We start from the raw sequence: 225,000 nt of genomic DNA, 5'->3' as shown, positions 1-225,000 counted from the left end.
CTCTTTATGTATTTTTCTGAGCATAGAACCATCGCAAAGGCCAGGAGAGTGAGGGATGGAAGTGCTTTCCATGTGAACATTTGAACAGAAAAGCCAGATGGGCAAACCGATGAGAGAAGAGGCTTTCTCTGCCAATTTGCAGCTTAAAAAGAGTCCAGCGCATCCCAGGAGGGAGAAGAGGTGGGCTTGGTCTATTTCCGAGGCAGAGATATCAAGAAACCAGCTTTTGAGATGGAACTGATCTGACTATGACTTATGGCCATTATAACCAACTTTTCTTCCATCCCGAGCCCCCCGTCCTTCCAGAAATCTTAATAGGCTTTTGAGAGGCACCATTTAAAGCTGGCTGCATAAAATGATCCCTTGATGAAAAGGGATTGAAACAAGGGTTAAAGTAGACATTGAGAGGTTATTGTAGAGGGCACACTGTTCATACAATCCCCCTTTAATATGTGTGGTGCGGCCCTGCGATAAGATGATTCATTAGATAAGGGCTCTCTTTGACAAGCTCCATCGTTCAACCCTCTGGGTACTGATAGAACAATTCTGCACCCACCAGGAAATAGAACAAGGTCAGCATTTTTTTCCTTGGGCCTCCTGTGCGGACATTTTAGCTACGAATGCATCTTTGTTTACTCCTCATGTATAATAAAAACAAAGTTGGAGGGAGCAGGATCCCCTTTGTCCCAGAATGCACTAAGTAAGCTTTCAGGTGAGCAAAAGTCTCCATCGAGAAATATTTTAGCAAAGAAGGGTTTCACCTTTTGGGCTTCATCATCTCAGCGTGAAGAGCAGAGGACACAAAGGTCTCACCAAGGATGTCTGTCTGCCCCTAAGTTTGGCCATCTCATCTCAGGGGAAATGTCTGAGAGCAGCTTGAACATAGGCTCTCAACGTCCACAGAAAACAGCGTGGAGATAATCAGGATGATAAACTCCAAGATTAGAAAGTCTCATTAGTGCATTTGTTTATCATGATTTGTGAGCTTTCTATTGCTGGGGAATGGACAGCAACGTTAACTTGGTGACAAATGGTCACTGGGCCCCATAGATGGGCTGGTATTGCTGATGATAAAAGAACTGCAGAAGCACTGAAGTGCCCTGAGAGAAACAGATGGGGCAGGGTCCACCGGCACATGGCTCGATTATCACTTGTTTTTTCTCATTTCTTAGATTATATATTTAATATGTACACGTTATATTTAATATATCCACCTATGTATGTATGTATGTATGTATTTATATGAAATCCCATTGATTAAAAAGTGTTTCTGGGGGAAAGTGAGGTGGAACACAGAGTGATGGACTTGCAGCCAGTCCCCCATATAAGCGCTGTGAGAACAGGGATGATCTTTCGCCTCTTTTTTTTTGTAATCCCAGCATTCAGGACAATGCTTGGCAAATACTAGGAGGTGACTAATAAATATTGATTAGGTGATGAAGCAGTGAGAGAATTGGGCTTAAATCTTACATCTGGTGCTTTTTCCTGTGTCATTTTGGACAACTCGCTTAGATCTCATTTTTTTTTTTAAATTAAAGCTTAATCTCAATTTCTTCATCTGTAAAATGAGGAGTTGGCCTGGGAGGCTTCAGAGATCCCTTCTAAATCTGTTCCCATGTCCCTTCAGTCTAGGACTCTTGCCTATAATTGGCTGGTTTTTGTGCTTTGAGTAATAGCCTAGCTAGCATCGGTCCCAGATGTGCCGTGGGTTTCCACATCCAGGAGTTCCCCAAACTGACCAAATCCCAGAGCCTTTGGGTGCTCGTGCATGTTTCTCTACTAAACTATTACTCCTGGGATCACGGCCTCTGGTGTCTTTTGGCAGTAGGTGGGTTGATTTTGTTCTGGACTAGTGATTTCAACACTTTCAACAGGCGGTTCTCCTGATGTGAGCTGCCTCCTGTAGAAGTGGAGCAACAGCTCCTCTGTAGTTTAGAGGCTTCCTTAAGGGTAGGGGGCGGCGGAAGTACCTGGTCCCAGGTCACACAGCCAACATGCACCAGAGGCAGGGCTTGGGTGAGGGTTTTCCTGACCCTAAAGGGACTCCTCTTTGCGTGGCCTCATATTGCATCTTTGAGGGATTTTGCAGATAGTAGAGGGGCCATCTTTGACTCCTGTGCTAGGGACCTGAGTTTCAAAAAAAAGCAATGCCTGCTCAAGGCCTCTCTCCTCCTCGAATGGCTACCAAACAGTGCTCATCAGTCTCCAAAATGTGCGGTCGCAAATCACGGTCATGCAAAACAGAAACCCAAAGCAAACATTTCCTTTCCCAGAGCCATCTGCCATGAGAAGTTCCTCCTCTCCCGACTCCCACTCACCTGTCCTTGGGCATTAGTAACTAGTTGGCCTGTGACCCCCTGAAGGCTGGAGAGTGCATTGCCAAAAGCCTGAGAGCTCGCTATGGAGCTCATGGTTGCTGCTGCTGCCGCAGCTGCTGCCGCTGCCTGACTTGCTAGTGGATTATTAACCAGCTGAAAAGAGAGAAAAGATCACAGTGAAAACCACTGAGGGTTACAGGAAGAGAAAACGGACACAACACTTACAGGACACAGCCCGCACGCTCACTCTGCCGTAGAAGGACCTGGCTGGCTTGGAAAGTATTGAAAATAAAACACCTGTCCGCAGGTTCCTCCTCTGGTGTAACTATGTGTGCACACCGGAACTTGGGCCCAGGGCGAGCATTTTAGAAGGCACAAAAATTTAATGTGTGCTGTTCTTCAGCAGAGCTGAAGAAGATTAGGAGAACATGAGATCATATGTTTAATGATGAGTAGGAAAAACAAGATCTGAGTTTGTGAGGGGACGGGGGCGGGAGACTGCCTCCCGCAGGTGCTCTCCTCTTCTACTCTAGGAAGAAAGCCCCAAGACTCAGCTTCTCTGGCACCTCCCGAGGGCTTCCACTGCCATTTCTCCTTTCCAGGGGAAAGGCTCTCTCCTGAATTCCCTTCGTGAGCACTAACAAAACCCAATGGTGAGTAATTATTCTGATGCTTTCTTCCCAGTCTGCACTCATGGCGTACCCATGAGTCTTATTGAAACTGGTGATTTGCGAAGGACATTGGCCTCCCAATCCCGTGAGGGGGACTATTTGCCTAGTGAGATCCCTTCCACCTCTGAACTTCTCTGCCTTCAGTCACTCAAGTAACTGATTCTCCTTCCTTAAATGTATTTATTTTAATTCTTTCCTGAATTATTTTCAAATCACGCATAACTCCATTAATTAATTTCCCTAGATCTACTGCAGCAGAAAATGTTGCCCGGGGCGTGAAGATCACTTGGGATAGCTCTGTGGTTGGGGGTCCTGGCTAAGGGACGAGACTGCACATCTGCAGAAGTTTTCTGCAAACATTACAGAATTTGGAGGAATACTTTAGGGATTCCATATGGGAGCCAGGTGGGGATGAGGAGAGGGCTTGGGCAAGAAGGGCTCTAGGAGACATTCCAAGATGGGAAAAAAATCCCACAACCAGCCAGGGGCCAAGCTCTCTCCAGGCTGAGGTTTGCTCCTAAAAGAAACTCTTGAAGTTGAGATTCCAGGAGTTCTCAGCTGGTTTTCAAACTGGGCACTTTAAGAATCACTTTAGTGAGAACCCCCCCCCCATTGTTCAATCAGTTAAACCAATTCTTAAAATCATTAAGAATTGCGTTGATGATCTGCACTTTGTTCACACAGCTAACGAAGTGATCTTCCTACAGCCTGGGTCTGACCATGTCTCTTCTTTACTCAGTAAATTTCCGTGGCTCCCCATTGCCTCCAGAACCACATTTAAAGTCCTTTGTTTGGATTTGAAGGATGCTAACAATCTACCTTTTTTCCACCTTTCCCTGACCTTCTCATCTTCTTGTATTCTACTCCCTTTCAGCCAGTCTCTGATGTAGCCCTCCTGGCTGTTTCCCATTACTTGACTATTTCATTTCCCACCTCCATGTCTTTGTAAGGTTGTTCCCCATACCTCTAAAGCTCCAATTTAAACTCTCTGACTTACTGTAAGGCTCAACTGAAGTAATACCCTGTCCACAAAGCCTTTCCTGCACCAGCCACATACTGGTGTTTCCCCTCGGAAAATATTTTTCATAGGTAGTGCAAGAAATCAGAGCCACCTTGGAAAAATAATATCTTCCAGACTCAGTTTCTCAGTCTGTAAAATGGCAATAGAAATAGTACCTACCTTTTAGAATGTTTTAAGAATCAAATGAGATAATATACATTGCTTCACAAGCCCCAAATCACTGTGTAAATGCCAGGTAAACTGACTACATACATCTTATATGTTCCGATTCATATATTTTGCCTGCTGCATTAAAATATAAACTCCACGAGAGCAGTGACTATTTTTGGCATATCCTCAGAGCTTACCATAGTGCCTGGCACACAGTAAGTGCTTAATGAATGTTTATTGATAGATTTGTAGGTTGTCACCATATCCCAATAGTTGGGTCTGGGTGGCCTTCCTGTCCAGGGACAGAAGCCTCTATTGCTTTTCTCTTCTGTTTTTGAAAAATGGAACTCAGCAGGGAATGGGAATCTCTATTAGGCCCCTGGGGCTTTTCCAGCCTCCTCTTGAGAAGAGAGATCTCATTCTCCATTGCATGACATAGCCCCAGGGGAAACGTTTGGGCACACAGGCTCAGAGGATGGGGATTATGCCTTGAGTATGTTTCAGTGTGGGGGGGCCATGGAGTGAGCTCTTGCCTTTGGGCTGCTGAGGTGAGAGAGACATTGGCAGCCCCCTTTCCTCTGAGCCAAGGGACCCACTAGAATCTGACTGCTGCTTTGCTGTCTTAGACTTTCCCTTCCCTCTCTTTGGAGTCCCAAGAGCCGGCAGAGGCAGCTCTGGTGAGACGCGTGTGTGGAGAGGGGAATGGGACAAGACAGAGGCAAGCGAAAGGAGGCGGTTGCAGCTGCCAAAATCTATTTTTCCATGGAGACCAATTCAATCCACTTTATTCTGCCAATTTTCCACGCCAAGAGTTTTCGGGCCTCCTGACCACGAGGCAGAAGTGTAGCTTGAACAAAAATCTGCATTTAGGTTAATGACTAGATATAAATTCAAGAAACATTTAAACTATTTTCACAGTCCTGGTTTTGATACATGAATTTCATTTGTATTTATTCTAGGGTGTTATTTTTTTTCCAGATAGTTTCTCTCAAGTACAACAATTGTTATGTATAATAATGTATTTTCCATCCCAGATTCCCACATTGCTGCCAATTCCTCTCTTTTAAAGGAATTCTGCTTAGAAAATAACTTGGAACAGAAAGCTTAAAAGCTCCTCTGAATTTGGCTTCTATTCCTTCAAGCTCTTCTTTTAAAAACCTGTCATTTTCCCTCTTTTCACAAAGACATTCTTTTCCCACACAAGAGAATGAGATACCCGTTCTTGAAAAGTTCCATCAAAACCCTAGGTCCATGAGCCCTGCCTTGTGGGATAGCTAGGCCTTATTGATGGGAGGCCTCCAGTCACTGAATTGATGAAAGAAACTGTTTGCATAAATTATAGAATTCAAGTCCATCTCTAAACACATTCTGCCCTTTTATTCCCCCAATACCAGATAAACAAACCACAAAATAAAAACAAATCTTCCCTGGAAGATCTGACTCTGGCCCTGAGTTGGCCCTGGGTCATTTTTGGCCACATTGATCCTGAATGTCCTCTGGGAATGGTTATGATGGAAACAGGGTGGAGGATAGGCAGACATCGGTTAGTCTGGCTAGAGGAAGTGGTCTTTTGGGTTCCCATTATCTTTAAAAGGCTAAGGGAGGAGTTGACTTCCCATATCCTTAGCATGGAATCCTCACCATCATCCATCAGATATGGATCTCTGTCAACCTTTCTATTCTACACTTTACCAACATCATGGAAACTAATGGTCCAGGAAGCCAAGATAAATTCCCAAAGTGCCTTTTGAATTCACAAAGATGAATTCGTGAGTTCACTTATAGCTTGATTGCTAAACATTTCATTTGATTTTTAAATTTGAGTTGAGGATTTCACCCTTGCAATAGTTAGGTCCACCCCAAATGCTAATGAAGGGAGATAACAAAGAACAAAGAAACAAAATTTCAGGGCAACAGAGGAAATTGAAAAGCTCAGACTCTCACTGGAAAGGAAAACAGAATGCTCTCATGTCTTCTTGGGATGGATGCAAACGTGGTGCATCTAATAACTCCGGGCAGGTAGGGGATCCTGCTTAGGCCTAGCTTTACCCTCAAAGGGACAACCTCTAAATGGTTACTAGAAGGTGATATTTTAGATCTCAAAGAAGAGATGCAGCTAAATCTGAAAAGCTAATTCTCATTCAAACCCCCAAAGCAAGGGGCCCGATGCTTTGGGCTGCTGCAATGACTTTGGGACAGCTCTCAGTGACTGCTCCAGTTTGGGATGACATCCATGATATCATTTTTCTCCCTCTTCTCTGTTCCTCTCTTACCCACAGAGAATCACGCTTTCTTTCCAATGTAATTCTCCTCTCATGGTCTGACTTTTCTCTTTAATAGAACAAATGCTTCTAGAAATGGCTCTCTTACGGCCCCACTGTCCCCATCAGCATAGAGCTGACTTTGGTGAAAGGGAGAAATGAATAGAACTCTTCTCTTTATTTGAGTGGGGACTCTGAGCAATGGGGATTTGGGCTCTTGGAGACAAGTTAATCTGCAAGGTGACAATTTGCGGTGTCCCTTGTGGATGCAGTTCCCCTCTCCTGTGACTGCCCCCGAGATTCTATCATAATCCATGGTAAGTAAGATGTGTGGCTGCTGTAACCCCCCCAGGTCATGTCACTTTGGATTGTGCCCAGTCGTGTCTACGAGCTGTCTGACTCTCAAGGCTCCGGCCTGATGGCTGAGTCTGTTCGGATTTGGACAGCTGAGATCCAAGGCATGACAAATGCAGGTAATGAGCACATTAACTTTCTAGGAGGGACCAGAGCTTCCGGATGTCCCTGCCAGGTTGATGCCTTCAGATATTTCAATATCGATGTACTCAGTGAGCTCAGAATGGCCCAATTAAGGTCCCCCTGCATGACATGGTGTTGATTTAAACAGGCCAACTTGGAAGAAACCATCCTTCTTTGTCTGCTCATTTCTAAAAGGTGAGCCTCTAGGATCTCCCCTCACTGCCACCTATCCCTACCCCATGCCATTTTTACAGTGGCAGACAGAGCTCAGGAGGCCCGGCTCCAATCCTGCAGTCATAGTGACCCTGGGCAAGTCACTGAATTGATGAGTCAGTTTCCTCTTCAGTAAAATGAATAAAATAAAAACCCCCACAATGCCACAATGTGATCCGGCTTTGCAATTCCAATGAGAGAATGTTTCTAAAGCACTTTGCAAACCCTAAAGCATTAATATTAATGTCAATCATTGTCACCATTTGATTTTATGCCTCGGATATCCCAAGCTCCTATTCTAAAACCTGTGGATAACACAGGCTGGAAACCAGTTCTTTCAATTCTGACCCATAAAAGTCATTTCTTCAAAGTGACTGAAGCAGTTTTATTAAAAAGCTGTCTGTGGGTGAGGTGACCAGAGAGGAGCTACATAGAGGACTATGAGTGGAAGGGGGCCTGGTCCCCACTGGGAGGAAATTTGCAGGATAGGAAAGGAGAGACCATGTATATGAAAAATAACATGACAATTCAATCCATCTAGGACTTTATTAACACTATCTCTGTGGGTCAAGTAGTGTGGTACAATGGGGCTGGGGAGTATGCTTTTGGGGTCAGGTCCTCCTGACTTCAAAGCCGATGCTCTATCCATTGCGCCACCTAGCTTCTCCTTTTCCAGAATATTAAAAAAAAGTTGTTTCTTAAGTTACTCTCCCCATTGTTAAAATGCATCATGGCATAATGGATAAAATACTGTACTTAGAATCCAGAAGATGTGAGTTCAAAACCTGCCTAAAACAGTTAGTAGGGGCAGAGCCAAGGAATAAAGGCAGGAACTTGCCCACCTCTCTCCCAAACTGCTCCAAATGCCTTTAAATAATGACTCTAAACAAATTTTAGAGCATCAAAACACCCCAAAAAATGGATTAGAACATTTTCCAGCCCAAAATAAATCAGAATGTCAGCAGATAGGGTCTGTGAAACTGAGGTGGGATTCTAGTGTGCAAGCCCAGCATAGGCTGTGCCAGGGAAACCCCAGCTGCAGCCCCAGTCCCAGATCTGGACCCAGCCAGATCTCTCAATCAGTGGCAGGGTAGAAGCCTTCTAGATCTCTCAGCCCAGAGACACCAAAGAGGACCTGGAAAGTCAGCAGAAAAGGTCTGTGGAATTAGAGTGGGAGCCTAGCACCTAATCCCAGTGCAGGGTGCACTTGCACAGCCCTGGACCCAGTCCGGTCCCAGCTCCAGCCTTGGCTGGACCTCAGTGTCAGTGAGGCAAGTCCTCTGAATCAGCAGTAATGCTAGAGGCTTCTGAACCTCTCAGCTTCAGAACAATAGGGAGGACTCCTAAAGTCAGTGGAGATGGTCTGTGGCAACAGGGGGGAAACCGATGGGCAGTCCCAGTCTCAATCCCAGGGCCAGGGCATCAGCAAAGCAGAACTCTTGCTTTAACTTACAGTTTACAGCTTCAGTGGGACAGGGACCTCCCTAATGGCTCCAGGGCACAAAAGAGTGTGTCAGATTCCTAGAAAGATTTTTGAAAACAGGTGTGCAAAACCCCTAAAGTGCACTCTCCACTCTGGAAACAGAGCCTTCCTTTAACAAAGAGTTAAAAGCTGAGTAATAGGCTAGGAAAATGAGCAGACAACAAAAAAAGTTTCTGACCATTGAAAGTGATTAAGATGTCAAGGAGGATCAAAACACACACTCAGAAGATAACAACAAAGTCTAAGTTCCTACATTCAGAGCCTTCAAGAAAGATAAGAATTGTGTTCAAGCCATGGAAGAGCTCAAAAGGACCTTTGAAAATCAAGTAAGAAAGAGGAAAAATTAGGGAAAGAATTGAAAGATGTGCAAAAGGAAATACAAAAAGCAAATGAAAAGAAGAATGCCTTAAAAAGCAAAGTTGGCCAATTGGGAAAGAAGATACAAAAGGTCACTAAGGAGAATTGAACAAATGGAAGTTAATGACTTTATGAAGAATCAAGATACAATATAATAAAACCAAAAAAAGACAAAAAAAATAGAAAAACGTGAAATATCTCATTAAAAAAACAAAAACAACTGACCTGGAAAATTGATCCAGGAGAGATAATTTTAAAATTATTGGTCTACCTGGAAGTCATGATTAAAAAAAAGAGCCTGGACATCATCTTTCAAGAAATTATCAAGGAAAAATGTTCTGATATTCTAGAACCAGAGGGTAAAATAGAAATGGAAAAAATCTGGAAAGTAATGCCATAAGAAACTTAATAAGGTTTAATCTGTTTACATCCTTATTTGGGAAGATACTACTTGTAATTCATTAGAACTTTCTCATTATTACGGCTATTAGAAGGAGTATACATAGAGAAGTATGAGTTGAATATAGAGGGATAGTATCTTTTTTTAAAAAGGATGAATTCAAGGGGTGAAAGAAGAATATTCTGGGAGAAAGGGAAAGGGAAAAGTGGAATGGTACAAATTATCTGCCATCAAAAAGAGGCAAGAAAAAGCTTTTACATGGAGGGAAAGAAGGGGAGGAGAGAATGAGTTAGTGAGTGAGTGAGTCTCTTATCAGAATTGACTCAAAGAAGAAATAACATACATACTCAATAGGAGGGGCAGAGTAAAAAGAGAGAATAAATGGGTGAAATATAATTATCTAGAGTAATTATAAATTATAAAAATTTTCAAAGTAAGCTTCTCTGATAAGACCTCATTTTTTAAACATAGAGGGAACTGAGTCAAATGTATAAAAATAAGAACCTTGCCCCAGTTGATAACTAATCAAAAGAAAAGAAAAGCTATAAATCCATGCGCATTCTTTGACCTAACAACACCACTACTTGGCATGAATACCAAAAGATATTTAAAAAAGGAAAATGTCCTATATGTACAAAAAATATTCATGACAAAAAAATTGGAAATTGGAGGGATGCCCATCAATTGGGGGATGGCTCAATAAAGTATTGTGCACTTTTAGGATGGAATATTTTTGTTCTTGGGAAATGATGAGCAGGATGCTCTCAGGAAGAAAAAAAACCCTGGAACTTCATGAACTCAAACAAAGTGAAATGTACTATTTACAAAGTAATAGCAGTATTCTAGGATGACCAACTATGAATGATTTTGCTATTCTCAGCAGTACAATGATTCATGACTATTCTGAAGTATTTGTAATAAAAAATCCTATCCATACCCACAGTAGGAACTGATTGTGTCTGAATATAGACTAAAGCCTTCTCTCTCTCTCTCTCTGTCTCTCTCTGTCTCTCTCTGTCTCTCTCTCTCTCTCTGTCTCTCTCTGTCTCTCTCTCTCTCTCTCTCTCTCTCTCTCTCTCTCTCTCTCTCTCTCTCTTTAAACTTAATTTTTCTTGAGGGTTTTTATTTTCATTAGGGTAGGAGACCTATGGGTTTTTCCACAACTTTTATAGAAATGTTTTGCATAACTTCACAAGTGGTTTCTTAATTGTTGGTGGGGATAAGGGAGGCAACTAGAACTCAAAAATTTTAGAAACAAATGCAAAAAAATTGTTTTGAATATAACTGGGAAAATTATTAAATAAATAAAACAAAAATATCCTGTTGAAAAAAGTTATTAGCTGTGTGACCCTGAGCAAAACATATGACATCCCTGAATCTCATTTTTACTATTTGTCCAATGGGAATAATAATGGCATCTATTTTATAGGATCACTATTAGGATTATAGGTTCATAGATTTTAATCAAGAAAGATTCCTAGAGTCATTAAGTTTGGGAGAGGAAATTCAGGCAGAGAAGTTATGTTACTTCTCCAAGGTACCATAGCTTATAAAAATATGTCAGGATTGGCACTTGTATCTTTCTGATTTGAAGTCCAGTTCCATCATGGTACTATGCCATGCTTTCTCAAACAAAATTTCATCCATATAAATTCTATGCAAATGCCAACTGCTAATTCTACTACCCATTTAAGTAGCCCAAACGCTTTCCTCTAAACTGTTTATAGCTTTTGGAAAAAAAGAACAGCCAAAAGTGATCTGTCTCTCTCTATCTCTCTGTTTCTGTCCCTTTCTCTTATCTCTATTTCTGTCTCTGTTTCTGTCTCTCTCTGAATCTCTTTCTTTCCTCTTGTTATACTTTTCATGTGGGCTCTCCTTCTAGCTTTAAGGGAAGAGTCAAGGAAACAATAGCTAAACTAAAAAACTCCCAATTGCATGAGCAGGGGAACTCTCCTCATTCAGTTGCCAAATGCACAATTTTAGTAGGTTTCAAGTAGCAGGAAATAAGGAAGAATTTGTGAAGACGTCGCTTTCTCCCAATTGTCTCTTTGTTCCCTATTGCTGGCAGTCAAGAACTTGCTCAAAGAGGAAAAATGACTGGCCCTCAAGGTGAGGTTCCAGAGGAGAGAAACCCAAGTGGGGAGATTTTTCCTCTTTTGTGTCTCTGTCCTCTTCACCACTGATCATTTTTATTATTGTTCACAACCATAAAAAGCCTCCTGTTGATGTCACTTGAGGTCTTATTTCTCTTAGCACATCAACATGTGGGAATTTTAGTCCAGGAAAATGACTGACAGTATTAGAAAGAAATTAGCTTTGGGACTGAGAATTTTTGCTGAATTATTGCCACATCTTTGCCTAAACCAAGAGAGGATTTTGAGACAATATGGAAGTAAGTCAGAAAACTTTTGGCTTCCCAGATTTCCTCCACAAAAAGGACAGAACATTGTCTCAGAGCAGCAGAAATAAACATGGGGTAAAGCAGTTGTCCTCCCAAGAAAATTTGAGAAGAAGCCAGGGAAGATCTGATCTCCAGGGGTGGCCTGAGTAAAGTGCAAACACCTCTAGGCAGAGTGCAGAATCATCAAAAGACAAGCCCTGGGAGCATCTGGGTTGAGAGGCAGCCTCAGACTCAGAAGCTTTCATCATGAAGATGGTTTTGGGGCCTGGGAGCTGAGTAGAAAAGATTGAAGGACCTTCCACTGTTAAGGGATGTCAAGCACAACTGTGCTGACCAGACATGTCTGGTCTGTGGCTACAGGGAGAAAGCGCTAGAACAGACTTGGTGAGTACAATTATGAAAGGCAAGGACCCTGATAGCTATGAGCACTCTCAAGAGAGCAGAATCCTTAGTTCCAGTTCTAGGGAAGACAGGACAGCAGTAGTTTGCATCCACTAGAAGGACTGTAGGGAGCAAGATCATTTGCAGGATTGTATGACTCAGGGCCCTAACCATGGCTTAGGACTGGAGAGGTGAGTTCAAGATTAGGACTTGAGACAGAATTCATAAAATAAAAGCAAGAAGACCCTGAAGTTTGGGGTATCATTCTCCATACCTCGGGACTAGAACATGATTACAGTAATAGCTGCTAAAAATCAAAATAAAACAACAACAAAAAGAAAGAAAATGAATAAACAAAAGAGACCGAACCCAATCATTGATAATTACTATAGGTTAGAGAAGATCTATGCCCATATTCAGATGAAGATAACGGAGTCTCCCCAAAAGCCATTCCTTTTTCAACAAGAAATATCAAATGATCCCAAGCACAAAAAAGAGTTCTTGGAAGAACTTAAAAAAGACTTTTAAAATCAAATAAGATAGATTGAAGAAAAATTCAAAAAAATAAAAATAATCCAAGAAAATCAAGAGAATTATGAAAAGAAAGTCAACCAGCTGGAAAAAGAGAATCACAAACTTAAGAAAATAATCCCTTGAAAACTTGAATTGAGTAAGGGGAAGATGTTCAAATACATCAACAAACTATAAAATAAAATCAAATGATTGAAAAAATAGAGGAGAAAGTGAAATGTTATTGGAAAAACAATTGATATGGAGAACAGGTTGAGGAGAAGTAAAATTAGAATAGTCAAACTATGATTATGATTAATTATGATTAAATTATGATTAAAAAAAGAATCTTGATACAATAATATAGGAAATCATCAAGGAAAATTGCCATGAAGTTCTAGAACATGAAGTCAAAATAGAAATAGAAAAAAAATCGCCATGTAAAAGAGATCCCAGCAGGAAAACTTATAAGAAGAGCACAGCCAAGTTTCAAAACTCTTAAATAAGGGAGAAAATATTGGGAGCAACAAGAAAAAAAAAACAATTTAAATATCATGAAGCTACAATAAAGATTGTGCAAGACCTAGAAGCTACTATATTGAAGGACCCTAGGACTTGGAATACTATACCACAGAGCAAAAGAGTTATGGTCAAGAGTAATTTGCTGAGCCAAGTTTAGCATAACTTTGAATAAAAAAAGGATATTTAATGAATCCAAAGGCTTTCCAGATTTTATGATAAAACCCTCACAACTTAATGAAAAATTCATCATATAACATTCAGGAGAATAGAAGGTAAACGTTAAAGGCAATTAAAAGGGACTCAATAAGGTCAAATTGTTTATTTTGTATATGTGAAAATCTTAGCAATAATATTATGAAAATCATCATTATTTGAGGAGTTTGAAAGAAAACCATGAGCTGAGCCGAGTAAGATGGTCTCTTTCTAAAAAAAATAAAAGCATGTGGGGAGAGATTAAAAAGGAGTAATTATATTATACAAATGAGGCACAAGAGAAAAAAATTAGGATAGAAGAAGCTAGTGAGGGGAGCATAGATAGTGATGAAACCTTACTCTTATCAAGAATTGATTAAAGAGGGAACAATATATGTATCTAGAAAGATATAAAAGTCTTCTCCTGAATTCAAGGCTGGTACTCTATCCACTGCACCACCTAGCTGCCCCTATAAAACTCTTCTCAATTCAAAAGAAATAGAAGGGTGAAGAAAGAGGATAAGGGAAGGACTTTTAGAAAAGATAGGTAAGTTAAGGAATAGCAGGGCAAGGTAGTGGGAAGAAGTAAAGCAGAAGAGTGAGGAGAGATAGGATAAATAGGGTTAAAAGGATACTGTGGAAAAATAGAAGGGAGGCAAACACAACAAGCAGTTGTAGCTTAAGATGTGAATATGAAATGGAAATGGATAGCTAACTAAAATTTTGCATTCACAAATCTGTCAGTTTTAGGAAACATAAACATGAGAGACACATACTAGTTAAAATAAAGTGCAGGAGTAAAATTAGTATGTAAAAAAGGCAAGGATAGTAATTTTGATCCCAAAGTCAAAATTAAAATAAATTTAATCAAAAGTGAAAAATAGAGAAATTACACTATCAGCATGTTATTCAATATTGTTTTAAACCATTTAAAATATCAAGATAGTATAAAATAACTAAGTCTACATCTGCCAAAATAGACACAGAAACTATATAATATAATTACAGAGATATGTTAATATAATTACAGATATATGTATACACATATACATATATAAATATATAATATTATAATAACATTTTACACAAATAAACTCAGCTAAATAATTGAAATAATTTTATAATTCAGGGGTAAAGCCAATATAATTTTTTAAATGACATTTTTACTTAAATAATTTATCTATTTGATGCCATTCTAGTTAAATTATTAAAAAAATTATTTTACCGAGTTAGAAAAAAATAACAAAGTTCATTTGAAATAATAAAAGGTCAGAAACTTCAAAGAAACCCGGGGTGGGGGAGAGATGTAAAGGAAGTAGATTCAGCAGTATCAGACCTTAAACTATATTATAAGGTGAGAGTACTGTTGAAGTGTAAAAAAGGACATATTTGATTCTTTTAAATTAACATTTTCTTGTATAAATAAAACCTATGAAGCCCAAAACAGAAGGAATACAGAAAACTTTCATATACAATCTCTCAGATGAGCTGTATTTAGACTGGGATGTTGCTGTGGTGTAGGTAATGATGAGTTGATTTAGAAAAACATGGAAAGACTTGGACTTATGAAGAAATAGGGTATCCTGCTTCAGAGAAACAGATGACAGGTAGAAATAAGCAGAGTACAGTCCTACATATATGTGTATATAGATAAGTTTATAGATATCTATGTATATGTATAAATATTCATGCATAATTGTAGCCTCCTTTAGGGTAGGTTAGGAAGGGGAAAAATAAAGTAAAAAGTGCACAACAAAGAACAAAAGAAAATCAACAAGGGAACAGAAAAAAAGCTAGACAATGACTAGTATATTATATAAGTTTTCTTGAAATGGGAATTTATTGTTTTATATTGAATTGTCTCTTATGATCTGCTGAATACATGGCTATTTTCCTTTCATTTTGTATTTGTTTAAACTAAAAAAAGCCCACTAACATATAAAAAATAAAAATAAAAAACCTGCAAAAATTCTCTCTCTGTGTCTCTCTCCCTGTCATATACACATACATGTTGTATCTTGAGATCCTAGTGCAGCAGCTACAGTCACAAGTCAGTAATTCTCTCTGCTTTTTCTTGGGGAATCTGATTGGAATTTCAGGAGAAAAAAAAAAGATGAGAGAGATGTGGACTTTGCTGAAAATGCCTCAGGTGTATGTTTCCCCACAGGGGTCATGCATCCTGGTGATGCTCTTGAGTCAGCGTGGATCTCACAATCCATTCTTCCTTGTCTTTCATCTCTTGTTTCACAGCACCTGAGAGATCATTGTTAGGAACTTGTGAGAGGCAGTGTGGTAGAATGCTGGATTAGAATTCAGGAAGACCAGTATTCACATCTTGCTTCTGACATATATTAATTCTTTGGTCACAGGTGAGATCAATTTTGTCAAATAAGCACTTATTAATCACTTGCTGTATGGAAAGTGCTATTTTAGGGATTAGGGATTCAAAAGCCTAAAACAAAATGGCCCCCTCCTTCAACAAACTTATACTGTGTTAGAGTTATACTGAGTATCTGTAAAAATGGAATGATAAAACCTACTATATCAACGTCAAAGGACTCTTATCTTTTATTTATTAGGAAATATGTGGATAGCACTTTGAAGACCTTAAAGTCAGAATGCCGAAATCCTATCTGATATCACTAAGCATTTACTTAATCCCTACTGTTTGAAAGGCATTTCTTTAAGGTTGTGGGTGGGAGAGAAGGCACTGACCTGTCATGATAGAGGGAGACTTCTCACCTGGGAGTTCCCAATATAAATGAAATCGCAAATCCAATCCCTATCCTTTTGTGCCAGCGACCAAGCTGGTTACTCTGGTTACAAAGGCAGCAAGGCCAAAAAAAAATAAGTGGGCATTCCACTGAAGTGGGTACAAGGTGGAAATTCCAGCTAGGATCTGATTATTTAATGTTTCCTTAATTGGACATGTTAAAGGAAGGTTCACTGTCCTAATGACTATCACTTCCCTTGATGCACTTAGGACCATATGGAAAGGAACAAAACCCTTAGATTCGGAGAAAACGATATTTTGAACAAAGCAACATTTTGATATTATGTGATTATGAGTTTAGTTTCAATGTCACATCAGAGTTTATTTGATTGAAACAGTATATTCTTACATCGATGCTTAGTGTCTCAGCCTTTCCATAGCAGTCTTCACACTAAAGGGCGGAGTGAGCCCAGATCTCGGGTCCTCAGGATAATAGTTCACGATCAATAAAGCATCATTCTCCTCATGAGCTATGTGGATTTTATAGAGTATGGATTTAGGGGCTGCTCTTTTTGCTACCGACTTTCTGTCCAGGCCCCTGGAATTGTCACATTATTTGTTTTTAAATGAGGGTGCTTAGGCAGTCATCTCTCAGAAGACACTGCTTGTTTCTGGATGTGGAGGAACACAGCAGAAAGCCTCAGGGGCAGGAGGGAAGTGGCCAGTTCATTTATCCCCATGATGCATTTAACCTTTTCCGTATGATTTAAAAATAAACACGGTGAGCATGCAGGTGAGCAAACAAAATAGCCATGAGTTCTTTGGGACTCTATTAAATCAAGTCATTTTTTGGCTTTCCCCTCCAGGCTTCTCCCTTCAAATGGCCTGGGAAACATCTGCAGTGTGAATCAGGCAGCAAGATTTGGGGAGGAAAGGTGACCCAAATCATCCCCACCAGGTGATGGCTGGATGCAGTGTTGGATTCAGGAAGCCTTGAATTGAAATTTCATCTCAGACACTTGCTAGATGTCTGAGCTACTTTATTTATCTCAACCTCATAATCCTCATCTACAAAATGGGAAGAATGATATACCTGCCTACTGGGTTATTGTGAGGATCAAACGGGATAACATATGGACGGCACTTTGCAAATTGCAAAGCATTTGACAAATACTGGCCATTATTATTGCTCTCATGGATTTTTTCAATCAATCAAGTAATCAGCAAACACTACTTAATTACTCACTATGGGCCGGCATTGTAATAAGCACTGGAGAGGATAATAATGGCCATCAATCAATCAATAGATACAATTGATCAATCACCAGGCATTTATTAAACTATGACTATATGCCCCTTAGCATCTCTGAGCTTGTTTCCTCATCTGTAGCATGAGGAGGTTGGACTTGACGGCTTTGGGGGTCTCCTCCAGCTCTCATTATATGATACCATGGGCATCTCATTTAACTATTTGGGATTTCAGTACTCTTATCTTTGAAGATGAGGAGATTACACTCAAAGGACTTTAAGGTAGAAGATCAGATCTAGAATCAGGAAGACTCCTCTTCCTGAATTCAAATCCAGCCTCAGACACTTACTAGCTGTGTGACCCTGGACAAGTCACTTCTGTTTGCCTCAGTTTCCCCTTCTATAAAGTGAATTGGATAAGGAAATAGAAAACTACTCCAGCATTTTTGCCAAGAAAACTCCAAATGAGGGCATGAAGAGTCATTCATGACTGAAAATAACTGAACAAGAACAATGGCACTAAATATAAAATACTATAAGTATATCCAAAAGAATATGAAATCTACACAAGATGATTAATTTGGAGGGATGGAGAGAAGACATTAGCAGATGGGAAGTCTGGAAAGACAACATGACAGAGCTCATGTTTGAGCTGAGCCTAGAAGAAAAGCATGTATTCTACAAAGCAAAGGTCCTTATGGTTATTCTCTGAGTAAGTAGCTATGGCATTCTGATTTTTTTTATTTCATTAATAAAGAGTTCTATCACTGAGAGTCAGGGTATACAATGGGCCTTCAAGAATTGAGGATGAGTATCACACAGAGGTCAGTGTGTCAGAGATGCCAGTGGACATGAGCTGGCTGAAACAAATTGCAAATAAGAAATTGGGAAAGACAGAAGTGTATTGATCTAGAGTTGGATAGAACCTTGGAGGCTGTGGCATTGACGCCATCATTTTACAGATGAGGAAACTGAGGGTAAGAGAAGTTAGAGCCTTGCTCAAGGTCACGGCTCGAATATATCTGAGGTGGGATTCAAGCCCAGGTTTTACTGAGCTGAAGTCCCAGTGCCCTGTCTGCTTTTCCATGTCTGGCATAAAGGATGCCATCATCGAAGACTTTCATGAAAAAAATGCAGATGGATTCACCAGAGGAAGAATATTGAATCTGATTTAATTGTCTCGTAGCCAGTTCTCTCGTGGTTCTATTTTCTGCTAGATTGTCCAACTCTAAAACTTGAAAAGACCTTTGAGATTGAAAAAAGTAGAGATAACAGAATTCTTGAATCTCAGTGTTAGAAGGAACCTCAACCTAATCCATAGAATGTAGATGTAGAATCTCCCCATAATCTATCAAATAAGTGGCCAACCAGTCTTAGCATAGCATCTAGCACATAGTAGGTCCTTAATAAGTGCTTATTACCTGATTGACTGAGATTCAAGACCATCTGTGGAAGGAAACCCATTGTCTGCAAAGATAGTTCATTCTATTCAGATGAGGAAATTGAGCCAAAGAAAAGTAATTTGTTCCAGGTCAACCGATCAACAGTGACAGAGTACAGAGGGAGGACTAGAACCAAGTGCTGTGAATCATCAATGAATGGTCCTTCCATTACCCGATGCCAGCAGGTGACAATTAGATCATGCTCTTCACTCGCCCTCAATGTGAGCAGTCCTCCACTGTGCCTGTGACTTATCCACATGCATCATTCACCAGTGATTTAGCACATCCATATCCATCCAGACTTTGGGAATCTTGTCTATGTCCTCTCAGAAAGTTATGGTGGGTGCCAAGGGATCCCAATGTGGTCAGGGCTTTCTTTGCCTTCTCTTTATAACATAAGGATACAAGGGGAGGATGATAACTTTGCAGGCTCCTTAGGCCAGAACCTGAGGCCTCATTGTTGGTATAATACTGAGATATTTGGGATAGATTTGCCAATCAGAAGGAAAAATAGTGCATTTGGGGGAGGAGTGTTTCAATCAAGCTTAGTGACAATGGTGAGAAGCATTGAAAGAGGAGAACAAATGTAACAGAACTCTGAAGACATTTAATGTAGGGACAAGAGGAATCTAAATGTCTATGTTGTAGCTATCACAGCGAATGGAACCAAAGTTGGGTAAGGATCACTGTATCTTAAGGCTCATAAGTGTCCTGCCTCTATCACGGATACACCGTGTTGGTAAAGGAGACGTGTCTATCATAGGACCTCTGAAATTCACCAAAGAAGGATGTAGAAATCTGCCACTGTATGATTTGGTGAGAAGGCTGTACCAAAAAATCCTTATGAAAACATCCCTGGGAGGAGCCCCTTAACCAAATCACCTGGAAAGAAATAAGCAGAACCATTGAGAATATGATGAATGCCCAATGATTGCAATGTTATAAATTAAAACAATACTAAAAGGCAAAATATTCTGGGTCAATCATTAGTCTGGGTCTCAGAGAATCTGATGAAATACACATCACAGCTATTATTAGAGTAATAGTGTACAATAGGAACAGAATATACGCTCTGATGTAGTTGTTCTGTGTAATCACTTTGTCACAAGGTTGGAAGGGGGCTAATATTTGAAACTGATTGTTACAAAATTCCAAAAAACCTAGATTACCCTAAATGAAGTTCTTTCTCTGCGAAGTTATTGCCCAAATAGTCATCTCTTATGCTGCAAGATAAAAGTAGCTTTATCTTAATCCAATATATCTCATTTGAAAGTTGTGAGGTCAGTGTTGTGGAAAAACACCAGGATCTAAAAGAGATTTGATCAAGTGTGAGTAGACAAGTATTGTATGACTATACTTTTAGGGGCAGCATGTATTTTTCTCTCTCGCACTCCATATGATAATTCAAAAAATCTATTTTAATGAATTTGTAAATATTTATAGTATGACTACCCTTACCCCCAAATCTTGGTGAACTTCAACTTTTTTTTTTTTTTTGAGGCTGGGGTTAAGTGACTTGCCCAGGGTCACACAGCTAGGAAGTGTTAAGTGTCTGAGACCACATTTGAACTCGGGTCCTCCTGAATTCAGGGCTGGTGCTCTATCCACTGCGCCCCCTAGCTGCCCCCTAACTTCAACTTTTTTCAAAAATATATGGCTTTCCTGGTTTGAGCACTTACATAGATTTCATCCTCTAAGACTGCCATTGCTAATATTCAGAATAATTCTCTCTTAAATTAGTCTCTGGATGATTGATATGCAGCCCATCAGTGGTCCTCTACTCAAAGCCTTTTCGGGCTTGGTAGGATTGACAAGAGTTTCTATTCTACGAGGATAGCCTTTGAAAACCCAGGGCTGGCTTTCCCGGTCTGATGAATTATCAGCATGGGACTTTAGCTCTTGGTCTTCCAAAATGACCTGTCTCAGATTGCCTCCTGTCAGGAAGGTTCTTCAGATGGTGGAGGAAATAGGAAGGCTGGATGTGCAATAAGAAGACACGTAGCAAGGGTTGTCACCAGGCCCACTGACTACCATTGGGTTAATGGTGTATTCTATGGTTAGAAACAGCACCTTCTATCATGTCATCCCAAGTCTTCTGTTCTTCAGAGTAAGCACCTTTAATTCTTCTATTTCAATTCAGGGAAGCTTTACTAAGATCCTGGTACACAAAGCACTGGCTAGCAGCCTCTAGGTGCTTACATCCTGTTAGAGGATGCAACTTATAAAATGATTAAGTAAATATAAAGAATCAAGTTGGGGAGAGAGCACAGAAAACCAAAGAGATGGTTTTCTATGGTTTGCCAAAGGAAGCTGCACCTGGACTGTGCCTAGGGGGAAGATAGGGAAGATAAAAGGCAAAGTTGAGGAGAGAAGGAGATCTAGGTATGAGCCCTGCTCGAATAAAGGCATGGACTCCAGAGATGGGATGCTGTAGAGTGTGGGAAGGCAAGTAATGGGAAATAAGTTGAGAAGGGTGGATGGGAGTCAAGTCTTTCACCATTCTGCTTGTCCTCTTCAGCATTCTCTCTACTTTATCCCTCTTATTCCTAAAATATGACATTCAGTACTGACCCGGATGTGGTCTGAGTAGGGTTGTGGACAGTAAGAATGACAGCTGCCTCACTACCTGGCACATGATCTCAGCCTTCAGAAAGTCCAAGGAGGTATTCACACTGTATCACACTGTTGACTCAGATTGAGCCTGTAGCTCAAAAGCTTGTACCCCCAGATCTTTTTCAGAGGAACTAGCATCTAGGCACTTTTCCTATGTTGTACTTTTGAAGCTTAACTTTTGGACTTTAGTGCAAATGTTAGAAGCAACACCATCTTATCATCCTCATCAAACTTTCTGAAATAAAAGTAAATGGAAAAAATGATTCCATCATGAAAAACAAACAACCCAAATTACCAGAGAAAATCTAAACTCTATAAAAGAGTCAGACTAAGTACATGATCGAGAAAACCCCAAACATGACTGGAATGCACAGAAGTAAATATAATCCTTCTCACTCACAAAATGTATTGCTTATAGGTTGCACTGAAAACATTAAGTAAACAGTTAGAGCGACTACCTGCTAGAGTCCTAAGCCAAGGAAATAGAAAAAGTTGTCATATAGATTGCTGGGAAAGTTCCCATTAATAAAACAGAACACAGGTTAAAAAACATAACGCTTAATCTCACCGGGAGCAAAGAGAATGACTGCATCTGAATTATCAGAGAGAAAGGAGCCCAGCACCAAGGACTCAATACAAACATGAGTAAATAACCCGTCAGCAAAGACAGAAGGGGCTGAAAGTAGGTTCTGCCTGTATTTATAATGATCGGAATGAATTTCACTCCGTACAGTTCATGTCTAGGCAGGAAGTTCAGAACAGTGAGGGTAGCAGCATGGGGGGCTTTGGCCCAAAGCTGTAATTAGCCACATTGGGACACTGCTGGATAGCAGAAGGAAAGATCACCAGCTGATAGCTTCTTATTTAAGTGAGCATTGGTGCTAAATCCATTAAGCTAAGTTTGGCTTTGTCTATGTTATTGGAGGATCCAAGTCTGAAAATTCTGGCCCCCAAACTCAAAGCTCCAGCCAGTGCCTCCCAGTTATATTTCTGCTGCGGCGATTGGGACTCTTATTTGCTCTCACTTGCTTATTGCCCCCATTCCTTTGGGGGCAATTAATTCCCTTCTCTTGGCTCTAGGTTTATTCCTCTTTTAAATGAAGGGAAAAAACTGGGTAATCTCTAAGCTCCCTTTGAGTGTTGGCGTTGTATAATTGAAAAATGGCTAAATATAATTGTAAGATAATGATAAAGCTTTGTCACCCTCTGATAAACCTCCTTAAATACAATTATTAGCAAGAATTTCTATAATCCTGCTTTATCTGATCTGATCTGTCTGGAAATCTTTAGGGATCAAGTCTTGTTAGAAGAGTCCCATGATTTAGATAGGAGCTACCTAAAATGGTGGCTCTTTTTATCCTATCATTGAAGGTAATAAATGGGGACAAAGGTAATCAAAACATTTAGCGATGAAAAGGATTTATGTCTAGAAAATTTCATTTACTTCTAAATGAGACAGGCTTGTGCCCATTAAGTACATGATTGTTTATGTGCTATGCCGGATCTTAGCAAAAGATCTGATTCTTTATATATGGAAGAGTTAACAAATTTTATGCTGAAGGGATATTCTGAAGCTCAAAATTTATGAGTAATGCTCTAAAAATCTTCTACTTGTACTATGCATATAAAATGTATCTGAGCAATCCCTATGCTATCTCTTTCTCTTAACAAAAGGCAAGGAAAAAACAGTTTGATCTGGTAAAGATCCTAAACTGGATATCAATAAGAGAAGGTTCTTCTGTGTCACACAGTGTTTCATGGAGCCAGATGACATCTATCAACTGTATGATTGTGGGAAAATTACATTCTGAGTCTTAGCTGATCCATGAATTGAAGATTAGGGCATTAGGAGCCAAGAGGCAGGATGATATGGGAGGTTAAAGAGCTGGGCTTGGAGTTTCAGAGGAGGCAGTTATCTGTGCCAATGGAGGGACTTTGAAAGCTCCCTACATTGATAATTGGTCCAAAATGGAGATATTAATTCTTGATGCCATTTCATTCCCCCTCCTCAAGCAGCTTAGATGCTAATCTTTTCTATTTCATTGGCTTAGGAGTCCAGCAGGAGAAAAGTACTTTATGAACATTCAAGTTCTTTAACAGTGTGAACTATGAGATGAATGGATTCATTCGGCAAGCATTTATAAAGTGTCTCCTGCATACGACATGCAATGTAGCTAGGGCTACATGTAATGTAGCCACGTAGCAAATATAGCTAGGGCTACAAAGATGAAATAAAACAGATCATGTCCTAAACCTAAAGGAGCTTTCAATGTTATTTGTAAGGATAACTTATTAAGTATTCATTCCCATTTATACCAGTACATAGGTTCAGTAACCAGAAAGGGAGTTATGGCAATTAACATTTAGCTCTCTTGAGCTCTCAGAGAGCTGGTTGTCTCTCTTCTCTAATATCTACTCATTTGTGAATTGCTCTAGAGTTTTTAAAATATGAATTAAATCATGGCTCAGCCTCCATATTACTAGGAAAAACTCCTCTCATCCTTAAATCGTCAACGATGGGCTTTATGGATTCACCTTAAACTCAAGAGCATGGCCTTTAAAACCATAATAAAAAAAACATAGAGTTTTTAACTCATTTCAAATCCTTCCAATGTGTCAGTGGCCAACCTGATGGGGCTTACTTGTTTCCTCTGAGATGACATGGGCTCCACAGCCTGGATTTGGCCCTTAGGACAAGTTGTTGCCACCTCTTCTCTTGGGCCTCAGAGTTTGGGGGGAGCACCCATTTAGTTTGCATCTTTAGTCTTTTCATTAGGTTATAATGGAAGTTCTTTTTGTCTGGGAATTGGACTGAAGGGAAGTTGAGACTCCTTACTACTCTCAGATCCTGTCATTTTGTGAGTAAAAACGATCTCAGAGGAAAAGAGAGTAAAGAGTCTCCACATTAATTCTCATATTAAGTATTTGGGAAAAGGAGAAACTAAATAAGGAAGTGCAGGAAGAATACCAGGAGAAGCTGGAATCTCTGAAACGGGTGGCTCAGAAAGAGAGAAAAAAGAGAAATAAGAGAGGGAAAAGAAAGGCAGAAGGAGAGAAGGAAGAGAAAGCCAAACAGTATGAAGTTCAGTCAATGGGATCAGGCCCCAGAGCTTCCCATTTCACATCCATCTACCCTGGCCGTCTTGCCATCTGTCTGCTCTTCCTAGCACATATCTTCCCCCTTCTCATCTCCCTCTCTTGCTTTAGGCATAGTAATCAAATCAATAGTACAATCGCTACCAGAAAGGGCATGTCAATCAGCTGCTCTTTAGATCTACTTACCACCCTTCTGACTCCCTAGACAAAGACTTTCTTCCTGGCCAGCCTTTCCTATACGTGTTATCTCCCTCTGTTAGGGACCTTTGAGGGCCAGGGATGCTTCACTTATTCATTCATTCATTGAAAAGTGCAAGGTCTATGCAGAAACCATTGCATTTGGTGTGGAGGAGCTTGTTGGTGACATAAGAGACACTTCAGGAGAATGGTAAAGAAAGGGAGGGAGAAATGATACTACAAGGGGTTGGTTACTCAAATTGTCTTTGATTTGAAATAAAATTTATTGAAACTGGACTCCCCCTCAAAAGATCCCAGGAAGAGGTCTCTAAGACAAGCAGACCTTAAGTTGTGTTCAGTGTTACTTTGAAATAATCAGTAAATGAGAATTATTTTGCATGTGCATATGTGTAATAATATTTTATTATACTATGGGATGGAAATGTTTATTTTATTCCACAAATTAAAAAAATATCATGAAGATACCCTTTCATTGTCATTATATCCATATCTATTTAGACATCTTTTTCTATCATCCCAAGATACTTTTCAGAAAAAGGAAAGATTTATCTTTGCAGAGCAAGAGGAACTGAACCAAAGAAAAAAGAATGAAAAAAAGGGGGAAGGAGAATCTCTGACATAATGTCCCAAGATCTAATGCAGGGCTATATATCAGTGGCAAAAGCCTAGCCCTGCCCTCCTGCCTCTTTATTGTCCTGTACTTGTCATTATTCAGCGTGGATTTGTTGAAGTTGGCCTGTTGGTGGTGAAGTGCTGAGCATGGCAAAAAGAAAAAACTGTCCATTAAGACTGGAGTTTTCTTCAGTGGAGATGGAAGTATATCAGACCATATTTTAAATCTTCTTTCAAAACCTTAGTTGTACTAGTTCATAGAATCAGGAAATATATTTTAATATATTTATAGCATTTCCCCCCTCCATCTCCCCACTTCCACACTTCTAGCAGAAGCATATATATTAAAGATAACAAGCAAATGCATTGGGAATCCTACAGAAGTGAACATATATGACTGCAGGAGTTGAGACCTGGATGGTAACATAAAGGCCATCTAATTTAGCCTCCCCAGGAGAAAAGGGAATTAAGTGCATTGTCAAAGATTACACAGGTGCAGGTGGTTTTTTTATTACCCTGATTTTGATAAGACAATGATCACAGGATTAAAAAACAATACCATCCTGAAAATATTACAGATGAACCCCATTTGCGTCTAGGTATCTGTTGTTTGTAACTTATTATTACAATATTTACTGAGCATCCACACTTTCCATTTGGGTTCTGTCCAAGGTCCTGTAAACCACTTTGCTGTGAACTACTGGCTCCTTGATTTGGAGATCACTGAGTTCAATATTCTCCCTTTACAGATAATGCTAAGGAAGATTTAATGACTTAATAAAGACTTAATGAGGAAGACTTCAGAGTTATATGGCTAGTAAGTGTCTGGAACAGAGTTTGAATCCAGGGGTTCCTGACTACAGGTTTGGTGCCTTATCCATTATACACATTGCCTCTCTAGCTTTCAATTAAATTCTACAATTAAAAACCTATCTCTTAAAAGGAACTATGATACATTTTACTCTGTCAGTGAGGTGACTGTGCTGAAGAAAATTGCATGAAAACCCCCACATATGGCATTATTCTTTTTGAAAAGAAATTCAGATCAAATACGAAGCAATTGTGTACCCTTTCTTTCCCTGTAAGCTTTCTCACTGCATGCATTTGTAATAGTAAACAAAAGAAGGAACTTTGCACTTTGGTTCTTCTGTCCCTATTATAGTCATCATCACTAAAAATACAACTACTCAGGATGGAGTTCTTTACAACCAACTTCTCCTCAAGAAGGGGGTCAATAATCTGTTTGCTGCATGAAACTTTATAAAATGCTCAATATAAAACAATAAAATTATGGGAAATAATCCCAGGAGATGCAGAGAAAATTGCATTCCATTTCAGAAATTCTTGAGGCAATCCTGTAATCTTCTGGACACATTTTTTAATGCAATTCTCTTGGAAGAACTTTGTAAACTAGTATTCAAACAGTAATAGTGCTGAACATTAGAAAATAGGTTATCTCAAAAAGAGATGGTTCCAAAGATAAAATGGGGCTCGTGAACTTACCACTGTTATTAATCATAGAGGCCAAATGGGCAAGAAAAGACTCTTCCTGGGAGAGAAAGACCTGGAAACTCAATTAAGTCTACAGGCAGGCTCTAGGAGCTTGTTGGTTGTGCCCTTTTCTTAGATGCCCTGCTCCCCCCATCAAACTTATCACATCATTACCAGACTTTGAACTCAAACTTTGATCCAATTGGTGGGGCAGTGGATAGAGCACCAGCCTTGAATGCAGGAGGACCCGAGTTCAAATCTGGTCTCAGACACTTAACACTTCCTGGCTGTGTGACCCTGGGCAAGTCACTTAACCCCAGCCTCAGGAAAATAAATAAAAAAAATAAAATAAATAAAATAAAATAAATAAATTCAAAAAGAAGCCATAGTTTAGTGTGAGAAGAGGCAACACAGTAGAGTGATGAAAATGGTGGTCTGAAGTACCCTCTGAAAGGATAACTGCAAGTCCCAAGACCTCAGTTTCTGCATCTATAAGGTGATATAAAGCCAAAAGGTATTCATAATTTTTTAAAAGGGAGGTGCTTTGAATCCAATCCTTTTGCCTCCTTTCCTCACTTATTTATTGGAGAGCTGGGGGAGGGGGGGAAGAGTACCAAATACTTTATTTATTTATTTATTTTTCAAATGCTTCATTTATTAAGGACAGAAACTAACTCCCTGACCCCCTCATACTCTTTCTTCCCCTTCCTCCTTCTATTAGGGGAGTGTTAAAAATGAGAGAAGGACTTTCATCTGGATACTGTACCCAATACAGAGAAACAGAGATATTAAGTAAAGGGGAGGAAAACTCAGAGAAAATGGTGGAAAGAATACCCACATTGGTTATTTGCTCAACCCTAAGGAACAGAATTTTGGGAAATATTCCAATAGTTGGCTATTTCAAAGTTCACCCAGTTGATTACTATAAGATCAGGGCTTTAGAGGTCTTCATGTCATGGCGGAGAGATTCTAGTTTACATGTGGGTTTGACTATATTTTTGGTCCCTGAGGTCCTTCCAACTATGAGATAAGACTGAAGTTTCTAGAAATAGAAGATTTAACATTTATACCATGTTTATGTTTACAAAGCACCTCCCTTTTAAAAATTATGGATACCTTTTGACTTTATGTCACCTTATAGATGCAGAAACTGAGATCTTGGGACTGCATTTCAGTCTGTACTTCAGACCACCATTTTCATCACTCTACTGTGTTGCCTCTTCTCACACTAAACTGTGGCTTCTTTTTGAATTTATTTATTTTATTCATTTATTCATTTATTTTTATTTATATATTTTTTAAAAATTTATATTTATTTATTTATTTATTTTTCTGAGGCTGGGGTTAAGTGACTTGCCCAGGGTCACACAGCTAGGAAGTATTAAGTGACTGAGACCAGATTTGAACTCTGGTCCTCCTGAATTCAAGGCTGGTGCTCTATCCACTGCCCCACCTAGCTGCCCCTAAACTGTGACTTCTTGTCAAGACATTTGTGAGTTGTCTAAGGAGCAGCTTGATTAAGGTGGATTCAGGAACTTTGTGGGAAAATGGCAAAAGAGCTTTTGGAGATTAACCAATTTCTTTAATTTCTGTGCAGCTCTAATTTTTTGCATTATGCACACATGGGCTACAGATACTTGTAACTACCTTAGAAAGTAGGAGAATCACAAAATATGTTGTAAAATGTTTTGTGTGTGTATTTTTAACTTAATAATATCTAGCAGAGTGATTTGTCACTGTTATCATAAAGAGAGAACAACCCAGCCAGATTATGAGAGCCAAACCCTGAAGCATTGGATCTGAACTGATTATAGGTATTCCTAGAGATGAAACATCTATTGTTTTATGTGTCACAACTAATAAAATGTTTCTTTCAATGCTTCTGGTCTAAATGAGAACCATTGGGGATACTCTGGGTTTATTCCACCTCTTTCTGACCTCTCACCAGACAGTACCATGCTTTATTGAACCAGCCTTGGGATGAAAGACTCTATTGTTTCCATGTTTTGCTGCTAGTTAAGATACATTTAAATAGTCTTATTATTTCATTTAAGGCTCACATCTTGTATTCAATTACAAAAGTTTTGGTGAAAGCAGATGGACTGTAATTCTCTCTTCCTATAAATACAAACTTTGTGCTCTAATTTGTCTGTGCATTTCAGAAGTAGTTTTTCTAAAACAATGGGAATAATCCAGGATTACTGGAATAATCCAAGATTGCTGCATTTCAGATGAAGCAAGAGGGACGATTGGGCTCAATTTTCCACCTGTCCAGCTATACTCTGTGTTCCATTTTGAAGAGGGTATTGATCCAAGAAAGTTCACAATCTCATACAAGCCTAGATACAGTGCTGGGAGGGGCCTTCAAAGTCATCTTGTTCATCTCATTTTATAGGGGAAGAATTGCATCAAGAGAAGTGATGGGATTTACCCAATGCCACATAGGTTAGCAATATTCAAACCCATGTTTACCTACTCCAGATCCTGTACTCTGCCTTATTTCTTTGACCAAAGGCAGACAGAGACCAAGCCCCTTGCTAATTCAGTTAAGAAGCTCTGGCCAGTCCTGAGCTAGAAAGGTACTGAGTGAGGTCTCGGTGACCACTCACCAAGGCTTATCCTAGTATGGTATAGAAAGGCCTATCCTCTAGATGTTGGCCATCGGGTGATAATTTTTGGATTATACCAATCCAAGAAGCCCAATGATGTTGTTTCGTATACAGTAGATTCTTAGCAAATGCTTTTGAAATAAATAAATGAATTATAAATAGGGGATATCCCCAAAGTCTTAGTACAGTTTTAAGCTATTAAAACTTTGAAACTGCACTAAGACTCTTGGGACACCTAAATATTGTTCTTACTCGCTAGCATTTCTCAGTTTGCCATTTTCTCAGAGTTTTTAAGGGTTTTTTTTTTAAAAAGAGAATCTTCCGTACTACTTGTCCCATCAGCACCTCTGCACTTTGAGAAAACATGAGCAAAAGGGCATAAAACTGTGGACTCTCCCTTGATGAGGTGGTGGAATAAATGGCATAAAAGGCATGAAAAGAATCTTCTCAGATATCTGAATGTGCCTTTTGTGACAGGATAGAAACTTCTTTGGAACGACTGTAGACAATAGGCCACACTCCAAATGAAGTCTCAGTGAATTCCCCCACGAGAGCAGACTTTGGACTGACCCTGTGAATTATTTGACACAGTGAGAGCCCAGAGAGATTCTTCTTCTAGGAATGCAAATAAGCTTCCTTCTCAGTAACTTCAAGCCTTAGAGTTGCCTAGAGAGAGATGTCCACCAGTAGGGCCCTGTCATTCCTGGGCCAGTGTGACAAAATAAATGAAAATACAATAGCACCTAAATAATCACAATATGTGGTTTTCTAAGTCAATATACAGCCACAGGGATGCTTAGGTCAGACCCTTGGTTCTACCTGAGTTTAATGCCGGCAGTTGCAATAACTTGTCTCAGGTCACTTGGCCAGAATATGTCAAAAGAAACAAAAGTCCAGTTCTTCCTGGCTCCTGGGCCAATACTCTCTCCACTAAGTGGGGCAACTTCTCTAATCCCAGTAGAATATCATAATAAGAATTGAAATTTCTAGAGGTTTTTAACAATTGCAAATATTTTTACATATCTCACCTTATTTGATTCTAACAACAACCCTGTGGAGGTTAAATGCCCAAAGTATCATTACCTCATTTTACTGATAAGGAAATGGAGCTTGAGAAAAGCTAAATGATTTGCTTAGTCCTATAACAACAGTCAAACGTGGAGAATGAATCCTAGTTCGGTGTGCTTCAAAGTGAGGGTGGGAGCATGCTAAGAAGTCCGTGGCCTGACCCCAAGGAGCATATGACTCGTGCCCCACATATTCCCAGAGTCATTTCTAAGACTTCCCATACAATCATAACTCCTGTTATCTCTGAGCCCTCATCCATCCCACCTTACCTGGATCCTTCCTCTGCTCCTCAATCCTTAAACTTTCCATTTTAGAGCCCTGTGTGAATCCCTCAGGGCAGTTCTCATGCAGAGGCCTTTGGGAAAACCCCAGCACCTCCTCTTGTTCCATAGCCAGGTCATGGATGCAGAAGAGCCCCTCGAAGAACACTCTCCGAGAGGTCAAAGCTCTACTCCCCATTTTCATTTGGAGTGAGTCCCACATATGGACTGAATGTGGTTTGCATTGTGGATCCCATCACGTTATCTTTTCCTCCAAATCCACCCATCTTTCAACTTCCTATAACCCAGACTCTTTACATCCTATCCTATTCATTTTTGTACTTTCCCTTAACCCGTATCCATCTAAACAACCAGTTTCCAAATCTTAGACAGCTTTGACCTTCACAGTTCTATTTGTCAGAGTGAATATGGTGCTCAGAGTCTAGAAGACTAGAGTTCAAATCTGAAGTCATTTAATATCTGTATTACTCTAGGCAAGTCACTAACAAAGAGGAGAGAAGTTATTTAAAATTTGGGAAATGGCTGGTTACATGGATGTGGTTGAAAGGAGGGAAAGGAGCTAAATTTGATATGATTTCAGAAGCCTGAATAACTGGAACGATGGTGGTATTCTCAATCATAATCAGGAAATTAAAAGAGAAGTGGGATTTGGGGTGGGATGGAATAAAGATGTATAATGATTATAATTTCATAACCCATCCATAACTGCTCAGCCTTTGTGACTTACTCTGAAATAGGCATTATTATTATTTCCATTTTACAACTGAGGAAACTGAGTCAAGTAGAGGTTAAGTGAACTTGAAAATCCTGATTCTGAATTCTACTGTATAAGCTATTGCTTAGTTCAGTGCCTGGCACATAGTAGGTGCTCAGTAAACTCTTCAATCCTGCACAAGTCACTTTCCCTATCAACTGTAAAGTGAGGTGTTGTTGAATTCAATGATCTCAAAAAATCTTTCTAGCTCTAAACTGATAATTTCCTAAATTCTAGACTTGAAACTGAAACCAACTTTTTTACTCCCTTCCCTATTCCTGAAAGGACAAATTCTCTTAAAGCTTCAAAGATATTTGCTTGCTTTTTCACAACTGCCTTATTTAGACCTCACCAAACCACCTGAATAGTCCTGAGGAACCTAAGGTTTTTTCTTATGTCTCATCAACTACCATAGACCCCCACTCCCATGTCCACTGTGCAAATGATCCTTCTATTTCTTGAGCCCCAGATGAGGTGGGAGTTCTCAGTTCATAATTATTTTTGAAGATGGGGTGAGGTCAGAGAAGGTACTATTGACATACAGACTCCAATGAGGATGGAGAAATGAAGACCCTGAATGGCCCATCTGAAAGGTCACTGACCCTGATCTAGGGTTTCTTCACTGATTCATTCCATCAGTGGCTCTGAATTTTTGATCAACCAGTAACTTCCCATGGGGAAGGATGAACTCAACCGTCACTCTTGGAACTTCACAGTGGATTTAGGGCATGGAATTCTACAAACCAGTCATATAATTCAATTAAAATATAATTATATAAATATATATATATATATGTATATATATATATATATATATAAAGTGTGTATATATATATAAAGTGTGTATATATATATGTATATATATATATATATATATATATATAGTATAATTCAAAAGAAGTTAAACTATTTAAAATATCTGAAAGGCCTTGATGGAGGTCCTTATCTTATACCTAACTTAGAAACTCTGAGATGGTCAGGGTCCCCTGTGTTCGCAGAATTCTGATCATTTAAAAATATTTCAATTGTAGATAAGCAAAGGTATTGAAATGGCATTTTGAAACTCTAGGAATCTATTCTAGAAACCTGGGGCTATTAAAATTGTATCTTTGGATATTTGAAGTATGAAAATATTAATGCCTTCCATGCACAATCTTAAAATTTGGGGCTCAAAGAGATCTTTAAGAGCTTTAAGCTCAAACATTTTATTTGAAAGATGAAGAAATTGACTCCCTGTGTGAACCCCACAGGGCAATTCTCACACAGAGTCTTTTGGGAAAATCCCAGCACCTCTTCTTACTCCATATCTGGGTTACACAATTATCTAGAGGCAGACTTGGTTCTAAACTCTCAATCTGGTGTTCTTTCTTCTTAAGAGTACATTATTTCATCTGAGGCATTTAGTATAGTGCTCAGTACATAGCAAATGCTAAATAAATGCTCGATGAATGGAATTAAATTAAATTTAACATCACTTCAATGGTGATATTAACTTCCTCAGAACTCTATGCAGAAATTTGAATCTAACTGGGCCCTAGAGGTGGCCAGTTTTGGGGTTTGGAGTTTTTCACCCACAGAAGTCAGAACAAAGGAGCAAGGGACATACAGCTGGTGACTGAAAGTCCCCAGATGGACTAGTACCCATCATGCCTCTGCATTTCCTCATCAAGAGGAAAATGTGAGAATGAACACAAACTTGACTGTTTGCTGGAAATCTATCACATGGACTTTTATTTTAAATGTCAGGCTCTTCTCCTCACTTAGGCTTACAGATTGATTATAGAGCATCCGTTATTTTCCTTTTCTGTTATCTAATTAAAGAATAACTTTCCCTGGAGAAGGAAAATGGAATAAATATGATCCTTTACAGGTACCTATCAAAACTCTGTAAAATTTGGAAAAATCTAGACAAAAGTAGTAGCCAGGAAATGAACCAAAACATTAGCCTCATTCTCAGGGTAAATGACCAGGAGGACAGGAAAAAAAATAATTCTTTTATTTTTTAAATGACCCTTTTATTTTAAATGTCTCTTCCAGGCTCTTCTCCTCATTTAGATTTACAGATTGATTATAGAGCATCAGTTATTTTCCCTGTCTGTTATCCAATTAAAGAATAACTTTCCCTGGAGAAGGAAAATGGAATAAATATGATCCTTTACAGGTACCCATCAAAACTCTGTAAAATTTGGAAAAATTTAGACAAAAGGGGTAGCCAGGAAATTAACCAAAAACATTAGCCTCATTCTCAGGGTAAATGACCAGGAAAAAATCTTTTATTTTTTAAATGACCCTTTTATATTAAATGTCTCTTTCAGGCTCTTCTCCTCATTTAAGTTTACTGACTGAATAGAGAGAATTAGTTATTTTCCCTTTCTGTTATCCAATTAAAGAATAACTTTCCCTGGAGAAGGAAAATAGAATAAATATAATCCTTTATAGGTACTCATAAGAACTCTGTAAAATTTGGAAAAATCTAGACAAAAGTAGTAGCCTGGAAGGCTTTAATATTCATAAAAGGAGCAGCATTTTGCCTCTCACAAAATACAAAATTACTTCCAGGTGAAGAAATAGTTCCGATATCTATGGCATGTGTGTACAAAGGAATTTCCCCTTTCCTTTTACTGGTGGGCAATCAGGGTCACTTGACTTTCCCAGGGCCACAAAGCTAATAAGGAAATAAACCAAAAACATTAACCTCCTTCTCAGGGTAAATGACCAGGAAGACAGGAAAAATAATTCTTTTATTTTTTTTTTTAATATTTTAAATTTCCCTTTTAGGCTCTTTTCCTCACTTAGGTATACAGGTTGAATATGATTAATTATTTTCCCTTTCTGTTATCTAATTAAAGAACAACTTTCCTTAGAGAAGGAAAATGGAATAAATATGATCCTTTACAGGTACCCATCAAAACACTGTAAAATTTGAAAAAATCTAGACAAAAGTATAGCCAGGAAATGAACCAAAATATTACCCTCCTTCTCAGGATAAATGACCAGGAGGACAGGAAGGAATATCTGAGAAGGAAGGGCCGTTGTTTGGGAAGATGGCAGTTCGGCATTGGGAGTCCTGGGCATGCTGGGAAAACGCGTGTCCGTCATATCCTCCAAGGGCACCAGAGAGGGGGCCAGGACATGCTTAGCCTCGTAATGCATTTTAAATTTCCCGACACCTTTGTTCATCACCTGGGTAAGGGCCGGAGAGTAAATGAAGATAGCCATTCCCCAGGAGAAGAAATATTTATTCATTTAATGGCTGAAACAAAATGCCATCTCTGTTGTGATAACCAAAGGTTTCGAGTGCATTACTGTCATTTCTCTACCCACTCGCGGGCTGACGGCTGGGTCAGATGGCGCAACAGTCCATGTAATCTCCTGAATGGAAAAAAATTAGGCCCCGAGTGCCAAATAGATGCCCACAATAGAATACCAGGTAAAACAAGCATATTCCTTCTCTCCCCACCCCCCTTTCCCCCCCTCCCCAAACGTTAGAGAAATTCCAGTCATTTCTCATTACTGTGAAGGTCAGCCTAGCTGGGGAAATTGTTTCTGCTTTACAATTCCCCAAACTGTAGAAAGCAGTTAGACTTCTGGACAAAAACTAATGTTGCATTCACAGGGAAAAGAGGCTGAGACGGCAGGGCCGTGGTAATAAGAGAATTTTTTACTCTCTCCACTTCCCTGTGAACCTAATCAAGTGTGACATGAGAAAATATACTGGGCTCACCCAGCCAGAATCTGACTGCCACCTGAAAATGTCCTCAATATTCCACTGTTTGGGACTTTACAATGATCCTTCCGACATCAATTTTGGGCATGTACATCAAAATGCCATTAGAAATGCTTCCAAATACCTCCCCGAGGCTGGCGGGGCTGCACTTAGGCTCCAATCGAAGGCCGGCCGGAAAGACTCCCTGGCGATTGACAAAAGGTTGCTTTCGATTACTCATTTGAAAGCATTTGGTTATGGCCAGATGTCTGGGGAGAAGCCGGGGGTCTCGGGATGGCTCTCTCCCGCAAGGATGCCTGAGTGCTATTAGGGGTGAGAGTTACCTCCACACGTTCAGAAGCTGCCTTTAACGTTTAATTAATATTTGTTGACTTATTGGGTTCTTGGCTTTTTTCCCCTCAGACCCAGCTAATAGGTTAGCACCTGCTCAGGAAGATTTTCCTTTGGTAAAGACGCATAAAGCAGTGTGGACCCATGCAGGGATGTGTGTGACGCATCTTGCTTGTTTTACTATAAACACAAAGAGTCACAGGTTGTGTACATACACACTCACACCTATAGAGGCTCATGTGTCACTTTTCACAAGGTTAAGATTGTTTTATAGATGGATAGATAGTCTATTATAGGTGTGTTTCTCTAGGAGACTGCCTAGAATACTCCTGTTCCTTATTACTCCTAGCTTTCTTCACAATTCAGCTCAATCCCCCATCCTAGCCCACCCCATGAAGCCTTTCTTGGTCTTCCAGCTGCTAGTGACCTGCCCCTTCCCTTCCCATTATCATGGAACGGTTCTGGACATATTTGGTATGCTGTATGATGCTGGGCAAATCACTTAACCTTTCAGCGCCCCAGGGAGCTCTCTGAGATTGTAAATTGCAGAATCTGCATTAGTCATTGGAGTGAGGAATTCCCTTCTCCAATTGAAGTCCGGGGTCTGGTCAAAACAAAACGAAACAAATAAATATATGTTTGTGTTGTATATGCTATATAGACAGATGCACAATATGGTATACACATGTAGATATTATACTTGTTATACATGCATTTATATAGTATGCATATACATAGTGTACAGTATATAGTATACATGTACATATATATGTATATTTATATATGTGTATATAAAATGTACATATATGTATTTATATATACATATATATGTACATGTATAGTCCCACGTATATGATCTCCCTGATCGAATGTATATTCAAGTATTTAATTTGTCTCTTTGTATTCCTAACACAAAACACAAAATTCCTAGCATACAGTAAGTGCTTAATAAATGTTTGTGAATTGGCTAATTGGTACCCATGTGCTAGAATCATAAATAAAGAGGAGCAGCTGGAAGGATTCTGGGAAGATGGTGGAGTAGATTGGTAAATTTAAATTTACCGGAATTACCCCACAACTAGAACAAATCTGGACCTCAGGGTGAACATAGACTGGTAAAAAATGAAAACTTGGGGCAGAACAGAAGTCCTCCCTGTACAAATCAACAAGCTATGAAGAAAGACCCGGGGCCAGCATTAACCCCTATGAAGTGCAAACATATCCAGGCTAGTTCCATAGAAATGCCAAGTGGGGACCCCTTGGGAAAGCTGGGTGTAGCAGGAGCCTCAGCAGGAACCACAGAAACTTTCACCTCCCAGATTGTTTGTGGGATGGGCCTGAGTCCAGGATGATTGAGGCAATCTTGGCTGACTGGAAACACCAAGCCCTGCTGTGTTGCAGAGATGTGGCCCTGGGTGGAAAGGAATCAACACACTGGGAATGTAGAGGCAGCAGGGCAGGAATGCTATTGACTTCAGGCTCTCACTGAGGGGGTGGTTCTTGGTCTGGGGTTCAGGTCAGAGGAGATAGATGAATAAAGCCAGAGGCACTATTTCCCCCCTTCCCATTAAAGGTGCTTACATTAATACCTCTTTTTTTTTTTTAAGGATTGACTAGAAAGAAAGAACCCACCATAGAAACAGAATATGGGAACAGGGAAGCCCGGGGTCCATCTTTAGTGGAGGACATTGGAATAAAAAATACTCCTACCCCAAAGAATAATGTGAAATGGCTCCCTGACTAGAGAGAATTTATAGAAGAACTCAAAAAAGAATTTAAAAATCAAATGAGAGACATTGAGGAAAAACTAAAACAAATAATTAAAAACCATTTAAGAAAAACAAGATTATGAAAAAAAGTTAACCAACTAGAAAAGGAGATATAGTCTCAAAGATTAAAATAATTCTTTGAAAATTAGAATTGGGCAAGGGAAAGCCAGTGAAACTATGAGAAATCAAGAAACAACAAAACATTATAAAGAATGAAAAAATAGAATAGAATGTGAAACATCTTATAAGAAAAACAACAGATCTTTAGAACAGATCAAGAAAGGGAAAATTTAAGAATTACTGGGCTGCCTGAAAGTTGCAACCAAAAAAGGCCCTTGATGGGGCAGCTAGATGGTGCAGTGGATAGTGCACCATCCCTGAAGTCAGGAGAACCTGAGTTTGAATTTGATCTTAACACTTAACACTTCCTAGCTGTGTGACCCTGGGCAAGTCACTTAACCCCAATTAACACACACACACACACACACACACACACACACACACACACACACAGAGAAGGCCGATGACACAATAATGTAAGAAATAATCAAAGAAATTGTCCCGGAGTAATAGAACATGAGTAGAAATAGAAAAAATCTGCCAATTATTACTTCAACAAGATCTTATATGGAAAACACATAGGAACATTATTGTTAAATTTCCAAACCCCCAGATCAAAGAGAAAAAATTTCAAGAAACAAAAAGCAATTAAAATATGCTGGAGCTACAATTAAAATTGTATAGGATTTATCAGCAGTCACAATAAAAGACTGCAGATCCTGGAATCATATCTACCGACAATCAAAAGAACTAAGCCTGCGGCCAAAAATACCATATCTAACAAAATTATGTATAATATTGAATGAGAAAAAATGGACATTCAATGAGCTTGCAGATTTTCAGGACTTTTTTTCAACCAAACCTTTACTTAATAGAAAATTTAACATATAAGAGCCAAGGAACTTTACATGGACAAATTGTTTATGTTTTTTTTTTTACATGGGAAATGTATAGCATATGTATAAGATTAATATCAACAAAAGGGCAGCTCAAAGGAAAGACTGGAGCAGAATTAAGGTAAAAATAGTAACTATGTCACAGAAAAAAAGTGCAGAGGAAGAATAGACACAGAAGCATTAGAAGAGGGAGGAGGGCTTGTAGTTCTGAAAACCTACTCACATTGGAATGGGTTAAATAGGCAATACTATATATATATACCATGAAAAGTATAGCACCCTCAAAATCTATAAAGAAATAAGGTGGGGGGAGAGATGGGTGAATAGGGAAGCAAAGAATGCAGGGAGAAGGCTCCATGGGTGGAAGGAGATTAAGTAATAGCAAGTTAGGAGCAGAATTAAAGCAAAGGATCAGCAGGGATAGGAAAGATATATGTCTGTGCATGTATATATATATGTATATATATACATATATATACATAAGCATTTATAAATATATATTTTCTTAACTATAGCTTGCTTGGGGATAGTGAGGGTAGGAAATGAAAGCAGGGGGGAAAAAGAATAAAATAAAAAAGATGTGCGGCAGAGAACAAAAGAAGAATGTACCAGGAAGTAAAGATGGACATTCATGAATATAATTTCTCCTACTAATATACACACTTTCTTGAACTGGTATATATACTTTGAATCCACCCTAACATTCTTCTGGGCACATGACAATGCTCTCTTTTATTTCATCTTATTTTGTATTCCTTTTCTGTTTTTCTTATTCTGTTTCTTTAAATCAAATAAATTTGAGAATCTTAAAAAAATAGAGGGGCAACTGGAGCTCTGTCCAAGGTGCTACCTGTTGAGGGTACTGAGAGTGACTTGAAATCCTTGAGCAGAGTGTAACACCCAATCAGCAGGAATGATGAGCTGAAATGGGAAATTCCTAGAGAGTTGGCTGGGGGAGTTCCTCCCAACCCCAGGCTATTTGGGTTCCCTTGCACCCCCTAAAGAGGCCACTGGCAGCAGTGTACACACTTTAGGCTGTTTACCCCAGGTTCTGCTTGTCCTACTTTTCAGAGGCACAATAATTCCTACTTATGGCTTTGCCATATTCCGACTCACACATCCTTGTAGAAATGGGAAGTTTGGGGACCAATGCTTGGCATCAATAATGAAATTCTTGATGACAATTTTATTATTGTTCAGTGACAAAAAGCTGTATGAATCGAACGTGACAGCCCACAGTGGCATTATCATCCCCTTTCTTTGCCCTAATATTTACAGGAAATATTACAAGTGTTTGACATATAAATCCAGCATTTGACTGACTTTAATAACCATGTGATCAATAAGGAGTGATATTTTTATAGCCTCGGGTCAATATTTAAAGGGTCACGGGTGGCAAATCTTTATCAAAGCAATAAGGCAAAATCTTTTTATTTGGGGAATCCATAATTACTCTCTCATGTTCTATTTGAAATGGGTAGATTTAAGAGGCAAGATCTATTCCAGCACTGGGCAATGGTCCAGTGGATTTGGGCACCTTCACAGGAGGGCAGAAATATAAACATATTTCTCCATTTCTTCTTTTCATAAATGCGAAGAAGAAATTCAGCACAGTGTGCATGTTAGACAGGCATTATGGGTGGAAAATTTCATCAATGCGAATCAGAGAGCTGAACTTTCATTTGCTAAGCACATCAATTCTTAACCTCCTAGAAAAATCATGACTTCTCCGTCCAACTCTCCTGGCTGGACTCAGGACATCTTCAGTGGCTGCTGCATTCAATTTCCTCCTTGACAGCAAGTACAAAAATTCCCCACTTCCTGCCCCCCCACTTCTTTGCACATTCAGGATCTGCCACCCAGGTCAAAATAAAGAACATTTCAAGTCTAGATTGCTGGTCAGCAATTAATTACAAGCTTATCATAGGATGCTGGGAATATGACTCTTGGTCAGGTTGCAGGGTAAGTTGGTCTGTCTGGGAGGGTGGAGGAGAAGGATAGATCATTTCTGGGGGGGGCATAAGGGACATGTAGCTATAACTTACAAATTTAGGCTGTGGCCTGGGGCTGTTGAGAAATTAAATAAGAGACTCATGATTCCAGGGCTAACATGTCACAGTATGACTATAGATGTAAATCATCTTGTCTAACTTCTCATTTTTTTTTAAACATGTAGGGAGTGAAGCTCAGAGATCATGTGACTTGCCCATGGTCATGCAAGTTGTGACAGAGGAGGTATTAAACCTAAATCTTTCTGCCTTCAAAGATGGACCCTCTGGCTACTGGTCATCCATGCTCATTGCCTCTTCTTTTGCACACGTCACATGTGAAATGACTGAGTTCAACCAACAATCAGTCTAGGTTAAATAGTAGCTACCGTGTTTCCCCGATAATAAGACACTGTCTTATTATTTTTTTGGGACTAAAAAACACCAGAGGGCTTATTTTCAGGGGAGGGCTTATTTTATCCTCCATCATGCCCCTTTTATCCTCCATCATGCCCATTTTAGCCTCCATCATGCCCCTTTTATCCTCCATCATGCCCATTTTAGCCTCCATCATGCCCCTTTTAGCCTCCATCATGCCCCCTGAGTGCTTATTTTATTCTCCATCGCTTACTGAACTTACCGAGTTTTTAGATGGTCCTGTCTCAGCTCTACTCCGCGGCGCTGCTCTCAGTAGCGCCAGCAAGCAAATCACCAGGGAAGAAGAGGATGACGCGCTCACTGCTGCAGCTCTGATTGGATGCAGCTCGGAGCGCGACGTGCGTTTCACCCGGGAGGGGAGGGCGGCGCTGCTTACTGAAGGTACCGCTACGCAGCATATAGCGCAGGGGATCACCATGATGACCGTTTTCATAGTAAGTTCGATAGGGCTTATTTTCGGGGGAGGGCTTATTTTAGCGGAATATTAAAGAGTATGTGGGTGTCTTATTTTCAGGATAGGTCTTATTATCGGGGAAACACGGTAATAAATTACATGTTATTGTGGAAGATGCCGGGTAACAAAGAGAAAGGAAATTGGGCCAATGGTTTCTATTTCCTAGGTCTAGATTATCTCTAGAATCAGCTTTGAGAGATTTTGACCTTTGCTCAGGGGGCCACAGAATCCTGGTCTGAATGGGAAATACCTCATCCCTTCTGCACTCTGGTGTGTGTGGCACCTATTCATCCCTTTTTTCTGCTCCATGGGACCGAGATCTGGAGAGCAGAGATCCCTCTCTTTGGAATTTTTGTAAACTCAAGTTACCCTGTGTGTGGGAGATAGGGAAGATAAAGGGGAGGTGGAAATGGCCCAGACATTGGTATCAATAAACCTCGTGCCCCCAAATACAGATGATCCCCAATGTGAATCAACCTATGATCTCTATAATCTGCAGTATTTTATCAAGAAACTGAGCTAGGGAGATATAGGGAGGAATTCTGGGTATATGGCTCTTCTACCAGCAATTGTATCTAACCTGTTTATACAATATATTAGTAGTCGCTGCTTATAATGATGACCCCTTGTGATCAAGAAAGGGCAAAGATGTATCCAACATAATATGGCTAAGAAGGAAAGTACATAGGTATTTGAGAACCCTTTCTATTTAACCCCACCCCAGCACTTAAAGGGTTAGCCTAAGTACTTGAAAAATGGCGGCTATTCCCACCATCCTCCATTCCCTGGGGTTCCACATAACTGAACTTGGGTTGGTTTTTACCAGGCTCTTTTTAACTGATTTTTTCCCACAGTAATATTCTTAGACCTTCCAACTATATTTATCTTCATTGATGGGGTGCTATGAGACAAATATATTTTGAGATTAAATTAAATGCACCAACATTCTCATGCCAGGGGAAAAAAAAAACTGGATGTCAAACTATGGTTACTTCTGTAGTTTGAAACCTTGGAATGACCTGAGAGTGTGAAACAATGGAAAGAGCTTTGAACTTGGAGAACGGAGGAAGCCATTCAGTCTCTCTGAATCTCAGTTTTTTTTCATATGGAGAATGGGAGATACCTATGCATATGATCCTACAGGATTCTCATAATAATCAAGCGAGATAATAGATACAAAATTCATTATAATAGATTAAAAAAGCACTTCTCTCTTTCTCTAATGTTATTGTATAGGGGCAGCCATTAGATCATAATTTTATTCATACAGGGGAAAGTCGCAGATGAAGAAATTCCCTATATAGGTATAGATTGGCATCGAGGGCATTGAGAAATGATGACTTGTCCATGGTCACACATCTGGATCAGGGACAGGACCTGAACTGATCTCCTCCTGGTTCCAAAGTTGTCTTTCTGTCAATTGTACCAAATAGTCCTCTTTTTTTTTCCCCCCTGAGGCTGGGGTTAAGTGACTTGCCCAGGGTCACACAGCCAGGAAGTGTTAAGTGTCTGAGACCAGATTTGAACTTGAGTCCTCCTGAATTCAGGGCTGGTGCTCTATCCACTGTGCCCCCTAGCTGCCCCCCAAATAGTCCTCAAACCTTTTAGTCTCAGGATCCTTTTATTATCTTTAAAATGATTGAGGACTCTCCCCAAGAGCTTTAGAATATGTGGGTTAGCTTTTGATATTTGCTGTTTTGGAAATCAAAATATCTTGATATTGTTATAAAGACAATTTAAGGGGTTGCAGGACTGCTCCCCCAGAGGAGGACTTTGAACCACACTTTGAAAACTGCCTCTTAAATTGGATTTAAATGTGTTATTTACGTAATATAGTCAAAATAATTAACTAAAGGATAAAACTTGCACCAGCGATTGAATGGCAAAACTTTACAAAGTTCTGGGAGAGATGGGTGATGAGATCTGGACCGGTTTTCCTGTAGCCACCCACTCTGGCTGTGAGTAGATTTCCTTCCCTAGAGCTCTGTAATAGGCCTGGAGACAAGAGCCGTGTAGCTGCGAGGCAGATTCCAGTGGGCCATGTCTCATTTCCCTCATCCCTCATGTCCCACAGGCAGGCCCATTTGCATATTTCTTTTTTACCCATTATTGATCACTTTAAATAGGAAATAAGAAAGCATTGCCTAAGTGCATGATGCTTGAAATTTGGTCATGAATGAAAACCCAAGGTCCATTTAGATAGGAAAGTGTTTTTCAAGCAATTCAAATCTCGATTATAATTTGGCACAAATTCACCGATAAAGCAGTTTTCTATACAGGATGGTGGGATGAAAGGGGGGGCGTTGGATTACCCTGGAACAGTTGGCTAGGGGGCAGCGATTCCTTCAAAGCTAGCCCCACTTATTTGCAAAGGAAGGCTAGGTGGCCCCTGGGACAATGGGCTGGTTCTGAGCTCACTCTTTTTCCCCCTGACTCTGCTCTATCACGTGCCCTGAGCTCATCTCTCAAAAATAACCCTCATGCCTTGATAACTCTTGAAGAAGCCAGAGCTAAAGCCCTCCAGGAAATCTATTCTTTAAGATTAGGGACTTAAAATTTCCCTACTTCTGACTTTCCAGATCATTCCTAAGTGGAGAAAATGCTGAGAAAAACATATCTTTTGTTGTTATTCCCAGGAAGTTACCCCAAAGAAAAAAAATCAACTTTAAAATGTTTTCCCCCCACCTTCTTCTGACAGTTGCTGACATGCTTGGTAATCTTCAGAAAATAAGTGCATGCTATGATTACATTAGAGGGGAAATGAATTAAATCAAGATGCTCAGTCTGACAAGTTGTCACTCCATGATCTGCTTCTGGAACCCCCAAGTGCCTTTAAACAGGGCTCCAGGCTCTCTGTTTTGGGGGTGGGGGAGATGTGGAACAACATAGATTAATAGTATCACCAAAAGAAATAGGAAACAACAAAGAGATTGATTTATGATTTCGAAAAAAAGCCAAAAGGAACTTTTTTTGGTTACCTTGGGCACAAGTTAGTTCCCTGTTGGGAATCAAACTCTAAAACAATGATAGGAGCCTAGATTCTAGCTGGAAAGGACTTCAGAAGTGATCTAAGCTAATGACCTCATTTTACAGAGGGGGAAACTGAGCCCCAGAAGAAGTACTCCCAGTAATGAAACTAATACATGGAAGCTCTTTTCATCTCACTGAATAATTGATTTTGAGAAAACTGCAAGGAGATGGATTTTTAAAAAAGAAAACAGTATTTAGGCAGAAAAGGCTCCAATTGATATAGGATTTAGAATTATGAGAGACCTTGCTTTACTAGAATGTGATATCCTTGAGGGCAGGGACTGTTTTTTTGGCTAGTGGCTAGCACAGAGTCTATCAACCAGCAGGTACATGAATGGACAAATGAATGAATCTGGCTTACTCCCTCCCTCATTTTATAGAAAAAAGGGAAGGAGTTTGTTCAAAGCCATCCAGGCAGAAAAGAACTGCCTGAACATCCAGACTTAGATCGTCTTGTCTGCCAAAGGAACAAGCTTTCCCTTATCATGTAGATGGCTATGTTGATAGGAAAATGGAAAATAATTGGATCACAAACCACATTTACAAACATTCTTAGGAACAAATTTATGATACTAGGAGAAATCTCATAAATAATCTCATCCAACTCCTTTATTTCACTGATCAGAGTGAGACCCAGCGAGGTGGTGACTTGGCAAGAGACAAGGAGAAGAATGAGGAGGATGTAGGAGTAAGATACAGAGACTAGATTGTTACCACTCCAAATTTAATGTTCTTCTCATTATAATTTGCTGTTTCACTATCAGGGGAAATAGAGGCAGAGATCCTGGCACTTCAGAGCTCTTCTTAAATAAGAATGCCCATACACAGAATGACAGTAAAGAGGAAGAAACAAAGAAGAGAGCTTCACAAGAGGGCTCTGTTAGGCTGAGTTCAGTTACTCCAACGCAGCTAGTCCTCCTTGTCCAGGGGAATTTCTGAGTTCAAACAGATCAAGAGAAAAAAGGAGTCTCATATCACTTTTCTGATGAGGTAAGAAAGCCCCAGGGGAAGGTAACCCACGCCTCCCCCAATTCCTATAGTTGGAAAACGATGTAATAATGAACAATACTGCCCATAATCTATAATAGCATAATAATGACTAATATAGATAACAATGGACAACACAGGTTTTTTTTTATCTATAACAACGTAACAATGAAGAATATAGTCCAACATAACAATGCAACAATGAGCAGTGCTGTTCATGTACATAAAACAATCACAAAATGAGGCAATATGTCACAGTGGAAAGGGTGATGGAACCCAAAGTCCTGAGTTTTACCTATGTAATCTTGGGCAAGTCATTTTTATTTTTATTTTCTGGATCTTGTTCTCCCTTTTTTTAAAATGAAGGAATCCCACTTGATGGAAAATTCTAAGAAATCCCACTTTCCATGTCTATATGATGACTTGTTTCTTGCAGTAATGAAAGTGGCGACTCAATGGTACTTTTCACTCATCCACTCTAATCCATCCAAATAGAATTGTGGGTACCTCTTAGTGCAAGGCAATGAAGACCACTAAAGGCAACATTTAGATAACTTTAACCTTGGAGATACTTGATGAGACCTATTTGATATGACTGAACTACACTGAGAACATAATTTCACCAGGGCTTCATGTCAGAGGCTCTTTACTGATTGATAATTCACATGTGGTTTAAGATAAACATTTCTAGACTGGACCTCTGATTTTCAAAGATATAGATAAAGACCTCCCCATGATGAAATTTCTGCCTTTCCTACAACTTATGGTCTAAGAGAGTTTCTAAAGCACTGAGAAATTGTCACTTGCCTCTAACCACATATCTCGTAGGAGACAGAGGCAGGCTAGGAACTTCCTGACTCTGAGGGCACTATATTATGCTCCTCGGTATACATATAGCCATATATGACAAGAATCCATCTATTCATTCATTCAACTAATATTATAATTGTGGTTGCTAAAGTATTATGGGCCTATAAATGTGAGCTTTTGGATTTTTCCTCTTCAAACTTTGAAGTATTTAATAAGTAGTGTTTAATGTGACTGCGTCCCAATTAAAAGATAGCTGCACCAGGAGCTCCATGCCCTCCAAGAGGCTCCTTTCCCTGCCTGATAATTCACATGCATTTTAACATTAAGTAGACAATATCTGAAAATGAAATTTTAAATAAGGATGTCACCCACCCCTTGAGAAGTGGTTGAATACTTCAGTGCAAATACATTTTGCATGTAAAATATAAAAGTCTCTGTGTTGCATTTGAAATCTGATAAATATTTATCATCAATGCTGTTTGCTTTTAATCTGTTCAAGAGATCATTCCTCCAGCTTTTTAGTAGTTAAACAAAAATGGCATTTACATTACAATATTGCTTGCCAACAATCTCATTTTCTGGTTTAGTCAGCAGCCCTTCATGCTTGATTAGTCTTTAATTATACAAATACCTACATTTTTTTTTAAAAAAAGTTTCCTCCTTTCCATACTTTGAGCATGTAATTATTTTCTCTTGCATGCAATAACCTTTAATTTTAGGATTAAGCAACTGATTCTCTTTAGTATGGATGGGCTTTTTCAAGTGTTAAAGTAAATTTGGTTATTGTATTATGAGGAGAAAAATTAACTTTTGGGAAGCCTTTCATTAGAACATCTGACAAGACTCTGATCAACAGCAGGCAGGGAGTTCACAACACCTGCTCATCAGCTTTGAGTCTCCATCTCTCCAACTTCCTCCTTAGGTTCAGAACCAGTTTTATTTCAGCAACAGATCTTGATGAGCCCATTTCCTATGTGGTTACATTAAAAAAAATCAGAGCCCAGGGGCAAACATCACATATTGTGCTTACAATAATTTCCTAAGACTAAATTTCTTAAGATCATAAAAAAGAGAAACAAGCATTTATTAAGCACCTACTTTGTGCCAGGCACTGTGCTAAGTGCTTTGCAATGATTATTTCATCCACTCCTCACAACAACCCTGGGAGAAAGGTACTATTATTATCCCCATTTTACAGATGAGGAAATTAAATTAGACAGAAATTAAGGAAGTTTGTATTCAAACTCAGGTTTTCTTGATTCCAGATTCAACACTCTATCCAGTTTGCCACCCAGCTATTTTATAAAATGCCTTTAATAGCGTTGAGCCCAAACATCTCACTTAAAAAATGAGGAAGCTAAGGTCCATGGTGGTTAAGGGAAAAACAACAACAACAACACAAAATAAGCTGAAAATTGATAAGCTGAAGATAAGTTATGGCAGATAACTAGGTAGGATGTCTTGTCAAATTTCATCTTATTTAATTTAGTTTGTTTTCACATAGTGTCTTTGAATAAAATCAAAATACCTCCAGTTATCCTCCATTCAAGGAATCTTTTCATACTCAGTTCTTGTCCATAAAGCCTAGATTGCCTTTTCTAAGGAAATATCAGGTAAAGACAATGAAGTGTTTGAAGTATGTTTATTTATTTATTTATTTAATTTATTAAATTGGGAAAGGTGAAAACTAAAATGGTCCATCTGTGGAACTGCCCATGAAAGTCTGAATGGGTTTCTTCAATTCAATTCAGTAAATGTCTCTTGGGGATCTACTAATAAGACATTGAGCTCATCTAGAGCATCTGTAGAGAGCACAAGAAACTGTTTGCCCAACTTTCAGTCTCTACTTAAAAGATGGAAATTCAAAGGTAACTATGACAGAGAGGCTGAAGAATACTGGCCTAGGGGACAGGATCTCGACAAGCTTTCAGAGCTAACCCTCAAGAAAGGTGGAATGGGGCAACTGGAGGTGATCAACAAGGAATCTAATTCCCTTATATATGTATATGACACTCAGGTATATTCAATATAAATATGCTTGACAAACACTGTCAAGTTGGTGCTAGCTGTAGTAGGATTTCTACTGTCCTTTTAGAGCTCAAGGATTTGTGATAAAATTATAAGTCTGATGGAGACATTTTGGAGGAGTTGCTAGGTCAGCTCTGCAGGCAGCTCATACAGATGAAGGATGGGATTTTCAAAGCTTATTTTGAAATACAATTTGCTTTCAAAAGGGCAAGTGACCATAGGATTTATGTAGAAGACACTATTTTTGAAGGCCGGTGTTAAAGACACTGCTGATGATCCATACTTCCCCAGGGAAGTGGAAAAGCAGAAACTTAGATGCAAGGAATTTTTTGACTTGGAAGAGGAGCTCCAGCACCCTTTGGAGAGTTAGCTGGTTGTTTGGAAAGGGTGCAGGACCTGGGGGCCGGAAGACGGGCTGTATTTGCCACTTACTAGCTGTATGACAGTGGAAAAATCAGTTAACCTGTCTGAGACTCAGTTTTCTCATCTATGAAGTAGGCATGATGATGATGATGCATGTGGACCATCTCCTTCCCACATTCTCATGAACCTCAAATGAGACAATGCGTGTTAAGTGCTGTTATGTAACTATACATTAATAGGTTTTTGTCAAATTCCATCAAGTCGAGGGCTCAGAACCTTTTTATATGAGTTGTAGACTCCTCTGGCAGCCACCTGGGCCAGGTACTCTGTGGTCCTTGACTCAGAATCATGCTTTTAAATGCAGAAACAAAATTCAGACTCCAGACCTGGTACTCTATCCACTGATTCACTTAGTTACTCTCCTTCTCTACCTAGAGAACAAAAAAAAAGCTTCAACATCCTTGAACCTGGGTGACATAATTAATGGCTAGAGCACTGGTCCTGCAGTCAGGAAGACTCCTGAATTTTGCCTCAGATCCACTGAAAAGCGTCTAATAACAGAAGCTATATTCTGGTAGTGTGAAGACCAAATGAGCTGGATGTATAAAATGATTTGCACACCTGAAAGTGATCTATAAAAATTAGCATGATGATGATGACAAGGATGATGGCATTGAAGGCCTTTCCCAATCTTCCTTTCACCTACTTATTTAGTCTGATTTCACCAGTACTCCCCTTCAGTTCCTCTGCATTTCAACAAGCTGGCCTTGGAGCCATTCCCCACACTCGATTCTCTATCTTTTACTGCTGGACCTTTCCCCAAGCCAATCCCTTTGACTGGAAGACACTTCTTTCTGCCCCTGTCCCCTCAGTTTACATGTCATTTCTCCACAAGGTCCTCTCCTTCTTTCCCCCCTCCCCACCCCCAATCTTTGGTACTCTCTTTCCCACCTCAGTTTCCTTCTACTGGACTTATTTGCACACATGTACCCACAGTAGAAAATAGGCTCAAGAAAAGGGACTATTTGGCTCTTGCCTTTGTATTACCAGTGTTGGGCACAGTGCCTGACACAGATGGTACACAAGGCAAGTTGAATTGAATTAATTGAATTGAATTAAATGTCCTGAAGTTATTGAAAAAGAAGGACATTTCCTAGAAACAGATCTGAAAATTGCCAAAAACAGTAAGAAAAATGTTAAACGCCTAAAAGTATAATAGAGGTGGCTGTGCACCTCTACTTCTCCATATGCATGTATATGTGTATGTTTGAACGGTAATCCTTATGTAAATTTATATTCACATGGGGGATGTGAATTTATGTTTATGCATATATGACCCTTTGTGACATAAGAATGGAAGTATTTCCCGTATCTGACTTCCTCTACCAATTTAGGTCAATGATTTATCAGCAACTGGATTTAGAGGGTTGTTTGGAGACATTGGGAGATTGTGTAATGTATATGTCAACAGAAGAACTTCAGCCCAGATCTTGATTCTTAGTCTTTCAGTTTTCTGGCTTCCCTGTAAGGCTTTTCCATACGATCACAGGGAATACTGTTTTATTATATATATATATATATATATATATATATATATATATATATATATATATATATATATATATATATATATATATATATATATATATATATATAATTTTTTTTTTCCGAGGCTGGGGTTAAGTGACTTGCCCAGGGTCACACAGCTAGGAAGTGTTAAGTGTCTGAGACCACATTTGAACTTGGGTCCTCTTGAATTCAGGGCTGGTGCTCTCTCCACTGAGCCACCTAGCCGCCCCCCCCAGGGAATGCTGTTGACATAAGAGCTTAAAGGGACCTTCCAGGCCACTGATGCTCATCTTCCTATTTTATAAATGAGGAAACTGACACTTCCCAGTTAAGTGACTTTCTCAGGGTCGCGGTGCTTGTGAGTGACTGAGACAGGATTGAAACTTAAGTTTTCCCGGCTGTCACTTCCTGACACTCTCTATATCACTCTAATAATTAGTGTGACATACTAATAATTATCATGTCACCTAGTTGCCCAGAAGAAGGGTGGTATAGTAGAGAGAGAGCCAATCTGGAGCCAGCTCATCCCACTTTGGAGCATCACTTATTGGGAGGAAGTTTTTCCTTATATAATATCCACTCTTTCTTAGGTTTCCCCTCTGGGATTAAATAAAACAAGTTTCTGAACACTAGCAAACAGACCTCCTAGCAATCTGTAGCCATTTTGAGCATGTCATAGGGTGGGGGCTGTTATGAAGAGGAGCTTAGAAGAGAAGTTGGGAGCTTCTTAGCTTAACTAATTCCAACTAGTTTCTGCATTACTTAAGGAAGAAAAAATGTGCTGTCAAAATATAAATACAGTCAATTTTAAAGATGTGCAATATTTTAAATTTGCTCCTTGAAACTTGTGGATCCTCTAAACTTAACAAAGCTCAATTGCCCTGTTTGGATTGTGGTAACATCATCTGCAATGCTTGATTGGCAAGGATACAACCTAGGCCAGAGTAAAGGATATCCACTACCTAAATCTAAATGTGCAGCTCCTACTAAGATTGATGGACTATGACTTTCCATGATGGATCTGTGCTTTTTAGTGTCCAGGTGATCTCTATCCTCTTAACTGGGACTTGTCTTCATATTAGCTGGCGAGAGGAGCATTGCTCTGAAACATACCCTGGGACCACAATATAACATTTCCACTCTTTCTGTTAATGTTTGCTTGCATTTTTGTTTTTTTTCCCTCAGGTTATTTTTACCTTCTTTCTAAATCTGATCTTTCTTGTGCAACAAGATAACTGTATAAATATGTATACGTATATTGTATTTAATATATACTTTAACATATTTAACATGTATGGGACTACCTGCCTTCTACGGGAAGGAGTGGGGGGAAGGAGGGGAAAAGTTGGAACAGAAGGTTTTCAAGGTAATTTGTAGAAAATTACCCATGTATATATTTTATATATAAAAAATAAAATGAAAAAAAGAAATATACCCTAGGGAGGTGGGGTAGCTAAGGGGATAAAGTCTGTGAGCTCTGGGTAGAGATAGAACACAGAATCAGGCCCAAGGCATTACAGGTGTCAGAAGATCCAATGAGGGGGGATTTTCTACATCATTGGAGCTGAAGTTAATATTTGGTTGGTTGAGAACAAGAATTCCACTCCCATGACTATCCTATTTCCCCTGATTATGCAGCCCCCTTTATAAGATCTCTTTCCAAAAGTAGGTTCTTTCCACTTTCTTCCTTTACAGTAAGAAGGTCTGATTTCAAGTTTCATCTTGATATTTCCAATCAATCCAACTCAACCTAATTTGGTCCAAACTAATTCAGTAATTCAGTACAATCCAAGCCAACCCAGCCCAGGCTACTGTAATTTAAGCCAGTTCAAATACAATACAATCCCCAACACACTAATTAAGCACCTATTACCTGTACAAGTCCTATTATGAGATCTTCAAATACAAAGATAAAACAAAAAAAGTTGTTCTTGCAGTCAAGATGCTTCTATTTTGCCTTTGGGGAAATGACTAGTAAAGAGACGAGAATATGTGTGCTAGATGATTTGAATTAGGAAACAGGGAGAATTATCAGGAAAGGAGGTGGCACTTGAACCAACTCAAATGAAGTTCTGAACTGTAAGAGGCAGACGTAAGGAAGGATAACATTCCAGGCAGTGACCAGGAAGTAGAAATCGAAGTACTCAGTTTGCCAGCTCAAGATATTGGGGACCTCAATTTCTGTCTTCTCTGCAATTCCAGTGGAATTGCTTTAAGGATAGTATCTTGTGGTTTTAGGAGAAATATGGTCATCATTTTGTTTTGTAATGCATATGCTGAGATAGGCGAGAATGGCCAAATCCATGTTTGTTTTTTTCAAGAATGACTAATAGGTGACATTTATATAATGCTTAAGGTGTCCAAAGTACTTTAGAGACTTTTATTTGCTGTTTACAAGACCTTTATGAGTTCAATGATAATTCATTTTACAGCTAAAGAAACTGAAGCTCAGAGAGAGAGACTTGCCTAGGGTTATAACTCTAGTAAGTTGAGGTAAGATTTGAACCCTTGACTTTCTGACTCCCAAGTAATTTAATTTAATAATCAGGCCCTGGTCTAAGCCCTGAGCATACCAAAAAAATGGAAATAATACTGTCCTGAACCTCAAGGGGGCTTTCATTTTTACTGGATGGAGGAAGGAGGCAACATATGCACTTATTAGCCAATTCAAACCACCTGTACTACAAATACAAGCTGATTTAGTGAGGGGAAACACTAGCAGCTGGGGAGATTGGGAAGTGATTCATGGAGGAGGCAGTGCTTCAGTGGAGCTTTGAGGGAAATTTGGGGTTCTAAGAGATGGATGTGAGAAAGGGACTAAGTCTTGCATTGGGCATGGACTGTACCAATGCCCAGAGCTGAAAGATGGAAGACTCTGCTTGAGGAACAGGTAAGAAAGCTGGACTCTAAGTGCATGAAAGAGCATAAAAGCCATGGAGACACAATGGAAAGAGCTTTAAATGTGGTGTTTCCCATTTGACTGTAGGCTCCCTGAGAGCAGAGGCTACCACTAGCACTATTGGTTGAAAACTAAGACCCTTCTATTTGATTCTAAGGATTATAAGGAGCCCATGGAGCATCATGGACACTGTGCATTAAAAGCATGGATCTCTAGCATCACTGATTAGCCACAATGCCTCTCAATTCTGTTTAATCAGATTCAAAATACATTTATGATGTGTTTTCCGTGTATGTATGAACACCCTGTGAGGCACAAGGAGTACAGAACCCAAAATGGAAACAGGCCCAGCCTTCAAGGAACTTGACCTTCCGGAATGCTCTTCTTGGGCTCCTGGGGGGACATCAGCCTCTCGGCTCTCATGGCAGTGTCCTCCCTCCTCTCTCATGACCCTTGAGCTCCCTTCCTCTGAGTCCCTCTTTTGTGGGGGGCACGTGGCAGGGGGATTTCTCTAAAACTCCTCTCCCCTCCATCCTCTGTTGCTTGGAACTAAGGGTCTCATCCTTTGACCTTTCAACTCCACTCAGCATGGCACAAATAGTTAGGTCAACCCCAGCCCCAAATAACAAGGGGAAGCAAAGAACCAACAAACAGGCCCCCAAACTGGCGGCGGCCTGGCCGGGCTTTGAAAGCTCTCCGTGGTCCATGTGACGACTTGGCTGAAGCAAAAGCAGAAAAAACCATTCTTTTCTTTTTCGGTGCCGTGTTTGTTTGCAGTTGCAGCAGCGGCAGCAGGGTCAACCTAAGCCAGGGAATGAATGGAATCAGCCAGTGATGGGCCGCCTGGAGCTGGCGGGGTCACGGATCAGCATCGAAGCCGCTCCTGCCCTGCCTGGGCCGATGTAACTCACTGGAGTGGCAAATTACATCAGACCTACAGCTGTAACCCGCCATTATGATTAATTTGATCCGTAATTTCTCCTGTTTTTCATTTTAATCGGTGTGACTAGTCTGCTGTGGCAGGCCCTTCCGATCTAATTAAGATAAATTTCTGAGGAAAAGACTTGGCAGAATTTCCGAGTCAAATCCCAGCGTCAAGTGCGAAGGCCCGCGGCACCAGTCAATCAATTCCAGGCAAGATGGGGGGGCTCCGGCTCAGGACCAAACCATTAGCACTTAGGCAAATTTCCTAATCGCCGGGGCTGCTTAGTCATTCTCTCAGAACAGCCTGGCACCCCCAGAGAAAGGAAGGAGGACAGAAAAGTGACACACAATGGCTTCTTGGGTTTTCCCACCATGCTCACACTTCACTGAATTTCCCTGGACCAGCAAAGAGACCCTACAAAGTGAACACTCTAGATAATCTCTGTTTGCAGCAGGTCTGAAAGGGCTTTAAACTAACACACACACACACACACACACACACACACACACACACACACACACACACACTATGGATCGCTTCATAAAATAACATAGAATAAATGATGACTATGTGCACAGCCTCATGCAAACTAATATATTTCAAGTAGCTCTTTGGCCTTGGTAAGCAGACGTGGACCTGGCCCTTTTCCTTTTCATCTTTCTTTTTAATAGACAACTCCCTGATATTCCACTGAGTACTGTCTGCCCCTATTATTCCAAGATGCTTAATTTTTTTTTTTTTTTGTAGATAACAAATTTTGCGTAGGCTGGATTTCACTTCCTCTGCATCTTCATCTCTTGGCGTCCTCTTCAAGACTCAGTTCAAATGCTACCTTCTGATCCTTTTCTGATTTCTGATCATCCTAAAATTAGTGCTTTCCCTGAAATGGCTGTATAGTAAATACTTCATCTTTACTATCCATACCTCCAGCCAACAATCCATAGATCCATCCATAGATCCATCCGTTCATCCATCCATGCATCCATCCACCCATCCACCCATCCATCCATTCATCTGTCCGTCCATCCGTCCGTACATCCATCTTTCTGTCTATCTGTCTGTCTGTCTATCTATCTGTCGATGTCTGTCTGTCTGTCTCTGTCTCTCTGTATCTATCTTATTTATCTACTTCTATGTGTCTCTGTATCTGTCTTATTTATCTAACTGTCTCCATGTATACACCTTTTCTATCTATCTATGTCTATGTGCCTATCTATGTATGTATGTATCTATCTGTCTGTATCTATCCATCTATCTCTATCCATCAATCTATCCATTTGTGATCTACCACTAATCTTTCTTCCCTTTCTGCCTGTGTCTGTCTGTCTCTCCACACAGGGTTTCCCCAACAAATTCAGAGCGGTCATAAGTTATTAAGCTTATATACACACATACATACATATGTGTGTGTTTATAGTTTACCAAAGTGCAAAAGACAGTTTTCATCCAATAGACTCCAAGTTCTCAGAGAGAAGGAGCGATTTTCCCTCTCCATCTTTGTCTTCCCAGTTCCCACTGGCACAGGGTTTGGCACACCGTAAGTCTGGTAACTGCTTGCTAAACTGAATGCTTTTTAATTTTCAGGATGCCTTTCAGTGAATCCTAGAAGTGATTTTCCCTTTCTGAGTCTTAATTTCCTTGTCCATAAAATGAATGAATTGCACTGGATGATCTTAGAGATCTCTCCCAGCTTTAAGACTAGGGACTGTCACCCTGTGAGTCACCGAGACCTGCTCTTCCTTTACCTAGTTGGCTGTTTACAAAAATCTCAGAAAAAGGGAAAAAAGCCTTGAAGAGACCAAAGCCACAGCCAGGTGGGGCAGGATAATTACAGGGGCTGCTCACAAAGAAAACTGATTCCCACTGGACTTCGCAGCTCCACATTCTAATAGGAATTTTCTGTTCCTGTCAAGAAACTTGAGGTTCAGGTAAAGCTCAAGAAATCTAAAGAACAGCTGGAAAATCATGACCTAGAATGGAAAAAAAATCCTTTGTCTTTCCTTCATTTTCTGTTAATCTGTTTCTATCTTGTCACTACTTGTATGTGAATCCCAATTGGGGAAGGGGGAGGAAACAGGAAGGAAATAGTCATTTATTGAGCACTTATGTACTAAGTGTTTTACAAACATCATCTTATTTGATCCTCATAGGATCATAGTTTTAGGAGGTGGTGCTATTATTAAGCCCATTTTACAGTTGAGTAAAACTGAAGCAGACAGAGGTGACATGATTTGACCAGAATCACAAAGCTGCTCTTTAAGGTCAGATTTGCTCAGTTCTCCTGACTCTACCAGAGCACTCTACTCTCTGAATTACCTGGCGATAAACCCCTTGAGTTCAGCAACATTGCAAGCCTAGGATTCACTCTGTCCTCACTTCCAGCTCTCAGAGCCTTTACTTTCCGACAAGGTTCACTTTAGCTTTTATTTCCCACAGGAAATCTCTGCTGATTTTCCCTCACCCTCCAGGGAATTAGCACTTTCTCTTTGTTTACATTAATTTGCTTTAACTTTTTTTGTTTATATAATACATCCCTTTAGGGAATACAAGTCTCTTGAAGGTAGGAATTTCCCAATTTTGACCCTGTATCTCTGGCCCAATGCCTTCCATCTGGTGGCAGATCTATCAAATGTTTATTGAATTGAAGTTAAAATTTTCTCTCTTCATCCTTAGAGTAAGGGGATTTCACAGTCCCTGAATAATGCAAGCTAAAGTTTGCCTGTGGCTAACAGGTAAATGGTGGACTTAAATAGCATTACCAATCAGGACTGACCTGACAAAAGTGTCCTAAAGAGGTGACCGGGTGGTACAATGGATGGGGATTTTGACTTGGAGTCAGGGAGGCCTAAGTCTGAATCTTACTTCAGACCCTGATCAGCTGTGAAGTTGATTCATCATCTCAGCCTCAGTTACCCCATTTGTAAAATTCCACAGGTACCGGTAAAGATCAAAGGACAAAACGTGTTTTGTAAACTTTAAAGCACTATATAAAATGTGAATTGCTTCTTAATAAGTCCAACTTTTCATAACCTGATTTGGGGTTCTCTTGGCAAAGACACTGGAACAGTTTGCCATTTCTTTCTCCAACTCATTTATAGATGAGGGAATTGAGGCCAACTAGGGTTAAGTGACTTTCCTAGAGTCACACAGCTAGTCAGTGGATTTGGATTCCGGAAGATGAGTCTTTTTAGCTTCTGGACCCAGTACTCTACCCACTGTACTATCAGCTGCTATATAAGTTATCAGAAAGATACATGGCTGGAAAAGAAGATGAGCCAGTTAAACAGTGAGAACAAAAAATAGGCAAAATAAAAGATGGATACTCCATTCAATGTCAAGAAATCTAATGGAAAGTCCTCAGCGCAGTGGATGGACTCCTTGTGAAGGATTTATGGGAGGCCTTAATTAATGGGAGGACAAGAGTCCACCAGGATGAAGAGATGGGCCACAACCTGCACAATTGAAGGAGTCTCCATCCTGCTCCTGATGAGACCTCAGATCTGCTGAAGTATTGGCAAATATCCTCAGCATCTAACACGGTGTAATGCATGTAGTAGGTGCTTAATCAATATTTGTCATTCTTATTTACAACTACTAAGGCTTGGGATCTGAAGTCAGTCATTCTTCTGCTTCATTCCAGGTTTCCTAATGAACTCACTGAGTTCTGTGAGAGCTTGAAAGCCCCAGACAGATGTAATTTATCAATGCCATCAGCATTAGACAATTATTTGTTCGCTTTCTGAAATAGGAGGTGGCCCATTTTCTGAAGGTTCCAAGACTAGGTAGAGTCCACCAGGGGTTACAGAGAACTCATTGCCCATGAGGCAGGCAGGCAGGCAGAACACTTGACTACCTGCCTCTGAATACAGGAACCAAGATAGGCAGAGGTGAGCCCAGTGGTTTGAGGACACCTGGGGCAGAGAATTTAAATGAGCCTGTCTCATTTTCCAGTGTCCCGACTGTCACCCTTGGCTCTGGGGCTTTCTCATATATTGAGGGAAAAGTACCAGAAAAAAATCTTGTATTTATGTTTTCATTGGGTAGTCCACTTCAAACAGCTTCGAGGTTTTGCTAAAATGAGAAAAAAATACACGACTTGACAGAAAAAAAATCACATAAACATGAAATTCAAGGAAATCTTAAAGGCTCTTTAGTCCAACCCAGTAAGGGCCTTTGGCAGGTATGTGGTACCGAGTTTGGAGTTAGATCTGAGTTCTAACTTAAATACATACAATGTGTGATCCTGCGTAAGTTATTCTACTCCTACCTGCCTCAGTTTCCTCATCAGTAAAATGGAAGCAATAATAGCACCTACCTTTCAGGACATTGCGAGAATGAAAGAAGGCAATGTTGGTAAAGCACTTGCCATCATGCCTGTTACCTATTTATTCCCTTCTTTCTATGAGAGTTGACTAATGGGCAACCAGGCCCTATTGGTTGATGCCATTGAAAGAGCCCTACCATCTCCTTTGAAAGTCCTGGTCCTTTGGGATGGCTCTTTTTTGTGATATTGAGTCTAAATCTGAATGGACAATTTCCAGTCACTGCTGCTTAGTTCTGTCTTGGGGGGCCAAGCAGACCAAGGCTAAAATCTCGAAGGAGATCCCTGAAGGCAGTTGACATGCCCAAGCCCCTGATGACTCTGCTTCAGGTTGCACCAGAGGTCCTCTCCCCAGCCTGGCTTCCCTCTTTACAACAGGCTTGTTTGTCCCTGCCTTCCCTAAAATGTAGCACCCACATCTGACCATAAAGTGACTGAAGGATGTTTTGAGGGAAAGAATATGATTTTCAGTTAGGGGATACTCATGAGTATGACTACATCCATGTGTGCCCTGGGATCAAGACTCCATTACATCTGTGGTCCCTTTCCAGCTTGAAATCTGTGACCCTGTATAGTGTGAGAGGAGCAGAGTGCTTAGCAGAATGCTTGGCACATAGTAGGAGCTTAAGCAATGTTTACTTGTTGATTACTTCCTTTTTGGGGGAATTCTACTTCTCTTCATGTACAAAGGACAGCACTGACTTCTTGTTTAGATTGCTTTTGATTTCTACTCTTTACTTTCAAATCTGTAGTCCTTTGAAATCTCTAAATCTTTTTTATCTGAACTATTGTTTAGTCATTCTGTACTTGTGAAAAATTGATGTTAGAATATATATGTATACATAATGTGCACAATATATATCTCACTTTGTAAACCTGGAAGTGCTCTCTAAATGTTGTCTGTTATTGGCCAATATTCACGGTCTGTAATCTGGGGCATGAGGAAGCCGAAGCAAAGCAGGCTCATCCCCTTGGGAAGAGCCAGCTTGTTGGAGAAGGCAGGACAATCCAGGGTGTGAACGATATATGGGGCTGGGCTTTTTGTGTGGGCCTGGGCAAAGTGCTTTGCTGTTTGCGCCTCATGTTGCTCATCAGTAAAATAAGTGTATTGAACTTAGTGAAAGGCTCTAAAACTGTGAGCCTATGAGAGTCTCAGTCCAGACAGGAAGCTCAACTTTCTATAAAATAAAATTCCGTTACCAATTTAGCCCCAGATGCTAAGAGGGTTTTGGATGGCCCTTTGGGGAATTCTTTGCTTTGGAATCCATTCTTTATGGAAGGATGCTCACTGGGGGCTTGTTTCTGAGATCAGGAGTTTGGAAAGTTTTCTTTTTTAATAAAAATTTGAACAAAATGCTTCTAACAACAGAAAAGAAGTGAGCTAAGCTTGCTGAGTATGGGAGAAAATTGGGAAGGATTGGTTCTGTCCATGGTCAAAAGATGCCCTTTTCATTTTCAACCGAGTAAAGAAGATAAAGGGTGCCTACTAGAGAAAGAATGAGCTACCTAGCAAGGGCTAGAGCAGCAGAATCCATCTTTTTCTAGACTGAATATCTCTGAGGCTATGGTATTCATCAAAAGATGGGGCCACTTGACCATAATCCATGGTCCCACCCAGTTCCAGGTTGAGAATTCAATGGTTTTATGACCTTGACCTCTGGGAGTGGGATCAAGTTGGCTTTAATCAAAGTGGTTAATTTCCAGGCTGTGACATAGGAAGCCAAGATGCCACCTTGCTTTGATTTGGAAATCTCTGCCAACTCTAGGAGTTAGGCAAGGCTCCCTCTCCAGCAGACCTCCCTTAGGGACCCCCAAAGGTCTCTTTTATATTCTCTCCTTTTTGAACCCTTAAACATGGCTTTGTTCTCGTTAAATGCAGTATTCAGAGCTTCACAATTGGAAGACCAAGTGTTTCAATGCTGAAAATAGCAGCAACTCTTTGGGAGGAGAAGGCTCCCTGCTGAGAAAAAGATTGGGATCCCTACCCGAACCGCTTTTGATGACAGAGAAGTACTTTCTGGTGTATAAAGCAGTTGGTTGGGGCAAAGCCATCACTGTCAAGGATACGGGTCAGAAGAGACAAGTCTGTTTCAAAAGATTGTAGTGATCAGAGCCCAGGCTGGCACCTCAGTCATGATTCTGGGGCTGGCTCTGAGCCATGGCCAGGTGGCTTACCAAGGCCCCCAGGATCCCCCTCTGCCCCTGGAATTTGGCCATCTCTGTGCAGGTTGAGCCCTGGCACTTGGTCATCACTGCACAGGCTGACCCCTGGCACTTGGTCATCACTGCATAGGCTGACCCCTGGCACTTGGTTATCACTGCACAGGCTGACCCCCTGAGAAGCCACCAGCAGATGGGCCAAAGGCCAGGAATTGCTCTAGAAGTTTGGATCAATCGTGTGTGGGCCAGGGCACCTTGCCCAGCTAGGAGAAGGCAAGAAGACAACTTGACATTCAAAGTTCACTCTGGCCCAGCAGCCTGGGCCTTGGAACACTCTTTTGCCTGCTTCCATTCATGCTTTCAGAGGCTCCATGATCTGGCTTATAAATTGAAAAGGTCAAATTGAGTTACTAAATGCTGGGGATACAGAGAAGGGAAAAAAAAAACATGTAACTCAGGGCCTGTTTCTCCACAAGAAATGGGAGGAAGGAAGGGACTGAGAGAAGCTCGTCTTTCAAACAGAACTCTGGGCTTTTGGGGACCTTGGTTTGGGACTTCGATGAAAGCTTTCCAGTTTTAAAGCCTATGATCTGATCTGATCAGGGCTCTCTCACCATGGAACTCAGAATAATTTCTCTTGGTTAAAATGCACACAAGCGAGCAAAAGAGAATCTCTGATAAAAATGTTCTGGTGGGGATAATGGGGGAGAGGGAGAGGAAGAGGGAAAGAGAAAGGGAAAGAGGAAGGGAGAGAGAGAGACAGAGACACACACACAGAGGCAGACAGAGACAGAGAGAGATAGAGATAGAGAGACAGAGACAGACAAGGGCTAGGGGAGAAACTCCTTTCTATTTCATCATCTTGCAGGTGAAGTATGCCTCTAAATGTCTTGTGATAAGAGTGCTAGGAAGAGAATAGACAACCTGGGGTTGGAGACTCATATTATTCTCCGAGAATGACCCTTTGGAAACCAAATGGCCACAGAAGGAGCACCCTTTTTGAGGCTGGTCCTAGTTCTAAGATTTCTTGGAGCCAGCTGAATTTATCATGGATTCTTCTTTCTTCCTCTCTTCCATCCTAGTCTTCTATGGTCCTGCTCTTTCCCTTTGGGGGGGGATGTCGCCTTTTCTTCCCATTTCCCCCTTTCAAATCTTATCCATTCTCTGGTTCTCTGGCTTGCTGAGGATGATGTTGATCAATGCTACTGCTGCTGCTATCGTTGCTGTTGCTTTATTTGAAGGACATTTATTGTGTCCTTCTTCTACCAAACTAGGGATAAAGCCCACCTGAGTCATCCCCATAGCTTCTTAACCCACCAGACTTTCCCCGTGTTCAGGTGAGTGAAGGGCAGACAGGAGCGGGCAGGTGTCCTCTGGGTATTTTCAGCAACACCCTTGGGAGGCTGAGCCCAAGCTGTAGCTCGTGCTGTGGCAGAGTTTTCATAAATCGTGCTTGCCATTCCCTGGAAGGCTGCACTGCCCAAATAATTGATGGTAATGCTGGGGGATGGTTGTTTGATACCGTCTTTTTAAAACTGCCCAATTATATCAGAAGTGTCATGTTTTGAAGAAAAAATGTTAGAGCTGGAAAGGGGAGAGGTTAGGCAGAAATAGTAATGATAACTTGTCCTTGTACAGAGCTGTAACTTGGTTTGGGTGATTGGAGCTTTGTCCCAGGGCACTGTGATTTAGAAGGTGCCAATGCTCCTTCAGGAGTGCCGAAATGACTTATTTTGTTATCTGCTTTGCAAGATTAATTAATCAAAACTGGAAGCTACTAGATATTTTGATTCAACTACATCCCAGGGAACTTCCTGCCCAGGATGCTATCCTTTCACACATATCTAACTTCCTGCCACCTAATCCAATCCACACCTGAACAATTATTCCCTCTATAACATACACAATGATGAATGTCCAGCCTCTGCTTACCAATGAGGGAGAAAGAGCCCACTGTATCCAGAGGTATCTGAATCTGAGAGAAAAAAATTCTGGGGAAGTTTTTTCTTTAAGTCAAACTTAAGGCTCCCCTTTGGGGACTTGTACCCACTTTGTGACTTTTACCAACAGCTTCTATGTCCTTCTGTCTCAGGGAATACCAACTAAGATTCAGAGATCTCTCTTTGCAAATGGAACCTGTCTACAGAACATGGAGTCATGGGATAATGCTGGCTTGGAGCTAGGAGAAAACTAGATGTGAACCTTCCTTCCGACATAACTCTCAGCCCCAAGCTCTTCATCTGGAAAACGAGGATGGTAATTCCTATGCTGCTTTCTTGGTAAGGTTTTTGGGAAGAAAATACCAAAGGTCTACAAATCATTGGAGAAAGGGGAGCTGGGATTTCATGTTGTTGCTCCAAGCCCATGAGAGGACAGAGAAGGGACATAACTGTCCCATCAGACTCTAGAATGACCTGCCTGAGAGGAATGACTGTCCAACTCTGATCCTTCCTGCATCCTTCCTGATCACAGGGTCCATACAGGGGGAACCACATATGGCACCAGAACTCCCTTGGGAGCGGATCTCCGTATATTGCCTTGTCCTGACTCAGACTTGGGGAAATTATAGTTTGGGATGTCAAATGAATTCAGACTGTCGCATCGCATCTGTCCTAATTATGGTCATTGGCTCCTTTTGTTCATTTCCATATTGATCCTTTTCTTCCTTTTCTTCCTTCTCTTCCTCTTCATCTCTCTGCTTCCCTCCCTTTCCCTCTCCTGCCCCCTTCTCTCTGTATCTCTCTGTCTCTTCTTCCCTCTTTCCCCCCACTCCTTCTCTCTTTCTGGAGATATCCTTGGCAATACCTAGAAATAACAAATCTAGAACATAATCCAAAGGGACTACCCTTGACATTCTCAATAAACTATCCTTTCTCTTCCTCCAGCCCTCCAATTACTTTTAGAGTTAAGGAATTCATGTTTTGTTTTTCTTGGATTGCAAGTGCTTGGATTATAGTATTAAAGGGTAAGTACTATTTAAATGAGTCTTAAAAAGAGATTTCCACAGAGCTCAGCCCATAGTAGGCACTTCATAAATGCCCGTCAAATTGAAACCGTGAATTGTCATCGTGACTCCCAAGTCAGGTTTGGAATCTCATCCCTGGTACAGAATGGAGGGAGGGAACCCATCTAACTGAGATTCAGTTCATCTTGTCCAGGATTACTTGAAGAGCAGTCATGATTGACAACTTAAAATATTTTTCAATCCTCTCAAATAATGGTTTTCTAAAATGCCAGTTGTTACACGAGAGGAAAAATCACTTTACTCTGGAGATGGAAGTCTTGTGTTTTGTCAATGGCCTAATGATTGCCAAAGAACCAGGTTCTCAAATTCCCCAATAGGTATCATAAAATTTTGGATTTCAGTGCCCAGGATGATACATAATAATGCTAAATCCCCCTTTAGTTTACAGACCACCACTCCCATAACCCTGGGGGGAGGGTCTTTAGTACAGCCTTAAGAGAGTTTTGCTTTTTGGTTGGAGCTGGTTAAGTTCAACAGGGTGGGGATTCTCTACCAACGAACATCAGCAACTCATCTTTAATTAACAATCATTTCTGGGGCCCAAAGCAGGGGAGCAACTTGCCCGTGGTGACGTTGTCAGAATGTCAGGGTCTGGACTTGGACCCCCAACTGTCTGATTAAAATATCCATGTGCTGTCATCTATAAAATGAGGCGGGGGCAATGACCGACCACTCCAGTATCATTGCCAAGGAAATCCCAAATGGGGTCACAAAGGGTAGATTATGCCTGAAATGATTCAAGAGCAATAAAATACCCCGCCATGTTGCTTCTCATTGCAAGAATTATCACGACCAATGAGGTTCTATGAGTGTAAATGATTTGCCCAGGATGCCTTGATGGGGAATGCCAAATTCAGATTTCTTGAGGTGAAATCTGTCCTTTTGTGTGTCCCTTTGGAGGCCTCTCGCGCCTGATCTTACCATCAGAATAACCAGCTCTCCACACTAGCAGGGAGCTGAGCTGCTTCACATCAGCCTATGTGGGCTGAACCTCTGTTGTAGGCAGTTGTACCAGTGGTTCTCAAAGTGTGGGCCACTGGGGAAGTTTTTTTCTTCTATGTGACTTATCTTTGGTCTTCTGTTATGGAGGGAGTTCATGGATTGTGGCTCTTTTACCTTCAATGGGATAAAACATTACACTGATTTCCTGCTGTCCAAGGTGATTGCCCAGTAGGAGCTGAATACAGATTAAATAGCCTTTGAGGCATGTCTCTAAGGGCTGGAAAAGAATACTCACAGGACAGTGGATCTGATGGATGGTCTGTGTGTGTCTGCCCTGGGAGAGGGAAAAGACTCCAGTCCCAGTTTTAGCCTAATTTTCTCAAACAATTGGTAATAAGATCTTTCCCCGTCTTGCATGTATGAAATTCTCTTCTGCGTGACTTCACCTTCAGAGGGTTTCAATGCCCCCATTTCTCCAAACAAGAACTTTCTGACCCTCAAAGGCTCCAGCAGATGCTCTGGCTCCTACGCTGCATATTAAAATGCTAAAAGCAAGGAAAGAGGAAGATTATCCTCTTTTCAAAGGGGCAAGATGGTACCTTGGCTGCCAGTGTTAAATGCAGCATTTGGGATTTTAAGCTTCTCTAATGGGGGGTTTGGGGCTTTCTGGCTGAGTGATGAGCCACGTGTAGTGAGGTCACCCAGCCCTTGTCTGTGTCCTCCTCCCCTGCCAAGGCAATCAATTACCTCAACCTTGAGGAGGACTCGGGGACTTTTTAGAGAGGTTGAGTTTCTCTAGCACCTGGATTAGTTCCTGGAATCCCAGAGCTGGGAAGAATTTCAAAAAGAATCTCATTGAATCCTTTCATTGAATAGATAAGTGAATTTATTTGACCACAGTCAGACAGTGAGTCATTGGAAAAGAAGGGAGGACCAGATTAGCCAATCAGAGTGAAAAGGGAGCTCAGAGGCCATTGATCACTTGGCACCTCAAAACTACTACCACTATATCTTCAACATAAAGAAGATCCAACTCACTTCCAGCTGATCAATGATGGACAGAAATAACTACACCCAGAGAAGGAACATTGGGAAGTGAATGTAAATTGTTAGCACTACTGTCTATCTAACCAGGTTACTTATACCTTCGGAATCCAATACTTAACGTGCAACAAGAAAATTGCATTTACACACATATATTGTAGCTAGGTTATACTGTAACACATGTAAAATGTATGGGATTGCCTGTCATCGGGGGGAGGGAGGGGAGGGAGGGGGGGATAATTTGGAAAAATGAATACAAGGGATAATATTATAAAAAAATTACTCATGCAATTTTAGAAAAAAAATTCTAAAAAAAAAAAAAAACTACTACCACTACTATACGGAAACACGATTTCAAGAAGGTTGGAGCAAAAAGAAAATTTTTTCCGGTAATATTTCACCTTGCCCTTCATGCATCCTTTATTCTGGGTGGATTTTGGCTAACTGGTTCCTGTATGTGACAATCTATCCCTGACTCAGTTTCTGTACAAGTAGTGCCCATGACTGGGATGTGCCCCTTCCTTGCTCAGCCTCTTGGAATCCATAGCTCAAGTCCCACTTCTCATTGGAGAACATTCCTAATTTTTACTAGTTGTTAATTTTCCTGATGTATTTTTCCATGTATTTTGTATTAATTGACCTCTATACATATGAAGTTCTCCAGTGGAAGACATGCTCCTTGAGGGAAGGCAGGTTTTATTTTTGTATTGCTATCACTTCATACAGGACCTTTCTCCTTTCTCCTTTCCTCTTCCGACTCTTCTCCTTTTTTTTCCACTCCTCTGCTCTCTTCTCCCTTCCTCTCCTTTTTTTCCTCTTCTCCTTTTCTTCTCTTCCCCTCCTACTCTTCTTCTTCTTCTTCCTCTTTCCTTTCTCACTCTCACTTTCGCTCTTACTCTTGTTCTCTTCCTCCCTCTCTCCTCTTTTTTTCCCTCTATCTCTGTCTACTCCTCTATCTCTGTCTTTCAATAAGAACAATAGTGAGAAATCAGATGAATTGGTCTCTGTAATGGGTACAACTTGAAATATCTGAGAAAACAAAGGTCCAAGCATATTGATTTATTAAGATGTTGCTTGTCTATTTCATAACAAATTGGGACCAGGTCTCCTCAGTTTGGCACTTGACCTGAATATGGGGGAAACATTTGAAGCCAGGATTTCCTGATTCGGAGGCTAATGCTCTATCTCTTAGGTCATGCTGCCTGTCCCATGTTTGTATATGGCAGGAGCTTAATATTTGTTGAGACATTTTAGGACCACTTTCTTTCTAATGAAGCCCAGTGTTTGAGGGAGACCTGACCGAGGTCTCACCTCCCATTTTAACTTGAGAGTTTTGAAGGAAGAACACTCATCTTTGGCCAGGGTCTTAACCATTTTTTGGTGTGTGTGTATCATGGACCTCTGTGGCAGTCTGGTGAAAGCCAAGGATCTCTGCTCAGAATCTTTTTGTTTTTTAATTCATAGTGAAGAATATACCAGATTTCACTTAGAGGTTAGTGTAAACACAGAATTTTTTCTCCATCCAAGTTTACCATCCCCTGAAATCTACCCATGTTGTAGACACCCCTACCCCAATATAAAATGCATCTCTTCATCTTCTAAAGATCAAAGGAACTGACTCAAACCATTCTTTTTGGATGGAGCCTTCTTGGATGATACTGTGTTCTTTCTGGCTCAATCCAAGAGCCCAGTTTGGCAAATGAATTGAGTCAAAGAGTTACATGAAAGTGAAGACGGACCTACCAAGAGCCCTGTGGGAAACTTGGGTCTTACCCCAAGCATCATAAAGTTTTGTTTGGCTGGAGAAGCCACCCCACCCAGGTAAGCAAGTCACTTTCATTTAATTTCCCTTCTGAAGACATGACAGCATCTGTAGGTTTCAAGAAATAATTGTTGTTATCCTTCAGAGTTTTTGAAACAAATGCAATCATCCTTCTGAATTACTGCCTTTCCCTGACAATCTTTCCAAGTTGCATTGTTCTAAACTAATATCTCTCAGACAGATTCTGAATAATGGAAGAGCAGAAAGCCCACATGAAAAATCCAGAATTCAGAAATGAAATCTGAGCTGTCAAATTTGAATTTAGTTGCTCTTTATTCCCTTAATAATCTTCAGACAAAAAACATTTCATTCTAGTTCATAAAGATCATTACCTTAGAGACTTCAATATCTTTGGATTTTGTTTCAAATAGTTTTTTTTAAAGAAAAAGTTACACCAGATCCTGTATCTCCCAACTTAAAAAGCCAGCAGCTGTTGTGTTATAGAAAATACAATTTACAACAAAGTGGTTGGTATTTCCACTGTGCTAGAGAGCATGTTTGCAGCAAATTAACTTAGACCTGAATTTCCTTTCATACATACTAAAAAGGGCTTATTTTTATTTCCCATGACCCCCTCTCATTTAACCTATGGTCACTTTTTACCAGTCATCCTTCCCTTATGGTGAACCAAGGGACTGGATGGTGCCACTTGTCCCACTAAACTCCCTCCCAAACCAAGAAGTGTTTCAAATACTCTTTTATAAACCATCCACAGGAGAAAATTCCCATCCTTAAACTCAATTTATTGAAAACATAAACTAAAATTCTAACCTGCCCAAATGTGGGAAAATTCCCATCCTTAAACTCAATTTATTGAAAACATAAACTAAAATTCTAACCAGCCCAAATGTGGGAAAATTCCCATCCTTAAAACTAAATTTATTGAAAACACAAACTAAAATTCTAACCAGCCCAAATGTGGGAAAATTCCCATCCTTAAAACTCAATTTATTGAAAACATAAACTAAAATTCTAACCAGCCCACATGTGGGAAAATTCCCATCCTTAAACTCAATTTATTGAAAACACAAACTAAAATTCTAACCAGCCCAAATGTGGGAAAATTCCCATCCTTAAACTAAATTTATTGAAAACATAAAGTAAAATTCTAACCAGCCCAAATGTGGGAAAATTCCCATCCTTAAACTCAATTTATTGAAAACACAAACTAAAATTCTAACCAGCCCAATTGTGGGAAAATTCCCATCCTTCAACTCAATTTATTGAAAACACAAACTAAAATTCTAACCAGCCCAAATGTGGGAAAATTCCCATCCTTCAACTAAATTTATTGAAAACACAAACTAAAATTCTAACCAGCCCAAATGTGGGAAAGTTCCCATCCTTAAACTAAATTTATTAAAAACATAAACTAAAATTCTAACCTGCCCAAATGTGGGAAAATTCCCATCCTTAAACTAAATTTATTAAAAACATAAACTAAAATTCTAACCTGCCCAAATGTGGGAAAATTCTCAACCTTAAACTAAATTTATTAAAAACATAAACTAAAATTCTAACCAGCCCAAATGTGGGAAAATTCCCATCCTTAAAACTAAATTTATTGAAAACACAAACTAAAATTCTAACCAGCCCAAATGTGGGAAAATTCCCATCCTTAAACTAAATTTATTAAAAACATAAACTAAAATTCTAACCTGCCCAAATGTGGGAAAATTCTCAACCTTAAACTAAATTTATTAAAAACATAAACTAAAATTCTAACCAGCCCAAATGTGGGAAAATTCCCATCCTTCAACTAAATTTATTGAAAACACAAACTAAAATTCTAACCAGCCCAAATGTGGGAAAATTCCCAGCCTTCAACTAAATTTATTGAAAACACAAACTAAAATTCTGTGGGAAAATTCTGTTTTTAAGGGATAGCAATTTGGCTAAGGGCTTCATTCATTGCAGACAAAAAGTGTATTCCTATAGGCTTTCTCTAGTACAGCCTTGGAAGTGAACATATTTTGGGGCAGTTTCGAGTACGAGCCATCTTAGGACATGTCAACACTTATTCAACCATTCTAGAAAAAGACTTGTCTACACTAGGCTTTTGCTGCTCAATAGAGATTTATAGGCTGCTGACAGTGCTTGGAAAAGGTTAATGTCCACCAGCACCTACGCTTTTACCTCCAAATGAAAGGAATATTGCACTCACATTCAATGGCAGAAGACAAAGACTTGTATCCTTAGGGGGAGAAGATTCTTTTCCACACTGGCAGGTGTATGGATTTCATTGTCACACAGAGGGAATGGGATCCTGGCATCTTGGAATATGGCTATGTCTAGCATCACCCATCTCATCTCATTCATGCTAGAATTAATCACCTAAAGGATAATTCAAACCACGGAGAGTGCTGTAATGACCTAGACTCACGCCGTGGATTTTAGCTGCCCTTTCAAGCAGATGAGATCCTTGGGCCAGCAGCCCTTGCAGTCCTTTACGTCTGCAGGTTATGTGGCCGTACGTCACCTGAGACAACATATAGAAAACTCTTTGTAAGCCTTAGTAACAATGCTAGTTATCATCAGCAGTGTCATCGCATGACTTTGAAGGTCAGAAAAAATTAATCAGGAGCATCCCTAGCTCTGACTCAGCAACACAGAAAAATCTGAGAAGTGATTTCAACAATCATGGAAATGTTCTAACTGCACTTGCCAAGTTGCCTTCCTTGTTCAAGACCAGTCTAGCTTTAACTCTAGGCTCTTTGGTCTACCATGAGCATATCACTCTACGAGAGTCTTCACCTCACCCCACCAAAGCACTCAAAATGGAGGGAGCTCTTTCATGCCCAGGGAGCCAATTACATCCAAGCACTGCCGTCACCATCAAGCACTGGCTAGAGACAGTGAACACGCCGACTCTTCCCATGGCATAAAGAGGGCAGTTAGGGACTGGATTAGCCATTCTGTTATAAATTATGGTATAGGGTTATAGCATCTGGTCCAGAAGGACCTCAGAGGCCCTCTAATCCCACCTCCCCCATTTATGGATGAGGAAATGGAGGTCTAGCAGAGCTAACTGACTTACCAAGTCTCACAGATAGAACTTAATTAGATTATAGATTTAGAGCCACAAGGAACTTGTCTCAAGTCACCCAGCTAGTGACAGAAGCAGCGTCTGAAAGCAGCTGAGTCTAGAACCAGCATTCTTTTCACCATTCTACATGAAAGACTGTGTCTGTGAGGGGACAGAACAGCGACTCAGCTGAGGGAGGGGAATGAATTAGACCGGTAGATATCTAGAGGAGGGGCAAATCTTAGGATCAGGAGATCATGGAGTTAGAAGGGGAAAAGACTATGCAGGCCATTTAATTTAAGCCTCTTCATTTTCTGGGTGAGGAAAGCAAGGCCTGGAGAGGGGAAAGGTTTTTCCAAGGTCGAACAAGTAGTAAGTGGAAGGGCTGAGAGCTGAGCTTGGGTCTGTGTGTTGTGTTGGTGATACAGCCATGATCAAGGAGCTGCTTATTTGTTTTATGAGAGAATGGCCTGAAATTCTAAGCTGCAGAGACTGGAAGCCTTCCTTTTAGCCTTGAGGACCTTGGGAAGTTAAGGCTTCCATAATGAACTTCCCCAATCCCAGGAAATAACTGCAGATTCATATATTAAATGGAATGAACTAAAGGACTGCTTTGAATTTCTCAAAAATGGTGCTCCTTTGAAGCCTCTCCATGGGCATTTCAGACCCGCCATGATTTGGCGACAGATAGCATCTGGGCTGGGGCCCGGGGACCCCTACTCCCACAAACCCTGCAAGGCTTGGAGGAGAGCAGCTGCCTGAGTGTACCAACTGCTTACACTAAGTCCTGCCTGTATTCATAATGCAGACTAATAACCACTGTGCCCTGTGGGCGGCCCACTGTAGCCTCTGTGGCCAACAGAGCCGGGCCAGTAATAATTTTAATTGGACACTCTCTTTGCTGCCTTTCAGAAAGTATCATAAAGTGGAATTATTGCGTTCTACAAGTGCACTTAGAGCGCGGGCTTCTCTCAGGAGGGAAGAGAGCCCATTTATCCTGGGTGGGGAGGGAAGGGGGAGGGAACTTCCATGTGGGTCCATTTGTTTTGCTTGCATGCCTCCCAGGAGCATGCTGCTTTCTTCCTCTTCCATATATCTAAGAGACCAGTTTGAATTAGACAAGCCAGAGCTGGAGGCGTGCCTAGGACCAGGAGAAATGATTTCTTTAAACCTCTTCAGAAAGAGATGCCCTCAGTTTGGGGCACAATGTCACTCTGTCCTGCCAAGAAGAGCTTTCTGCTCAAATCGGGGACAGAAAGGGTGAGCCTACCTGCAGTGGGTTCGATGGAGTTAGAGGTGATGGAAGGCCATGTCCTGGGGACTGATTGGGTTTCTGGGGAGAACTGGAGGCCTGCTGAGCTGGAGACTGGTTTGATGTTGGAGCCTGGGATTGGTTCTGCAGGGGTGGTTGAGATGGTGCTGGTGGCTGCGGGGGCTGTTGAGGCGGAGGTGGGGGTTGCTGGGGTGGAGGCGGCTGCGGCTGCAGCTGGGGCTGAGACTGGGGTGGCTGTTGAGCTGGTGGTGGATGCTGGTTGGTCTGCTGGGGCGGTGGTCCGGTCTGCTGGGGCGGTGGCGGGGGCTGCTGCTGTTGGAGTTGCTGGAGATGCTGAAGCTGTTGGAGTTGGGAATTCAGGGATGAGGTAGCTACAAGCAAAGAGAAAGAAGGAGGGTTAGCTTAAAGGAAGCGAGGAAAGCAACAAGCACTTATGAAGTACCTACTATGTACCAGTTACTGTGCTAAGGATTTTGCAAATATCTTATTTGATGCTTACAATCACCAGGTGAAGCAGGTGCTATTTTTCTTTCATTTCAAAACTGATGAAACTACGGCAGTTAGGAGTGTAGTGATTAGCCCAGGTTATTTTGCTAGTATGGTCTTCCTGTCTCTGGACTAGGGTCAAGGGCACCATGGTTGGGGAGAAGATGGCCTGCCACTCCCGAGAAAACCTGTTCTGAGTTCTCCCCCTTCTGTGAGCCTGGTGGAGTGCACTGAGCACTGCCAATGGAGTCAGATCCTGAGACTGACTAACTGAGGCATTGAGGCATAGGCTTTCACTGCTTTGGGTGTCATTTCCTTATCTGAGGGAGTTGGATTCTCAGAGAACTGAGGTCTCCTCTATCTCTAGATCCATGATCTTACTATAGGCTCAAATGGCATCTGGGATACTTCTTATCTGGGTGACCATGGGCATAACCTGCCTCAGTTTCCTCATCTATAAAATGGGGATAATAATGCCTTTAGGACCTACCTGACGGGGCAGTTGTGTACTTTGCAAACTTTCTGGGGAGATAGAAATGTTGCCAATTATTATTCCATGGGTAAAGCTGTGGAACTGAGTTTATTTTAATTTTGGATCTATTGAGATGTCCAAAGAACTTGGGATCATAGGTCTAGAGATTTATAGATATCTGGTTCAGAAGCCATCTAATCTGACCTTTTTCTTTCAGAGATAAGGAAACCAAGGCCCTGGGGAAGTTAAGTTAAATTGCTCAAGCTCACATAACTCGTAAGCATTAAAGGTAGGATTTGAAACCAGCTCCTCTGAATCCCAAACCAGTGCACCTTCTCCTAGATGACTGCCACTTTCTTCAATTATTTGCCAGGAAACAGAAAATCTTCTTCTGTCATTTTTAGAAAAGTACAAGTGGTATATGGGTAAAAATATTATTTAGATAAGAATCTAAGTTACAAGCTCCAGGGAGGGATTCTTCCTCTTTTGGCCTCCTCTTCTATCTGCAGAGTTATGTTACAGATGATACATCCCAGTTTTGCCCACCTTCCTACACGGGCAGTTAGCATTATTTTAACTTTGGAATGGAAAAGGCTGGAGGGCAGACAATTCCACTATGGTGGTCCAACAAATGTGATTCCACTGGCCATATGGGCTAATCTCATTTTCCTCACTCCAACCACAAAGGGGTGAGGACCAGACCAATCCAGCTCCCTTGGTGTGAGAGTAACTTGGGTTTCATAGCATCCTCAACCACTAAGGACCAGCAAGTAAGGCCACTTTTAATTCTAGCAACTTTCCTTTGTTCCCAATCTCCTACTTGTCCTGCACCTAGCTTGCATTGTCTTTATTTGTTTACATATTATCTCCTCCATTGACCATAAACTCCATAAAGGCAAGGGCTGGTTTTTGCTCTTTTTTGTATCTCCAGAGCTTAGTAAGATGCTTGGCACATAGTAGGTACTCAATAAATGATTGTCAATTGATTGAGTGTTTAAAGTGTGGAGATAGTGGGCACTGTGAAAACTTCCTAGAAATAAATCGTGACTCTTGTCATGTGGACATCCTGGAAAGAAGTTCTGTTTGTCCCATGTTGCTTATGGATCCATGACCAGTTAGCCTCAGAACTCATTGATACCTTTATTGGTATTTAACTCTCACTACCTCTCTCCATGTCAGCATGGTCTGTTAAGAATTTGTTATCCTTCATTCCAGCCACTTCTTCCCAAGAAGAGAGAGTGTCATGTTGGGGGTCATAAAGAATACAGCTACAAAATATACAGGCAAACATGCAAGAGACAGTGAAATGGCGAAAGAAAGGAAGGAGAAAATGACAAAAGAACCATCTTTTCACTCTATGCTGTTCTTCTACATACTCTTACCCCCTTCAAGGAACTAATTTGAAGTTTCTTGTAGTTTCTGGCTCATCACCCACTTTCTTTTTTTTTTTTATTTTTAAAGCTTTTTATTTTCAAAACTTATGCATGGATAATTTGGCAACATTGACCCCTGCATAGCCTTGTGTTTCAGATTTCCCCCTCCTTTCCTCCACCAAGCAATTCAATACATGTTAAACATGATAAAAATATGTTAAATCCAATATGTATAAACATATTTATACAATTCTCTTACTGCACAAGAAAAATCAGATAAAAAAGAAAGTAAATGAGTAAGAAAACAAAATGCAAGCAAACAACAACAAAAAGAGTGACAATGTTATGTTGTGATCTACATTCATTTTTCACAGCCCTCTCTGAGTGTAGATGGCTCTTTTCATTATAAGATCATTGAAACTGGCATCAATCATCTCATTATTGGAAAGAGCCACATCTATCAGATCATCATATAGTATTGTTATTGCCATGTACAATGATTTGGCTCTGCTCATTTCACTCAGCATCAGTTCATCTAAGTCTCTCCAGGCCTCTCTTAAATTATCCTCCTGACCATTTCTTATAGAACAATAATATTCTATAACATTCATATACCACAATTTATTCAGCCATTCCCCCCTGATGGGCATCCACTCAGTTTCCAGTTTCTTGCCACTACAACAAGGGCTGCCACAAACATTTTGCATTTGTGGGTCCCTTTCCCTCCTTTAAAATGCCTTTGGAAGACAAGCTCAATAGAAACACTGCTGGATCATAGGGAAAGTACAGTTTGTGGATATCGTTTCAAATTGCTCTCCAGAATGATTGGATTCATTCACAACTCTACGAACAATGTATCAGTGTCCCAGTTTTCCCACATCCCCTCCAACACTCATCATTGTCTTTTCCTGACATCTTAGCCAATCTGAGAGGTGTGCAGTGGTACCTCAGAGTTGTCTTAATTTGCATTTCTTTGATCAAAGTCATCACCCACTTTCAATCTTATCTACAGTAAAATACAGTGGGAGGCATGTTGGTGTAGAATCTAGGTTCAAATCCCAGCTCCATTATTTATTGCCAATGTGATTTCAAGAGCAGCCATGTTCCCTCTACAGGCTCCAGTTTCCTGGTCTACAAAATGAGAGAGTTGGGTGCTATTGGCTCTGAGGTTTCTGCCAGCTCGATATTCATGTTTCTGAATTCAATGGATCGGGTTTGGAAAAACTACAGATCAGAAGACTGACCATTCCTTGATTTGGAATCTGAAGGGATTTCAGAGGCTGTTTAGTCCTACCCCCTCGTTTTACAGATTTTACAAGCAGAGGCCTAGGAGAATTCAGCTGTGTTTGGACATGTTGGACTTAACCCCTTGAAATTCAGCTTCACCTTTTTGAGGGTCCTGTAAGTGACCAACAGGAGTGGAAAGCAGTAAAAAAAATTGGTTTGCAATTCTTGATTATTTTCTCCATTTACCTGGATCAAGTAGCTCAGGAGTCTCCAGAATTAACTTTATAAACATAGCTCCCAGCTCCCCCTTTTGCTCAGCTTTAAAGCACTGGTCCCAATCCTCCTGCAGCTCTGCTGAGCCCCGGGAGAAAGCTAGGCAAATAGGATGGCTTAGCCTGGTGATGGGAATTGACCGAAACTCAGCAGCCTGCTTTCTTTCACTTCTCTGGAAGGCACAAACATGTATTAGCAGCCTCAAGGGCATGGAAGGAATTGAAAGGATGAAATAATCTTTCAAGAGTTTCTTGTTCTATGAAAAGTACAGATGGGCAGGAGAGAGCTTTTCAGCACTTGGCAAATTCAATTTTCTCAGATGCCTCCTTGAAATGCCGCCTAATTTCCAATGGAAGGAAGGACGTGAAGTGGGTTGCCTGATGGAGGACACTCAAGATGAGAATGTGGAACCTCTTTCTCCAGAGGAATCTCAACCTAAGGGTCATTGTAAGAAGCATCTGGTAAAACAGAAAAACTCCAGGAGTGGGGACCTCCAGGAAGAAAACCGCTGTGGATTCTCCCTCTACTGTGGATAGGAAGAGCCAATTTGGTCACTCACAACGCCAGCTCTGCATAAAAAATATCAGTCACCTAGAGGGCCGCCTTCCTCTCTGGCAATGGGGCGTGATAGCCAGAGAGTGGGACTTGGGCACAGGAGGACTTGAATTTGAGAGATGGGTAGCTGCAGGGATTTTGTTTTAAGAATTAAAAAAAAAAATTTGGTAGCTGTGGGATCATGGGAAAATCCTAGGATCACAGATTTGGAGCTGGAAATGGTAGGAGAGGAGGGAGAAGCAGGAGAGTGATGTCCCAGAGCCCTAGTGAGAAGAGAGTAGGCTGAAAAGACTAGAGTTACAGGCTGGTTAGTTGTTATCCTTTCTCCAAGAGGACCAAAATGACATCACTATGTTAGTCGAGTTCCAGGGTATGTGATTGGGGCTGCTCAGACCAATATGAGCTCGGAAGGCTCTGCAGGTCGGGCACAAGAAGTTTCTAAGAATCTTTGGAGTGAATTCTCTAACTTGGCACACCTCACATTTCTTCTGGGCTAATTCAATTCTGCTTTGCTCACAGAGCACAGCCCATTTTCTGATGAGGAGACACCATGCTGGGCAGTCCTGGGCCCAGGACCCCCATGTCATACAACTTCCCTCTGTGCTCCCCACCAACTTCTCAGAGATACAGTTTCTTCATATGAAAAATGGTGCTGATAATACTAACATGCCCCTCCCCAATCTCTCAGAATTCTTGATTACCCATGGTCCCCTTTGGTCACAAGGTTAATGGTTAGTCCTTGGTCACAACTCAACTTAGAACCTTCTACTACACGATCCTTTACTTAGTTCCTGATCCCTAACACTGTACCAGGCAAACAGTAAGTACTTAATAAATGCTTAGTGATTGACAACAATCTCTACCCACTAGGTTGCTGGGAAGCTCAAGTGAGACAAGTGTTAAATAATCCTGAAGCTCTAGAGAAAAGTCAGCGTTGTTACCATCATCAATGTTCATCTCGACCATTATCTTGTATTGGGCAGAAAGAAAGGAAACTATTGAGTTTGTTTTTTAGAAATAAGCAAAAATGCTATATTTCTATAGCTCTTTAAGGTTTAGAAAGCATTATATATATCTATATCTATCTATCTATCTATCTATCTATCTATCTATCTATATCTATATCTATATATCTATATCTATATCTATCTATCTATCTATCTATCTATCTATCTATATCTATATCTATATCTATATCTATCTATCTATCTATCTATCTATATCTATATCTATATCTATATCTATCTATCTATCTATCTATCTATATCTATATCTATATATCTATATCTATATCTATATCTATCTATCTATCTATCTATCTATCTATCTATATCTATATCTATATCTATATCTATATCTATATATCTATATCTATATCTATCTATCTATCTATATCTATATCTATATCTATATCTATCTATCTATCTATCTATCTATCTATCTATCTATCTATATCTATATCTATATCTATATCTATATCTATATCTATATCTATCTATCTATCTATCTATCTATCTATCTATCTATCTATCTATCTATCTATATATGTATGTATCCCACTGAGGACTCACTACAATTCTATAAAGTTAAATGTCAAAAGTATTATGATCACCCCCATCTTACTGATGAAGAAATTAAAACTGAGGTTTAGAGATTTGACCATAGTAACACAACCAGTATATGCAAGAGGCAGAATTTGAATCCAGATCTCGCTCTATCTGTGCCAACATGCTTTCTCCAAGGAATAAAGATGGTTTAAATAAAAAGGGCTTCCCATTGTTGGATTTCAGATCATTTTTGTTAAGCTAAAATGCAACACAGACATGGAAAGTGAATGAAGTGATCACCAAGATGGGCAGTGACACGGACTTCATTTTCTAGCCAAACCAATTTCTTTCTCTGCCTTTCAGACTTGAGTCTTTGCATTGAAAGTTTGCATAATGTAATGCAGCTCTACCATCATGGCTTGCTTGTAACACTGGAGGTGCTTTTTAAAGGACATCAGATACCGGATCACACACGAAGACTTCCAAAATAGCTTGGAAAGATTTGCATTTTGCAAGGGCAGAATCATATTTAGACATGGAGGTGACAGTTCTAAGGAGAAAAGTGGGCTATCTTTATGAACGATACCATGTGTGTTGTCTACTGACTCAAGGGAACAAGTGGCAGTGAATTCTCAGTGTACCTGCACAGAAATTCTAAATATTCCTCCAGCCTCCTCTGGGGTCATGTTTAACATGATCCTTTTGGTATAAGACATTTCTCCGGGCACTGCATCACTGTATAGCCTGGGAAAAGGGAAGGGGCTAATAGATGCTAACAGTGACTCCAAATTGAGTTTTCAAGGTTTAAACAAATCTGTCCCACATCCCTGGGCTATATATGTGTGTATGTATATATATATATATATATATATATATATATATATATATATATATATATATATATATATATATATATATATATATATATATATATATATATATATATATATATATATATATATATATATATATATATATATAAAATGTGTGTGTGTGTGTGTGTTATGCAGACAGTATATATTTGCCTACTTACTCATACTCTTAAGTCTGTGTGTAAATGCAAACTATACACACAAATATAACATGCATATGCATATATCTGGATCCATGCAATACATATACTTATAGACATATTAAATGTAATATAGACTAGGGGATCAAACAGAAGCGTGACACACTTAATAATGCATTGCACACATAGTACACACAAACATATATGAAAATGTGCATATGTACAAACACATATGCATTTATATATGTAGAGACAGGCATGGGCTGGGGAGAGAAGCATTATGAAGTAGTAGACAGAGAACTAGCCTTGGAGATAGGAAGCTCTGGGTCAAATTCCCAGACTGCCTCTGTGACCATCAGTCTTCTAGGCAACTAACACTTCAAGTTGCCAAGAAAGTGCTAACCTGCATTCATAGCAGTCTCATCTGAGAGTTTACTTTGCTTGAGAAATCATATTTAGTCTCTATCTTTTTATCTCTTTAGTCTCTCTTTATTCTCTATCTTTCTGTTTCTTTATTTTATCATCTCTCTATCTTTTTATTCTATCTATCTATCATCTATCCATTTCTCTATCTCTATTCTGTGTCTGTCTATTCTATTAATCTCATTACCTATCATCTCTCTAATCATTTCTGAAATCTATCTCTCTATTCCATCTCTTTCTCTCTGTGTATCTCTCTCTTTCAGTGATTAGATTGCCGGTTCTGAAGTCAGGAGGACTTGAGTTCAAATTTGGCTTCAGTTTCCTTATCTGTAAAATGAGCTGGAGAAGGAAATAAGTCACCCCAATATCTTTGTCAAGAAAACTCCAAGTGATGTCATAGGGAGTCAGGCATGACTAAAATGGCTTAATATCACATATGAATACACATATGTACAATACATATCTATTACATGCATGTATAAATATTGACACCTTTGCCAATATTTATAGATAGCACTTATACCAATACTGGTTAGTTCTTGCTCTGCTCCTTAGAGTTTAGAGATTGAGAGATGAAGGGCCTTTTCCAGGGTTATATTTATCCAGATTGTGTCAGAACTTGAAAAACATGTCATCCTGCTTCTGAAGTTACCTCCAACATGTTGTGTTGTATGTCTCTTGGATAATGTATTCAATTATTTTAATGTATATTATCTATATAAAATGAATTTTTCTTATCAAGACCTTTTTCCTTCCAGTTCAAAATGCAAATTCAAATTCAGAAGAACTCTTCAGCCAAAAACTCCAAATCAATGTACTCATCAGGCAATCCATTTCCATCCTGAATCTGCCCTTATAGATAAGTATTTCATTTCATCCTTGCAAGGGCTATAAAACTGTGCATGCTCTTTGATCCAGTAGTGTCACTCTTGGGTCTGTATCTCAAAGAGATCATAAGAGGGGAAAGGACCCACATGTAAAAAAATGTTTGTGGCAGCTCTTTTTGTGGTGGTAAGGGACTGAAGATTGAATAGATGCTCATCAATTGGGGAATGGCTGAATAAGTTATTATATATGAATGTAATAGAATATTCAGAAAAGCTTGGAAAAATTTGAGCGAAGTGAGCAGAATCAGGAGAACATTGTACACAGTAATAACAAAATTGTGTGATGATCAGCTATGATAGGCTCAGTTCTTCTCAGTAATATATCGGCCCAAAACAATTCCAAAAGACTTGGGATCGAAAATGCATCTGTATCCAGAGATGAAGTATGAAGGCTGAATGTGGATCAAATCCTACTATTTTCACCTTTTTCTGTTTGCCTTTTCTTTCTCATGGCTTTCTCCCTTTGTTATGGTTTTTCTTTCATAACATGACTAATGTAGAAATACATTTAAAATGATTATATATGGATAATCTATATCAGATTGCTTGCTCTTGGGAAGGAGAAGGAAAGGGAAGGAAGAAGAAAACATTTTGGAACTCAGAAATCTTACAAAAAGAAATGTTGAAAACTATCTTTACATGTAATTGGAAAAATAAAATACTATTTAATGAAAAAAATTGCCTTTGCAACATCTCTTTCTCTCCTCTATGCCACCCCTACTCCATGCAGACCCTCTTTCCTCATTCCTGCAGTAATCCAGGATTACTGGATTCCTGCATTCCTGGATTACTGCAATAGCTGCTGGCTCTGTTGCCTTGTCTCTCTCCACTCCAGTTGATCCTCCATTCAGCCACCAAAGTGATTTTCTTAAAGCACAGATCCAATCATTTTACTCCCCATTCAACAAACTCTTGTGCCTCTTATAGCCTTTAGAAGCAAACAGGAAATGCTCTGGTTGGCCTTCAAAGATCTTTATAACCTACTCCCCTTTTACCTTGCCAGTCTTCTTACACCTTACTCTCTGATATGTGCTTTTCAATCCAATGACACTGAACAAGACCCTCCATCCCTTGGCTCTGGGCACTTCTCCTCCTCCACTTGGTCTACTGCTCTCCCTGGCTTATGCTAAATCTCAGTTAAAATCCTTTCTTCTGTGAGAAATCCTCCTTAACCCCTCTCAATTCCAGTGCTTTTCTCGTTGTTAGTTATTTCCTATTTATCTTCTATATAGCCTGCTTTGCTCTTTTGTTTGCATGGCATCTCCCCCATTAGATTGTAAACTCCTTGAGGGCAAAGCTGGCATTTTGCCTCTTTTTGCATCCTCAGCACTTAGTAAAGCACATGGCCCATAGTAGGTACTTAATAAATGTTTATTGATTTTGCACATTCTTCAAATCTGTGTCATTAATATTTCCACAGTTTACCCATCATTGTTGGGAAAGCTTAGGGACTACACTACTTGACAGATCCACCAAGGATCTAATTTATGCAAGATCTGTGCTGGCCATAGATGATACCATCTTTGTCGCTTCCAGGAAGAACTCAAAAGCCCCTCCCAAGCGACCCCAGCCAGAGAACGAGGTCACAATAGACATACTCTACAAAGTCTATCTAGGACATTGTCATCAAGACAAGACAGTATCATTAACATTATTGTTATTAATCCAATTTGCTTTTGCTTTACTAGATATATTTAGGAGGGGGCTTAAGATTCCAACTCTATGATCTCCTTATTCTCTAGTAACTTGAAAAACTGAGGTTTGGCATATACAGCTTTATTTATATATGAACATATATACACAAATACATACATATATGTGTATATATATGTATATATATATGTATATATATATATATATATATATATATATATATATATAAAATATGTGTGTGTGTGTTGTAGACATTTAAAAAATTTACCAATATTGTTCCATTGATCCTTTCTTCATTCATAGAGTTTAATACCAGGAATGATTTTTCATATTTTATAAAATGCTGAAAGGAAATCAAACCCAAACCACCTTGTTGCAGAGATGATAAAGGACTAAGGCAAGTTTAGCTTTGGAAGACATCATCCTGTTGAGCCTCCAGACAAAGGGCAGGGATTAGATTCCATAAAAGGAAAGGAGCTCTCCAAGGTCCTGGCAGTATCTGCTCAATCACCGTGTACCCTTTTAGATATGGGTAAGTGGAGAACATTTTAATTAAGTGTGGGTAGAGTGGAAGCTCCACAAGATATTTAGATATTTCTTTTCTTTTTCTAAGATTCTTCTTATCTCCACAAGATTTCACTTTTGTCTTTGTATCTCCAGTACCAAACATGGGACCTGGCCACAGAAGCTTAATAAAATTCATTGATTCATTTAGAAAAAAATCATTTTATTTCCTTTTTCCTTAGAGAAGACCTCAGGATTCACTGAAAAGGAGGTTTAGAAAAAGAGAAAGTGTTGGCTTTCGAGCCAGAGAATCTTGTTTCAAAATCTGAATGATTTGGACAAGACTCTATGTTTCTGGGTCTCTGCTGACTCATCTGTAAAGAGAGAGGATTAGACTAGTTGGCTTCTCTCTTGGCCTTCACACCTTGAAACTTATGTAAAAGGACAAGGTGTTACAAATCCACACTCTGCCCTTCCAAAGACATCTGTGAAATCACAGATATTTTAGACTCACAAAACAATGTAAGGCATTGTCCAGCCTTGCAGAGCACTGGCTTGAGTTCAATTAGAGGGATCTCTAAAAAATAAGCTCTAAAAATATCAAACCTGGCTCAAGTGTGGGGATATCAAACTAGGCTTAGTTAAGTTTCTTTGAGACTGCAGTGACATGGCTAGCTCTGATTTTCATGGTTGGTTTAATTCAACTCCTCTCCTAACAGTCTGTCTGGTTCAGTTTAATGAAAGTCAAGTGACAAAGTTCTGCATTCTGCTCTTCTTAGATCAGATGTAGGGTACTTATTGCTAGGATTTCTGGGATGAGATTCTCCTGAGAACTTGCCTATTCTTTCTGATTTATTTACTCCATGATGCTACCAGCTGCCCTTATCTATTGCAAATTTTCAAACCTGCTGAATGTTCAGCTTAATTTTTGTTCCCAAGTTTTATCCTGGAGTTGCCAAAAAGGCTTACAAGTCATAATCCTTCATGTTGGCATCCTAAAATGAGGAAAGAGCATATTTTGAAGCCATTTTACCAATGGAGAAGGTCAGATCCAGGGACTAGCAGAGGCTCACAGGACTCAGGGAATCATTCCATGCCCTTGATAGAAAAAACATCATATTCCCTACTCTCAAATCACCTTTATTTTGCCCTTATATTTTGAGATTGATTAATCCTGAATAAATTTCTCTAGTCTATACCCTTACAAGACTGGCTATCTCAAAGCAGATTCTCCAGTCACAGATGAAAATGATTTTAATAGCACGACAAAAATGTTAGTGATGAAAATGCGCCCACCCATGTTCCACAGTAAATGTTATGACTTTGCCCATAAATTCAGAATGGGATTCACTCTGCTGGTGCTCTCATTTTTTTCCTTCTTTCCAGTCTCTATGTACTCACAGACTCTTCCCAATAGCATAAGGAATTTATTGCATAGGAAACCTGGTCATTTTGTATTGGTAAATGCATGAATCTTTCTATTAATTTAATTAATTTTAAAGATTTTTACATAGAATAAAATAAAAAAGGAAGACAGCATGATGACACATTAAAGTAATAATTGGGTAAATAATAAAATTCTGGCTAGAGAAAATAGATGCTGTTAGGAAGGATTGTGGAAAGAACTCATAAGAAGCAAGAAACTCCAAGTGATGCTGGGTATTGGCACTAGAAGCACAGAACCCATACTATGTGCCATACATACATAGTATGTCAGAAATATTTGGGGGGATATTTAATACCAGCTGTTCTACTGAACTATCTTAGTAAATTTAAAAAAATTACTTATTGCTGGATGACTAAACTTATTCTCAATAGATAGTCTGGGGAACAGGAACACTGGGGCTTCAGATAATGACATTAAAGAATTACTGTTGGGGCAGCTAGGGGACGCAGTGGATAGAGCACTAGCCCTGAATTCAGGAGGACCCGAGTTCAAATCTGGTCTCAGACACTTAACACTTCCTAGCTGTGTGACCCTGGGCAAGTCCCTTAACCCCAGCCTGGGGGAGGAGGATTACTGTTTAGGGTCTGAGCTAATGGCAATAAAGAATTACCCTTGACTTTTAAGATAAATTTCTAGAATTCTGAGGGGGAGATTTGGCCATGTTTATGGATACCCAACCCCTCAGCGAGAATGGAAGTAGGATTTGATAGACAAGGATCCTCAGAGCTCACATGTACCACCCACTAATAAATTATCAGGATGAAAACATTCACTTAAGCTCTCAAATTTCTTGCAGATTAGATAGTCACTTAGCCATCTGAAATGCCTAGGATAGTTTGAAATCAAAGAACATTAAGAAATGGCACATTTAGGGAAAATTACTTATTTGAGGCAATCTTAATTTGCCAATTAATGGAAGACAAGATACTTGTCTGCCAACAGATGGTCAGTGCATAAATGCAAATTAAAATTCTTTTATAGCCATCAAATAAAAATTAAAATAGCAGCGACATCTTTCTCATTTAAAAAAAAATCCTTCCTTTTGAACTTACCATCTTAATTTTGCTTTTGTTGACCATGACAGATGCTTTTGGAGTATGTTTGTAGGGTTTCCATATGCATTTTTTCTGGGAGATAAATGACTAAGAGGGGGAAAGTTAGTTCAATAGTTGCTCATTTACCTGCCTACTGCCTGTGAATGACCATTAGCCTTTATTCTTGACAAATTTAGAAAAAACTAAAACATAATAAGGCACTCAACTATCACCACACAAGCTCTTAGGCTTGGTTAGGGTTTTCTTAAGTTTTTGTAAATGGAATGAAATTAATTTAACCCAATTTTCCCATCTAGACTGACTTTCTTTTTGTCTCTTTCTCTCTGTTATTCTCTCTGTCTCTGTCTCTCTCTCTCTCTCTTTTTTCAATCTCTCTCTCTCTCTCCTCCTCCTCCTCTTCCTCACCTCCCCCACTTTTTTGAGGGAGGAATGATCATGTAGTACTGAGATCTAAATGGTTTCCCAGAATTCTTCTTTATAAACCTTTGTAGAGGAGTTCACCATGGTGCTAAAGATCCTGGGTTGTCCCAGATGCCAGACAGTCTGGGTTTTAGCCTGAACCATTACCTTCCTGCTGCCTAAGTGCAGGCTGATGCCAGCCTTTTGTTAAATTATTACACAGCTCAGAAAGTACAATTCTCCCAACTCTTATCTCCTCCTCCACTTGTAGAACCCTTTTTGAAGTCTTCTGTGGTCTTGTGAAGTCAGGGTGAAGAAACACAAGGAGAGAATTAGCTTTTTATGTGCATAACACAAGATGATACACATATATGGGCATCTTATCTATAGAGAAAGACTTCAAAGGCAAAGTCTCATTCCTTGATGGTATCTTAAGACTAGAGGTTCCACAGGAAGGTAAAACCACTGAGATTTTCAGTAAATACTAGTCAGCTATGTGTTTTTCCCAACTTATTTAATGGCATAAAAGGTTTGGTTGTACAAAAAAAGGAGAACTAAAGAAAAGAGTGATTTGAGAACTAATTTTTTTTGCTGCAATTAAAAGATGAACCTTAAATGACTACAATGCCTTATTTTGACTTTGATATCTTTTGAGTTCTTAATCTCTATAAAATTTAAAATGACAAGTGTGAACAGCATTGACATAGATTGGGCCAGATTGGCTAAAATGACAGAAGGGGAAAGGGAAAAATGTTGGAGAGGATGTGGAAAAATTGAGACGTTAATTCATTGTTGATAGAATTATGAAATGGCCCACCCATTTTGGAGAGCAATCTGGAATTATTCCCAAAGAATTACCTATGCCCTTACCCATTCACCCAGGAATAACATTACTGGTCTAGGCCAAAAACTGGAAATTGGAGGAATCAGCTGGGCAATGGCTGAACAAGTTGTGGTGGATGATTGTGATGGACTGCAACTGTGCTATAAGAAAGGATGAACTTAGTGCTTTTAGAAAAACATGGAAAGATCTGGAGAAGATAATTAAGAATGAAATAAGAAGAACCAAGAGGATATTATATGCAGTAACAGCAATATTGTTTTTAGAATGACTTTGAATGAATAAGTTATTTTAACTATTGCAAATTCCTAAAATAACTATAAAGGACATATGAAAAAAGGCACTATCTGCATCCAGAGAAAGAACTGATAAATAGAAGTATGTATAGAATAATTTTACATATTTTACATTTTTTAAATTTGTCTAATGGTAGCTATATCTAGGACAGGGACAGGGAAGGGAGAAATAAAGAAATTTAATGATAATTTTATTATATATTTGAAAGGAATAGCAAGTAGATTTATAGTTTTATGTAGAGTCATTTTTTTACTGTACCATGTTATGGAACGGCTTGTTTTATTCTATATATTAAAACTAAATTTTAATAATGATTAAAAAAAGACTAGGCTACCCATCTCAGAAGTAGAACTTGAACAGGTCACTGATTAATTGATCTTCAAATGGCTTCTTCTTTAAAAGAGCCATCCATACATGGAGATCCCAAACTAACCAATGACGTCATGCTGGAATTCAGTCAACATCCAGTTCTTGGTTGGAGCTGTGCCGCTTTGGCCACTACTTTCTGTATGAGATCTTCTCCACAAGCCCCCATGTATTTATGCCTCTATGTATCTTTTAAGAACATCAATGTGGCAGTGCGGCATAATGGATAGAGCACTGCCATCACTGTTCAGCACATCTTTTCTTATACATGTTGGCTGTGTGACTGTAAGCCAGTCAACTAACCCTGCTAATTTCCCTTAATCTCTTAGCTGCCTCAGGTAGCTCTTTAAGATTATGAGTTTCAGAATAGGTATTGAGTTACATTAGGAGAGGGAGTTCTTCACTGAAAGTTTCCTAGGTTTTTTTTTTTTTTAATTTTCTGAGGCTGGGGTTAAGTGACTTGCCCAGGGTCACACAGCTAGGAAGTGTTAAGTGTCTGAGACCAGATTTGAACTCGGGTCCTCCTGAATTCAGGGCTGGTGCTCTATCCACTGCGCCACCTAGCTGCCCCAGTTTCTTAGGTCTAAGCCAAAAAAATTAGGAAGAGAAATATGTATATATATATATACAAATATAAATAAATATAAAAATATAGTATATAATCCATGTGTGTATGTATATTCATGCATGAATGTGTAGGGATGTAGAGGAAAGTAGATTGTTATATAAGGAGAGTAAGGGATGACCAATGGCAACTCATGGCCACCACAAGTATATTATAAGTGTCTAGAACTTTAGGGGAAGACAGCTCACATAATGGGCAGATCCCCAGTGGCAAGATTATGATCTAACCTGGATGAGGTTTCCAAGTCGGAATAGCTATAGAGGGGTTGCAATCTGCATTACTGAAGGTAGTAACCAGATCAATAAAATCAAAGTTCCATCACATATACATGTGGACACACACACACACACACACACACATGTTTTCCTGAATGTTTTTCTATACTTGAGATCCCAAATATAGATGAGTTTTCACTGAGTCCAATCAGGATAGGGACTGAATCTGTAATTCCATTGGTTCAGAGAACTTCCAGATAAGGAAACTTCTTCTGCCAATGGACCTTCTCTGAAGCATTGTATGTAGAGATGGCTTTCATTGTTTTGCTTGGAGATCTCCAGTGAAGGGAGCCCACTCTTGGCAGAGGCATCTCATTCCTCCTTGAGGCGGCTCTCATTTTTACAAAAGCCTGACTCCCACCTTAACTTGGCCTTTATGTAATTTATATCCATTTTTCCTAGTCCTGCCCTTTGGAGGCAAGCAGAAGTCCCCTCGTCCCCCATGCCATCCATGTGAGAGCTCTTCAGGTAACTGGAGAGAGATAGCATGTCTCCCTTTGCCTACTCTCTTTCCAATAGTTGTAGACACTTAGTAGCTTATTTTAACCACTATAGCCATCTTACCAAAGAAGTCCAGGAACATCTTTACCTTTGTTCTTTTTCTTCTGGAAACATGCTTGAAAACCATTTAAGTGCCAGTCCAGTGAATCTAAGATTTTTGCTCTATAATTTTAACTCAACTTCTCCCTTTCCCAATATGCCATAATCATTTACTCTTATTTCTAAGTACAATAGCAGAAAAAAAGAAAAAAAATATAATGGCTTTCAAGAGTAATTGAGAGGGTATTGGGAAGGTCCTAAAAATATCAGATTGGGAAATATGAACATTTTGATGACCAGCCATCTGAGCAGAGGCTGAATGCTATGGATGGAGTAGAATGGAACTAGGATTCCCTGGTTCAAATCTTGGTATAGAAGAAAAAGTGAGTCCAGAGGAAGAGTGAATCCCTGACTTTGAATCTCTGCTTTGTTATTTTCTGTCTGAAAATGTCAAACAAGTCATAGAAGTCCTCTCAAAAATTTACCTGCTTGGTTTAAGTATGGTGGTGCAATCAATGAGTCTTTCACAGCTAGATGGTGCCATAGCGGATGGAGTTCTGGGGCTCAACTCTGAAATCTTGCTGAGTTAAATCTTACTAGCTTTGTTACAAGGCATTTAACCCTGGTTCCCTCAGCTCCTCATCTGTAAAATAAAATCTCAAATAAAACCTATAGGGTCACAAAGAGTCAGAAATGAGTGAAAAATGACTAAACAAAAGCACTGAGTTTTATTCACCATCTGGGGACAGTTCTGAACATTTCTATTTTGTGATGAGAAACAAGTCGGGTCTTAGTGACTTCTTTTGGAGTGGTTTGACATTTCCTGCTGCAGTTCATTTTACAGATGAGAAAACTGAGGTGGAGAGGGAATAAGTTGCTTATCCAAAATCACAGTTGTAAGAGTTTGAGACCAGTTTTGAATTTAGTTTTATTATCCTTGAGTTTCAGTTTGCTCACTTGTGAAAATAAGTCAGTCAGTTGTCAATCAATGTGGCAGCCATTGGAAAGGTGAAGCTTGTCAAACTCTAGACTTTGATCTTTTGGAACAATGACTTCCTCTCTGATCCATCTACAATTCATTAGTAGATATGAATTAAATGAATCAAAACAAAGAAAAGTTATTACTGATTTAACAGCAACTAAAAAATCAGGCTCTAGTTCTGGAGGTCTGTGTTAAGTCCTGTATTATTTAATACAACCATTCCTTTATCTATGACTTGGATAAAGGTAAAGCTGGTGGCTTGACCAACGAATGCCAAGCTGGCAGAGCATCCGGAGAGACAAGGATAAGAGTCACGGCCTCCCCAGATCTGGACAGGCTAGAACACCGGGTCTGGTTTTTAGTACATAGGTCTAAACTTAATGAGACAAAATTCACTGAAAGAAATGTAATGTCTTCTGCTAGGGTTCAAGAAATTAACTTCTGAAACACTCGTTCAGGGAGATATGGCTAGGTCACCATTCATCTCTAATAGACCCGGGGCTTCTAATGCACCATAAGCACAGAATGTATCAATAATATGATATGATGAACTAAAGAGCTAATATTTATATACTATATGTGCATATAGTATAAATATATATATATATATATACTATAATGCACCATAAGCACAGAATGTATCAATAATATGATATGATGAACTAAAGAGGTAATATTTATATACTATATAATATGATTATATAATTATAATATATAATAATATATTTATATAATTAAATATACTATAATATATGACACTAGGTTAAGATAGGTATATTATCCAAGCATAGAGCTACATCAGCTCAACTGTCTTCTGCTCCAGTTAGAACATATCTTATATGTATGTTCGATTCTGGGAGTGATATTTTTTTAGTGAGGAAGTTAAGGGTTAAGTGACTTTCCCAGGGTCATACAGCTAGGAAGTATTAAGTGTCTGAGGCTGGATTTGAACTCAGGTCCTCCTGCACCATCTAGTTGTCCCCCCAAGGACACTGACAAGGGTAAAGAAAAGGCTAACCCAGATCGTGAAAGACATGGAGACCATGTTATGTGAAGGTCCCTTGAAGGAAACAGACATATTTAGTCAGAATAAGGGAAGATGGTGGAGGGATCTAGGATAGCATCTTCAAGAATTTGAAGGATCATTAGGAAGAGAGTATTACATGTGTTTTAGTTGACTCCAAAGAATAAAGAGCAATAGTAGCCATCCCAGAAAGGTAGACTTGGGTGAAATGGGGGAAAGACTTTCTAACAATGAGAGCTGGTCCAAATTGAAATGGGTCTTATCTTGGGCAGTAGCGGGTTACTCCTCAGCAGAGATCTTCAAGCAAAGGCTGGATGGCCATTTGTCAGCTATGTTAGAGGCAACCGGGGGGAGCAGTGAGGAAGTCTTGAGTCAGAAATACCAGAGTTCATATCCAGCCTCAGATACTTCTTAGTTGTGTGACCACAGGCAAATTACTTAAATCTCTCATGACTTCAGTGAGATATGCGTACTTGCCCACCTTAGCAAAACTAACTCAATGAGTTCTCCATCTAACTATATTTGGGCAATATATGTTCTTTGTCAACTCTGCTTTTCCCATGTAACTTATCGGGAAATGGAGAAGCTGGCATTTCAAGGCTAGCTGCAGTCAGCACAATATTGGCCTTACATAGGATCATTGATAGAACTCGTTTTCCTTTTGAAGCTTATTTAGAACTCTTCCCTGACATGGGGAACACTTGGAAACCTAGACCATTGGGAAAAATTCAGCTAATATTTCTTGGCTGCCATCTGGAAGTTAAGCTTTTTTTGCATATCTCTGAAAAATGACAAGATTACTAACATTACAAGAAAGGGTGAAATTGAGAATCATGGCAACCTGAACTTAGAAAGGAAAATGAGTTCATTCTCTGCCCAAATTTGAAATCATATTTACAGCTTGAAGCCTTCCAGTTTTTATTTTGAGACAAGTGGGGTTAAATGACTTGTCTAAGGTCATACAAGTATTAAGTGTTAAATGTCTGAGGTCGGATTTGAACTCTTGACTCCAGGGCCAATGCTCTATTCACTGCGCCATCTAGCTGCCACTTTGAAGCCTTCCAGTGACAAGGTACATGCTATTTCCTCCCTCAACTCTCACATAAACCATTCCTCTTTTGATCATCTGTAAGTATTAGGAAACTTTCTCTTAGGTCGAACCTAAATCTACCTCCCTATAATCTCCATCACCTGTTCCCACTTCTTTCTAGGATCAAGCGCAAACCTTTTTGGTATATGGAAGCTCTTCAGATTTTTGAAGGTGGATAATATATTGTCCCTAAGTCTTTTCTTTTGCAGGTTAAATATCTCCAGGTTTCCAAATGGAGTCCTTCCCCATGCTGTAGTTTAAGGTCTTCTCTATATTCTGGTCACTTCCCTACTACTTTGCTGGTATTCCTTCTAAAACTCAGAATCTTGAATTGAGCATAATAATGCACACATGGGGGAGACTATAGGAGGACTGTCACCTGTCATGTTCTGAAGGCTAAGTGATTTCCCCACCTTGGACACTCAAGTAATAAGCATCAGAAACTGGATTAGAACCCAAGTAGCCCAAATCAGGGGCTAGAGGACTCAATGAATAGAACAAAGGGCCTGGAGTCAGACTTTGGATAGTTACTAGCTGTGGGACTCTGGACAAGTTATTTAATGCTATTTGTCATAATCCATTGGAGAAGGAAATAGCAAACAATTCCAGTATATTTGCCAAGAAAATCTCATGAATTGTAAAGTTCATGGGGTCATGAAGAATTGGACGTGACTGAACAATAACAACCCAACATCATTCAGACAGGAATGACTGAAGTACGTCACATTCTACAATAAGGATATCAAATCCACCACGTTCATTTGGAGGGAGTTCAGCTCTGGTGCTCAGGTGAAGACTTGGTCTCTTCCTAAAAGCACAGAGATGGGATATACTGAATCCACACAATTCATTCATAAGGGCTCAGCCCCCATCCTAACAAAAAAGATCAAGTTAATTTCCTGCTGTTGCCTCTCTGAATGCCTGCAAGAATTTAACTATTTCCGAAACAGATATTGACATTTAAAAAAACCTTCTTTTTTGATTTTTTAGTTCAATTTCTGCAAGGTTAAGCTCACTATTTTTGAGTGGAAAGAGCACTGCTTCTGAAGTCAGAGGATCTGGGTTCAAATCCTTTCTCTGAGACCACTTATATGACTTGAGCATTTTATTTTCCTTAATGTCATAATTTGTTAAATGAAGAGGCTGGACTAGGTGGCCTCTGAGATCTTTTGAAACTCTAGATTTATGATACTAAAGTCACTTTCATTCTCCTAAAGAAGGGTAACTTGGGCTATTTGATTCTGCTATATTCCCCCACCCCCAACCAGCTCTAACATACATCTTGACTCCAATCAAGGTACAGACCTTGCATGTGGTCTCAGGACTTTTCTTTTAGTCTGTGCTTCTAGGAAGGGGAATTCATTGTGGTGAAAGTGCTTTTCCTAAAGAGTACAATGGACAATGTCATCCTCTGCTACTCAAGAGACTCCAGTGGCTCCCTAGTACCTCTCTGGACAAATATAAACTGCTTGATACAAAGTCTTTCATGACTTGGCTCTTCCTCCATTTCTAATGTTTTCCCATATTATTCCCCTCGGTCCATTTTACAATCCAGTCATGCTGGCTTCCTTATTTTTCTTTACACATGCTTTTTCATCTCCAATCTCTAGCTCCTGTGTCTAGAATGCTCTCCTCCTTACCTTTTAGAATCAGTCCTTGGCTTCCTTTAAGATGCAGCTCAAGTACCACAGTAGGAGACTTTTCCTTTCCCATTCCTTCTAAGGGTACCTTGCATTTACTTTGTATGCATCTTACATAAATCTCTATTGTGCATGTTGTCTGCCTCCACAGCGTGTGACTCCTGGAGGGCATGTACTGCTTCCCTTTGGTCCTTGTATCACTGGGGGTTGGCATAGTGCTAGTACATAGTAAACATTCAAGAAATGCTTGGTGATTGATTCACCAGCTTTGGAGGATAGACTTTTGTTTCCTCCCTCCTTTCCCTTTTTCCTTCCCTTCTCTCTCTCTCTGTCTCTTCTTTCACTAATGTCCAAATTCATTTGGCAGATATCAACTGGTAGATCTTAAACAAAAGATGAGGTGATTCTTATGGAAAAATCAAGGTGGCCAGCTTTTCTTATATCACTGGATGATTTGCTTCTTTTTGTGGCACTCAGTACCTCCCATCTCCTCCCTTTTCCTCTCCCTTCCTGCTTGCTATGTTAGATCTAAAATAATAGAATGAGGGGCAGCTAGGTGGTGCAGTGGATAGAGCACTAGCCCTGAATTCAGGAGGACCCGAGTTCAAATCTGGTCTCAGACACTTAACACTTCCTATCTGTGTGACCCTGGGCAAGTCACTTAACCCCAGCTCAAAAAAATAAATAAAATGACAGAATTTCGGAATTTCAAGGGACCTCCATGGAATTCTAGTCCAATTCATGCCATATCCCCATTCTATAGAATCTTTAATAAGTGATGGTCCAACCTCTGTTCTATACCCTCCAATGAGGGAGACTCTCTTCATCTTCCTAAACAGCTCATTCCCCACTTAGGCATTGTTAGAAAGGGGTTTCCTGACATGAAGATTAATCTGCCACTTGGATCTGTTAACATATTCAGGCAGCCCAGCCCACCTCAGTCCAGTCTAGTCCAGCCTAATCTAGACTGTAAAGATTGATTTTAAACCTTTATTGAGTTTGTAGTTTTTCTTCAGGGAAAATTTCTCTCATTGATAACACCATTTGATATGGAGCTGAGTGTACTTTCTACAACATGGCTTTGCTTTATGATTTATTAATTATCTTTTCCACAGAAACCAAGAGCATGCAGTAATTGGTGGGGGGCATTCTTGTACTTGAAAATTCATCAATGGCCCACTAGTGTTTTTTAATGTAACCCCACCTCTGTCACAGGAGAAATTCAAAGATGGGGATGGGGTACTCAAAGATGGGGATGGGGGCATTAGAACCTGTCCTTTGCCTAATAGTGCTTCTTCAATACCAATGGTACTCGCGTTTTCACCAATCATCCTCCCAAGGATATAGATAACATCCCCTTTGTGGATCAATATTAATCAATCAACAAATATCAATTAATTTTTATGCACTAGACACAGTCTTTTGGAATTTTCGTTGCTGGAAATTCATTCCCACTGTGACCAGAGAGGGAAAGCACAAGGGAAGCAGCTTGAGCAAAGTTGGAGTTGGAACACCCACTCTGCTGGATAAGGCTTCCTTCCTTTTGAAAGTCAGTTCTAAAATAAAACTTCCATCAGGCCCGCAACATGTTCTCACTCTTGGACTTGATGTCAGGAGAAGTGTGCTCTAAAACGAGCTCTTTATCCAACTAGCCCCAAAGACTTAAATAAGTACCGTAACCTCTGGGTCTTAGTATCTCCATCTGTTAAATGCAGACAACCATCCCTGCCCTACCTACCCTCAGAGATATTATGTGGATAAAATAAGTGCTTTGATTTGAAAAAATGCTAGAGCTGTGCCAGGTCCTTTAAAATGGACCCTCAGGGAGTGGGGATCCCCTTTAGTCTCGCTAAAGGTGACTCCAGCCTTTAGGACAAGGTTTTGGCCCCATATTTGGGTTTTTCACAGTTTTGAGCAGGGGATCTTGTCCCAGTTTCCTGCTCCACAGCAGCCAACTTCCTCTCCACAAAGAGGAGTTTAAGCCCCCCAGCTCAGAGAGCTCACTAACGAACCTCACCAAACCAGGAGCACTTAATTACCTCACCTAAGACAGCTTTGAAAGTGGCGGTGAGAGGCCGATGCAACGGCCAGACAACAAAAGCCAACGAAGAAAGGAAAACACATTCAAGGGGAATAACGATGGGCCCCAAGTGGGCTTATTATATGAATAGGCTGCAGGTAACTATAATCTTTGGCCGGGGCTCTTCATAAATTCTGTCATCTCGTTAGGATTGTCAGGACCACTGACCTCACTTCCTCCATTAACAAGGCTGCCCCCATTTTACTCGGAGACATAAAAAGAAAAGAGAAAGAGAAGCACAACTCAGACTAAAAGTATCAGTTTCTTGTCATCCCTTATTTATAATTTTGGAAGGAGTCAAATTAATGGTAGCAGATGGAAGGAAAGCCAACCAGGGAGATCAGAGAGCTACCTGGTCACTTCAGAATACCCGGATGATGTGACATCAACAAGCGTAACAGACATTTATAACCCATATTACATTTATTATTTCATTTGAACCTCAAAACAACCCTTGGAAATGGGGACTCCTGGAACCTCCCCCCCCCAAGTCATCAGTGAGAAAACCAAATGAGATGAAATGACCTGCTTACTGTCACACATCTAAGAGTAGCAGCACTTGGAAGCCAGCTGTCCCCAACCCCCTCCCTGTCCTTGACTCCATAGACAGAAGAGTTTAGGAGTGTGCATTTGATGTAATAGAACTGTGTCCCCTGATCTTTGTGGAGGGTGGCCCCCTGGCCTGGGCAAATCCCTAAAAGTGATCCCTACCCTCCTACCAGGTTCCCATGGGAATCTTCCCCCTTCAATTAATCTGGGAAACAATCGGCACCCTTTATTGATTGGAAAAGTAGCCCCTAATCGCTCCCTAGCTCCAAACCAGAGAAAATTCTGTACTCAAACTTTTGCTAATTCCTATCAGGAAATGGCCCACTGAGTGGTTTTTTTCAGTGAAAATAAACCCATTTTTTTGCCAAAAAACCCTCACTTGGAGATCAGAACTGTGAATGCTTTTGCCAAAAACTTGCAATGTTGCCCCAGGGGAATCCATTGCTGTTAGGGTATCCCGTGCCCCTCATTTCTCACCCCTGAACACATTGAGACAACCAGGCTCCATCCTCACCAACGGAGGAAGTAGTGGCAGGTTGGCGGGACCTGCTAGACCCTGGCTCTGGTTATTGCGCTTTGCTGAGCCATTCGTCCTTTCCTTCCTACAAAAGTTGCTGCTGCTGACCACGAGTTGTGTTTGGAAAGGGGTTTCCGAGACGTAAGATTCTCTTCAACAGCGACTCTAGCCACGGTGCCCAAAAGAGAGTCTATGACCGAGCGTCTGTTGGGTTCAAGTGGGATGTTGTTCGGTTCGTGTCCGACTGTTGGGGAGCCCATTTGGGGCCCATTGGCGGGTCGGCCCTTTCTTTCTCCAGATCATTCAGAGCTGAGGAACGGAGCAAATGGCTTAGGTGACGCAAAGGCCCACAGCTAGGAAGGCTCTGAGGCCCATTTGAACTCCGAAAGCTGATCATTACCAGTAAGTAGTTTAAGGCCTACTGTGTACCAAGAGTTGGGGACTCGAACGAAACAAAGTGTGATTGTCCCCGTACTCGAGCGCCTTCATTCATTCTACTGGGGAAAGGGCTGTGGGTGCAGGACTCGTCCGAGGGAAACCGAACAAAGTAATTCTCAGTGTGAAGAAGGAGGGGGCGAGGGAAGCTGGGGCCCCAGGAATGACCGGGCCAGAGCAAGGCCCGGAAGGCCGAGGCGGAGAATAACACTCAAAGGCAGCGGCTGGAGGCGGCGCGCTCCCCTCCTGCTCGGGAGGAAAGGCCTGAGCTTCGGCCAGGGCCTCCGGAGCGGCCATGGGAAAGGAGCTGGGCTCCATAAGGCGCGCGAAGCTCCCCGCGGGGAGTCTGGGGACAGGTAAGCGCCCAGAAAGCCGCGCTGACGGCCAGCGGAGCCTGTTTTACGTCTCAGGGCAAAAACTGCGGGGGGTGGGGGTGGGGGGGAAGAGGAGGGGGAGGTGCGGGGGGGGGGGAGCTGATCTGCGATTCGGGCCGCGTCCGCCCTCGCCCCCCGGCTCCGCTCTCTGCCCGGCCGGGGTGAGGCACGCCGCTCCCACAACACACCGGGGGCGGCCCCACAGAACGCCACTGCTTAGTATTGCCACGGACACCTTTAAGAGATGATGAAAGCGGCTCCGTGGCCTCGCCCCGCTGCTCTTTTACCAAACCCCGCAATAGCGGCCAGCCGGCCCGGGGGTGGGGGGAGTGGGGGGCGGGACGGCTAATGAAGTTCCAGCCATTCTGCGAACGCTTTGGGGGAGGCTCGGGCTGGGGGGGGGCGCTGGGAGAGCGCCTTCGGAATGAGATCCAGTGGCTTTCCTGGACTCCCCGTGGAGGGATCGCTGAAAGGAAGGGTGCGGGGAGCAGCAGAGATCGCCACTTCATTTTTTGTTTTTTTGATCAGCCACATTAAAAATCCTTGATAGTTCTGAAACACGTGCATAAACCTCGCTCTCCATCCCTGTGTTTCTGTCTCTCCCTCCTTTTTTCCTCTTTCTGTTTCTTTTTCTTTTCTTTCTCTTTCCTCCTTTTCCTCTCTCTGTCCCTCCCTCCTTTTCTTTTCTTTTCTTTCCTCCTTTTCCTCTCTCTGTGTCTCTCTCCCTCTCTCTCTGTCTCTCTCTGTCTCTTTCTCTCTCTCTGTCTCTCCCTCCTTTTCTTGTCTTTCTCTCTTTTTCTTCTCTTTCTCATTCCTCCTTTTCCTCTCTGTCTCTGTCTCTCTGTCTGTCTCCCTCCTTTTCTTTTCTTTCTCTCTTTTTCTTCTCTTTCTCTTTCCTCCTTTTCCTCTCTCTGTCTCTATGTCTCTGTCTCTGTCTCTCTCTGTCTCTGTCGCTCTCCCTCTCTCTCCCTCCCTCCCCCCTCTCTCTGTCTCTCTCTGTCTCTCTCTCTCTCTCTCTCTCTCTCTCTCTCTCTCTCTCTCTCTCTCTCTCTTTCTCTCTCTTTCTCTCTCTCTCTCTCTCTCTCTCTCACACACACATACACACACACACACACACACACACACACATTTTTCCCCCCAGCAAGCATCCCACATTTCCCCCACACCAGTACATCCAACATAAACATTTATCTTCCCAGACCCTGCATTCAGCAGGGAAAGAAGGTAAAGGGAATAGTAAGACTCCAGAGTCAAATGTGAGTGGCAGAGCTATAATTCTTTATGAAGTAGCAGGTAAGATTGATTGTCAAAGGTCAAAAGGCTAGGTCAAACTCTGCTCATTCATCAGCTGAATGTCATTTTTGTTTTCCCTGTCACCAGATAGCTTTTAAAAAAATGGCAACTCCTCCCTCATTATCTGGGACTTGGCTCCATTCCTGCCATCCAGTATTAATGAAATCGTGCTTCAAGCCCGGCCTTCATCTTCTGAGACTCTTCTTCATGTCCTGCTTTCCTTTCTTAAGCACTACAGAGCAAAGCTGGTTTCAAAGGGCATCTCTTCACATAGCCTCACCGGGAAATTGCCACTGGAGTGAGGATGATTTGAAAACAGACGCACGGCATAAACGTTTGAATGAGCAAAAATGTAATTAACTCATAGCAAGTCCAAAGCTCTGTGCCAAGGTAATTGAATCACAGCAATGACCCCGTGGCTCATAAAGGGAAAGGAGGACGAGATGGGAGATTTAGCCGCCATCTGAAATTAGGCAACATAAATAAAAGAACAAATATGTTTTTCTCCCCTTCTAATTACAAGCTGGACAGCAACAATATAATGTCAAGTCTAGAATAATCCATTGATTGGATGTGAGTCTGACATGTTGTCTACAGCAGGTCAGATGTAGGTTAAAGCGATCCAATGATTTCAGCTCAAAGAGTAGCAAAAAACCATTCAATTAGCTCAAGTTTAATTATCTGAAAGTGGAAGGGAATGATGAATATTTATTTGGGAATGACTAGGTACATTTAAAAGTGTGGAGCTGCCAAATGTAATTGTAACATGTGAAAAGGAGTAATTGCTTAAAGTATATAGCTATGTCCACTCCGAGGTAGGACCCGGGAGAATGGGCTGGAGAGCCAGTTACTTGTTTTGCATTGTTAAAGAGGGAATCTGGATTCAAATCCAGCTCTGTCACTTCTGCCTTTGACAGGTCACTTCATCTCTCTTCGGGTCACTTTTCTCCTCTGTCAGAAAGGGGGGAGATAGACTTTGAGGTCCTTTCCAGATCTAGCTCTATGGGCCTTTGAAGAGTTGAGAAGATCTCAGAGACTTTATGCTCCAGCCCACACTTCATTAAGAACCTCTGGATGAAATAAATAAAAAGCAAGCAAACAAAAAAAGGTGGCTATTCAATTCAAAGATACCCCCCCCAAAAGAGAGGTAACTTACTAGTTACATGACCTTGGGCAAGTCACTTCACCTCATTTGCCTCAGTTTCCTTACCTGTAAAATGAGCTGGAGAAGGAAATGGACAAGTACTCTAATGGGGTCACCATTGAAAATAATTGAACAACCACAAGGAGAAGGAACCCATCACCTTCTGAGGCAGCTCATTCTGTTTTGGGAATTTTTCTTTATATTGGGTAAAACTCAGCTCCACTTAGCACGTCTAGTTCTTTCTTCTGGGGCCAAACAGAATAAATTATATTCTTCTTCCGTAGGACAATCCTTCAAAAATTGAAGATCATTATCATGTCTGCCCTTAAATCTTCTCTTCTTAGGCTAAATGTGTCCATTTCCAACAGTCCTATGACTGATTCTCTAGTCTTCTCACTAGTCTGTGTGGCTTCTCCTGGATATCTTTCATTTGTTTGTTTATCTTTCAAAAAAAAGTGGCCAGAGCTGGCCATGTACTCCAGTGTGACCTGACTAGGACAGACTATATAAGTAGAGGCCAGCCAATTTTCTGACCTTCTCTCCCTTTTAAGGCTACAATTTTAAGGAAGCATGAGAGACAGTGTGGTATAGTAGACAATCAACTTTTGCATCAAGGAGATCTTAGTGAAAGTCTTGTCTCTGATGCCCCTCAGCTATATGACTGAACAAATTCAGTTGATAAATTATAGATGAGTTGTCAGTCTGGACCAGAGAAGAGAGCCTCCACATTGGGAGAGTTCTACACATTAAATGGTCACAGCTTACTAAAAGTGTGAGTGTGTTCTACAGCTACCTTCTTTCTGCTGATTAGCTACTTCATGGTGCTGTTGTGTCTGTAGTTAGGAGTTCAATTCCCACATGAGTCAATTAGTTTGGCTCTATTTCATGATCCTGGACTTGGACCCTATAAGGCAAGCCTTCCATCTTAAAAAGTTGAGGCATTTATCTCAAAAAGTATGGCTCAAGAGGGTGTGGATAGATTATTATAAATCCATCACCAGTACAGTAATAACCACTCAAAGGACACACCTTACTGAAAGTGGGTCAATCATACATGGCATGAAGACCGTAACCTCTTCCCTAAAGGAAAAAAAAATCAAAGATTTCCACATGAAGAAATGTCTCTTTGTCTAAAATGGATAAATGAGGAACATTGACTATAACATATTTTGATTCTGTATCACAATAACTCGATTTCCTTAAAAAGCCACTTTGCAAAACCATCCATCAGCTTCACCAGGTTCGGTTGAACTGCTCTGGGATCAAGAGAAACAAGTGACATCACTATCGACCTCCAAATTCTAGGAGACAAGTTTTGATTCAACTCAGAAATTCAATCCTTTTCCAGATGTAAAGTGCTAGGGAGAGGACTAGGCGGAGCAGGTAGAAGAACAACAAAAGGCAGATTTGATTTCAAAATCAGGAAGCCAATTTCAAGGATTTTTTTTTTTTTTTTTTTTGCTGAGGCAATTAGGGTTAAGTGACTTGCCCAGAGTCACACAGGCAGGAAGTATTAAGTGTCTGAGGTCAAACATGAACTCAGGTCCTCCTGACTCCAGGGCTGGTGCTGTATCCACTATAGCAGCTAGTTGCCCCTTCAGGGATTGTTTGAAAGAGGAGGCTGGTGTTAGGCACATAGTAGGTCCTTAATAAAAGTTTATTCACTTGGTTTGATCATGAAATCTTAACTGAGTGTCTGGTCAAGGTCGTTGTTAACTCTATAGCTCTTACTAATACAGTTCATGGCAATGCTAGCCCATTCAGGAAGGGTAAGTGGACTGGGACAGATTAGAACTAAACTGTGAGAGGCCATGTTAGAAAGGCAAAGTCCAAAGAACTCAATACAAGTTTAAATGAGCAAAAGATAACTTTTCTCTCTCTTTAGAAGGAGAAAATGGAATGGGAATGGGTGGGACAGGGGTCCTTTTTTTTTAATAAAGATTTTTTATTTTTAAAACACATGCATAGATAATTTTCAACATTCACCCTTGTCAAACCTTGCGTTCCAAACTTATTTCTTTTTCCCTTCCCTCCCATTCCATCTCCTAGATGGCAAATAATCCAATATATATTAAATATGTGCAATTCTTTTATACATATTTCCACAATTATCATGTTGCACAAGAAGAATCAGATCAAAAAGGAAAAAAAAATAGAAAGAAAATAAAGTGAATGACAACAGCAGCAAAAAAAAAAAAAAAAAAAGAAAAGAAATATGCTCTTATCCACACTCAGTTCCCACAGTTCTCTCTCTGGGTGCAGATGGCTCTCATCATCACAAGATTATTGGAACTGGTTTGTATCGTCTCAGTGTTGAGAAGAGCCACGTCTACCAGGATTGATCATCATATATTTTTGTTGTTGTCGTGTACCATGTTCTCTTGATTTTACTCACTTCACTCAGCATCAGTTCATGTCAGTCTCTCCAGGCCTCTCTGAAATCATCTTGCTGATAGTTTCTTATAGAAAAATAATATTCCATGACATTCATATGCCGTAACTTATCCAGCCATTCTCCAATGGATGGGCATCCACTTAGTTTCCAGTTTCTTGCTATTACAAAAAGGGTTGCTATAAACATTTTTGCACATGTGGGTCCCTTTCCCTCCTTTAAGATCTCTTTGGGTAACAGATTCAGTAGAGAATCTACTGGATCAAAGAGTGTGCACAATTTGATAGCCCTTTAGTATAGTTCCATATTGTTCTGCAAAATGGTTGGATCAGTTCACAACTCCACCAGCATTGTATTAGTGGGACACAGATTCTTGAGGGGGACTTAAGAGAGGAAGAAATGGAAAAAAGGTTTGACACCAGATTAGCCAATACACTCCTTCACACTTTTTATATTCAAGTCAAACTGACTATTTTCTGGACACAAAATTTTATCCATTCCTGGAAAAACCTACTGCCTTAATTCTACCTCCTAGATTCTCTCCCTTTTTCCAAAGCCCAACTTAGGTGTGATCTCCCAAAGGAAACTCCTGATCTTACTGGCTATTGGTGCTCTCCTCCAACCCTCAAATGTGTATTTATTTTATGTGAATGTATGTATATACACATACATATATATATATACATACATATTCAATACATATAATTTTTTGTATTCTATAAGCACATGCAAATTAAAGCTTTAAATTGCATTGAGACTTTTGTGCTGCCTATATACATATCTTATATATACATGCATATGTATACCAACACATATAAATAGACACACATATATATTATATATACATACACACATATACATGTAATGAATATGTAAATAATATATATCCATATATATTTGTAGCCATACATACATGTCGTAGAGAGAAACAGTCTGACAGTGAATAGAGAACTGATGTGGGAGTCAGGAGGATCTGGGATTTAAGTCCTGTCTCGGACACATAGACTATGGAACTCTGGGCAAGTGACAAGCTCTCGGTGTCCTTAAGAACCTCCCTAAATGCTGCAGGATAGGTGCAAGAAGAAATTTTCCTTGTAGAAGTTCCCTACAATAACTTCTTTCACACATCTCCCAAATATTCACGTATTGTTATCTGCCTGTGTACAAAAAATACATATGTGTGTATACAGTATATAGTACTTGTATGTATATGCATATCATACAATACACATACATGTGTGCATATATATACACACATATGTATGTATATACACATATAGGTATAGACATATATATACACATATACCTATATATGTATATATGTGTGTGTATACACACGTAGATACTCAGAAGACATATACAATGCTTTTTTATGTTCATATTGTTTCTTCTCCAAAAATGTCAGTTCCTTGAGGGCAAGAACTATTTCCTGTTTGTCTCAGTGCTCTTCACCCCTAGCTTAGCTCCAGACATAAAAGAGGCACTTTGTAAATATTTGTTGATTTGGATTGAATATATACATTGAAATCAATTTCAATATGAATGGTTATATCTGAAGCAAGTGGAGGTGTTTGTATTGATGTCCAATGTGGTCTCTAATGTTTAATGTAATAAAAAGGAAAAGAAAGTGAATGATCCTAAATCTACTTTTTTAATCGACAGATTAATTATTTCCTTCATATGGGGGGCACCCATGAAAGTCTTAACTCTCCTCTTATATATCTATATACAGCTATAAAAGTAGCTAATAATTTTATATAGCACTTACTCAATTCCACATACTACTCTTTACAATTATTATGTCATTTGATCTTGACAAGAGCTCTATGAGTTAGGTGCAATCAGTACCCCCATTTTACAGATGAGGTAACTGAGGCAGAGATTAAATAACTTGCCTAAGATCACACCACTAGGAAGTATCTGAGGCTGTATTTGAACACAGTTCTTTCTAATTCCTAATCTACTGTTCTATTCAGTGTACCACCTAGCTACCTCTATAGCAATGAGTCACTGTCTGCTAAAGAAAAGTACTAAGACTACAATTGCTGTTATTATTGGTAGACGATGGTATACCGCTTAACAGTTTGCAAAGGGCTTTATCTCTATTAATTCATTTGATCCTAATGACAATCCCTCAAAATTACCAAAAATGGGTCAGATATAAATATGCAGAAAAAGTTAATTATTCATGTGTGTGTTCTCTCAGAATCTGCTATGGGCAGCAAGATCATCCATGAGTTTGAGCAAAGAAAAAAGTCAATACTAAATTGGAAGGATAAAGACAAGAAGACAATGAGTAGAATTATAATGGCTCTTACACAACCCATCAAAGCACGATGTTGACTCTGAAAAATAGGAAATGGATAAAACTAAAAATATTGGTCCTGACTATCACCAAGTGCTACGGAAGTTTTTAAGTATAAAGAGATCTACATAAAAAAGAAGGCAAAAGTCTAGAAAACACTTGAGTTTCTTAAGGAGTAGAGAGCCATCGCAGTAAGAAGGAAAGGAGAAAAAAAAGTCAGGAAGACAAGTAATACTAAACCAAATACAGTCACAATATATATTGTATTGTGGGTGAAACAGTCTTGAAAGCACACACACACACACACACACACACACACACACACACACACACACACAGATTTTCAAGGGATTTCAGAGAATTGAAAACAAGAAAAGAATAGAAAAATAATGGATGATAATTTCATCCTAAAATACTGACCCGGAAAGCATTATTAAGTACTAATCCATAGGTCATTTTCTCATGCTTATAATATATTTATGAGAATTGCCTACACAAGTATTGATAGTTGATATTCTTGATAAAATATGAGAAGAGAAATGGAGAGGTTTATATGTATATAATTTCCCTGAAATAGGCCATATCATCACAGTTATACAGGCGATTGAAATACACGGAGAATATAAAATCCCTCAATCTTTATTTTTTGTCAACTAAAATACAAAGCATTTGATTGAGGAGCTGAGGTAGCCCTGTTTGACAGAATGCTATATTTGGAATCAAGAAGGCTTGAATTTAAATCTTACTTGTTGTATCATCTTGTACAAATCACTTCTCTGCTCTGTGCCTCAGTTTCTTCCTCTGCAAAATGAATATATTACTAACACCTTCAGGGTTGTGAGGCTGAAACAAAATAATGCACATCTTAAAGTGATATGTACATATTATTATCATCGTTGCTGATGAGTCAGTCAAAACACAGCCTTTGAAGCCTCTCTTCCAACAAATTATGACTTCTCCATGAGAGCGAAGGACATACAAGATTTTTTAAAGAATGAAAGCGTAATCTTAATGCTCCCAATTGCTTGATTGCAGATTAGTTGAATAACCACCTACCACATTCTGCCATGTTTTCCTAGGCTGGCTAGAAGCAAAAATGTGCAATGGCCATTTGTCTTCATTTCTATGATTTGACCATGGCTTCTTATGAGGCAGCTGGCAAGATAATCATTTAGGTGAAAACTGCTACTTTCCTCCTGTGTATTTCACATGCATTCAAGAAAAACTACAATAACAAAAATGGTGGTATTTACATTATTGCCTCATGGTCTGGACCCTAGTCTTATGGGTATGATTAACGGAGAGAGGAGAGGAAAATTTTTCATTCAATTATACTTTTTAAATGATTCAAAAAAACCTTTACTGAAAAAAATGAACACAAATGTTAAAGATCACTTGTGTGTGTGTGTGTGTGTGTGTGTGTGTGTGTGTGTGTGTGTGTGTGTGTGTTTTAACAGTATATAAGGATAGGCTGTCTATATTTTTTTCTGTATGTTGTTCTGCCAACTAGATTGTGAGCTCTCTGGGAGCAGAGGCTATCTTTTGCCTTTCTTTGTGCTCTCAGGGCTGAGTTTAGTATAATGCCCAACACATAGTAGGTACTTAACAAATGTTTATTGACTAACTGGATAATTGAAGAAGAAGCACAATTTAGAGTAAGGTTTAAAATAATAAGCAAACCTAAAAGCAATTAGATAACTTTCTCTTATTTACTGTTCTTAAGACCAACTTAATCTAATCCTAGCTCCTTCCCTACCTTCCCCATCCTCTACACAAAGTAAGATGGACTCATCTTTTTCTTTGAAAAGTTGAAGACCCAGAGGTCCAAAAGGAATTTAGTTATTTTTAGGGCAAGAGATAGCCCTGCTCCTAGAGGAAGCTGGGATGATAATGGATGATGATGAGAAGGATGAGCACTTCCTCTCTTATTTTGTCTCTATTTTCTCTTCCAAGGAGAATGGCCATTGGAATGTGAAAGATTGAATAAAAATAATTAGCAAAGAATAGAGATCCAAGACAAGATGGTAAGTAACTAGCTGCCTTTAATAAAATCAAGTCACCAGGCTTGGATGATCTGTGTCATTGAGTACTGAAAAAAATTGGTAAAGGTCATTGTTGAGCCACTGTCAGTTATCTTTGGAAAAACTGTAAAGAAAATAGAAAGTGACGCAGGACTGGAGAAAGAAATTACTCTTCAAGTTTTCAAAAAAGGGAAGAGTTTGAAAGCTAGAGGGTAGTTAGTTTGGTCCATAGTCCTGGCAATATTTTCAAGAATAACCTTCAGAGGATGAGTGGGCAATTAGAAGGAGAAGCAATGATTTTAAAGAGCCAGCCTGGATGCTTCATGCCAGACTTATTTTATTAACCTCACTACTTGTTTTTGGATGGAGAAGTAAAAGATCTATTGAGCAGGTAGATCAGGAGAATGCAGAAGAGAGGATTTATCTATATCTTAACAAATCATATGACCAAGTCTCTCATACTATCCTAGCTGTGGGCCAGATAATCATACAGTGAGGCAGAATTCAAATGACCAGACCCAAAGCATAATCACTAATGTATCATCAACAACCTGGAAGGATAATTCCAATATGCATCCCAAGTGTTTGCGTTTGGCCCTGGGCTGTTCACTTTTCTCAGTAAGATGGAGGAATCCACAGAAGGCATCCTTGTCAAATTTAAAGACACAAAACTGAAAAAAAAATCAACAACTTGCATAACAGTTAGAATCACAGATTTATAGATTCAGAGGATCCTTAGAAAGCATTGATTGCCACACTCTTATCTTGCTTGTGAGAAAACTGAGTGACTTTCCAGGGGCCACACATCTAGTGAGGGTCTGAAGCAGGGTTCAAATTCAGGTCTTCCTGATTCTAAGTTCAGTAATCTATCCATTGTACTGTACTACCTTCTAGAAGAAAGCAGAGTTTGACCAGATATGGGCAACTGTGAGAAGGCTTCTCTACTTTAAAGATAAATATTCCTGGTTTATTCAATTTTTCCTCATGTGACATAGTTTCTAGACTTCTCACTTTCTGTTGGACTCCCCGGGCATGCCACGCAGAATTAAATACAAATCTGCAGATTTGGTCTAATAAGTACAGAATCCACTGAGCCTATTCCTCATTTACTTTTGATCTTATATTTTTCTGTTTATAGTTTCAAAATCACAAAGTCATGAAATTGCAAACTGTCATTATCCGTAGTAAGGTGATTGAAATTTGTTGGGAAGCCATGTTGCATGATTAATTTATATTAAGCTTGTGGTCCATTGAAAACTTGAGGTCTTTTACAGACATCTTGTTCTTAAGCATTGTCTCCTCTGGATTGTATAAAAGGGGGTTGTAGTGTGTGTGTGTGTGTGTGTGTGTGTGTGTGTGTGTATGTGTACGAGATGAATTCCTTTGGAAGGCTGGTAAATTATATGGATTCTTTTTAGAATAACATTTTTAAAGTTCATATATATTTTTACACACACATATAAAAATACATACATATATATGTGTAATACACACATACATATATATGTATTTACAAAGGAACTTTTCATGGACTTCTGCTTGGTAGTATTTTTATATAACTCATTTTTGACAAAAAATAACAAACATACTTTTAGGGATAAAACTGGGGAGCACAGATGCTGAAGACATCAGGTTCAGAAGACCAAACCAGTTTTCATTTTTTCAGTCACCTTTAGTTTCAAGCTTTGGCTCCCATAAAACCCTCACAAAAAAGCCCTGCTATTCCCTGTCAGTGAGTCACTCAGACAGATACACGGATAAAACTCATTTCTCAGAATGAAGGGATCCATTCCTGTCTTCCTGAGAGCAGTGAAGGAATTTGATTCATTGAACATCAAACAGACTAATTCCATGTGCCATGTCAGCATGCAAAGGATTGTTGGAAGACTAGCATGCATAAAAAGCAATATGTAGTTCTCAAAGGGAGGCACCACATTTCTGCCCAGGTAGCTGTCTTACTGTTGTAAGGAGAGAAGATCAAATGAAATGTTTATTGCTGCAACCTGCTGTCAGTAAATTTATGAACAGTATATAATTCTATTTCTTCCAGAGAGACGGCCGGTTGGTCATTTGTGCATGAATGTAGTCATAAAAACCTGTTAGCAGAAATTTCTTCAAAGCACATTCATTGGAGAAGAGTTTGTAAGTAGTGTGACACTTCAGAGGCTTGGCAGCTTTTCTTTGGTAAAAAACCACAAACATATAGAAAAAAAGAATGAAAAGGGCCTAGTTTGTGGAGCAGAATGGCCTAAGGTTTATTTTTTCTTATACTCTTGCTCCCTCTTCCAGAAAATTTGGGTCATGTGAATGCCTATAAATACATGAAAAAGCATACAGGAAATATCTGGTATACATTAATAGAATCTATCAGAACTCCAAAAGGATGTACTGAGAATTTACCAGCACAAAATGGATATCACGTACATGAGACATTGGATATAATCACAGAGGGGAGGCACTGAGATTAAGAAGGACTGGGAAAGGCTCAGGAAAGCCTTGAAGGATTAGTTCTCAAATTATCTGAAAAAGGAGACGATATACAAAAACTCATGGTTTGAGTAATGACAAAAATGTTTCTATCTTGGTTGTAGATGTTTGCATTGAATCTCCTTATAATGTCCAGGCTAGCTCCCTGGAGGGCCTCAGGATCAGTTAGAGTCAGGATAAATCAAAGTCCTTGGTCTTTAGGGGGAGAAGTGAAGGAGGCAGGCAAGCTGCTGTGAGGCTTGCCAAAGATGTATCCTGGATTATGGAGTCCAGCCTCTCCAGCCTCTCTCCTCCTCCTCCTGCAGCCAAGTGGGACTGACTTCTCTCCCTTAGCCCTCCAATTCTTTTCTACGATTACCTCACTATTACCTATTCAGCAGGCGCCAATCATGAGGAGAGCCATCACATTACCATATCATCTAAGTATATGCTTATAGAGCCATTAGTTCAGAGTTTCAGCCCTCTACATCTCCCCTTTTAAATTGTGAGCTCCTTGAGGACAGGGACTTTTTTAAGCTTCCTTTGAATCTCCAGGACTTAGCCAATAGGAAACATTTGTTGTAAATCCTTATTGATTCACTTTTAAAATTGTATCACCCACGGCAGAATTGTTCTGTGTGGGCTCGCTCTTGTCCAGCCATATTTCCCAAAGTCTTTTTCCCAGTGTCTTTTTATTTCCTCTGGGACAGCATCAGATTCAGAGATATTTGTTTCTAAAGATGTTAAGTTCCATTGTCATCAATTGGTACAATGCAAAGAGACCTGGCTTGCTTAGGGGAGTGAGTCTAGGCTCAAACATTTCTGCTGCTATTTCCTGGGTAGCATTAGAAAATATACTCGACCTCCCTGGGCTTCAGTTTCCATCCACTAAATCAAGAGATTAGACGTGATGGCTCTTGAGGGTTTTTTCCAGCTTTAAATCTATGATTATATGAAGAGATTGGGGAGAAATGCGGGCAAATCTGCTCCTTTTTTCTATAAATTTTGTGTCCTTTCAGTTTTATTGATAAGTGCTTTAGGGATTATCTGGGTACAGCTGAGTCTCACCCAGCTTTCTACAGACTCATTTGCTCCTCTACTCATTTTTGCTATCTTGTAGGGCAATACTGCCTATAATCTTCCTCTGTAAATTTGTATCGTAATATTTATTGGAAAATAAAAAATGTAACTTGGAATGGACCTGAGACAAAAAGCAGGCCAAATAATAAGTCACTAAATACAAATTAAAAAACTCAGTAACAACTAAGAAAATGTTTTCTGGTATAGGAAAGAAAGTATTTATTTAGGGGTTATTATAAGCTAAGTGCTTTCTCTCAATAACCCTGTGAGGTAGCTGTGATTATGATTCCCATTTTATGTTTGAGGAAACTGAGGCAAATAGAGTTTAGTGAATTGCCAAGGATCGCTTACACAGCTAGTAAATCTCTGGGTCTTCCTGATTCCTTCCCAGAGCTCTCTCCACTAGTTGCCTCTATAGGACCAACAGTGGCATAAAAACTGAGTGCCTGCTTGGCATTGTAATATCCCCATTTTGCATTTGGTGACTTTAAGTGCCTATTGTTGACTATCCAATAATCCATACAGAGATATAACTTCCCACTGCAACCACAGATTTTTCCAACTTAACTAATCCTACTTAAGTTTACCTGCACAAAAGAGCTTAGCCATATCTAGAGTAAGCCACATGCAACATATTCATTGATCATTTTTCCAAAACAAAATTTTGAGACAATGATAGTAGGATAAAGGGAAGAAAAATGTAGAGAAATGGAGTCTTAATGAGCATCCATGGATTTTAATGCCCCTAGGTGGGAAGAACAGATAAATTACAAAGAAAAGGGAAATAGACTTTGTAGAAGAAACCAAATTTGTTGAGAAAGTTATTTTTCCTTTAGAGGTCATCATTTATACAAATTAGGTGGCATAGTGGTAAAATGCTGGGCCCAGAATCAGGAAGACTTGAATTTAAATCTATCCTCAGGTACTAGCTGGATGACTTTGAGAAAGGCACTGTAGTTAACCTCTATTTTTTTTAAATTTTCTTAATTGTAGAATGAAAATTATAATAACACTTGCCTCACAGGGTTGTTGAGAGGATCAAATGAGGTAATATGTATAAAGTACTTAGCCTAGTGCCTGCCATGTAGTAAGTACTTACTAACTCCTTATTCTTTTCTCTCCTTTCCATTCCCTAATTTACTTGACCATTACCATCAACAGCTGGTTCTCTGATCATTTTAACAACTTTTCCAATTGTTGAACTTTCTCTAAGGTTTATCATTCGGCTATGTTAACAGAATCCTTGCTACCTGTATCAAACATAAAAACTTTCTCTAATTTCTTCACTGGCTATTTTTTAATTTGTTTTATATCATCAGAAATTTTGAAAAGTCAGTTATGCTGTTACCATCCAAATCTACTATGGCATTAATCATATCCTGTAATTCAGCATCTGAGGGTTTTATCCAAGTGACTTCATTATAATCCCCAATTGTTTGTTGTGATGCTACCACCTCCATCCTTATCAAATAGTGAATAGGCTCCTCTTAACTTTCAATCTGTTCTTTTTTCTGATAAGCCATGCTGTAAGTGCTACTTGGGCCCAAGTTTTGATCAGAAACTCTCTACGTTCAAAGGCTGAGCTTAGACTCCTTTTGAAAATTTTGCAAATGAGTTTTTATTATAAATCAACACTGACACCGACTCCTTACCTCTTTACTTGGTGAGGAGGATAACAATTTTCTAGCTGAAATGGTTCATGATCTCTTTAGCATCTTCATTATGGAATACTTCAAATAAGTTAAACTATATTAGTTGATAACTAAATTATTATCCTTTCTTTTATCCATTTCTTATTTTTTTATACTCAGAAGAAACTCATTTGAATAATTCAGGTTGGAACTTGAAATAGTGAATCTTCTAATCTTTTTCCTTCCTTCTATTTTGGTATTGCTTTTCATCTTTGTATAGTTTATGGTCTTCAAACAGAGAGATGATTCTGAATTGACTTCTAAAGTAGCAATCACTAATTTGATATCAGTTAAGATAGAGCTAATTTAATTTTTGTGTGTGATGTTATTCAGCACCCCTTCTGACTCTTCCAGAAAAACATATTTGCGAGATGAAAGAGTGAGTCTTTTGAATATTACAATTTACATCTTTACCTATGAAATTTCATTTTGTTAGATAAAGCCCATCTTTCTATCCTGTCAAGATATTTCTGTTCACTGTCATTGTTATTTACAATATTTGCTATCTCTTCTAGTTTTTTTTAATCTGAAAATTTGATAAGCATATTTTTTGTTTTGTTTTGCTGAGCGAACACAGAACTTAAATGGTTTTAAGACAATGTAACCAAGAGGGAATATTCAAACAGCTGATTACTTTGTGATTTCACTGTAACCTCATAGCTTAAATACTGATAAAGAATACTAAATGAAGACATTGGTTCTCTGGCATTAATTTTTAACCCACCCAATAGGCATATCCTCCTGAAATTCCATCATCTATAGGCACATTAATCAATTAATAACTCAGTCAATCATCAAGCATTTATTTAGCTTCCACTTTATAGCAGGAACTGTGCTAGCTAATGAGAATCCAAATACAAAAGTGAGCTAACCACATAAGGAACATATTTTCTAATAGGACTATAGACCATATAAATGCTGGGAATCCTTATTTCAACCTTCATTCTTATGTCTGAATCTTAGGTGATAGAGCAAGGGTATATCTCCCCCACAGGATTTGGGGATATCCATTAGGAGTTAAGAGTGATTCTCTAATGCCGTTGGCATGAATCCCACTGGCATTCTTCTTTTTTATATTTTAATAGTTTTTATTTACCAGATATATTCATCGGTAATTTTACAACATTGACAATTGCCAAACCTTTTGTTCTAATTTTTCCCCTCCTTCCCCCCCGCCATGGCAGGTTGACTAATACATGTTAAATAAATTAAATACAATGTATACATGTACAAACAGTTGTTTTGCTGTAGGAAAAGAATTGGACTTTGAAAGCCTGCGAAGGAAATCCAAAATGGCATTCTTCTTCTTAAGATTATCAGTTAAGAATCATTTTAGTCAAGCAGTTTTTGTCAATTAGTTTTTGAGAAAGTGATTTTTACTTCTATGGAACAGTTGATGAAAAAACAATAACAACAACATCACACATACTCCTTCCAGATTCTGGAGAAAATAACCTTAGGCTTAGAAAACACAAATGGCAAATGCATGACTCAATGGCTCAATGCTAGATATCATTTTCTCAATTTTTGGAGGTATTATGAGATGTTGTCCCAGACTTGGGGGATTGATATCCATTCGTTGTTAATTCCTGATATAGATACTACCATCAACTGATCTGGTGATATGACTAAGACCCTGATGGAAGATGGGAAGTCCAATATCCTCTGGACATTTCAGAACTGTCACTCCACCATCCTGCGCTGACCAAAGTGAACTCTGCTGGATCCAGGTAAATCTTCCTCAAGTGTATGACTGGAAGCCATACTTGATTCAACATTTTTAATAACTCCAGTTGTTTTAGCTTGTTAATTTTTAGAGGACCCCTGGGTAATGGCCAAATATCTTCAGCCTATTCAAATGTGATTCTTGTGCAAAGTCGTTAGAAGATTTTTCACATTTAATTTAAATTTAAAGTCTATGATTAATTGGTCATCTTATCACTTTAAGTGATATGAGGGAGGTTGATTTACTCAATATTGGAGGCTACAGCATAGTCATGGTTGGAAGGATTTATATTAAATAAATAAATATGCAATAATTTGGACAGTAACAATTGGTGAAATAAGTAAAGGTCCCTTGAAACAAGTAATAAGCTGCCTTGAAAGGAGATAGGGCTTCAAAGAAGTGAGGAAGAAAAGCATTCTAGGCAAAAAAAAAAAAAAAAAAAACAAAAAAACAAACAAACAAAAAAAAACACCAAAAAAACCCAACCCTGCCTGGGCCCACATGGAACGATATAGACTCTTAGTGATGGAAACAATTTCAGCAATCATCTAGTTCAATCCTTCTCTGAATCATGCATCTTATCTAAAAATCTCCAACAATTGATCACTCACTTCTGCTTGAAGACTTCTAAGAAAGAATAAATAAGTCAGCTGCTCAAAAGCTGTACATTGTATTTAATACATCCTGAGAAGATGTTTTTCCTTATGTGGAACTCAAATTCGTCTCTCTGTAACTTTTCCTCATTGCTGCTAAATGTTTCCTCTGGTTCAACAAAGCAGAGTGAGTCAAATTCCTTTTCTATAGGATGACACCTCAAGGAGTTAAAACCATTCTTAAAGATCACATGTCTTATTCCCTAGAGCAGACAATTGCACTTCCTTCAACTGGTCTTTTTATGACAGTAATTCAAGGCCCTTTGCCATCCTGCTCCTCCAGAAGAAAACTCTAAGACTCCAAGTGGGTCTGGAAATTCCCTGAATTTTAAAAGCAAACTCTTAAGTATTCACACCCCACTTCAATCACTGGTAAATCTTCTTTCTGTTTCTGTCTCTGTCTCTCAAAAATATTTATAGCCTCATTTAGAATATGCTTTTACCCTAAGAATGAAAAAAAATTGCTAAAGGAAGACAGAAATGAGGAGCTATAGAGCGTGATTAACTTTGCTGCTGATTGATGGGTAATGCTGGGTTAGTTACTTTGCTTCAGCAAATGTGGGTAAGAATATCAAATATTAATGAAGGTCACTGAGGGCAGACCTAGAGGATTACTAATTCCTCTCCTCATGTCAGGAGGACAATGTCAGGGGGCACAGGTATGGGGGAAGGGAAGTCCGGGAGCCAATAACAATTTCTTAAGATCGTCCTTTTTCCTGGACATCGACCTTTTAGAAAAATGTCATCCCTCCTGGATTGAAAAACAATGCACATCAAATTGGGTTAATGGTCCACTATATATATTGAACATTCAATCGATTTTCTAGATACATCATTGGAAGGTTTAAGTATAAAACACTTTTGATCAAAAATTGGCTTATAAAGATATAGTGCTGGGCTCCATACGGTATTCCTTTCCATACCTTCTAAAAGGAAGTATTTCAAAATAGGCCTAATTGGTTATTTGAGTGCTGCATGTAATTGGGTCAAATTGATGACTGGCTCAAAATCAGATATTGTATGGAAAGCACTTAGCAAACCTTATGGTACTATATAAATGCTTAGCTGTTCTTAACATGTCTCTTCGGTGACATTTGGAGTCCCTTTGGAGACAGTTATGTACACCTAAATTCCCTCAACAACAACAAAACAATACCAGACTTATCTTGCAGTGTGGGGCCTTCCCGAGTGCTTTCTAAGTCACCAATCTATCAAAAGCAACAGCATGGTACAGTGGAAACCAAGCACTGGCCTTTGAGGCAAGAAGATGTGGGTTGCAATTCTAATAAAATCTCTTAACCTCTCTGGGGCTCAATTTCTTCTGTAAAATTATGGTGTTGGATGGGTTAGCCTCCAAGATCCTTTCAGTCCTAAATCTATGGGGGGGAAAATGGCAGAGTGAGTGGAGAGTTAGGCTTGGAGATGGAAAGAGCAAATTTCAAATGCCATTGCTGACCCTTAGCAGTTAGGTGACTACAGGGAAGCCACTTCACCTCTTGGGGTCTCAGTTTCTTTATCTGTAAGCAGGAATAACACTGCTTATCTCACTTAATAGTGCTTATCTCACAGAATTGCTGTAAGGCTTAGGCAAGCTAACAGAGATAAGGTGAGGTGCTTTGTAAGTTACCATCCCTATTTAAAATTCACCTTTTTTTCAGATGAATCTGCCACCAAAAAGCTTTCAAAATTTTTCCCCCAAGAAGCACTTGCTCTTGGGGAAAAGGCTACTTATGCATCCTCCTTGGATCCCTTGAAAGGAAGGTGGGAAGAGGAAAGGAAGGGAGGACAGGAGGGAGTGAGGAGAGATAAAAGAAAGCTAAGAAGGGAAGGGAAGGAGGAAGAGAAGGAGAAAGGAAGAAAGGGGAGAGAAAGAGGGAAGGAAAAATGAAGGAAGGAGAAAAGGAAGGAAGGAATATCAGCATTTTGCTTAAACATAAACCATATGACCTGCTATATCTATTCCTGTAACAAACTGGGTTTGCTAAAAAACATTTGCTTTTCATAGGATTTGGGTTAAAAAATAACCTAAACATACAACCAAAAGCAGAAATAGAATGAATGGCTGACCTGCTCCCTGCTTTTTTTGTTTTCCCTTCACAACATCTCAGTAAATGATCACTTTGATTAGAAAGAAGGCTTGCCACCAAGAATTTAGGCCTTTTTCAGACTGAGTTTTGTGACTGAATAGGAGGCCCTCCACCTATGAGAGGAAGGGGGTTTGGGGGAGACTTGGGTGCTCCCTGGAGCACTCACAGCATCCATTGTTGTCGCTGGACTCTGGGACATTCCATTATTCCTTATAATGGGGAATGGTCCATGGCAAGAAGGACTTTCCATTTTGCTGAGCAACCACAAAACTGTGTCTTGTTTGTTTTTTCTTTTGAAATCACAGTGAATCGCCACCGGGAAATTCTCTTCTTGTTGATGTGTTCTCAGGTTGCCTTCCTCAGCTGGTTTCAACAGAGACTTGGAAGTTCTTGACAGGGAGAAGCTCCTCCATATTCTTTCTCATGGCTCCAGGTCAAACTCTCTTTTCTCTATAATAATAACTTCATTTTTATAGCACTTTGAGGTTTACAGGATACTTTTCTCACTGCACCAGCTGAATCAGCAGAGACACTTTGGTGCGACGGGCTTTTGAGTAGGTCAGTCTTAAAGATAATGTCAAAATGAGCTCATGACCACCCTTGTATGAACATAACAATCTGATGAGTGAAAAAAATACAGTACCATTTTATCTGGTCTCCTTTCCATTGCCTTGGATGGGTTTTACAGTTATCCAAAAAGAGTAGCCAACCCAAGCCTTTTAATCATGTGGGTCTGTCATGTTTTACCAAATATTATAATGCATAAAACTAGTTTCTCACTGCCTTCTAGACTGAGATAGAGAAAGGTACTATTGCATAATGCTACCAAGGGTTAGGATACCTTTAATTGAATCTCAGGGCTAGAAAGGATTTCACAGATATCTAATTTAATTGAAAACTGACAGAGAAAATCCTCTCCACCATAAACTCCTCGACACGTGGCAATTCAGCTTCCATTCAGTTCAGTGATGTCAAGAATTTGTTACCTCTTGAGGCATCCTCATTTTTAGAATATTTAGAATAATTTTTAAGAATATTTTTAGAATATTCTAAATATTCAAAACTGAATCTGCTCTTTCCAAAGTCACTAATAATTGTGTAACTGTCCAGCTAATAGTCATTTCTCCATTCTCATCTTTCTTAATTTATCTTCAGTTTTTGATACTATTGACTAGCTTTTCCTATTGGAGAGTCTCTCCTTTCTGTGTCTTAAGGTACTGGGTAACTTGCTTCTCCATGTACTTGTCTGAAGGCTCCTTTGTTGGATCTTCAGCCATATCAAAGCCACTAACTGAGTGTCCACCAAGATTCTGTCCTTAGCGCTCCCCTTTTTTTCTCTACAGCCTCTCAGTTATATCATTAATTCCCATGGGATCAAAATCATCTCCATTCAGATGATTTTCAAACCAATACATCTAGCTCAAGTCTTTTTCTCAAACTATAAACACTAACTTGCTTATTATATATCTAAGACTTGGCAGCTCTAAAACAGGACTAGTTATCTTTTTCTCCAAATCCAGAGCTCTTGCGAGCTTTCCTGTGACTTCTGAGGGCCTTACCATGGTCTTCCAGTCCCCCAGAATCATCACATCTATGACATCCTGACTTTCCAGACTCCCTCCCAACACACAACCATTTAACAAATTGACAAGATTCTTCTACCTTCAAGACTCCTCTTCTGGGACCTCCATTTTGGTACTCACAAAATCAGTACTCTGATGAAAACTCTCATTATTCCTCACCTGAACTATTGCAATAATCTTCTTAGTGGTCTTTCTGTCTTATTTCTTCCCATCCTTCTCTCAGTGACCCAAGTGATTTTCCTAGTAGCATAGGACATGTTCATGTCACATCACACTTTCCTCAATAAGCTCTAGAAGTTCTCTTTTTCCTCTAGGATGAGGTAAAAGTTCTCTCCTAATTGAAGGCTCTTCAAAGTTTGACCCCTTCTTGCCTTTTTGCTTCTTACTTTTTGTTCACCTCCATGATTGCTTTGGTCTGGCCTTTTGGCTCTCTTGCTTTTCCTTGTACAAATTTCATCTTTATACCTTTGCATTGGCCCTTCTCTCTCTTTGGCTCTTTCTCCCTACTTCCCTTTGTATCTTTGCAACTTTTCTTTCCTTCTGCTCCAATGTCCCTTTTTGCAGGAGATCTTTCTTCACCCTTCCAGGCCCTGGAGCTTTCCTTTTTAAGGCTACCTTCCATCTTCACCTCTCTAGCACTTAGCACAGCACCTGGCCCAGACAAAATCAAAGTTTGAAGATGGATTGAAAACTTTTTTCTTAATTCAAGGTTAAATAGGTTTCCATTTAACTTCCATTCATTATTTGTACTTTTACCCTCAATAAAATAAGAAAGATAGAAATTAACTCTGGATCATTAATTCATAAAGAAAGAAAAATAAATGAAATTTCCCTTCTACCTGACTTCTCTTAGTGCATAAAATAGCTTAAGGAAATGGTGCCCAGAAATGAAGTTTTAACTCTAGAACCTTATGTCTTCCTTTCTACTGTTTCCTTCTCTGTTGCTTTCAAACATGTCCAAGTATTTTCCCCATCCTTCACATCGTTAATTCTTTCACTAGATCCAATCATCCCTGCCAATTATTATCCAATATCTCCCTTCCATATCTCAGCCAAATACCCTGGAAATAATAATTATAGTCACTTCCCCTCCTCTCAACCACTCCCTATTCTCTGGAAACTGGCTTCTGACCTTATCACTCAACTGAAGCTGCTCTCTCCATAGGCTCTTTTAATTGTCACATCAGATTATCTTTTCACACTCGTCGTTCCTTTGTACCTATATTGCTGGCTGCTATCTCCTCTTCAATATTGTCACTTTTCTGGTTTCTGTGACATCATTCTACCCTGATTTTACTAAATATCTGAACACTCCTTAATCTCTGCGACTGATTGTCATCTATGTCATGACCCTTAATAGTCTGTGTTACTCAAGCTTTGCCCTAGATCTTATCCTTACTTTTTCTACTCTCTCTTTATGACTTAGCTGCTCATATGGCTTACTGATTAACTGAAGTGGAAATTTTTTTCATCCTTTGCATTTGTATCCCTAGGACCTATTAACATCCCTAACACATAGTAGCTACTTAAATATAATTTTTGATCAACTGAAATTAGAAATTAGTCTTTCTTTATCTCCTAATGCTCTTTACCCCACTATAGTTGAAAATTTTCCATTCTTTCTCCTAATTATTGCTGCCCTTTGGTGCTATTTCTTCACTTGTCTAATAAAGCTGTTTACTACTGCCCTTCCCCCCCAAAATCAGGTGGGATTTAGGATATATTTAGCTAATTCATGCCAGTGAACATGGCATTGATGTATAAGCCATGGCACTTCTGGTTCTGGATTTATAAAGACAATGTCCAATATTAAGGTGAAGGATGGCTACAAAAACTGTTCTCTCTTTGGCCTTTGCCCTCATCCAAACATCTCTCTGAATGATATTAGAATATATCTCATTTCCATATATATGGATAAAAGACTCCTTAGATTCTATAGAAATACTCAAGATTCTAACACATATTGGGTAGGGACAGCTTTATTCTATCCCCTGCCCCATTCCCCACCCTATGCAATCACAGGTCCAGCCCCATCCCATCCTCAGAGTATCCTCCTTTATCCATGGAGTTGGCCCTTGAAGGGTTAAGCAGCCTTGGGCCAACTGTGAAAGGAGAGTTTTTTCTTGAAGTTCCTTGGAGACAATTGTAATTAATTTGATCTTCTCCAGTCATTAACTCAGATTCATTGTGAGCTCTCTGAGTGTGGCTGCTCAAAGAATTCACTAGAGATCCGTTTCGGACCTTCATTTACTTAAGCAATACTGTTGGATTCTCAATTTCTTAAAACTGGTGATAATTGACATCTGTTGAGAGAAGCTTCCTTTAATGGAGTCCCAGTGCAGGCAACGCTCAGGCGGTGAGATGCGACCTTGCTATTTATGGAAAGCCTGACTCAGGGATCATCTTAGTGAGTGTGTGTAAGGCACCTGGAAGAGTTCTAGGAACATCCCTTATTCCTTCCTACTCCCCAAGCAGAGATCTGGCTTCAAAAAGCTTCTGTTCTAATGGGGATGGGGTATGGATTGTTCACGCGTGATATACGGTAAAGAGTGATGAGAGAGGGAAATGCAAGATCCAAACAAAATTTAGAGGAAAATTTGAGGAGGGAAAAAGGTTTTTAGTTGAGGAAATAAACAATGTGAGAACTGGAAGGAACCTTGGCAGCCAACCATACACAAGTAGTCTCAACTACAGAAGAAACTTATATGTGGGGGGTCCAGATTGGCTTCAGTGATGGGGAGCTGATCATGTTCTGAAGCAGCCCATTCCACTTTTGTATATTTCTAATGGAGTCAGAAAAAGTGGAATATGACTGAACAACAACAAATCTCCGACTTATTTTACAAAAGAGGAAACTGAGGTAAACAGGGTAAAGTGACTACTCAGAGTCACATAAATAGTAAGTATTTGAGATCCAATTTAAGCTCAGGAAGAGGAGTCTTCCTGAATTTTGGTTTAGCACCTTATTTATTATATCATCTAGGTTTGCCCCCCCACTTCTAGCCCCCCTTTTTGTGTCTTCATATTGCTGAAGCTAGGAAAGGATCTTGCACATAGTAGTGACCTAATGTGTATTTGTTCAACTGAATTGAGTCCTATCTATAAAAGTAATGAAGCATTGATATTTAACTTTTCCTTCCTCACTACCCTTTCACCCCTCTAAGATCCACAAACTCTTTAAGAAAGGAGTTTTGTCTGTTCCCTTTGATGTTTTGATATGTTTGCTTATCAGGGTGCTGTTCCCAGATTGGGAACTCTCCAGATCCTTGTAGAAATAATGAATGTAATTAACATAATTAATAATAATATATATAATATTATAATATAAATAATAATAATAATAAGTAATGAACAGTGGCTCTGCCAGTCTGGATACCATGAAAGAGAAGTTGTGGGTTGTTTTTTAAATGGACAATGAATGCTTAGATGTCCCGAGTAATTAAATGTTACACAACAGGCTTTCAAACAAATACATTGGGATTTCTAGGTTAGAAAATTTATTTTCAGAATCTCAAAGTGGAAAAGGACTTAGAAATCACCCAAGCCACAGTGGAAGAGAATGCTGCACTTAAGGTCAAGTAGACTTGAATTAAATCTTAAACCACACACTCAGTAGCTGCACAATCTTAGCCAAGTCCCTCAACCTTGACTCCATTTGCTCATCCTTAAAATGGGGATAATGATTGTATCTCCCTCACAAAGTAGGTTTGGGGATGAAACCAGATAATATCTATAAAGTGCTTTGCAAACCTTAACATCTTTTTTTTTTTTTTTTTTTTTTTTGAGGCTGGGGTTAAGTGACTTGCCCAGGGTCACACAGCTAGGAAGTGTTAAGTGTCTGAGATCAGATTTGAACTCTGGTCCTCCTGAATTCAAGGCTGGTGCTCTATCCACTGCACCACCTAACTGCCCCCAAACCTTAACATCTTAAGTAGCTAGCTTGTGAGCTTTGTTTCCTATAAGGAACTCTTTTGTCAGCCTATGGAAACTAAGAATCATGTTTTTATATGAATAAAATAAAAAATATGGTGTCACAAGGGACAGACAGGTGGTGGAAGCAGGAAGACTCATCTTCTCGAGTTCAAATCCAACCTCAGACACTTATTAGTTGTCTGACCCTGGGCAAACCTCAATTTCCTCATCTATAAAATGAGCTGGAGGAGATGGAGGACCACTCCCATAACTTTGCTGAGAAAACTCCAAATGGGGTCATGATTGAATCAATTCACAAAGGAAATAAATTATTGAAATGCATTTCTCAAAGTATAAAATAAAATAAAAACAATCAAGTTCATGATGCTCAGGCTAAAAGCTCCTTCCTAAGATCTGTTCTGCACCTTATCCTGTTATCTTAGGAGTCGACTCTACCTACAAGCAGAGTCTTGTCTGCTCCTCTTCTCTGCACTGAAACAGACCCCAGAAGGACACTTGTTGGACTGAGTTGAGAGATCCAGGGTGAATGAGTTACAGCAACGGACGCTCGGAATGTGTGTAAATGAATCTTTTTCTGAGAATGTTTCTTTTAGTCCAAGAATAACTCCATGTTCTGCCTCCAGATGTGGCTACTGGGTTTTCTCAGCAAATTTTGCTCTGTTGTTTGGACTTTAAGTGACCCTCATCCTTCCTCATACTTGATCCTCTGAAACCCACCAGAGATCCAGGGCTCTGCATAAATATGGCTCTGGTTTATAGGGACATTGTGCACTTTCCAAACAAGATATAGCAAATTGGCTCAATCTTCTTTAATGCGATCCTGTACAAGACGCGTTGAATGCAGGACCTCAGGAAACCAATAGAAAACTTGACTGTTTTCAACCAAATAAAAGTGAGGTGGAAATGCAGGTCAGTGATTTTCTGGGCAATCGAGTTCTTGTCAGAAGAGAAGTGAAAGGCAGCTGAGCGCCATTCACGGCAAATGCACTGGGTAATTTTGTTAAGTATATGTTATTCCTCTCAGTGCATTTTAGCTTTAAAAATGCTTTATGATTCTTGAATGTTGGGAAAAGTCTACAACTACAATCTAAATAAGATGCATACTGTTAGGTTGGAAAGTGGAGAAGCTTATGTTTTTAGAGGAGAAGTACAGATTTATTGATTGATTTTTGGCTGATTGCTTATGTAAAGGTTTTCTAACAGAGCAGGATGGTCTATATAGTAGGAGGAGAAGCCGGATGGTCCATGTAGTGTCTAATTGGAAGAAAGGGAGCCCAGGTGCAAATCCCACATCTACCTTATACCACCTACAAAGCCTGGAATAGAGCCCTTCACCTCTCTGGGCTTCAGTTTCTTGATCAATAAAATGAGGGGATTTGACGAAATGGTGTCTTAAGTTTCCTTTTAATTTGAAATTTTTAGGACTTGATTAATGTGCCTTTGTCATTTCTGAAAATATTTAGAAGCCGACTGTTAAAATTTAAAATATTATTCAGTGTGGGAGCTTCCTTGACTTATACAGTTCATGACAAAGATATAATTTATCATTTTGGAGAGTTTCCAGAGGCTCAGGGTTTAAGGGTCTTGACTATAGCATTTGTCACTGGCAGTATTTGAACCATTGTTTTCTGGAATCCAGCAGCTCCTTATTGCAATGTCTCCCTCTGTGGTCTCCCTCAATCTGGTATTTGAGGTTCTCTAGTTAAGATGGTTCAGCACATGGACTGAGAGACTGGAGGGATAGCTAGATTCACATGGGTTCACAGAGCCCATTCATCTTCCTGAATTCAAATCTGGTCTCAGACACACAGTATATATGTGACCCTGGGCAAGTCATTGTTTGCCTCAGTTTCCTCATCTGTAAAATGTGCTGGAGAAGGAAATGGCAAAACATTGCAGTGTCTCTGCCAAGAAAATCCCAAATGGGGTCACAAAGAGACATGACAAACTGACTGAACAAATGATCTGGCTTCTATTGTCACATTATTTCCCTTCACAGTTTTTGTTCTAGTCTAATTGGCTTTCTAGTTACAAGACATCCCATTTCCTTCTTCTGTTTTTGTAGAGACTGTCTTTCAAGTCTAGAATGTACTCCTTCCTGCTTTACTTTGCTTCCTATGGTCCCTAGGTTCCTTCCAAGCACTGCTTGACTCCATCTCCTAACAAAGAGCTTTTTTGGAATCCTCTTGTCATTGAGGCATTTCCTTTTGGAAATTATTTTGTGTTAATTTTTGCATGCTTTGAATTTCTCATTCAAATACATATTTTTGCTTCACAAATCAAGCAGAAACTTCTTGAGGGCAAAGACTGTTCCCTTTTGGTTTTATGATTTCTAAACTGAACTCAGTGCTTCAAATATTGAAAAGTTGAATTTAAGAGTTGTATGTACTGATAGTTGTCTATTGGGATAGATGAGATAATGCATTGTTTGCTCTATGCTAGGAACTGTGCTAAGTGAGGGGAATACAAACACATGCAAAATAAATACAGTCCCTGCTCTCAAGGAGGTGACATTTTAAAAGGAGAAGACAACATATTAAAAGGTGCTGAGAGATAGAAGATGTAGGGAAAATTTCTGGTGAATGAGAGCTGAGCCAGGTTAGCAATGAAAATAGTTGGGGTGGCTACTCCCTCAAATGGAGATTCCTAAGAGGAATGTATCTACTGGAGGAAGAGGCAGCAGGTAGAGGTGTTGCCAGTGTGAGGAGGTCACTGGGAAAACCCAGGGAATCATGGTCTGAGCTGGGTTAGGAATTATCTTCTCTTCTCTAATAGAATGGAAGCTCCATGATAGCAGGAACTCTTTTCCATATTGGTCATTCTTTCTCTAGCACTTAATAAGTAAGTACCTTGAACATAGTAAGTACCAACCTCATCATGGTGGACTGAGTTGTGGAGTCTAGTTTTTTTCTTAAGATGTCCAATGAGAAAAAAATCAATTCTCGTCCAACACAGCTTATTCCAATTTGTGATAGTGCTTATTTGTTTTCCTTTATGTGAAGTCTAAACTTGTTTCTGTAATTTCCTTTAGAGGTTTTTAATCATTTTAATTTATTTAATTTTATTCATTATTTATTTATAATTATAAATTATTATATTATAATTCTATAATATGCTATATAATATATAAGTAATTATAATTGTAAATAATTAAAATTATTTATTTGATCATATAATAATTTCTGAGCATCATGGACACCTTTGTCAGGCTGAAGAAATCTATGGATTCCTTTTTTTAGAATGATATTTTAAGGTGCATAAAAGAAAACAGGAAATATTACAAAGGAAACTAATTATGGCGATATATAGATATATATTTTTTCTCATCAAAGTTTCTAGACACTCTGAAAATCTCTTCCCAGACCCCTTGGGAATCAGCAGACTCAAGGTTAAGATCTCCTTCTTCAGATCATTTGCTATAACTTTTTCAAGATGGGCTATTCAGCCCATGCTCTCTGTCCTTACTCTGTTATGACCACTCTCTCCTCAATCTTGCCTACTACTTGAAATTCAGATTTATAGGATCCACCTTAAAGGACCTGTCTGCTGCCAGAATAAGTTACCCAGGGCTAGTTTTTGGTCAGTTTAGGGTAAGTTCTGTCCTCAGTTGATCACTTGAATAAGGTCTGACCAATTTCCAAACTGGTGGTCAATATAAAGTACTTCTTTAAAGATATTTGGGATTTGGAAGAAATGGAGAATTAGATAAAAAAAACCCTCTTATTTTTTAATTTTTAAGCTTACAAAGGGCATCACTCAAATCTGGAACAGACCTGTTAGCAGCTGATGAAATTCATAAACTGGACTATTCATAATGAAGACCTCTGTCTTTATCAATCCCCAGTCTTTTCAATATCCCTGTTTAATGCATCTCCAAGGTAATCATCACCTTTTGATAAAGTGATTATCAGGTAATGTTATCAAATCATTTTAATGATTAAACAAGGTACATGAGCCCTGAGGCACTGGAACAATGTCTGTGAAGCATGAGTTTGTCTTTCAAGTGTCAAGAAAAGGTAAGAATTAGAATCAATCAAAGCAGAAGAGTGATTTTGGCTGGGAGGCGTGCGCCATGTTTCTATATGTCTAAAGGGAAAAAAAATCTCTTAATTAGCTCAAATGCTTCTCAGAGTCTTTCTTTTTCATCTGTTCTTTTGTTTGCTTTAGGATGAGCTAAGAAGTGAGCAGGTTATGGCTGTCATGATGGCTTTCTACACGCCTGGGCTATTTCTCCACATTTCACATTTTCCATTCTTCATCCACAGTGGAAATCTACAAATCAGCCAGAAAACAATTTGTGGCTATTTGTGAGTTTTACATCCAAGATGTCAAAAAAGCTGTTAAACATAATTGGAGCCCAGACCTACATGTAATCCCATGGTTAAGGCCGAAGAATTAGCAATCAACTACAGTGTTACTGAACCACGACACACGGGAAGGCAGATTGCCCTGTGGTAAGAAGAAGCTCCCCTACCAGCTGAAATGGCCAGAAAATAGATGGGTTGCTCAGTTTATTACATATGATGTATAAATAGAAGGCAAAGGAGTTCTTATTATGTGAAACTTTACTGATACATAACCACCAACTAAGACAGATCACTGGAACCGATGGAAAGCACAAATATAAGGCTATTATCGACATTTGGGATTCTTTGGCTAAATTCCAGGACTCCAGAACAAAGGCTCCTATTTAGCGGATGGAACCCCATTACCCACCTCACAAAGATCTAAGACAGGCCCCCTCCACCACTAAATCTTATCAGATAAAGTGGATTGCCAGAATCTCTACCTAATTTTATCTTGTACCGTTTGCTTGAAAAGAAAATACTTTAATAAGAACAAAGTCATGGCATTTCAGAGCTGGAGGAGACTGTAGAGATTAAGCAGTCCAACCTCTTAATTTTATAGATAAGGGAAGTATGATCTGAAAAGACACTGTGTTCAATCTAGATTCACCCAGTTAGTGGTTGGGTGAGCTAGGGAGAAAATCCAATCCTTTGGTTCTAAGCCCAAAACTCTTTGTAGATTACAGGATTGTTTTTCTTTTAGAACTGGAAGGGATCTTAGAATCCATTAAGATCAACCCTTTTATTTACGAGACAAGGAAACTAATGTCCAGAGAAAATAAGGAACTTTTTTTGGGTCACCTAGCTAATAAGTGTCTTAGGTGAAATTCCATCCCGGGTTTTCCTTGAATTCAAGTCCAGAGTTTTTATACCACTCCATGAAGTTTCCCAATCATTTAACCCTTGTTCATGCATTCATTTGGATCTATCATGGCTTGAAAGCATCATATCTCTTTTTAAACAGTGTCTATTGAATATCTACTACATGCAAAACACTGTGCTAGGCTCTGGGAATATAATATTATACTGACTCTCTTTTTGAACAGATGGACAATTGGCTCATGCCATTTCATTCCAGTCTTGCCAGGTGGCTACCTGTGACACTATGGCAGGGGTTCTCAAACTACGGCCCTCTGAGGACGTTTATGCGGCCCCCTGGGTTATGGCAAATGGGCTGAGGGGTGGAGACAGAGTGTGAGTTTTTGTTTTTACTATAGTCTGGTCCTCCCACAGTCTGAGGGACAGTGAACTGGCCCCCTATTTCAAAAGTTTGAGGACCATTGCACTATGGGATATAATGTGAAAGTCAGATGGGCTGTTTATTGTCCATCATCTTTTCTATAGGAACCAAGCAGTTTTTAAAGTAAACTTGCTCTGGTCACCATACCTGAGAATTCTTGATTTCTAGATCGATGTCCAGCCTATTATGCCAAGTGTCAGTAAATAACATGGCTTTTTATGGATGCCAAAAGGAAGATGTTGAAAGACACACCTGGAGCTACAATTAGGGCCATGATCCCCCAGTCAAAAAGAATCAGCTGAGGAGAATTAATAGAGCTTAAAAGGCTTATGAAATCAAGAGGGGAATGCCTCCAACTTTTTCAGATTTTAGGGAAAGATTTTTGCCACATAGGGGGATAATGGTGTTTTGTGATCTTTGTTGGGATGCTAATGAAGGATATTTTATCCCTGATCACCCTCTTTCTTTATGTTATCCTCGATTCCTCCCCTAATTAGCCCTTATCAGAAGCTTGTGTGTCTCCATTTGGGTCATGACATTATGTACTAGAAAAAGAGCCCCACATCCTGTAATTGTAGAACAGGAGATGAAGGACGAGTGGGTGGGGGGAGACCCTTGCCTGTAGCTACCTTTATCAATAGGTAAAGAGCTTCAGGTCTAGTTTATGGAATAAGACCAGGTTACTAAGACTCTTGCCTGAAGAAGCTCTGAAGACTTCCTCTATCTCTACAACCAAAGGAAAATGTACAGGTAAGATGCCAGTGCCCAGTTCCCTGGGATGAAAACAAGGCCAGTGTGATAAAAGCTGAGCACATTGGTGGGCTGTTTATTTAGCTGCAAAATTACTGATTTCCATATTCTTAGTTATTGATACTTTTATTTGTTTTCATTTTGTTGCTTTTAGATAAGAGCTGGAAATATAAATAAGGTGGTTCAATTAAAAAGATGTCTATGTACTATATATCTTCTCTCTCTCTTTGGATATATATATATATATATATATATATATATATATATATATATATATATATATATACATATATATATGTATATGTAATTTCCAAGCATATATGTTTATGAATATATGCAATTTTATGAGAAATTTTTCTTTTGAGAGAAAATGCTCGCAGGTAGGGATTGTTTTATGAATTTCATTTAGTGAAATTCATTAGTGCTTAGCCAAGTCCCTGGCATGCAGTAGGTACTTAATAAGTGCTTATTTGCTTGCTTGCTTGACTAGGCTCCTGGAGACTCAGAATTATCCTGATTTTATCTTTCTATTTCTTATGTGCCCCAATGCAGAATAATCATTTAAAATATTCTTGTTGATAAATCGATTCACAAAGGTTAAGTCAGCAGACCATAGACTCTGGCAAGCTCTATCTTCAGGGATGAGACCAACAGCAGTCTGAATCAAGTTTCCAAGAAACTGTCTAGCCATGTGCAGAGGCTGGCCATTTGTTGATGGATATTTTGGTCATGAAAAGTCATGGAATAAAACAAAATACAATTTACAATAGTGTACAATCCTGTTTGTCTCCTTTCTGCTTCTACAATGAGTAAGTGAGAAACTACTAAGCTTCCTCTGGTTTTCAAATCTATTTACAAATGTTAATTTTCTCCTCAGCTGACTCTTATCTGATTGGAGAATCATGGCCCTAATTGTAAATCTAGGTGTGTGTCTCTCAACATGGCGCATCTTCCTCTTGCAATTAATTGGGAATTAGTCTTGTGGGATAGGAAGGTATGGGATGGGTTGCATCTTTTATCATTTCATTATGCATAATTATACATTTGTTATTATGTTGTTAATTTAGAAAGATTATCCCCACATCAATCAGAAACAACTAAGTATAAATAGCAATTTAAAATGCTAGGAAATTTTATTTTACTTCTCAAATATTATATTTTAAATTTCACTTCTGTGTTTAGCTTGAAGTCAACATTTTAAAGGCTCTATCTTGAGTTTTCTTTTTTTAAACCTTCTTAAACTTGCTTTTTCTTCCCAGGGAATCTCTTTTGGGGGAGATTATTATCCAACTCTGTGCCCTTCACATAACCAGGAATACTTGTAGGCATTCCATGGGGATGACAATGGCTTTTAGAATACTGAAAGTATGCTAATTATGGCCACAATGATTGGTTATCAATAGAGGGATGTGTGTGACTTTTAGAAGTACAGTAGAAAAGAAAGCAAATGGTAGTAGTAGTGTTTAAACCCTCCCATCTGTCTTTTTAGCTCATATGCTTTCTTTTATTTATTTTTTAAATCGTACTTTTCCCAATTATATGTAAAGACCTTAAAAAAACCCTGAATTTCAAATTTCCTCTTTTCTTCCCTAAAAGATAAAAATTTAAAGTAGGTTATATATAATATTTCCATATTAGTCATATTGTGAAAGGAAAAAAAAACAGACTAAAAGGACACACACACACACACACACACACACACACACACACACACACACACACACCCCAGTATGCTTTGATCTGCATCCAGAATCCATCAGTTTTTTTTCCTCTGGATATGGATTGCATTTTCCCATCATAAGTTTTTTGGAATTGTCTTGGATCATTTTCTTGTTGATCATTAGGCAACCTTGATGTTACTGTGTACAGTGTTTTCCGGTTCTGTAAGGGCCCTTTAAATGGGCGGACACAGTACATTGGGAGATTGAGGCCAGAAGTAATTTCTGTGGATATCAGGACTGCCCTTAGGTGGGATCTTAGCCACGATGAGATAGCTTCGTAATGGGTGACTCTCTCGCTGATTGGCTGTGTGTGTGACCTCACAGGTCCTTTATAAGCCCACTGCAGGCAGCAGTCACTCTCTTTAACCTGGCACTTTTCACCCTGGCTCCCTAGCCTGGGTGGCCAAGCCAAGATGGATAGCCAAAAGAGGTAAGGGTTTTGGTAGTGAACACGTGGGACTTCTGACCAGGTGTTCACTCAGGAACCAACAAGTCAGGGCATCAAGTCAGGGCATTATGTGAGTAGGTATAATAAAGGCTTTTTAATATTACTCGTGGCTGTTCTTGAGTGCGCTACCGGTTATTAAGCTATAGATTCAAGAAATCATGGCCAGAGACCTTTGAAGGTCTCAGAGGAGGCGAGCTGGGTAGAGTTCACACTGCAAAGGACAGTGGTCAAAGGTACTCTGGTGGGTCTAGGACAGACTAGTAATTGTAACTGCCAGGGAGAGCACGTTACATGGTTCTGCTCACTTCATCTTTGCATTAGTTTATGTATAATTTTCCAGGTTTTTCTGTAATCCTCCTTGTCATTTCTTAAAACACAGTAGTACTCCATTACGTTCATATAGCACAACTTGTTTAGCCATTTCACAATTGATAGGGCTCTCTCTAATTTCCAATTCTTTGTTACCCCAAGAGGAACCACTATAAATATTTTTTTTTTATAATTTCTTTGGGGAATTGCCCTTTGTATCCAATTCCCTTTTGTACCTCAAGTTGATTCCACCATCCCTGGAAATTACATGTGATAACTGGTAATCTCTTGAGAACCACAGCCAGGCTTTGGTTATATTTAACCAAAGTAACATAGAATCTCCTTCAGGTGTTCTTGTTAGATACATACATTGTTTCTCCAGAGACAAGAAGAGAGATCTATTAGATATTTAAAGTATTTTTGCATGCCAGTTATTAAATCAGTTATATTCCACTCTTTCTGACCCCATTAGAGAATGGGCTGCTTCAGGATATGATCAGCTCCCCATCAGTAAAGGTCTTCAAGCCAATCTTGACCCCCCACACATAAGTTTCTTCTGTAGTTGAGACTACTTGATGTATGGTTGGCTGCCAAGGTTCCTTCCAGTTCTCACATTGTGTATTTCCTCAACTAAAAACCTTTCTCCCTTCTCAAAATTTCTTCTAATGTTTTGTTTGGATCTTTCATTTCCCTCTCTCATTACTCTTTACCCTATGTCACACGTGAACCTGCCATACCACATCCCCATTAGAACAGAAGCTCTTTGAACTCAGGAGGGTACTTTGGCCAGAATGTCAAGTGTGTAAAGGATGAACTAGGCAGAAGTGCTTAGAAGAGGCTCTGTCTTTTCCTATTCACCCCATAGTTTCCCCCCGTCACCCAGTTTAGTCTTCAGGGACAGAAAATGGGTGATTGAAAGATTCAGAAGTAAAATAATGCTTGTGAGAAATGATTAGAATGATTTCCATGAAGGTTGCCATAAGCATTTTAAGTCTGGCTTTTTAAAGCCATTTTTAATGGCATTTTAAACATGACTTAAGCAAAATCAAAACCTAACCAAGCCTGCCTGTACATTTCCCTTTGCAATTCTATGCCTTGTTTTGGTCTTCATGGCTCCTGTCTGGCCCACCACTACAGGCTCACATAGCTTTGCTCTTCACTCCTATTCCCCTTCCTTCTGGACCTCTCGGGTCAGATTGGAGCCCTGTTTCAAACCACAATTTTGAGTGATGGGGATACAGCAGACAAATGGCCCTTAACCTTTCTAATCTTGAATTGTATTAGCTCAAGAAACCAGAAAGATCTATGGCAAAGGGGAATAGATAGTTATGATTCTTGCTCCTTCTCTAGGATGCATCAGAAACCCAGGATAGGATTAATACCTGGAAAGGGGGGTAGAGGACAGCTCCAGGGTCCAAACTTCTCATTTTACTAATGAAAAGACTAGAAGCCAGAGGGACGAGTGGATTTGCTGATTGATTCATTCCAGAAAGAATTCTTAGTCTCTTATCATCTTATCATATATTATGATGTGAATCCACAGATGTACTGGGTATGGTCTGTGCCCAGTAGCAGCTCACCCTGCCTCCAGCAGGGGAGTACCATCTAACTCCAGGGCAAGATGGTAAGTGCTGCTGGGCAGTGAAGGAAGGGATTGGGAGAAGAGGAGAAGGAGCAAAGGCAGGAAGAGCAATCAATCCGATTAGCTCTCTGCAGCAGCACCCGGGGTCAGCTGGGAATTCACAGGAACATCACTGGAAGGACAGTAATCAACCTAGTCCTTTTAACCACTCAAGTCAATTAATCCTGCTCACTTTTCATCTCCTCCACATACAGAGCTTCCTGAGAGGGGAAAAGGGGGGCTCTCACAGGCAAGAGTTGGGGGAAAGGTTCCTTAAAGGAGACAGGACATTTTCTTATTAATCGGCAAAAGAATTCTGCCTTGTTCATTATAGATTTCATTTTCTCTTTAAGTTACTGATTGTTCCACTGCCATTGAGGTGAGCCTTTTCTTGTTAGTGGCACTTGTAGAAGTGCCACTTCTTGGGGTAACTAGATGGTGTAGTGGATAGAGTACTGGTTCTGAAGTCAGATGGAGTTGAGTTCAAATCCAGCCTTAATACTTATTAGCCAAATGACTCTGAGAAAGTCATTTAACCTCAATTGTCTTGCCCCCCCAAAAAAAAATAAAGAAAGGAAAAAAAAAGAAATGCAACTCCTCAGAAATTCACTGTCATTGGTGGTCCTGGGCCATCCTTGTTGGAACCAAGTCTATGGCCTCTTTCAGTGTGCTGTACTTGGCTAGGTCTGGCCCACTCCAATGAAAGGGTACACTTTTCATGTGTATACCCTGGTGCTCCCAAGTAGCTTTTATCTCTTTAGACAGAAGCATCAGACAAGGTTTAGCCTGTCATAAATTTGCCCTGGCTTCCTTATTATTATTTTTTCCTGAAGCTGGGGTTAAGTGACTTGCTCAGGGTCACACAGCTAGGAAGTGTTAAGTGTCTGAGATCACATTTGAACTCAGGTCCTCCTGAATTCAGGGCTGGTGCTCTATCCACTGTGCCACCTAGCTGCCCCTGGCTTCCTTATTAATAAGGCAGTTTTATTTATTTGATATTAGAAAAATTTTTTTCATTTTCATTTCAAGATTTTTTCATGTTTTCTTTAATGTTTTATTTTTCTAAATTTATGCAGAGTTTTCAACATTCATTCCTGCAAAACCTTGTGTTACCAATTTTTCTACCTCTCTCCCTCTCTCTTCCCTCCCCTAGACAGCAAGTGATTCTGATATAAGTTAAACATGTGCAATTTTTCTAAAGACATTTCCATATTTATCATACTGCACAAGAAAAAATCAGATCAAAAGGGGACAAAACACAAGAAAAGAAAAGAAACCAAGCAAACAAACAAAAACAACCAAAAGGTGAAGATATTATGCTTTAATCTACATTCAGTCCCCATACTTCTTTCTCTAGATGCAGATGGTTCTCTCCATCACAAATCTATTGGAATTGGCTCAAATCACCTCATTGTTAAAGAGCCAAATCCATCACCATTGATCATCACATAATCTTGTTGTTGCCGTGTACAATGATCTCCTGGTTCTGTTCACTTTATTTAGCTGCAGTTCATGTCAATTTCTCCAGGCTTTTCAGAAATCATCCTGCTGGTCATTTCTTAAAGAACAATAATATTCCATCACATTCATATGCCATCACTTCTTCAGCCATTCCCCAACTGATAGGCAGCCATTTAAAGAAATCCAAGTTTTGGAACCTGCCCTGGATACTTCCTAGTTGTGGTTATCCTTCTCCCTCTCTGGAGCTGACTTTCCTCTTCTGTAAATTGCTAAAGTAGTTGGAGTAACCGATTTTTGTGTATTGATATAGTAATGCATTGATTCATTTTGTTTTTTTTTTAATTAGACAGAAGGAGTACATAAAAAATTATTTTCAGAAGTGCAGATGGCCTGCCCTTATTCCCATTCTTTCCTACTTTTAGATTCTCTTTTAGATTTAGATTAGATACTCTCCCAGTTGTCATCCATCATGGGGACAATTCACATAGCTGTTAATTCTCCAGATTTCCCAGCATTGCCTGAAAGAGGGTGGGCACAGGTATGTTGATTCAGGATCAATACATGCTCTTTGTTGCTTCCATTTTTTTTACACACAGCCATCACAACCTTTACATGTCCAATCTGCATTCATCATATCTACCCCAGAGCTTCCCTTCTTCCTATCCCTCTTTCTGAGGCTTTCACCTTCAAACCACTTAAAATCATTGATTCTTTCTTCTTTCCTTCATTTTCTGCATCTAAGCAATCACCAAGTCCTGTTAAACTGATCTCCATAATTTCTCTCAAGTTCTTCACCTGCCTTCTCTTTCCATGGTCCCTAGCCTCATTAAAACTATTATAATCTTTTAATTAGATCATTTAAGTGGGAATCCATGTTTCTGGTTTCTCTTTGCCAAACCTAACTGCCCATAAAAACATCTAGAGCAGGGGTTCTCAAACTGCGGCCCACGGGCCAGATGCAGCCGCTGAGGATGTTTATGTGGCCCGCCGGGTTATGACAAATGGGCTGAGGGGCGGAGACGGAGTGTGACCTTCTGTTTTTACTCTAGTCCGGCCCTCCCACAGTCTGAGGGACAGGGAACTGGCCCCCTATTTAAAAAGTTTGAGGACCACTTCTCTAGAGCATCCCCTAAAGCAAAGGTTATATTCTTTAGCAAAAATCTTCAATGATCTGCTGAACCAAGTCCAAGTTTCTTTCCCTGGGATCAAAGGCTCTCACCATCTGTCTCCAAGCTGCCTTCTCAGTCTAATCTCATACAACTGGCCACTCAGTCAAACCAAGTTCTTTGCTGTTCTCTCATGTCTTCCTGTCTTCTCAAGTCTTAATACAAGCTGTGTGGTAGCCAAGCATGGCCTGATTCCCCCTCCCCATCTAGGCCTAGGGCAGGGGCCATTTCTTCTAGAAAGTCTCTCCTGGTCTGACTGACCTGCTGGAAGATCTCACTCCTTTTAGCTCCAACAGGATTCTGGTGGGATCTCTACTAATCACTTAGTAAAATAATAATGGTGATGAAAATGTCATTTCCAGGGCACTTGAAGGTTCACAAAGCCCTGGTACCATCCTATTTGGGCCTCTAACCAGTCCCTCAAGGCAGGTACTGTGGCTATTATTACACTGATTTTCTATTTTAAAAAGCTGAAGATAAGGGAAGCTTTCTTATGATCACAATAAATAAATCGCCAATGGAGGCGGTGGCGAGGAGGAAACTGGACTTGGCTCTCTCTTGACCTCTGGGTTCTCACCGTGCTACCAGGCTATGGCCAGGTTTTAATGTGCGACCCTTATCCCTCTATTAGTCTGTAACCTCATTGAAGTCAGGAGCCATGGTAGCTTCATTATTCATTTTTTCCTGTGTTCACTACTTTGGAGATGACCCACCTTCTGGGTTGTGTACCTGGCACGAGTAACTTTCAAGTCTTATCAATATTCACACCTGGGAGTTTACCTGAGAACAAATGATATTACTTGAGGGGTCCTGGAAGGCATCTCTAGGAATGATGAAGAACAATGAGAACCTTAGGAGAAAGGGTATTTAGAAAGGAAAGGAAGCTATAAAGGAGATTAGGAAAGGGGTGGAAATGGCAACCTTTAGGACATGTTCAGATTTCCCTTTCCTTGTGGATCATATGGAGCTTTTTCTACTCTTGTCTCCAATCTGATTGGGTTTGGAAGTTTGGGATCCTTCTTCCAGACCTGAATGACTAGTAGTTGGTGCTGTGTGGTTATGAATAAAGCTTCCCCTTGTGTGCAGAGCCAAAGATGTCAATGGTATACTGCCTTTGAATATTGTGATCAATCTGTCCCTCCCTTGGCCCTTTTACAGTTTTCCTTCCTGTCGGCAAGTGGGGCAAAAATAATTGTCATCTGCTGGGTGGGAAGAGGCAGTAATTATCTCTTCCTATCTCCAACTCCTATGTCCCTGAACATATGGAGCCTGTTTCCTTTGTGTTCATTCTTTTTGGATCTTAGGTAAATGAATAAATGGAGATTGAGTTAATCAAGTTATGATTTTATGAGCTGTGAAAGGTCAGAAGAGCGACCATATTTGTCCTGGCATCTAGAGGCAGTGACAGATTCTAGAACTGGTGACCATGGCCAATGAGGAGGAAGTAGTTGGAGACCGATCTGGAAAGTCAGTCACTGGGTATGATGACAGTCCCAGGGATCTGGGAGGGACAAGCACTAGCTATGGAGTCTAGAAAGACATGCATTCTCAGGATCTAGCAGAGGGCATCACTTACAAGGTACCTCACAAAGATGGCGTTGGGGAGAAAAGGAATCCCAGAGCCAGGAGTCTTGAGGTGTCCCTTAGTTCCAGGTGTTCTCCAATATATGCCTCAAGACCACCAGGCTTACAATTTAAGCCCACTCTTCTTGGGGAATTTGTATGTGCAGACAGAAAGAGGATGGCTAGCCAACTAACTAAGCCAGGAACTGTGCTAAGCACTGAGAATATAAATACAGGCAAAAAGAAAGAGGTCCCCTACCCAGAAAAGGGAAAGATGATTGTAAAAGGGAAAGGAAAAACATGGAGTAGAAGAGAAAGGATCCAGATGGGCAAAAGGTATAAAAGTCCTGAATTAAGAGCAGAAGCATGTTAGAAGTGAGAGCAGCTGCCTGAACACAGGAACTCACTCATGAGCAGTGGGCCACCCTGGCATCTCTATCTTGAGAAAGCAGCTGGGGTAGAGATGGGAAAGTCTAGAGAGTCTCAAATAGAAGTTCCATTCTAGACATTTTCTACCTTCTACCCTTTATCCAGTTTCTCCATAAGTATCCTTTTCTCAAAACCAGTAGAATTCTGCTGGCAGGCTGATATTGAAGAGGTCCACCAGATGGTCCATTGGGGTTGCCCCTAGAACTCTGAGGGGAGAAGTAGTCCATCCATCACTGATGACTCAACTAGCCAATCTGAGTGTGAATTGGGAGACTGAGCCCAAAGGGGATGCTAAATGGGAAGTGGATCACTGGGAAGAAGGAGTTGGAGAATGATGCTTTTTTTTTTTTTTTTTTTTTTTTTTTTTTTTTTTTTTTGGATACAGTGCTTCTAATGAAGGTCAATAAACTGGATTTCCCTGGAGACTTAACTTCTCTTTAGGGGAGACTTTAAAGAGGAAGTAAGTGCAGGGGATGAGAAGCGAGAAAAGTGCCCATCCAGACAATGCAAATAAATACATTAATCCTGACAATGCAAAATATAGCAAGGGTGATACAGGAAGAAAAAAAGCAAAAAGAGGTCCAGTAGTTCATATTCGGTGCTAAAGGACCAGGGTAATACTGTTTATACCCTCAGATGTCTAGGTACAAATGCAAAGCATAATTAATAAGTAGTGATGTTAATGTTGCAGATGTTAATGCAAGTAGATGAATTTGACCTCATCAAGGCCATCGAGATTTGAGGTGGAATACATGTGGCAGTGGATGGAAATGCCTTATATAAAAAGGATAGATAAAAGGGGCTACAGTGACATAGCAACTGAGCATCATTTTTTGAGGGTAGCTACAAACCAGGGTAGAGAAGCTCCATAGAAATGATATGGGCAAAGACCAATGCATGGATGAAACAGAATTAAGACTGGTGGGACAAGAGACTGCTGGGTCAGAAGGAAGAAACATATGATGAATTAGGTAAACAGATCATAAACTTGGCAGCAAGCCAATAAATAATACTAATAACAACTAACATTCATATGATACTTTAAGATTGGCAAAATACATGATCACTTTGCAATAACCAGGAGAAGTAAGTGTTATTATTCCAATTTTAGAGAAAATGAAACTGAGGAAAAAGAGGATGTGCTCAAGATCCCATAGTTAATAAGGGACTAAGGCAGGGATTTGAGGTCATGGCTTCCAGATTCTGAGTGCAGAGCTCTAGTCATTGCACTCATGAGAGGTTTGTAACTTCCAGAACTCATTTTGCGTAACAGCCAAACAACTTGCATTTTTGGTTTTCAAAAATGGAGGAAATAATGAAGGGAGGAATATGCAATATGGGCCCATTTTGCACATATTGTTACTTTTTTAATGAGACAATCCTTTATTGTTTCTTGATTTCATTTAAGTAACAAATTCTATTTAAATAATTGTTATGGCCAAAATAAATTTTTATTATAGATATCAAAGACTTTTCATGCCTATGTATATTTTCTTTCTTTTTTTGTGCTTTGCATGGCATTTTATTTTTTTTTTTATTATAGCTTTTTATTCACAAAACATGTATATGAGTAATTTTTCAACATTGACCCAAGGGCAAAACTTTCTGTTCTAATTTTTCCCCTCCTTTCCTCCTCCCTAGATGGCAGACAGTCCCATACATATTCAATATGTTAAAGTCATATTAAGTTTTAAAAAATTTCTTTGGTGGATAGGTCTAGGAGTGAGGCTGGGCCGAAGCGTGTATACAGTTTAATGAATGTGGGGACACAGTCCCTGATTCTTCCCCAGACAGCTCAATTTTATTGCATTAGTGTACATGTTTTCCTATAGCCTTTCCAATATGTATCATTTTAGTTTTCTTTTGTAAACTTTGTTAATCTGACGGCCATGAGGTTGATCTGCAGTTGCTTTAATTTGCATTTCTCCCATTCTTTGTGATTTGGAGTGTGCTTTCATGGTTTATCATGGATTATCATGATTTTTGATAGTTTGGGTTACTATTGTGCTATAACACAAAGTTGTTGTTACAACTTTGTAACAACAAAAGCTGTTGTTACTGTTACAAACAACAACAAACAAAAGGTGAAAGAGATGGTTACAGAGAAACTGGGGAGATCTGGATAAGATGATACAGTGTAAAGTTAGCCAAACAGGATGATAACATGTCACCAATGAAAAGAACAACATTGTAATTTTGAAAGACTTAAGAACTCTGATCAACATGATAACCAATGAGGGGGCTAATGATTCCATATGTTACCTATTTCCTGACAGAGAAGTGATGGAGTTAGAGTACAGAATAAGGCAAGTGGTTTTTCCACATGGCCAATACAGAATTTGTTTTAGGTATGGATATTTATTTCAAAAATTTTGTCTTTTCATTAATTGTGTGTGTGTGTGTGTGTGTGTGTGTGTGTGTGTGCGCGCGCGCGCGCGTAATGGAAAAGAGAGCAAATAGATTTTTATTAATTAAAAAATTAAATTAAATTAAAAATATGCCAGGAAATAGGAACAAGGGATCAAGTCATTTTTTTAATTCAAGAGAGAGAAGAGAACAAATGAGAATAGTTTGCCTTGGATTTAAGAAGAGAGGATTTTTAAAGAATCCAGGGAAAGAATGACTGGACTGTATTTCCAAACTCTCCAGAGTCCTTGACTTTTTTTTTTTTTTTTTTTTTTTCAGGAAAAAAGCTGAGGATAAGAAATAGTTTCTTACTTCAACATACTTCTATCATAGAATCCTTGATGATTTCTGAAATTTCTCATGCTCTTTCTTTCCCCAATTATCTTTATATTAATTTTTGTTTATTCTCTCTTTTTATGGCCACATATGCCATTGTTGTTACCCCATTAGAATATAAATTCCTTAAGAGTAGGGGTTGCTTCCTTTTTGTATTTGCATCCTTAGAATGGAGTATAGTGTCTAGCACATAGTAGGTGCTTAATAAATAACTATTGCTTTTTTAATTGATTGCCACAAACACAGCTGATGTCAATGTGGAGAAAAGGAAGAGCCATCAAAACATCCAGAAAAGGTTAAAGCTGGAAAGGATTTCAGAGGCAAACACAACCCCCACATTTTGCTGAAGAAGAAACTGAGAATAGAAACATTAAGTGTCTGGGTCATGATCATAAAACAATTTGGAAGAAAGTTGGAACTTGGGTCTGAAGCCAATGCTCTCTTTGCCAATTGAGAGGCTCATGTAGTTGCCCAAGAAATTCAAAATTCAATTTTTATATAATAAAAGGGGTGTCCCTCTTGTGGAATAACAGATCTGGGAGCATGAACTTGTACCCAAAGGATCCTTAGAGAGTATTTCATATAGCATTGTTGGTTTACTAATGATGGGCTGGGAGGGCAGAGAGGCTACGTGATTTGTTCAAAATCATATGCATAAGCGGCAGAGTTGATATTTAAATCCAGATCCTTTGACCTCAGATCCAGGTCTTTCCCTGCAGCACACTCTCCCAAAGCTTAGAATGAATAGGAGAAGAAATAATAATAATACAAGTAGACGATGTGTCCCTTTAATTATGTTGGACAGACAGGAGGCACTGCAGTGGAGAGAGTGCCAGGCCCAGAGTAAGGTAGATTCATCTTCCCCACATCAAATCTGGTTCCAGATACTGCCTAGCCGTGTGACCCTGGGTATGTCCCTTAATCCTGTTTGCCTTAGTTTCCTCATCTGTAAAATGAGCTAGAGAAGGAACTGACAGACCACTCTAGTATCTTGGCCAAGAAAACCTCAAATGGAACTGAATAACTGTTGGGGGCAAGGGGAAAGCAAATGAAGGGATGGAACCATTGCTTGGGATGATAGGCTATTATAAAGGATATCAGAGCGAAAGCAGACCTAGTTAACCCTTCTTTGGATTCTCTTTTTCAGAAATGTGATTTTTCAATTGAGAAGAATAGAACCAAAAAGAATTAAGAGGGATCTGGAACTCAAGATAGGAGAAAAATAAGAGAGTGACTAACTCTCACTCTCTACAAGTTCATGCCTGCTGGCCCAGATAAAGTGGCTCTCAGGGGAATTAAAGAGTGGGTGGATGTGACCATTGAGTAATTGAGGGAAATGACAGAGAAATAGATTTAGATTTGATATCAGGAAAACCTTCCCTACAATGGGAACTGTTCCAAAGTAGAATGAACTGCCCTGAAGGATAAGGATCCCTTTCTCCCTCCCACCAGTCCTGTAGGGTAACAAGGGAAGGACTAGATGACTACTTGTTCAGAATATTGTAGATCATATTTCTGTTCACACAGGCATTGTACTACATGGACCTCTGAGGTCCCTTATAGCTTTGAAATTTTACAATTCCCTGCTGACTTCAGACATTACTGTGGTCCACTCAAGGAGCTAAAATAACATCTTTGGTTGGAGGCAGGACCTTCTTCTGTTCTGATAAGAGAAAAAAAGGGAACACAGAGAGCACACCAAAGCAATGCCTTTGATATCTGTTCACAGATGCACAGACTCAGAGTTGGAAGGTACAGCTTCTGGTCTGCACCTGGAAAGCCCTCCGATGACAGAGACCTCACCCCCTTTGAGGCAGCCCATTTTACTTGGGATTGGCTCTCACTGTTACCAAGTACTTCCTGATATCTACCTAAATCTGTTTCTTTATGACTTCCTCTCATTTAATCTAGGTCTTCCCTTCCCGGTGATGTAGAATGAGCCTAATGCCTTTATGGAGTAAGTGTTTTCTCCAAGGAGAGAACAATGAGGTCTGGCTGGAGATCACAGTCACCTTCCTGGAGGAGGCAGTATTTGGTGCTCATCCTTGAAGGACAGACAGGATTTTAGGAAGTTGAGATGGGGGAAGGAATTCTTGGAATAGAGTAGGATGAGCAAAGATATTTTATATATATCTCACAGTTGGTTTCATTCTTCTGCTTTAATTTTAATTTAATTAAAAAAAATTAATTTAATTTAATCACTTATAGAAAAGTGACCATTTGATAGCATGAACCGAAGATCAAGATTTGGGTTCCATTTTTATCTCTGGAACAGAGCAGGATGAGCAAAGATATAGAATATTTCTCACAGTTGGTTTCATTCTTCTGTTTTAATTTTAATTTAATTTAATCACTTATAGAAAAGTGACCATTTGATAGCATGAACTGAGGAATCAAGATCTGGGTTCCATTTTTATCTCTGGAATAGAGCAGGATGAGCAAAGATATAGAATATATCTCATTGTTTGTTTCACTCTTCTGTTTTAATTTTTGTTGCCTTTATAGAATACTCATGTTTTGATAGAATGAATTGAGGAATCAAGATCTGGGCTCCATATTTATCTCTGACTTAGCTATGTGATCTTGAGCAAGTCACTTTCCAAGGCCATCCCTTTTTCTCTTTTCCTCGGCAACTCTTTCAGAAAAGGGTTTTTAATCTATTAAACTTATAGTTCCTTTTGGCAGCCTGAGGAAGCCTATGAATCCTTTTTCAGAATATTTGTAAATTCACAAAACAAAATATATATAACAAAAGAAACTAATTATCAAAACATTAAAAGCTACAGGTTCACAAATCTCTTGAAATTTATCCACAGCCCCCTGCTTCATGAACACTTCCTCAAAGGATCCTTCCTCAAAGAAAAGAATCCTCAGAGAAGTTGCTGGTCTTCATATATGGGAGAAATTGCTATACCTCAAGTTCCACATGCTAAAGGGCAGTCCAGATTCCAAAAACAACAACAACAACAACAACAACAACAAACTAAGGATCATCTATTTCAACCAATCCATCCATCAACAAATATTTATTTTACAACTCCTGGATACCAACAAGTCCTCCTGCTAATCTACCCCAGCCCTCTTTAGGAGGCGGAAGAGTGCAGTGGGGAAAAAAAGGATATTCATTTGGTACTCATAGGAACTGGATTCAAATCTTAGCTTATCACTCACTAACTGAGATGAGTAAATTAATCTCTGTGGGCTCCAGTTCTAGCATCTATAAATTGAAAGGCAAAAAGAGGAAGGGCTTGTTGGACTAGATGGTCCAAAAAGTCTTTAGACCCTAGACAATTTCATCCTTTTATTTCCAGGTGAATGCAATTGTGAAGATCCCTATGCTGCTTCTGGCCATTTCTGTATATTCTCAACATAGTTTCTTTTCTTTTTTTTTTCCCCTGAAGCTGGGGTTAAGTGACTTGCTCAGGGTCACACAGCTAGGAAGTGTTAAGTGTCTGAGAGCAGATTTGAACTCAGGTCCTCCTGAATTCAGGGCTGGTGCTCTATCCCACTGCGCCACCTAGCTGCCCCCTCAATATATTTTCAAAATTCCCAGAACCTTGGTGAGAAAAAAAGCAATATCTAGTTATCTGATGCTCAGGCTTTCACAAATCAAAGCAAACATGAAGAAACAAAGATTCTGGTTAAAGATTTCCTCATCCCTGCTCTTTGTGAGTAATCTCATCTGGGGTCGCCATTTTGGGTTTACCCATGGGAGTTCTTTATGGCTGGAAGATCCAGTCAGGTCCAAATCAATCCCCAAGCATCTACATTCCTGAATAGTCCCTCAACCCACAAATTATTAAGTACTTAGGACGTTCCAGATATTGTGCTAAGTGACGGGAATACAAAGTCTGAAGGGCACCAAACAATCCTCCTCATGAACTTATACTCTACTGGAGCTCAGAATTATAAGAGCTGGGTAGTATTTTTATAGTGCTTTGAAACTGCAGAGGACTATATCCGTCATCTCCTTTGCTCTCCACAATCATCCTGCAAGGTAATTTATTAATATTATTATCTTCATTTTACAGACAAGGGAACTGAGGCTGAGAGAGGTTTAATCATTTTGCCGGGATCTAATCATTGCTTTTATCCAACATTCAATCCCTTTAGCACTTAACTCCCTTACAAATACAATTCTGTCTATCAGCTAGCAGTTATTAAATACCTACTGTGTGCCGGGCGCTACACTAGACACTGGAAATACAACAACAAACAAGAAGCTTCCATTCTAAAAGAAGAGCCCCAGGGGCTAAGACAGTGTCAGAGCTGATCATTACGTCTTTGTGCGTGTTGCAAGGGGAGTGCTCTGTGAATATGGAGGAAAGTGTCCAAAAATTGTTTTAAGCTATTCTTAGAACTGGCACCAGACCGGTGGCCTCCAGGGCTGTGGGAGAGAAGGCCAGGTGAAATTCTGAGGGGGCCACACATCCTCCAGATACCCAAGGGATGATCTGTGGCAGACAAGGACTCTGAGCGTCCTTGCCCATTAGAAGCTTTTATCCTCCTGTTGAAACTTGGGCAGAGGGAGAGAGGTGACAAGGACGGCAAACACTAGGAAAGTGATGGAGATGGCCATCATACCTCAGACAGGCCATTGAATGGACAGGAACAATTTTCAGACACTCTCAACTCAGAGAGGGATTAATAATAAGAGACTCTGAAATAAACCACTGCCAATCCCTTTACCAGCCCCTTAGGTCTTCCAGTCTCCCTACAACTACATTTCCCTCCTACGGGCAGAGCAATATATCACAGGGGCATTGAGGCTAAAAAAAAAAAAAAAAAAAAAAAAAAAAAAAGGAAGAAAGAAAAGAAACCTCATCACAACACTCCCCAACCCTCTTAGTCTATTAAAACAGATTATTTTTTATGGTTCACTCTCTGTTAAATCCCAACTCATTTTATAGACTCTGGTCTGTTTGGGTACAATCTAGCTGGGTCTGAGATTCATGATTGCTTCGGCTCCATGCGAGAGAGGCGGCCGGCAAGTGTATCCTGGGCTCAGCTGAGGGTCCATTTGTTTTACTTTCCTATTTATTTATTTATTTCACCTTAAATGCCTTGTACATCTTTGCCCTTTTCCAACTGGAATTTTCCTCTGATTTAATGGGGAGAAACCGTAAGCAAGGTATATAGCCGAAGCAAGAGAAAGCTCTCCTTGAAATGAAGGGATGGTTTTTCCTCCCTTTTCCATAAAGGACAAATATAGTAGCCCTTCCTCTCTTCACTCCTTGCCCTTCGGAATAAGCTCTCCCCAGGCTTCGGTTCTTAAGGATCAGTTTGCTTATTGTCCCCAGCCCGAGCTCATCTTGGAGGACGTCATTTACTGTAATAGCTTTGGTTTTAAGTAGAAATATCTCCACTGATGCCACCAGCCGGAAATAAAAATAGTAATTTTCCAACGTCTCCCATCAGACAATGAGCGGCGGACCCGGAGCTGGCCGATAAACAGGCCAGCATCCCTGGATGAGGGGGGCCAAAACGCATGAAATGAGCAAGAGGACAATGGACGGATACATTTCTCCTTCCTACCCAGCAGGGGATTTCACAGAAAGACCAGAACTATTTCCCTTTAAAAATATATCAAGAGCTCTCTTACACCAGCCATAAGTTAATTCTGTTCATGGGCGTGAAGCTTAAACACTTAACTGGATATTGGGGGGGGGATGGCTTCTCTTTTCCTTCAGCATGAAGGGCTCGTAAGTGATTGTCACCCCAAGCACCGACACCCAAGGGACAGAGAATAAGCCTCTTCTTTGCCCCCCAATTGTGATTAAAGCGACACTGGCAACTGAGGTTCTCTTAAATGACTGCAACTGAGGATCAGGAATTATGTCATAAAGATAACTTTCCCTCCAGATCAATTCACTCAAATCATTAATTAAGCGAGCAGAAGTGGGTACTGTGTTCCAGGAACTGGGCATATAAGGGAAAAATGAATGTAATCCTGTCCTCAAGGAGCTCACATCCAAATGGAGGAGATGATATGTAAATAAACGAATATACAGGAGAGAAGAATGATAATCTTAGAGGAGAGAGTTAAAGGGAGGTAGCTTGGAGGTGAGTCTTCCCAGGAGCCAGGTATGTGTCAAGAGGAGGAGGTGAGAGGGGAAAGTGGGCAGCAAATTGGAACTGAATTACATCTGGGCACTGGAGCTAACCTAATCCTCCCCTACTTCCACCACACAACCCAGGATCGTAGATTGGGAGCTTGGACACCTCTTAATCTACCATCTTACCAACTCAGAGAGGTAAAGTGACTCGCCCACCATCACACAGTCAATTGATGATCCAGGAAGCTCTGACAGCATCCCAAGGGCTCTGCCAAGTGCCAGGGATACAAAGACAAATCCTTAGGGACTGTGGCTGGCCTTTGACTTCTGGTCCTCTCACCTAAGTCCAAGCTCTTTGGTTGGGTCCGAGTAACTGGGTAAGTCTTGGGGTATTTATTTTGGATATTCTCTTGAACATGTTGTGCTCATATTGATCTGTACACTTGGTGGGGCCCCTGGAAGAAGGCAAACTCCCTGAGGGCAGAGGCTATTTCATTGTGTTTATACCTCCAGTGTCTAGGACCTGTAGGGTGCACAGTAGATGCAGTTGCTTTAAACCTTATTGTTGATTGGTGCATCTTGTTCTCCTGACATAATCCCACAGTGGTCCACCTGTATTTTGAACAGCCCATTTTCAAATTGCAATAAGCTGATGAGTGGAAGGGAAAGATAGCAGCAAGCTAACAATGAAGGAGAATGCCATTAGGGGCAGTAGGCCAGGCTGAATGGGAGGCGGCTATTAAGGAGCCTCTTTGCTTCTGCCTGTCTATCAAGGGGCCCCATCTTGAGATAAGGCTTTTCCAGCATGATCCAAGATGTTATCAAATGCTGTTGTACAAGATTCAGTCTCAAGGGCGGCCTTAAAAGAAATGGCATCAAGTACAAAGCAAAACATCAGTGAGCGGCAGAGAGAGCGAGTGGGAGAGCTGAGGGGAGGAGGAGGAACAGAGTGCAGAGGATAAGAGCAATGTGGGGAGACATTCGTGTTCAGGTGGGGGGGCTCCTCGGTGCATGTAGATAAGTGTATTCTGGAGTGTGTGTGTGTGTGTGTGTGTGTATGTGTGTGTGTGTGTGTGTGTGCGCTTACTGTAACAGGGAAGTTTGCAAGAGAGAAAGCTACAGACACACAGAGATACATATATGCTTATGTATATAGAGAGACAGATACATAGAAAAATATATGTATACATGTATATGTGTGCATATGCATGTATGTATGCATGTTTACATGTATATATATGTAGAGACAGTCAGAGACAGACAGAAACAGATGTGTGAATATTTATGTAGATTATATATATTTTTGTAGAGAGAGACAGAAACAGAGACAAAGACAGAGTCAGAGAGACAAACACAGAGAGACAGAGAGATGGAGACAAGCAAGTAGAGAAATGCAGACAGATGTGTGGATATTTGTGAATATGTGCACATATATGAAGAGAGAAGGAGAGAGAAACAGAAACAGAATCAGAGAGACAGTCAGAGATACAGAGACAGAAACAAGTAGAGAGACAGAAAGAGATGTGTGAATATGTAGGTTATATACATTTTTGTAGAGAGAGACAGAAACAGAGAGACAAAGACAGAAAGACAGAATCAGAGAGAAAGAATTGGAGAGACAGAGAGATGGAGACAAACAAGTAGAGAAACACAGACAGATGTGTGGATATTTGTGAATATGTGCACATATATGAAGAGAGAAGAAGAGAGAAACAGAAACAGAGTCAGAGAGACAGTCAGAGAGACAGAGACAGAAACAAGTAGAGAGACAGAAAGAGATGTGTGAATATGTAGGTTATATACATTTTTGTAGAGAGAGACAAACAGAGAGACAAAGACAGAAAGACAGAATCAGAGAGAAAGAATTGGAGAGACAGAGAGATGGAGACAAGCAAGTAGAGAAACGCAGACAGATGTGTGGATATTTGTGAATATGTGCACATATATGAAGAGAGAAGAAGAGAGAAACAGAAACAGAGTCAGAGAGGCAGAGTCAGAGATACAGAGACAGAAACAAGTAGAGAGACAGCCACAGTGAGACAGAGAGATAGAGACAAGCAAGTAGAGAAACATAGACAGATGTGTAGATATTTGTGTATATGTGCATACATTTTTGTAAAGCAAGACAGAGAGAGAGAGAGACAGAAACACAATGAGACAGAGCCAGAAACAAGAAGAGAGACACAGAAACAAACAGAGGTGTGGATGTTTGTCTACATGTGTGTGTGTGTATATATATATATGGAGAGAGTGAGAGAGAGAGAGACAGAGAGAAAAACAAGTAGAGAGACAGAAACAGATAGCTATGTGGATGTTTGTCTACATGTGCATATATATATATATATATATATATATATATATATATATATATATATATATATATATATATATATATATATATATATATATATATATATATATATATACACACATATATTTATTTATTTATAGAGAGAGACAGAGACAAAGAGATAGTCAGAGAGACAGAACCAGAGAGACAGAGAGAGACAGAGAAACAAGTAGAGAGACAGAACCAGACAGATGTGTGGATATTTATGTATAAATATATCCACACAGAGACAAAGAGAGACAGAGGCAGAGACACACATAGAAAGACACCCAGACACAGAGACAGACAGGTGTGTGTGTGTGTGTGTGTGTGTGTGTGTGTGTGTGTGTGTGTGTTGTGTAGTTGTTGTCTGTGTGTATGCACACATACCGAGAGACAGAGGCAGCGAGCTACACGGAGAGGGACACACACACACACACACACACACACGCACACGCACACGCACACACACACAAGAGAACCGAACGGCAGCTGCCAAGATGGAAATGCTATTTGTTTTTTCCGCTCGCCCCCGCCGAGCCGCCCCCTCCCCGGCTCGGCTTTTGTCCTTCAAAGGCGGGCGAGCCGGCCCGTTTTCCTGCCTGCAGCTTGACCACGCATTGTTATTATACAGTCTTCACGTTCCCATCATGTGTCATCTGACCAAAGGAGAGCCTACAAAGCGAAAGGCTCATGCAAAATTTATGCTTATAGGGGCCGGTTCGGGCAGAGGCGGAATCAATAGGGTGGGCGCGCTGGCCACGAGCGGCGGCGAGGGCTGAGTGACACTAACAACGGCCCGCGCGCGGGGCCGGGCCCGGCGGCCGGGGGCCCGCTCGGCACTCGGCTCACCTTCTATTAGCCTTTCCTGGGGATTATTTTTTGATAACAATTATGATTGCGGGGTTTAAGGCAATTACACGATTACAAAGAAAAAGCAGCTTTTTATGCCCCGTAAAGCTGTCATATATTTCACACCGCAACTGCTTTCCAATTATTTTGCTACAATGCACTTTGGAAGCAAAATGTCCCAACTGATATATATTAGTCCTTTATGTTTTATAAATAAAAATCTAAGCCGCGCTGTAATCCTTCAAAGGGTGCTTCTCCACTTCCCCCCGGACGAGACTGTGAGGAGAGCAGAAAGGAAAAAAAAAAAAGAAAAAAAAAGGCAATGAGGGGGGCGGGGGTGGGGGTGGGGGGAGGGGGCTGGGAGTTACCGATTTGAGTGTACGGGAGAGAGGCGGTGAGGGAAGCGGAGACAGATCTAGTCAGAGATAAGAGAGAGAGACTCAGAGACAGGCACACAAAGGCAAATAGAGACGAGTGGGGAGACTGAGAGAAAGAAAGCGAGGGACAGAGACCGAGCCGGGGAGAGACGAGTGCCGAGACAGACCAGAGACCGAGTGATGGGCGCGAAGCCGTCAGAGACCGAGACAAAGACGGAGCCAGAGGCAGGGATGCGGAGCTCCACGGGCCAGGGAAGGACCCGGATAACCGGCGGCCCTCATTTCAGATGCTAATGGGGTTTGTTAAGTGGAGCTTTATGGACACTCACCAATAAGAATTTAATGATGAAGGAAACAATCCTTGAAATTAATTGAGTCTGAATGGGGGTCACGGGCCTGTTGTGACAGCACATTAAATAGGCTGGGATAATGGGGCAGGGATCAGCGGCAGTCTTCAAAGCCCAGGAAGCGCTGGGTGCCGGTGGCCAAATGGTGGGGGGAGGGGGCTGGGGGGGCACTTGAGGGAAACTCCACAGTGAAGAGTACTCCAGGAGAGGACTGGAAGTAAAGCTGATTTCATGAAAATTGAGGTGCTGAACTGCGACTCAGGGGCATGGCATGCTGGGGAGAGAAGGAGGAGAAAAGGAGGAGAGAGAATGAGAGAGAATATGACAGATACAGAGAAAGAGAGACAGAGACCGAGAAAAAGAGATAGACACCGAGACAGACAGAATGAGACACGGATAGAAGACATCTAAATAGATAGACAAATGGAAAGAGGTAGTGAAACAGAACAAGAGGTAGATGGATGATAACTAGATAGAGACACAGAGATCAAGCAATAGAGAGACAGCAAGAGAGCCTGAGACAAAGAAGAGACAAGAAAGAGACAGGGAGGCCGAGAGAAAAACAGAGAAGCCGAGAAGCAGAGGGCTAGGTCTGGTTACCACGATCTTAGATATTCTCAGCAGGACACACAACTTCCTCTGTCCTGTGTGCAGCTGGGACACATTATGGGAAGGGAGGCAGGTTGGGCTGAGCTACCATAGTGATGTAAGTGGATGACTTAAATGAATATGGAAAGATCAAATGATAAAAATATCTGATTCCACATGAAAAGAATTAGAAAAGAATACCCAAGTCTTTGGCCCAAGTTTCCAACAGAATTAATGGCACTTTAGAAGCCATGCTTTAAAAAATGGATGTAAAAATGTCCTGAGGCTTCGGTGATGTGTGGTCTTGGTTTTATTGGTTTTATCCGAAAGGGAAGGGGAGTGTAAGGGACCATCTACAATGGAAAGCGAAATGGCTCTCTTCATAGACTTGGGCTCAGACTGCCATATGACCAGGTTTGCTCCTTCGGATCCACGAGGCAGGGCCCAGTGAAAGGATGGCTTTCCCAGTTCTGTAAATGAGGTCTTGACATGGCCTTGTGATTTCACTGATATAGAAAGCTTCCATTGAAGAAATCCCCTAGGTAGCCAGGTGGCCCAATGAATCAATAGCAAATGGGACTGAGAGTTGGGAAAATAAATTTGAATCTGGTCTCAGATATTTCGTTGTATAATTCTGGGCAAGTCACTCTGCCTCACTTTCAACAGTAAAATTGGGATAATAATTGCACCTACTTCACTTGGTACCTACTCATCAAATGCCATATTTGCCAAGTGTTTAGTACACTGTTCAGCACAGAGTAGGCATTTAATGAATACTTATTCCTTCCTTCTTTGTTTTTAACATAGATTAGCAATTCTGTAATTTATAGTAGGAGAAAATTGCCAGCGGGCAGTGAAAAGGGAAGACATTTGCCTAGTTTTACACAGGTGCTATGATAAGATTCGAACTCATGTCTTTCTGACTACGATGCTCTGCCTCACTGTGGATATAAAAAGGAAACGTGTTAGGTTCTTACTAAGTGCTAATGAGATAATGAGATATAGGTTTTTACTAAGTGCTAAATTGGTACTTGACAATTCTCTAATTCCAGCCTTTCCTGGGGAAGAGCTTGCATGCTTAGGAGGAGCAAGCTCATTGGTTGAAGTAATTCTTCCCAGAAGCCCTTGCATTATCCCATGCCCATTCTCTTCATTATTTCATTAGCATTTAGTAAGAACCTAACAGAAATGTTTGTTCTTCATTTTTCATAGGGCTTTTCTCTATAGCTGGTAAAGTGCTTTGAATGCTGCCATGTCTCAGGTGAACCAGTGAAAGGCTTTTGCTCACACCTGGGTGAGACAGGTTGGGGAAGCTAAAGTGTCTTGGAGGATTGTTAAAGATTCAGAAAAACTTCCCTAGAAGCGTTGTGCTTCATCTGCAAGTCCCCTTCTCACTTCTTTATCAAAAGTATGATGGGCTCAGAAATAGAAGAGATTTCAAGCTAGATGGGATTTATGTGGCCAACACCAGTAGCCATGATGTGCCTGTACTGCCATTTGAGTCATAATCCAGGACTTTGGGTCAGTTTCCAGGCTTAGACCAAGGAATAAGAAATGAGTTATAGAAAGAGAAAAGAGCTTAAAGTGGGACTTGGCAAAACTTCCTATATTGAGCTGACATTTGTGGGATAGAGATGGAAGTGACTTCTCTGAAAGAAGGTGAGGAGGGTTTATATTTCCAAACTCTGGAATGGTACAGTGGCCAGGGATAGGATATCATAAGAGAGAGAACAGATAAGTTAATTTGACTGAGCAGAAAATAGATGAAGGTAAATAATATAAAAATAAGCTAGAAGTCATATTGTAAAGAAGAGTGTTCAATGCTGCCTAAAGATTGTTCATTTTATCCTAGAGAGAACAGGGAGTTCTTGACGTTTCTTGAGCAGAAGAGTGACTTGGTCAGATTTGCATTTTAGAAATCCATTTGGCAACTCTGTGAGATGTATTGGACAAAAGAAAGCCTAAAACAATGAGACCATTTGGAAAACTATTGCAATGTTAAGTCAAGAGGTGATAACTCTTGAAACAGAGTAGAGCCTGTGTATGTAGAGAAGATGAATTAGATTGAGACATGTTGTGAAGCTGGATTGATAAGACTTGGACATGACTACATATGGAGATAAGAAGGAATAAAGAGTCAGGGATTATTCTAGCTACCCCAATCCCTACTTTAACAAGTTTCTCTTTCATCACATACTTGACAAGTGGTTAGCTACCTTTTGCCTGAATGTCCCCATTGAGGACTCCCAGGGTAACTGTTTCCACCTTGAAATTTGCTTCTTTACAACTGCCTGTTTCATTCTCTGGTGCCAAAATAAACCAAGACTATTTCCTCTTGCTACTCAAAGACTAAAAGACCAGTTAAAGGATCCTTTTAGGGGTATCTAGGTGGTGAAGTAAATAAGAGTGCATGGTCTGTAGTCAGGAATTTCATCTTCCTGAAGTCAAATCCAGCCTCACACACTTACTAACTATGTAACTTGAGGAAATCACTTAATCCTGTTTGCCTCAGTTCCCTTATTTGTAAAATGAGCCCTAGAAGGAAATGACAAACCACTCTGTGAAGAAAATCCCAAATGTAGTCATGAAGAGTTGGAAATGACATAATAAACACAAAAGGAACTCTCTGCTTTGATTTTTCTTGAATAAAATACCTCACTTTCCCTAGCCACCACTCCACTACATATATTATTTTCTTCTGATATAATATGGGCTTCTTGAGGCCAAGGACTTTTTTGCTTTTTGTATTTGTATTCTTGACCCATAGCATGGTGCTTGATATATAGTAAACACTTAAATGCTCTATTCCTTCTTCCCTCTCTCTCTCCTCCTTCACTTCCTCCTTCCTTCCTTCCTTTTTTCCTTTCCTTCCTTCCCTCTCTTTTTCCCTTCCTTCCTTCCATTCCTTCCTTCCTTTATTCTTTCCTCCCTCCCCCTTTTCCCTCTCCCTCCCTCCCCCCTTTCCTTCTCCCTCCCTCCCCCTTTCCTTCTCCTTCCCTCCCCCTTTCCCTCTCCCTCCCTCCCCCTTTCCCTTCCTTCCTTCCTTCCTTCCTTGCTTCCTTCCTTCCTTCCTTCCTTGCTTCCTTCCTTCCTTCCTTCCTTCCTTCCTTCCTTCCTTCCTTCCCTGCTGTACTATAATATGGAGGTTCTTGCAGAGGCTTAGACACTCGGTGTCTATTTTCTGAACATCAGCCTATATGAATTCAACAAGACTCTTTTTTAGCTCTTTACATGGCTACTGCCTAACACAGAGACTTGATGCTTAATAAAGGCATATCATATTGAATTGCATTGGACAGAATTCTGATATCAGGCAACAGTTTCCTACAATCATTTAGGAAGAATTCCAAGAGTGAAGAATTGATCATCCATAAACTTGGAAGGCAAGAATGGTTCTTCAAAATGGCAGACACTTCTACTTTAAAGCTGCCCACATTTGATGACTTTACATTCTCTCTAGTAAATACATGTATAAATAACAATTCAGAGTCTCCAGACCATGTCATCTAATGTACACATGAACAACAAATCCCCACAATGTCAGCCCAGTCTGGAAGATTTCCACTGAAAGGAGCCCACTACTTTCATTGCTTACATATCACTTTGGTACATGCTAACAAACCATCAGGAGATATTTTTTCCTATTTTAGAACTAAATCTGCCTCTTTATTACTGACTCACTCCTCCACCATCCCCTCATTATTCTTAATTCTATTCCCCAGATCCAAGAAATTCAATTCTACCAGGGTTTATTGTTTCCTGACAGAGTAATGCGTAACCAATGCTTGTTGACCAAATGTTGACTGATTAACTGAGTACTTATTATTTGCAAGTCACTCCTCTTCTAATTTCTGTGGATACAATAATGAAAGTAAAATTCATCTCTTCTGACAGTTCTTTGGACCAACTTAAATACTTCTTCCATGTCACAGCCCTCCAAATACTTGACAGTCACTTGACATTCTCTCTGAGACTTCTCTGCCTAAGGTTACACATCCACGTGCCCTTCAACATCATTTCCTTTGGACTGAGCGCCAAGCCCCTCATCATCTTAGTTACCAGAATAATAAAGAAAGGAGCCAAACCTAGTTTTATAAAGGCTTCATCTCAGAACCATCATTTTAGGGCTAAGACTTTAGAGCCAAACCAGGCTCTGATGAAAATCAGAATGGACTTAAATTTAACTGTCAGTTTCAAATAATGGCAAGAAATTTAGCAGTCTGTTTCCCTAATTTTGAAATTTGTTCCTATGATCTATGGGGCCAAAGTAGAAGAATGCCTCAGCTAATGTCAAATCACTTAATTCTGATCCTATGAAATTCATGAGTCATACCCCACACTGGCTTTGAGGAACAGTGCCTCCGCTTTGATAGGATTGAGACTTCCCTGGTTACCATTTTTAAAGATTATTATGAGGGCTGGAAGCTCCTAAGATTCACTTCAGTTCAATTCAACGAAAATGTATGAAGTATTTTGTAATCAATACAGGCAGATACCTCAGTGGATAGAGCTGATAGAGTCAGGAAGACCTGAGTGTAAATTTGGATTCACACACTTATTAATAATCAGAATTTAAGCCCTGTTTGCCTTAAATCACTGAAGAAGAAAATGGCAAACCAGTCTAATATTAAAACCCTGTGGACCATACTGTCCCTACTGTCATGAAAAATTGTTCACAACCGAACAACAGTAACAGCATAACAGGTATTGAGTGTACAAAGTCATACCCCACTCTGCACCTCAATCTACCAATTCATTTCAAAGAAAGATTATCTTCTTTAGGAAAACAAAACTCAAAAAAGATCTAAATTAAATTCTTGGTAATTTTAGAGTTGGGGAGACAGCACTAACAATCGGATGAATCAGGGTGGACTTGTTGCAGAAGGCAACTCTCTTCATACAAAGCAGTTTAAGAAGCTAAAAAGACAGACACGGTGACTGTTGCCATCTCTTATTGGCAGTTATACAAATAAAGCAGTTTTGCTCTGGGGTCCTCTGCTGGCCATAAAGGGGCAGCCATACTGGGTGGCCAGTGGTGTGACAAGAATATAAATGCTTGGATTCTTTTGCTGTGATTTCAAATGGTGGCCATTCAGCACACAGGAACTTTTAATTGCAAAGTTTTGTCCACATTAAAATTAGATGGTTTATATACACATGTATCTGTATATATACACATAATAAACCAACCAATATATTGTATAATAGAATATGTACATATTAATATACATAGAAGCTATATATGTAAAGATATTACATAAATATAGATATATACAAATATATACATATCTATATAGATATATCGATACAGATATACATATAGTTATATAGATGTATAGACATTTATATGTATTTATATGTATGTGTATATATGCATATATGTGTATATGAGTATGTGTAAATACATGTGTGTATTTATTGGTGATGAATAATTTCTGTTGTGTCCAACTCTCCATGACCCCAATGCAGGGTTTTTTGGGCCATTTTCTTCTCCAGATCATTTTATAGATGAGGAAACTGAGGCAAGTAAAGTGAAGTGAATTGCCCAGGGTTACACAACTAAGGAGTGTTTGAGGCTGAATTTGCACTGAAGTCTTCCTGACTCCATGCCTGATGATCTATCCAGTCTCTATCTGTGCCATCTAGTTGCCCTGTGTGTGTCTGTGTATGTGTATATATATATATATATATATATATATATATATATATATATAAATTTGTAAGTATGTATATAAATATATATGTATACTCATATGGTTCACATATATGCATATATATATATATACATATTTGTTGTATGCATATATATATTTCATTATTTTCTTAGCCCATGGGGGAACGATGATTTTAGTTTTCCAAAGTTTGGCTTTCCAAACTTCCAAAGTTGGGACCAAAATCTTGATCATCTAAAGTCTGTTTTTCTAGTGGTTGGAATTATCTAGACTGTTTTTCCTTTATTTTCTCATATCCTGCTCTGACTTTTGAGTATTTCCTCACTGCAAAAACTTCAGCTGTTGAGTAAGGGAAACCGAACTGTCTCATGCTGGTAATTAATAGATGAGAAGGAGGTCAAACTCAACATCTCTGAATATGTCTTGAAAAAGATTCTTTTGATTACAAATGAAGCCTTTTCTTTCAAAGTGCTCCTTACAAATGAGACTGGGGACAAGCATTGTTTCTTTTCACAGAGGACCTCAAATACCTGTAGCTTTAATCTGAGTTGACACAGCTTGTAGAGATATCACAAGTATTTATTTTCTTAAAAAAAAGCAAACCAACGCCCAAGTAGAATCGGTGGTCATCAAAAATCTTCTCTTGCCTTTTCAGAGAGTGTCTCTTGCCCCTTCAAAGACACAACAATTTTCTGATCTCAATGGAACTAATATTCATTCAGGAATGTTATACAATCAACGATAAATCAAGAGAAATACTTGAGAAACCCACATTTGTGAAGTTTTCTTGGAATCCAACTTTTAATTACAGAACTTTGTCCTTATTAAAATTAACTGATTTATATACACGCATTTGTATATATGCACATAATAAGCCAACCAATATATTGTATAATAGAATGTATACATATTAATATATGTATTATGAATTTTTCTTGGATTGGATTCCCTTGTCATTTTTTTTTTCCCATCCTTCCATAGTCCAAAATGATGTCTATAACTCCTATAATGTTCTCTTAGTTAAGCACATTTCTTTGCAAATAGTAGGCACTTAATAAATGCTAGTTAATTGATTAATAAATCAATCAACCCAATCAATATTTATTAAGTACCTACTAGTTCTTAGGTGCTGTATAAAGTTCTGAGGATATAAAGGAGAGTGACAGAAAGACAGAGACAGAGAGAGAGAGAGAGAGAGAGAGAGAGAGACAGACAGACAGACAGACAGACACACACACACACACACACAGAGAGAGAGAAAGAGAAAGAATGAGAATATGAGAATCCCTTCTTCCAAGGAACTTACATAGAGGAGAGAGACACAGTATACATGCATACAAAGAGATTATATAAAACAAACACAATGGAGGAAAGAAAGGTCTTATCAGGTATCAGCAGGGAGGGAGATCAGCAAAGTTCTTAAGTGTGTCAAAGGGTCAAAGTGAAATTTGAACTGAGATTTATAGAAAGCTAGGATTCTAAAGGACAGAAAGGAGAAAGGAAGACATGTCAGATATAAATGGGCTCAACACACCTCTGGAAATGTTCCCATATCTTGGCCATAAATTGACCAAAGTATTTATAAAGAATATAATACACACAAGCCTACTAGTGGAGTGGATTTTAATGACTCAATCACCACTTGAAATAACTGCTTCAAACCAATCACCAAACCCAAGATATATACTTATTTCAACCAATTTTTCATAGGCTCATGGTATCAGTCAATAAAACTTTCTGAGAAAGATGGAGAATAGACCAAATCCTTAAAAGAACTGGGGACCCTACTAGCCATGTTTACAAGATCTTTGGGATTCAGGGACTCAGTAGATTCACCTTAAAAAGTTGATCAATCTTTAGAGTGGAGAAAACTATTCTGTTCTTTAGTCTCATCACAGAATTTGCTAGTTGCCAACAATGATGACAAGTTCAAGAGCTAATGATTCAGAACTTGCCCAAAGTCATTCAGATAAGAAAAGCAGAGAAATTTGAACCTAGGTCTTCTATCTGCAAATCAGTTGTTTTTTTCCTTTATGTCATGTTTTCCTACAATGTAAAATCTTAGAAGACTTTCAGGGCACTAAGGGATTAAACAATTTGCCCAAGGTTATAACACTAGCATCTATCAGAGGCAAGATTTGAACACAAGTCTTCATGATTTCATTTAGACCTCTGCCATGCTACCTTTCGACTGCCTCTATACCTATATTTGAAGGCAATATCCTTCTACAAATAGCCCATGTGATAGTTTCTTTACAGAAGCAGGTAGCAGGATCCATATTCTTTATAGGGCCTTTAAAATAAAAGAGGAAAAAAGCCCATTGGTATAATTGTTCACTGTGTTTCATGAATCCCAATTCTTGGAGAAGGACTCTAAACAGCCTAAACACTACTTAATGCAAATCAAATCAAATGGAAAAATTTCTATTCAAAATTTTCAGTGCCCCACAGTGACAGGATGTAGATTCTTTTATGTGAGACATAAAACACAGCTGGTGGTGAAATATTGTAATGACTGGCCAGGGAAGAGCAGAAATCAATAGATGAAAAGTTACTGATACTAGGGAATCTTGACCTATTGAAACTCACAAGGAAAACAAGTCTGAGGGAAAATCCTTCTCGAAGCAAAACCATAAGACTTTGTTTCTCCTGATCTTTATTTTTTTCAGGTTGACATTTCTTCTCCAACCTAATTCAAACTTTGAAAAATGTTGGTTCTGACTTACAGCGACTCTCACTTTAAGTTCCCATGAGGAAAAGGGTCCAGTAGGTACTGGTCCTAGAGGACCCTGGAAACCCAGCTAGGATTCTCCCTGCTCTGATTTATTTCACAGTGTAATTCCATTATTGCAAATAGACAGCCTTTTTATATCTTTCAATTCTCTTAGATTCCAAATCACAAAAGGCAGATATTTTCTATTAGTGTTTGATAGCAGGTGGTTACGAGGACTATATTAAAAAAAATAAAGGACACTTACAGGTTCAGGATAAACCATGATTAATTTTTATTAAGATGATGCATTTCTATATTAGAAACTGACAATTTATTTGGAGATTTTTTTTTCCAAGAGTTTAGTCGTTTCCCTCTGTGCAGAATGCAGAATTGTATATGAGATATTTGAGTGTCTAAAACGATGTATGATAAATGAAGTGGCATGCTACTTATACGCTTATCATGTTCTCTGACTAGCAACAGGTTCAGCAAAGGGCACAGCCAGTAAATGAAATTTTCCACCAGGACAATATATCATCACGAGAAATGTATGCGCTGGAAACTTACAAGCTTGCTCAAGATGCGGACAAGGTGTGAAATGGTAAAAAATGAAAAGCAGAAACATCATACAGTAAATTTCAAATTCAGCCGCATTTCCATATTGGCTGAGGCTAGTGCTTTAACCATTTAAAGTCTTGGAGTTTGGAGATGATGGCAACGTATGAAGCAGTTTGAATATAGAGCCGGGCTTCTTTCATGGATGAGTTGATAAAAATCTCTTTCCTTTATTACAAAAGCTGGCAATAAAGGGAATGAGAAATTAATGGTATCTATTATTGAGGGAATGAATTTAAAAGGTATTTTGGAGTTAGGGAGGTTATGATAGTCTCCTTGTATTTTTCCCTGCTCTCACCACATCTGGGGGATTGAGCTCAGTGTAGGTCACTGCAGTTCAGGATGAATCTATGTGTTGTATTTAGCTAAAAGCTTCACCAGAGACATTTATGGCCATGAGTATGAAGCAGCAAGAAGGTAAGGTACCTGGAATTTTAATTATGGAAAAATAAAGTTCAAGAGGTTTCTTCCCCTTCCTTCCTCCTCCAGCAGAATGTAGATGCCAAAACACTAATTCATAATTTTTGCATTACAAAGAAAGTCTTGACACTAGAATTTCATAGGATCAGGAAATTGACAAGGTGAAACTGGACCAAAAGTGGGTAATTAGCACGTTGTGAGGACAGGGAACCAATTGATTTTGGAAACTGGTGACATTTGGCCAAGAGAAGAAAAAACTGAAGGTTGAGAAGACATAAGAGCTGTCTTGTAGTATTTGAAGGGATGTTACATGGAAGAGAGATTCTATTTGACCTGTTTGGCCCTTTGAAAGGAGAACTACTAATGGGAAGAAATTACAAGAGAGACCAGCTTTAGCTTGATGTGGAAAAAAAGAACTGTCTCAAGGTGGAATAAGTGACTTTAGGAGGTGGTAGATTTCCTCTAACTGAAGATCTTCAAGCAAAAGTTAGATGACCATTTGCCAGCAGTGTAAGAGGGAATTCTTTGTTGGGGCTAGACAGATTTTGAGCTCCCTTCTAAATTTGATAATCCATGATTTATAACCATGGGTGGTTACACTGGGTCACCTGAAATTCATGGACTGATTTTCTGGGGTTGATATTTGTACAGATTCCAAGATTCCTTTCTAGCAGAAATAATATAGACATGCAATTCTTGGAATTATGCCTCAAAATTCCAAGAATTCCTACTTTTACCTTTACAGGTATCACAGAAGCACCAAACCAGAACTGGAAGGGACCTTGTAGTCATCTAGTTGAATGGATACTGAGTAATAATCCCATGATCTCAGTGTAGTCTAGAAATGTTCAGGTAGTCTTTGCTTGAAGATCTTTAATAAGCAGGACTTGCCATTTCCTAGACCACTTTGAGATCTTTCTTGTTAGAAAATTTTAGAGGCATTAAGCATATATTTGCCACCCCCCTCTTTTTTGGTGGACATTTTCTATCCATTGGTCTTACTTTTGTGATCCAAAGTCAAGCAAAATACATACTTTGTCTTGTCTATTTTGCAGTCCTTCAAATATACCTCTAATCTCCAGTTGAAGACTTATTTTCTTTAGATTAAATTCAATTTATTTATTATTTTATTTAGATTTATTATTATTGTTACTTATTTATCATTTATTATTTAGATTAAATAAATTAGATTAAATATTGTTAGATGCTTCAACTAATTTTTAAAGAAATAAACTTGACCCTTTTCACCACCTTGGCTACCCATAACAAGATTTTCTCTAGCTTATCCATATTGTTCCCAAAATATAGCACCAAGATACTACAGATGTGGTCTGACCATGGCAAAGAACATTAGGCATATCATGTCTTTATTCTTAGAAGCTCTGCCTCTCTTAAACAGCCAAATATTGCATTATCTTTCATGGATATCTCTTGGATATGAGTGCTGATTCATAATGACCTTAGAATCCATTAAAACTCTGGGCCATTTTAAAAATGATTTGCCAAAGGCATATATGGGGGAGGAGAGGCAGCATGGTGAGGTGGAGAGAAATCTGGTCTCAGAGTAAAAAAAAAAAAGTATATTTAAAACCTTGAATCCTTACTGACACTGGGACCAGGAGCATGTGTCTCTACTTGTCTAAGTTTTAATTTCTCATCTGTAAAGTGAGGAAGTTGGACTGGATGGCTTCTATGGCCATTTCCATACTTAACTTTATAATCTTAGAATTTTGTATTTGCAAAATTGAGGTTTTGGAGCCCAAGTGAGATAATTTACATTTATCCCTATTCAAATATATTCTTTCTGTAACTTAGTTATCTGCTTATAAGTTGTTGTAGGCAAAAACATTCATTGAATTTCAGGCAACTGAGTTAAACTAATCCCCAGACAACAGATGCACAACTTATCACCTCATCTATGCTCAAAATCTTCCTGGAATGAGAAAACTTACCAAAATATGTGATCCATCAGTATACTCTACAAGAATCCATTATGCTTCCGTGACACAAAGAGATATCACAAAAAAGACTTAGCACAGAGAGGAATAGAAATGTTCCTTAAAGAATTCCCCCTTGTTAGTTTGCTCTAAAAAGACAGTGTAATTGACAGTTCCCAAGGGTGAATTAGCTGTAATACTGTGTCGATAAGTGTAAATTGTTATAAGTGCCATCGACAGCACTACTGTAGGTCTAGGAAGCAATAAAAGACACAATAAGGGACAAAAGAGAAAGGAATCATTTGGGAAAATGGAGATCTAAATTAAACTTTCTATGTCATTGAGAGACAATGGGTTAAAAAGCTAAAGACTGTGGGAGAAATCTAAATGGCCTGGAGGAAAAATGGAGGTGACCATTTGCCACATTCAACTGTGGTGGATTGTGGTTGATACTGTTTACCTCTGGTGCTGCCTTGTTGTCAATCCTTTTAAAAAGGGGGAAATCTGGGTAGGCAGCAAAGAGAGAGGAGTCATTAAGATGAAGGGACATCAGTAGGAAGGTCTAAATTCCAGAAAGGAAAGGATTAGGTGAAATTCAACAATAAAAGTTAAGAAGAATGAAAATATCTACTAGGCAGCAGTTGAAAAATACTCCATCTGGCTGGTGTGATAGAAGTTACAACATGGTAGAACACATTGAGGCATAAGAAATAATTGGGACTAGGATATTTTTCTCTTGACTTTAAGTTAAGGATTCCTTTCATATGAATGAATATGGGTCTATTGCCTGAAAGAACATGTAATTTCCCATCAGCCACTTGGTCTATCTGCCTTCTCTTTCTTCTCTCTTCCTAAGTTGAAGTTTTCTAAACATCCCCTAATTTTGAAGTTGTAGCTTGAACTGATTTCATGTCTAATAAAGGTGCTAAATTAAAGCCTTTCTTAAAGTTTATGCAATTAGCAACTCCATATTTTAATTTATTCTTTTCCCTTGATATAGGCAATGAGGTGCCCCACTGGATAGAACATTGGACCTGGTCAGGGAAAACTGAGTTCAAATCTAGCCTCAAACACTTATTATGTGATCTTAGGCATGTTACTGAACTGCTTAATTCTGTTTTCTCAACTGTAAAATGGGGATTATAATAACACCTACTTCCCATGGTTGCTATGAGAATCAAAAGAGAAAATGTTTGTAAAGCATTTAGCACAAACTGGAACTACTATATAAATGCTAATGTCATCATCATCATCATCATCATCATCAATCATCACCATCATCATCATCACCATCCCTACCACCACTACCATTACCACCATCATCTGATTAACTACACCACACATAAGCATCATTTATTTTTTTTCTCGTGCTATGGCTGCACATATAGGTGCAACTTTCTTGTAAAATGGCTGTATTCCAAAGAAAAGAAGGAATGGACTTGTGAGTGCCTAAGAGAAGGCTGGCCTAACAGGTAAAAGAGGGAAGAATAGCAAGAGTATTTTCATCAAGTTCTACTGCTAAACAATATATCGGCAATTAGCCATCATTTAGCATTGTAGTGGGAAGCAATGATTAAGTGAGGGAGGAGATTTAACAAATCTGTGCAAATGAGAATCTTTCAAGTCCTTTAGCCCTAGACTAAAGGTAACTGAAATGTATATAATTTACAATGAAATTAAAATGTTCTAAGAAAATATTCTGAGATCTGATTTTTTTCTATGCTCAAAATGTAAACATTCAGTAATTTAGCCTTTTGAATGCAAGAATTTGTCTTTAAATGGGAAATGTGCATTTCATCTTATGGAGAAAACACAGTGTTCTTGGCGAACTCTCCACAGGATTGAACTCTTTTTAGGTTTTTTTTTTAACTAAAGATGTAGCCTCCATGAAATTTATTTGAAAGCATGAAAGACTGGAGACCCACATATGCATTGGCAGAAGAATATTAAAGATTCACTGTTGACCATTACCATATTACCATCCCTACCACCACAACCATCACCACCATCATCTGACTGACTATGTCATGATAGTGAATGCAGCCTCTCAGAGGACATATCCCCGAGCCCTTCTTTCCAAGACCAGGAGTCTGAAGAAGAGAGGTCATTAAGGAAAATGAAACCAGTTGGTTGCGGGAATTAAAGTTATGGTCACATAATAACTTAAGCACACACACCTAACTTCATGCTCAGTTATGGAAGAGAAAATCATCAAGGTCACGTAACAAGTCAGTGACAAACGGAGTGATACTCAAATTTTTAATTCATCGGGGATTTGGAGTCAGAAGACCTGGTTTAAATCATTCGCCTCCTTATTATTTGTGCTATTTTGAGTAAGTTAATTTCCTTTCTCTAGGTCTCAGTTTTCTCATCTGTAAAAGGAGGGGGTTGAACTTGGTGATTCCCAAGATTTCTTCTTCTTACTGAAAAGCAGTTGTCAAGAGAAAGCACTAGGTAGGGCTGCAGCCCTGATCTGGCTGCCAGATGCAGGTTCTCATTAGCTGTGGGACCTGGGCAATTTCCAACCTCTCTGGGAATCCATTTCCCCACCTGTAAAAGGAGGGGGAGGGGCAGCTAGATTAAATGACCCGGATGATCCCTTTGAACACTGACATTCTATGATTCTAGGGAGCATATAAAAGAAATAATGGAAGAAAATGTTCTTGGAGGATGCATTTCTAAGGGAGTCATGAACTATGCTATCGACAGTATTGACACATTAATTAAGGAGGTGGTTAGTGTTAATGTTAGAAAAGATGGCAGGTTTTCAATTTAGGCTGACACTTTGAAAGACCGAAGGTTGATCAGGAGTACAGAGCAAAGCCACAGCATCTCTGAGAGGCCATCTGCTATCTTTAACAAGATTTAATTCAAGCACCTGGGAAACTATCCTCCACAGAGCCGGGTTTTTTAACCTTTTTGTTGTCATGGATACCTTTGGCAATCTGATGACCCTCCGGACCTCGTCTTAGAATAATGTTTGTAAATTCATAAAATAAAATATGTAAGATTACAAAGAAAGCAATTAAATATCATGATGTTGACATGACATAGATGTATATATTTCACTATATTTCAATATAACTATGTCTTTTGACCCCCCCAACACTTATGTGGATATATATGCATATACAACACACACACACACACACACACACACACACACACACACACAATACAAATTCACAGACCCCCGACTGAGTCCTTATCCCAGAATATCATGGATGCCTTAGAACCAACCACTTTTCTGATTGAGTTCTAAACCTGAGAGTCCAAAGAGGTAATTCCACTATGAAGAAAAGATGCCTTGTAGTCTTAACATAATCTGTCCTTTCCAAAGGTACAGATCATGTGGTAACCACTAAATTTAACGACCTTTTCTTCATTTCTTAATCTCTTTCTAAGAGTTGACACAGTTTATGACTCCATTTCCTTTCTGTATACTTTTCCCCTCAATTTCTGTGAAACTTTTTCTTAGTCCTCCTCTAACTTTTTGAGGTATTCCTTCGAATTCATCTTCACTAAATTACTATCTCTATCCTGTCCATTACATGTAGGTATTACCCATTTGTCTTCTTGTCTCTTCTCTTTCTTCACTTTTTCTATTTTGAAAATCTCAACAATCCCTACAGATTCAGTGATCCTCTCTCTATATATGACTGTCTCATCTACATATCAAGTTCTGATCTCTCCCTCTGACTCTAGTCCCACATTATTAGATTCCTACTAGATGTCTCCCCCTGGATGTGAGATCAGCATCTCAGGCTCACTATGTACCATGAAACTCATTCTCTCTTCTACTAACCCACCTCCTTTACATATCTCCATTGTTGCTGGCAGTAGAACCAAACTAGTTCCCCAGACACACAAACTAGTACCCTGGAATACAATCTCAGAATAATCCCTGACTCTTTATTCCTTCTTATCTCCATATGTAGTCATGTCCAAGTCTTATCAATCCAGCTTCACAACACGTCTCAATCTAATTCATCTTCTCTACATACACAGGCTCTACTCTGTTTCAAGACTTTATTACCTCTAGACTTAACATTGCAATAGTTTTCCAAATGGTCTCATTGTTTTAGGCTTTCTTTTGTCCAATATATTTCACAGAGTTGCCAAATGGATTTCTAAAATGCAAATCTGACCAAGTCACTCTTCTGCTCAAGAACGTCAAGAACTCCCTGTTCTCTCTAGGATAAAATGAACAATCTTTCAGGCAGCATTGAACACTCTTCTTTACAATATGACTTCTAGCTTATTTTTGTATTATTTACCTTCATCTACTTTCTGCTCAGTCAAATTAACTTATCTGTTCTCTTTCTTATGATATTCTATCCCTGGCCACTGTACCATTCCAGAGTTTGGAAATATAAACCCTCCTCACCTTCTTTCAGAAAATTCCTAGTTTCTTTCAAAACACAGTTTAGATGCTAAAATACTTCTAAGGATCCTGTGATTCCTTCTAATTACAAATCTGTGATTCTATGAGCTGTGAATATGTATCTCCAAGACAGAACACAAACTCCTTGCCTTTGGATTCCCAATACCTGGGTCCTTAATAAATGTTTATTGAATTATATTACATTGAATTGGAATGTCAATGGACCATTAGATTCAGCATCAGAAAGAACTGGGTTTGAATACCTCTGCAAACAGTCATATACTGTGTGACCCTGGGCAAATCATTTAATTTATCCGAGCTTAAATCATCTCATCTGTAAGAAGGGGATAATAATCATACCTATTTCTCAGTATTATTATGAGAACCAAATGCGATAATGCATTTAAAATGTTTTGCAAACTTTAAAGTGCTCCGTAATTCAGTTATTATGAATATATTGGGAAAATAGAAAGGATAATGGGATTTTAAGGAGTCATTATGAATTTGTTCTTAATTATATAATGCATGTCTGAACTGAACACTGGAGAAAACGCACCGAGGAAAGCTTAGGGGATATCGCTGGGTAAAAAAGGGCTTGGATATTTTGAATACCTTACTCCTTTTCTGAAATGCTGAAGCTGAATATCTTCCAATATTGAGGATTTAGGAGTAAGCAAGCCTAAAGGAGTCACCAGGAAGAAATTGAGTAACCCTATTTGATGCTCTGTTGTCTCAGAAAATGTTTATAGCCAACAGGTCATCTAGCAAGTGTCTGCAGACAAGTGTCATGGAGCCATTAGGAAGTAAGAGGATGGTTTCAGAAACAATGAAAATATTACATGCACAGTCAAGGAATTTGACTGATGTCCTTGAGGGAGCACAAAACTCCATTTCATGGGCAAATCAAGAGCTTAACGCCAAGGAAATTGATGTTATGCTGGAAGGTTCCCTCTAGCAGGTGCAAGACCCAAGGAGAGGAAGGTCTCCATCCGAGCACATCCCTTTTTTCACCGGGGGCAGTCACTTGACAACACTGCCAAAGCTTGGCTTTAATTACAAGGAAATTGGTGACATCATTGGCAGCCAGAGGCCATATGAGAATTGTTAGTAATTTAAGATGTATAAGTGGAAGCAGATCGGTGTAAGGAAGAGAGAACTGTATTGGAATGGAGGGGGCGATCTGGGTTTGAATCTTGTTTCAGCAACATATTATCTGTGCAACACTGAGCAATCAATCAATCAATCAATCCCTCATAGGGCACTTAAGTAGCTGCTCTGTGCCAAATACTGGGCTAAATGCTGGGGATTCCTGCCCTTTAGGAATTGATATTCCCCCATGAAGAATTTCACTGGACTTCACTCTCCTGCTACTGCATGTCTCTGAGTCTTTCAAGATGGGAGAGAAACAGAAATGATAATGTTGGAAGTGCCTTCCAGCTCTATATTGCTGAGCCTCTGACCTCTCCAGGCTCCATTTTCCTTATTTGTAAAATGAAGGGGAATGGATGAAATGATTTTGAAGGTTCTCTAGAGCTCTGACGCTCAGTTATCCAATGCATTTATTATTTCCACTTCTTGGGGGGAAGGAATTGATTTACAAAGTAGAAGGGCAGAAACTGTGTTACTTAGGAGTGAGACCATGTAACTCTAAGCAGATAGAAGTGTAGAATTCACAGCATTAGACCTGGTTTATCCCCTGCAGCTGGGTAGGCTTGGGTTGGAGGTCTCAGCTGAATTTCTTCAGACCTTATTATTTTACATACAAGTCTTTTAATTTTCATAGAAAGTCCCACTCTTCACAATAATATTCTATCTCAAGTCCAAGAAAAGCAAAAGGCTAAAAAAATCCAATGGTTTAGGTTTTATTTCTTAAGTTTTAATTAGGAGGGATTCAGATGTAAATGGAGATGATGGTTTTCATCTTTCTTTAGACCTCTACTTCTTTTTTCTTTTTTTTTAAGAGCCAGAATTAAGATCACAAAAGAGTTAAAGTTGTCTCTGGCCAGCCAGTGTCCCTTTCTCTAATGGAATAAAATTCCCATCTTGAAAAGATATCAAAGGATCATTTTGGGAAAGGAAAACAATGCTACCTTAAATTGAAATTTGATTGAGGGGAGGGGAGTAACTCCAGGTAAGAAACTATGAAAATATCCTGAAATAATTATGAAAGCTCTCCCCCCCCTCCACAAACTGGCAGGGACAAGGACACACTCTTAGCTTTGGAGGTAAAGTCCACCTATTTGCTTGAAATTTCATATTCTTTTGCAAAATTCGTTCAATGACTCATTCATTCATTTTCCTAAGATTTAGAACTGAAATAGGTCTTAGAGGAATCTGGTCCAATGGTCTCAATTTATATTTATTCCCTATTTAGGAAAATAGAGTATATTTCATTTATTCAAGCAAAAAATCACTGTATGTTTACTATATGCAGTGCATTATTTCTACTTTTAAGGAGCTTGTGTCTAACAGGGTTCAAAAGATACAAACTTATCAAACGTTACAACTTGTTAGTGTGTGAGGAGCACAAGGAGCACAACTGTGGCAATGACACATTTACACAATCCTTTAATGACTTTCAAATTGCTTTCCTTAGAAAAACCTTAAAAAGCAGGAGGAAAAATATTATATCTTAAGCAATCTTTTTATTATTAATTATAGCCTAAAAATAGGGCAGTTGGGTGCACAGTGGATAGAGTGCCAAGCTTGGAGTCAGGAACACTCATCTTTATGAGTTCAAATCCAGTCTCAGACACTTATTAGTGTGACCCTGGGCAAGTCACTTAACCCTGCTTGCCTCAATTGTTCATAAAATGAGTTTGAGAAGGAAATGGAAAACAACTCTAGTATCTTTGCCAAGAAAACCCCAATAATGTCTTGTAGAGCAGACTGACTGAAATCGCAGAACAATGAAGAATCTCAGCCTTATATAAAGGCCCCTGGGGCCAGTGAATTTAACCCGTGCTAGACCAAAAACATCCCCAACTGTATTCCTGGTCTTCCAGCCCTTTCTGAGATCAGTCATCCTATATTTAAATAGCTTTCATTCTTAGGCCAGAAGGTTCATCATCTTCCTTTTCACAATGTCCTCCCATTGGTCTCAGTGGTACCCTTTATGACCAAGCAGAGTGATTGGAATACTAACACTTCCCCACCTCTTGGACTCATAACTCTACTTTCTCTAAGTGATGATTCAGTGCTTTTCTTTTATAGACTAACCAATCCTCCTTTTTCAACCCGTTCTTATCTGACACAGTCCCTTCATCTTCCAGTCCTACTTTCTCAAGTTGTGCTCCAACCTGTCAGTATTTTTGCAAAGACATGGCACTAACATTAAATATCCTGATCCAGATGTGGGCTGAGCAGGGCACAGAGCGGCAGGATTATTCCCTTCTCTCTAAACACCATGACTCTCTTCATTCAGGCTATCATGCAGGAGCCCCTTCTATGAGATACACTAGTTTCTACCATTGGAGCAGATTTCATTCAGGCTATCATGCAGGAGCCCCTTCTATGAGGTAGACTAGTTTCTATCATTGGAGCAGATTCTGTGGCTCCAGAATGCTGGGAGCAAAATGGAGCTGGGTGAAGAAATCTTCTATACTCCCATATCAGTATTGCTATAGCTATCCAGAATTTCCAAAGTCCCTTTAACAGGGTAATCATAAACCTTGAATTTATGATACCCCTGGATGTCTCATTTATCTCAAGGAGATACTGGAACACTCTTCCCCCTGCCACCCAATTCAGTTTTAAAATACACTTCGGTAAAAAAAAAAATATACATGCTATATATCACTCTTCCTGTCCCAAAGAATTGGAAACAAAGTCTTTGCTGATTGATTGGAGAATGGCTAAACAGGATATGGTACATGAATGCAATATAATATTATTTCATTGTAAAAAGGAATACATATTAAGAATTCACGAGAAGCACAGAGAAGGAATTAAAGGAGTAGATGCAAAATGAAGTGAGCAGAAACCAATAAATCAATGAATCACTCTCAAACCATTATAAAAACAGAAAGAACAACAAACCTAAATCCTATGAAGTTATAATCTAGCAATTAATCTATAATAAATATTTACTAAGTAGATGCTCTATGTCGCACTCTGCGGTATGCTGGGTATAGGGAAGACAATATTAATAAAAGTTATTTCGACCAGGTTTTGTCCTGGAAAAGTTTGAGAAAACACTCTTGCCACTTATTCTCTACTGGTAGGGACCTTGGGGAAGGTGTTTGGATGTTACTTTTATTAGACACATCCTATCTGTTGGCTGCTTTGTTTTTATTATTGTTTTTTTTTTTTTTTTTGCTTTTGTATTCTTTGTTACAAGGGGTAGATCAGTGGGTGAGGAAGGATATTTTCAAATAAAGGTGAAAAGAAAATATATCAATAAAATTAGGCTTTAAATTTAAAAAAAAGAATTGTCATAGACAAGAAGGGCAATGTGGTACAGTGGCCTGAGATTGGCTCGGAGATGGAAGGCCAGGGCCCAACTCCCGCCTCTCCACATACGGTGGCTCTGGGTAGCTCTCTTCAGCTCTCACCACCCCAGGCAGCTCTCTAAGATTGCAAGTTAATGAGAAGATATCTAGAATTCCTTTGCCATTGGTGCAAATGATGAATTATCCTCGAGTGGTCCAATATATACAAACTTGCACTATTTGAAGTATAATTATGTAAAATATGGCAATTGGTTCCAACTCAATGGAAATATGCAGTGAAAATTCAAATAATTTGAATAATCATCCATATTTCAGGAGATTCACCATTCACTAATCAACAACTTGTCCTCTAATGGTGACCTAGCTGTTTTAGTTTGGGGGAGCTCTTGACAGCAAAGAAAATACATCTAGCTCTTTATGTTGCAAAAAAACTTTTGTAGGGGAGAGTGGGGTTAAGGGAAGTATTCTAAAGGATCGGAATCATAATTAGAATTATTTTCTTTAAAAAAATCTTAGTATCATATTCTAATGTTCTCATGATTGAAAAGATTTAAGGTTACATTAATGCTTCCATGGATCTGTGAGCTCATGAGTGGGGTGGGACTTTTTTCAGTGATGCAAAAGCACTGTTATTAGTCTTATTATCACTCAAGCACACCTGGATAGTCCTGATTGAGCTGTAGATTTTTGTCTCTAGAAGAAAAGTCCCGAGGAGAGGGACTACAGATGCCTGACTAATGGCACGAGCTTGCTTGGGGCAGATGGCTTTTCCAAGCACAAGGAAGGGTTGTATAGCCCATCAAGAGAGAGACTCACCTTTCCCAACTGCACATAAATTTTCCATGTGCTCCATTCATCGTATGCAGATAATATATGCACTGCTGAAGCCTAGACACTGACAAGCAGCCAGTAGCTCTTTGAAATTATGCTTTAGAGATGGAAAGGATGCAGGTGCCAGGGGCTGAAGACAGAGTCAGGATTAGCAGACTCAACCAAATAGAGACAACCCACGGGCTGTCTTTGTGCCACGGTTTGGAGGCAGAAGAAGGGACATTAAACCCAAGCTTTGTCTTTACTTCCTTTCCAAGGATGGGCATTATGGGCTCTCGGGTCCTCAGTTTTCTTCTACTGATAACTGCCATGGTCTTTTCCAGGATTAAAACTTATGATCTCACTTTCTTTTTTCTATCATCTACTCTGATCAACTTGTAGAAACTTGAAATTGCCAAGGAAGACTTCGTTCCTTGACTTAAAACTTTAGAATGCAAAATGCAAATAGAATTGAAAGAAGCAATTTTAAAAGTTGAAATAAGCAATTTTTAAAAGTTGCCTTAGTCATTTGCAATTTAAATACTTTGAATAAATCAATCTTTCTTTCTTTCTTTCTTTCTTTCTTTCTTTCTTTCTTTCTTTCTTTCTTTTTCTTTCTCTTTCTTTCTTTCTTTCTTTCTTTCTTTCTTTCTTTCTTTCTTTCTTTCTTTCTTTCTTTCTTTCTTTCTTTCTTTCTTTCTTTCTTTCTTTCTTTCTTTCTTTCTTTCTTTCTTTCTTTCTTTCTTTCTCTCTCTCTTTCTTTCTCTTTCTTTGTTCTTTTTCTTTCCTTCTTCTTTCTTCTCCTTTCCTTCTATTTCTCTCTCCTTCCTTCTCCTTCCTTCCTTTTCTCTCTCTTTTCTTTCCTTCTCTTTCTTTCTTTCTTTCTTTCTCTCTTTCTTTCTTTCTCTCTCTCTCTTTCTTTCCTTCTCTCTCTCTCTCTTTCTTTCTTTCTTTCTCTCTTTCTTTCTTTCTTTTTTCTTTCTTTCCTTTCTCTCTTTCTTCCTTCCTTCCTTCCTTCCTTCCTTCCTTCCTTCCTTCCTTCCTTCCTTCCTTCCTTCCTTCCTTCCTTCCTTCCTTCCTTCCTTCCTTCCTTCCTTCCCTCTTTCCTTCTATCTTCTCTCTCTCTCCCTTCCTTCCTCTTGTTTCTTCCTTTCCTTTCTTTCTTTGTTCTTTCTTCTTCCTTCTCTTTCTTTCTTCTCCTCTTCCTTCTTCTTCTCTTCCTTCCTTCTCTCCTTCCTTCCTTTCTCTTCTCTTTTTCTTTCCTTCTCTCTTTTCTCTCTTCCTTCCTTCCTTCCTTCCTTTCTTTCTTTCTTTCTTTCTTTCTTTCTTTCTTTCTTTCTTTCTTTCTTTCTTTCTTTCTTTCTTTCTTTCTTTCTTTCTTTCTTTCTTTCTTTCTTTCTTTCTTTCTTTCTTTCTTTCTTTCTTTCTTTCTTTCTTTCTTTCTCTCTCTTTCTTTCTTTCTTTCTTCCTTCCTTCCTTCCTTCCTTCCTTCCTTCCTTCCTTCCTTCCTTCCTTCCTTCCTTCCTTCCTTCCTTCCTTCCTTCCTTCCTTCCTTCCTTTCTTTCTTTCTTTCTTTCTTTCTTTCTTTCTTTCTTTCTTTCTTTCTTTCTTTCTTTCTTTCTTTCTTTCTTTCTTTCTTTCTTTCTTTCTCTCTTCCTTTCTTTCTCTTTCTTTGTTCTTTCTTTCCTTCTCTTTCTTTCTTTCTCCCTTTCTCCCTTCTATTTCTCTTCTCCTTCCTTCTCTCTCTCCTTCCTTCCTTTTCTTTTCTCTCTCTTTCTTTCCTTCTCTCTTTCTTTCTTTCTCTTTCTCTTTCTTTCTTTCTCTTCCTCTCTCTCTTTCTTTCCTTCTTTCTTTCTTTCTCTCTCTCTTTCTTTCTTTCTCTCTCTTTCTTTCTTTCTTTTTTCTTTCTTTCCTTCTCTCTCTCTTTCTTCCTTCCTTCCTTCCTTCCTTCCTTCCTTCCTTCCTTCCTTCCTTCCTTCCTTCCTTCCTTCCTTCCTTCCTTCCTTCCTTCCTTCCTTCCTTCCTTCCTTCCTTCCTTCCTTCCTTCCTTCCTTCCTTCCTTCCTTCCTTCCTTCCTTCCCTTTTTCCTTCTATCTTTCTCTCCCTTCCTTCCTTTATTTCTCTCTTCCTTTCTTTCTTTTTTGTTCTTTCTTTCCTTCTCTTTCTTTTCTTCTCTTCTCTTCCTTCCTTCTCCTTCCTTCCTTTCTCTCTCTTTCTTTTTCTTTCCTTCTCTCTTTTTCTTCCTTCCTTCCTTCCTTTCTTTCTTTCTTCCTTCCTTCCTTCCTTCCTTCCTTCCTTCCTTCCTTCCTTCCTTCCTTCCTTCCTTCCTTCCTTCCTTCCTTCCTTCCTTCCTTCCTTCCTTTCTTTCTTTCTTTCTTTCTTTCTTTCTTTCTTTCTTTCTTTCTTTCTTTCTCTTTCTTTCTTTCTTTCTTTCTTTCTTTCTTTCTTTCTTTCTTTCTTTCTTTCTTTCTTTCTTTCTTTCTCTCTCTCTCTCTTTCTTTCTTTCTTTGTTCTTTTTCTTCTTCCTTCTTTCTCTCCCTTTCCTTCTATTTCTCTTTCCTTCCTTCTCTCCTTCCTTCCTTTCTCTCTCTTTCTTTCCTTCTCTCTTTCTTTCTTTCTTTCTTTCTTTCTCTCTCTCTTCCTCTCTCTCTTTCTTTCCTTCTCTCTCTTTCTTTCTCTTTCTCTCTCTCTCTTTCTTTCTTTCTCTCTCTTTCTCTCTCTTTCTTTCTTTCTTTTTTCTTTCTTTCCTTCTCTCTCTCTTTCTTCCTTCCTTCCTTCCTTCCTTCCTTCCTTCCTTCCTTCCTTCCTTCCTCTTCCTTCTTCCTTCCTTCCCCTTTTCCTTCTATCTTTCTCTCTCTCTCTCTCTCCTCTCCTTCCTTTATTTCTCTCTTCCTTTCTTTCTTTTTTTGTTCTTTTTCTTTCCTTCTCTTTCTTTTCTTCTCCTTTCCTTCTCTTTCTCTTCCTTCCTTCTCTCTCTCTCTTCCTTCCTTTCTCTCTTTCTTTTTCTTTCTTCTCTTTTTCTTTTCTTCTTTCTTCCTTCCTTCCTTCCTTTCTTTTCTTTCTTTCTCCTTCCTTCCTTCCTTCCTTCCTTCCTTCCTTCCTTCCTTCCTTCCTTTCTTTCTTTCTTTCTTTTCTTTCTTTCTTTCTTTCTTTTCTTTCTTTCTTTCTTTCTTTCTTTCTTTCTTTCTTTCTTTCTTTCTTTCTTTCTTTCTTTCTTTCTTCCTTTCTTCCTTTCTTCCTTTCTTCCTTTCTCCTTTCTTCCTTTCTTCCTTTCTTCCTTCCTTCCTTCTTCCTTCTTCCTTCCTTCCTTCCTTCCTTCCTTCCTTCCTTCCTTCTTCCTTCCTTCCTTCCTTCCTTCCTTCTTCCTTCCTTCCTTCCTTTCTTTCTTCCCAGTTCTTCCTCAATTCATCTTCAAGGTATCCTCACTTTGTTCAAAGCATGGCTCAGGTGTTCCCTTAGGCTAGAGGCCCTTCCCAATCTTCCTAGTTTTTGGTATCTTAAAGGACAACTATGTGGCAACATGGTACTCCAAGCCTGGTTTCAGGAAAACTCATCTTCATGAGTTCAAATCCAGCTGCAAAAACTTGCTGTGTGACCTTAGACAAGTCACTTGACCTTGTTTGCCTCAGCTAGAGGCAATAAATAAATAAAATAAAATGGTAAAATAAGCTAGAGAAGGAACTGATCACCCCAGTGTCTTTTGCCAAGAAAACCCCAAATAGGGAAGTTGTAAGAAGCAGAGCAAGATGTGAAGCAAGGTTCTCTATAGAAATCCAGTCCACTTTCCATTGGGCAAGGTAAAAGGGGTTGGACCTAATGATTTCTAAGTTCTGTTCTTAAATCTAGGATCCTATGTCATCCCACTCTGGACCTCAGTTTCCTCACCTGTAAAATGAGAACCTGGAACTCAATGACTTGTAAGAGCCCTTAAACTCTATTGTAATCCTTGAGTGGAGAAGAATGGGAAGTTAGGGAAACTAGAAATTCTGAACTTAAACTTCCCCCCCCCTTTTGCCAAGGCCGGAGCCTCCTTTTCTAGATGAGCTGCAGTAGCCAAGAGGAGAGATTCCATTTTCATAGGGTCTAAAGGAAATATAATCAGGCATACCCTTTCCCCCACCAACTCCTCCTGAGATCTCTCTTTATTCACTGTGTCAGGAATAAAAGCCCCTTTCCAACGAGTGCCATCAATCTGAAGATACCCATGTTTAAGACTGTCTTGACTAAGCACAAACTTGGCGCTGAAAGGAAACACTCCATTGTCTTGCTTCAAATCCTGCTCTTCACTTTGTGGTCTGTGGGGACGTTATCTAATCATCCAGTGATGTACTTGCGGTCAGTAAGAGATGGGGGCCGGGAGGGCTTTGGGAGCTGGAGCCTCTCCCAGGGGTCCTTTTACCCTGCTGACACTTTCTGCAAATCTGCCAAAAACACACTCCCAGACCAGTGATCATTAACTCCTGCATGGGCCAGGAGCAAGGGTCCCAGGTTTGCAGCAATTAATTAGGGTAATTATTCCCAGGGCTGCAATCACAAACCAAAGGATCCATTTAGCATCTCCTCTCCAGCCTCGTGGTCCTGGGAATGCTGACAGACCTCTAAGATCCATCTGCTGCCATCTCCCAATTACATTTACCATAGGCTAATGTTTCAGATGAATGGGATGGGAAGCCGATACGTGCTATTGACCTCTGGAGCAATCTGTGATTCCCCAGGCCATTGCTGCTGTCACCAGCCACCCAGCTGTTCTGTTTGAGTCCTACCTGCCCTTTGTGGGACCCATCCATGGTCTCCCCCAAAATCCCTACAGACTTGAGGCAGTTATAACAGAGATGAGTGGCCAGACATTTGTTTATTGCTGTATCAGGCCCTTCTTTGATATAGAAAAGATAAATGGATTATAGATATCAATGGCTGCTTTTTAGAGTTATCTGACTCATTGTGATCCCAATTGGGGTTTTCTTGACAAAGAGGCTGGAGTGGTTTAGCGTGTTTTTCTCTAGTTCATTTTACAGATGAAGAAACTGAGGCACAGGGTAAGTGACTTGCCCAAGGTCACACAATTAGGACGCATTTGGGACTAGAGGATTTGAACTCAGGTTTTCCTGACACCAGGCCTGGTGCTCTATCCATGTAGCTGCCAATTAAAGTTATACGGATTCCAAAAGATGGGGCCGAGGAGGGAGACTATATTAGACATAATCACATGGGGATCAACTGAAGGAATCAAGGCTATTTAGCATGGAGAAGAAAACAAGCAGGAGACTTAAAAAATCCTCTTCAAGTATTTGAATAGCTGACATGTGGAAAGATGGGTTGGATTTTATTCGGCCCGAGAAAGTGTATCTAGGAGCACTTGATGGAAAGTTCCTTAAGATCACGCAAAAGCCGGGAGTGGGGAACTCAAAAGCATCTCTCTCCATGACTCACAAGAATAGCTTCATTAGAACTTCCCCTTAAAGAGTAAAACCTTTTCCTAGCAGGAAAAACAACTTTCTCATCTTTCCATATTTACGTCAACTTAAAACAGAAATCATTTAATAGAAACAATAAAGCTTTTAGGAATAGGTTCTCACTTAATTCTGTTAAGTATTTTGATACTATTGAATTCAGATGTGATTTATCTATTTATAAAGAATTTCTCATCTTAATTTCCAACATTTCCCATTGCTCTGTGAGGATATTTAGTGGTTATTTGCTTTAAAAAGAGCCTGTAGGATTGCCATGGCCAGAAATACTAATTCTAGTGGAAGACATTAGACAGTGGAATATCTTGGTACAGCTGGCATTAGGGCTACAGGATGAATATTCATTTCATAGACCAGCAGTTACCATACCAATGCAATGCCAATTTTTGTTTGGCCTGTGATCTCCTCATTGGTGGGAACTACTAATGAGAAAACTCCATTTCCAATGCAGATCCACAACTCTTCTGTAATTTCTAGTGTGAGAGAGCTGCCTGAGGCATTAAAAGGTTAATTGCCTCAGGCCACATCCCCCAGATGTGTCCCTTAATGATAATATCAAGGCCCTTCTGTATAGAGCATCAAAAATTACAAAATGTTTTCCTTTGTGAACAAGACTCCCTTTTGGACTCCTGCTCATGCACACCTGACAGTTTGCTTCAAGAGCTCAGAATCAATGCCCTGTTGCTGCAGCTCTCTTAGATGGGAAGTTATTTGAGTTGGGGCCTCCTCTTTTTTGGGCAGTATACTCACTACAATCCACCTTATGTTATTTTGTTGAAACTTTGTCACTATGTAAATTATTAGCACTACTGTCTATCTACCCAGGTTACTTATACCTTCGGAAGCTAATAATTAATGTGCAACAAGAATGGTATTTACACACATATATTGTATCTAGGTTATATTGTAACACATGTAAAATGTATGGGATTACCTGTCATCGGGGGGAGGGAGTAGAGGGAGGGAGGGGATAATTTGGAAAAATGAATAAAAAAAATAAAAATTAAAAAAAAAGAGAAACTTTGTCACTGAAAGGGATTTGGGTAATATAAGGACAATAGAGATGGCAGAGATGGCAGTTTTTTAGTTGTGCCCAGGTAAAGAAACTGTTATCTATACCTATTAGTACATTGCCTGTAACTTGAAGTCTTAGAGAGTTGCCCAGAGTACAGAGAAATCGAATGATTTGATGAGGGATTGGCTTATTTTTAATTTTTTTATTAGCTTATTTTCCTTCCCAATAGAATGTAATAATAATAATAATAATATTTTCATCATTATATACATCTTTAATATGTTTAAAGCACTTTATAAATGATGTGTCATTTGAGACTCATAATAATTCCATGTGGCAGGAGATATTATTATGATACTCACATAATGTGATCCTGGAAAAATCACCTAATTTCTCTGTTTTTTCACTAAAGGTGAGAAACTAAGGTGCTTAACAGATGCTACAAACTCCTTGGAAGTAGGGGCTGGTTTTTTTCTTGGTGTCCCCAGCACTTATCACGTAATGGGCATTGAATAAAATTCTCATCACATTGAATGGAAAAAATGAATAAGATAGAAAGAAAGGGAATTTTGATGCTTTGGGCCAAATACTGTCAGTTCTGCTTCCATATAGCATCAAGGCATTTAAATTCGATCACATTTTAATACCAGTTTCAGAAACCATAGATGCAAGGAGCCAGAAATATTGGTTATGAAACATGAAGGAATCATGAGGACTGGAGGAGAAGAAAGTGAATTTCCATTGCCACCTTGCCTCCCATTCTTGCTCTTGCACAAGTGGGAGAGTACAGAAGAAAAGGGGTGGGATTAGCATCTTATTATTTGGGTTGAGATTTTCAGAGGAGGAGGACCTATCTAATTTGTAATTGAACAAGAATCCTCTCTGTCACACACCTGGAGAATTAGCCAGTTGGTCAATGGACATTTATTGAGTGCTTACTATGTGCCTGTACTGTGCAAAGAATGGGTGGTCCTTCAGCATCCGCTTGACCTATACTGAGGGCAAACCTCCTACGTCTGGAGGCATCCCGTTCTGTTTTGGGGACAGTCATGCATCTCATTAGTACCAACTTGTTTGCTTTTTTCTTTAACTTCAAGCCTAGGTCGGGTCGGCTTTGAGGAATCTTCCATCTAGTGCTTCTAGTTGGACACTCTGGGGCCATCGTCTACATGTCAACCGTTCAAGGATTTGAGGGATTTCCTTTGTCTTCTGAGTCTTCTCTTCTCCATATTAAACATTCCTAGTTCCTTCAATCGATCCCCATGCAAAGCTTCTCTGCTCCTCAGTTCATTCTGCAAGAATCTGGTGATAGGTACAATGAGGGTTGTCCCAGCTTATGTTCACATTCAGGAGATGGGGCTTAAGGGAAAAATAAAGCAACTTAAAGACTATGGGGCAGCATGGTGTAGGGTTTGGATCTGGAGTCTCTTAGATGGCCATAAGTTTATAGGTTTAGAATTGAAAGAAATCATTAAATCCATTCCCCTAATTAAAGAAATTAGGCAATTTTTTCCCAGGATCCCATAGCTTGTGTCTGAGGTAGGATTTGAACTTGCAGATTCCTGCATCTAAGTGGCTCCATAGTGCACAGAGAGCTAGACCTGGACCAGTTAGGGAGACTCATCTTCATGAGTTACAATCCAGCCTCAGATACTTGATAGCTCTGTGACTTCGGACAAGTCACTTTACCCCATTTGCCTCAGATTCCTCATCTGTAAGGAAATGGCAAACCTCTATGGTTTCTTTGATGAGAAAACCCCAAATGGGGTCACAGAGTTGGATGCGACTGAGCCACAAAATTCCTGATTTCAAACTGCAGCTTTGCTACCTGTGTTCTTAAACTCTGAAATCCTCCTCGTCTGTAAAATAAGGCATGGGACTGGTTGTCCTTAAAAAGGTCCCTTCCATCCCTTAATCTCTGTGGAGTCTACAATTCTAGGCTCCCGAGGCTTCCTTTGCGGCACCGCACGTCTGCATTAGCTTGGACAAAAGCCGCTGTCTCAAGTAAGGCCCTTTCCACACTAGGGTCCATTTTGAAGGTGCTTTCTTGGGTGCCTGCCTACACAATGCGGAGGTAAGTGAGAGCCGTGGCAGAGGCTTTTCAATGTGCTGTGAGATACTCTTTGGGAGCATTTGATGTTCTTCTCTAATGGCCTCCAGTAAAAGGCTGAATAGCTCCAACTACAGTCGCTGAAAAAAGAGCAATGAGTCATATTATGTGAAAATGGAGACGAGGATGTGCCCGCCCCGCGCACTGAGTACAATCCTATATTGTAGGCAATCTGTGATAACACCCTTTTCATTTCAGCTCAGTCCCATAAAATTACCCCTAACATTACAGCTCATGCAGAACACAGATAAATGTAAAAATGTCACAGAATTCTTCCAGATGGGACTTTTAGTTCCACTAGATCACCATCTACTTTTTTACTTGTCTAATATTTCATTACAACCTTCCATAAGTTAATTTTCTTTCCACTGACCATGTAAATCACAAATCAATTTTCATTTAAAATGCCTGAGTACAGATTGCTCCTGAAAGCCCAAGGCATATGCTTCAGTGAGCCCCTCCACTGCTCTTAATGTACATTAAAAAAATGTTGGGGTTGTGCTAGTGGCTGCTTTTTTTCCCCCTCAAAATCTTTTTAAAGGAATTAATTTTACATTAAAATCGGCCATGGGGGCTGGGCTGCTGCCCTGTCTTCCCCTGAAAATGCAGATGTCGTCTTGAGGCGGGAAATCGTGTGGCCAGACATTGCTCTGTTGGAAGCAAACTTCTTCAGAAACCAAAGAAACCAGCAAGGTGGATGTGACTGCTGAACGCGGGCTCGTTACTATAAAGGTAAGTGGTGGACAGCTCCATGGGGATCGTCTTGATGCCATGAGATGAGGAGGAGGGTTCCTGCGAGGAGGAAGAGCTTATGGGAAGAAGTGGATGAGTTGCATGGGATGAGCAGACAGGGACAGGTTCAGATCTATGTGGATGAAGGACTACCCGCATCAAGGAGACTTTATATACAAATCTCACCTAAACTAGTTTAAAAGTCACTAGAGGGGCAGCTAGGTGGTGCAGTGGGTAGATCACCAGCCCTGAAATCAGGAGGACCTGAGTTCAAAACTGATCTCAGACACTCAACACTTCCTAGCTGTGTGACCCTGGGCAAGTCACTTAACTCCAATTGCCTCAGCCAAAAAACAAACAAACAAACAAACAAATAAATAAATGATTAAATAAATGAACAAACAAACAAACAAACAAATAAATAAATAAATAAAGGCACTAGAAAACATTTGGGTTATTATAAAGAGTGGAAATCTAGTCTCTAAATACCATTTGGAAGCAAACTTTAGAATCTTCAGTTCAGATCTCCCCAGGGATCCCATCCTTCTGTGAATTGGATTCCATTCATTTGAGAAGCTCGCTGTGGAGGGTCTCATTATAAGCTGTCTTTTTATTCTTTGCATTTGTATTATTAGCCCCAGCACAATAAGTAGTACACAACAGGTGCTTAATAAATGCCTGCTTACTTGGCTGAATATTTGGAGTTTATGAGACTTGGGTTTACTCAGAAAATTAATTTATTAATCAACAATAGTTATTTATTATAATTATAATAGTTATAATGGTTATTTATTAAGCACTCATCATATGTGAGGCACTGTTCTTAGGTAGGATGCAAAGGCGATAAATGAGTGCCTTACAGTTTATTGGCACAGTCAATGGGTCTATTTAGAAGTATATATAGATTGAATGTAGGGAAAACAAATACAAATAAATGCAAAGTAGGCAAAATAATGGGTAGCTAGGTGGTGCCATAGTGCACAGAGTACGTTGCCTAGTCAGGAAGACTCATCTTCCTGAGTTCAAAGCTGGTCTCAGGTACTTACTAGCTGTGTGACCCTGGGCAAGTCACTTAATCCTGCTTGCCTCAGTTTCCTCATCTGTAAAACTGGAGAAGGAAGTTGGAGAAGGCAAATTCCAGTTTCTTTGCCAAAAATACCCCAAATGGGGTTAAGTAGAAGAAATCTTAGTTATCATAAAGTCATAAAATTCTAGAGCTAAAAGAAATCCCAGAGGCCATTATCTTAACAAATTGAAAACTGAAGAGGAACCTTTTTCAAACATTTCTTTCAAATGGTCATCCAATCTGTATTTGGAGACTTCTGGTGATGGGGAACTCACTACCATTTGAGACAACCTATTCCAGTCTTAAGTGCTGCGATTGTTAGTAAGTTATATTGTTCTGTTTTATGTTGAGCCCAAATTCTCTTTTGCAACTTGCAGTCACTATTTGGAACTCTGCTTTTAAGGGACAAACAAGCAAATCTAATTCACAGGGCAATGGTACAGTGAATACAGTGTACAAGGAGTCAAGACTTGTATTCCAATCCAGCCTTAAAAACTTACTAGCTGCGTGATCCTGGGCAAGTCACTTAATTTTAGTCAGCTTTGATCTCCTCATCTGTAAAATAGAGTTACTAAAATTACACCTACTTTAAAGGGTAGGTGTGAGGATGAAATGAGAGCACATGTAAAGTGCTTTGAAATGTGTAATGCTGAGGAAGCTGGGTGATACAGTGGATAGAGCACCAGCCCTGGAATCAGGAGGACCTGAGTTCAAATCCCGCCTCAGACACTTGACTCATACTAGCTGTGTGACCCTGGGCAAGTCACTTAACCCTGATTGCCTCACACAAAGAAGAAATAGTGCTGTATAGAGGCTAGCTATTGTAAAATGGGCCCATTCCACATGGGAAGATGCTTATAGAACCCCTTCCCCCAAGTCTCCTCTTCTCCATCTCAAGCATCTCCACAGCCTGAATTTCATCTGAGGTGGTACGGTGCCCCATCTCCTCTCATCTGGGCTGCCTTCATAGGGACCCATTCTCAGTCATTCATGTCTTTCCTCAAATGTGTTGCCCAGGACTAGCCCCAACAGAGCTGAGGAGTGGGCCGACCCCAGGAGACAGTGATGTCGTGAAAACCTGGAGAGAAGAGAACCTCAGAGGAGAGTGATCAGCAGCATCAGAGGCTGCAGAGAATTTCAGAAGAGCCCACAGGAGAAGAGGCCGTTGGGATGGGCTCTTAAGGGATCATTAGGATATCTGGAGAGAACAGCTTTGGCTGAGTGACGAATCTGGACGGATATGACTGGCCAGAATCCACGGAATGGGTCTGGATTTGGGTTCAGTTGGAGAGGATATTCCAGGGGCTCTTTCTAGACCCATATCTGCTGATTCCCAAAATCTCATCTGTGATTATTCCCATTGAACGCCTTTGCCATCCAGTCTAGCTTCTGGGCACTACCATTACTCCTTTCAAGTCCTCTGCCTCTCAGCCCAACTGGCCAGCTTGCTGTTTGACAGCAAGGGGGTAGGTGCAATGGTTAGAGTGCAGGCTTAGAGTCAGAAAGATGGATTCAAATTGGATTTCAGACATCTACTTGCTGCGTGATCTTAGGCAAGTCACTTAACCTCTGCCTCATTTTACTCAATGGCAAAATAAGGATATTAATAGTCCCCAACCTTAAAAGAGGATCAAATGAGGTATTTAAAAATGCTTAGCACAGTGCCTGGCACATAGTAGATGCTCCATAAATACTTATTCCTTTGTCTTCGCTTTCCCTTCCTATGCCATTTCTTTCATGTAGCATCTCCCTATTTGGAATGCTTATTCTCTATCTCTTAGCATCCCAAGTTTACTTCAAGAATTTGCTTAAGTACCTCCTTGAACATGATCCATGCTGGTCACTCCCCTAGCTGCTCTGCTCCCCTTCCTGTTGAATTCATTTTCTTTTATTTTGTACATATTGATATTTATTTATCAGTGAATATATTATTCTATTCCCCCCCAAAAAATTATTATAAGCTCCTTGAGAGTAAGATCTGTTTCATTTTTGTTGTCTTTGTTTTCTTGGAGTCTTTATGGTACCTTGTCACTAGTATGTGCTTGAATGAATGGATTTTGAATGAATGGCAGAGCAGAACAGAACAGAATAGAATAAAATAAATAGAAGACCATTCATTTCACCATCGGCAGTTTCATGAGCTATTGCTCACATGACAACCCTATATGGGGAGTTGGGTAAAGTGTTCTCTCTCTCTCTCTCTCTCTCTCTCTCTCTCTCTCTCTCTCTCTCTCTGTCTCTCTGTCTCTCTGTCTCTCTCTCTCTCTGTCTCTCTGTCTCTCTGTCTCTCTCTGTATCTTTCTCTCTCTCCCTCTCTCTCTCTCGTTCTCTGTCTGTCTGTCTGTCTCTCTCTCTCTCTCTCCCCTTCTCTCTCTCCTTCTCTCTCTCTTTCTCCTCTCTCTTCTCTCTCCTTGCTCTTTCTCCCTTCTCACTCCTTCTTTCTCTCTCTCCTTTTCTCTCTCTCTCTCTTTCTTATCTCTCTTCATTCTCTCTCATCTCTTCTTCTCTCTCTTTCTCCTTCTCTCTCTCCTATCTCTCTCTTTCTCCTTCTCTCTCTTCTCTCTCCTTGCTCTTTCTCCCTTCTCACTCCTTCTTTCTCTCTCTCTTTTTTCCCTCTCTCCTTTTCTCTCTCTCTCCTTTTCTCTCTCTTTCTCCTTTTCTCTCTCTCTCTTTCTTATCTCTCTTCATTCTCTCTCATCTATTCTTCTCTCTCTTTTTCCTTCTCTCTCTCTCCTCTCTCTCTTTCTCCTTCTCTCTCTCCTATCTCTCTCTTTCTCCTTCTCTCTTTTCTCTCTCCTTCTTGCTCTTTCTCCCTTCTCACTCCTTCTTTCTCTCTCTCTTTTTTTCCCTCTCTCTCCTTTTCTCTCTCTCTCTCTCCTTTTCTCTCTCTCTCTCACTCTCTCCTTTTCTCTCTCTCTCTCTCTCATATCTACCCATCTGGCTACATATGTATATATCTGCCTATCTATGTATCTATCTATCTTTCTCTATATACATAATAAATATTTATATAAATACACATATAAATGTGTATTCATGTGTGTGTATATATGTGTAAATATTATATATATATGCATACACACACACATATATATATACAGTATGTATGTGTGTGTTTGTATATATTATTTCCAGATTTATTTCCAGAAAAACCCACCCACATTTGCTTTGGAAGCAATCACTTGCCCTTTAAACTCAAGATAAAATATTCCTGAAGAAGCAAGATGGGAAGGGGAGTAGGATACACATTTCTTTTTTAAAAGAAGGGAAAAGGGAAAGATTAAAATAATTTAGCTTTTGATGCCATGACAGTCTGTCCCAGATCCCCTTGCTAGTTTCCATCACCGGAGCATTTGATGCACTTCCAATTCTCTCTTCTCCATAAAAGCCACCCTCATTGTGGTGACGTTGGGTCCCTTTCATGATTGTATAATAAACTGGAAGTGAGTAACGATGCCCTATAAAAGGAAATAAAATTCCATTTGGTGTTGCTGCTGCTGCTATTGGGGCTGCCTTTTCTGACTGTGGCTCCGATAATATTTCATCTGTGCTGACACCTTTCATTCTCAATTATTTTGCTGCTGTCAAAACAAATCAATCAAATTAGAAGTCTGTGTCTTCCCTTGTAAAGGACCGCATTCGCTTTGAAATATAGGGATAGGTACGTTTTATCTTGATTATTTATTTAATGGCACTTTCTCCCTTGGGAATTATCTCCCCAATATAGCCCGACTCAAATGATCTTCTGGCAACTGTTGAATATACATGTGTGTGTGTGTGTGTGTGTGTGTGTGTGTGTATATACACATATTTAAATTACATATTTAAATAGTAATAGCTTACAATGGAACCAAATGCCTTAGAATGTGTGGTAATGGATCCCCACATTTTTGCTAATCCTTCTCCTGCAGCGAATGAATGGCAGACAAATGACACAGACATTGGGGGTGTTACTGCACTTTTGGGTATAAGCCTGGGGCCTTGGGTCACACCAGATAAATGTAATTTAGGAAAATATTACTCTCAGGCAACACCCTGACTTTCTAACTAAAAGGATAAAGCAAGGTGGAACCAAAAGGATTGAGCAAATCAATTTTCTTTGCTGCGAGCTGATTGTACCTAATTCAGCAGTTGGGGAAAAATGGAAAAATTAAGTTACTTTATTTAAGAAATACCTTTCTCTCCCCCGTCTGTATAACCAAAGCGACTCATTTTCTTGTTTAAGGAAGGTCCTGGGTTCGGCTCCGTCCCCCTTGCAGTGGCTCAGCCTCTTGCTGGGATCACTGCTACTTACATGTCTCCATGGAGACAGAAGAGGCAATTGGGCATGGCAGAAACAGCATTGGATTTGGTATTAGGAACCTTAGATCCTATTGCCACTCTGACAACCCCTGGCTGTGTGACTGTAGGTGGCAAGTCACCCTCTCTGAGCTTATTTCCTTATCCATAAATGTGAATTAGAGCATGGTAGAATGGGAAATGAACTGGCTTTGGAGCCAGAGGACCTGGGTTCAAATTCAATTTTTAACACTCCTCATATGGCATTAGGCAAGTTACTTGGCTCTAGCTCAGGTTTCTCATCTACCAAATGAAGGAATTGGACTTGATTGCTTCAGGGGTCCCTTTTGGCTCTAGGCTTGTTGATCCCATAATCCTCTCTGGGCTGTGATAAGGTAAGCACTGGATAAACCTGAAGCTATATCAATATGCATGGGGACCAGATGGGGGATTTCTCTGGTGCTGAGGAATTTCTATGATAAGATTCCCTCCACCAGCACAAGCCGGTAACTTCTCTGCCACTTAGAGAGTTCATTAGATTGCTGAAAGATTAAATGATTTTTCCCGAATCTCCCAATTAGTGGGAGTCGGGAGGTGAGATTGAAAGTGAGTCTTGCTCCTTTGGAGGCGATCTCTTTAGCTGCCATGCCAGGATGTCTCTCCATCAATGGGAGCTACAATTCAGGGAGAGGGAGGGGGAATCTGAAAAATGAAGTTTGAGACCTTGAGTCAACAACTCATTAGGAAAAAAATGCCCGTTGAAATTCATTTAGCTGGTTTTTAGGAATAGACCAGTCACTAGTACTTTCAATGTTCGAGATCTTGAAATCGACTTCTCTAATATGAAAATTTGTTGTTTCTCACAAAATGGCAAGTTCAGTGCCAGAAAGACCTGGGTTCAAAGTCCCACTCTGAAAAATACTGGCAGTATGAGCCCTTAATTTCTCAATGCCCTGGGCCGCTCGGGCCATCATTTGGGGAAAGTTGGTAATTTATATTGATTGGAAGAATTTTCTTTATAGGGAAATGAAATTTATACAGAAATGAAATAATCAGTTTAGTCCAAGAAAGAACCTCCAAACAAAGAAATGATAGAGAGACAACAGGTTTACTTTTGACCTCTCCCTGTCTGGACTTAGATGGGTCATATCTAACTCAGGATGCCAAGAAAACATGACTCCCATGCTGCCAAATGAAGTCTGGGTGAAAGAACAGAAGGAACAGCATGGTCAACCAAGATGAAGGGCACAGACACACACTGAGGCACTATGGAAATGTCAGCTAATATTTTTGATGTTATTATTTTAATAAAATGGCCAGCCTCACTGGAAGGATTCCTACAGGTTTACTTTGAAGTTATCTCTTTTTATTCCCCCTCCCCAAACTTCAAAATCAGCTGATAACTAACCCCAAACCTTCCCCATCGCTGATATGGCCAGCATTCAAAGACTCCCAAGTTTCCATCCCATATTTTACTGAATGGTCTATGATAGCTGATGGAGAATAACGCAGTGCTTGGATCTTTGGGGACTTCCTCTTAGAGCCTCTCTATTCTTTCCTGTCTTTCATAATTCTTGTCCAGATCCTCCTTGAATTCCCATCGGGACTCCACCAAACTGGAGGCCTCCACAGAGATTTCAATGTAGTGTGCAGGCTGTTCACTTAGCCCTTATTCTTCCCTCCTGATAAGCCCATCAATGGGAAAGACACTGGTTCTGCAGCCAAATAATCACAGATCTACAGATGAAAGGGATCTCAGAGGTCATTTAATCTGATCCTCCCTCATTCCATCCCACTTCCCTACTCATTCCCCATCAATAAAATGAGAGAGGGGAGCTAGGTGGTTCCCAAGTCCCTGCCAGATGAACATGTAAGATCCCTAGTCTGGCTTAATGACTACACTCGACACCTTTTGTCCTTCTTGCAGCCTACTGCCCACCTCTCCATTGTCTTCTGGGTGAGACTTTTGATTCTTCAGAGCCATGACTTTGAGTGCCATGACTTGCAGCCTTAGACCAGCTCTGGTGGTACTTGTATGGAAGATTCGTAGACAATTTTGTTGTGTCTAACATTTTAGTTGTGTCCAACTTTTTGTGACCCCATTTGGGTCACAAAAATACTAAAGTGGCTTGTCTTTTCCTTCTCCAGCTAGTTGGCAGCTATGCGGTACATTGAATGTATCACCTGTCTGGACTCACAAAGACCTGAGTGGATAGAAGGACCTGAGTTCAGATCTGGCCTCAGACACTTGACACTTTCTAGCTGTGTGACCCTGGGCAAGTCACTTAATCCCAATTGTCTCAGCAAAAAAAAATAAATAAAAATCCAAAAATCTGAATTCAAATGTAGCTTCACCTATTTACTAGCTGGGTGACTCTGAGCAAGACACAAAATGTTATTTGTTTCAGTTTCCTCATCCGTAAAATGAGCTGGAGAAGGAAATGGTAAAACACTCCAGTATCTTTGCCAAGAAAACCCCAAGTGGGGTCCCACAGAATGGATTGAACAACAGCAAATCTCTAGCTCATTTTACAGATGAGGAAACTGAGGGAAACATATTTGCCCTGGGTCACACAACGAGATCTGAACTCAGAAAGATTAATCTTCCTGACTCTATCCATTATACCACCTCGTAACATTAATAGACAATAATGACCATAAGATTAGGCAGGGAGAGAGGATGGATAGCCTTCATTTAAATGGGCAAAACCTTTCAGTTACTTATGCCCATATTATACAGATGGAAATACTAACATTGAATAAAGGGACATTAATTTTACTTCCGTTTGCCAAGATGCACATAGAATATCCAGCAAGAGACACTGAACTGCCTAAAGACAGAATGCAGCCCTGTTTTTAGAAAAGCCTCTCCTTGGCATGGGATGACCAGATCACCTGTTAAACATTAACCAGCTGCTGTAGACATCTTGCCTCCTTCCCCGCCTCAGAGCCCCTCGATGCCATCTATGGCTATCCTGTACCAAAGGGGACTGCTCATGTCTGTTTTAGAAGATCAGGAGGGTCAGACCTGGTGAATACCTGGATGGGAGAGCACCTGATATAAACCTTGGTTAATTTGTTGAGAGAGTGGCTTGTGGTGCATGGACTATTAGACTTGAAGCTACTTATTGACTCTGTGACTCTAAGCAAGTCATTCACTGCATTAGGGTTCGGTGTGTTATTTTATTTGTTTGTTTGTTTGTTTGTTTGTTGAATTAGGAGGTTAGAATAAAAAACTCTGAGCTCCCTTTCAGTTGTGAACCTAGCTTCTATGTTAAAGCTTTCTATAGGACATAGCTCTCAAAACAAGAGCACTCATTCTCTAACAGAGGGCTTCTGGGAAGGTAGAGGGGAAAGAACAAGGAGCAATGGCAGCATGGCTGCTGAACTGAGCACGGGCAGTTCTGGAATGGAGCGAATCTCATCAGTTAAGCAAGGGATGGCCAAATGGCCTCTTCTCCCAGTCGAACATGTATCTGACACTGGCCATGGTCATGTCCAGCAAGATCCTTTCTGATTTCAGGACAAATCTTCTTCCCATGGTGGGGACTCTACAGATGTCTTCAAAAGCCCCGATGGATTTCTAGGCTGATGCTACTTTCAGAGGGGACATTTATGTACTGACTGGAGACCATTGTCTTGAAGTGATGCTTTATCCCAGTGGTCCTCAAACTTTTTAAACAGCAGCCCAGTTCACTGCCCCTCAGACTGTGGGAGGGCCGGACTATAGTAAAAACAAAAGCTCACACTCTGTCTCCGTCCCTCAGCCCATTTGCCATCACCTGGCGGGCCCATAAACGTCCTCAGCACCGCATCTGGCCCGCAGGACGTAGTTTGAGAACCCCTGCTTTATCCCACTGAGGAGATCTCTAAAATGCAGGGGGGAGTGCTGATGGTGGTGGCTGATAATGGTCAGGCTCCTCTTTCAAGTGCTTCCAGTTTTATGTATTTGCTTATTTATCTATTTTAAAATTTAGTTTATTTTCAATTCATGGAGTAAAACAAGTATTTCTATGGCACAATATAATAAAAAAGATTGACTGCATATTAAACTGGTTTTAGTTGATGACTGCAGTACCTCTGCAAGGTACACTTCAAGAATAAAGTGCTGAGATGTGTGCTTGCTCATTGGGTATTTTAATCAAGGCAAACACATATCTTGGATCCATTAAGGTTTGAAAAATAACTAAAATATGACCCATTTAAAATGTTATTAAGTTTTTAAAAAACCAATGAATGGAGCATCATGGTCCTTCTGGGCAAATGAGGTTCTTCAGGAAAATGGCTTGAATGTTAATGGAAACCTTGGATGTTCCTAACATTCACCTTCACTATCCTCACATTGATGTCAGTTTGTGTGATGTTAATGCTTCCTCCCCAAACTCTTCCCCTAGCCCTTCCATGAACAATGACAGGAGCAGGGTGAGCTGTCTGCTTCCAGGGCCCCGTCGAGCTGGGCCATATTAGTACCACTGCCATATGTGGGCATGAGTAGCCTTGGAAGATCCCCAGTCACATCTTGGATAAAAGTCAGGCCCTGTCCCTTCCACATTACCTTTACTAAGAATAAAGCCCAAAGCTTTGTAAACACCCCCCTCTTCCCCATATTTTCTTCTCTGATCAATAAAACACGGCCAAGCAGATTTAAAGGCAATTTCATTTAAAATAAACATTGCTTCTAGGCAGAGTATGTGTAGCTGTGTGGTCAAATGTTTTTAATTTGAGAGTTAAGGCAGTAATGGCCTAGAGCGACTTTATAAATAAATACAAGACTAGTCCTGGATGGAAAGCCAACGTGGACCTTTTGTGGGGGAACTGTCACTGACTCCACCAGCTCGTCCAGCCTCATCTCCTTCCACCCCCTGTCGTTCACTTCGGCCAAACTGGATTGGACATGCCCTGTTCTTCTTCTCTCTTGATCACTTCTTAGTTTTCTTTTGTGTAAACTGTCCCCATGTCTGAGAAAACCTTCAACCTCTCTCGGCCTTTGTTTATTCATTTATAAGATCACCCAAGATGGAAGCTGTCCTGTGACTGGCTTCTGAGCCTGCTCTTCTCCTGTCCCCATCCACTCTCAGCCCATCTTCTCCTCCACTTCTGTCATTGCTCTGGTATCAGTCAGTTCTCATTCCCGTACAGACAATGTGTCCCCCCATCCTGGCCCATCCCAGCCCCTCACCGCCACCTGTGGGGCCAGGAACAATAGTAAGGACAACTGACTCCTCTCTCTTTAGGCATCTGTGTGGACAGTGGATAGAGTGCGCAAGGCAGAAAGAACTGAGTTCAAACCCAACCTTAGAAAATTTCTAGGTAAGTGAGTAAGTCACTTGACCTTTGTCTCCTCATCAGTGAAATGGGGCTAATAATACCAACTAGACTGGTTTATTGTAGGATAAAATGAGATAATATAAGCAAAATGCTTTGTAAACTTAAAAATTACATATATATGTATGTGTGTATACAATGCACATACACACACACACACATATCTATATATGTATGTATGTGTATCAGCTAAATTCACATCAAGAAAACCTGAAACATTTTAGTACAATGAGGTAGAGATAAAATTTATGTATTTATTTATTTATTGGCTATATATAATGCAGCAAATATGCTGTATAATAGAATATGCTATTTGTATATAGAAATATAAATATATGTATATATATTTATAAATATGTATAAACTCTTATGATTATCTCCTCTGATCCCCCTAACAACCCTGGGAACCCGGTAATGAGCACAGGTATTCTTTCCTGGCTGGGGCAACACTCCTCAGGAAGTTGGATCTCTGAGGGAAGCACAAATGGACGCAGTAATGGGAAGGGAATGAAGGGACTTAGGCTTCCACTTGGCACGGCTTGTAAGAACACTGGGTCATCTCCTTTGGCTTTGTGATTTCCCTACTATTCCACAGAGGTCCCGGACCTCCTGGGTCCCAGCAGTAGTGCTTTCTGTCTACAACATCATCCCAGAATCCCAGAACCTCAACCAATCAGAACATGTCCTCAGTTTCCTACAAGGTGAGATGTAGTAGTGGGCAAACTGGAGAGCTGCAAGCTAGAGGGCGCGGGTTTGGATGAGATGTAGGACCATCATCCCTGGACTTCCCTTCCATCTTTTTGTTGGCGAAGGGAGGGCTTAAGGCACAACATGTTGCAGATACAGTCGGATGAGGTTATTGAGTCAGTTGGTTTTCATTAACTCTTAGTCTCTGTCACAAGGAAGGCTCGTTGTCCAAGCGTGTGAAGGGAGGCTAACCGGAAGTGACCATGAGGTGAGAACAAAAGGCGTCAACGAGGAATTTAACAAACATATAAACTGATCTATAAATTTCACATCCGTTTCTCTGTACTAGTCTGTTGCAGGTTTTCTTGATGTGCATTTTGCTGTCTCATATATTAATTCTGCATCACCTATGCTAACCACACTCTTTATGGCCCCTTTATTGAAATCACTGAGAGCAGAGCTGACCAGAATAGGGCCAAGAACAGAAGAACAGTCCCCTAATGACCTTCCTGAAGACTGACAAAAATCCATTACGTGCTTGCTTGGGATCTAGTTATTGGACCTCATTTTGGTATTATCTTGAGCTTATTCTTGCCTCCAAAATAAGAAAAAAACAAACCCAACCAAACTGTTCTTATCTTTTCAGCATTTATTGGAAGTCTCATTTCATACAGAGATCCAATAAGCCTGATAATATTCCTGTACAACCTGGCTAGTCTTCTACACTGAATAGCATGTTGTTATAAATAGGGCCCTGGACATAGAGTCAGATAAACAAAGGTTTCAATCCTGCCTTAGTAACTTCCTATCTTTGTGGTTTGGGATTTCTGCCTTGCTTTTCCCATCTGCAAAATGGACATCATCATCATTCTCATACCTATTTCACAAAGTTCTTATGATAATCAGCTGAGATAATCTACGTAAGGCACCAGGGCAGCTGAATGATACAGTGGATAGAGCTCTGGGTCTGGAGTCAGGAAAACCTGAGTTCAAATCTGGCCTCAGATACTCCCTAGCTGTATGACCTTGTTTGCCTTAGTTTCCTCATCTGCAAGATGAGCCAGAGAGGTAAATGACAAGCCACTCCAGTATCTTTGTCAAGAAAACTCCAGATGGCATCACACACAGCAACAATTGAAGTTTTGCAGCGGGCAAACCAAATAAATAAAGATCATGATCATTATCATTGTTGCTAATTGGCACAGATGAATGGAAGGAGAAAGAATCATAGACCAATGGTTTCTGTTTAATCACCTCACCCTCTTTGGTTATTGCCCCTCTGTTTTCTCCTCCTCAGAGTCAGCTGTAATTTCAGCACCAGGATTCTCAATCCTTGAGAGTCTCCCATCCCTCTTGAGTTGATTTCCCATTTTGAGAATCCAGTTGTTCTTTTGAAGGCTGAAATATGTTCTTCTATAGGCCGGAGTCCAGCTCAAATGATGTCTGTTCTTCCCTGACTTCTCCACCGCTTCCTCCCAAGGGTCCTATCACCTCTGCATCACTTGCCACTTTCCCCTTTTTGTCCACAATCCGTTCAGAATTCCCACATCACCTCCTTGCTTTTCTGAAAGGTGACATCATCAGCGAGGCAAGAGCAGAGTAGCGAGGGAATAGGTAAGGGTGAGCCGGCTGGGCTCAGCCTTGATGCTTTGTTTGGCTTTGGACCTAATGGCTTTTCTCTGTTCAGATTAAGCAGGATCTCTCTAATGCCTTTGTGGGCCATTAATTTAAAGATTATGCATGACTAAACTTAATGGTTCATACTTTAAAATAAAATCTCTTCTTAAGCTTTTTTTTTTAATTCTCTCTTGATGCTGCCCCCTGGTAGAAACGAGCCTTCGCCTTAACCTGCAGCCCCCTGACTGTTCCCTCCTGGCTTCAGTGGGGAACAAGTGCTGTTGGACTCTCTGGGTCTCTAGCTTCAGTCGTATTTTTGGTAATCCTGCCCACTGAAGTTAATAAGTAAAGACTTGTCGCTTGATTTCCTGAACTTGATAAACTAAGTGTCCCTAACTGGGCTTGGGAGGTAAGAGCCCCCGTATGCTCTGCCCAGGTCAGACCACACCTGCGCTACTCGGTTTATTACGGGGCCTCAGATATCAGAGAGGACAGTGACAAGCTAGAAAAGAGCCAGAGAAACAATTGTGATGACGAAGGGCCTCGAGCCCGTGCCACATGGGAAGTGGTTAAAGAAACAAGGTGTTTATCCGGGAGAAAAGAAGTTTCGGGCCATAAGGTAGCTCTCTTCCAGCATCTGAAAGACTATTCCTTGGGACAGAGATTCAATTTGGACCTGAAGGACTGAACCAGGAGCAATGGGTGGAAGTATCAGAGAAGCCAATTTAGACTTGAAGTCAGGAAAAACAAAAATAAATCTTCCCACCAATTAGAGCTGCCCCCAAGTGGAAAGGGTCAGCTCTGGAAGGATTCGGGCATTCCCGCACTTTTTAAAGCAGATGTGAAATGACCATTCATCAAGCAGGTTGGAAGGGGGCTGATTTCAGGGTATAACTCAGACTAGTGACTTTCGACTCCCAAGGGCTGCCATTCTAGGGTACTCTGACTCAAAAGATGGTCCAGCTTAACTCCTTCACTTCACAGATGAGGAAGTGAGGGAAACAGAAAGATGAAGTGACTTGTGTGATTATATGGGTCCCTGTCACTGTCAACAGAATCCAGGAAGCCCCTGGAAAGAAACAAATCTTCTAAGTGAAATGCCATTCTGATTATTACTGACACTGGAACTCATTAAAATACAGAGGGGATGCACGACTTTCCTGTAAGCTCTGAAAGCCATTTCATGATCCTTAAAGCAGAATGGAAATGAATGGGCTCTGGATCACTTTAGGTAAAAGGGAAGAATATCTGAAGCCTAGAATCCGGAGTATACATTATTAAGAGACTTAGGTGAGCATCTCTTTTTTTCTGTACCTGATTTGTGGCTTTTGATCTGGGTGAGCAGGGAGGTTGGTGGGGCTGGGAAAGAGACTAGGAGGGCAGGAGAATACACAGAGACAAGTTGGCAGGAAGAGCCTGCTTTCTTTATGTATTCAGTCTATTAAGATTCTTTTCAGGGCTCAGCTACTACCAAAAAAAAATCCTCTTAACAGGGAAAGCTTTCTAGAAGGAAAGAAAAAATAATAGACACATATCCAGGACCAAAACAATCAGAATGCACTGTATGAATGGTTTGGAAACTAGTCCTTTTTCAGTCCCAGGGGTTTGTTTAAACTTTAAAACCCACATCAGTATATTAACTAAGAAAATCTCTTCGATATAGGACCTTGGAGGGGAGGATTTAGGAGCATAGACAAGCTTCCAGATCATTGTCAGAAATCTCTCAGTTGCATATGGCCACCGGGGCTACAGCCACACACTGGGAAGTTGGGGGAGAGAGGGAGGTACATGATTGCTCTGGAAATGTTTGAGAGGGAGTTACAATGGAAAGATGATTGTCTCTGGAATCAGAGAACCTGTGTTCAAATCCCAGATTTGAATTTCTATAAAAACTTGGACAAGTCACAACTTCCCTGGGCTTATATTTTAATATCTACATAATTAGATAGATGATATCCTTGATAGATGAAATCCTATCATTCTATCACTGAATTCATTATTTTTTTTTTTTTTTTCCTGAGGCTGGGGTTAAGTGACTTGCCCAGGGTCACACAGCCAGGAAGTGTTAAGTGTCTGAGACCAGATTTGAACTCTGGTCCTCTTGAATTCAGGGCTGATGCTCTATCCACTGCGCCCCCTAGCTGCCCCAATTTCTTTTTTTTTTTTTAATTCATTAATTTCAATAAGCATTTATAAGCACCTATTATGTACTAGGCCCTGGGGATGAACAAGAGGCTTATATTCTACCAGGTGAAAACAACATAGGATGAGATAGCGAAATACAAAACATAAATAATTGGGAGGGGGAATAAGCAAAACCTTTCTTTAGGAGGTGACATTTGAGCTGATCCTTAAAGAGAGAAAGGAATCAAATGAATTCTTCTTTGTATCTCTGGAGGGAGAATGAGGGTTTTAGAACTGGCTAAGGTCTAAGGTTGTTAGTCCATGGCTCTTTTTGTCATTTATTAGAGGGTAGTTCAGTCTTTTATAGCAGACATTCATCAGAAATTCATCATAAAAGTTCAAACAACAACTAGATATGACAAAGAGAACAAGAAATTCTGGAGGTAAATGAAATCAGTTTCCCAGCATTGATAAGATAAATAAAGGAAATGGAGAAATGATAAATTCATCAGGTCCAAATAGCAGGGACCGAGAAATAGCAAAATTCTATCCTGGTAGATCGCTCTCTCCTTAAGCAGATCAGTGAGTCAGTCAACACTCCAATTTCTCAAGATTGTATTTGATTTATAAGTGCCCTCCTTTCATTTGCAATCAGATGGCTACAGGTACTGGCTTGCCCTCACACCTTTGGTCCTTCTTCTATTCCTAAAGTCCCCTCACTCATGTCGTTCCTGTCTCCCATCACCCTTCAGTCCTTCCTTCTATTCCAGAAAGTATATTTCCTTTCCATTTCAGCCATCAAGGGGATTATGGAGATGAATAAGAATCGCATCACCATCATTATCGCTAGTTTTTCAACAGCACTAAAATTTGCAAAGCACTTCGTTTATATTATCTCTTTTGATCTTCCCACTAATCCTGAGAGGTCATTGCTATTATTAATTTCCATTTTATGGATGAACAAATCAAGGTTTATAGAGTTAAGTGACTTGCCCAGGATCACACAGTTAGCAAGCAGCAGTTCTCTAATGGCCATAAGACTCATAATTTAACCAAGACTTAGAAACTAGAAATGTTGTCTCTTACCAACTAGCTGGAGTAGAGAGCTGACAGATGTTTTTGTTTGCATCCTCAGGTTTGAACGCTACCTACATTGCCATAAAACTCAAACTAGAAACGTTACCTCTCACCAACTAGCTGGAGTAGAGAGAGCTGACAGATGTTTTTTGTTTGCGTCCTCAGGTTTGAACATTACCTACATTGCCATAAAACTCAAACTAGAAACATTACCTCTCACCAACTAGCTGGAGTAGAGAGCTGACAGATGGTTTTTGTTTGCGTCCTCAGGTTTGAACATTACCTACATTGCCATAAAACTCAAACTAGAAACGTTACCTCTCACCAACTAGCTGGAGTAGAGAGCTGACAGATGTTTTTGTTTGTGTCCTCAGGTTTGAACGCTACCTACATTGCCATAAAACTCAAACTAGAAACATTACCTCTCACCAACTAGCTGGAGTAGAGAGCTGACAGATGTTTTTTGTTTGAGTCCTCAGGTTTGAACGCTACCTACATTGCCATAACTCAAACTAGAAACGTTACCTCTCACCAACTAGCTGGAGTAGAGAGCTGACAGAATTTTTTGTTCAAATCCTCAGGTTTGAACACTGGCTCTCCTCTTTATTAGTTCTAGGATCTTCTGTCAGCCTTGTTTTCCTCATTTACAACATGGGGATAGCCATATTTGCAGCTCTTATATTCCAGGGTCATTGAGAAGGAAGTTCTTTCTATAAAGCTCTATCCAAAGGCAAGTGTTACTTTTCATTCTCCTACACCAGCTTGCTTCTTATCTCCACTGGAAACTTCATTTGAACAGGTCACTCCTCTGGGGATGTCCAAATGACCAAAGTGATATTAATGTGTCAAGGCAACAAGAGCCCACGCCGTTGCCAGAACTAGAGTGAGCTCGTTTCCCAGCTCTGCCCGCCGTGGAGGACTGAGCAAGGCAGAATGAATTCATGACCTCGGAGTTGTGGGAGCTTATGTTTATTTATAATTCTCAAGATCCCCATAAGCACAACTGCTCCAAATGGAAAGATGCATTTTTATAATGTCCCTTTCTTCATTAAGATTTCATCACCCACCTATGTTAAAAAGCCTCTCCCTTCAGTTGTCAGAGCAGGCCTTTACCTTGGACAGCTCCTGCATTCTTTTTTTCCTAATCTCCAACTGGCTGCTTTCCACGCACACCACATTTGTGCATTACTGAGTTCTGCGCATCCATGATTTATGAATGCGAGTTTCTGGACACAATTGAATGGTAAGAGAAAGACATTGTTGGAAACATTAACAGGAAAACCATTTAAAATCCAGGCAAGGTCAGGTAAGAAGCCCCACCAACAGGTGTGTGGACGGAGCACTGAGTGGATGCAAAATTTGCTTGATGTGGTAAGTGGTTCTCCTTTGGTCTGTCTGTGGAAGCCAGGGCTTTAAATAATCGGATAGGTCACAAGGTGAATTGGAATTTAACTCGAATCATGAGACATTTATTAAGTGCTTCCTAGAAGCAGAGCACTGCATTAGGAAACATACAAATTTAGATAAAATATAGCCTTAGCTCTCACAGAGCTTGCTGTCTAATAGGCAAATATGATAGAGTCCCCTGATCGATGCGATAAGCTTTCCAGGGGGGTGAGTCTTTGTGTGAAACTTCTGATACATAAGAGAGGGGAATCGGGGGATTCTCAAGCAAACCGGTGACTTTGCCGAGCTGTTAGCCTTTGATTACATCTCACTTTAAAGGGTGTGGGTACGTCCCTTGGCTCCTCTGGAAGACAGGTACCAAGGGATTCTCTCAAAAGGAGTCAGGGAAGAGCCGGATATTCATTTAGAACTCATATTTTCCTTCCAAATAGACTCTGAGAATAGCAGCAGGTATGTGTGAAGCAGGAAGGGGCAATTGCCCATGTGACTCCTACCGCCATCTATAGGATCCATTAAGGGACCAAAGGCACAAGGCAGAGGAACAAAATAATTTTGGACTCTATTCTTTGCTATTGAGTTATTTAGACAAGGCAGGAAGAATGGAAGAAAAATTGCTTGTTTAGAAGCTCTACAATGTGTTTCCCTTCCAAGAGGAGTTCCAGACATCAAAAAGGCTTCTGTGGAGAATAACAGGGGATCCATAGACTGGTGTCTATCTAGAAGTTGGAATAAATTCCCTTCTAGGACATTCAAACCGCAAGGTTGGAGTTGTATAGAGAAAGTTGGACCCAAAAGAAAGTGAAGGAAATTGTATTGATTATTCACAATATGAATCTCTTATTGTATGTGCTTTTTAAAAATTTGTTTGTGGGCTTTCCCATTTTCTATATGGTGAGATAAAGGCTGAAATATATCTATCTCACATGCATGTTATCTTGCTGCTATGGAAATTGGAAATTTGCTTATCAGCTTCTATAGAAACCTAGACAGAGCAATACACACATTGAAGTAACCTTTGCAGGGCAGGGTGACAAAATGATCCAGAGAGAATCCCGATTGGATCTCATCCTTTAAAGTGTAAAGCCAGGTCCTAACCACGAATGATACAGATGATCTTAGGGGATCTCAAAACTGTGATTTCATCAGTGTATCTGTTTATCCTGGTGAAGAGATGGCTTCCACCCACAGAGACTGACAGCTGCGCTTCAGTCATAGAGACATAGAGATTGGAGAGGTGAGAACAAAGCACTTTCCTCCTTGGCAAAGTCATTATTAACCAGGGAATCGGGAGAGAGTAGCCTGGGAGTGGGGCAGAAGGTCAGTGGGCAAGATAGTCCAGACAGAAGGGAAAACTTGAGCAAAGGCACAGCCATGGAAAAGCAACGGGAAGTTAAGGGACATAAACGATAGTCCACTTCGGTTAGCGCACATTGCGTCCACTAAAAACATTTAGGAGGATTAGATTGGACATTAACTTATACCATAGTCCTTCAACAAACCCAGACAACAAACAACCACAATAACAATAGCAACAGCGACAAAAGGAACGGTTCAGAAGGTTAAGAGCGTGGCTCTTGATGGCTTTGTGCCACAGACTCAACTGGCCTAAATCACTGTATTCTCTGAGCCCAAGACCTTCTTCACAACCCGACGCGTACGACTTCTCCCAGAGACAAACAGAACAAAGGGATATAATAACACGTATATGTGGAGAAAGTCACCCAGGAATACTCCACTTGACTCCACTACGCCATTGTGAAAGGGTTTTCCTACATTCTCTCTTCTTTGTGGACTACAAGCAGCAGCAGCACAGTATGTGTCAGAGAGTGTGCCTCTAACTGTCTTTCTTTACTACTTGAAAGCAACCTCAGAGTAGTAAAGAGGCTTGGGCCATTCTCAGGGAGGCTGCCTGTAGCTCTTCCTTGCTGTCCCTACAGTTCAGCTGCTCTGACATCCTGTGATGACAACTGTACAAAACTCCTTCCCTTCTTTCTCTAGTTCCACTGAAATTCTTATTCCTCTTGTTTCCCTGATTTTCCTCCTCTCCTCTCCTCTTTCCCTTCCTTCTTTCTTTTTTTCCCCTCCTCTCTTTTCCCTCCTCTCTCTCCTCTTTCTCTTTCTCTCATTTCTTTCCTTCCCTCCTTCTCCCTTCCTCTTTTATCTCTCTGTCTACTTCTCTTTGTCACTGAGAGACAAATCAGGTGACTTGGTCTCTGTGATGGAAATAATATGAAATGTTGCCAGAAAACAAAGGTTCCAGCATATCGAGGTGGTAAGTGTTGTATACCAACTGCATAACAGATGGGGACTAGGTCTCCTCAGTTTGACCTTGGACCCTGAACATAGAGGTAGACAGATTTTTTTATGCATTAAAAGAAAAATAAGATATAAACCAGAATACAATTAGGCAATCTGATTTCTAATTGGAGGAAAGATGAGGGACTTTCCAAGTTGGGATAGGGGAGAGTGAACAAATCTTATTCCCTGAAATCAGAAAAAGAGACTTCCCACTCCCCATCCCGACTGTATTCAATCAAAGGAACAAAGAAACAGTAACTGATTGACCGGGCCAGTGTGGGGATAAGATATACATAGGTTGTTTGAAATGTAGAGTTGTGAGGAAATTGTCTTTGCATCTGACTGGGTTTCTGAAGAACAGAAGCTAGGACATTTGTTCATTGTAGCTAAGCGGCAGACAGAGGTGGTCCAGCTTCTTCGTCACCCAGAGCTAAGTTTAAAAAATTCAGTTTTTGTCTCACAAGATAGAAAGGGAACTGATCTAGATCCAGAGCTGAGTCATAAGATGGAGCCAGTGGGGTTCCCTCAGTTCCCACAATTTCCCTGACTCTTTGTCGAAAGGAGAACCGTGTTGTTTCGTGATGATGAGCAGGGCATCTAGGCACATTGACAACATAAATTCTGTTTTCTAAGTGAGGTTATTTCATTTCTAAGGTGGCTTCCTTGAGTAGGGTAAAGAAATAAGAAAGACCCATGTTCTCGACACAGCAGAAGATCAAGCTCCCGTTCCTTTGATTAAAAGAATAGATATAACAACCTAGTGACACTTGGCTGAACAGCTCCAAGACTTTTCGCTCCCAACTTCCAAGTGCTCTCCTCCTCTTCCCAGCAAAGTAAAGCACCATGAGGATGAGGACCTGGACCCTCCAATAAGGGTCCTACTTTCCTACACACACTCTTAGGAGTAAGGGAAGTGGACGCACTCTTAGGGACAGCTGCCAGTGGACGTCTCTGACAGCCCTATAGCTAAGAAATGCCATCACCTAGATTGTGGTGCTCAAAGCGAGGGCCAGAGTCACCGCATGGGATGGGAGCTTGTTCTCGCTGGAGGAGCTAGAGAACTGAGACCCTGAGAGGAGCTTGACCCATGGGCCCCATGACCCTGGGGAGCAGCTCCCTCCCATCCTCCATGCGGGACTTCCTCCTTTGATCCTTTTTCTTCTTCTTTTTTTTTTTTATCCTTCTTCTTAACTAAGAACTAAGCGCTATCCTTGCTAGGCTGCTGAAGAACCACGTCTCTGGGGTTCCTTCTAAATGTGGGGCCTACAGGAAAATCCTGGCCCCCACCTCAGTTGGGACTCATCCCTCAGAGCCCATGGATACTTAGTCATGAGCAGCCAAGAGGAAAGCGCATATCACGAGGCTTGGACAAGACCCGGTGACCCTCTAGAGATAAGGAGCTCCCTCTGCCCTGTGGCAAATTCCGTGTTTGCCATCACACATGTGGGCTCCTTCTGCCCAGTGGGGCACTGGCCCCAGAGCCTCGAGATGGCTCTAGACAATGGATATCCCACTCACAGGAGAACACATAGCAAAGGGGGAAGTTTACCTTGGAGATTTTGCAACGGCAAAGTCATGATGCCTCCCGCGGCCGCCGCTGCCACCAGCCCTTGGATGTTGGTGAGGTTGGCGGTGGGCAGGGTGAGAACCAGGCCTTGTTGGCCCCCCAGCTGTCCTGCCATGTTGAAAGGAATGAGGATCGGCTGGTTGAGGGCTGGCGTGCCTCCCGGCATCACCCCAGCCACAGCGGAGGCCAGCTGCTGCGCTGTCAGGAGCGGCTGCAATGAGACAAACACAAATGACCGCTTTACCATCCCGGAGGGTCCAAAGCAGCCCCAGTACAGACACAGCGGAGCTCGGCCAGCTGGGCCTCCACCCGTTCCTAACAAAACACACCCCAGCAGCCTCCTCCCTTGCTCAAGAATCTTCAGATGCTCCCTCTTTTCTCTAGCATGAAATATCAACCAAATTCCTCAGATCGGCCTTTGTGATTTTTCCAATCTGACCTTGGCAGGGTTTTTTTGGTGTTTCTACCTCTCAGACGTGCTTTGTTGCAGCCAACTCCCTCAATTTGACATTTTATCTCCAGCCTCGAAGTCATTGCCACAAAGTGTTCTCCCTGTGATGTCGTCCCTTCCCGCTTTAGACCCCTAGAATCTCTGGTTTGTGGTTGCCAGTTCTTTCTCTTTCTGTCTCTGTCTCTCTCTCTGTCTTTGTCTCTGTCTGTCTGTCTGACTATCTATGTGTCTGTCTCTGTCTCTCTTTCAGTCTCTGTTTTTCTCTGTCTCTCTCTTTCTCTGGTCTCTATATTTGTCTGTCTCTCAGTTTCTCTCAGTCTTTCTCTGTATCTGTCTTTCTCTATCTCTCTCTTCATCTCTCCCTCTGTCTCTCTGTCTTTCTGTCTCTTTCTCTGTGTGTCTCTCTCTGACTTTCTCTGTTTCACTGTCATAAAATGACTTCCCTTTGTCCATCTATATTCTCCTTCCTCTGAACGAGCTTTCCTGGCGCTGACTCTGTGTGTGCACTCCCAGAACCCAGCCGCAGATCAGACTTGCTTCTTGGGATGACCTGGTATAGAGCAGGTTCTTCCATGCAGTACAAGCTCTGAGTAAGAGATAACAGGGGCAGGCTGGCAGAAAGTGTTTGTGAGATATGTGCACGTGTGTGTGTGTGTGTGTGTGTGTGTTTGTGTATGAGTGTAAGTGTGTGTGGAGTGTGTGTGCACATGTGTGTGTGTGTGTTTTTTGGTGTGTGTGTGTGTGTGTGTGTGTGTGTGTGTGTGTGTGTGTGTATGTGTGATTTTTCTTCCCTGTAAAAGCTCATTAGGCTCCAGATGTTCTTCTGAGGTCTTCAAACCTTTCTAGGTGAGACCCCGCAAATTTCTGAAGCTGTCTCCTTCTGTAGAGGCTGTGTTGCAAACCCGATCAAAAGCCCCCCTCAAAGTCAGGATGCCCTGGTTCAAATCTGGTCTCTGACGATGGCTCTGCAGCTCTGGGCGAGTCCCCTTACCACTCTGGGCCTCGGGCAGCTTCCTAGAGTTTATATGCTCAATTACTGGCAGATTGTGATTAACATCAGTAAAGGGAATCCCCACACTGGGAGCTCTGCCACGTTGTTGTGATACATTCACAGCTCCTTTGTGATTCCATGTCCTTCTCAAGAGGCTTTTTTATTTTTAGTAGATATTTTCAAACACTTATGATGGTATTATATAGAGAATGGCAGGATGGTATAATGGTTAGAAACCTAGCTTTAGTTGCAGGAAGACCTGGTTTATGTGCTTCCTGGAACATATCCTGGTTGTGGGAATCTAGGCTGCCCCCTTCGACCACAAGTGGCAGAGAAGGTACTAATTTGTGCTGGTAAAGGGAGTTTCCTCCTCTGGGAGTTCTTTAGACCAATTTAGATTGGTCTAGATCCCTAGACTAGATCTGTAAAAGCACGAATCTAGGCCCAATGCCTATCCTTGCATGAAGAGGAGCTGGTCTAGGCTGATCCTGTGAGCCGATCCAGACCCAGGCAAAATCACAGGCCAATGGCTCAGTGTAAGGAGAACTTTTTAGCAGCTACAGGTGAATGACTTTTTGTGAGGGAGTGAGTTCCCTGTCACTGCAAGGTTGGCCACATCTTCACAATGTGGTAAGCATTGCTTGCAAGGGAAGCTAAGGTTTTTTCTGAGGCCCTTTCTGGCTTGGGTTTGCTGAGATTCTGGGATATATTTATGATCTCAGCTTTATCTTTAGCTTTCTTGGGAGCAGGTAGGAAAGGTATTATCACCTAGATGTTACAGATGGAGGAACTGAGGCAAAGAAAGGTTCAATAGCCAACCCAAGATCACACGGAAACTGTGAGATCCTTGAGAACAGGAACCCTTCCTTTCTTCCTACCTTCCTTCCTTCCTTCCTTCCTTCCTTCCTTCCTTCCTTCCTTCCTTCCTTCCTTCCTTCCTTTTTTCCTTCCTTCCTTCCTTCTTTCTTTCCTTTTTTCCTTCCTTCCTTCCTTCCTTCCTTCCTTCCTTCCTTCAATATCCCTCCCCGACCTGACAAGGGTGTTGTGAGGCTCAAACGATGTAACGTTTGTAGAGAACTTTCCAACCTTAAAGTGCTGTATAATTCGAGCTATTATTATACTGCCTCCCTACATATTTGACTGACATGACTGACACCTTCTCTCCCTCCAGTAAAGAACTAAATGTAATTTAATGTAATACAAAGGCAGAATGCAAACATGGAGCTTAAAATCACTTTCCTGAAGTTGTAAATGAAAACAAAGAGAAAGGAGGCTGGGGAGAGGGGTCAGGTAGAGAGTAACGTAAGGAAACGACAGGCCAGGAAGCTTAACTTGATTCCTGGGCCAATTCTAATTGTCGCTGTTTATCCTTTTCTTGAGGAGGACCAGTGACATCAGCAGGGTGATGTCTTGACTTGCAAGTGAATTGGATTTAAGGGAGGCAGGGCTGTTCCAAGTCATTAGTCTCACCCTCAGTGGCAAGATATAGCTCAGGATGACTGGACACGGCCTCAGGTGCAGTGGGAGATCTTAGCTTTTTGCCAAGTCTCAGGTCTTAATTTGTCCGAGGCAACACCCATTCATTGATTTAAGGCTAAGTAAGAAATGAGGCAAAAGATGGCTTAGTTTGGCTGCTCAGAAAATTCTAAAATGCATTATCAGAAGATTGGTTAGTGAACATGCAGAAAGGGAAATAGCGATCACAAGACTCCATTGTGAATCCAGCTCCCCACTTCCTGACAGAGACACAATCTAGGAAGTAGATCAAGACATATGTTTTAGCACATGGCCAATGGGGACATTTATTTTGCATGAGCACATGTGTTTGTTACAAGGTTTTTCCCCCTTTTTTTTATCAACATGGGTGATGAGAAAGGGTGATAATAAATGCTTGTTAATTGAAGAAAAAGAAAGAACAAATCCTGTTAGATTAACCTCATGTAGTTATTGTTCAGTTGCTTTTCAGTCATGCTCAACTTTTTGTGACCACCTTTGTTGTGTTTTTTTTTGTTGTTTTTTTTTTTTGTTTTGTTTTTTGTTTTTCAAAGATATCAGAATGATTTGCCATTTCCTTCTTCAGCTCATTTTACAGATGAGGAAACTGAGGCAAACAGGGAGAACTGAAACCCAGAGTCACACTGCTACTAAGTAAATGTCTTGGGCCAAATTTCAACTCAAGAAAATGGGTCTTTCTAATTCCAGGCTGGGCACTCCACTATGCCACCTACTTGCAGAAAATTAATAATAATAGCTGGTATTTATATAGTACTTTATGATTTGCCCATATCTCAGTCAATCCTTCCAAGAACCCTGCAAGATCAGTGCTTTTATTGCCCTGTGTTTTGCTGTGGCCGTCCAGTTGGTTCAATCGTGTCTGACTCTTCATGATCCCATTTGGGCTTTTCTTGACAATGATACTGGAGTGGTTTGCCATGTAGTTAGTTCATTTTACAGATGAGGAAACTGAGGCAAACTATCCCTTAGCTAGTAAGTGTTTGAGGCTGGACCATCAGAGATGCAGTGCTACAAACATGGCCCAATTCTGTGCCGAATCACACGGCAAAGTTAGGGCTGGGGACAATGACAAGCATGCTGAATTGGGTATCCCAGGACCTAGGCTACAATCTGATTTTGCTTCTTACTACCTATGTGATCTCAGGCAACACCTTTTATCTTGGTGATGGGGTCTTGGCTTCCTTACTTGTCAATTTATTGATCAAGATGGTCTCTAAAATTTGGTCTCCCTTCATTCTACGATCCAGAGGTTACATTGTGCTTGTGGAAATGAAAGGGAGGTCTTCCCTAACCTTTAAAATGGGCAGGCTTTAATGATTCCAGGAAGCCAAGAGCCATGTCATAGAAGGAGAGCCTACAAATAAGGTTTTGTAATGATGGGGACCACCCAGTCCAGGTCAATCCCATCATAAAGCTGAAGATTTTTCCAGCCTTGAATTGATGATCTCTTAGTATATGCCAGATGATTAATTTCTGGGAAAAATAAAGCTAGTAAAAGGGAGACTCGGGGGCAGCGAGGTGGTGCAGTGGATAGAGCATCAGCCTTGAATTCAGGAGGACCAGAGTTCAAATCTGGTCTCAGACACTTACATTTCCTAGCTGTGTGACCCTGGGCAAGTCACTTAACCCCAGCCTCCAAAAAAAAAAGGGGGAGACTCAATGGCACTGCTACAAACAGGATAGGAGCATCTTTCCCCCCTTTCCCTTTCAGAAACCCCAATCTGAATGACTAGGAAGAAGAGTCTAGCTTTTTATAATTGTATTATTCCCACCGGATGGCAAATAAGACAAAACAAACAAACAAAAAAAGAAAGTCAAACAAAACCCCCATAACCCTCCCCCTAAATATTGTGCTTTAAAAAATCATGACTACATTTCTTTATTAATGCAGGAGCTGCATATGATGTACAGTATTGTCAAACCCAATAAGCTGCACTTGCATTAAAATTGCATTAACTTTTTCTATTAAATCATGTCATATTTCAAAAATGGCCATGGGAACATTGAAACAACTTAATTGTATTCACACCCAGGCCATTAAAGTTCTACTCTCTGGAAAGCTGTAAAGGAGCTGAGAAGCCCACTTGTGGGGGGCCCCTGGAAAACAAATACAGCTAGCCTCATCTCATTCTGAGGGGCATATTTCTTAAAAGAGAGCACATTCCTTCTTCTTCCCCTCAATAAATAATGAAGCTCTCGTGCAGCTTCCCAAACAATAATTCATCACCAACTTTGCTCCACTGGAGTTAATTGGTTTTCACTCATTATTATTTATTTTCATATTTAGTCTTGCTAGATACTGCCCCCCCCTTCCAAGCATGGCAAAGACACTGACCTGGGGCCCAACAGGGAAGGCTGCTGGGTGGGCCTGGGTGGACGGGTGTTGGTCGGCAGTGCTCGCGTCAGCGGGTGGTGCTGGATTTGCTCTGGCCCCTGGAAATCAAAAGAGAAGCCTTCACTTAATATCCAGGATGGAAACTCACCGTTTCCCTCTTACCGTGATGTCACAAGACCACCCCCCCAGTCCAATATGATGGGCCCAAGTGGGCTTATCAATTGCTCCAGGACTCCAATCACTTCTCAGCAGCATCAATTATGCTCACCCTCATTCAGGTTGGCCAACTCATTCAGGGAGATCCAGCCAGCTGACAGCAGGGAGACTGAAGCCCTCGTCAGCCTGCTTAATGTGTTTTATATTAGACATCATTTTATGGAGCACAAGTGCTCTCTTCCCAGGTGGAAACTACATTTCTTCAGCTGTGATGAGGAGCTGCATTTCTAATTCCTCAAAGCAAAAAAAAAATTACTGGAGATGTGAGCAAGTCACATCTCCTGTGTTTCCCTTTAATCAAGTGTTCCCCAGGCCTCCCACACAATACACACTTAGATTTTAATTCATTACTATGTACAAGTTCTTCACAAACAAAACCTTTGCTAAATGTCACTTCAGGCAATTCTCTAAACAGAAGCAGAGAAACAGGATTCTTGGGTGCTGATAAAAACAATCGAGCTCGAACCCATACCAGCTCGGGCACAGACTGACTTGGAACTCAGGGAGTCCCCACTTTTGTTTCAAGTACAATCCAGCCAGCAGCTCCCCCACTGAGCCATCCATCATCAGCACCCGCTTCCTCATCAATTGACATATTACTTTGTATAAACCTTGCCCATGGATCGCATTTACGTATTTGTTTACATGATGTATCCACCACACCGTACTGCCAGGCCCCTGGAGCTGGGCATTTGTGGTGGAGACAAGGTTAATGCAGAGGAGCTTAGTTCTAGACTCAGAAGGCACTTACAGGTAAGTCTTCATGTTTAATCACCTCAGTGGATCCATGTCTTACTTAGGGCCCCAGAGCTCATAAATATCTAAGGCAAATTGGAAAGGAGGGCAGGAACTTTGGGGCTTTTATTGTTGTGTCCCAAATATTTAACAGTCGGACAACCAATCAGCTAGAATTTCTTAAGGGACTACTATATGCCAGGTATTTTATTTAGTCCTGAGGATACAAAAAAAGTCAGGGAGGGAGAAGCTTTTGCTCTAAAGAGCTCACAATCTAATGGAAGAAACAGTTTGTAAGCACCTCTGTAGAAATAAGTTAGAGCCAGGGTAAATTGGAGATAATCCACAGCAGGAAGGCACTGGAATTAAGAGGGATCAGGGAAGAATTAAATGAGACATGAAGGAAGCCAGGAGGTATGAATGAGGAGGGAGACAGTTCCAAGCATGGGGGACAGGCAAAGATAATGCTCAGAGAGCTTTATAGCAGGGACTTGTAAAAATTGGGGGATTATATTGGCACCTGGACCAGAATCTTGCCAAAAATGATGATGGCAAACTGGTCAAGCTTTTCCCAACTGTATGTTTTATATATGGATAATTCCTAGTTAGGATTAAGGGAAGGGAGAAGCAGTGATGTGGATAGTGGATAAAGAACCAGCTGTGGAGTCCAAATGTCCTGTTTTGAACACATATGGGCTGTATGATCCTGTACAAATCTCACTCTCTTCGAGCTCCAGTTGTAGAAAGACTTCTTATCTGTAGAGTTAGAAGGGATTTTTTCTACTCTGCCATGTGTGAAGAAGGAAGGAAAGAAACAGGGAAGAAAGGAAGGATAGAAAAAAGGAAAGAAGGAAGAAAAAACAAGAAAGGAAGGGAAGAAGAAAGAGGAAAGAAGCAAGAAAAAACAAGAAAGGAAGGGAAGAAGAAAGAGGAAAGAAGGAAGAAAAAACAAGAAAGGAAGGGAAGAAAATAGAGGAAAGAAGGAAGAAAAAATAAGAAAGGAAGGGAAGAAGAAAGAGGAAAGAAGGAAGAAAAACAAGAAAGGAAGGGAAGAAGAAAGGAAAGAAGCAAGAAAAAACAAGAAAGGAAGGGAAGAAGAAAGAGGAAAGAAGCAAGAAAAAACAAGAAAGGAAGGGAAGAAGAAAGAGGAAAGAAGGAAGAAAAAACAAGAAAGGAAGGGAAGAAAATAGAGGAAAGAAGGAAGAAAAAATAAGAAAGGAAGAAGAAAGAGGAAAGAAGGAAGAAAAACAAGAAAGGAAGGGAAGAAGAAAGGAAAGAAGCAAGAAAAAACAAGAAAGGAAGGGAAGAAGAAAGAGGAAAGAAGGAAGAAAAAACAAGAAAGGAAGGGAAGAAAATAGAGGAAAGAAGGAAGAAAAAATAAGAAAGGAAGGGAAGAAGAAAGAGGAAAGAAGGAAGAAAAAACAAGAAAGGAAGGAAAGAAGAGGAAAGAAGGAAGAAAAAATAAGGAAGAAGGGAAGAAGAAAGAGGAAAGAAAGAAGAAAATAAGAAAGAAGCAATTTTATGACATTTTCTGATGGGATGGTTGGAATCCAATTCCATGTAGACCTGAACAAGCCCCTCTCTCCCACTGTTTGTCCTAGAAGACAATTCAAAAACTGTTTATTGGCACACCATGAACTGCCAAGAAAAAAAAAGGGGGGAGCATGATTCTGTCATACTTATAAATTTTAAAGAAGGTATTATCGGCTCATTTAAAACAAATTCTTCTCTATATTCTCTAAAGGGACAGACTTATAAATAATGGAAATGTGGCAAAAAATACTGCAGCACATTAAACTACAAATAAAATTGAGTGCTACACATTATTCAATTGACTTCTATCTCCACTGCGATGTGTCAATCATAACTGCATTGGATAATGAGATTACGCAATCAGTGAGCCAGGCCATTATGCAGAAAGCTGGAAATCTGATTAATTTGTAATATTTCTTGGTGCTGAAAGTCTGAAATGGACATTGCTCAGGGAATACTTACAAGCATTCTATTGAAATTCCTAAATTGATTTGGAACAAACTAATAAAAACACAGACTTGCTGACATTTTATAAAGTGAATTCTGTCAAAGTACGTTTGGCATTTTAATGATCGCCATCATTTAATAACAAGGGTGAGATGACCTATCATAATAGGCATAGGTGCCAGCAATTCCCCGGGAAGCTACAAGAGAAGACCTCGACTTTCTGAGCTTTTTTTTTTTTTTTTTTTTTTAATGTTTGATTAACGTTTATCTTCAAAAACAAGGAGGTTTGGTTATTTTTGAAAAAAAAAATGCATATAATGGGACATTGTGGAAAGCCTCCATCTGAATTATTTTCTCTCCCAGCCTTTTTTTTTGGCTGCTAAGATTTCTCTATCTTCTCTCTGTGGTCTTAAAGAACCATCCTGTTTGCATTCTTCATTTAAATCCATCGCACTGACAAGCAAAGCTGGTCCATTTTCCTTCTTTAAATGCTTTCACTTTTGCTTTAGTCTGTACTTATTTTCTGACTGTTCTTTAGGAGAAACATGGATCAGCTGGGGAAAAGTCAAAGCAATGTAGTGAAGATGATGAAGGACCTTGAATGGAAGTCTCCTAAGGAGTCATGAGGAACTCAGGAAGGTGCGGTGAAAGGAAAATGTGTTTGGAATCAAGATGTCAGCTCTAACACTTAAGTGACTTTGGGTAGATCGCAACCTCTTTGGTCTCACTTTCCTATCTGTATAATGAAGGGCTTAGACTTGATGATCTCTAAGGTTCCTTCCAGTTTTAAATTGATGATCTTCTTTTGGACCAAGAGAAGATTTCAGAGAAATGAGAAATCTGTTTTTAAGTATTTAAAGACCGATTGAAAATGAGGATTATTTTAGAGGCACTTAGATGGGACAATGGACAGACAGCTAGGCCTGGAGACTGAAAGGTTTGAGTATATACCCTTATGCACTAGCTCACTCTAGCTTCTAGCTCAGTTTTCTCAACTGTAGAATGGGATGGTGACAAGAGCACTTTTCTTCCAGAGTTTTGGTGAGGGTCAATGGAGATGATACTTGTATAAAGGACTTAGCACAGGATCCGGCATAATGGTAGATGCTTAATGAACATGTGTTTTCTTCCTCCTTTTTAGTCTCTTTCTGTTTGGTTGTAGAGCAAAGATCTACGAACAATAGTTGAAAGGTACAAAGAAGTAAAGGTGGAAATTTATGTATGCCAGAAAGAGGAGCTTCCTGACCATTAGAGCTATCCCAAAGTGTCATGGGATTTGGGCGGAGGGAAGAAATCATAAGGTCAAAGATTTAGAGATGCAAGGGGTCTTGGGAAATACTGGAGTCCACTTCCATCTCTTTACAGAAGAGGATACTCAGTCAGTCCATAAACATCAATAGGTATCACTACTCAAATTAACCCAGAGAAAGATACTAAGTATAACAAGCTGGATTTGAATCCAAGCCCCTGACTCTGGGGCTGATGCTTTTTCCACTGAATCACCCAGTGGCCTGTGTAGCTGCAAAAAGGATTCTTTTCCAATTGTAGGTTGGACTTGATGCCCATGAAAGCCTTTCCAGCCCTGACATTCTGTTATTCTGTAAGACATTCTTAGATTGGTGTTCAAAAGGCATGAAGACTTTCTTGAGCACTTTAAAAATTGCCACCTCTCCATTTTCCCATTTCCATCCCATCCTATGCCTTGGAGCATGAGTGTCTCATGTGTATATATATATATATATATATATACATATATATATATATACATATATATATATATACAAACATACACATATATGTATATATATACACACACACATATATGTATATTTGTATAAACACATGTGTGTCTATATGCTATGTATACTATAGAGAATATATTATATGTAATATACATTATAGAAACACAAACACATTTAGGTAAAATCCCTTAAACTCTCTGAACTGCAATTATTTCTCAGTGGCTCTAAGTTTCAGACAGATGAAGAAAGATCTCCCATTGTGGAAATCACACATCTTGGTGGTACTCGGAGAGAACCACTGCTGTAGTTTGGTTTCTGAATCCCTAATGTTTAAATCATTCTCTGACAGTTGATTATTTTTTTAAAAAATTGTTTTATTTTTTTCTGGTTATACATGTAGATTAGTTTTTTAAATACACATTTCTTTCTGAATCATGTTGGGAGAAAAAAATCAGAAAGGAAAAACCATGAGAGAGAAAAAAACAACAGGAAAAAAAAAGTGAACATAGTATTTGTTGATTTATGTTCAATCTCCATAGTTCTCTTTCTGGATGCCCATGGTATTTTCTATCCAAAGATTATTGAGATTACCTTGTATCACTGAACCACAGAGAAGAACCAGATCTTTCATAGTTGATCATTGCACAATCTTGTTGTTACCATACACAACATAATCCTTGTTCTAATTGTTTAGCTCAGCATCACTTCATGTAAATCTTTCCAGGCCTTTCTAAAATCAGCTTGTTAATTATTTTTATAGAACAATAATAATCCATTACCTTCATATGACACAACTTATTTAGCTATTCCCCAACTAATGGGCATATACTCATTTTCTAGTTCTTTGCTACTACAAAAAGAGGTGCTACAAACATTTTTACCCATATGGGTCCTTTCCTCTCCTTTATGATCTTTTTGGGATACAGACCCAGTAGAAACTGGATCAAAGAGTTTGCACAGTTTGATAGCTCTTTGGCCACAAGTCCAATTTGTTCTCCAGAGTGGTTGGATCAGTTCACAACTCCACCAACATAGCATTAATGTCCCAGTTTTCCCACATCCTCTCCAACATTTATCATTATTTTTTCTTATCATCTTAGCCAATCTGAGAGGTATGAGGTGATAACCTCAGAGTTGTTTTAATTTGGATTTCTTTGATCAACAGTGATTTTGAGCATTTTTTCATATGACCATAGATAGGTTTAATTTCATCATCTAAAATTTGTCTGTTCATGTCCTTTGACATTTACTTGATTCTTAATAAATGAATCTTGATTGATTGACTAACAGAGGCAGCCAGATAGTGCAATGGATAAAACTCTGGACTTGGAGTAAGGAAATTAAGTTTAAATCTTCCCTCAGGCTATTAATGATAATTGACAAATCACTTAAGCTTTCTGGACCTCAATTTCCTCATCTGTAAAATATGTGTGATAGTAGCACTCCCCAAAGTTGTCATGGGAGTCAAATGAAATAACATGCACAAAAAAGCCATATATGAAGTTTCCCAAAAGTCTTAATGCAGGCTTAATTTATATTTGTTATCCTTCTCTTCTTCCTCTACATCATTATATAAAACAAATGTTTTAGTATACAGTTATGTGCCATGTTTTATTAGATGCTAAAACATCTTTATTCTCAAAAAGTTTGCTTTCTCATCATATGTAATGAGGATAAACGAGAACCATACCCAATAAGATCAGGGATGAAATAAGATTGCCAACTATCGCCATTACTATTCAATATTTCATTAGAAGTGCTAGCTTTGGCAATAATAGAAGAAAAAGAAATGAAAGAATTAGGTAATGAGAAAACCAAATTATCACTCTTTGCAGATGATATGACAGAATATTTAGAGAATAGACTAAAAACCATTAGAAACAATTCACAACTTTAGCAAAGTTGCAAGATACAAAATAAATCCACACAAATCATCAGCATTTTTATATATTACCAACAAAGTCCAGCAGCAAGAGATACAAAGAGAAATTCCATTTAAAATAATTGTAGATAATATCAAATATTTGGGAATCTACCTGCAAAGGCAAAGTCAAAAACTATATGAATACAATTACAAAACACTTTCCACACAAATAAAGTCAGATCTAATCAAATGGAAAAAAGATCATCTGCTCATGGGTAGGCCAAGCTAATATAATAAAAACAACACTGCCTAAATTAATCTGCTTATTCAGTGCCATGACAACTAAACTCCCAAGAATTTATTTTATAGAGCTAGAAAAAATAATAACAAAAGTGAAGAATATCAATGGAATTAATGAAAAAAAATGCAAATGAATGTGGCTTAGCTGTACCAGCCCTAAAACTATATTGTAGAGCAGTGATCCTCAGAACCATTTGGTGCTGGCTAAGAAATAGAGTAGGTGACCAGTGGAATAGGTTAGGTTCACAAGACAAAATAGTCAATGACTATAGCAATTTAGTGTTTGGTAAGCCCCCAAATCCTAGCTTATAATTTGACAAAAATTGCTGGGAAAATTGGAAATTAGTATGGCAGAAACTAGGCATTGGCCCACACCTAATACCCTATACCAAGATAAGGTCAAAATGGGTTCATAATTTAGACATAAAGAATGATATTATAAGCAAATTAGAAGAACAAAGGATAGTCTACCTCTAAGATATGTGGAGAAGGAAAGAATTTGTGGCTAAAGAAGAACTAGAGTACATTATGGAATGCAAAATAGATAATTGTGATTATATTTAATTAAAACTTTTTTTTTGTACAGACAAAACTAATGCAGACAAGATTAGAAGGGAAGCAATAAACTGGGGAAAATTTTTATATTCAAGACAAAGGCCTCATTTCTAAAATATATAGAGAATTGACTCAAATTTATAAGAATTCAAGCCATTGTCTGTAGAGGCTACAGATAGTGGGGGAACTCTGAGTGAGGTTATAAGACCCTTCAGCCCAGAGGAAACCTGCTAAAAATATCTGGTTTGGCTCCTCATTTTCCTTATGGAATTTCTCACTTCCCTCCCTGAGAAGTCAGGGAGGGCGCGGCCACTTGTGTTCTACTTGAAGCAAGGATATTTACAGCAGGGTGCTTACTCAGTGTGATTGATGAGATAATGGTTCTCTAGCTCACATAATGATTACATCATCAGACTGAGATATTTAAGGGCTGAGAGGACCGGAGACAAGAGCTTGAGTTCCATCTCAGACTCAGACTCAGACATGGACACAGAGGAGACACAGAAGACAGAGAAAGAAATAGAGATCCTCCTGGAGGCTCTCCTTCCTTCATCACTTCTCCACTTAAGACCAAAACTCGTCCAGAGATCCTCCAGAGAGCTAGTGCAGACATTGCAATTCTCCAATTAATAAATACACTTTTCAGATGAGAATGAAACCTTTTCTAGTCATCTGAAAAGATGCTCTAAATAATTATTGATCAGAGAAATGCAAATTAAGGTAATTCTGAGGTACTACTACCCACCTTTCAGATTGACTAAGATGGCAGGAAAAGATAATGATGAATTTTGGAGGGAATGTGGGAAAACTGGGACATATACATTATTGGTAGAGTTGTGAACTGATCCAACTATTCTGGAAAGTAATTTGGAACTACACCCAAAAGGCTAATAAACTGTGCATGCCCTTTGATCCAGAAGTGTCTCTATTGGGCCTGTATCCCAAAGAGATCTTAAAGGAGGGAAAGGGATCCACGTGTGTGTCAGCCCTTTTCATGGTGAAAAGAAACTGAAAAATGAGTGGATGTCCAATAGTTGGAGAATGGTTGAATAACTTATTATATATGAATGTATCAATAAGAAACAATCAGCATTATGATGCCAGAGAGAACTGGAGAAACTTACATGAACTGATGCTAAGTGAAGTGAGCAGAACCAGGAGATCATTGTGCAGGACAACATCTTCCTAATCCCATATCTGGTACTCTTTCCTATATACTAAGATTTGGCGATATCTCTCATATACACAAGAGCCTGGAAGTACTATGAGTGAGAATAATAGGCAAAGGGAACTGGGAGGCCACCACTTCTTTTGGAGAAAATGTCTAAGTGACATCCTGAATGGCCATTAATCACATCCTTTAACCTTTCAGTGAAAGTCCAAAACCACTTCTATTTTATCAAGGCAATACTTACGGGAGAATATTTAAACCACTTAACTTGCAAACAGAATTGCTACAGTACTGGCACTAAACTGGCCTAGAATAATCCACTGAAACATTGTCTCAGCATTCTCCATCCTTCCCTTCCATCGACCCAACTCTTTATCCAAATATCTTTTTCACTGGTAAAAAAAATCTCAAAAGGTAAACTATTTTTTCTATTACATGCTAACTGTAGTCCCAGCTTTTCTTTTGGTGTTGAACATCCATAGAGGGTCATTACTTCTAATAATAGCTGTGAACTTAGATGAAACCAAATGACTTCTAATCTGGACATAATTTATAGCTTTTAGGGTTGATGATCTTCTCATTTTCCCTAGACCCACACACAAATGCTGCTCCTATTTTTTTTTTTTTTTTGCTGAGGCAATTGGGGTTAAGTGACCTGCCCAGAGTCACACAGCTAGAAAGTGCCTGAAACCAGATTTGAACTCAGGTACTACCGACTTCAGGGCTGGTGCTCTATCCACTTTGCCACCTAGCTGCCCCATTGCTCCTAATTCTTAATGCCAGTTAGCTTAAGCATGGCCAATCAGCCACACAATCTCCTATCCACAGTGAGAACCCAGTTCTTAGCCCATAAGGGGGATGTATTTTATTCACTTGTTATGCTGCCAAGTTTTCCCTTCATCTCAAGACTGTCCAAAGACCTGATTCACTTACCTGCTGTGTGACCTAACTGCACAAGTCACTTTATCTCTACCTGCTTAAGGGCCCCTATTTACAAAATGTGGGTAATAATAGTACCCAATTCCCATGGTTATTGTGAGGATAAGGTGAGACAATATTTATAAAACACTTTAAGTGAAAAACAATCTAGAAATGCTATTATTGTGTATTATCTAGAGGAAACCAAGAGGAGGCTGGAGTTCATTTTAAGAGTTGAAGAACCTAGATATGTTTATTCTGAAGAAAAGAGGACTTTAGGGAAGAATTATAGCTCTGACAAATAATTTAATTTACCAGGGCTTCTGTTTCCCCATCTGTGAAACTGGGGTAAGCAACCTACATGGCTTCTAAGATCCTTTTCTACCTGTTCATCTGTGATACTGTGATCCCCACATCTTTAAAAAGCCATTACATGAGTGGAAGATTGGAAATAGTCTCCAAGGGCAGAACTGGAGTAATAAGTGGAAGCCTCAAAGACTCAGCTGAAGTCTGATAGAAAGAGACACTTCCTAACACTCCGAGCTATGCCCAAGTAGAGTGGCTGCCTCAAGGGCTTCCTTCTATCTTGGGGGGGTGGATAGCCTCTTGTCAGATATACTTGGAAAGGATGAACTCCATGGCGTCAAGGTCCCTTCCAATTCGGAGATCCTGTGATTTCTGATCTTTTCCTGGAAAAAATTATAAATACATGGACTCGTTAAGATTCCCAAAGGAAAACCACTCTATTAAAAACACGGTCTTGTGAATGATTTTGTAAAATAATGAGGAATTTATGCACAAAATGGCTTCTTCCACCCTCATTAGTCTGAAAGCTCTCATTTCTGAGTTTTCTTTGAATAAGGCACGCCTGTATTAGTTAATGACTATCTTTCCCCTTAAATTGTCCTATCTTTCTAAATTTTTTACAGTCAAGGGCACCACAATCCCCTGCCACCCACACTCCCAACTATGCTGTTATCCTTGACTCTTGATGCTGCTCTCTCACTTGTCATATCCAATCTGTTGTAAAAGTATTGTCATTTCAAACTTGACAAGAATAATAACCAGCTAGCATTTATATAGCTCTCTAATGTTTGGGAAGTACTTTACAAATATTATCTCATTTTATCCTCACAACACAACTCAGGGATTCAGGAGCTATTATTACCTCCCCCCCATTTTACGAATGAGAAAAACAAGGTGGAGGAAGATTATTACAAACCTGGTAAGTGTTTGAGCACAGATTTGAATTCAGGTCTTCCTGGCTACAGATTTAATGCTCTAGCTACTATGCCATTGAATTGCCTCTTCATAGCATCTTCTGTCTGTATGATTGCTCACATGGTCATTGCCCTGACTCAGGCCCTCATCCCTTCATGAGTGGACTCTCACAATAGCTTTATTCTTCATTTTCATGCCTCGAGTCTCTCTCCACTCCAAACTATCCTCTATTCATCCGCCATGATGTTATTCTAAAGGCCTGTGCTGACCATAGCCTCTTCTCTACTACACAGTGGCTCCCCATTATCTCTAGAACCATTTAAAGTCCTTCACAATTTAACCCCTTTTTGTCTTTCCAGTTTTCTTAGACCTATCTTCCCTTACTTCACACTGGCCTATTTGTATTCATGGTTGTGCATCCGTTATGTCCCACACCTAAAACACTTCTGCCTCCTGGCTCCTGTGGTTTCCTCCAAGACAAATCAAATCTCACCTTCTTCAGAAGACCTTTTCCAGTCTCTCTCCCAAGTTAGTGCCCTTCTCTCTGGATTTACTGTTCATCTCCTATATATACATTGTCTTGGTAATTTAGTCCTTTCGATGTTGTCTCCCACATTAGAATGTGAGCTCCTCGAGTACAAGATCTGTGTTTTTTTCCCTTTCTTTGTATCCTCAAATCCTGACACAGATTAAGTGCCAAGAACACACTGCAAATTTGTGGCATGAAATCTTGAGTAAAAGGTTTCATATTGGAGCAGAGCCTTTTTTTTTTTTTTTAGCACATTGCTTAGCAACTCCAAAAAGAAACCAAAAACCCAGAAACATCTCTCCTTCATTTACTCCTTATAAAACTGAACCTTTTCACTAAGCCATATTATGAAACAAATATATCAGCTTTTCTCTTCAGAGAGTATAACATCTTCTGATGTCTCCCCTTTAAGAGAAGACATAGGAGATATCACAGAGAAGAAATCATATCATATCCTCAGCATGTATCCTCATGAGCTCCTCAGTGGCTCCCTGAGGAAGACTCCCAGCCCGTCCCCACCCCATAACAGCCCAGACAACTTTTACAACTTGGGCCCTTCCTTCATTCCAAGAGATCAGATTCTACTCCGTGCATTAGCACAAAAATAATCATGTTAAGGTCATTGAGAGCTCGGATGCTTTGTCTGCTTTTCAGACATCCCTCCCTTCCTGTTTGCTGTTAGCACCTGAGAAGGAGAGATTGGGAAAGGTTACTGATTGCAGAGGGGTGGTGGGATGCACTGCTCATTCCCATCAGCCCACCAACGCCAGCCTTGTGCTTCTCCATATTCACCTAGCTTTCTTTCTATTTCTTCAAACTTCACTAAATGCCAAAAAGGAGTAGGAATATCTGTGAAGATCTTTTCTGAGAGACTGCAACTGCTGAATACTTTTTTATTTTTATTAAAATTTAAAAAAATTTGATGATGTCTCCATATCATCTATCATTGCTCTATCCATCTCTTTCTCTTTAGTTATCCATCTATTATACAACGCTCTATCCATCAATTGTCCAGCATCTATCAATTATCTACCTATTCCTCCATATCCATCTATAATTATATTTACCTATCTATGTCTAGCTATCCATGATCTGTATAATCATTTATTATTGATATCTCTTTTTCAGTCACCATCTATCTATCCCATCTATCTACCTAACCATTCACTGATTTATCCTTTTATCTATCCAGATAGTAATTGGCTTTCTGTCTGTCTCTATCAATCAATCTATCCACCTCTCCATCGTCTGATTTATCGTTTCATCTATCCAGCTAAGGACTTGTTATCTAGGCATCTATCTACTATTTGTCTATCAATCTTGACATTAGTTAATCCTATGATATGGTAACCAAGGAAGCTAATACAACCTTTGGTTGCAAGAAGAAAGACCCAGGCCCATGCTTAGGGAGAGAATAGGTCGATATACTTTATCATAGTCAAGTCCCAACTGGAAGCTTGGGTTCCATTGCGGACTCTACAGTTTAGGAAGGTCATTGATGAGTTAGGGAGCATCCAGATAGAATAGTGGAGATGCAGAAGACCTTCTACAGCATGCTTTGTGAATATTGGATAAAGGGAGAAAAAGGACTTATATTGATGAAGAGATGCTAGCTATCTCTAAGTGTGTGAAAGGCTATCACATGGAAGACAGATTTGTCTCCTGCTTGGCCTCAGAGGCCATAATCGGGAGCCATGGATGGAAGCCTCAAAGAGGAAGATTTAGGTTCCTTCACAAGAAAAATTTGTTCACATTAAGAGCTATCCAGAAGTAGAAGAAGCTGCATCAAGAATTACTGTGGGTGACAACAGATGAATGAATGAGTGATGGAACATTTATTAAGTACTTAACTGTGTGTCTGGTACTGTGTCAAGAACTCAGTTTAGAAATATAGGCAAAGGAAAACAATCCCTGCCCTCAAGAAGTTTGCATTTTAGTTGGAGGCACATAAAGGAATAGAGGAAGGGGAAGGCAACAAAGAAGCATTTATAGAACACCTTCTATATGCTAGGTACTATGTTAAGCACTTACTCATTTAATCCTTAGAGCAACCAGGCAAGATAAGTGCCCTTATTTCCATTTTATTCTAATTGAAGAAACTAAGACAAATAGAGGTTAACAATACAAGTTGTCAACGTCTCAGGTTCACAGAGCTAATAAGAGTTTGAATCAGGTCTTCTTGACTCCAGGTCCAGCATTCTAACCACCGTGCTTCCCAGCTCCTAAAAAGGGTAGGGATGGGATGACATTACCAGAAGCAGAGATCTGGTTTCAGGCAAGAACAGAGCCCAAAATGGTTCCAAAGCCAGAGAAAACGCTGGGTTTTCATGGAAGGGAAATGAAGAGATGCCATTGTGCGGAGAGCATGGTGGGGAAATGTCAGGGAAATTATGTGAAGGAATGGTTTGGACAAGATGAGATAATAGCCCATCTTTAAGAGCTTTATCTGTAATTTGTATTTACTTAGCAGTGTATCTGTTACATACATATTTGAATGGAAGCTTTTGAAGGAAAGGAGCTTTTAAATTTTTTTTTTTTATTCCCAGAGGCTAGATTTGAACTGTAGGTCTAGCTCTATCCATCACACCACTCAACTGCCTATATACAGTTATAGAGGGGCTAAACAAATTGTGGTGTGGTATAGTAAACAATAAATACGAAGAATCCAGAGAACATAGAAAAGGCTACATGAACTAATACAGAGTAAAGGTATGGAAACTAGAAAACACAATAACTAGAGCCCTGTAAATGGAAATAATAATAAGGCTGAACTGAATAGTGGATGATTATAATGAACGAGCTTTTCTCTGTAGAAGAGTTATGAAAATCCAGCTCTCTCTCTTCTTTACATGTCTCCTCCCATGCACAATTTCACAAAATCTCCAAAATGGTTGCAGTATTGGTGTTCATGGCTAAGTTGTTTTCTCTTTATATTTTCTTCTTAGTTAGAAAGAGTGACTTTCCAGGGAAGAAGGAGGAAGAACATATGGTTAAGATATTAAAGTTGAGTTAAAAAAAGCTTTTAAACACTTTTTAAAAAGGAAGTGTGTGTGAGTGTATGTATGAAACCTTCCCCTCTAAACAATTTTTAAAAGGAAGTTATATGTATCTTTGTGTGTGTGTGTGTGTGTGTGTGTGTGTGTGTGTGTGTGTGTGTGTATGAAACCTTTCCCCTCTAAACAATTTTTAAAAGGAAGATGTGTGTATCTTTGTGTATGTGTATGAAACCTTTCCCCTTTAAACAATTTAAAAAATATGTGTGTATCTGTATGTGTGTATGTATGAAACCTTTCCCCTCTAAACAATTTTTAAAAGGGAATATGTATGTATCTCTGTGTGTGTGTATGTGTATGAAACCTTTCCCCTCTAAAGAATTTTTTAAAAGGAAGATTCTCTCTCTCTCTTCTCTCTGTCTCTTCTCTCTGTCTCTTCTCTCTGTCTCTTCTCTCACTCTCTTCTCTCTCTTTCTCTCTCTTCTCTCTCTTCTCTCTCTCTGTCTCTCTCTCTCTCTCTTTCTCTCTCTTCTCTCTCTTCTCTCTCTCTGTCTCTCTCTCTCTCTCTCTCTCTCTCTCTCTCTCTCTCTCTCTCTCTCTCTCCCTCCCTCCCTCCATCCCTCCCTCTCTCTTTCTTTCTCTCTATCTCTCTCTGTCTCTCTCTGTCTCTTCTTTGTCTCTTCTCTCTCTCTTTCTCTTCTCTCTCTCTCTTCTCTCTGCCTCCTCTCTCTCTTCTCTCTCTCTCTTTCTCTTCTCTCTCTCTCAATCTCTTTCCCTTCTCTCTCTCTTTCTCTTCTCTCTCTCTCTCTCTCTCTCTCTCTCTCTCTCTCTCTCTCTCTCTCTCTCTCTCTCTCTCTCTCTCCCTCTCTCAAACCTTTCCCTCTCTTTCTGTCCTTGAGAAATTCCTGAATGCAGAAAGCCTCCTCTGCAATAAGGCAGATAGATAATTGGACATTCAGAGCGAGATTGAACCAAAAGTTGCCATCAGAGAAGTCCTTATTCCAATTGGAAGTGATGGCATCTGGTTCCTCCAAGTCGCTGATACATGCTACAAGAGCTCCAAAGCCTCCAACAGAAACCAGCTGATGATTATGCCTTAATTGCTACAAGCCCAAGAAAAGGAGTCTTTTCCTAGACTCCTTTTCCTAGGAAGTGGTCGCTTACCTGGTCTGCTATGAAAGGTGATTGGTGGCTATCCCTCACTCAGCTCGAAGCTTCTCCCTTACTTGAATTTAACTGCTACCTAGTGTCCCTTTAAGGTGGTCCCTCTCTGCATTCTCTCTTTTTGGAGTATGCTAATATTTCTGAAACAGAAACACTGCTACTATAGTATAAAGAGACTTAGCAGCTTCCTCCGTCAGAAGCTCCTTTGTAACATGTGAGCACCAGGTGCAAGGTACGGCTGGGATGCTAAAAGCGATCAAAGGGGAGAAAGATGATAATCTAACCAAGAGGGGATGTGAACCTGAACTGGGGTGGAACTGGGGACTAGAATGGAGAATATTGGATAATGGAGATGTTGAGGTGATTAAAAAAAAACAAAAAAACAAGATTTAGCATATTTGAGGTGAGGAAGAATAAGAAACTGAGGATGATTCAAAGATTGTAGAAGAAGGAGATCAGAAGGATGCTTGTCCTTGACAGAGACAAGAAAATTCATGAGAAGGATGGGTAAGAAAGATCCTGAGCATAGTTTGGGGGATGTTGCTATATCAAACTGAGCATGTCTAAAGTTGGATCTCTTCATTTTCAATTTCTTCATTTCCTGATTCGTTGGAAATTTGAGGCCCTGCCTCATATCCTGTTTGTTCTCCTCTGAATATTCTCCCGTTCATTGATGTTTTGAGCATGTGATATCTAGAATTGAGCACCATGATACAACCAAGGAGACAGAATATCAGCTCCTGATTCCTAGAAAGCTGTACTTCTCTACAGATACAATTCAGTGTCTCGTTAGTTCATTCTTTTTGGCTCCAAAGGGCAAAAGTAAGGTAATGAATAGAAATTGTCCAGAGGAAGATTCAGGCTTGAAATTCTTTCTAAAAATTGGAATTATCTAAAATGTGCAGAAGTAACGAGTTTCCTGTCATGTAAAGTCTTCAAGCAAAGGTTTCAGTGATGCAGTAAGGGGTGTTTTTGTTCATGTAGAGCTTGGAAAAGGTGGAAACTGAAGGCTCTTCCAACTTTGCAGGATTCTGCAGGAACTTACCTCGTTGACTAGGGTATTTAGAAACTGGTAAGGGGAGATAAAAACTGACTGAAGAACAAAGACTGTATTCTTAATTCAGATAAGCAAAGGATGTAACGAGAGACATGATATTTTCAACACAAAGTAAGAAATAATAAGTAAATATGGAGAAAAAGAAAAAGGAGCAAATCAACAAAATTTGGGCAGCATTTCAAAGTTCTCTGCCAGTTTGCTGTCTTCTCTCATGCTCTTTGCAGAGGACCTTTTTCTTTCTTTCTTTTTTTTTTTTTTTGGTTTAACTCCACATTTCCTATCTCCCAAAATGGGAGCGGGGAGTGAGAATGTGGAAAGAAGAAATTGTTAAGTGAAAAACACTCAATCAAAATAATCACACCAGAGCACTTCTCACCCTGATGTAACTCGGGGAGAGCTTCCACTGAGGAGGGATGCACAGTGGGGGTAGGGGAAATTGGTCTTACATTCTTAATGGGCAACATATTTATCCTTCTTACAGCACAACACAAAATCTGGCTCCACATTATTGCTCTGTGATTTATGTCAATTTCCTGACCACTTTTCCTTTCCATATCCATATCTTTGCTCATCTATTTGTGGGGATCCATGGAGCTAAGAGGCCGGCTGATCCACTTTACTGATTTACTCTCAGAGCTCCCCACTCATTGCAAAAGCATCTCATGTACTAGTTTCAGGGGAAAAGAGGATAAAAATTGACTAGTCCCCCAAATATAAAATCCATTAAAGACCAAATAGAGCCGTGAGTCTATAGGGATCCTTCAATAGGGCAGAAACCTCTTGTAAGCAACTCAAGACTAGGAAGTAAAGTCAAATTCATATCACTTAAAGATCTGAAAAAAAAAACAAGGAGGAAAGAACCTCATCTCTCCTACCTCCCAATCACAGTGACGATGATCACAATGATGGCCATCTCTGGTGATGGTTCTTAAGCATCTCAGACTTTTATTTCCTTGTTTGGGCAATGGATACATTGCCAGATCTTAAGTCAGGAAGATCTGAGTTAAAATATGGACTCAGACACTTATTATCTCTGTACTCCTGGGCAAGTCAGTTAACCCTGTTTGCCTCAGTTTACCCATTTGTTAAAGAAGCTGGAGAAAAAATGGCGAACCACTACAGTATCTTTGCCAAGAAAATCCCGAGAGAGGGGGTGGTAACAAAGCATTGGACACAACTTTAAATGAATGAATGACAACAATAATAACCGCTCGCTTAATTAAATCATGGACACCGCCTCATGAGGAAGAATCAATAACAGTATAAAGCAGCATGGGTGTGTCAGCCACCAGGATGCTGGCCAGCCTCCCTAGAACAACCCCTCCGGTGATGGATCCCTCTAAAAGGAGGAGAGGCAGAGAATTTGTCTCAGAATCAATCAATTAATTGATGAACATCTTTTAAGTATTTGCTGTGTGGCAGACCCTGTACTAGGCAGGGAGGAAGAAGAAATAGAAATGACACAGTTGCCCCCTCAAGGAGCTTAGTTATTGGAGAAATACAACATGCACAAATACATACATATAAAAACCATACACAAGGTGAACTTTGGGGAGGGAAGGCAGCTGGGGAAGGAAAGGGGAGGATCAGGGAAGGTCTTTGAGAGAACTGAAATAGGCAAACTGGAATGACTAACCCACCAACTCATCAGAGAATACAAAATGATTTTTTTCTTTAGATCAGAGAGGGAGTGATTTTTGAAAAATTAAACCAGCTTTATGTATTAGAAACCATTTTCTATTATTTGGTTTATTTTTTGTTTTTATTGTTTTCTTTTTTCTGGTTATACATGCACATTCATTTTTAAAATACATGTTTCTATATGAATCATGTTGGGGTAGTTTTTATATTGTTTTTTTAATTTTGTGATTTTAAAAAATATTTTAAAATATTTTTTAATATTGTGATAATTTAAAAAAAAGATTCCACTAAAAGATGATTTTAAATTAAGAGCATTCATGGAATCTTCTAGCACTAATAGACCAGCCATGTTCTTTCACCTTCTTTACAAAGCTCAGGCCTCAGAATTCAATGCTCCCTTAAAGGGAAAGCTTCACACAACTCTAACATGTTGGGCTTTATTCTTTCTTGGGGGTAATCATTATTTAATTTAATAATGACAAACCATCCATCACTCAGATTATTTACTTTGAGGTCTATTACAAAACTCATATTTCAAAATTATGTAAAGTTACTCTAGATTCAGGTCAGAATTCAACCCAATTCAGTTTAATATAGTGCACATGGATAAAGAGTTGGGCCTAGAACCAGTGGACCTGAGTTCAAATGCTTCCTCTGTGACTTCCTATCTGTGTGATCTTGGAATAGTCACTCCCTCTCAGGAAGTAATCTCAGTTCTATCACTCTGGCACTAAATCCTCAGCACCTCCAGGGCTTTCCATGTGTGAGCTTTTCAGATTGGAGATTATCATGTTTTCTTTAACCGTGTCCCCCCT

At 39.9% G+C, this 225,000-nt stretch overlaps 1 protein-coding gene across 1 annotated transcript; it reads right to left on the bottom strand.

The window, feature by feature from the left end:
• Positions 1-71,048: 71,048 nt before the first annotated feature.
• POU6F2 (POU class 6 homeobox 2) lies at positions 71,049-201,054 on the bottom strand. The gene is made up of 2 exons (XM_074283210.1): positions 200,790-201,054; positions 71,049-71,738 (listed from the first exon to the last, which is right to left on the bottom strand). The coding sequence occupies exons 1-2, from the start codon at positions 201,052-201,054 to the stop codon at positions 71,335-71,337; spliced, it is 669 nt and encodes a 222-aa protein (XP_074139311.1). The 3' UTR covers positions 71,049-71,334.
• Positions 201,055-225,000: the final 23,946 nt, after the last annotated feature.

The sequence above is a fragment of the Sminthopsis crassicaudata genome, chromosome 1, assembly GCF_048593235.1.
Source record: "Sminthopsis crassicaudata isolate SCR6 chromosome 1, ASM4859323v1, whole genome shotgun sequence".
NCBI lineage: Eukaryota > Metazoa > Chordata > Mammalia > Dasyuromorphia > Dasyuridae > Sminthopsis > Sminthopsis crassicaudata.
The sequence above is the reverse complement of the archived record's forward strand: the minus strand, read 5'-3'. Positions and strand labels throughout refer to the sequence as shown.

Excerpts from the sequence above, each read along its gene's own strand:
- POU6F2 (XM_074283210.1), bottom strand. The coding sequence starts at position 201,054 with ATGGTAAAGCGGTCATTTGTGTTTGTCTCATTGCAGCCGCTCCTGACA. Across the intron at positions 71,739-200,789 it reads GCCGTTGCAAAATCTCCAAG|CTACCTCATCCCTGAATTCC; the intron begins GTAAACTTCCCC and ends CTTTGCTTGTAG.